This window comes from Argiope bruennichi, chromosome 1 (genome assembly GCF_947563725.1).
Source record: "Argiope bruennichi chromosome 1, qqArgBrue1.1, whole genome shotgun sequence".
NCBI classification, from domain to species: Eukaryota; Metazoa; Arthropoda; class Arachnida; order Araneae; family Araneidae; genus Argiope; species Argiope bruennichi.
The window spans coordinates 83811100-84099457 of NC_079151.1; the positions used below are offsets into that span (position 1 = coordinate 83811100).

A 288358-nucleotide genomic window follows, 5' to 3' on the forward strand; every position below is an offset into this window, starting at 1 on the left:
TAATGATGTCAATCGGAGGAAAATATAAATTTCGAGCAACCACTTTCATTCATTGCCATTTAAACTTAACGTGAGAGATCCAATAAAAATTGCTGTTAATGACAGCAAATGTTAAAGACAGGATTGTAAAAGCAAGGTAATACAGTACTTTATCTTTAGTTGTAGAACTTTTCTCTGCAAAAACAGTAAAAGTGAAAATAATGTATCTTCTTTACTTTGGTATTAATTCATTTTTGTAAAGGATAGGCATTGAGCATAACACAGATATTAATGTTTAATTTATGAAACTAGTACTTAGTTATCTATATTGATTTGCTTTTATTTTTCTTGAACTTTTTTGATCAGTTTTTTTTTAATGAATGTATTTGGTTAGATAATTAAGCTTCTAGTGGTCTTTCATATTTTCCAATTTATGTACCATGAGACAAACAGTTATAGAGTGATGAAAATAATATTTTAAAGAGTTGAATGTTGCGTCAAGCTTCTTAAAGATGCAGAAACATAATTATTATGTTCAAATGTTTCATGCTTCCTTAATTCTTATATTAACATGAACTTGAATAATTTTTATTCATTTCAAATGCTGAGGCTCTCAATATCTATAACATACTGATGATAACTTGTTTATTTACATTAATATTATTGGTTTATAAAAGCTTATGCAGGCTTTGGTGGTATTTCCTTGGATGCTGGTTGCCGAAGCTTTACAGATGTCATAATTAAAGTATTACATTTTTCTCTTTGCTTAGTACAATTTACATAATATGCTTACATTTACTTCTTATTGCATGCTGCTATTTAAATTTGCTTGCATTGTTTGGTTACTTTATTACTATAATTTTTAATGTTTAATTACTAGTTTTTTTTCTTGTTTTCTTTGTTTCTTTTCTTAATTGCTATAGCTTTACTCAGAGTAGCATTTTAAAAAATTATTTTACATTTTTAAATTGTATGTTTGAAATGTACTCTTACATTAAGATATTTCTAAATTTATTTTTAATTGATTGTGATTTTTACTCTCCAATTTTGACATAAAATAATTTAATAGTTTATCAAGATATTTAAAGGAATCTAAAATTGTTTAGCATGGAAGTTGAATTTAAACATATACTATTCCAGCAAATATTTATTAGAGTGGAATTGAATTAAAAAAAAGATTAAAGTTCAGTGATTTTAAAAATCAGCGTTTAAAATTTATTTATGTATGTTTGAAATTCAATCTAACTAATATAAACATTAAAATCAGTAAGAATATTGTATTTGTAAATATTCTTCATAAATATTTACATAAGCATAAATAATTTACCACTTTCTGCTTACCATTTTGTATTGCATATCAACCAAAATACTTTGTTTTGAGATTTCAAGATATCACAATTAGAAATTTTACTGAATATCTGGTATTTAATGGTAATGATTTTAGTATTAAATTCAAAAATCCTTTCCCCTTTTTTCCTGTTTATAGATGCACCTATGCAATCATATATTTATATTCATAGAAAATTTTTGCTATTTGAATTGAAAAATCAGTAGATTTTTAGGATTTTGATTTTTCTTAACCAGACCTTATGTTTTAATCTTAAATATTCTAAGTTGATGTAAAAGATGAAATATTATCTTCTGACATTTCACATTAAAAGATGTCAGCCTTTTTTTTAGAAGAATATTAGGAGTTGCAATAATTGCAAAGATAAAACTTTTTACTTGTTTTTACCAGTTTATTAATAATATAAAATAAAAATGAATAATTAAAATATTTGGTCTTCTATAACTTAATCGTCTCTTGATAGATTTTCACTATATTTTGATTGTAAACTTGTTACAAATATATCCTTTTAGTTTCTATTTTTAAAAATAACCTTGCATTATAAGCTATTATATATTTTGGTACTGCATAGCTTTTTAATTTAAAAATTAAAGGCTTACATTAGGAAAACTGTGTAAAATTAAGTTTGGAAATGGAATTTTTTGAAATCTCAACATTTTTAATAAATAATGTTCTATTCATAAATTTCATTAAGGTGCAAATAATTGCATATATCATCTTACAATAAAAATGTTCAAATATATTGTTTTTTATCTCTAGAAGTAAATAATTGTTATAAGTATTTTTAAGTTATTTCAGTACTATTTATCTTTACCACCTGCTATTGCAATATTTAACAATGTAACTGCATATTAATTTTTGTTAATCAACAAATTAAACTGCTTTCTGATATGGTTAGTTAACAATTGGGATTATTATTGACTTGGTTTTTTGTAATATTAAAAATATTTTTCCTGCCATTGAAGTTCAAAGGATGTTAAGTATTTTTATTTTCTTAATGTTTTAAAAATTTAGCTGGTTCAATGCTTGGTTCTGCATATTTCTTTCTAAAGTAATAGTGAATATATGTAGTTCATCATTTTGTTTTGCTTTGAGTTTAGGTAGATATTACTGCATGCTGTATGTCCTTGATATTATTCTTCAATTATGCTATTTGTAGATTCACCCAGCTGTTCAACCTGCTATTTCTTAAATCTTGCACATCTACAAATATATGCACATAATCTTTAATTACTGCTCTGATCTATTATTTGTAATTTGCATCATGAAATGAAAACCTTTATACATAAAAGTTGTTACTAAAGACAAATTGTTTTAAGCATTATAGTGTAATATGCATGAGGATCCAAGTAGATTCTTTATTTTAACATTGGACTAATATTTTGCATTTATGAAGTAAACCCAAGTGTTGATTGAGATCTAATGTATTTCACAGTTTTCAAATGTTAGTAGATATATTTCAGTTCTAGAAAGATCTGAAAATTTTTATTCAAAAAATATTTTTTTTTAATCCTCAGGTATATTTCAAATGTCACATTAAATGAAAAATGCGAGCAAGAAAAATATTTTATTTGGATTGAAAGAATGTGGAATGTTTCTTCATGCTTTCTTTCAGATAAATTCGTTTCAGAATTTTAAAATATTCCTCTCTTTCTTTTTGATTTCCTCTCTTTAATAAGATTTATTCTCTTTTTTAATATGATGATTGATTAATAAATAAAAAGGAGATTTTTTTTAAAAAAAATTTTGGCCATGATTTTATTTATTCTTTTTCAGATCTGCAATTTTAATTCCTTTTAACATTTGTTTTAAGTATCAATTATGCTTTAAATATGCATTGCTTACTGCATTAATTTTTAACTAAAAAGTTTATAATATTTAAAATGACTGTATTCGAATATTTTTTGTTACTTTTGTCTATATCCTCTCAAAATATTCTAAAGGCAGTGTTAGTTGTCATATATTTTATGCAAGTTCTTCTTTGTTGAATATTAGTTCAGAAATTCAATCTTCCCAAATTTATGCAGCTTCTTTCTGTTTCAACAAATGTTAAAACTATAAATTCTTTGCACAGTGCATTAAAAATGCTTTTTATTCCATTTTTCATTTCAAGTGAGTAAAAGCTTATTATTCTTTTTCATTTAAAATTATGTGGGCAACTTTTGATTTCTTTAAAAAGTCATTGGTTTGGACTCTGAATTTAAAGACAATTCATTGTAATATTTCCAAGGAAAATTTTACAAAAGTACAATATTTTTGGATTTAATTATGATTTAATGATTTTTTTTTGCCTTAATGCATAATTATCTCTGCTTTGTTACATTAGAATTGTGAGATATGTTTTTCATTTGTGGTATAATATGAATAAATGGTGCATTCTGATTTTATAAGAAATAACAGGATATGGTGACACTTCCATATATATTAAAAATAAACCTCTTGCAAAGCCTTAAATTCCCCTAATCCCTGATGCCTTTTAAAAATAATATTGTGAATGGCAATAAATGTCTCCTAGTACTGCATGCATGTCAATAATTAAGGGAATTTCACTGATTTGTTATCCAATGTTTGAAGTTGGCATCAATAGAATCTTTCCAGCGCTATGGCATTGAGCATCCTTGGATAGACCACAGGAATGATCTAATATTGTCCAACTTGTTTTTTAAAACATTGCTTATTATTCAGTGTGATTTCGTTGCGTTGTTACAGCCCAATTAGATAAAGATGCAGGTTCATCTCCGCCAACTACCCCTGTCAATCCTACTATGGCTGGAGAAGCAAAACCAAACTTTGCCAAATACCTTGGCCTTCCTGGTAAAGTTCTTTACTTTTCTGTAGCATGCAGTAAACATTAGTGTTAGATTTAATGCCAGGAGTTGATTTCTTTTCAGGATTAACTAGACAGGAAATGTTTTAATTTCACATAGTTATTTTTGTTGTTGTTATTTTTGTTACGAATTCATCAATTTATAACATTTTATTGTAAATTTATTATTTGGAAGATTGTCCTTGTTTAGGCCATTTTAAAATTTTTATTTTCTTTAATTCTTTAATTATTTCAAATTAGGGAAAGTTTAATTAGGGTACTTAGTTGTAGTTTAAGTTTGATTGTCTTTTTTATTATTATTATTATTTAAAAGTATTATATACTGAGAAAAAAAGTTTATATGGATTTGAATTCATATTGTGATCATTATTCCATCAGTATTTTATTTGTTAAAAAAATTGTCATGAAACTTTGAATGCAACAAATATTAATTTAATTTGTGCATGTTTAAAATTAATATTAAAATGGCTGAATATGCTTTCTTCCTTTTATAATAGTTAATAGCTTAAGTACTCAAATCTACATTAAAATATGCTTAATTTTGTTATAATACATAATTTTAATAGATTTTTTTTAAAAAAATTAATATTGATTGAATTTGCATATTTAGTATGATAAGAATGGATGCATAAGTGATGCTCATTCTTTGATGTTACTGGGACATCTCTGAAAATAACAGTTTCTGCAAATACATATCTGAATTCAGTGAAGAAAATTGCCTGTTATTGAAGGAAATTACTTGTTTAAAATCTATATCTAAACAAAAAGGAAATGTTTGTCAATTACTTTATACCTTTAATACATTTCATTTTCAGGTTTGCTCTACTATTTTTCAATATTCCCAATACTTTTAATGAAAATAAATAAAAGAAACAGATTTTCTCCCCCCATGCTTAGAAACATATTTCTAAATATCTTGTAAGGAAAAAAATACCACTTAGCACAGAATTTAAATTTCAGAAAGAAAAAAAAAATGCAGTATTATTTAATTTTTTTTTTTTTTAGTATTAATATGTGTAAAACTTGAATTAGAAATTTTTCTCCCACACAATAAAATTTTAAAATTTTCTCTGTATATCTTCTGTTTCCTTTCTTTTAATATATTTATATTTTTTTATTTTTCTTTTCATATGATTTTTCAAGATATTTTTTGATAATATGTATTTACTAACCAGCTTAAGTTGCAAAAAAAACCATTATCTTGAAAAGTTTATAATTAAAACAGCTTCATATAGAATTTTCAATGTGAGTAACTACTTTATTTATATATTAAATATTTATTTCGATTATAAAGAGTTTTTATTTCTTAGCTATCGCTGATTTTATTATATTTTGCAGGTAGTGCACCTAACACAGCAGCACAAGATTCCATAGTCAAAAGCCCTAGCTGCTCTTCATTAAATCTAGGTGCCAGTAATAACCAATCTGGTCATAATTCACATAATTTAGGTGATATATCAGGGAATTCAACAAGTTCTGCTGATTTACAACACCGGGTATGCTTCTTAAATTCTTCTGCTTGAAGTTTTTATTGTTAAATATTTGAACGTCATAGAAAAATGAAAGCATTGGGAGCTCATGTGTTGTAATTTTAGGATGTGAAAGTGACTTTTAAAATGAACATACATTTATATAAATAATTTTTTGGTATTGATAAAAAAACTTTAATATTGAGTTATTTTATTATGTCCTCAATTACAATTTTATTTAAAAAGTGTCCTTGTTTGTTTCAAGATCAAACTTTATTGATATTTGTAAAATTATCTCAATAATAGCATTGTAAGCATGTTTTTAAATCTTGACTTTTCATGCCACAGATTTTTCAAGAGAATTTCAGTAATTATAGCAATTTTGCTACTTTACTATCTAAATTATTTTTCTTATACAGTTCATCAGGAAAATTAATCTGAAATTTATTTACATTAAAAATATTTAAGTTAGATTAAGATATAAATGGTGGAGTGTATAATATTGTGTAAACAATTGTACCTAGAGTTTTAAGAGAACCTCATGAAAGGCGAGGATTTGAATGTAAAATAAGAATGAAACAAAGATTGAATAAACTGACATATTGAAAAATGCCCAAGAGCTGCACTCTACAACACTTTTATGTGCACTGGCTCTCAATACATATATTCTATTTATTTTAAGTTTACTTAAATCAATTAATATAAATATAATATGTCTTTTCATGGCACGGTTAATTTTTATGTTACCAATATGAATTTCATTTAGCTGTTACAATTAATATATAATATAATACTCCTAAAAAGGGGAAAGCTATTATATATTTGCGAAGCAAAATTGGCATAATATTATTCAATCTATTAAAGAAAATGCAAATTCTGAATTATTATTTTTAATAAATATACTTTGGGTTTTAAAATTTGATTATGAGTTTAACAGGGATAATATGCATAAAATAAAGGTTTTATTTACACATGAGGAAAAGTACAATTTTGAATCATGATGCTGATTAACTAGATTAACATATTTTGTTTAAATGTATATTTTTGAAATATTTTTTTAAATTATACAGCTATCTCATTGCAATGCTAAGTTTTAATTATCTAAATAAAATGTTTGTTTTATTTATTGTTTTGCAATTTATTCCATTACTCTTTTATTTAAATACATGTTTGAGCAAAGTTTTGAATTTATATTTGTTGTATATTTTTTCTTTTCTTTCATCACTAAAAATATTTATTATAGCTTAACCAAGCCTTTATGAAAAAAATCCCACCGGGAGCTGAAGCATCGAATATTCTAGTTGGAGAAGTTGACTTCTTAGACCGTGCCATTATAGCATTTGTCCGTCTCAGTCAAGCCACCAGTTTAGGAGATCTGACGGAAGTACCTGTTCCTACTCGCTTCTTGTTTATATTGCTAGGCCCTTCAGGAAATTTGGGTCGTTACCATGAAATTGGTCGAGCTATGGCCACTCTAATGTCTGATGAGGTAAAACTTTTATAAATTCTTTTGCAACATTTAAGTAAATAGGAAGTATAAAAAGTAAATCTGTTATAAAATGTTATAATATGTTTATTAATATCCATTAATAGCAATGTATGAAGCACTGATTCTATAAAATACCTAGTCACATTATGGAATGCTGGTCATTTTAAAACTAAATATGAAATGTGAAAATTATTATATATTTTCCCTATACATTGTATAAACATGTGTAATTTCTAAAGAATGGCAAATGCTAACTAGGTAAAGTATGAGAAAATGTCATGATAAGCTATAATTTAAATAGCTTCTTAGTTTTGGAAAAACAAAGTGCACAAAATGTATTTTTATCATTTTTACTAGCATCATTTTACTACAGACGATACGGGTTTTTTTTATGAATGCTCTGTGCATGCATGTGCATCTATGGCTTCCTTTAAGTGCATGCAACATGTTGTGGAAATGGACATATTTTGCCATCATCAAGTTGGTTTAATCTACAATTGAACATAATCTCATCTATGTTTCTTAAAACATCTTTTTCTTGTTTTGAAATATATATATCATACTTTGAAACCTGACATTTTGTATTGAAATATGTGAAATGGGTAATTGCTCAAACATTGCTGGCCAATTTTTGCCTTTTATTTCTTGGTATTTTATAGAAAACAGGTTTTCATACAGTGATTGTAGTATATCTGGATTGAGTGCTGTGCAATGGTGTATTCTTATTAGTAATTGGATTATTCTTATCATTTTGCTAGGTATATAAAGCATCAAAATGCATCTCTACATCAAATTTGAATGATCTTTTTAATTAAAATGAAAGTTAATAAATCAAACTTTTTGCATTGGTCATGCATCTTTCTTTTTTCTAATTACTTATCTCTTAAATTTTAAATAATTTTTTACCTATGTTAAATTTATTTTGATTTTCAGATGTAATTATTTATTGAATTGTTAGTCATTAAAGTATTTTCTTTTATAATCTATGAAAGAAACTGACAATTTATTATTTAAATATGCAAATAATTTGAATTGCTATTTTATTCTTTTATGAAAATTATTTTCCAGGTGAAGTTTTGTTTTCGTCATTTTATTTAAAAGTATTGTGCTTAATCATATATTTTAAAAAATCGTAAATGTTGAAATTCTAAATTGAATTCCACTTTTCAATGAATTCTTTGTTCTTCAAATAAAAATTTAACTTGGATTTAAAAGTTTGTTTGCTACTCCTGGAAGTTTGTTTCTGAACACTCTGTAACTCTGTTGAAAACTTAATTTTAATAATTCTTTACATAATATTGATTTTTTTATTAATTGTTTTCAAGGATGAAAGCCTGCTAACTTTAAAGGAATAGTTATTTTAGTTTTTAAAAAATCGTAATTACTGCTTGAATTTAATTTTCAGAACCATTTTGGTTTTATTAATTATATTTTTTCTTTTAAGGTATTCCATGATGTTGCCTATAAAGCCAAAAGTCGGCAAGATCTGCTGGCTGGAGTGGATGAATTTTTAGATGCAGTTACAGTTCTACCTCCAGGAGCTTGGGATCCTAGTATTCGAATTGAACCTCCTCAGCAACTCCCATCACAGGTATCCTTAATTAAAAGAATTTGTTGTATTTGATTCTTTGAGAGTCATTATTTCAAATATCTTTTTGATATATGAAATTCTGAAATGTTCCAACAGTAATAAGTATTTGAAAAAGACAAAAGTGCCGACATTGAGTAATAGCGTGCATTTTAAAATGCTTTGAAATTTTTTCTAGTATTCATAAATATGTAATAATGATTTTAAAAAAACCATCTTGCTGTTAATTCTAAAACAAACTATTTTTAACTAAGCCTTGTGCTTCAAGGCTTCTCTAACTCTAAAGGGGATAAGTCCTTTTCTTTTAATCATCCAAATTTTTGTAAATTTTTATTTTCTTCACTAAATTAGAATCTGATTATTATAAATCTCAAAACCATTCAATTATCATACATTTAAAAACTGTTTGATGTCCAAAATTATCTGTTGAATATGAAACTTAATTTCAGTGAAAATCATATTTTAATTTGAAATCAGTTTTCAATATTTGACATTTCTGAAAGGAAACAATCATGATTTTTATGGATGTTTCACTTGCAAAATTTAATTAGGAGATGTATTGTTACTTTTCAATTATTATTATTATTTTTTTTGATGAGTTTAAAAGATTAGAAAATTAATTGTTAGAATTGCTTACTGATGTATTTTTTCTAAATTTCTAACTATTTTTTCCTTATTGTTTACTGTAGCATCATTTAATTAAAATTTATTTTCCATTTAAAGATCTGTTTTAATAATATTCAAACTTAGTATCAAAATATCACTTCTTGAAACATTTAAAATAACTGCAAATATAATAGATGGATATGTGATTTTTAATGTATACAGTGTTACATAAGTGTTAGAAAGGAAACTAAAATATTTCTTCCAGATTATTATTAGTAGTATTGTATTTATTTAGAGTTTCAAAAAATATATTTGTTGAAGTATTATAAAACAAAGATGTTCAATTATTGAGTTGAAGTATTTATTATGCTACTATAACTGGAATATGCCCTTAATTATCTGTATGTTCGATTTAGGTACTTAAAACTAAATTATCAATTATAATAATTAGTACTGTTGAAACATTTTGCTTCAAGTTTTAAATTATTCTATATTTAAAATAAGATGGGTGTATCTTATAATTGAAATGCATAATCTTATTACATTTAAAAAGTTTGTAAAATCTACAAACTGTAGTTTTTTCAAAATCTTCAGTACTCAGATATATCTGTATTAGTAATTAATACATTGAATTAAAACACTTTATTTTGAATTAAAACACTTTATTTTAATTAAATATTAAGAGTTATGATGTTTAATTTGCATTTAGAACTAAAAAAAGGATTTTCAATCAATAGTAAACCACTTTTATTTTTAAGGGAAAAAAACCCATCAGAGTTTAATGCAATTTTATTCAAATAATAAACCATGTGAATTTTACTTTGTGACCTTTTTGAATTATGAAAGTAAAGAAAACAATTTTTATATTTAATTGGAAGATGAACAGTATGTTGATATGTTTGATCTCAATTTTCACTAAAACTGTAATTTATAGTCTTTTAAAATATTTAACTGGTAGGAGGCCAGGAAGAAAACTGAGGTTCAGGAGGTCAAAGTAGATGAAGAAGAGGAAGAAGAGAAAGAAAGAGAAGAAAGTGGATTAAAACGATCCGGAAGGTGAGATCTTTAGATTACAATTACTTTTTACTTGTTTCACACCTTTAAATTTAATAGATTACTCTTTTGATATATTAGGAATAGAATCTGAATATTTTTACTAAATCATTAAGACTCATCAGTTGCATCATTTGGTTATTTTTTATCTTTATATTTTTCACTGAGTTCTATGCTAGAAAAGATCACTTTTGAATGAAACAACAGCTAAAATTAAACTGACCAAGCAAATGTGTTAATTTCATTAACTATATTTTAAAAGTAGGTGACGAGGAATTATTTCTTTAAAGTGATTCACAATGTGATCTAATTTTGTGATCTCCCTTCCCTTTTTAATTTTCATTCCTGGTTGTCATCTAATTATTTTCTTATTTGAAGATAACTTTTTACATTAGTAAAAAACATGATATACAATTGAATTTCTACATGCTAAATTTTTTATAAAAATCAAAATATGTTCTTATGAATTTTGAAGAATGGTGTGCTTTTTTAGGTATTGTTTTTATTTTTTTTTTCATCGTGATTCAGATTTGGGTTTTTCCCATTTATCCTTAGCAAGTCAAAGTGAAAAATTCTGTGCTCAATAATGATTTTGTGAAAAATATTTTTTGATATATTATTTTTTGAAGTAAGACAGCTAAAAGGACATTTTATTTTGATCAACATGCAATTTTTTTACAAATATTTTCTTTGAAATAATTGTATTTTACTTTTGATCATTGTAAATTATGAAAAACATTTAGAAATTAAAATATAATTATCACATAACATTTATAAGAAATTGTAGAAATAATGAATAAAATTAACACATTGGTGATTGAAAAAAATGTGATTGTCTTATTTCTGTTCATGCATGTTTTTTTTTATGATGTGAAAATATTCATTCTAATTTATTGCAAATATGTTTAATATTATCATTATTTTCCCATTATTGCTATCATTATAGGAACTATATTATTAAATATCTTTATTTTTTCCCCCTTGGTATTTGCAGTTAACTTTTATCTCATTGAAATTCTAATTGAATCCAAATATTTTTTTAACTTTTTTTTGGTTTATAAAACCACTGATTTTATTAATACATTGCGATTTTCTTCTTGTTGTGCATCATACTACATAATAAGCAATCTTGTATTACAGATTTTAATGCTATATTACTTTCAGATTATTTGGTGGCCTTATAAATGATGTAAAGAGGAAACTTCCTTGGTATCTTAGTGATTTTACTGATGCCTTTGCACTGCAATCTGTTGCCTCCATTTTCTTTTTATATTTTGCTTGTCTGACACCTATAATTACATTTGGAGGTTTGTTAGGAGATGCTACAGAGGAGCGAATTGTAAGCATTATATATATATATCAGTTATGTGAGAAGAACTTGTATATAAATGCTATATTGATTAATACAAATATGCAAAGTTTGTGCGTATGTTTACATATGTTAATTAAGAGATTTACTTTTTTAGTTCTTGGCAAAGTTGGCTTTACATTTTAATTGCCCAAGTTCATATTTTTTTTATATCTGTTATATATTAGAAGAATAGTTGCAACTTTCCATTATGCATTTTTATTGAAACTAATTCTCTTTCTAATTCGCCATATGTAAAAATCTTTATAAAAAAAAATGTAGGCTTTTTGTAATTTTGATATTTATATATTTTAATAAACCTTTGGTAAAATTTATAAGTACAATTTCTTTAAAATCTAAAGATTGCTGTTTCAACCATTCAAATATTTGTGTAAAAAAAAAAGAGATAATGAAATAAAATATATAAATGATTTTGCATTTGAAATCATTTATTTTAAATGCAAAATGGAGCTTATAATTAAAATCTCTTATAAATATTTAAAATTATTAAAGATGCAAACTTTTGTAAATTTCCTCATGTTCAACTTTGGCAATATATTCTTAACATTGTATACAGTTGAAAATATTGCCAAAATAAAGGTTGTATGCAAAAACTAAAAATTGATAGTAACTTTTTAAATATTACCTTCCTAGTGGTTATCAATACAGATATAAAACAAAATATATATTTCTATAAAAAATATTTGAATTAATTTTATCTCTTTGGTGATTAAATTAATACATATATTTGATTATATCCTGTGCTTGATTATATTCATTATAACTTTTTAAAAAAAAATTAGCTTACCCTTGTTTTACTAAAGACTTATACAAAGAAATTCTACTTATTTAAGTGAATATTTAACTCTGTATTAATTAATTTAACTCTGTATCTTGAATCTTAGCAATTACTTTCTTATTATGGATCTTTGTAAATTTCTGAATATTTTTTATGTTTGGAATTTAATAAATTACCATTATTTTACATTGAATATTTCTTTTTAACAAAAAAAGCTAGAAACATCTTTTCACGAATAATCAAAGTAATCAAAGAAAGTTAAAGTAATCAAACAATGAAAATATTTTTAACAAAATTGCTCCATTTTCTGCATTTAGCATCAATTGTCGAAAATCTTAACTATTTCAATACAGAATATTATTGCATTTTTTAAATTTTTTTATTTAACCTGTTAATTGGGTAATTAATTTATCTTCAAGTTATTTTGCATTGAAATATTTCATCAGGTAAAAATAATAACACTTGCAAGAGCAAATATCATACTTGTTAAGTAACCTGCTTGGAGATTTTTTAAAAATTTCCATTGGTATCTTTCTTAGTAAAAGTATTTATAAATTGTACTTCATATATTTTTATTTATAAATGTTATTTCAAACTTTTATTTTTGCTCTTTCTGTTTTTTTACTTACAGGCTGCCATTGAAAGTCTTTTATCTGGTGCAATTTGTGGCATTATTTATGGCTTGTTTAGTGGGCAACCACTGACAGTTTTGGGAAGCACTGGTCCTGTACTTGTTTTTGAAACAATATTGTTTGATTTCTGCAGGTCAGTCTACATATTAATATTGATGAAAGAGTTTAATTTTTTTTTGTATGATTATATTATTTATTTCTGAACTTGTTAAAAATTCTGCAATTAAAGCTGTTAAATTAATTTATGAAAGTTGTTAAATTTTATTTTCTTGAACATTTTATAGAAAACCTTAAATTTTTTTTTTTCTTCTTCTGCAGAGATAATGATTTAGAATACCTTCCATTGCGACTATGGATAGGTTTATGGACTACATTGATTCTAATTATTCTTGTGGCTTTTGATGCAAGTGCTTTAGTTTGCTACATCACACGATTCACTGAAGAAAATTTTGCTACCCTTATTTCTTTCATATTTATTTATAAATCAGTTGAAAAGGTAAGGGAATTTAGATACCAAGGTTGATACATTGCATAAATGTTTATAGTAATATTTCTTAGTAATATTTTTGTTTTGAATCTAATTAAATTTAATATTTATATATATTTTATACAAATAATACCAAAAGTTATTTTCTTCTATTTTTGAATCGGAAGAAAAAAAGTGAGTTATGATGAGATCAAATATTATGATGGGATCAAATAGTGATTTAATGCTGCTGTGATAAAAAGATTGTGCAAATTCGAAGAGACTGTCTTACTAATCTAACTTGCAGCTCATAGTAGAAAAGTGAAGTATCTCAATGTTTTAGGAATGTTTTATAAATATGTTGGATTATATTCTTATTTTTTAGTTAAAATTAGTTATCAATTCAAAATTGGTATGTAATTAGTTATTTGCAGCATCTGTATTTGAATGGGCTTTATACTTAAAATCTGCCTATAATAAAATTATTGCTGCAGTTTTAATAAACAAGCATTATGTAAAGTTTGTACATGAATGGAAATTTTTGAAACATGAACATAGAATAAATTATCCAAATACATTAAAATTTATCAAAAAAGAAAACGCCTTAAATATTAAAACCTGAATTAAAGATTCTAATGATAACAGGCTGTAACCTAAGTAGAATGTTTTAATATATGGAGTTATTGAAAATTACAATTAAATCTTACTATGCAATATAAAATTCTGCATTTTTGAAATAAGGTAAATTAACTAAATTAAACTTGCGTAATTATATTATGTAAATTAACATAATTATGCATTACCACAAAATACATGTTTTTTATAAATCTGAAAATGATATAGATTGAATATTTTGTTAAGAAAGTACTCATGTCATCCGTCAATTCTTTAATCATGTAATTAATGAATATGGTTATATTTTTTGCAGGAAAAATCTTTATACAAATTACAATAAATGTCGAATTCATCGCAATATTTTTGAAATAGGAAAGAAAAACATTTATTAGTTATTTATGTATGCATCAATACATAAAGCAAATATATTTGTGTTTAGTAGAACAGTCCCATATATTATCTTGTAATAAATACAGATAGTAATGTAACATCTAGATCTTATAATGAATCAGATGGTTTTTATAATTATATTTTACTTCTATAGTTTAACAAATGCAGTATCCATGAAAAGATTCTTAAAAAATGAGAATTATCCATCTAAATTGAACAATGATATAGGGAATTTATCAATACAATCCATTGATGAACTTGAAAGTAATAATGATTAAATTAAAATTCCTAAAAGTTATCATATCCTTTTCTCTATAAAATTATTTTTCATATAAATTTTAATTTATATAAGTGTCTGTTATGATTTTTTTTTTTTTTTGCAAGTATAATGTATAAGCATTTGAATCATAAAGTATACCTCTGTTTTTTACAGAGAATTGAGAACAGACAGAAAAATATTACTAAAAATAGTTTTGAATAGATTTTGAAGCTATATATTTCATATCTAGAGTATTGAAGATGGGGATATTGTTTCTCAAAATAATTTTCAAGATTAAGCAATTACTATGCTACCAATTAACACTTTAACATTTATTCAATTAGTGTATAATCTCTTTTTCTGTTTTTAAATTTTAGGTGTTAGATATTGGACATTATTATCCGTTGTCATCACCTTTGATGCCATATCCAGGTCAGTGCTTATGCACTCCACCCAACGATACCTCAACAGAAATTCCTGAAGATGTCCAGTGGTTTCAGTTAAATAGTACTGCTTGTACATATTACAATGGTACTATGGAAGGACCTGGCTGTTTAAACACTTATCCAGATATCTACTTATTTTCCATCATTTTGTATGCCTGTACATTCTCCATAGCAGTTTTCCTGAAAGAATTTAAATTTACTCCATTTTTCCCATCAAAAGTAAGTACTTTTATTTTGAACTATGGAATATTAAATGTTTTACTAGTATAGAGAATTTTCTAAATATTTTTTAAAAAAGGATTTTTTTTAATGCCATGTACTTTATAATAAATAAAGCCCAAGAATGTTTTTAACAGGTTTCAAGAATTTGTAAAATTTTTTAATATAAATTCTTTGATTTCCCATTCATTTGATTAAAATTTGTAAAATATCATTTTAAGATCATCCTATGTAGTTCTGTCAGTGTGTGAATATTTTTTATTCTTTTTTTCTTCTTAGATACGAAGTACAATAAGTGACTTTGCTGTTGTCATTTCCATTCTTTCGATGACAGTTGCTGATGCTTGGGTAGGTCTAAATACGCCAAAATTACAGGTTCCAGCTAAATTTCAGGTAATAATGTTCCTTTCCTTTTTCCTTTGTTCACATGTTTAACAGATCAAAATTAATATCTTTCTTAAAAGTCTGAGTTATGACACATAACTTTTCTCCCCCTCATTAAATATTTTTTATCAAAAAAATCTAACAATCTTGAATTTGAGAAGTTTATACTTTGACATGAAAAGAGTTTGTTTACAAAATTCCCTCCCACTTTTCTTTTATCCATTTTCTTACTGAAAAAATTATTATAGATATGCAACATTTATCATATTACTATGCAAAAATCAGAAATAAAATAGGAGAAAAATTGTTTAGAAACTGTATTAAATACAGTTTTATCTCTCGACTATTTCCATCATACTGCATTAATCTGGTTAATTTTTTTTCTTCTTTTCAAGTTATTATCAAAATTTCTGAAATGCCTTTTTGTTCCTTTTTAGTCTTATAGTTTTCTATTCTAAAAAGTGATGCTTTAAATATTTATTTATACTTTCATTAAGTTCAATGCCTTTGTTCCCTTCTAAAGTATTTGAAGTTTTTTTTTTATTATTATTATTATATTCTCTGTTTCTACTCATTGCATGTTAAAAACTTATTACTGCTTTGTTTTATTTTTGGATGCCTAATCGATCATGATTTCATCATATTCATTTTGGCTTTTAAACATAAATTACAAGCTGAACTTTTTTTTTTTAACTAAAATATTACAATATAAAAACCTAACTTGAGATGTACAAAAATACTGCTTTAGAAAAAAAAAAGTGAGAGAGAGAGAGAGAAACTATGTTTCAGAACTTGCATAAGGCTTGAGTGAATTAAATAAAGAGGCCAGTTTAATTTAATTATATTTGGTTCTTATTTTTGTTCCTGTGATTTTGTGCATTCCATAATTTGATTTTAAATTTCATGATACATTGTGAAATATGATTCCTTGTCTCTGTAAGCTAAAACTAATTTCTTTTCATGGACGAACTTGAAAGATTCTTAATTTCTTTGAAATAAATATGTATAAAATTCTGTATTTGTATGAGCGTTAGAATGGGAATAATTTCTTAATAAATTAAAGCATTATGGCTTTAATTCCATCTTCAAAGCTTTGATAACAATGTTATATTGTTAAATATATTTTATTTCTCTAAATACCTTTTTTATTAAATTATATAATATATTTTTTATAAATATTTTTTTAGCCAACATGGCATGGCCGAGGTTGGCTCATTCCATTTTTTGGGAAGAAGAATCCCTGGTGGACATGTCTTGTTACTATTTTACCGGCACTCTTAGCTACAATCTTGATATTTATGGATCAACAAATAACTGCAGTCATTATTAACAGGCATGAAAATAAATTGAAAGTAAGTATCCTAGTTTTTCTCATTATGAAACTTTCAATAGTTTACTTAATATCAACTTGAAGATACTGAATGCTGAATAATATATTTCACTTTTATTATTTATTAACTTACAAATTGTGGTACTTTTGTGTTAATCACATTTCACTGGCAAACTTTAAGCTTAGCTGCAGGTGAAGTTTTGGGTTAGACAAATACTATTGGCACATTTTTGGCTTAATTGCATATCATTAGTGAACATGATCAATGCACTAACATGATGACTTTGATAATTAAACATTGCCATGCAGTTAATACAGAAGAACTCAGATACCATTTACTTTTATACTTGAATCATAATTGTTTTAACATAAAAAAAAGTATATGAATTTTCAATATATCTTAACTCATTACTTTTATGTTACTGAAAATAATGATGTATAGAAAAAGCAAACCTGGTTAACTCAAAAAATGTTATAGATTTCAATTATAAACTAACTAATTTGTAATGCAATATATTTTATTATAGAAAGGCTGTGGATACCATTTAGACTTGTTCGTATTAGCCATTCTTATTGCAATCTGTTCAATTTTGGGCCTGCCTTGGTTTGTGGCAGCTACAGTGCTTGCCATGACTCATGTTAATTCACTACGAATGGAATCTGAATGTTCTGCCCCAGGAGAAAAGCCTCAGTTTTTAGGTGTCAGGTAAAGAGAGAACTTCATATTGCTATATATATAAAGTGTTCTGTTGTATTGGTTTTTTGTGAAATTTCCCTTATCTAACAAAATGTTTCTGAATGTTATTTAAGTCGTAATGTTATATTGCTGAAGAGTTGCTGTTAAACAACTATACTGTTTAATTACAACGGAACATGTTTGAATGTATAGAAAATAAATCTCATATTTGTATAAAAAGCAATAAACATGTCATTTATTTTAAATTCCAATTGAAGAAATGTTATAAAAAAGCTTATTTAATGCAGGATGTTGAAAATTTCTTTCTTTTTATAACATATATTATATTCTGAAGGCCTTTCAAGATATAATCGGAGTACTTATAGTCATGATTAGAAAGCTGAGAATCTCCAAAATGGGCAAAAATGATTGACATCTATTTTCAGTTGTTGAAGAAACTGAAATCTGATTTCTTGTTAGATAACTGCAAACCTTGGAAATGCTGTATTATATTTATCAGCTGTTATATTATGTCAGTTCATGCACAAAAATTATTAATACAATCTATTTCTGGGAAAGATTAGGGCGATGTAACTATGATCAATATTATAAATCCGAAACCATATTATTTGATGAATTTTGATTGATCAAGAATGATTCTCTGATTGTGGTAATAAAGAGTGGCAAGAGAAGAAAAATGTTTTTCTTTACATCCATAAAATTGATATTAATGGCTGAAAAATGTTTTAAATGTGTACTATTTGAGATGCCAAGTCATCACTTCATGTCCTTGATTGTAGTACATTGGTATAGCAACATTATTTCATCAACATTATCTTGCTTACTTTATTAGGCTACAACGGATTCAAATATCTTGTTCATAAATAATAACCTATGAACAAAATTTCCATCAGGGCCAAATTGTCAAATAGATAAAGTAAGGCATCTCGACTTTACAAGGGTCCCAAGACCGTGAGATTTTTCTTTCTGTAGTAATGATTGCAGCGTCATTTAAACTTCAGAATATTATTCTAAGATTCTTTTCTTTATATTTGAATTTGTAGCATATGTTAAAAAATATTTTGTAGCTTTTTAGCCATAGAATTACATTTGAAGTTAAATATCTTATTCATTGGATACAGAAACCAAATCTTTTTGTAATCAACCTCTATCTATTCTTAAAACTGTTTATGTAGAGATTAAGTTAAAAACAAGAAAATATCTGGTATTGATAGCTGAAGAAGGAATTTTGAATATTGCCTAAAGAGTTCAGTTCAGCCCTGACTATCTTGTAGGATAATTGAATTGTTTGAAAAACTGAAGAAAATATTTAGCACATTCCACAGAATATAAGTAGGCATTATAGATCACAGGAATTCCATGAGTATTCAAAGAGCTCATTTGATACTAAGGGAGATGTGCTTTATCTTTAATTTAATGGGAATGAGCATTTTCTGTTATTGATTAAATTTGTTGAGAAGACATCTTTAAATTTTCTTTGTCTTATTTTTACTTGTTTTGAAATTTATCATTTTTGTTGGCAAAAAAGGCCTAAAACTTTCATTAATTATTATTGAAGATTTCCATTTCTTCAATAAACATCTTTTATAAATTCTGAAAAAAATATGCTTTACAGCAATTATCAAAAAGTGTATATGGATATTCATTTTTCTACTTGAATAAAGATTACTGTATGTGTGATGCTTTTTCCTATAAAGAATACCATGCAAATTGTTATAAAATAGTTAATGAAATTTGGCATGTAATTAATAAAAGTCTTTGAAAAAATATTTTTTACTGTCAAATAAGAAAAATTTAATTCTATTTTTACTATTAAGAAGTTCTAAATTAACTTTTCCTATTCTTAAAAGTTTATTTTTGTACTAAAGAGAAATTGTCTCATTTAATTACATGAATTCTTTGTGTTCTATATGCCATGAAATATGAATATTATTTGATTTGCAACATATTTTTCTCTTCAAATTTTAGAGAACAAAGAGTGACACAAATAGTTATCTTTGCATTAGTTGGTTTATCTGTGCTTTTCACTTCTGTTCTTCAGGTTGGTAAATATTTATCACTTTACTCATAAAGCTTCATAATTAAAAACTGGATGAATGACAATTTAAATGCTCACTTATATTTTTTATTTAAATATTTGATAAAATCATTAAAGTTTAATAATTGTATTTAGTATAGGATCATTTAAATTTATCATATTTAGTTATAGTGTCAATTAAATATAAAAATTGGCAGGTAGAATAATAATAATTATAAAAGTTTGGACATAAATATATTAGCATGCATTTTATTGCAGTTTTTTTTGTGAAAATTATGAAATAAAATGCTTTTGTTAACTTAATGATTTTTTTTATAACAAATACTGGATTAAGAGTTATAAGTGTCTATTTATTTTATCAATAAAGAAAAAGAAAATAAATTTTTTTATTGAGATTAAAATATGGGGCTGGAATAATTTTATATTTTCCAATCATTATGCTAACTTTTTGCATCTAAAATGAAAGAATATATATATTTTTTAAACTTGGTTATTATTGCCATTTTTTTCTCCCAATGTCACATTTATTTTGGTAACTATACATGTTGATAAACAACATACTCATATATCTGATACTTTTGTAGCATATTCCAATGCCAGTCTTATATGGAGTATTTTTATACATGGGTGTATCTTCACTCAAAGGATCTCAAGTATGTTTTATTACAAATTTCAAATATTTTATTCATTGAATTTTCTTTTTGTTTTTGTACCTGTTTCCAATGTGAGATATATTTAAAAAAATTATTTTCAAGCAATGAAAAGTCTATAATATGTTCACTACAAAAGGAGAAAAGTATGCAAAATTCATTAGATTCTCCATCCCTTCTTCTTAAATGTTTTTTCAGTGAAAGCATTTCAGTCTTGAATTGTAATTAAAACTTGACATTGTTTCATTTACAATAAGATCAAGCATATGAAAACACATTTTTTAATATTTTGATGAAACACCGAAACTATCTTAATAGCAAAAAGATTGTTCAAAGTATGAAATCTTGCAACAAATGTATTGAGTTTTTAAATTTTGACTTTTCCCATTTTTGTTATTAATAATAAACTTTTGATATTATATTAATACATTTTAAATGAACTAATCATTATTCATTGACATATTCCATTAAAATTTATTAATTTAAAAATGCTGAAAAATAAATTAAAAAGCTGCTAAATAATTGCAAGAAGTAATAAAATAAATCAAAACATGCAAAATTTCCAACTCATTTCAAAGTCAGATACTTTGAATCTATTCATTTTTTGTTCTAATGAAATCAGTTTGTCAGAATGAATTGTAAAATATAGATATTTAACATGAAATATTTTTTGATACAATTACTCTTATTAATGAAGTCTTTTATATTATTTTGCTTTTTTTCTTTTTGAAAATAATTTTATGATTTTTTGAATCAATGTTTTTATATAAAGGGATTTAAAGAAATAAGAATTTCTGATTTGAAGAAGTGAATGGATTTTATATATACTTATCTTTATTGATTATTATACTTTTATTTTGAAATTTTTTCACATTTAAATACACCATCATACATTTTTTAAAGGACTATTCTATCTTTTTGTCATTGCATTATTAAAAAAAAAAAAACTTTTAATTTTTAAACCTATTCTTAAAGTTATATTATTTAGTATTAAAAATATGGGAATCACAACATTATTAGCTAAAAAAATACTGCACATTGTAATTTGTATATTATTGATGTTTACTTTGTTGTAAATACATGCTTAATTTTTATTCTTTTTCAAGTTTTTCGATCGAATCCTCATTATGTTCATGCCACAAAAGTACCAGCCAGATTATGTATTTTTACGAAGTGTGCCAACCCGTCGAGTCCACATTTTCACTCTTATACAACTAACTTGCTTAGCGATCTTATGGCTAATAAAATCTTACAAACCTACATCTATTACTTTTCCACTTATGGTAAGTTTGTTTTAATTCTTTTTTTTATATCTGTTTTAAAAATAGATCTTTACCAAAATGATGAATGAAATAAGACTGTTCTGTAATTTGCTGTTTTTCTAAACAAGACTGTAATTAGAAATAGTATTAAAAGAAAAAAAATTTAATGTGTTCTACAGAAAAAAAAATCAAGTAATGGCAGAAACTTCCCCCTTTTTCTTATGTATATATATTTAGTTTTATTTTGATCCAAATAATTTTGCAGCTTTGAAAATTATTGGGAGAGGAAATTAATGGCTTATGCTTAAATATAAATTATATCATATTTTAGTTCTCAGCTTTTCATGCAATAACTTTAAGTATTATTGAATTCCGATTGTTTTCACCATAATTATTGAATATTATAAAATTTGGAATTAAGTTTTATTTATTTGTTTTATTTTAAGTTGGTAGTGATGATAGGTGTGAGAAAGCTATTGGATTTTCTTTTCACCCAACGAGAATTAAAGATCTTGGATGATGTAATGCCAGAATCAGCTAAGAGATCAAAGGAGGAGGAACAGAAGAAGCTAGAAGAAGAAATGCATGTAAGACAATTTAGCATTTTGTCAGATATAAAAAATATCTTATATGTTGTCAAAATCATGTTTTTCTGTCTAAAAATTACTATTTAAATTACATTTGAAAAAATTTCTAAAAATTGATTCAACAAAATCTTGCTGAAAATGTTTAACTCAGTTTAGAGTAATACCTATGTAACAGTATATTTAGTTATAGTTCGTTCAAATTGAATTATTCTTCAAATTTCCTTACTTATTTGGAAATTTATTTGCATTGTATGGTCATTATCTTGAAAGCAAACTTTTTATAACTACAAAGTTTTTCGAATTGATTAATTACTTGTTACCGAGAAGCACAAGAAATTGGAAAATAGCAGTTTGCGATTCCTGACTGTAACTGTAAAGCTAACGATTTAATTAATTTTCATTCATTTAAGTATAGTTTAGAGGAAAGCCTTCATATTTTTCAGATATTTTCTGCATTCCGTAATTCATTTTCTTACTATCATTTACAAAGAAGGTTACAAAATTTATCTTATAAATGAGCCTAAAACTTTAGTTTTAGCAAGGATAAATTAAAAATTGAAGAATCGTATTAAGTGTTGTTGATAAATTTGATGATAATTTATTTTAATAACTGTATACTGTCTTTGTTTATACTTATCAGCGTATATAAAAATACTAATTTATTCTTACATGTAACATCCTGTGTCTGAGTTTATCCATAATTTTCATTTCTTCTTGCTTTTTTTTCTTTCCTCTGATTGAGTGACTGTGAAAAAGCAAATTATCTGACATTCGATGTCAAATATTACTTTTTTTTTTGGAAGAATACTTTATTCTCTCTCTTTCTCTTATTTGGGTTATCTCAATATTCAAATTTTTCTTTTAATTTTCCATTTCATTCTCTTCAATGGGATACTATTTCCTCTTTGGTAGATCAACTTTTAATGTTTCTCAATAGTGTGGCAATGGTAGGAACGCTGAGAGAAATATTGTAATTTTCTAGACATTTATTTCCTCTATAGGGAGGTCTGATGCCAAATGCCAGTTCAGGAAATGTAGCCATTACATTAGCGAATGGCAACATTCTCAAGGTCCCAGTTGAAAAATTCAACAATGATGAACCAGATCAGTCAGCAATCAACATATCAGAACAACTTGCACAGTCTGGAATTTGGCAGAGCATTGATCAACAAGCTCAAAAAACACCTACCATTGTTGAACCTAAAGTGACTGTTAGGTAAGCAAGCAATGGGAGGATGTTTTGTTTTTCAAAAAGAAAATTCCGTTTTTTTGTTTTGTTAATTTTATAATTTTTCGGAAGTAGATTTTTTTGATAAGCTGAATTGTTAAGGTAATTTTTTTTATTAGTTTTATAAACATTTTTTGTGGGATGAGAATTGAAATGAGTACCCTATTAGCACAAAATACCCAACAATATTGTTACAGTATCTTAACATTATTGGCCAGTATTCAGAATATAGAACAATATCGTGGGGATATTGTTTAATATCTTGTGCAAATAGGGTATCCAAAGTATACACTCTCATCATGGCCCAGTAACCATTTCTAAACCATTAAAGAGAAGCGTGCACTTGCAACTTAAAAAATGCTCTACACAAAGTACAGAATTTAATATAGAATATAATTCTGGGAATTCTATATTACTTGGTCAAATGTATTAATGAAAAGTTAGAAAAATATAATCTAAATATAATTTTATGCAATCCATATTTAGTAAAATATTCTTGGCATACTAGCATTTAAAAAAAATGTCTCAACATTTTTGCATCTAAAACTGATTGATATTGAATTTCACTATTTTAAACCATGTCAATGTTCACCTTGATGTGGTCATTGGTTGGTATGAAGTAATGGAATTCTAATTTTCATAACTTGTTTACTTTGATTGAAAAATAATGCAAATTTTTGTTTACATATCATGAATACTTTTTAAGAAAAGACCAGAAAATTGTAGAATTTAATGTTTTTTTTCAGCGGTATATTTACTATCTCAAACCAAATATTCTTTTTGCATTGTTTGGGCATATAATTCCAGCTGAAAGATACCCCCTTTTCTTTTTAATAGTTTAGAAATGACTTATTGGAGCATGATTAGAGTGGACATCTTGTATAAATGTTGTAGGGAATTCCAGTAAGGAATAAAATCATAAGAAAAAAAGAGGGAGAAAAGAAAATTACTTTTTAAGATTCGTATGCATTTTAAACTATAAAACATATGATGGGAAAATGCATTCAAAATTTTCCTACAAGGAAATTAATTTTCTATATTTATTTTTGACATATTTTTCTTTAATTCTTTTATTAGCAAAAATTTCCTTAAAGGGTAGATGAAAAACATTATATATAATCTAAAATAATGCATCTTTATTTCTTAATATAATCAGAACTTCAGTGGGGTTTTTTTTAAATTCCAGAATTAAAATAGATACTGGGATTAGACATGAAAGAAATGTGCTAAATTTGCGATTTTTAAAAGAAAAAGTAAGGAATTACATAAATGAAAAGTAAATACATATGGATAGGAGAAATTTCTAAATAAAAGTTCTATATTCCATCTAAGATTTTAACTGAAAAAAAAAAATGAGAATACAATTTAGCTTTATCATCCATAATAAAACAAAAAAAAAAGTATTTTGGGAAATAAAAGTATTTATATTTCATATTATACATTTAGTTAGTAAGCAGTCTATTTTTACTACTTAAAAGTGAGGCGTGAGTATCTCATTTGTAGTTTGAATTCTACATTCTATTATTTGAACTCTTGTGAAGTTCATCTGCAGATTTTAAAATGAGTCTCCATGCTTGTGCAATAGTTCTTTACTACAGATTGTTATATATCTAAAGTAATGACTTTTTTTTTCAGTTTTAAAATTAACAAAATATTTAGAAAACAATTATGATTTCATTATGATTATCAACAACAACAAAATATATATCAAGAAAAGATACTATCAACAACAAAAAAATTTAAAAATTATTCTACTAATGCAATTTCAGAATAAAATTTGTGATATTATATTATTGTGTAAGCACTAGAACCACAGTCTTGAAATCAAATGTGTGCAAATTCAGAAGTATCAGCAAATTTACAGATGAGTTCATAGATAAAAAAACTATTAGATATAACAAATTAATCAAAGTATTGGTTTTTATTGTTAATCAAAATACTATGCTGGAGAATCTTATCTATTTTATTTATTAATTCAGTAATCAATTAAATAACATTATTAAATTTAAAAATTGTCAGATGTCAAAGACAATTTCTATAATTTTTATTTTTTACAAGCAAAAGAAAGTTAGCAGAAAGTGATAATTCCATGGATTATTCAAAATTTCTTAACACTTTGATATACTATAAAACGACCTCTGCAAATAAATTTTACTGTAAATTATTAAGAAAATCACATTTTAATGTACTTAAAACAAAGGGAAGCGCTGATTGTAGGACTGATAATCATTGCATTTTTTAAAATGCTATTTAGGTTTTATACAATTATTAATATTGATCATGGAAGGAATTTGTGTTTTTGACTATTGCAATTATGATTACTTTTAATGTCTTTATTCATCTTAATAATTTTGATAATATATTTAAAATAGTAAAAATAAAAAGTTAGTTTTTAAATATTTTTACAAAATCAAAAATTAAGTCATTCAAAATGAATTTATAAATGATTTGTTTGATGCAATTTATCTATTAGAAGAAAAAAAAAGTTGCATTTTATTCCTTATTTTGTTGACTTTGAGTCTAAAATTAATATTAAAATATTTCCATTCATTTTATTTTTTTATGCTTGTAAAGATTGAATTTTGTAATCAATTTTTCAAACTCACTTTGAAACTAATAAATTTAAAATTGTCAATGAAGTAAAAGATTTTAGCAAATCAGGCAGTTACTTGGGAAAGTTTTGGATATTTCTATGTTTTTTTTTAAATTATTTGCTTTAATTTCATGATATATATTTTGAGTATTGTTAACATATAACATTGATGCATCTATAATTTAATAATACGTTTGAAATGGTATTTTGCAATCAATTCTTCAAACTTGGTTGCTAATGCACTATTTTTTATATACTTGTGCATTCTTGATGATATTACATTTTTTAAATATTTAAAAGTTTATATCAATTAATCCTTATTACATTTGGAATCTGCAGCAGTGTATTATTTTGTAGTCAGTATAAGAAAAATTAATTTCAAAAATGAAAAATAATCAAACCAATTTCAATGTTTAATATATTAATAAGAATGTTATATAATATTCTTATTTATAAGTAGTTTGGAAATCAAATTTAAATAAACGCTAAATCACTTTGTAATATTTTTTTCTGGTCAATCTCTCCCCCCCCCAATTAATCAATAAAATGAAGCAGCTGAAAAATAATGTGCATAAAAAAAGATTAGAATTTATTAATTAATGTAAGCATATAATGTATTTAAAAGTGAAACATTTACATTTTAGTATATCTCCCATAAATTCATAGGATAATTCTTATTGCAAAATTAACCTAAAAATTATATTAACTTTATCAGATTTATTTTATATATCTCTAAATAGTTCATAAAAATATCCAATTTAAAGTTATGAGAACTTTATTTGGCCAATTAAACTATAAGAGTATAGAGCTAAAAGTATTACAGATGAAAAATATAATTATATTTTGATTATTTTCTTAATGAGATACACTAACACATTTTATCGAGTGCTTATTGAGATATACTAGCACTATGTCAATCACCAGTGACTGACATTGAACTTTTCATTTGGATCTCATTAATCACAATTGACCAATATAATTTTCGTATAGGTTGCATTGGTCATTGTTGATTGATGATTACATTTAAAAAATTATATTCTCTTAATAAACTTTTATCTGAAGATCATCAACTAATGCATGTAAATGTATTCTGTCTTATCATAATTTTACATAATTCTCTGTCTGTCAGCACCTGACAGAAATTGGAAATTGTGGTTAGATGGAAAGGATGACAAAATTGGTTTGGTGCTTAATGTGCCAATTTTTCTAAATTGTTCTTCTGATGTGCTATAAAGAATTTAAAGACAAAATGTTTTAAATGAAGAAAATGTTTTATAAATTTTAATCAAATTTTTTTCTTACACTTTAAAATAAAATTTTATATTGGTCACCAAGATTTTAATTATATAAAAACTATTTCTCAGTTTTCACAAGCAAGGTTTCTACCAGTTATAAAAATTCTACATATTTTTTTTTTTCGGGCCATCTTTTTTTTTTTTTTATTCATTAAGAATTTTGCCAATATTTAGAACTACAGACATTAATTATCTGCACTTAAAATATTTTTATTAAATATAAGTAAAACTATCTTTCTCTCTCTCTTTATATATAATATACTGTCCATTCTCACATTCTGAAACCCTCTGCATTTTTGCACATATGTCAGGAGGGCATTTATTTTGTTAAAAAAGCGGAGAGAAGAAAGATAAAAGGAGATGTTTGCATTTGATACTCTTGATTATTCACAGAATTAGGAGGTGTAATAACCATTCCCTTTTTAGCGTACCACCCATAGCAAAGTGCAAGTGTCGAAAAATATTGGGCTTGGTATCCTAAAACAAACTATGTGTATATAATCAAATTTGTTTGCAAGACTCATTTATGGGAAAAGAATAATTCTATTGAACTTTTCTGCATGCAAATATTTATTTTTAAATCTGAAATTCACCTTATTATGCATCTGATGTCATTTGTTAAATTACTCAGTAGATAAACTGCTATAACAAGTTTAAGTTTATTTTTCTGAAATTTTTGTTGGCTGCAGTAAATTAGGCCTTTTGGTAAGGTGGTTTAACTTTTAGCTTAAACATTCTATAACTAATGGACAAATAATTTAATGTTTGAATATCTGATAAAATTTTGAGCTTAAAATATTAATGGCATTTGGATTAAAATTTAATTATTTTAAATTTAACTTATATTTTAAAAGTAAATTAGTTGCGTAATCAATGTAATTGCAAATAAAAAAAATCAAATTATTAGTCTTCCATTTTGGTAAATTTCCTGCTGGTGCAATTATAATGAATGTAGACATTTTTGAAATTGCGTAAATGGTAGATTGACTTCCTTAAAAGTTTAAATAATCATGTTTTTGAATGAAATTTTGTTAAATGTTAATCTTGAAAATTCGACTTGTAAAGCACAGTCTTCAAATTTATGGGTAAATTCTTAGATTTTGGCTTAAAAATATTTTCCTTGCAAAGTAAACTCAATGGAATATTCTTCTTTGACACATTCAAAATATAATACAAAAATTCAATAATGAAGATTTTTTTCTATGTAATAATTTCTATATAATATTGAATAAAAATAATTGCAAAGTTAAGTTTTTTTGTGCTTAACATTTAAAGAAAATAATTGGATTCTTATTTTCATAAATTTATTCAGATAAATACGAAAGTAATAATTTTCAAAAGAGTATTTTATCAAAGTATAGATTAAAAAAATAGGAATATTTTTAAAATATAAAATTTCTTACTTTTTAAAGAATTGTTGATAAATTCTTTACCTTGGACTTAAAATATTTTAGGTTACAGCAGTAATAAAATATTATTAAATGTATACTTTTTAAGGTTAAAATGCTTTCTTTCAGAAGAATACTGTAATATTTTTGCAAATATATAAATTTGTGAGTATATATTTCTACATTCAAAAAGTTTCAAATTTTCTTTTAATATAGAAATTTATTTATTTGGTAATTATTTAGTGCTTACTTCAAAATAACTGGATTTGTAACATCATTTTTGACACTACCATTCATTCAAAGATGTAAATGCAGACTACACTTCTCATTTTGTGACTTCCTTTATCTCTGTACCTATTCTGAATTTCAGAATCATTATCCCACAAATAAATGTTCATTGAAGGAAAAGGGCATGTAGATTAAGATGTGAGAAATAGGCTGATATTGTGAAAGTGACAATATGTTATATTTTTGTAGGCAATTTAACCATAAATTAACCTTGTTTTAATAAATTTCTTGTTAACTTATCCTTAGATGGAACTTTCTCAATTTCGCCTTCCTCTTGATGGTAAATTATGAATGCCTGTAATCAGAAGCTACATACTAATGTTGTATATATGTATTGAATGAAATCTGTTCCAACTTATCAGTCACATAAAATTTTTTGCTGATTTCACAGGAAATCATATAATTTATGTATATTTGGAAGTAGTAAAAAAATTTGACATTTTGAGGCATAATAGAATATTAATAGTTGGAAAAAAAATCGTTTTGCAATAAAGTAAACTAAATGCTTATTAATGTGACTTACTTAATCACTTATAAATGTGATTTAAATTAGTTGTCAATATTTGAACTGAAATGATTTTAATTAGAGATCCACTTTTCAAAATTATATCCCTCCCTCCCTCTTCTTTAACAAAATAAAGAATTGCATGAAAATTTAATAAATGCATCATATCAATATTTATATCAAATCAAAATTTTTGCCCTTGTAATTTACTTTCAGTAATTAAGAAAATTGTCTATTAAAAGATTTGTTTCCTAGCTCAAATTTTGACAATTTGCTTAGAAGTTGTGAAATATGAATATATGCACCAAGCACAATGACTTTATGCTGCAAATTTGCTAAAAATAAACTATGGTTTGCGACATTGGTTAATTTTGTTCTCATTTCAATGGCTATTGAGTTGATGGAAACATGGTATTATAGATTTGCTATTTTGAAAAAAAAAAAAAAAAAAAAAAAAAAAACAATCAATTTTTAGCAACATTAAAAATATATAGAAAAATATTTATAGCGCTTAATTTTATGGCTTTTCAGGATAGTGATTTTTTTTTGTACACAAATTATTAAAAACACACTTATGTAAACTAATTTCAGAAAATTATTTGATTTTAACATAAATTAGGAAACCCCAAGAAGTTTTGTTTAAACCCCTACTACAACTTAATTATTAGAAAAGAATTTGTGCTTTTCTTTCTAATAGAAGTCTTTTTATTTGTGGCATGCAATTGAGTAACAATCTAATAATTTAAAGTCATTGATCAACCTTTTTTATTTTCAGGCTATTTTATCTAATTACTAAAATATTAATTTTCGCGTAATTTTATGTTTAGCTGATATTATCAAATTAGGAAAAAATATAAATCTGTAAGAAATTATGGTTTCAATGAAATATTCTTTCCTTCTAGTAAGAAGAAAAGAGGCAAGAAGAAAGATGCACTCTGCGATGAAGAGCACAAGCGACTCTCTACCATGGCTGAAGAAGATGATGAAGATGATTGTGGTATTATGATTAGGATTGATGCTCCTACACCAACACCCTCTAATGTCACTTCTGCTCACAGCTCGCCAAAACATTCTCGCAAAGGCAGTGGAGACCAGAATGAGACTTCAGTGTGATAGACCCTCACAAAGGTTTTGGTGTATGCCTTTCATTAAAGCACGTAACCACACCTGCCGAGAGCTCACTAGACCAGCATACAATGTATATACATGAAAGGAGTTTAGCGCTGAGCATATGTAATTTAGTCTTCCGCATTGAGGTTGAGTTTTATTTAAAATTCTTCATATGGGAAAATGAAATAAATAAATAGATTAAGAGTTTTACTCATGTGAAATCTAGAGCTGTGTTAAGTGGTGAAATATATTGAAATTTTGATGTATATCAGGTTGATTTTTGTGCCTAAAATTGCTATAGCAATTTTTTCAAGTGTAAATGTTTTATTCTATGAAGGGAAAATTAGTAAAAGAACTATATAAATGTAGTCAATTTTTGATGTGTAATATTGCATGCTTTAAATTTCATTTTCTTTAATGTACATTTCAAAATGTTTTTAGATGTCATTATTTTTTAATTTGATACTTTCTTCACTTAATATTGTCAATGATCTTTATGGCCTATTCACATTTTAATTTTATTATAGAAATTTTAATTTGCATTTCATAATCTATGCAAACATTTTATTTATTTATTATTATTATTTTCCTTTTCAGTGAACAGAGAGGGTATTAGGAATTTTTCTTGCCCTTAATTCACATCTAAAATACTTTGCATAGCTTCAGCAAATTGGTTAGAGTTCTCTGTATATTTGCTAACTAAAATTAGCATCAATTGCAGAGACCATAGATCTCACTATTAACATAGCATTAGATATAAAAAGATTATAGTATGTTAAGAAAAATGAAATAGCTTTATTGTAAAAATGGAAACTTTCAATTTCATCCTATTTTAATTAATATTTAATATAAAAGAAAACGAATTGTGAGCTGCAAATTGAGTGAAATGTGTCTCAAGTCAGTAAAGTGGTATTGAGTGTTGTAGTCAAGGAATAAGTTGTAATTATTACAAAATATTGCTGTTATTTATTCATTTATTTATTTAAGAAGTCTTGTTATTTATCAAAATGTGTGCAATTGACCACCAAGGGATCAATTTTTGAGCAGGTTTTAAATTACTTTCATTTTTAGAGTTCAACAATTTATGTTTAATTTTACATCATTTGTCTCATTTTTTGCATCTCTCAATTATATTTAAAAAGATGTAAAAGAAAAAAGTTAAATTTTTTTGTTGTAAGAAATTTGGTTTAGCGTGCTTATTGTAAATTGCATTTTACACTACATAAAACCCTTGGTAAATTTGTTTTAGAAATATGGCTGAAACAACTATTACCCCAATGTAATTTTTTTAATAGAAATAAAGTTAATTTTGTATTAAAAAGGTACAAAGTGAGCCATTGAGAATTCTTTCTATCTTAATTTTGTACACATATCAATAAATACCCATGTAATCAATTCCATTCAGAAAAGAATCCTTATCTAAATTTTATTAAAAGGGAGAAAATACTTAAATAATTATTGTCCAAAGCATGCAAGCAAAAAAAAAGTATGTAATGTTTTTATTCAACATTTTTATTCATTTGGGTATATTTTAACATTAGCATAGTAGTAGTAATATATATAATACACACACACACAATGTTGTAGAATTTTTTTGTATTATTGTTTTAAGTATTAAGAAATAATTATTGTCCAAAGCATGCAAGCAAAAAAAAGTATGTAATGTTTTTATTCAACATTTTTATTCATTTGGGTATATTTTAACATTAGCATAGTAGTAGTAATATATATAATACACACACACACACAATGTTGTAGAATTTTTTTGTATTATTGTTTTAAGTATTAAGTTACCGAAATATTAATTTGTGCATCTAAGGATTTTAACCCTTAAATTTCAATTTATTCAAATTGCTTTGGTACAAATACCTCAGTTAAATGAATTTTACAATAAAATAAACATTAATAAAAATTGGAAAGTAATAATTCCTTAATAAGTCATAAAGTAATAGTACCTTCCTTAATGAAGCAATGAGAGAATGGGGAGCATTATATGGAAGTAAAAAAATTATTTTAAGCATTTAGAACTTTAACTTAATGTTAATAACTGTTGTAAAAATAAATTCAATGCATAATTAAAATTATTTCTATGGTGCTTCCATTTAAACCTTTCCTTTCTTTTTTTTTTTTTTTTTTTTGTAAATAAATCACATTATTGCATATTCTTTCCTTCTAGTTCTTCAAATTCTCTTTTAAATAGGATGTGTAGAGTTTTGACTTTAATTAGATTTCAGTATAATTTCTGGACTGAAAAAATTTGGAATAATTATTTGTGTAGCTGATAATTATTTTGAATATTAATATAAATAAGTCATGTGGCTGTGTATTTATGCATATTCCATGCCTCTTAAACCAGGCTTTGCATACTTATTATACAAAATGCAAGGGGGGGGGAACACTGTTGTCTTTTTTTTTAATTATTATTTTTGCTACTGCAAAAGTTATTAAATATTGAATTGATTAGAAATTAAACCATAACATTGCAATTTTTCCACAATAAACTTTGGAGTGAAGTATCTGCCAAGAAATGTATTTGTATCATCTTTAAAATTTTGCCTCTCCTATGATCATTTTTATTTCCCATTTCCCTTTAATTTTTAATAATTCCTCTTCACAATAAATTTTGAATCACTACAGATGATTTTGAAATAAAGTAATTTACAGATAATCTGTACCTTGGCAACAGTGGGGCTTCAAAATATTCTACCTTTACTTTTTTTTCATTAGTTCTATATTATGAACATTAAACAATGCTTTTTAAGCAAATGATTGACAATTTATATCAGGACAAATTATTTCCATTAAAAAATTAACTAATTATATATAAAAAAATTCCTTAAAATGTTTCTTATACTTTAGTATTTATGAATGAAATTTGAAAGTGCATATATAATAAATATTAATATTAAACATAAATAATTTACTAATACATTGAAAAATGACTAGTTTACCACTCATGGTGGCTATATTAATCACTTGCAGGGAAAAGTAACTACCAGCTATTTTTAAAAATTGTCAGGGTGATTGATATTTCCATTTTAATTTCAGACAAGAATTCAAAGGATTTTGTGTATTATAATATTGTAAAAAAAAAAAAAAAAAAAAAAAAAAAAATAGTTTTCATTTAAAAATATTAAAAAAAATATTTTAATCATGAGCAATGCCAATATATCAGCTAATATTAAATGAACATTTAATATTAGTATTTAAACTTAGCATTAACATTTAATATTATTAAACAATGGTCATTTTTTTTAACAAACTATAAATAGCAAAGTTTGCATAAGTTTTTTTTAAAGACAAAATGTTCTATCTTTTGATTTTTTAAATTTATAAATAATATCACTTGTATATAAATTTCAACCTAAATAATATAGTTCAACCATGTTTCCAATAAACATGGATTTCATTAATATCACTCCAACTCAGTCTTCATCCCTTTTCATTTTTTTAAGTATAAAAATTTATTGTAGAAATTTTATTCAACTACAGATATAATTGGAGAAAAATTTGAAGGCATCATGTTAATTTTCAAATATTTTTTTTTTCCAATTTTTTATATGAACCCTTTTTACACATTAAATAGCAAAAGTATCTAAAATTTTTGATCTGCTTGTAAATAAAAAAAATTACCCCATAAATAATTAGGTGAAATAAGGGCATTTTAAGATTTTAATAAGTACAAACATATTGGATCAAATTATAAAGAATGACTTTTTATTACTAATGTATAATATATGTTCTAAGTAGATATGGAATTTAAAAAAAATAAAATCTCATCTTGATTTGATATAAATGAAAACCGAAAATTTGTTTCGGAAATGCAGTATTTAAAGAGTTGACTACCAAACTGACAATTTTATTATTTGAGGAAATAATGGCATTTACAAACTTTAGTCATAGCAATTATAATTCATTTCAAAAAATCCATGAACATCTCTAGTGTTTATAGATTCAAAGCTGCATCAAAATAAACACATTACTTCAAAACAAAGGGTGTGATTTAATTAAATATTAGTGACATATAGTTAGAGGTAAGAAAGAATGCAGTATATACATTGATTAAATTAATATTTAAATCAAATTTCAATATTTTTATACAGAAATTTGCAAATATACTAAATTTTAAAGAATAGATTAGTAGTTACATTGTTAACGATAACATAATGGTATAAAGTACTTAAAAGCAATGTACACATATTGAGATATATTTTTTATTGTTTAAATTGCACATCTAAATTTTGGCAGTTTTGTAAGTAAACTAGGGGTCTATAATTTTGAAATTTTCTCATAAGTATATTAGGCCAAGTCTTAAAGTATTGTTATATAACATTTAACCACCAAAAGAAGAATTTTATCTATTACTATTGAAGGGTTTAGGCTAATTGAAAAACATAAGTAATAAAAATACTTAAACCCCAAAAATTCATACATTATAAACTTGTGATTTTCTCACTATTTTAAGATAAATATCTTCTGGGTGTTTTTTGCAAGGATTTTTAGTGCAAATCGAAACATAAATTGATGTTTCAGCTTAAACTGCACCAGAGTGAAAGGAATTGACAATCAATAAAGAAAAGCTGTTCTTTCGGTACCAGGATGTAGGAGTATGTATCTAGTGCATTAGTAGAGATAGTAATCTTAATTGAATTAGCTAAAATCTAGGTTTATATATTATTAAAATATTTATATGATTCATTTTAAAATGAATATTTTTAGAATAAAATTATTATTTTTGTATGCCTTGCAATTAAGATTCAATTAAAACCACATGTTTTATTAATATAGTTGCCTTTACAAATTTTAGTTAATATACTGTCAACTAATGCCCTGATGGAATTATATTATAGATAAAATAAGTTTAACTATGAAAATATTAATGTCAATATTTTGAATTGTAATAACTTAAATTGCTGTATATGTATATGTATTTCAGTTTAGAATCGTAATTGTTGTTTTAATAGGATATTCATCATGGACAAATAGATATTAGAATGTGCAATTTTGGTTCCATATCTTTTAAGTAAATATATATGAAATAACATCTTCATTATTTCATTTATGTAAAAGAAAAAATAACTGTATCATTTATAAGTGTACATTCAGAGCCAAATGCATATTATAAATAGAATAGTACAATATATGTAATACAGTATAACTGTGTTAAAATAATTTATGTACTATTCAGTAATATATAACTGTATTATTAAACATTATTCAAATATCTTTGACTAATTCTTCTCAAAAGAGCATTTATATAGAATTTCAATACACAAAAATCTGAAAACACCTGCTTTCACACATCTGAAAAACTCATAGATATAATGAAACGTTTATCAAAGAACAATATAAAACTTTTTTATATTTTATTATATTCACAAGTGTTTTTCAGAGGAGTGGATAGGAATTTTGGAATAGAACAAAGATAAAAGTACTTAGAATTAGTAAGAAAATAGTTATATTGAAAATAAGTAAATAATTTTTTAAGGTAAAAATTATATATATGCAAATTATAGATGCTTTATATTACTAAAATTGAAGATTGTAATTTGCTTAAACTTTTTCTCTGAGCATCAATGTTACTAACTATAACTATGCATTTAATTACAATTTATTTGTAACTTATTCTTTATCAGAAAGTCGAAGAAAGAAGCGATATGATAAGCTTCGTTAGTCAGTTATATTAAGCTGGGTGAAAGTAATACTCTGTGCTATAAGGTTTCTAATCTTTGAAATATTTCATTGCCAAATTTTGCATTTTTATTTCAATGATAAATTAATATTTATAGTTAATTTATGCATTATTATTGGATCAAAATACAGTTTTCAGTTGGCTGCAAATTAAACAGAAGTCCATTGATGATCTAAATTAGAAATAAGGTCATTTCAATTTGATTCTATTGAGGATCACGTATCTATTTTAATCACATTTTCGGCCATCATTCATACCTATGATTGGAACCACTATTTAATAAGATGCTTACTTCTTTATTACCTTTTGAATGTAATAGAAAAAAGAATATCTAATTAAACAGTATAAGTTATAGTCCCTTAACATAGTGAAATGCATGTTAAAACAAGGAGACATAAACTAAATAGAGGCATATTCTCTTCATGTCCATCTCCATAATGTGTCCATTTCCATAATGAATGAGAACATTTGCACTCACTGAATACAGCAGTCAATGTGCTATAACTTCAATTCATGGTTGGGTAAGAGCTTTATTATCTTTTTGATCAAATTAATTAGCATTTTTTTAAAAGTTTAATCGAAGAAAAATATAACTTATGCTTTTTTAGATTTTAACCTCATACTTAACACAAGTAATAAATACTTGTTAGCATTTAAAATTTTAACCCCTTATAGGCTGACTAAATTTAACAAGAATTTTTAATTTTATTTTTATATCATTATAAATTGGATACATTTTATTGCTGGGGGAAAAAAAACACGAAGTTAAATTGAAACAATAACTAAAAGTTTTTAATTTCTCCCTTCAGCTGACCATCTAAAGCTTGCTGTTAGAATTGCAATCCCCATGTTCACATGAATATTGTAATAAAAATGCTATATTGTGAAGAAATAACTATGATTTAAGTGGTAATTTCAAGTACAGTGCATAAATCTATTATAAAGTAATTCTTAGGTAGCTACAAAATGGGACATTCATTTAATAAATATAGTAATAAACTAGCACCAAGTTTTAAAAATTTTGTAAAGCTTGTGGAAAAATGACTTCAGAGTTCATTTCTGTTAATAGTGAATATCATTTATTATTTTTTCATACATGTACAATTTTTACTGTTTCAAAAGATATATTTTAATTAAATTTCTAATATTAATAATTCAAAAATAAAATAATGTGATCATTTTTTTTTTATTTGATGAAATCTTAAAGGGTTTTGGAAACTTTAAGAAATTAGTCTTAAAAAATTGTTGGTTCTTTATTATGAATCTTAAAAAAAATTGAAATTAAAATGATTAGGAAGTTAAATTTAAAGCTTGAATACAAAAATAAATTATATATGATTATAATTTTAATAAATGTATTCAATGGAAATTATATTTCAGAAATTCTGATTGAAGAATCTGTATGTACTGGATCATTTTATACTAAATCAAAGGTACATCGAACTTATACATTTTTTTTTTTCTGTCTGCTTTGAGATAAAAATTTAGTTCCTGTTGTCAGTTTCAAGTGATAGTCTGAATCTATTATATTATTATCATAACTTTTTCTTTGTAATTTCATTACGCAATTTAACTGCATAAAAAGATAGTATATATTTATATAAATTGAATATATAGTTTTTATTATTTATTCTTGTTTCAACAAAATCATTATTTTTTAAAAAAATTTCTAGAATTTATACTAATACTTAATATTTTTCTTAAATTTAAACAATTAATTATCAATTCAGTTTACTGTTCATTTAATTAAACTTTATTGAAATTTCAAAATAAATATTCAAAAAGTAGAAAAAAGAATGCTTTTTTTGGGGGGGGGGGTGTAGTAATTGCTTACTTAGTTTTAATATTAATAATTCAAGTCATACCTATTGAAAACACAATGAATGGAGAGTCTATAAAAAGAGCTGCATGGTTTCAATAAAGGAGATTCAAGCTTTTTCAGTATCTATCAGTTTGAATCACGATTGTAAATCAAATCTGGAAACTTTTTCCAGTATATATATGCAGTATGAGAGGGGGTAGTACTCATGTGTTTCTCATAATAGAGAAACAACAACCTCTGGTTTTTATCAGTGGGAAATGCAAGGAGAAGTAAGCAGCAATTTAAAATTACCTGAAATAATGACATATTAAATGAATGTTTCGATTTACATACAGAAAAAAAAAATCTTTATTTATTGCCTAGAATTTAGCAAGGCAAAATTCACATATTAAAGAGGGTAAAGATTGATCCCTAATTTCATGTTCTCTAATCTAAGTTCTCATGTTCTCTCTCTAACAATGTAAGTGAAATAAAGCACAAAATAACATTTTTGCTATCATGATAGAAATCATTTAATAATTACTTTTAAAAAAATCTTACAAAGCAGGTTTTTCCCCTCCCCATTTTATTTATTTAAGTATCAATTCTGCAATTTTGAGGATTTTTCAATCATCAGTTCCATTTCTTCTTTTTCTAACAATTTAATTTACAAAACTGCTTTGTATTTGATGGACTCTCCCCTGCCCTTGAACTTTTTTCTGCTTTTCCGAAGTTTCATAATAATACCTTGCATGTGCTAATTTTGCATACAGAAGCAAATCATTTAAGAAACTTCCACAAAAGTTTATGATATTGTACACAGTTGTGAGACCAGTTAAAGCATCTTCTTTTAGATTTTTAAAAGCACATTCATGTTGTTATTAAATCCATTTTCAGCAGCTGTATTATACAAGAATTATTTTACAACTTCTCAAAAATCAAAATTATTTGGACCTCAAAATATTAGAATTGAAATCATTTAAAAGAATTTCTTAATTAAATTAAACTAATTAAGAAATTAATCAAGTTGTTCATTGTATTCACTTGTTAATTTTTTTTCATGGAAATTTCAAATCGACTCTTTGCATGTTCTGAACATGCAGTGGAAATTTATTTTGGAACAAAGAAGTTGAAGCAAATCAAAATTCACTTTTCACATAATATTGCATTGTCTTTCAATTAACATAAATGCAGATATAAACAAGATGCAATTTTTAAAACAGCATAATTTTTGACATGCATACAAATACTTTTTTGCACTGTTCTTCACCAATATAAAACAATTTACTGAAAACGATCTTTTTTCACTTTCAGTATCTCCACTAGTATTCATATAGTTTGTAGTCACTATTCCAATATTGGTAATTTTTAGTCTTAAAAGTCAAACTGATTTATACAAAAGAAAAGGAGAGTAAAATAGAATAGGGATAAGTCTGTGGTTTAGCAGTCAATTGTTTTGTTTTGTTTTTAGAGCTATAGTATCATTTTTTTAATTCTTTTAATGTTTAAAGAAATTGGCATTTTTTTTTTTTTTTTGATAAAAAGAAAAGAAAGTCGAAATTTCTTGTATTTTCCTGGCTTTTAAGGGAAATTCCAAATATTTTCTCTGTTTTATAGATGATTTTTAACTATTCTGTATTTTCCTGATGCTATAGCAATTCTACATAATGGATAAAGCTTATTTGTCATAACTCCTTATATAGTTTGTGATAATTTGTGATTTCCCTATTCTCTTTTAATAAAAGTTAATTTTTAATATGATTATTCATAACAAGAGTCCAGAAGCAACACTACTACTTCAAGTTCTTTACATTCATTTCATTCCTGCTTTATTAAAAATATTAATATGGAAACTTCAACTCTTATTATAATCATAATAAAAAACAATAAAAATCATATCTTTTAAAATAAACAAAATTTTGATTTTTTTTTTTAAATGCTCAGAATCTGTGTAAGGATTTTCATATAACAATAAGAAGAAAGAAACATCTTACTTTGAAAAGAGTACAACAATCATTTATACATAAAATTATTCATAGGCTCTTACTAGCTGAAAGTAAGTTAAATTTACTAATATTTCTTCTGATTTTAGTTTTATAGAATTTATTTTTTAGATAATAAAACTTTTGGTTAATACATTCACTGTTCGGTTGCTGATCAAATATTTTTCAATTTATACCAAAAGTGCGAAATTGGCTGTAAATATATGGAAAAAAAATCAATAAAAAAGTTAACTAATGAGATTACAAATACTGTATAGTTATTAACATATGCTACAAAGAAAACAAACAGTTTAGAGCTAAATAGCACACCAGTGTTCATATAGAGTTAGCAAATAGTCTGTATTATTTAATAAAAAATGAAGTTAAAAATTTTAATAGTAATAAAAAATTTAGGGTAAAAGTGAATTTTAGTGTGCACCCAGCTGCGCCAACAATGCCAAGTCGCCAATAAAGATGGCGGACAAAATAAACAAATACTTCCGTGGAACAGTTACGGTTACTATTTCCCGCCATCTAATTAGAACTTTTTACTGATAAGTATTTTTTTTTTTTTTCATACTGCCCGGTGCCTTCTACAGATGCCTTCGGCATCTGTAGAAGGCACCGGGCAGAATTTTTTAACTTAAAAAAAACATCCTACGGCTTCGCTAGCAGCGGGAGCGGGAACCTAGTAGCTTCGCTAGCACATTGAACATAAGGACTGTGTGGATAACATGAACTGTTGGTTGGTTGGTTTTTATGGCGCAAGGACCAGATTTGATCATTCTGCGCCAAACATTTGTTAAAATATGGCTTTCGTGTTAAAAATTAAAGCATTTTAAGAAAAAGAAATAATTAAATCTGATGTAAAATTTGAATATCTTTTAAAAAAGTAAAAATATTTGGATGAGGGTTATCTCCTAAAATGTCATTTAAGTTGAAAACAGTTGCTCCAAAATGGACTTGTCGTTGTGTACTAAAAATTTGGCATTCACACAGAATATGCTGAACCGTTAAAAAAGAATTGCATTTATCACAAAGTGGTGCAGGATCAGAGTGTAAAAGATGTTTTTGGGTCAAATAGGTGTGGCCTATTCGAAGTCTCGTGATAATGACATCTTTCTTTCTAGTCAGAATTTTACTTTTGAAACCCTTGACAGATGGCTGTATTTGAAAAAGTTTATTTGTAGATAGCTTTTCCCACGTAGCTTGCCAGAATTTACTTTGAATTATTTTTATTGCTTGTAATGCATCGAATAATGGAACAAAATTTTCCTTCAGCAGGGTTGAGCTTTTTGCTGCCTTGTCAGCTTTTTCATTTCCCCAAATTCCAACATGCGCAGGAATCCAACAGAATTTAATTGCGAAATTATTTTTTAGCAAATTATATATGTGCAAACTATTTAGAACTAAGGGATGACTTTCCGATGATACATTCTTAAAAGCTGCGATACTACTTTTAGAATCAGTATATATAATAAATTTAGAAGGGGATAAGGTTGCAATTTTTTGAAGGCTAAGATATATTGCATAAAGTTCGGATGTAAAAACAGAACAGAAAGGGTGAAGTCTTTCGGATATTACTACATTACGAAAAACTGCTGCTGAGCCAACATTATTACCACATTTCGAACCATCTGTATAAACAGGTTGAAAAGAATGATACTGTTGTCTGTGTTCATAAAAAAATTTCTGAAACATCACGTCTGATGTTGATGGTTTCAGGAAGTGCATAAAATCATCTACAAAACTGAAAGACGACTCCTGCCATGGAGGTGGACCACTAATATTTACAACAATCGGGAAGTCTTCGGTTTTGAATGTTCGTAAAATCTCTCCTATACGGAATCCAAAAGTTGGTGTAAAAGACAATCTCCTAGAGAATAATGATCCGTATATAGGATGGAGAACCTTGTTGCACAGTGGATGGTTTTTGACACTTTTAATTTTATAAAAATAGGATAAACAAAGTCGTTTCCGCCTGAGTTCTAAGGAGGGCTCACCACTTATAACTTGTAAACTTTGAATTGGCGAAGTTCTAAAAGCTCCTGTAACTATACGAAGTCCTTGATTATGCACTGAGTCTAACAATTTCAAGGTAGATTTGGCAGCTGAGCCATAAATGGGTGCCCCGTAGTCAAGCTTTGAGCGTATCAGTGATTTATATATCTTCATCAAAGAGGCTCTATCTGCTCCCCAAGAGGTGTTTGATAGGACTTTTATAATATTTAACGTTTGAAGGCATTTTCTTTTCAAGTTTTGAATATGAGAGCGAAATGTTAGCTTGTTATCTAATATCACGCCGAGAAACTTTTTCTCACTAACTGTGGGAATGACCGACTCATTCAGTCGGAGCTCTGGATCTGTATGAAGGCCACGTCGCTTGCAGAAGTGAACGCTAACTGTTTTCTGAGGAGAAAAAACAAACCCATTTTTCAAAGCCCAGTCTATCATATTGTTTATGGATGTTTGTAAATGTTTTTGAATGAAATCCAAACTTTCATTAGCACAATGGATCTGGATGTCATCGACATAAAGTGAAGTGTGTACAAATGGTGAGATTTTCGAAACAATCCCATTTATTTTTATGATAAACAGTAAAACACTTAGTACGCTACCTTGAGGAACACCTTCATGCTGAATGAAAGTATCTGATAAAATATCACCAACACGAATTTGAAAGATCCTTGTTCTCAAAAAGTTTTGTACAAAAATTGGTAGATTCCCTTTTAAATCAAAGTTAAATAAATCTTTCAAAATGCCATAACGCCAGGCACGGTCGTAGGCTTGATCCATATCAAAGAAAATAGATACAAGATGTTTTTTGCTTACAAAAGCTTCTCTGATAGCAGTCTCCAATTTTAGTAAATTATCTAATGTACTTCTCTTTTTGCGAAAACCGCTTTGGAAAGGGGAAATCCAGTTTTTCTCTTCTAAGACGTACATCAGTCTGTGACTTACCATACGTTCCATTAGTTTACTGAGGCAACTAGTAAGGGCTATTGGTCTGTAGTTAGAGGGATCTTTCCCAGGTTTGAGAATAGGAATTATTATTGCTTTTTGCCAATTGGTTGGGAAGACTCTTTCTATCCAAATTCTGTTAAATAAAGTTAAGAGTACCCGCAATGACGAATCACCTAGATGTTTCAGCATATCATAATGTATTCTATCAGGTCCCGGCGATGTAGAATGGGATTTTTTTAATGCATTTTTCAATTCATGAAATTTAAAAGTAGCATTATATTCCTCCCCATATGAAGGTAGAAAATCTAATGTTTGTTTCTCTGTCTGTTTTTTAAAAGCAATAAAATCTTCTGGATAAAATTCTTCACTCGATATGTTAGAAAGAGTTTGTCCAATTAGATTAGCAATTTCTTTTGCATTAGAAATTACTCGTCCGTTCAATTTTAAAAAGGATATTTTATCTGAATTTGAGTAACAGCCAAAAATCTTTTTTATTTTGTCCCACATGATTTTAGAAGGTATTTGTCCTCTAATGGAATTGACATACGAATGAAAGGATTGCTCCTGACTAATGCGTCGGATTCTACGAAATTCAGATTTTGCTTTTTTAAATTTAATGAGATTTTGGGTGGTAGGGTATCTCCTGAAGGCATTCCATGCTTTGTCTAGTGCTCTTTTACAGTTTTCACATTTGTCATTCCACCACGGTTTGCATAGCTTTGGTATTTTCCTCGATGTTTTGGGAATACTGAGATCTGCTGCTGCAATTATATGTTCGGTTACAAGCTTGACTGCCAAATCAATAGAAGTATCATCAATCATATCTGGTGTAAGTTGACATATTGAATTGAACAATGGCCAGTTTGCTTTACTAACATTATATCTCACAGGTCTTTTAGGAAATAAAAAATCATTGTGCATGTACGTCAGTACAATAGGAAAGTGATCGCTGTTGTATAAATTTGAGTCCACGGAAAATTTCCAGTAGGGTGCAAGGGAAGGAGAACAAAGTGCAAGATCAATCGTGTGGAATGTTTTGCTAGCTTGATGAAAGTGAGTGGGATTATTGTCATTAAGTATACAGAGACAATGATCATCAATCAGTTTTTCTATTTGCCTTCCTCTAGTATTGATATCATCATTATTCCAGATATGATTATGTCCGTTTAAATCACCTAGGAGGAAAAAAGGTTCTGGCAACTGTTCTATTAATTGATCCAAATGTCGTTGTTCAATATGTTCATTTGGGGGCAGATATAAATAGCAAATTGTTGTTAGAATTTTCAACTGAATTTGGACAGCAATTGCCTGTAAATTTGTGTCTAAAATAACTTCATTACTTGGCAAATGACTTAAAGTTAAAGATGCAACTCCTCCAGATGCTCTAGAATTTTGTTCATTATCTTTTCTTTGAAGAACATAGTTTTTAAGATTGGGAGAGACACGTGGAGTTAAATATGTTTCTTGTATCCCCAAGCAAACAGGTTGATATTTGTTAATAATAGATTTGATATCCTCTTTATGAGCTTGAAAACCATGGCAATTCCAAGAGACTAAATTAATATTTGTCATTTCGGTTTCCTGAAGAATTTAGATTTGAAAACTTTTGGCTTGGCTGTGCCAACTCTAGCTTCATCGCTCAGATCCATTTCGCTGAGAGATTCATCGGATGGATGAATTTCCAACTCAACTTCCTTACTGGATGTTGAGTTGAACGTTTGCTGGATGTTGAGTTGGACATCCTTATTGACGTTTATCTTTTCTTTCTGTTCATTTTCGTTTTGAATGGAAAGATTCTTCTTTTTCTTTTTATTTTGTGGAACAGTTTTTAAAGCTTTTTGGTTTTTTGTAATGTTTTTTTCTTTAATTATGGAAGACTTGTTAGATTTTACTATTTCAAGCCAATCTTTCAGTTTAATGGTAATATATTCCTCATTTGATGGAGAAGGGAAAGGCTTCGAGATTGTTTGTGATGGACTACTGTTTTCTTGAATTTGTATTGGTTCAGTTTGCATACTTGAACAAGTCGTCCTTTTTAAAGCTGTACTGTATGGGAAATTTTCTTTTGGAGTTCGACTTTCAACTATTTTCCTAGCTTCTGCAAAAGAGATATTTCTAGAAATTTTAATGGTCTGGATTTCCTTTTCAATCTTCCACTTGGGACAGGACTTAGAATAAGCAGGATGACTACCGTTGCAATTAACACATTTTTCGGGCTTTGTGCAAGGAGTGCCATCATGGCCAATTTCAGAACATTGTGGACAACGAGAGGAAGAAGCGCGGCAACTAGTTTTTGTATGTCCAAACCTCTGGCATTTAAAACAACGCACCGGGTTTGGCACAAAAGGACGTACATCGCAACTTATAAACCCAGCTGTTATCTTTCTGGGAAGTACATGAGTAGCAAATGTTAAAATAACATGCATAGTTGGAATTATTTTACCATCTCTTTTTAATGTTATACGGCGTGCACTTGTTACTCTAAATGACTGCAGTTCAGAAGCAAATTCTTCATCACTCACCATAATAAGGTCCATACTTGATATGACACCTCTGGTATAATTCAGAGTTTTATGACCAGATACTTCTATTGGGGCATCACCGAAATTCTTTATTGATAGAAGTTGCTCTGACTGTTTCGGCGTCGCAGACTCTATTAACAAATCTCCAGATCTAAGCTTCTTTACAGATGTGACGTTCCCAGTAGTACTTTGAATATATTTTTGTATCAAAAAAGGCGACATGTCTTTAAGTTTATCATCTTTACCATGTATAACTAAAAAATTTGGAAAAAACTTCGTAAGCTCAGTTTGTGCAACGTTAATTGACTTATCGGAATCGGTTTGAGAAAAAAGACCCATGCAAAAAAGACAAAAGTTCAGGCCCGACGGCACCGCCCACCACGGAGCCCAACAAGGGATGGCAGCCACCGGCTCTAGACATTCCCAGCCTCGGCGCTTACCATGGTGCTAGCCAGAACCTATACGCTTAGAGTCACCCCCGGGGACAGTGACCACCCTTAACGCCAAGCCCAAGAAGTGACCCCTTCGCTTAATCCCCTTGAGCAGACCAGTCAAATGTCAGGGATACCAGCCGATTGATACATCAGGGACCGAAATGTACCACCCGTCTAAAGGGTCGCCACGCACGGCAAACACGTGGGGTTTTTGACTGTCCATGAGAAGCAAGAAGCAAACAGAGCGGCGACAGCTTCTCATGGAGAGCTCCCTCGCTTACCGTCGAGGGATGGAAGAATGAAGAAAACAGGAGGGGAAAGGGGGATTTAAAGAGAGAAAGGGATAAAGAAGAGTAAAGGGGTAGGGGAGAGTAGGAAGAGAGAAGAAAGAGTATAGATCCCTGGGTACCTCGGGATTGGGACACCCGTACCCACCTAAAGAAGGTGGGCCCCTGAGGGGAACATGAACTGTACATAATCAATTGAAAAGAAAGAATGAAGGATGTTGTACGAACGGATTTCAGAGGGAATCCTGCCCGGTGCCTTCTACAGATGCCTTTGGCATCTGTAGAAGGCACCGGGCTGGATTTTTTAACTTAAAAAAACATCCTACGGCTTCGCTAGCAGCGGGAGCGGGAACCTAGTAGCTTCGCTAGCACATTGAACATAAAGACTGTGTGGAAAACAGAAACAGTACATAACCAAGAGAAAAGAAAAAACGAAGAAATAAGCAATCGGAACATTCTCCATACAAAATTTCAAACAAACATACTTTCCCCACCTTCATCAACTTGTAAAAGAATATATTCCACTCACCTTCCATCCATTCTGCCGGTTCGATATCAAACCATTCTCAATACAAAATTTCAAACAAGCATCCTTTCCTAATTTCATTAACTCGTAAAATATACATGTATGCATATTTAACTCGCTCTTCATCCATTCTACAGGTTCGAAATAATCCCGACATAAAAATAATGAAGGGAACCAACCGTTATAACACCAAAAGAATTACGAGAACTGCGAAGAATTCCATTTGCAGCTGTCTTTGAAAGTGAGAATGCAGACGATTTTTTTAAAGCGAATACTGACAATTAAAAATTGCAAAAGAATAAATATTTTCTGTTCGTATTCACATTAAAAAAAAGAAAGAAGAAAATAACTTTTAATTATAAGCTTAAATTTCTTTATAATAAAGAACAAAAGTAAAAATCTTTAATCGATATTTTTTTTCATATTTTTAATTTAACATTTTTCATAATTTAATTGTAGTTTAAGTACAACTCAACCATTGCAAAAAGTAGTAAACAAAAACAGCAGTACGGTTGCTATAAGAGGGATCCGATGGGTTGCAATATTGGCGACAATCGGCTGGTGCACACTAATCTTCACTTAGGCCAAATTTAGGTATGCATTTAAGCTGGTCTTTAATTAAAAGTTATATATATATAGTAATATATATATTACTAGCAGTACCCGCACAGCGTTTCCCGTGACATAATATCAAAGAGGAAAAATTAGCTTTAGACTTAAGTCTAGCCTCCACCCCATGTGATATGAAAATATCATGCGGCAAAAAGATATTTAGAAATCATCAAAAATAATTACAAAACAATATTTTATAGCACATATTCAGAAATATTTTGGGCTAAGCTTTGATATAGTCATTCGGCGCCTTGCGAGGTTGGCAATTTTTAAGTTGCGCTTTGTTTGGGGTTAAATGGCTGCCATTTTTTTTATGTTACTGTATTCTAATGTATTTCGATCTTTCCTGTTCATTCCCCTTGATTTTTTCCTGCTGCACATAATTCTCCTTCCTTTCATTATTTCCAATTAAAAAAATTTTTTTGCATGCATTTCATTTTACTGCATTTATTGACTTTTTTTTCCCTATATTTCCGTTAATTTGCTGCAGCGTTAGTCGGAATATTACTGCCATTCGCGACACATTCAGCCATTTTACTAAAATTTGGTAATGAACTATTTTTTGGGTGAAAATGACGGTATATCAATGCTGTTCCATATTTAGACAGTTAAAATGGTTTCAATTTTCCCTTGTAAACAACGCATGCCTTTTGATTCTTTTTCCCATTTTAAAGCTGGGCTAAGCTTTGATATACGGTCATTTTGCGCCTTGCGAGGTTGGCAATTTTTCGGTGGCGCTTTTGCTACCGTTACCCTATTGCTGCCGCTCTCGCCAAATTCGGCCATTTCGCTAAAATCTAGCAATAAATTATTTTTTGACGAAAATAACTCTATATCAAAGCTGTTCCTAAAGCTGAACAATATGGGCAGGGTATAGACATTGTTCCTAATGAAACCGAGGCATCATTTCTGTAATCCACACGTGGATCGAAATTCAGAGCGGAGTACTCCTTTTCGGACCAAATATCAGGAACTTTTGTTCTTTCACTTCTTCTCTTGTGTCTCAAATTTAAATGTCTTTCTCTGTCAGCAACAGACAGGCGAAATTCATTCTGCCTCTGTAATTCAATTGCAGTGCGATTTAATGAGAGACGGTTACTTCGCTCCGCATAACTTTTCTTTGAAGAAAGTGTAGCCATTCTTACTCTGATATTCAGTAAACTACCGTTTTCCTCTACATTTTCACTATCGCGCAACAAACGAAGCGTTTTGGCGAGGTTGAATTTCCTTCCTTTTGAGATAATGAGATTTGAATCACTGTTTAAAATCAGACGTAAACAAAGAAATGTATCGCATATGAATGCTAGAGCTCTTGCTATTTGCACATGCGAAGTTTGAGATTTCCTCTCACGCGCGGATAAGTGCAAAGCACAGATATCGTAGTAGGAAAATAATTAAAATTGCAATTATAAAACTTCTTTTTTTATTTGGTATGACTTCAATATACTAAAACCTTCCCTAATAAATGCCCTACAAAATGGTACAAATATCTCTAAAATTAGTTAACTATTTCTCGAGTTTTTCAGGTTTCAACATACAGACGCTTTTAAGAGATTTCATTTTATACTATGTATAGATATACGTATATACTACTATTATAAATGTGAAAGTTTGGATGGATGGATGTTTGTTAGTCAATCATGCCAGAATGGAATTGAATAAAATTTAGTACAGAGATAAATTATAGTCTGGAATAAGACATAAGCTACTATTTATTCCTGTTAATTGAGTGGTTAATTTTTTATTAATTAAAAACTAATTTTCCCTCCAAAAATCTTCATTTTCCCACCACCAAATGAGTAAGGTTTCAGTTGTTTTTTCACCACGCTAACGAGGTTAGGATTAACATGTTTCCGACCGATTATTTCAAACGATTCTATTTATTTTCTTAGTGTTTGATGAATTTATAATTAAACATTTTTTATTAATCGATCTTTCGGATTCTTCCGGTACTTTTAAATTAAAACAAAACAGAATAAAGGAAATTAAAAATTTCTAATCTGCATTGCGTTACCTCAACTGACGTAGATAATTCACGCATTTGTGTTACCCCACTGGCGTTGAAAATTCACGCATGCGCAGTGTGTTCTGATTGTTGGCAAATTTTCATTTTAATTAAAAGTTTAAAAATTATGTGTATTAAACTGTTATAGCTATCTCAATCTCGATCGATAAATAAAATAGACTTCACTTGATTTTAAAGAAATACGAACGTGATTTGCTGTTTTGTTTTATTTCTGGTACACAATGTAAATAAATTGTTAAATTGTATTTATATTAGTTATATATTTTTCGTATATGCTTATAGTTTTAGTACATAGTTTTTTAGGTTACTTTTAATTTTTTGTTATTATTTGATAGTTTTTCGAACTGTCCAACAAACGCAAATCTAATCTTTCAAAGAGAAATAATAAAGCTCGGGCTATGAAAGTAGCTAGAAGACCTGTTTGCAATTTTATTGAGCACTTGCGGACTATAAAACTCCCTCCAGCTGTGGAATAAATACAAGGACACTTTATCAGAAGATATCGTGTATAGGCTGGATGGCACTCACAATGACCTAATCATTAACGGAGCTTTGGTATTGATTGAGGATAAAATGATTTCCATATCTGGAAAATGTCTCGCTGATTTCGGCCTACTCACACCGCAGCGAAGAGGGGAATTATCAAGTGAAGTTGTGAAGGAGATAAACTACAATAACGCGGTTTTAGAATTGCAAGTCAATGAAATGGCACTACGATTACTTCCCAAGAAGCGTCAAGTCTACGAAACGATTCTGCAACGAGAAAATAGTGGAGAGGAGGGATATTATTCTTTATTGACGCACCAAGGGGGGGTACGGGTAAGACGTTTGCACTGAATCTTCTACTAGCCCAACTCCGCAAGGAACCGCAATATAACTCTGGCTGTAGCTTCCTCGGGCATTGCTGCAACTTTGCTTCACGGTGGCCGGACTGCATATTCTGTTTTCAAATTGCCGCTTAATCTTGCAAGCGAAGATACCTCAACATACAACACCACCAAAAACAGCGACCAGGGAGAGCATTTGCTGAAGTGCAAGTTAATAATATGGGAGGAGTGCGCAATGTCACACAAGCATGCATTAGAGGCAGGACATGTGCGGCAATCAGGTGGTGTTGTCGTTTTCCTCGCAGGTTATTTTAGACAGACACTGCCAGTTATTAAGAGGGCCACACCGGCGGATGAAATAAAAGCATGTCTCAAGGCGTCGCCTCTGTGGTATAGGATTGAAAAGTTCCATCTTACATGCAACATGCTCGTCCAACTGTACAACGACTATGAATCAGGTGTCTTTGCAAATAAGATTCTGAAAATTGGAGTGGGTCGTTTAAAAACGGATGCAGATGGGATAATTCTATTTTCAGAAGAATTTTCCTATCCAGTGGCTACAGAAGATGAACTTATCATGCAAGTTTTTCCCGATGTGAAGGTTAATATAAATAATAAATAATGGTTGTGTGAGAGGGCAGTGCTGTAGCCAAAGAACAAGTGAGTCAATAAAATAAAAAATAAAAAAATTTAGACATGATCGTCGGAAATTCAAAACTATACACATCCATAAACACCATGAGGGCTAATGACAATAGTATTGCCAACTCCGTTGAATTTCTCAACTCCCCAGAGTTAACAGGTGTACCGCCGCATAAGCTGGAGTTTAAAGTTGGTGTTCTAGCTCTGCTGATGCGAAGTCTTGAGGCACCCAGACTGTGCAATGGCATCAGGCTTCGTATCACAGAGCTTGGCAGTAATATTATAAAAGCTACCATTATTACAGGAGGTGCTAAAGAAGACAGCATTTTAATTCCCCGCATACCTATTATTCCAAACAACTTGCCTTTTTTTTTTTTTTTTTCAAGAGGCTGTAATTTCCCTTGAAATTGGCTTTTACAATGATGATCAACAAATCCCTGGGCAAAATTTTAAAAGTGGCATACATTAATTTGGGTTCACATGGTCATGTTATCATGTTTCTCACACGATCAATTATATGTTGGTTCTTCGTGTGTTTCAAGTGCTCAGAACTTGCATGCGCTGATGGAAAATAATAAGTCATTTAATGTTGTATACATAATGGTATTAGAATAAAAATAAATTTTGAAATTTTCCTGTAGATCTTTCAATGAGTTACAAGTTTCTTGATTATATCATATCAGACTTTGATTTCAACAGCACCATAATGATACAATTTGATAATATTTTACATTTTGATCAGACCATCAGTTCTCATACATACACATCAGTAATAGCTAGTGTGTGTATGTATATATATATATGTAAACTTATTTTGTTTGAAGCAGAAGGCAGGTTCGAAGACATAGAAGATACATTTTACATTTTAAAATTCAGTTTAATCCATCCCAGGAATTATTTACAAGCAGAGACGCAGAAAAGGCACGTCCACCACAGCACGAAATAAAAGCAAAAGTAAGGAAAGGGCGAAACAAATGATCACTTGTCTTATATAACATGGGATTTCCGGCCACATGGGGATTGATTACAGGTGTTGACCTTTGACAAGGGCAACGGAGGGATCATTTTGACCTGACACGTGGAACTGATTGCGCAGTAATTTTTACACAGCTTCATACGTGGAATGGGATCAGGAAACAAGAGAAAACTTTAGAATGACCCCGACATGGGCTGAATTAGGTAAAAAATTTAGGAAATTAATTTGGATTAAAGTAGATATTAAAATATCATTATATATATATATATATATATATATATATATATATATATATAATGAGAATTAAATTGCTAATTCGATAAATAACTTATTTTTTAAATTTAAAATAAAAATACTCATTTATACAAAAAACATTTATTTCAAAACAGTGTAAATATTTACATTCATAATATAATTTTATGAAATTTCTACCATTAGCTATGAAAACTAGTGAATATAGAAATAACAATAGGCACACAAAAATATATAGTTCAACGTACACTTTAGAACAGCTAAATTTTTGCAACTAATAATGCTTTATTAATATATTTTTACAGTTTTTTTATCATGTCCATTAATTCTTTTCATTTTTTTGTTCATCAAATCCAAGCTTGTCCCATTCTTCACGAGCCATTAAATTGCTTTAAAAAAAGTATAGACAAATTTCAGAAAGACATTAAATAAGAGGATTTTTACACACAATTTTTATGGAATTAAACTGTTTTTTTTTAAAAAAAACCATACCATTTGAATTTTATAAGAATCTAAAGCTATGTTGTAAAAACATTTCATTTATATATTAAATAAAAAATATATATAAAAAAAACTAATATTAAATATAAGTAATATTTTCTTCATAAAGTGGTTACTAAAATAAATCAGCATCTACAGTTTCCAACCTCAACTAATTACCATTTAAAGTATTTCATTTCATACAAAATGTATGTACACAGGATGCTATACTTCATTATAGTAATTTATGAAAGAGGAAGAAGCTCAAAAATCATTTGGAATCATATACATATACAAAGTTGGATATGAAATTTTCACATCTGATACACACAAAGATAATATATAAGAGAATTCAAAAGATAACCCAATAAATACAAAGGCAACAAAGAATTTTTATTATAAAGGAAAGTATCCTTTAGCCAGAAGGCTCATGTAATGTGTATTGTTGAAATGTAGAATTTACTTTCCAAAATTCAGACATATCTAGTTCAAGTAATCCCTGCTAATAATTTTGAACCAGATTTTTTTTTACTGAAAAAGTTGCAAGAGTTAAAGAATATGGAGTTAAATTTGAGATATAAATATTTTACAGCATGCCTTAATTTAAATTTCGAAAAATCTGAACAGTGACAATTATTTTTCCTTATTGCAAAACAAAGAATGGTATTTGCAGTGTGAAAAAGGTGATGAATAAAATGTAAGAACAATCAATCAAGACAAAGAAGCAACATGTAAACATAGCTGACTTCTCCTACCTGCTTGTAGGCACAAAGAAAAATCTAAATGATTGAACTACCACAACAGTATTGATGGGAACTAAGGTTGAGTCCTAAGGGCCATAACCCTCCCATAGGTGACATATTCTTTCCTTCTTAAGTGGGCAGCCACACCACACCCACCAGGGCGGCGAGAACGAACCACTATTCTGGAAGCTTCTCATCCCCATATTTGAGGTACCCCCAGAGAAGGAAGTGACATGTAAGAAACCAATTTAATGCATTTCAAAAATATTGTAAATGTTCACCATTACATCCATTGGTATTTGGAATGAGGGAGAAGCTGACTATTGTTTGTGTATTTTCTGTAGGCGGTTCAAGATCGCATTTTCTACTGTGTTACTGGTACTAGACAACCAATAATGAGGTAGAAAATGTGACCTTGAACCGCCTACAGAAAATACACAGGCATACAATGAAGCATATTATAGACAGGTAGATCATCTGGCTCAACAGCATTAATAGCCATTAAAATTTTCAATTAAATAATACATGTAACTTAGTTTCTTAATAACTTTTTCAACATCATTAGACTCATACAATTTTAGAAGACATATACCATTCTATTCATTGCACTCTGCATTTCCCTAACTTCCAGACATTTCCACAGAATTTGAAGCAATTAAAGTTCAACTAAAACAAAAACCTTTTCTTGAAATCAAACATTTTTTTAAAAAGTATGAATAAAGAATATAGTATGAGATACAAAATCTAATAGATTCAGATAGATAGATTATGGTCGCTTATTAGAGAGATTTTATGATCGCTCATACTTCATAGTTACCTTGAAGAAATGAAGAATTAACTGTGTATAGATACATTTTAGCTTTATGCTATAAGAATGAGCAAAGTACTACCTATAAACTAAATACATTCAGCATCTCAGTATGTCATTTGCAAGCATTTATAAAATATTACTATTTTTAAATTTGAATAATCATATAAAAACTAAAAGGAGGATTTCCATCACAATTAATATTTTTAAAAATTTTAAAACATTTTATTTATTTCCCACATTTTGTAACAAAGAAATTATTTTATTATTTAATTATTTATATGCTATTTTGAATGAAATTTAAGAGTTGGTAACAGATTGATCTATGATTATACAAATCCAGTTGTATAAAAAAGAAAAGTGTGGGGTCATTAATCCTTTTTTATGTTATAAACTTGACAAATAACTATAAAAAGAAAGATAATAATAGAAACTCACTTATCCATCCTACATTGTAAATAATCTCTGGACAGATTTCTGCATTCTGCGTTAGAATTTTCTTTCTGATTAAGACATAGTAAATATTTTAACATCTGCTTCTTACACTCTCCTAAAAAAATGAAATTAAATTAAATTCAAAATAAAATAATAAGATGTGATAATATTTAACAATATTTTAATGTCAGAAAAGAATTCAATAGAAAACTAATTGTTATATGAAAGAAATTTTAGTGAAAATTTGCTTTGCAATACAATCTCCATCAAAGGATTCCAAGGAGCAAGATGGCCACTGAAGAAAAACAATTTTTTTCAGGTTGATCATTTAAGAAACAAAATATGTAAAAAAAAAAAAAAAAAAAAAAAAACTTTTATACTGCTTATGATGATGTAAACAAATTTAAAAATAAATTTTACCCAAAATTTTGAAATTAAATAAGTTGCTTTATTTATTTCAATATAGTTACAACTCACTTTATAATAATTGATAAATAAAATTTATGCTATTTCTCATCATGTAAATGCCAAAACATATTAACTACTTTACATTAAGCAAGCATTTGTTTATAATCAATATTTAAACATTTCTTTGACTTAAACAGTGTTTCATAGAATACATCTAATATCTAATATGAGGAATGTTTGTTTATGATAGTATTATATTTAAATTGCCCTTTTTTATTAATATCAATTTTATGGAACTAATAAGAAACTAGCCACAACAAGACTGTAAGCATATTTCGTTCTTTTTTTTATAAACTCTTTAATTAAGGGAATAGAATTAAAGCTTCTATAATCCGAATACATTTTCAAATTACTTTTAATAAAAAGAAATGTGAAAATCAGTGGTAAAAAACTTCTTTAAAGGTTCAAACTATTAACTTATAAAATTAAATTCAAACTATTAACATTTGAATTGATTATCAATGGTAGTAGCTAGTTTAAAATATAAGTGCTAATAAAATCAAAACATACTTTTATAAAATATACAGAATAGATGGGATGTTTTGATTCTCTCTTTGAATAAAAAAGAAACTACACATTAAAGAAATTTATTTTACTTTCCAAAATTTTGTACTTATACTCATATTTTCATAACCACTTGCAATAAAATATCTATATTCAAAGGCAATATTATAAAATAAAATAATTGTTAATACTCAATAAATTCCTTAAAAGTTGAAATTGCCACTGTATTATTAGATATCAATTAAGCTTCAAAGTAATTTTTTATATAGAATTAGTTTCCTTCCCCCTTTCTTTTAATATATTGCTCATGAAATCTATGTGAAGCTTCATGCTGGGAAGATAACTTTATAAAGCATTCGATAATTAAAGCTCAATTGCATCAAAGGTAGAATTAGTCTTATTACTGTAGTTTGTTTTGGTCTTAAAAATATTATTTCAAGTTTAAATAATATTTTTTAGATAATTAAATTAAAATAGTATATATAAAAACACTTTAAATTTAATTAAATGTTACCAAGAGCAATTTTAATTTGAAAGGTGAAATTAAAAGTTAAGCAATGAAAAATATCTGTCTTGGACAAATTTTGTTTTGATATATTTTCTTAAGTGATCTAATTATTCTAAACAGGAACATATTTTTAATTAGAAACAAAATATTGTCACATAACTGAAATACCTAATTAGTTTTGAATTGTTATAATATTTTAAAATTATTACAAAATAATTCAAACAATTCTATTTAAAAAATGGTTAAATTTGAAAAGTTCTCCAACATTTCCTGCAGAGTATACCAGAAATATTCAATGAATTCCAAGCAGAAAATATTGTGTGAAGGAGCAATATTATATTTTTCACATATTTTATGAATAATACCATTTATGTCTTCAGCATTCAGATTTAAGTTTGTTTTGGTCTTATATATATATATATATATATATATATATATATATATATATATATATATATATATATATATATATATATATATTGTATAAATCCATAATTTAGAGCAAACATTTTTACAATTTTGCATAACAATAAAAAGCAAAAAAAAAAAAAAAAAAAAAAAAAAAGTCAAATAATAATTTTTAAAACAGATACTTGGAAGTTCTCTTATGTAAAATCTTGTCCTAAAAATTTCAACCAGTCAAGAAAAGCTAATTGAAGTTATAAAAAGAATTATATATCATATTTATTATTTCTAAATTTTAAAATTGATTACACTACCATCTTGCAAATTATATTAAGTTACTGAAAAATGTTTTTGAAAAGGCCTTATAAATTACTGTTAGGCTTTTTTTAAAAGAAATCTTTGTTGTTATTGCATACCTTCATGATCCAATGGAAAGCTTCCCTTATCAGGTGGAGATGGGAAAAAAGGCTTTTGTTGGAAAGTCAAGGATGACATAGTTATTATATTCTGAAAATAAAATAAGGTTATTTCATCCATATAAATGGTGAGTAAAAATTACAAATTTTTCAAAATAATAATGTCTCAGGTAAATTGAAAAACAATTTTTCTTCCTGGAAATATATCCTACAATATATTTCCGACCTTTATGTTTCCACTAGGGATTGCAATACCGGACCAAAATTTCAATACCGGTATTTTTTAAATCTTAATATCGGGATACCGGTTTTAATACCGGTATTAGAAATTTTGGAAAAAGAAAGAAAACACAGGTGTTTCTTTTTTTTATTATTATTATTTGCCAGTTTTGTTAGAGAGTGTAAATATCACAAAAAATAATTTGTTACTTATAAATTATAACACTATATAATCACTAAAAAGTAAAGAAACATCTTATTTATTTAAATCACAAAAAAAGTGTAAATATCACTATTCAGTTTGTGGTAATATTACAAATTTTTGAAATGTGATCTAAAAAAACATAATGCATCAATTGTACTGTCATTATGCCTGAAAAGTAATTTTGTGTAAAAATTACCAGCTGTCGAAAACGCTCTTTCGGCATCTACGCTAGTTGGTGGTACTGTTAGCAATGCGTATATCTCTTACAATGGCAATCCAAGTATTTACCTCTAAACCCCTCATCTTCAAATAAATCGATTTCTCGTCGGATGGTTTTGGATATAGCTGATTTCTGTATTGTATTTTGGTTTGCTAAAATGTTTTTATTAATCGCTAATTCCAATTTTTGTTCAAGAGACAATTCCTTTTCACTATCGACAGTAGCGACATCATAATCTTCGATAATTGAACCAAATTCTGAATGTGGATAGGATGTGGGGGAAAAAAAAATTAAGAAACTTTACTCTAACTTAATCAGATTTGAATTGGTTATTTTCTTTTCTTCTTTTCATTTTTAAAATCATTAGAATTATGTAAATACCATAAGACATTTTCTATTTCGGTATGTCTTTCTTCTGTGCGATTTTTCAATGTAATATATAATTCTTCAGATACTAATGTGTGCTGTTCTTTCAGTGTCAGCAACATGAAATTTATTGTTGCATTAGCTGTTAATAAATTAGAATCTCTCAGACATAATGCCTCAATAGTCAGTTTTATTGAAAGTAAAGCTGATATAGTTCTGGATATTAAGTCGAATTCACTATCTGAAAAATTAATTTACAGGTTTAAGTCAATTATTGCTTTTTGGATTGGATTTCCCAGTTTCAAAAATCGTCCCATCATTAGGAATAAACTGTTCCAACGTGTTTTAGAATCTAATATTAACATATATTCTGTTTTATTTTCAGTTAGTATATATTTTAGTAATATATCCTTTTTATAGGGGAACGTTTAAATATTTTAACTATTTTTCGAACTTTATAAATTATAGGAAGCAATTCTTGATAGGTTAATATTTCATCCTCATTAGCAATATCTTCTTCACCAATTACATTGTCATTATCTTCATTGTCAATATTCAGGGGTGTTTGTGGGACCCCAAAAAATCCCCTGAAACTTTTACGGACTTACTACCGACATTTTGGAGTTTCGAGAAGGGGGGGGGGAGAAATGAAAAATTACGATTATGAAGTATTGAATGACCTAATTATAAAAGTTCAATGAATTACTTTTTTTGCAAAATTAATAACCATCAATTTTGCAAAATTAAGACCTTTGAACCCAGGTCACGTGATCGCACATCTGGTCGAACGAAGTCTATCCCTTTTTTTTCTGCCGCGCCTACTTGCCGAAAAGAATCCAGAAGAGAATGTCCGAGAACCGGGGGAATGAGTCATAACTCGCAATAAGGAAAGAACAAAAATGAAGTTTTTCCCCCCTTTTCACGCATTATCACTGCCTTTGGCGAAAGAAAGGAAAAGTTTTCACCACACACACTGACCTTGCGTTTTCTGCTTTCAAAGCAAACAAAATTACCCAGATCAAAATAAATAATTCATTATTATTCCTACTTCATTTTGAACGACGATCCCCGGAATTCCGGGGTTTCCCCGGAGCACAAACACCCCTGAATATTACACTCACTCTTACTCCTTTCAAAGTTGGAATCCGAAGTTTCTATATCCACAATATTTGGATTCTTCTGTTCTTTATATTTTTGGTATAATACATCTATTACTCCTAATTGAATTCCATGCGCATAGCACAACTACTGATTTGCACCAATCAACTTTCCTACTTTTTTCATAATTGTTGCTCCATCAGTCGTTATGGATACAATATTTTCTTTCAGGGATAATCCATGTTTCGCTAATTTATATTTAAGCAATTAATTAACTAATTAATTTCGCCCGTTAGGGAGACATAAAAACAAAAATGTATACTATATTGTTATGTTCGCGATACCTGAACAAATAGTGGAGACAATTTTAAAAATTTCTAGTAAATACCGAAAAACCGGTATTTAAACTTGTGAATACCGGTATTACGAAATTGTACAAATGGCTCAAAATACTGGTATTCGGTATCCCGGTATTGCAATCACTAGTTTCCACTTTCAAGATAAAAATTATTTAATAAACATTTTTTTTTTATTTCTAATATTAGAAAAACAAGATGAAATTTCAAACTAATGGCACCAATAATCATCACAACTATTTTTATAAAAATATTTTTTTCAGGCATTTTAATGTGGTAGACTTTTTTTTTTTTTTAATTTAGTACAGGAAGATACAGACTGGATATTGTAAAATAATAAGACAAATCATTGTAAAAATGAGCACGACTGGAAATATTTTAGGAAATAAGAACAGAAGTTGTCAAAGGGTTTATATAATTTATTTTTATAAGGTTTTTTTTCTAATACTTGTGTATTAACTGCTTGATAGAAACTATGTCGTGTACTCGCCTATGGTACACGGGTTCTTTTACTGTGATTGAAAAAAAACTACTCTCCTTCAAAAAATAAACTATAACATTTATTTCTACGACAAGACAAGCTATTCTATATACATATTAAGTTTAAATGACTGCATTTCCGAAAGAAAATAGTTCAGAATCTTTTCAGCTGCTGATCACAACGCTGTTCCGTTTTTCAAGTTTGATTCCAAGTTGTTGTTGTTTTCAATACGGAGTTGAGTTGTTACTCTCTTCGTCGAAGACCGCGGATTCATGCGACACTCCCACCTTTTGGGTTTTTCTTTTCAAGAAAACTCAAAATGTTCTTTAGTCCAAACAGTTCACAGGTCCAGTTGTTTGGGAGCTTGAATCTTACAGTCGAAACTGATTTTCATGGTATTTAGATTTGATAGAGACGTTTTGTCCGATTCTGGTAGTTTCTCAGGATGTTCAACACATTGCTGTTGTACTGTATCTTCTTTCTCATCTTCAATTTCAGATGCTCTCTTCTCTAGTAGATTCTCTACTGAAGGCGTTTGAACCTCAAGGGCGTAGAGACGCCGTACAGGTCTCAGAAATTCGCCGTTCTTCGTTTTTACTTTTACAAGACGAACTTTTCTTACCAGGGAATCTTTCTGTTATTTTCCCAAGAGGCCAATAAAGACGTTTTTGATTCGTTACTTCGACAATAGCCACTTCTTCCACCTTGAAATAGTGGGTTTTTATCATTTTCTTGGTTTGCTGCCTCAGCTGCCCCAAGTATTCCAGTCGTAATCGATTTCTGAGATCTTCTTGCAGTTTACACCTATACAGCCGCCGCTTGCGAAAATACTCAGGAGATAGTTCCAAGTGGTCAAGATCTGGAATTTCATTTTCTCTACGTTTTCTGAGGAATGAAGATGGTGTTATAGGTTCCAAATCATCGTGTTCTGAAACGTAGGTAATAGGTCTTGAATTTACGATGTCTTCGCAATCGCATAGAATTGTATTCAATTCTTCGTAATTCAGGCATGCTCGGCCTAGAACTTTCTTCAGAAGGTCTTTTACTCGGGCAATAAGGCGCTTCCACCATCCTCCCCACCATGGAGCTGATGGTGGTATAAATTTCCTTCTTTTCCCCTTCTCTTACTACTTGTTGCCAGTTAATACAATAAAATAGTTTACTTGTTCCAACAAAGTTTGGTCCATGATCCGAGTATATTACTGAAAATCGTCTACGTCGTGCAATAAAACGCCTTAGCGCTGGTATGAAATTCTCTGTTGACAGCGAGGAAAGAAGTTCAAGGTGGATCGTTAAGTTCTTTAAAGGCGAGACTCTAGCTCAAGACTGAACAAAGCTAACAAACACCTCATCACGAAACTCTACTCTTAGGAAAATACAAGTGGCATACGCTTTAGCACTTGCATCACAAAAGACATGAAGACTGACGGTTTCTTCTTCGTCTTGACTCAGTTTCATCCACCGAGGTATTTTGACCTCTAAAAGATTCTTTATACCCGTCAGCCAGTTCCAAAATCGTATTGATAGACCTTCTGGCAAGGCATCCTCCCATTTAAGTCCAAGATCCCAGGATTCTTGAAGCATAAACTTTGGAATGATGGTTACGGGAGAAGATATACTCTGAACCAAAGAAAGCAGACCTCTTTTAGTAAGAACCACGTTTTCAACTTTCGGACAGCAAGACAGAGTATCTTGTTTTAGATTCCAGTTTAAGCCCAATAAGGGTACTGCTTGGTGTTTATCTGGTTGATCGATAATTTCAAGTGAAGCATTTGATTGCCAGTCTCGTAGATTGAATTTTCCTAAAGACATCAACGCTTGCGATTTAACTATAAATTTATCTGCTTCATCTATATTCTTCAAAATTTCCGCAGTATTCAAGAGCTCTTCAGGGGCTTTTTCCAGATAGTAATTCAAAGTTACCGCTAAAAGGAATGGACTGCAGGTGACACCAAACACAACTCTACGATGTCTATAGATTTTCATTCCCTTGTCTTTGGTTTTCCATAAAAATCGCAGATAATCCTCGTATCTCTCTCTGATTCCGATCTGAAGAAATGCCTTCTCAATGTCTGATGTTATTCCAACAGGAAATTTCAGGAAACGATTCAGTAGGAAAGGAACAAGTCAATTAAATTTTAACCGCTTTCTAAGCAGGCATTCAGTGAGGATGTACTTTTTATATGTGCGGATGCATCGAAAACTGGCCTCACTTTCTTAGTAATGCTGTTCTCTTTAAATACAGGCCTGTGCGGGAGATAGTATACATTTAACTCCTTTTTATCTTTGATTTCTTCAATGACGCCGTCAGCAATCCATTTTTTTAAAGACATCTGCATATACTCCAACCTTCTCGGATTCTACAAGTTTTTTATAAACAGAATAAAGTTGTTTCTCGGCCATTTGTCTGTTGTCAAGAGGATTATAATACCCAAGGTAAGGCGACTTCGTACCTTCCTTCCTCATCAATCGTCAGAGTGTTTCGAAAATAATCTAAAGTACCTTGATGCATTTCAGTCTTCTTTTTCGATTCAGCAGGAACAGTGATTCCAATATCTTCTAACTTCCATAAGTCACTTATATTACATTCTTTTATAAGTAAGTTTGTCACTGTCATGCTTATAGAGTCTGAACTGCTTGGTGCTCTTCCCATAAGTGTCCAACCAAGCAAAGTCTCAATGGCAGTTAATCCACAAGTTAAATTGAGGATTTTTCCAGTCATCAATTTCCCTGCTATGTCAGCACCAATAAGCAAATGGATTGTGGATGATGAAAAAGATGGTAAACATTCTTGATCTGTAAGATGAATTTTATTATCCTCTAATTCCATTGACCAGATTCCGTTTGGTATCTGACAAATTTCAGCACAGATTTTATCTTAAATAAATGCGTTAAAAGTGCAATGATAATTCTTTTTAAAATCACTTACAAAAATCTTGTACTCTGAGTGTTTCTGGGGATTTTTCATCCCTCCAAACAAAGTATGAATAAGAGTTCTTTCTTTTCATGCAGGATACTTCATTTTCTTAGCAGCTTCTTTCGTAATATAAGATTTCTGACTTCCAGTGTCTATGAGGGCTCTTTCAGCAAAATCCTGTGTTTCTCCCCGAAGAACCACGACCAGGGTTTGTAGAAACACACTTGTAGAACATGTGGGATTGGTCAATGTATTGAACTGCCCGTTGCTTCTTGAGAGTTAGAAGACTCAACGGTCTTTTTATCAGGGCACATCACAGCATGATGTCTTTGACCACAAATTCCACAATTCACTTGGACCCTGCATAGCTTTGACACGTGACCGTTACTTAGACATCTGAAACAGCAACCTCTTTTCTTCAATCGATTCCTTTTTTCATTTAAATCCAAATTTCGAGCAACATGACATTCTTTGGATTCATGATTGTTCTTATCACAAAATACACACTTCAAAACAGATTTTTGGTTTCCTGAAAAAAGCCCTGCATCTGTCGGCAAGTCTCTTTTAATCTTGATATTTTTGTTATTTTCTTTCAAAGAGAAGCCTTCCATAGCAAGAGCTATCCTGTCCTCATTTTCAACTTCGTTCTTCAAAAATTTCATCAAACTTTCCAATCGAGATTCTTTTGTGTCATCTTTTCCATCCAATCCTCTATCATTTCTCCGCCAGGCTCTTAAAACTTCTTCACTTAAACAAGATTCAACCAGGGGAAACAACATGGCCGCATACTTTGCTGTAGTAAGGCCAAGAGTTTCTAATGATCTCAGCTGGGTTTCAAGTCGATCACAAACAGTTGATAATTCAACATGTTTCTCTTTAAGATTAAATGCGAGTGTCAATTTTAACAATCCTCTAACGTAATATTCAACCAACAAATCATCTCTGCCGAATCTAGATTTCAGACAATCAATCGCCTTCCAATAATTTCCGGAGGTAGGGGGAAAACTTTCTCAACTAATTCCCTCGCTCTGGAATTCGTGATAGTTGCTTGGACTAAGTATTGAAACTTGTCGGTTTCATCGATATCGTTGTCTTCATCAATTTTTCCGAATTGTCCCCAAAACGGCAGCCAATCTTTAATTTCCCCGCCAAATTTCTTCAGTTCCAAATGAGGCAGCTTGAATTTCCGCTTTTCATCGCCAACTGAAGATAATGTATCAGCGTTAACAGCGGGATTAGTTTTTCGATCCACTAATAAACTCATCCTTTTAAAATTGAGTGAATACTCATCTGCTAAACGAGATTCCTTTTCAATATCGTCTTCAGACATCAACAAAAGATTCAAAATATCTTCATTTAATTGCAAAAGTTCATTATTTTTCTCGCCAAACAGCTGGAAGGTTGCCAAACAATCTAAATCTTCTGCAATGTTTACTTCCGTTTTCGCTGACTCATCTAAATAATTAAACAATCTAGTAAATGCAGATCTAACTGCTTTTCGTTTAAGCTTTAAAGATTCCATAATTTTTCTGAAACAGTTATTCTTCAAAGTATCGACAAATTTCTAATAACAAATAATTTATCGTCAAAAAAATTCACTTGCCTTTCGAATCGTTGATTTCAAATCACAATCCTGTCGCGGACGCCATGTCGTGTACTCGCCTATGGTACACTGGTTCTTTTACTGTGATTGAAAAAAAAACTACTCTCCTTCAAAAAATAAACTATAACATTTATTTCTACGACAAGACAAGCTATTCTATATACATATTAAGTTTAAATGACTGCATTTCCGAAAGAAAATAGTTCAGAATCTTTTCAGCTGTTGATCACAACCCTGTTCCGTTTTTCAAGTTTGATTCAAAGTTGTTGTTGTTGTTTTCAATACGGAGTTGAGTTGTTACTCGCTTCGTCGAAGATCGCGGATTCATACGGCAAACTAAATGCCCCCCCCCCCCAAAAAAAAAATAGAAAAAGATGTCAAGTCAGTCTGTTTATCGTATTCACTGATAATATGCGACTAAGTCAAAGGTTTTCCAATGTCATGTAGTTAATACATAAGTACTATACTTTTTAAAGTTCTTATTCATTTAAAACAAATTATTTCTCTGCATTTTTTGGAAAATAAATGAAATGCTGACCATTGATTAATAATATAAATTTAGTGAAAAGTATGATATTTAGAAGTAATCGCTGCTTAAAGGCTTGAATTTATCCATACATTACAAGAATTACACTAAAACAATAAACGTCAATATTTAGAAAAAAATACTGTGTGACAATTAAATTGGTATCATTAAAAAGATAGTTTTTAAAATTTTAAAATGGGCAAAAAAAAAAAAAAAAAAAAAAAAAAAAAATCAAAAGTCAACATGGAAAAACACCAAAATTCACTTAATATTTAATTAATAAAAATTCAATGAAAAATTCTCCAGTACATATATTCTTGCCTATAAAACTTACATGTACTGAATTTAACACTCTAGTATCAAACAGTTTTTCTTGTTCAAGTATTAACATACACAAACAGATACATATTCTTCAAACACACAGATACACATTTTTTTTTTTTTTGTTACTGATAAAGATGTGTATCAGTAATAATCTTTTATTACTGATAGAGATTCATAAGTTAACACAGTTAATATTTTAAATAGTTTTCTTTCAATAGTTTCAAAATTTACTAACATCTGTTTAGTTTTGATAATTTTTTATAGTAGTTTGAAAGGAAGCTTAATCATAATTTTACAGCATTTAAAACAGCTTATGAAATTTTTAATGCACGCAAACAAATATCTTTTTCTTGTATTTCTCATATTATGCCCTAAATTTCTTCCTGTAAGGTATTATATCCCCCCCCCCACCTTACAATTTTCTCAAATAATAGTTCACATTTAATAATATAATAATTTCTTTTTATAAATTTATTTTTATTTCTTTATTTTTTTTCTTCTTTTAATAAATGTTAAATTCAAATTAATGTGTTTTGATATAACATGATTATCAATGTCAAATTTCAATTATCAGTTACATAAATCTCACACAACTTAGTAATTTTTCAATTCCATACTAAACAGCTTGTACACTAAATTCAGTAGATACCTTATACAGAGAAAAATTTAGTATCATTATTAGTAATATAATTTTTAACAGCATTTTAAAATATTTCAACAAATAATATGACAGTTTATATATGCCCTCAAAATTAGTTTTGTTCACGATTCTTTTCCAGATAGAAAAAGTACCTGAAGCTTCCAAATAGGAAAATAAAATAAGCAAAATTAATTTCCAATATTAATATGGAAAAACAATCAGTCTTGAATACGAATAAAAAGGGAAAATAAAGAGAGTTAGGATGTACAGAATTTGACCATTGAAATTAGAGCTATTAGATTTGACAGTTATACTAAAGTAAATGAAAATGTGCAATGTTAAGTTCTTTTTTAATTAAATTTCATTTAAAAATGAAGTCAAATCAGTTCTGTCTTCTTATTCAGTCACATTCTACCAAAAACTAAAATATTTTCAAAAGAATTAACACACATTTCTTTCTATATTATTATTGAACTTTATTTCTATATTTTTAAAGTACAGAAGTTTATTTCTAAGGATACTGGTTTAAATATTTGTATGATATTCACTCTAATTTTTATTTCTAATTATCATGACTTATGAGAACTATGAAGAATATTTCCAGACAGGAGAAAAAAACAAAGTTATAGATTGCTGAATAAGAAGTTCAGGAAGAATACATTTTTGGTTTACTAATAGATTTTTTTTTTTTTTTTTAAATTTTTGACTGGAATTATTTTAATTTTCAAACATTTTTATGTTTTTGTGAGTATAATACTTTTGATATATTTTGAATAGCAGGAAGTATCTTTTTACTGATATTTAAGTTAATGTTATGCAGTTATTTTTGAAAAATTTTATACGATTTTTAATCTTGACTTAAATTAAATCCTAAACCAAACTTTTAATAAACTGAATAAGAATACCATAAACAGAATGGAACAAGTAATTGAGCAATAAATTTTAAAAAGTTCATATATATATGTAAACATAATTTTGCAATGTATACCCGAAAAAAACTTGAAATTCTAACTTTAATTTATTTCAGTCGGGAGACATAATTTGCACAATTTTGTTATGTTGAATTAGAAGAGGGAATCTTCGCTTGTTGTGTTGGAAAACAAAGAAAAAGGAATTTTTAGAGCATATGTTGGCAATTATTAAATAGGAAAGTGAAATTTGAATCAGAAAATAAGAGAAAATTTTAAATTAAATAATATGGACATATTTAAGATAAAAAAATAAAAAATTAATTAAGAATTGAAAAGAGGTATCATTACACATACACACACACATATATATATATATAGTATAAATTTGACAGTTATGTGGCCAAAAGGAAGAGACATTTTGAATGAACTTTGATTTATTTTATCACAGGAGACATGTTGACACAGGACCAAAATGTATAAAACATATGTTTGCACCAAAAGATAAGAGTAAAAAGTAACAAAATTTTTCCCTTTAATGAGTGAAAAGTTTTAAAATTTTTCCCTTTTTTATTACAAGCTTTTGATAAGGATTTCTTCATGCGTCAACTTAGGTCAGGGAATCTTAAGATACCTTTCAAAAAAGATGCATAGATGTTAAAAATCAATTATGGAGTAGGAAATAATGGATTTAGTAATTTTCTTAAGCATATATTAGAAATAATTAAATAAATATGTGGAATCTAGAGTGAAATTAACATGGGCTAATTTAAAATAGAAAATTAATTATGATCTAAATGAAATTAAGAGACTTTAACTACAACACATATCTACATTGTCCAAATAAATATTTTCTGTTCATAAATAATTATATTTTAAACACTCTCTAATATGTTTTAGAAATAATGGTAGTTAACATATTCATTTAGTTTTATCAACAACAGATCTAATATAATTGCTTATAAACTTAGAATTGATGCCCTCCTGGGGATGATCTTTATTATCCTTAATTGCCTGAATTAATTTCATGTTTGATTTTAGGATTAATTGTTTTATTCAAAAATTAAATGATTTATAATGGTTATTTATTTGAATCTTCAATTTCATCCATCTTATTACATTCTGAAATTTTGACTGAAAATTATAAGTAGTTTAATTTTAAATTATAAGTTATAGTATAACAATATTGACTAGTTTAAATAATTTACAAATTTTACCTATAATAATAATAATAAAAGAGAGGAGTGTGTGTGTCTATGTATCTGTTAGCATATTACTTGCTAACTATTTAACCAAGAACTACCAAATTTGTCACAATTGTACTTTGAAAGATGAAAATGTTTATCTTGAAGCAATTTCTTTAGAATTTTAACTAATCAAAAATTAAACAAGACTTCAAGCAATAACATCAAAATCTAAAAAATAGTAAAATAAACACAAAAATTGTTGTAATACCATTTTAATATTCAAAACTTTTTTTTCATTAATATTATTTTCTATGCATTTTTTTTTTTGTTTATTTTTATTATCCTTCTCACTCCTAATTCAATTCAAGTTGTCAAAATTCCTTGCTTATTTCTTTCCCCCTTTAAAAAGGGTCGTAAAATGGAACAGAGCAAATTTAATTTTTTGATAATAGTTATTTCCTCTCCCACTGACACTGTTGATAGATGTATTCAGTAAATGTTCAAGGACAGATGCTTGATTTCCATTAAGCTTTCTACTAGCTAACTACATGCTTTAAACAAGAGGTTGTGAAGGTTGACTTGGCTGGAATAGAAACTGGGACCTTGTGGTTCGCACGAGTAACAAGACCACAAGACAAAAGCAATTACTCATGTCCCGTAGCTGTTAGCTGGCTTATAAGCTTCACCACAAGGTATTGATCAAAATCTCATTTTATGTTATTTTATTGATTAGATTGTGAATGTAAAAACATTACTTTGTTTACCAAATTTGATAACACTAGTTTCCTATTAAATTAAAACTATTCCATTTTAAGCTTCCACCAGACTTCTAAATAGAATTACAAACATTCAAGAACTTAGCTGGTGTATTAACAATATAATTTTCAATTTTCTGAAACAATGTTTTCAGTATGTTTTTGAAAAATGTTTAACAAATTTGATTCATCTGATTAGTTGAATTTTGAATCACATTGTCTTACCACAAATATTTAGTCATAAAATTAAGCCAAGAATTTATGATAAAACGGATATTATTGCTAAAACAATGATTTTATATCAATATACAATTAATATAAATAGTTTAACATAAAATACTACACAACCGAGATTCCCCATTCTCCAGGGCTGGCAATTAATTCGATAACAAATTACATGTTATATAAACTATAGGAACAATGAAAATTTTAGTACTTCTTGAAATGCAGCAGACATAAGTACAGCTAAACAAATTGACTCCGTCTCGACCATCCACAGTAAAGGAAGTATGAACCATTTTTAATAAATACGGTAAAAAAATGAACACAAAAATTTTATTTTATATAATTATTAAAGATGATACTTACTTTGATTTCTTTTATTTGCAGCTGAATATTTTTTTAAAAATAATCAAAATTAAAATACCCACAAATGAAAAAATTGTGTTATGAATTCTACTAAGAACATATGATTTCTTTGATTTTTTTTATACAGCTCAATATTTATTTACAACAAAAATCAAACTAAATACAATCACTGAAAGTTACAGTGAATATTGCTAGTTAGGTGAATCGACTCTATCAATAATGATGTCCTAATTAAGCAGTAAAATCCGTAAATAAATTAAAATTATGTAAAAGCGCTAATTTATTTTAAGACTTTCATATGTAAATAAAGAAGTTTCGTATTATTTCTATTTTTTTTCGCTGTTTCCCGCCTTCTTCTTCGATTGTTTATTTTCTGGAAATAAAAATGAAAATTGGCATCACACTGTAAATGTTTTGTAAAGAAATCTAATGTTGTCGTCAATGTTGTTATAATGTACACTTGTAAAAATTTTCGATACTTTTGTAACCTTTTCAAATTTAATTTGTGTAATGTTATGAAAGCAACGAGTTTGCCGCCTTTAATTCTGTGTGATTTTATTTTCACTTAAAAGCTGGAAACTCGTCGGGAAGAGATGAAGGCCTCACCTTCGCAGATATTTAAGTTAGTATTTTATTATTAATTTTATTGTATTTCGATCTTATATATTATTCATTAACCTTAAAATATATTTAAATTTTGTAAATGAAGGATGGCATATGTACCTCTTACTTGTGTAAATTGGAACTCGAAATTACTTCTTCAGTTTCGCAAATGTCATGTGCCTTCTGTTTTGATGTTAACAGTTCGTACATGCATCTTATCTTATAACTGTCCTGCCCATAGTAAATAAACAATGAATTAAATTCTGAGGAAGGAAGAAATATTAAAAATGCTCTTATGATTAAATAATAAAATATATAACATTCAGCCGTCATTAGAATTTATTTATTTATATCATATTTATTATCGCATATCGTTAAAAGCAAAGAATGCCTTTCCGATATTGAAAGAGAAAAATTATGTGTGTTCCAATTAATCATGTCATTATGTTGACTAACGGCTTTATTTATGTATTATTATTATTTTTTTAATTTTGAAAGTTTCTAAATGCATCATCTGTCCGACAAGCACTTTTTTAAAATCTGAATATTCAATATACTTCTTAAAAAAAAATTTCCATTTGAAGAATTATATTAAATTTATTTTAAAATATATATTCAAATGTCTAACAAACATTTTTAAACATATATCTTTATTTTAAATATATATTTAATTTGGTTATCTAAAGCATTAAATATGGATGCAAATTTTAATGATGGGTATTATATCAAATTAATTTTAAATATAATGTATATGAATATATATAAATAATATATTTGAGATATATAATATCATATGAATACAAATTGTTAATTTAATTCTTTATGTATTTCTCAATAAAGATATATTATTCTTACATGTCAAAACTAAGGTAGCTGCTAGCATATCTAATAGCTGCTAAAAGCATTATTGAAACTGTCATGCAAAACTTTAAGTTGCTATAAATGTCTCAGTTTAAGATATTGTGGTGGAATTGATTTGTTTAACGATTATTAAGAAAGCTCAATCCTTTCTATAGATTGTTTGTCTTTGATGAAGTTACAAAAAAGTTATTCAATAAAATTTTATAAATCATAGAAATAAAAACAGACAAAAGATTATTTTAGCACCATAAACAGTCATTAAGAAATTATTACAATCATGAATATATTGAGTAAATTGGAATTCATAGAATAAAAAATAGTAGATATGCAATAAAAAACCCATAAATGCTTCATTAGCAGCAAAATTTAATGTTAATTCCTTTTAATGTGACATATTCTGCACCAGCATTAATCATTAATGTATGTATGTATATGTAACAATTTTCCAGATGTCAGGCCAACTAGAAGACAATTTTAAATGTAATTTTAATTTGATTTTCAAAGAGAGAGCATGATTTATTACTCAGGGATCACTGTGAAGTGCATCCTTTCACACTGTGACACAAGAAAGAAAATGTGAGAAATTTTTCCTTCATACACTAAGAGATTTTTATAGAGAATTCTTTCACAAGTGTCCATTCAGGAAAGAAAATCTTAGATATCTTTGGAAGGAATGTCATGAACATTAAGAATATCTATCATTTTGCTTGCACAATGAGAAATGTGATAGTCACAAACTTTTTAGAGCATGTGTTAGAAATGATTAAATAAAAAATGGAATTGGATCAGGAAATAAGAATTTTTTTTTTAGAATGTAGTAGTATTGGCTATTAAAAAAAAAAAAGAGGAAATTAATTTTTAAATTAGACTAAGAGATAGCATTATATATATATATTGGAGTTACAGGAAAGCTATGTATATATAACTTTCCTATAACTCCAAAAGATGAAAAAAGAAAAAAAAATGTTCATCTTTTATTTTAAATTATTTTAGCAGATAAAACATTAACAATAAAACACATTAAAAAATAAAAAATGCATTTTTATTACATATTGACGAAATATTGTAAAATACTTTCTGCATTTGTATTTGTATTAAATCACAGCAGCAAAGAATTATTGCATTCTGGGATTCTTAGAGAAACTACCATTGTGTCACTAAAAGCAATCTTTGCTTTGAAAGCAACACTGAGTTGTGAATGTATATGCGGGTGATTAAAAAAATTTGGAAAAACTTTACAAATCTATTTACAAATAAATAAAGTAGGGAAAAGGCAGTTTATAGAGAATGAGTGTTTATAACAATAACTCAGTTCTTCAATCGGCCAATAATATAATTTATATTTAAATTTCCAGAATGTTCTAAAGTCATTAATGTGATGTATTACATAATATAAAACACTGTTCAGAATAATCGCTTCAAATGAATGTGGTTCATTAATTAAAATGATGCTCAATCTGTCATGCTTCTTTCAGGAACTTGGCTCTCTGACACGAAACCACACTTTTTTTTACAGCATTTATGAAACATTTTTATTGTGCATGATAGAAAACAAATATTATATAATAGAAATGTTATTTAGCGTGTTGGAAAAGTGTTGTTCCTTGTCTGATAGCCGAGTTCTTAAAAATGGGATAACCTAAATATGTGGAAATCTTTACTCAATATTTTATTTAAATCAACTTATCAATTGCATCATCATCTAACAATTTGAATTTTTAACAATTTTTCACCAAGGAAAAAAAATGTTGTCTAAAAAAGTTGTAGCATTAGGTTTTTATGCAAGTTGGCACAGGTCTAAATAATTTGGCAACTTTTTGCTTGTGCCTTGCTAAATGAAAAGTACCCTAATCTGAATCATCTTATTTATTTATAGGCTAAATACATTTATCTCTTAAATTATATGTATTATTTGTAAATAATCTATTCCATCACTTGGCAGAGTTTGCAACAGCCTGTTTTACATTAGAAATTTAGTGAAATTCTAAATAAAGCTAACTAATCAGAATTATGAAAGTCATTTTGATGTAAATACATAGTATACTTAACTACATTTGATGCAATATACATATAGTCTATATAAATAGTTTATGCAGATCTATGTTCTTCTGTGAATGATACAGCAGTTTTTCCTAAATATAATTGCTGCAGGATTAAAAATAACAGTGAGGTATTATATAAAACTATTGTTTGAAAGTAATTTAATACCAGTTTTGCAGCATAAAATTGTTATTCATATACTTTGTTTACTGACTTGTTTATGGGAAAAGTTTATGTTTTCATTTTATACAATTACACATCATCAATGACCAACAGTTTGTCCACTATATTAATAACATTAATTTATTAATTTTTATCAAATTTGACTGCTACATTTTGTGCTACCAAATGAAAGTACTATTTTAAATTATACCTATACTGTAAACATAGAGATTCAGATTGGCTAGTACTGTTGAAACAATCAGTGCAAATCTTGAAACTTGGGATCATGTGAAAGTTTTATTTTGTCTTATATCTCAAAAAATATTGGTGTACTTTTAACTATTGATGGCATATCTGTGGATCAGTTTTCATGTGAAATAAAAATGGATGAAATCATTCATTGAAGTAAGTCTGGAGAAAGGTTGTGTGTGGGTGTGTTTGTTTGTATGAGCCCTCTTAATAAATGTGAAGTTAGAGGTGTTTTTTTTTTTTTTTTTTTCTCCTCCTTATAAGTTTTTTTCTCCTCCTAATAAGTCTTCTCCTCCTAAATAAGTTGTAAGTAACCAATGGTGACTTACAATTAAACTTTCATGTGAAATGAAAATTGATTAGTGCTGTAATGTTGGTTGCTTTTTGTCAATTATTTTAATTATAAAGGTTTATTTCTAATATATATTTACATTGACATACATAATACGAAAATGTGAAAACAAGTCTTGAAATAGGTATCTTATTAAGCATATCTCCTCTACAGAGTAAAATGCCCAAAAGTACAGAATTTGATAAAGAATTCACATGCAGAAAGACACTTGATTAACGTTCATAATCATGAAAGTTCCTAATAATAATATTTATAATTTGTGATTTCAGCATTTACAAAGTAGATTATGATAAAATTTAGCCCTGAAAGTGCTCTTAGTGAATACAATTAAAGGAAGTAAAGAGAGCTGCAATAAAATTGAAAACTAATCTTTAAAAGAAAAATTGTCACATATATACCAGTTGTCCAATGCCCAATTTCTAAACCACTGACAAACGTCCAGTTAGAAAAAAAGATTTAATTGAAATAATGAATTTCTTTATATTGTTGAATTAATAAATTTTAAAAATTACAAAATTTAAATTTTTACACAATTTTCCAATCCTATTAGTCATATTTAGTAAAATATTTTTCACATTTTAAATAAAATAAGTTATGTTCATCTATTACCATAACTTACCCAGTTATGAAACTTGGAATTTCCTTATCTTTGACCATCTCAATTGTCTCTAGAAAAATTAGCACTCATTGGAGGGTCTTCTCTTGAGGCATCTCATATGATTGGCCTAAGATATTAAAAATCAAAATTTCATAACTTGATCAGTTTTTGCCATAGAAGAGTGAACTTTTTAAATTTAAAATGAACATGACTAATCGAAACAGGAGACTATAACATTTATGCCATTTAAAGCATTTCTCTAAGGGCTCAGGCATTATTCATTGGGCTAAGATTAGAATGGGCATCATATATATATATATATATATATATATATATATATATATATATATATATATATATATATATATATATATATATATATTACTGCATTAAATTTATCTAAATATAAAAGTGCTATAAAAAACATTGCAATTGGAAGTGTAAAAATAATAATTATAAAAAAAATCTAAAGTAACAGCGATTTTGTTCATTTTACTTCTTCCTAAGTGGTATAATGGAAAGTTAATATGAATTGGTCCATATAAACCCTTATCCTTGCTAGTGTAATACTGCCTAGAAGACATCTCTATAAACACAATGTTATTTGATGTTCTGATTGCTTAATAGAATAATAAAGGTTTATTGCAATATTATTGAGTATTTTGTGCTAATTAGGGTATGAGGTATTAAAATAAAACAGCATTGAATATTAGGGTTGTATAAAACTACTAGTATTTAAGATTTTTCTTTTTTTGTCTTTATGTGATTTTAATATAATCATGGATATTGTTAGTTCACTATTAACTGCTAGGAAGAAAAAATCTTTTAACTTAGAAAATAATACAAAAAAAATTAATATTTTTTACTTTTTTTTTTTTTTTTTTTTTTTTTTTTTAGGGAAGCTGAAACATTGAAGGCTTCTTTGTCAGGTAAATAAATATATTTTTATTTACTAATATTATACTGTTTTAAAAAAATTGATATATATGATAATACTTATTGAAATGACATCTGATGATTTATTTCCTTCTTTCTAAAAACATTTTGAACAATAATTATCTGTAATATTTAATGTGAAATCAAAGTTAATTTTTGAGGAAAATATTGAATTATAAAAAGAAATAGTTGTGTATTTGTAATGCCCAGATGAATCTATTTAGTTAATTTTTGCATATATAAGGTATTTTTAGTTGATTTTTATCATAATGAAATGCTTACTGTTTGTGAATTTTTAAAGCATAAATGTTTTGAAGATTTTTTATTTTCATCATTTGTTGAAATTATAATGGAATAATTTAGTTCAAGATAAAAATTCTGAATTTCTTAGGTGAGAGCCTGCCAAACAATGATATCTGGCAGAAACGTCAAGAACTTTGTCACTTGTTTGAGTCATTACTTCTGATTGATTTGGATTATGCCTTGGACAAGAAAGTTGAACAGGATTTGTGGAGTTTCATTTTCAGAAATCCAATATCAGCTTGCCAGTCAAAGGCCAGAGAACACAAAGTAAGGCATTATTGGCAATTCATATTTTTAGAATTTACAATCTTATGTGTTCAACTTTGCTCAGAATCATAATTTTTCCATTTAGGACCAACTTCTACCAAACTGAACTAACTGCTCTTACTTTAGCCCCACTCTTGAAAGCTCTGTTGACTCTAACTCAGTTAGTGGCATTACTAGTGTTGAATTAGACAGAGTAAATGCTCTGCATACATTTTCAAGAGGTGCAAAATAAAGTTTTAAAAGCTACTTTTTTTTTTTTTTTTACTTTGTGACATGTAAAATGTACAAAAGAAAGATAATGTAATCCTCAATAAATTCAAACTAAGTAATTTGATGAAACTTCATATTTTAGATCTCCCTCAACTAGGAGAAAAGTGGAATTAAGTTGGTCTAATACGATGATTCAAATGCATCTGCTGAAATTAGTTTGTAGTCATAGCATCAAAACTGCAAATCAGTTTGATCAAAACAATTAACTTTTAAAGGAAATCTTTTCACAAAAAGCCTCTCTGTCTGTTCATCAATTTTTATGTGGCCATAACTCGGAAACGAAAACAGCTTGAAAGATTAAATGTAGCATACACTTTATCCTTATAATTGTTGATCTGTATCATATTTTGAATCAAATCCATGGCAGGAGACTATTTATCAATCTGTGTATTTGTGGGTATGTAAAAACAATGAGTAAAAAATGTAATATCATGAATAAATGAAATTATTTGTTCTTGTTACTTGAATTCTAGTTCTGTAGAATACAATCAAACTTCTCTTAACAGGAACTTTTCATAATGTGTAATTCGATGGCAAAATAAAATGTAGAAAAGGACTGCCCTTGATGAGCAATGTTTGATAAATTGAGTGACAAGACAACAATGTCACATTCAGAATCTTGCCTTATCTCTGATATCAGTCTGTGTTTAACATTTGTATGCCTGTTTTTTTGTTTGTTTTGTTTCTAAATTAAAAACAGAATTTTAAAATATACAGTTAATTGAAGTTGCCAAGAAATTGTGATATGCTTTGAGAAATATCATAGTTCCACATTGTGATATTAGGAAAAAATATTCCAATAACATGCAAGCAATAATAGCAATACAAGCATAACTAGGGCATGTATTCTATGTCACAGGAAGAAGTTGGGGAAGAGATTTCATCATCAAAAGAGAATGTAATTATCTCAGTGTAGCATCAGCTTTCCATTGAAATGAGCTAGATGTTGAAAGCATGGAAACTGTTGCATCATATGTGTGGGGGAAAAAAAGAAAATAAAAAAAAGGCAGTATCTGTGTGTGCTACAAATTTATTTAATGATAATGGTGTGTCTCAAACCAAACTTTTAAACACTGCCAAAGCAAAGGTTTTTTGGAAATTTTCTTTAAAAATAATAAATTACATAATTATATTTTTTTTTCTGTGATGGAATGCATTTAAATATGGGGAAAAAATTATATTGCTTAATGCATGTTTCACATTACAAGTAAGATTCAGGAACAAATTATTCTAATTTAAGTCAAGTTCTACTATATTTTTGTTTCTTTATGAGAGTAAAAAACTGTTTATATGTTTGTTTTCACTATACTGTGATGAATGTAATATTCCATATTGTACAAGAATGTAATGCAATTGTACCATATTGTACAAGAATGTAATGCAATTGTGTCATACGATTAAAAGTGCCATGTAGGTTGACCAATCGCAGGTAAGACTGTGACTGTTTGCAGTGGTTTCAGAGTGCATGTTCACATAGCTGTAGTGGCCACAATGGGTATAACAGACATTGAAAAAATTATGATCATCAGGTACAGAGCATACAGTGGCTGTATTTTTGAAACCTTGACTTTCATGGAGTATTCATGTAGTGTCATAGTGAATGTGACAAATGATAATTAGAAGAATCAAGAAAATGTACAGTCTAGGCATTAACAACCAGGCATAGTCATTAATGACGAATGAGTGTCACTTGCAGTGCTTGACTGCCAGCAAGCGTCATGCTACCATCAATGCATTGATGATGCAAATATATCAACAATGTGCTTGAAAGCTATGCAAGACAATTGTTCAACATACTTTATTGCATATTGGCTTTCACAGCAAATGCCTGATTTCAGCACCCATGTTGGCAGGAGAGCATTACTAGAAACATCATGCATTTTCTTTATGGTACAAACACTGGATCATAGAACAGTGGGAAAATGGTTCTTTTTCAGATGAGACTCATTTTCTGTTCATCAGATCAATGGGCACTAGCATATTTGCCAAGAGACATCAGAAAACAAACTTGTTAGTCAGAAACAAAGTTGGAGAAAGTAGTGTGATGGTCTGGGGCATGTTTTATTGTCATGTTTTATATTCATTAATTCCTGCATTAAGTACCCTCAGTAGCTGTATGTACCTATCCATTATTGTCAGTCAGGTACATCCTTATAGGGCAACTGTGTATTCTACAAATGATGGTGTGTTTCAGCAGAATAATACTAACTGCTGTGTGTCCAAAATTGTATGTGTAGGGTTTGAGGATCATAAGAAAGAGTTCCATTTATTACCCTTGTTTTCATATACTCCAATTGTTAATCCCTGTGGAAAATCTGTGGAACATCTTGATTGACACATCAGATAGGACGACACTCCACCTCGTCATCTTTACAAGTTAATGATACTTTAGTGCTCTCTTGGTTACAGATGCATGTCACTACTTTCCAAGCGAGCATCGAATATATGTCTTGCTGCTTAACTGCTGTTTTGGATGCAAGAGGAGGCTGTTTTAGCTATTAGATGGTCATAATAATGAGATTCAACTGTGCAAAAAAGGAGCATGTTATTCCCCACCTCCTGAATTCCAAATCTTTAGATTCTTAAAACATTAAAAAAAAAGTTGACTTCTGCCCCCCCCCCCCATAATTGTTCTCTTTTCTTCCTAAGATTAGTCTCGTCATTGAAAATCCATGTATTTTATATTACAAAAATTGCCATTGTCTTTTTATAGTAGGCATAAATTAGATTTGTATTTATCTTTGAATCTAACCTTATTTATTTAATTTTAACTTATTTTGTGAAAACAGTTTTGATTTGATTCAAATGCATTAATCTGCAATCTCACTCATACTTTTTAGAAGCCATATTGCAGTTTCTTTATTATTTAATGAAATAGTTGTTGTCCAATATTTGAATTTTTTTATATGACAGTAATGGTTACAAAAGCATCCAAATCCTAGATATTATAAAGTTAATTAGAGATCAAAGACCAATAATTAGAATAACAGTCCATTGACACATTTTGAAATGCTTAATTTAGAAATTGTTGATAAAATATGGTGTTTTATAAATGTTAAGGTTTGAGACAAAATTAAACCAAACAGTAAAAAAATGTGTAACATTTGTAATGGTCAGTATTTAAAAGTAAATTGTTGTCATTAAAATGTGCTTATATTACAAAATGAAAGCAAATGTAAAAATGTCGAATGTAAGACATAATATTTTTAATTAATATTGACAAAGGTTACAAGTGATAGATGTGTTTTAATAGCAAAATTAATGTAATATTACAACAAAAACAAAGTTAATCATTGAATTTAAATTAAATTTTTAAAAATTAGAGAAATAATTGTGGGAAAAATGGTACTAATGTCATAAAAAGCTTTTTTTTTTTTAAATTTTTAGATAGTCTGTAAATGTTGCTTGTGTAAAGATATGTCTAAAAAATTATTAAGAGCAAACAGTTGTAGAAAAACATAGAAAATTGCTCTTTGAAATCCTCTCTTTCACGATTGTTTTAATAATTTGTTAGTTAAACAGTTGTAGTTTAACAACTTATATAGTTATTTCTTCATGGTGTTGAGGGATCTTAAAGTGTCAAGTTTGTTTCAATCTCATAATTAGTATAGAAATATGCAGATTCAAATAGATTATCATTTTTTTATTGGATAGGTAGGTAACTTATTAGACATTTATAATAAAATCATTAGTCATTTTTAATAGCTTTATAAATTATTTAAAAAAAGGTCCAGAAATGTACAATGAGATCTTATTACAAATGACAATTCTTTTCTGTAAAACATTTGTAGTTCTTTTTCTACTTTGATTAGAGCTAAATGTAGTTTATTTAAATATTTATTTCAGAAATCTAACCACAGCTATTCCAATAGCCAACTTTCAACATTGTTAGAAACAGCAAGTGGATTTTATCTACAAGTAAAGTTTGTTTACTATAATTATCTTAGTTATTTCATAGAAATTTTAAAAATATTAATTTTTTTAATATACTTTTTCAGTTTATGCCTTATTCATTTAATGATTAATTTATTATTTATGCCTTATTCATTTTAATGATTAATAGAAATATACTGAAACTTTTAATATTAGGAAAAAACAGGATATATATATTATTACGAAACTTGACTGTTTTAAGAATAGTGACACGACAATGAAAATTCAGACTATATATAGATTTTAGTAAGGGAAAGTGGATAAAAAAGGAGTATATCAAAAGTAAAGAATAACTTTTATTGTAAAATTGGCAGTAAAAATTTATCTTTATAATTTAATAGTTTCTTAAATAATGCATAACTGATAAAAGAACAACAATTTTAACAATGTAAAAATTATTAAAATTTTTAATAATTTTTAAAATAATAGTTAAAAAAATTGTGAATTTTTAAACAAATTATATGCATCTCTTTGAATTCAACAATTCTACAGTTAAATGTTAAATCAGACATTAAAATTTAATTCTAATGCATTCAACATTTTTTCATTGATAAACTTTATTTTTTTTATTTATTTATTTGTAGAACACCTGTGCTACAATAAAGTCTTGAAGTGAAGTATTAGTTTTAAGTTGCTTTGAGCATAAAACTGATATAAACAATTTGAAAATAAAAATAGTTTTTCGATTTTTTTTTTTAATTGTTTACTTCAATTTAACAATAATTCATATTTCTTTCAAATTTAAATTTCTCTCGATCTAATCCTCTGAATTAATATCTGTCAATTTTAAAACCTGGATGGTATATAAAAAGCAAAAAAAAAAAAAAAGTTTTAAAATTCCCTTTGCTTAAATTTTAAGCGCTAAATTTCTTCCTAAACTTTGAAAACAATCATAAAATGATTATATAATACTGCTCTATGATTTTACTGGGCCTTATAGCTTAAAGAAACTATAAACCTTCTCAGACATTAAACATCTGAGCGGATAATTGAATATCCAGGAATTAGAAATGGACATCTGTATTTATCATTTAAAATTGCATTTGCATAATAAATAACGAACTTGTGATTTTTTTATATTATGTAGTGTAAATTTTTAAAGCAATTTTATTTTAAATTATTCATTTTTTTTCAATGCAAGTGTACAAATTTAAATAAATTTCAAAATAGTAGAAAAAATAATTAACCTCTCTTAAAAACTTAATTTACCTTGCATTAAAAATGAAGTAAATAATTTTGTAACTTATTAATTAGACATTAAATCAAAATAGTTAAATAATTTTCATCAAAAATTATATTAATAGAAATATAAATCATTGCTCTTTGGATGATTTAAAATAAAAATGTACATGTAATTAAATATTTAATATAAATCAAATTTGACCTGGATAATTATATGTTGTAAAAACTGGAACTATTATTATAGCTGGAGTTAAAATTGTTTTTTTTCCATAATATATCTGTAACTCATCACCATAAATATTAAGAATAATAATGATTTTTAAAACATTTTAATGTTATGCAAAATCATTTATTTACTCTAAGGAATGAGTATTTGAAATCTAAATTAAATTCTAGTAATCTCATTGTAGTTTAAGGGGAAAAAAAAAATTTTACCTCTTAAATTTAAAATGTTTATTCTGAGTAAATATATTTGTTAAATTGAACTCACTATTTAAGCTTTAAAAAAAAAGAACATAAAATATTTACATTTGAATTTGGTACATTATGCCAGAAAAAAAGGGAGCGACACAAAATATTTGTTTTTAATCTTATGTTACACTTTCAGTGAGCTTTCTTTCTCTTACAGCTTCTTCAAAAATTGTGTTGTGCATATGATATTGACCTTCCATGTCATCCAAGGGATTCTGTATATGGATTAACGAAAGGTATATGTTTCCATTAATTTGCAATCCTTTTGAAAAACTCTGAAATGTCTCCCTTTCTACTTTTCATGCAGGGTGGTGACTGAACTGGGAAATCAGAAAAAAGTCAAGAAATTTTATTAATCTCAAAAAGCCAGGGAAATTCGTAAAAGCATCTAAAAGTGGGGAGGGGGGGATTGCCAGTGAAAACATTTCGCCCAATCATTTTCATTTCTGTTCATTCAAAGCCTAATGTCACCAAACGATTGCAGCAACTTAGGACAATTTTCTTTCAACTTTTTGGAATTTCATTATGGTAAGAGGAGCAGTAAGCTAGCTGATGAATGTGGCTTACAACAACTTTAAGGAAACTTTTAGAAATATCGGTTTTCACTTTTTAAAAAACAGAGGGAGATAATAATTTTGGTTCAGCTGGCTCTTGCAACCTTGTAATGATGCTATATCATTGTTAAAAATTATATTACTTCCCCATGGCAACAGTAATTTGTGGAAATTTTCAATCAATAAAGATTGTCTATGGAAGAGTATGAAAGAAAAAACACTCATTGCAAGAAGAATGGCTTATGACCTTAAATAATAACAGGCTTAAATATTGATATTCGAATAGTGAATACATATTAATTATAAATGGAGCTGCTGAAGTTGAAAAAAGAAGCTTTTTAGCAGAGTGTTTTATATTTGTGATGAATACTATTAAAAATATTTGAATGCTTGTCCAAAAATTGTGCTGTTTTAAAAGCTGCATCTTGTTTAAATCCTCATTTATTGGAGAATCAATGCATTATTATCAAGTGAAAAACAAATGGTTGGTTTGCTTCAACTTTATTCCAAAGCACAAATTTCCCTAGCACGTTCAGAATGTGCAAAGATCCAATCTGAAATTTTCCTTAAAAAAAGTTAATACAAAGAACAGTTTGATACATTTAAAGAAAAAAAATTGTTTAGATTATTTTTATTCTAATATTTTGATATCCAGAAAATTTGTTGATTTTGGAGAAGTTTTAAAAATAATTCTTATATAGTCAGTCATATGGGAATGCAGCTGTGGAAAGGGGATTTAGAGTCAACAAGGATAAGCATGTTAAAAATTTAAAAGATCTAAAAACTGTGCTTAATATAAACTTTTATAGAGGTGTTTTTAATGTTCTGATTCCAAAAGATTTGTTTCAATATACTAAATTAGCGCACACAAGATATTATGAAACTTTAGCAAAAGGAGAAAAATGTTCAGGGAAAAGAAAAAGACATCCGACAAACTCAAAGAAGCATTGCAAATGAATGTTGCAAAAGAAAACATTGAAACTGATAACTGAAAAAAACTGCTGAAATTGATGACCAGATATATGAATTGGCAAAAATAAATAAATAAAAATAAAAAAACTTGCTTTGTAATGTCTTTGTTATATTTTTAGTAATCAGTAAATGGTTTGTATCATGATAGCAAAAATGTTATATTGTCTTTTATTTACCTGAATTCTAAATTTTGTTTGACTCCCAATTGAAGAGTATGAGAGGTGATCAATATCTTTTCCTTCCCTTAGTATATAAATTTTGTCTTGCTAAATTCTGGGTAATAAATAAGGAAAAAAATTATGTATGTTAATGTAAACATCCTTTTTACATATTATTATTTGAAGTAAGGTTAAATTATTACTTCCTTTCCTTGCTTTTTTCACTCATTGGAACAATGGAGTATTGTTATTCCATTATAACTAATACATGAGAGCTGTTTGCACATTTCTCCTTATATTGCATGTATGCACTGGGATTTTTTTTTCTTTTTTTTTCTTTTCAACTTTGATTGGAAATTCTGTGATTACAAATCTTGATAACCTTTAAAAAAAATCTTTATCATGCAATTTTATTATTTAATTCTAAATTATGCTTTATGAATACCTTTTAATTAATAGATTTTCTATATTTCTTTTTATGTTATTATAGAATGGATCAGCAGATATCCTGTTGCACATCAGCCTCGTAAATCTTCTCTACTTTATATTTGTCAACATTGTCTGGTGCATTTAGGTGATATTGGTAAGTTGCTTTCATTTCACCATACACATTTTGTTACATCTGTACAGTCATAATAATTTTTTTACGGTTTCTTCTTACTTTATTTCAGTTTTTGATAATTACTTTAATTGAAAACTTAGAATTAAAAACATTTTTATAATCATTTAAATTTAAAAATATCTTCTAAAGTAAAAAAAAAAAACTATTCAGCTGATTGTGATATTTATATAAACTTTCTATAAATCGTGTGGCATATTTTTCATCTTTAGAAATTAATAACATTGTTCCATTTTTTTTTATGTTTTTGTGAACTTAAAAAAAGGTTTTCTGCATATTACATTAGCTTAATCTTCTATAGTAAAAAAGAGCCTCCTTTCTTTTATTTATTTTAAAATTATGTTTTAATATTTAAATGGTATTATTCCGTGTATTTTTTAATTATAACACTATGTTTTCACAGCACGGTACAGAGGGCAGTCTCTTCAAGCCGAAAATTTTTATCGTCATGCTGTGGATTTAGTTCCTAGTAATGGTAAGTGTTAATTAACCAATGAATAATTATATATATTTCTGTACCAAATTATTCTGAAGAATTTTCTAAATTCTTAAGCACACTTTTTCATAGATAACTTTTATTAAATCATACGTGCTTTTAGTATGGGTTATTTAAATTATAGAAGCATTTTTATTTGTGGTTTATCTATTTAGATTAGTATTAGTGCATTATATGGAATTAAAATTCATATTGCCTTGAATATAATCAAAATTCCCTTTAAAAAAAATTATTCTTTCTTAATTCACCTAAATATTTTTCAGGTCAGCCATACAATCAACTTGCGTTATTAGAGGCAGCTAGCGGTGAAAAGTTGTCTACAGTTTTTTTTTATGTCCGAAGTTTATGTGTACAACATCCTTTTCCATTGGCTGCGAATAATTTGCAAAACTTATTCTCAAAAATGTCTTCTGATGGGTAAAAATAATTTTTTACTGATTTTTTTAAAATCAAATTGCTATTAGTTTATAAATATTTTTTGTATATATTATATGCATATTTTAGTTTAAGTAAAAACTTAAAATATGTTACCAGTGCAAATGTTTATGAGAGTTAAAATTATTTCTTAGTTCTATATTTCCCCCCTTATTGTTTAACATTTGTAATTATTAAAATGCTGAAAGTTAAAACCAGTTATATATTATTTCATAATATCGATTCAAAGGACTTTTTGAAAATCCATAATTCCTTTGTTATGTATGGTTTTATAAGTGTAAGTTTCCCCTTTAAATTATTAATATTGCATATGTTTGTTTGTGTACACAGTATTATAGCTTTCTCCATTCTATATTGATTATATAATAAATAATAATCAATTAAGTGAGAAAGAAATATTTTAACTTAAGTTCAAGATATTACAAATGTTTTATTAATTGTGGGAGTGTAGATTCTATCATGTAGCAAGTTAAGATGATTGCTCATTTTTTTATAAGCATGTCTTATTTTGTACTAAAATAGTTATGAGAAAAGAATTTTTTTTCAAATTTTGCAAAACATCTGACAATAAACAAAACTGTGAACAAAAATAGAAAATTATGATTGATCACATCACTGATGAATGATGGAAACATATTTTTATTCATCTTGAATGCTGAAAAGCTCAGTGACATTAAAGAGTTTTCTTTTTTAAATAGAATTCTTTTATATAGGATAGGAATTACTGCTATAGAGAGCATTACTGATTTATCAGGGAAACTAGAAAGTAATGTCATTTTGTGTGTCTGTATTTGTTTACTATTTATCAGTTCATTGTTCTAACCAATATCATTGTTGTCTATCATTTATTTGTTCATGTTGTTCTAAAGACATTTTAAGATTAAAGTAGCATAAAATTACATGTTTCCATTATTGAATTTTTTAATGTTTTTATTTATTTATTTAAATTTCCAATTTTGGGATAAATAACAAAAGAAGTACATATCAAACATTGTAATCTTTTTTGATTTTCATGAAAGTAGTATCTCAATAATTAGTACTAAACACGTTAAAAACCCAAATGCTTTGCATGTTCATTATTGCCGAAGGCAGTTTTCTTAGTTCTTTAATTTTGATTTTTCTGATATATTGATCAGGAAGAGGTAAAACTTTATACAATAATGTGTTAAGGGCAGAAGTAGAAGGAGATTCATATCAGATAATGAAGGTATTAATCTCAACAAAAAGAATGGAATACTTCTTTAACTTTGTTATTTATTATCGCATCTTCACAAAATTGGTGTTGATCGAAATAGCTTAAAGACACAGATATGTTGAGGTAGACAACCTGATTAAGGAAGTTAATTAACAACTATCTCAAAATTCTTCCATTGCAGATATTGAGATTTTTTAATAATTCGATTCAGCAAGTCTTTTTATGTATGTGTATCAAATTTCATTCTAAAATTCACTCTGGTTCTTGAGACATACTTAATTTTGTTTGCTGAAAGCTTCGCCTAAAATAGTCAACCTACTGGGGACCATATAGTAAATAAATCTTAGCTTGTTAATAACAAAATAAAGACTTTTTTCACATTTTAATCCTGGGAATTTCTAAGGAGTTTACAACATGATAGATTTACCCTTAAATGAGTATTTTTTTATATAAATATTTTTTCTTTTTATTTAAATTTTGTAGCATTTCCTTTACTTTTAAAATCAATTCATTATCTAATCTTTTTTTAGTTGGTCTTGCCATAAGAAATTAACATACTTCTTAATAAATGGCTTTCCAGTCCCTCTAATACTTTTTTGAGATATTAAATCTATGTAATAATATGTTCATGTTAAATATATAAGATTCACAGTTTAACTTATTGTAATGATTCATCAGTTATCTGTCCTCTGTTATCTGAATTAGATATTATGTTATTAGCAACAAATAATCATTTCTTTTCAAGAATATACTTAATAAATTTATGTATTCTTTAATTAACAATATTCCATTTGAAGCCTATGTATTTAAATTCTTTAAAATGAATACTATAGATAGAAAACTAAATTCCTTTTAAGATAATATCATTGATGATATTGCTAAAAAAGTTTTCATTGTCTTAAATATGGGTATTGTTATCCAGAATTACCCCTGTGAAATTACTTTGCTTTCTGCTTTACATATAATTTTTAAACAAAATATTAATCCTAATTTAAGTTTGCTTAAGTTAACTTAAATAAGTGAAATATTAATTTAAGTTTGAGCTATAAAGTTAAAATCACTTTTTAATTTGATTTTGTAAAAAATATCTAAAAACTGCTATTGTTTCCAACTGCAAAGAGAATATAAGCTGATTCCGGTTTAGTTTGGGAAAAGAATTTGTCTTCTTCATGATTCTAATTTGAATCCTTGTTCTCAAAATATATATATACATAATGTATATTGTCCATCATAATGATTAAGACTCTCCAAGGCGAAATCTATACAGGTACAATAAAATACTTTTTTTATGTTATGTTTTTTATATCTACTTTTTTAATGAAAACAAGCTTAATTGTTTTTCTGGTTTATTGTATTTAATTGAAAAATCATATTGTATGATATTTGTCCATTGTTATATTTATAAATTGGATGAAACAAGAAATAAGCTAACCAATCCAAAATCTTTTTGTACAAGACACATAGAAATGAAGTTCCCAATGTCTTGGCTTAAAGTTATATCTTCTCTCTGCTACCAAAAGCTGAATATAATTTTTAGCTGATCACAAAAGGCTTTTGCATTATTTCAACAAACAGAAATCCTAGATAAATAAACCACACTAACACATAACAGATATTTGGATCACCAAACAGATATAGACACATCAACAATTAATAATCTATGTTTGTATTTTTAAATAATTTTTTGATTATTTAAACAATGGTTATTATCACTATCGCACTTCCTTCTCTAGTAGAAGTTTCTAATAAATAGTATGATAAATAACTGTCCTTTGAAAATATGATAAACATTTTCCTAGCATTAGCATGTTGACTATTGCGTTGAATTTCTCACAATATAATACGTTTCCCCTCAATCACTGCTACAGCTAAAAACCGGTGACCTCCAAGGCAGTCAACATGTTATTTGAAATTTTTAGGACATTTTTTTTTATTACAATTTAATGTTTATGCATTGAAAATAAATCTATAGAAAAATTAAGTCTTCTGGTGTTGCTTTGACATTTGTTAAATATTCTAAAATTATTGAATATATTATCAGTACATTGCATAAATATTTGTTGCAAATTCAATATTTTGCTTGTATGAAATTTACCAGTATCGTAAGTTTATGGTAAAGTTATTATTTAAGTTATTATCAAACAATTTTTATTAGCATAATATTGTGCAAAGCTATTATGAGCTTTTAAGCACTAAAGTTTTTTGTTGCATTTTACTTTAATGGAAATCCAGTTTTATTTAATATTCCTCCTCCACCTCCTTATTAGTAATTTGAAGTCAGTTAATTCATAGGTTATAAAAATAGTATTGTGATTAAGATTTTCTGAAAGTGTAAATCTTTTCCATTTTTTAATCTTCATTTTATTTTATTTTAGAAGTGTAGGTGAAGGGAAAACTCGTATGACTGCTTTTGAATATGTATCTGTGTTTTTACAATTCCATGCTGTCATTCATCTAAATAATGGTAATTGAAAAATTTTGCTCTTTAAGCCAAAATGTCATTTTTTTCCCACCCACTTTAGATAATTATAAAATGCTGCAATGTTGATATTTGATTATAATTGTAGATATTGCTATGCCAAAAGTATTTTTAAAAAAGAACTATGAGAAATAAAAAAATATATATATTAAAAAAGCAATTTTGTGATGGAAATATTTTAAAATGTGCATTCATCACAAGATATTTTTGCTACAAAATAAATTGAAATGATAAACAGGGAAGAAAGAGTTATATTTTCTTAATTTTGAAGAATAAAGAATATATTAGTTGAAATTTTGTATTTTATTTTAATCTTTTGTGCTAAACATTATAAGTATTTGACTTAATGTACTCTTTATCATATATTTTTTTATTTATTTATTGTTGTTGTTGTTGTTCTAAAATGTTATTTTGGGCTTTTGATTCTTTTTAATTACATTTTTTAAAAAGTAATATGCTTATTATGTATAATCTTAACTAGCTTTTATTTCCTTTTTCTTTCATTATCTGGTGATTTCATTAAATTAAATGCTATGATTATTATAGGAAAATTAATTAACTTTTTTCATTAGAATCGTCCCCTGCCATTCTTGTATTAGACGCATACATTTTTCAAATAAAGTATGCAGAAAAATTAGAAAATTTTTTAAAAATTTGAATTACAGTGTATATTTAAAAAAAATTAATTTAGCTATCTCTTTTTTGCTTTTAATCACAGACTTAAAGAAGATTGACCCAATGATCAACAAGCTTACTACATCCCTACCTGCTCTTATCATTGCTGAAAAGTTTGAGACATGGCAACTGGTTCAGATGGTAGCCGTATGTTTGTTTGCAATTGAACATGCATGGGGTACTGTTGATGTTGATAAGAATTCTTCTCACTTTGATGAAACAATGCTGAGTCCTGAAGAACTTAAAGCTTCATCGCTCATTGAGGAATTATTAGGTAAAATTGTCTCTATATTAGGATTTTTTTTATTTGTTCTAAAAAGAAATAATTTAATATTATTGTTTTTCATTGAGGAATTTTATTAAGGTTTTATTTTTCTTATAGCTAGCATGCTCCATGCATTTTTATTACCAGTTCATGCATCTTTGGATCCAAAGGAAACTGCTAACTATTATACTTTGCCTGCTATCAAAATTATTTTGGATTGGTTATTACAAGATCCCCAACTATTACAGCATGAAGCTATAACTAAAAATCCTCAGTATGTTCTTTTTCATTATTATTATAGTTTTTAAATTTTCATTTTTATTGCATACAAAATATTTCTTTCACTTTTTAAGTTTTTCTTTTTAATGAAATTCTGTCTTAGCTAACTTTAACTGTGTAATGATATTTCTGCATTATTCAAGCACATTTCCTGCATCAAAGTTTCTTCAAGAATGGAATCAATAATTTAATCTGGTTTTAATGTTTGTAACCTGGCTTTGTTTTCCAAGTGAAATATTAAAAAAGGCAGCATAGTTAATATGTTTTTCTCAGTAATAGGATCTCCCTTTAGAAACTAATGAGGCACACCATAAAGAAACATATTTTGTAGATAGAGATAAATTAGTTTTATGGTTTGTATTAGCTAATTTATGTGTTTTCTTAATTGTTATTGACTCACATTACAATATCTCAATACATAATAATAGTATTAATTCATATAGCAGTACTCCATTACATAATAGTTGTTCTGATTTACATAGTAGTTTTATTGACTTACATAGTAATAGCTCAGTAATGGTAATAATATTTGCAGAATTCTGTTGAAAAATATATTAATTTTTATATTAAATTTATTCTCCTAAATATTGAATGAATTTTCATTTTATGTCATTAAAATTATATTATTATTTGTAATAAGGAAATAATTTTTTATATTCATAGGTAAGCTTGTTGTCACAATTTACTATAAAATTGAAATACCAAATTAAATATATTATTAACATGTCTTGCATCTTTGAATATTTTAAAAGATGGTGTACAATGCCTTTTCTCATTAGGTATTTTTGAAATGTTTTTATAATTTCTTTAAGAGCTTTGAAAGACACCTGAATTTGCAATTTACGTCTAAAAATGAATATTTCAACTCATTTTTTTATGTCAAATGTAAACATATGATCTTTTTAATGACTTAATAGTTTTTAGTAATTTTAATGATAAAAGAATTTAGTAAGATATTTACTTGTAATTTATTCATTCTTAGAATTTTTTTCTTCTTCTAAAATATAATTTTTTACTCGATTATTCTGATTTTATCATACATAATAATTTTTTTTCTCTTATGTTTTCTAGAGTTTGGCATGGTCTCTGTAAATTATTAAATGACTTAGATGTTGCTACCAAAGAACCATTTGATCTCAAGAAATGTAATTTTAATATTTATTTTTATCCCTTTTTTTATCAATATTTTTTTCTTATCTCCATATTTTTAATTTTATTTGATATTTTACAGTTGAGGATATACCCCTTCCAGAAGATTGGGATCTTCAGTCATTTCTTCCTTTGAAAAAATCTCAAAGGTATATTAACTAATATAAATAATGTAGAGAATGTTGTTAACATACAACAATGTGTAATACTGCATAAGGAATTTAAAAATATTATTTAGATACTAAAAAGTCCTTGTGTTGTAAGTGCTTTATAATTCAAAAGTTGTTTCAAAACATTGGGCTTTTTTTTTTTTTTTTTCTGTTAAACGTTTGATATCACTCATGTTTGTAAATATTTTTAAAAATTATGTATTTTTATTGGTGATTATGGTTTTTTTAATGAAATCACCATTCTGAAAACACAATTCTATTATGTATTTTCTTCATTAAATTATGTTAAAAGTTTCGTTTTGACTAAAATCTTACTTTGCATAAAGTACTGATATATTATTTGAAAATCAACTTTAAATAGGACTGAGGTGGTCTGATGACATACATGCTGCTAATTGGTTGGAGATTTTAGATCTTTATTCTACCAAAGATCTCTAGCCATCTTAGGTGCTTGGTGCACTGAATTAATGGTCAGATGTTGTTCTCCACATCTGATTACACTTCAAATTTGAGGTATTTTCCCACTAGTCGCTCTGTAGCTTTAAAGTGGACCTAATCTAATAAACCATTTGTGTTTTGTTTTTATAATGATGCCCATGCAAGTTTTATGTATATATCTGTATAATGATTTTCTCTTTGAAGAACATTTTTGGAGATTCTGATTTAAATCTGAATTCAAAATATTTTGTTACCCAGTTTGATAATATGAACTTGTTCAATCTCAATCCTAAATTAATTTTCGTTTGTAATTTTAACGTAACCAAATTATGACATTGTTCTTTTTAAAAATTATTCAGTTTTGAATCCTTTTAATATTATTTTTGATTTAAGGAATAATCAACAGTTTCAAATTTTTGGCATACTATATAATTCTGCCTTGTGTTATCAGCAAGATTCAGAGCAGTATCAAAAATTCATTTAATCAAGATATATAATTTTGTAAAAGCATATAATTTAGCTCTTAATTATGGTGAAATAATTATCATTTGAAATGAGTGGGGAAACATAACTTAAAACTAGGCAGAGTTTATTTATATGAATAACTAAAATCTAAGTTCTCATTAGCCTTTCTTTCTTTTTGACTAATTATTTTCTTATATTTTGTTATCATATGATGCAATTTTTTAAAGTAATTCAAAATATCATGAATGTATAAAAATTAATGATTTGTTGAAAACAGGGCATATTTTGTTTCATAGTATTTTTTCTCTTTTCACAAACAAATTTATCTTCACAACTTCGTCTACAGCCTCCCCCCCCCAAAAAAAAAATTTATTGTGCGATATTTCGATTATTTATGAATGTGTGAGAGTAATTGACCCAAAAAAATGCGTTTTGTGAATATTCTTTTGCATGATAATTTAAATTTTGAGGTTTAAGGAAAGTTTTGTAACAGTAAGTCTATCACTCATAAAGAGCCAAATTTTATGAAGTTAAGAATTGTTGATTTTCTTATTATTTAAAAGGTTGCAATTTAATATAAATATTATGATAGTTAATAGTTTTTTTTTAACTAAATGTTCTAATATTTAAAAATCAGACATTATAAAAATATATGAAATATTTAGCATTTTTTCCCCCATCATTTTCATTACTGTGTAATTTCTTTATATTAAAAGTCAGAATTATCTTTAAACAATACTAAAAAATTCTATTTGTTACATTTCGTTGAAGAAATGTTTTATCATGTTACATTTCAATATTAATATTAAAATTCAATTCAAATCACAATTCTTCAGATTTTGAAACGCCTGGTTGTAAGAGAAATTAAACAAAATATAATTATGCACTAGTTTTTTTCATATAGGCTTCTAGGTCAACAATGGGAACTTAATCTAGTTTTAAGGAAATTATGTTGTTGATTAACAAAGCCGATTGTTTTTGTTTCATAAATTGATTATTGATTTTTATATATTCTGTTGTAGTGGATCGGAATTGGCTAGAATTTTCATTACAAGCTACATAGACTTAAATATTGTTACAAACCTGTAAAGTTGCCGGTTAGTTGAATCACTGGAAAGACCGTTTTACGATCAGAATTGTGTGTGCTGATCGGGTACCGCGGCAGTGATCTTAGAGTCTGGCGACAAACTTGAAAACCATTTGATGACAAAATAAAAATTACTGGAAACTTCTAGAATTTTATCGATCCATCCATTAGGAACTGAGATACGCCTGATTGGTCCGAGAACCTTCTCAGCCCTCCCCCTTGGAACTATAAAAGGCCGGCAGTCTCTAGCTGCAATGAATCGGAACCAGAGTTGGAGTCGTCGAGAGGATGTGGAAGGCACGGCGGAATAGTCCGACGAAGTGCAGTGTTGTGTGGAGCCCAAGCGGTGTGCCGAGTCCTGGTGTTTATTGTGGAAGCAGCATCGAGTCTTCTAAGGAGTAGCCGGTCATATCCAGTGTCACAACTCTGGTGTGTTGGCAGCTGGATACATTTAAAACGAAGCGACAGTGGAGAACTACAGCCGTTTGGAGACACTGTAGAGTGAAACTCGAAGATTTCCTCTCCTATTGAATTTTGTCTGGCCGCTTTGAGTGCTGTGGCTGTTATTACTACCGATTACGACTTGTGGGCTATTGTTTGTTGTAGTGTGCTGCTGTGTTCCTGTCTTTGTCTCGGCTGTGTATATTTGTAGTCTGTATATATTTGTCGTCTTCTACTAAAAGACTTTATTTCTGCATCGATCATCAAATCTTAAAAGAATGCCGACGGAGGTAGTAAAATCCGATGCAATTTGGTGTCAGAAGTGGGATTTGATTGGTCGACAATCATTACCAGAACCAGAAGATTCTGGAAAACTTAACTAGCCAGTTCATCAGCGAAATGAAAAATGCTATACAAAAAAAATAGATGCCAGACTAGAAGAAATGAATGCCAGACAAGTAGAAATGAAAGCCATACAGAGTGAATTAAAGGAATACCTTTCGTCGATGAAAGAAGCTTTAGAAGAGAAAATTAATAAAATCGAAGACGTGCAAGATATCACAGAAGAAATGGAAGGAAACGGCGAGAGCCAAGTGGGAGAAGAAAAGGCCGAAGATGGAATGGAAACCGGTGGCACTGAAAAGGAATTTAGCCATCCGGTGAATGAACCGAAGTTCAATAAGGAGAGGCACGAACTGAGAGATTGTCAAATTACTGCAGAGCTGAAACAGTCTTCTCCGAATGAGTCCCCTGAAATGGAGTTGAAAGTGCAGACTCTTGGGGATGGAGAAGATGAACTCTGTTTGGACGGGTCTGTTAGTGGCGACCCGTGCTCGATGCCTATGGATGCAGGAGTTGATGCGATCCTGTTTGGATTGAATTCGTCTCAGAGATTAAAGAGACAACCTCTTTGCAAGCCTCTTGGTAGCTCCCTGCAGAGTGCTGCGAATGAAGACTATGTGGCTGGAAGCGGTGATCTCTGTACTCTCCACCTCGATTTCTTTCAAGAATTCGACTTCGCTGTGCTAAAGAGTGTGATTTGCGAAGGAGTGTGATGCGAATAGGAGCCGAGGAATCCCCTGTGTATCCGGACAAGTTACGTCGTCGCAGAGGAACCCTTCCAACGAAGGCTGATGAGCTCTTTAGAAGATCCTATGTTGAGATCTGCGGAGAGTTCTCGAATGTCGAGAATGAACCGGGAATAGGTGGAAACATTCCTGTGAAAGCTTTGACGACGAAGGCGAATCCCTGGCTTTCAAGTGGACTCCGGAAGGCATTGTTGAACCATTCTGATATTAGTTTGGTTCGATGGTGGAAGTTCGAAGTGACCATTGACCAGCCTGGCAAGAATTCATTCCGGAGAATTCCGTTGCGATGCGATGTTTGACTCCGTGGGACATCTTGCATTTTTAGGACAGAAATCAAGTTTGGATGTACAATCCGAAGCGACGAAAAGATATAGGACAAAAGCAATGAGAAGGTTCAGACCAATCTTTAGCTATCGCCAAATTAATGGACGATGTCATCATCGAAAGTCGCCCAACGCCGGATCAAAAATTGTTCACATCGATCGGTGGCCTAAGCCAGCTGTTGGATTGTAATGGGACTGCCGGGACGTCAGCCCTTGAAGAGGGGAGCAATGTTACAAATCTGTAAACTTGCATCCCAGCATAGGTAGTTGAATCACTGGAAAGACCGTTTTACGATCAACCCTGTGGGTGCTGATCGGGTGCCGCATCAGTGATCTTAGAGCCTGTCAGCCATTTGGCGACAAAATAGAAATTACTGGAAATTTCTAGAATTTTATCGGTACTTCTAATAGGAACTGAATGGTCAGAGAACCTTCTCAGCCCACCTACGCGGAACTATAAAAGGCCGGCAGTCTCTAGCTGCAATGAATCGGAACCAGAGTTGGAGACCCTCGTCGTCGAGAGGATAACGAAGCAACGGCGGAATAGTTCGACGAAGTGTCCAACGTTGTGTGGAGCCCAAGCAGTTGCTGAACTAACCGGTATGCCGAGTCCTGGCATTTATTATGGAAGCAGCATCGAGTCCTCTGAGGAGTAGCCAGTCATATAGTAGTGCGTTGGCAGCTGGATACAGCTAAAGCGAGGAGACTGGAAAATTACAGCCGTTTGGAGAAACCGTAGAGTGAAACTGCGAAAATTCCCTCTCCCGCTGAATTCTGTCTGGCCGCTTTATGTGCTGTGGTTGTTATTATTACCGATAACGACTTGTGGGCTACTGTTTGTTGTAGTGTGCTACTGTGTTCCTATCTTTGTCTCGCAGTGTATATTTGTAGTCTGTATGTATTTGTCGTCTTTGTACTCATGTCCTTTGTGTTGTTAAAAGTCGTCGTTGTCTTTTACTAAAAGACTCTTTATTTCTGCATTGACCATAAAATCTTAAAAGAACCCTGGCGGAGGTAGTAAAATCCATAGCAATACTGTGTACAATAATGAACCAGAAATACATAAAATGCTAGTTGATTCTTTTTTGTCTTTGTATCATTATTCATAAAAATTTATTAATACTTTGTAAATTAGATTATATCAATTTGTGCTATGCTGGCCATTCACTATCCCTTCACTGTGCCAAAATCAAATATCCCTTTATCAAGATCGCTCAAGAGTGCTGTCCAAACCTCCCATTACCATATTTTTTGACCAACAGCATTTATCCAAAATTGCATAGAGAGATAGACACTGAAAAAGATTGAATATTCATTTTGTTTATTATTATTGTTTTGTGTCATGCCAATTCTAAGCCGTTTTTGCATTCATGTTTGGTTTTCTATGAAGTGATTATAAATGATTTGTAATATAGATTTAATTGTGTGTTTTTTTTAAATTTTTTTTTTAATTGATTTTGCAGGAGACTAAAATTTAGTTTGAATGCAGCTACTCCTAGTGATGAGGAATCTACTTGGTTAAGATCTATTCGACTTTGTAAACTAGGTGAATGTTTAGCTGGTGTTACAATGGAAGGGTATGTAACATTCTTTACTTTGAGAAGTCCCCCCCCCCTTTTCTTTTTGACGCAATATTTGCGTCTCCTTAACAAATTCTTAATAAATCTTCGTCTTTTTTTTTTTTTTTTTTTTTTCCAAATTTTCCCTTTTGAAAAGAATTTAACTGTAGTTTTTTGTATATCTAGTTTGAATTTATTATCTCTAAGTCAATCTGATGGCAAAAGAATTTTCAAAGCTATTCATCAAACTGAATCTCTTTCTGAAGAAGTATTGCAGCAAATTCAAGAACTGACTGTGAATCCTAGCCCTGTAACATCCTTAAATGACACACCAGTGTTGGTTAATGGAAGTAAGTCCCCTGTAATTTTATTAATGTTTTGTCATTTTAGGGAATAATTTATTACATTCTGTTTTATTTTTACCTGCATGGTTTCTGTAGATACTACCAATGAAATTTCAAACACATCTTTGCGTTCAAAGCCTGGCCATGGAGAAGGTATGCCACAACAAGAGGTCCGTTTCAAACTGGATGATACACAACAACGCAGGGAAAAATCAGACTCAGATAGAGAACTACAAAATGAGAAATTAGAACGTCGTAACAAAGATAATTCATCTAATACTGGTCGGGAAAGACGCAGTGGGAGGCAAAATGTTGCAATGCAGGTAATTATTCTTTTTGTCTTCTGCATGTATTATCATCATATGAACTTTTTGATTTTAGAAGATTCTTTATGGTTTAGATTAAGCTCTTGAAATTTAATGGTACTCTTAACTTACAGTTCCTATAAAAAAATTTCTTTTTAAAAGTATGTGATTACTTTTGAATATATGAATGTTAAAAAGGAATTTCCTTGGGGTGTGCATCTTATTTGCAGAAACGTTTGTACAGTCTGACTTAAAGAATTGATTCAATAATAGAGTATTGAAAGGGGGAATTAAATTAATCATTATCTTATTTCGTTGGTAAGTTTAAGAAAGAGATAATATAGTTTGATACCACTATTTGATTCAACAAAATTATGAAATGTTTAGTAATAGACTATTGAAGTAAAAGTTATTATATCTGATTATTTCAAAAAAAATTAAGAAAATGTTTATGTTAAATGCAAGGGAATCTTAGGGAATTAGACCTTACTATCAACCTTTCCACTTGATTTTTCCAAGGAGCAACTTCTGAAGACAAATTTCATCCATAATTGTAATGCTCAAAAGCAAATGCCGAGAATTATTAGAAGCAACAGAAAAATACTGTTGGTCAAAAAATGAACTTAGGCATTAACTAATTGGACAGCACAATAAAAATGGATACAGTATTCTTTATAAAATAAGAGTTCCATTGCAAAAATTTTAGTTCGCTAAACCTATCCATCTTGGGAATTTTACAAACTCCATTTCTGAAGCATGTTTGAATTTCTGCGTCAGTGTCACAGCTTGCCGACAATATTAAAGCCAACTATCACCTATACAACTTGCCAAGCATTTGTCTTTGGAAATAAATGTATTGAGCTATTAACCCCTATTTTCAAAAATAAGAAATAATTGCAAAAAAAAAAAAAGAAAGAAAGAAAGAATGAATGAAGGAATGTATTTGTGACAGGATAAAAAGTTTCTACATACTGGTATTTTATTGATGGCAGGGGTGTTTGTGCTCCGGGGAAACCCCGGAATTCCGGGGATTTTGAACTTCGATACCCGGAAATTCCGGGGATCGTCGTTCAAAAGGAAGCAGGAATAATAATGAATTATTTATTTTGATCTGGGTAATTTTGTTTGCTTTGAAAGCAGAAAACGCAAGGTCAGCGTGTGTGGTGAAAACTTTTCCTTTCTTTCTCCAAAGGCAGTGATAATGCGTGAAAAGGGAGAAAAAACTTCTTTTTTGTTCTTTCCTTATTGCGAGTTATGACTCATTCCCCGTTTCTCGGACATTCTCTTCTGGATTCTTTTCGGCAAGTAGGCGCGGCAGAAAAAAAAGGGAGAGACTTCGTTCGACCAGATGTGCGATCACGTGACTCTGGGTTCAAAGGTCTTATCTCTCCTGGCGTGGCGCCAATAAGTAGAGAAGGGGGATTTTTCGCCGTATTAGCTATTTGTCATTGATCGCTTCGCAACTTTTTTTTCTCCGCTGTGTAAAATTTTCGTTTCATTTATTGATGGACGTGTAAATTTTTCGTTTCGCTTATTGAAATATTTTTTTATTTATGTACGCAAGAGAATTTCACTTTGAAATTTCAGCATATGAAACAGAAATTACCCCTTAAAAATTCATATCTAATTAGTTTTACAGCATTAGATCCAGAGCTAAGAGGTAAAACCAGTACAATATTAGCTTTTGAAAAATTATCATCTTCTATGTCCCATATTTTTAGTGATAATGAAAAGTCAAAAGTAGAAGCTGAAATAAGGTTATACTAGAGTGATATTGATATCACCAAAGAAATGCTCTACACATCTGATGAAAGTGGAAATCAAGTCAAGTGTACAATTGATAAATATTGGCCTAAAGTTTTTAATTTAAAAGATGATTTCACAAATGATTATAAGTATCCTACATTGGCTAAATTGGTCAAAGCCTGCCTTAGCTGCTTCCATGGCCCATTAGTGGAAAGTGGATTCAACTTAATGGATACACTTGTCACTGACTATAGAACCTCTCTTAAGATTGATTCCCTAGATGCAGTGCAGACTATTAAATATGATTTAATGGCTTCTAAAGAAACCTCATGTGAAAAATATGGCTCAAAAAATCCAATGACTGATCCAATTCCCAAAGATCTCTTACTGAATATGAACAGAAGTTGGAAAACATATCAAGAGGACTTAAAAACATGTATTTCAGATGAGTCATCTATAAAAGTCTCTGAAAAACCTTTTACATTAGCAGAAAAGCAAACTGCTTCTACCTCTGCATGTGCAGTTCTCGAGGAAATTTCTTCAACTGTAAATGAGGAAAATAAAAGTCAATCTTCCTGCAATTATGAAGTTCACCACAAAAGAAAGACAAGCCCACAAACATCCAAAAATAAAAAAAGCAGCAGAAATTAGATAATTTTTTTTAAAGAATTAATTCAGGTAATTTAAAATATTTGCATAAAATGTAGTAGTTTATATGTTTGAAAATTTATGGTTATTAATTTTGCAAAAAAAGTAATTCATTGAACTTTTATAATTAGGTCATTCAATATTTCATAATTATAATTTTTCATTTCTCCCCCCCCCCTTCTCGAAACTCCAAAATACCGGTAGTAAGTCCGTAAAAGTTTCAGGGGATTTTTTGGGGTCCCACAAACACCCCTGTTGATGTAAATTACCATTCCAAGAAGATTAAATCTATTTCTTAAAAAATGTTGCAAGATTTGTAATGAATGAATATTTTTTTTTCTTGCTCCTGAATGTATAATGTGTCCATGTTTATTCTAAAAAATTTCATTTCATATATAACATATTTAGGATTTTATATTGCATTAACATTTTGTACCAAGTTTTCCCTTCATTTTAATTATTTCCTTATAATTGCTGATACTGTTGAAACTGCTCCATTGTTGCTTCAGTTATATTTTTTGTATTGATGGAAAGAAAATTATTTGAAGTTAATAAGTAATTCACTTTTGCTATCAGTCAATCATCATTTTTTTCTTCTTTTTCTTTCTTTTTGTAAGACTATTCTTGTTTTCAACATTCTCCCCAGAAATATCTAGTTGTGTTTCATTTTAGTTTGTATTGCTTAATTTGATTTCAATTCCATGTATTTTAGTTGGGGTTTTTTTGGGGGGGGGTAGATATTTATATTTCTTATGATAAATTCAATATTAATATTGTACGTGTTTGTATTTTATTGTAATTATTTCTAATTATTGTATTTAGTTAAAACAATTCTGTAAACTTTAAAATCAGTAAGCAGTGGTTAATAGAATTTTGTTAGAATATTATAAGAAATAATTAATTATTTTTTGCATTGAGCTTATTTAATAAAGCATTATTTTGCACTCAGGACTTTTATATGTCCTGGAGTACTTCATTCTTATTGAGTACTCATAATTCTTCCTTTTTATAAATAACAAAATTTTGTTGAATGTATTTTTAGTAGTTTAAACATAACTAATACTGTAGAATTTTTCTTATCTCATGCCTTCTGTCAATATAAATCCAAAAATAATGAATTAAAATTGTGAAGAAAGCTTTGCTTAATATTGTGGCTAGGTTAATCGATAAAAAAAAATATTTAAATGCAGGCTATTCTTCAACAACGAGCTGCACAAATGACAACTGGCCATGGAAGAGGACAGGAGAACTCCAAAGAAAATAATTCTGTAAATATATTGTCTTTTTGCTTATCTAATAACATTATATTTATATATATATGTGCTCAAATATTGATAATTTGAAATTTAAACAAAGTTTGAAAGTGGTTCTGTTTATCATTTTTTAAGTTCTGCAATAACTTTCTCTGGAAAGATATCAGTTCGAATCTTGTTATTATAAAAATAATAATAATTTATCTGTATCATTAGGATAATTCGCATCTTTTAATTAAATTTTCATTCCACTTTTAGTCTAAAATACCTTTTATTGTTTTAATTACTAATGCATTCCTTGCATATTGAATGGTTCTTCATTTTTGCTTGCTTGCTTTCCCCCCCCCCCCCATTTGATTGAAACTGAACTTCATATTTATTTTAATACATTTTTAGATAAATAATAAAAGTGATGAAAATTACACTAATTAGTTTATTTTTTATTCTGATTAAAATATCACTAAATCCATGTAAGTAAAAAAAAATGTAATTAATGGCAAGTTCTTATTTTCTAAAGGACTCAAATTTTTAAAAACTTAACATTTTGATTTAATAGTTAACCTTTATTGAATTTAACTTCACAGCTAACCGCAAATTTTGTATTATTTCACTCTTTAGCAAAATATTCAATTTAAACTCTTTTGTAGAATGCGTTATTATGCAATACATTCTAAATAAAATACTGCATTTTTTAAAATACATTTTATGATGCTTTGTACATGACACTGTATATTAAATATAATTGTTTAAATTTATTATTAATTATTTGAATGTCAGCATTGTTAAAAAAATTTTATTTGAAATTATTTTACTGTCTTTAAATCACTATAATTGTGCTATTTTGTTATTTAATTATTAATCATTTTGTTTTGCAGTTTTGAAATCCTTTTAATTACTACATCTTTATTTATTACACTACATTTTTTTTTTTTAATTAGTGGCTAAGATTAGGATTATCTGTATGATTTTATTGAAATGCTCAGAAAATTTTACTGGCTTTTAAAGTGCTCACCTAATGAGTGTCTTCTAGGATGATTACAAAAAAGCAGAATTGTGTTTGAATGTCATTCATTTGTTTTGGAGAGTTACAGTTTTAATTTTGAAGATTGCTACATTAAGCATGTTTTCATATGAGGGAAGGAGATTATATTGTATAGTGGTCTATATTTTTTAGATGTTGTAACAAAGGGAGGGTTATGTAAAATAACTTTAATATTTTTTTCATATTAGTTGAGTTTATAGTATGAAACTAAATATTTTATTTCTGTGGGCAGTTTTTTAAATTGACAGTTTAATTAATTGTAAGTATTTAAGGTCTTGTAATATTTATTAATTTTTTTAAAAGCATAATGATTTTTTTAAATATAAATTATTAAACAATTTAGTTGTTGTTCAAAGTGAAAGATAATTCAAAATAAATTATTAAGCCATACTTATGGTTATTACAATTTAAAAATAATTTTCTAAAAATATAAATTGAAGAAAATGAGGCTTTTTATCATTGATTTATTTTTAATTACAAGAATCATTTGTGTATAAATACTTTGCAAATTAATCAACCTAACTAAATTCAGTTACATAAATATATTCAGAAGTATATTATGATACTTTTTTGCATAGTCTGTACACCAGGAGTCTGTTTCAAGACAGAATGTTCGACCTCAAAATCATGTCGATAATTCCCATCTCATTCGTCCTGCACTTGAAAACTGCATGGGACCTCAAGTGGTAAAAGAGGTTTGTAGTATTTTTTTTAACTATTTATTAATATAAAATTATTTTTATGTTCTTAAAAAAATATGGTGACAATATATTATTATAGTTATTAAATTTATGAATTATTTATTTATATATAATCCTATTGGAAATATTAATTTATTTGCTTTTTTATTTATAAATTAATTTAGGCAAATCTGAATAGACCAATACATCATGTAACACAAGATCAGTTTAACCAGTTCCAACAGCAAGCCATCTCTGTGGTATGAGATAGATTTTTTTATTTAGGCTTTGTCATATTTTATTTACTAAATGATTGATTTTATTAGTTGATCATATTGGAATTAAAATATTCCTTTTTTTTCCATAGAATAATGTGCAGCCTTGTGAAAGGAATGAAGCTTGGATCCAACAGTTCAATATTCATCAGTAAGTATTCTTGATTTCAACATACACACACATAAATTCAATTTATCTAATAGTGAATATTTCTCAATTGGTTAAAGTTGTAATAATTATAAAGAATAATTGATGCTTAAAATACTGGCATTAGAAAAATTATATGTATGTCATGTGCAAATAAAATTTCATGTATTTACTTTTGTTTTATACTTTATGAAAAACCAACTTACGAAAGAAGAAACTTTTCAGAATCCTAAGGGGTTTTTTTTTTTTTACTAATAATTTTTTTTCTATAACATTAAAGCAAAAGTTTGGCATAAAGAATGTTTTTCTAGTTTTGTAGTAAATGGTCATTTTTTCTCAACTGAATCACAGCTTTGTTTATAGAAAATAGATACTGTTTAATAACATTTCAGGTTATTCCAAATACATAATCTCAGATTTTTTTATGGGGGGATGATATGTTGAAAAATTTTATGTGCTCATCATACAAACCTACTTTGTTTATAATTTTTGTCATTACTTTTCATTTTATGATTTTTGTCATTACTTTTCATTCATAGATAAAAACCTGTCAAAATTGAATCAACTTTTAAATTGGCTAAAATGCATAATTGCACTTGTAAATAAGTTAATGGTTTTGCTTGATAGATCTTTTGATCTTTGTAAATAAATAAATAAATTGTAACTCTAAACTTTTGTTTTTGTTTATGTCAAATTTTTATTATTTGCTATATATATATATATATATATATATATATAATTTCTGAATTTGAAAAGAAAAAGGCATTAAATATTTTTGTATTTTTTTGATGTTTTCTGATTCAGTAATTATGTTTTTTTCCAAACCTTATATATAATTACTGAATTTGAAAAGAAAAAGGCATTAAATATTTTTGTATTTTTTTTGGTGTTTTCTGATTCAGTAATTATGTTTTTTCCAATTCTTAATGCATATTCCAATTCAATTTTGTTTAAAATTTATAATATTTTTTTTAAAACATTGTACATTAAAATATACTCTTCATTGACTGTAATTTATTATTTTGAATTATACCTTATTATGGCCAAGCATTCTTTAAAAAAATTAAAATCTTTATGAAAATGTCATTTAACAATCATCCTAATTTACAGATGTTGATAGGAATGTACTTTATCAGCAAATTATTTCATTTTGTATTGTGCAATTATCATGATTTCTTCTTTTCTCCAATTTATTTCTCAGATTGCTTTCTTCATTACGTCACTCACTTATCCTTTTATGCCATTGTATTGTGTGTTGGTATATTGATAATTTATGAATATTTTAATGAATTTTAATTTATGAATATTTTTAAACAAAGATATAGATTTATCATTTAGTTCAAGACCTTATCATGTAGTTCAGATATCCATCAAATGGATTTGATTAATCTATATAGAAAGTATTAAAAAGAAAAATTTTTAGAAATGAGATTAATATTAATGAGTTTCAGAAATATGTTCATTCTTAGTTTTTAATATGTTATAGGTTCAATTATTTCTTAAATTTGCCAACAACATATTAAAAGCAAAAATTAGTTTTAAAATTTTCAGAGTTCAAAACAAATTTAACAATTTTTGGATCCATCAGTTCATTAATGAAAACTTCTTCAATATATATACAATGTTAAGATAATGAGTAGTTAAGAGGATTTCATTTACTTAATACAGTTCATTTGTATAGTTGAGTAACTTGTATTCTTTGTCAGTGTTTATGAAATTATATTTATTAAATCTACTAAAATCAGGCCACATCAGTTCCTTTTTTTATATAAATAATTACTTATGTTGTTCACATCATACTGCTTATATATATGTTCTTTTTGTAATAGATTTTTGTTTAGATATTTGTTATAATTTCTTTTTTATGCTACATGTGAATATTAACTTCTTATTTTAAAATAAAATATGCATGTATTGTATTTCTTAAAATGTAACACTCTTTCTCTCTCTCTCTTTATTTTTAGACCTGGGATTGGTCCACTGAATCAAGTTCCTCGTGATAACAATCCTGTTGCTAATTATGTTCAAAATTCCCTGTCTCGAGTTGTTCGAACCTCTGCTCCAAATTTTAATTTCCAACAGCAGCAGCCACTGCCACCACCACCTCAACAACAAACACAACCAAATCAAATGATTGCCAAACAAGTTACTCCAACCACTTATATTAATCCACCAAATATGTTATGGAATTATATGGGTTTTGTAGCACCTTATCAACAGGCATGTGCAGGTAATCCTACTCCACCAGGTACTCAGATCATTATGCAGCAAGGGACAAACCAGACACCCCGACAACAACCTAGTTTCTACATGATGAATGGGACTCAGCAGGAACTGACTCCTATTGATGCTACTTATGCATATAGAAATGCACCAAATGGTTCTACTATTCTACAGCAACAAGCACCTGAATTAATCAGAGATCAAGTTCAAGAACACTTAGCCAACCAAGCTAGGTTGTGGCAGCAAGAAAATGGTCGAAATGATATTGCTACTAATCATCTAATGAATCAGGTTAATAATGTTGGTTGATTAATTTATAAGAGTATCTGACTTTTTTCTAAATATTTGCATTTTTTTTATCTGTTTTAACTCAAGCATACAGTTGTTGTTGTTTTAACAAAGGAAAAATAGGTCTTATTTATTATATCTGAAAAATTTGGTAATTAAGTATTTGATAATTGTCAACACAAACATACGTTTACATATGTTTAAAAGGGGAAAAAAAAAATTTGCTAAAATGAATATTTTAATTTTTTAATATATATATATATATATATATCTTGTCCAATGATGTTTTATATAAAATGTTCCATTATGATAGAAAACCCTAATTAAATCAAAATGGCTAAAATATCTTATGCTAAGTATTTTAAAATTTTTATAATTGTAAACAGTTATATATTTTAGATCGTAATTATTCTTCATAAAAAGTTTATATCTATCTTATATTTTATATTTCATATTAAGGATTTTATATGACATTTTTTTCTGATATAATTAGTTATGTTGATCTAGAAATATAAAGTTTTTGCAGAAGTAAACCTGATTGTTTCATTTTTTTGGTGAATTAAAATAAAAGTATTTATTTGTGAGTGGTTATAACAATTTAAGAATGGATAAATTTATTTTAATTTTGTAGAAGAATTTAGTTTATCTCTATACTGTACAGTTCAGAATTGTGTTCCTTTTATTTTCGTATCATAATATAATGTAATAAGGGTTCTGCAGAAGATTTTTTTAAAACTTTTGTTCCATTGCTCCTCCTAAAAAATATGAATATTACTTAAGTATGCTGTCCAATATAAGATTTTAAGAAAAAGCACTCATGAATCATCATATAATAAATAAAAAACTTTTCTAATACTGGATTATAATATAGGGACAGTAAATTAAGCATATGTTTTATAATTTACATTAAAATTTTCTTCCTGTTTGCTTCGTAAAAATTTCTAATGATAGACTTTTTATTCCTTTATAAAGTTCTATTTCAAGACTAATATAAATATGCAGATCAAGATAAAGCAGTTCATTTTGAACTTTGGCATAAGATAAGTAAAACATATAATCTGTATCACATTCACATCTTGGTCACATGAATATCTTTCACAAAATATATTTCAGTATGATTTTGCTTACTCTATGTATTTATTATATATTAGGCAAAATTATACTGAAAGACATTTTGTGTTTAGAAAAATAAAATAATATCAACTATATTCGAAGGTTTAACAAACAGGCAATGATAGTCTTGTCTCCCTATTATTTAATCCCATCTAAAAATGGATTTCTCAGAATTATTTTGATTTATTATTATTTATTTATTTATTGAATTTTAAGCTATAATACAAAGTGACTTAAAAATTAATCTTTTTGATTTCAAGAATGAATTGTTTAGTAGGACATTTAATTATTTTAAACTGAAACAAAGAAAGTATTCTGTATATCTAGTAAAATTTTAGTACATAATCTGACTTTTGAGTTTTTATGCTAGGTTGTTGGTCGTCCTGTTGCGCAGACTTTGCAGAACACGTTATCAGCTCAGCAATTACAAAATGCTGGTGCATCTGTTTCATCTGCTCTTCCTCATGAACTAAGCTCTAATACATATTCTCTTTTTAATTCTTCTTGGCCTTCAGGAATATCTATACCAAGAGCAAACAAAGAAAGTGAGTACTTTTAATCATTTCACTTCTTTGAAATAAATTTAAGTTTCATTTCTTTAAAACAAATTGTAATTTGAAAATATCCTTGGAAGTCTAATTTTAAACTATCTGTGTATTTTATTAATAATCTATAAAAATTTTAAAATTCAGAATTTCTGTAATATTTAACTAATTAGTTTAAATCTTAGAGAGAAACTTGTGGCTTAATATAGTAGAAAGAGGAAAATTGATTGAATAGTAACTTAAATTGATTTTATAAAATAACTATTCTATAATAAAAATTGTATTATATTATATTTACTGGTTCTTTATTAATAATTTTTTTAAACTAGAAAACTAGTTTTTATGATTGTATTAAGTAATTTTTTGTAATATTTAATCTTCCTATTAAACTCGGCTGTCTAAAAGTTAACAATGTAAAGAAAAGTGAGCACTTCATACCTTCTTAGTCCCTTATCTTTCAAATTTTGTCAATTTTCACACTAATCGATTTCAAGTAAGAAATTGCAAAATGTATGGATTTTTTTTTTTTTTTTTTTTTTTGTTAATAATAAAAAAAACTTGTTGCATGGATATTACATTTTGTAATATGGAGAATAAATAACATACACATATTATTTATTCTCTATATTTTCTATTTAAAATAAAGGTTCTATAGGAAAGTTGTTAAATAGGGGATTGTTAAAAGGAGGTTCGCTATATTTAAAAAAAACCTGTGATCACAAAGCTGTAAAACTTTTCCCATACTAAATTTTTATCAATTTCTTCAACAACAACAAAAAATAATCATAAAATTTTTCTATAATGAAATTTATGTCAGACTGATTTTGTTGCATAATCTTTTATCATTTTTGCTGATTAAAATTTCTTTCCTGTAGCTCAGCATAACAACATGGATCCTGTTTTTATGCAATCCAGAATTCAAGTAAGATTTATTATTGCTAGTTGTTTTTGAAACTGTGTTAAACTTTTGCAAATTCCAATTTCCAAGATGTATATTGTAATATTGCCATTTTATGTATCTGTTTTTATTTTATATGCTAATCAAAAGTAGAAAAAAAAAGCAATAAATAAATTTCGTAATGCCTCACTAATTTCCATTTATCAATGTTTCAATTTTGTATCCTAAAATATTATATTTTATGACAATTGAAAAAAATTACTTTAATTAACTAATATTAATAAGTAATATTACTTTTTCATTTTTATTACTTTTTATTGTATCAAGCCATAAAACTTCATAAATTTCATTGATTCTTAGGATTTTTTATTAATTTATAGGATAAAAGGTTTAAAATGTTCATTCTGAGATTTTTTTTTTTAAAAAAAGCTATTAAAAAGCTTTTTTTTTTACTTATACTCTTCTGCACTTATAATAAAGTATAATTAATCTTATATGCTATCTTCTTCCCATAAAATTTAAGAATAATTTTAAGTATGTGATTACAGATATTAAATTTCTATTACCTAGTTGATTTTCATTAATATTTTTGAAGGAGGGGGGTATATTTTTCTTATTTCTAATCAATTCTTTAGCTGTTCTGGTTTGATAAAGTTATGTTTTTTATTCTATAAATTCTTTTCCTTTTTATTTCACACAAATACATTACCAGTAAACTTAATATCATAATCTGTCACATTATTTTTGAATAATTAAACATAGTTATAAATAGTTTTAAAACAGAAATTTAATTTATTTACTCATTAAAACATAGTCACACTGTATTCAAATTAATAATATAATTATAAAAGATTAATTTAAGATGGAGAGAAAAATGTCCTTAATATTTTAACTTTAGATCACATCATTAGATTTGTTAATTAGATATAGATCAAATTTTAATCTTGTAGAATAATTGGAAAATTTTAGTATTGTAGATGGCAAAGCTGCCAAAATTCTGAACTATTTCATGCAAATGATAACAAGCAAAATATTTTCATCGAATTGAACACTTTCCATGTAAGCACATGACTTTCCATGTTTTTGAACACGTATCTTGCCTAGTTGGCAAATCTAGGGGTTCCCCCCCCCCCTCCTCTCTCCCACAATTTCCGTGAAAGTCTCAGAATATGAGTCTACCATGCAAATAAAATTACAGTCTCTAGCTTTCAAGCTTGTTCTTTTTTTTTTTTTTTGGACTGTGACCAGCTTTCAGTGTTTGTTTTATTTTGTTTTATTTTTTTACTGTGATCAGATTCTCTCACCTATAATATGTTAAGTTAAAATCACAATTTTTATACTCAAAGAAAGAAATATCCAAGAAGGAATTTTTATATTTTTCCTGTTTCTTGTGTAATATTAGCCTCATATCTCTTATTTAAAAGGAATTAATTTTTTTCATTTTAAAGAAGAATGTATTTTATTTTCTTAATTTTCAAACTGATGAAATTTTCATCAAATTATTTATTTATTATTTCCTCCAATTATAACAAATCAAAACCTTTATTCACCTACTTTTATTGTTTATTAATTCTTACTATTTCCATTTTCAAATAGATGTTGTCTTCAATGTTGTGTTAATAAAATGTTTATTATTTTCATTATTCTTTCTTGCATTTGTTAGTATTGGCCAGTATAAGAATGTATGCCTTTCCTTATAGATTAGACTTATATATCAAAAATAAATAAAAAAAAAACTTCATAGATTTCAAAATTTAAAAAAATATATATGTATTTCTCGTATGTAAAATAATCTTGTAATAATTTATTATAACTTTATTAACATTACTGGTCATTAATATTAACAATAATTAATATTTGTCATCAGAAAGTGTAATCTACATCTATATTACAATAAATTTAATTGCTGGTAGCTATTTTTTTTAAAGTTTTATAAAAAAAATCTGAAGCAGTGTATATATATGTATATATATGCCAGATTTATTGAAACTCAAGACTTTTTCTTCATTTAATTCTGCATGATCTCGTGATATATTTGCACATATTTTTAATATTGGCATAAATTAAATTTTTTCCTGTATGGTTTTTTTTTTTTTTTTTTACAGTCTTTGTGGTCAGGCCCAGGTCCATCTCCATTAGAGCGACTGCTTGAACAACAGAAGCAAAGGCGTGATGGTGCCACGCAGTGAGGTGGTGCGCAAGTTCATAAAGGAGAGAAAATCTGGAAAAAATACACATTTTACAGTCATTCAATAGTGGCATTCACTGGCTGTCTAATGCCTTCTTTCATCATGAAAGAAATGCTGCATAACATCTCAAAATGCGTCCATTCACAGAAGCAGGTGAAGCTGTGTGAAGTATGACCGTCTTTGCACTGTAATGAGGCACTGCATATACTACGTGCGTCCTTTTTAAGTAAGGTGTGCTTTTCAGGTTGTGCTGAATTTTGCAACTAGTTGTGCATTCATTATTATTACTACTGTTATACTACTCATATTGCAGATTGGTTAAGTTTTATGGTAGCATTGGATCAGAAGTTCCAGCTCTTTCCGTGTATCACAAAAGCTTAGTCTTTAACTATGGAAATGCATTCTGTTGGTTATCCTTTTCTTTGATTTGGAAGAGGTCTCCACACGTATGTATATATGGTTTCTTATAAAATGGAGATCTCTGTAATCTATGCAAAAGCTTTATTTTTAAAGGAATAATGATAAGGCCCTATGCAAATGTCATGTACTGTATGATTACAAATTTAAGATTAGTTCCTGCTGTAGCAGTGGGCTAGTATGAATGTAGGATGTTTTAAGCAGTCTAATTTTATGCTGTTTTTTAAAAGTGCCATTCAACTCACCAAAGGAGGAAATCCTGGAAGTTTCAGTTAATGAATTCTATCATTGCTGTAAGCTTAAGCAATTGTTACAAATTACACATTTTATAGGTACTCACACAAAGCATGAATGTCATGTAGCTTTATTTGTTTGCCTTTTCTTATCCGTGAAATTTTCATAAATTTAAATACTAAATTAGTTATATCTAAATTCATTGGCATTTGGAAACAAAAAAAAAAAAGCACTATTCCATGTAGGAATTAAAAATATGTTCAAATAATAGGTGTAAAAATAAATTTTTATTCCAAAGCAGGTTAGTTTTAATTTCTGAACAGTTTCAATGAAATGGTAACTCTGGCTGGTTTTGGCAAAGCCACCTTCCTTTTTTTTTTCAAATTAAAGATAAAATTCCCTTGCAAATGAAATGTGACATCAGACCATTCCTTTTCTATAATTCCTCAACTGTATATATGAACATACCTGTGAATTTAGCATATCTTAATTCCATATCACATGAATTTTCAAAGCAGAGACTGGACTTTTATGGAAGTAACTGGACTGTTTAATGGAAGTAATTTTATGCAATTTTTGATGCTTTATTTTGTTAGTCAGAGTTAAAATATTTTGCTAGAAGTTTTCATTAAGATTCATCTTTGTTAGAAAAACTTTTTTTCATTGTGCCTAACATAGTCTTTTTATTATAAAACAGATGTTTCTTTTCTCTTTTTTTAAACAATATATCTTGTTTCATTTTCTGAACATTGATGTTCATATGTATTTTCTTTATTATTCATAAAAAATTCTGAACTACCATTTATACCTGAATTCCCTCCCTCCCCCTTTAGTAAAACTACTATTGTGACTCACACTTCTACAATTGCATTGTTGCCTTAGTGATGCATTTTGTATGTATTTTTAAATTTATGTAGAACTCCTAAGAGGAGATATTTTTGTTTAAAAAAAATTCAATCTATAATATGTTGTAGACTGTTATTTTGTCAAATGCAGTTGATTCTCATATATGTATGTCATTTTTTTTTCTTTATATTATCAGACATCAAAATAATATACATCATTTTTAAATTCATTTATTGCTGTCATAATAAAATAATAATTCATCTATTGAAATTTAAGAACTTTTTGTGAAGTAGAACTTTATTTAAGTAATGTGAATTTGTAACATCTCAATTTATTTATTATATATTTTGCAATTTTTCTTGGGATTTATTTTATTCAAACTTTATTCAAATATGCAATGTATTTTTGATAAAAAAAAATTTTTGCATTTGAACTGACTAAAATTTATTATGCTTCAGCAAATAAAATGTTGTGGACTTTTAAATGTACTATTGATTTATGATTTTTAACTATTTGAAACAATAAGGATTTTTCAATTTATAATTTTTGTCAAATTGTGACAAATAAAAATGACTCGATTTTCTTTTCCTGAAATCTATATAGTGAATGTTTAAAATATTTTCATTCTAAATTTTTAATTATATTTTCTCTGAGTTAATTGTAAATTTTAATTAATTATTATAGTTTTATGATTTGTATATTTTACTCTCTTTATTCTGCAGCAAAATTAGTATTGTCTTTGATATATAGTTTAAAATTTTATTTACTGAAATTTGATTAATCTTTAGTTTTACAAACTTCTTTTCATTTCAATTAAAACTCAATCCTGTGTTGATTTTTTTTATTGTATAATTTAAATTTGAACTGCTTCAATTTTATCATGGCTTTCGCTCTCTTTAAATGTTTCCAATGTTTCTTTAGTAAAGAAAAAATTTAGTATTTTGTTTCGGAAAAAAAATAGTTAAAAGAAACGATCTGTTTCAGATATTAATTGCAGTTTGGATTTAGTTTAGTTAGATATTCTAAGCATATTTGATGAATATTTATTACGCAGATATTATGATTATCAAAAAAAGGAGTTTATATTCCATTATATTAAATCTTTTTTGTTTAACAAAAGCAGTTTTGTACTAACAGTATATTTACTTATTTATATATTTCAAACACCTGTTTTTTTCTTTTTTGTTGGTGGAAACCATTTGAATTTGAATTTTTGTTAACTGTAATGTTTTTTTTAAATAATTCATGAATTTAAACAAAGATAAACTTTATAAAACAGAGAAATCATTTTGAATTTTTCTGTCCCATACAGATGTGTTCATAAACTCCCTCATATGTAAAATCTTTTTTACTCTCAAAGGTACTTAATTCTGTTTCCTTTTTAACACTGTGCTGTCTGAACATCTAATTTGGATTCTTTTGTTTTACGCTGATAAGACTGAATCGATAGTTTTCACCGAATACCAACATGATATCATTGGCATTTGCCTGATAATTTTTGCAGAATATCAATGTGATGTCACCAGATGGCATAGTGTTAATGATTTTAAAATTTTGGGAACATTTAAATCCTTTCCATCTACTATATTAATTTCTTTTGGAAAAGATTTTTGAAAATTTTTAATACTTAATTTTTCTAAGTTATCATAATTATATATAATTTTTTTAATTTCTTTTGCAAATTTTATATTTTGAAAGTAATGTGTGTATTTTTTCTGTTAAATTTATCACCAATTTTAGTTTCAAACCTAAATTTACTTTCATTATCATGTAATCTTTGTATCTCTTTAATAAAACATTAAATTTTGTTATGGTGACAAGAACTTTTGCTTTAATATTTTAATTAATGGTATTATGTATTCAGCTTAATCAAAGCAATATTTACCACAATTAAAACTATTATGTAAAGCTTTTTACGTCTTCCTAATGTTATACTTTGTTGAAGTAATATTATTCTATCAAATTAATTATCATCTGTTATATATTTTTTATCCCCTGTAACTACAAAAAAAAAATAATAATAATAACTTGAAAAATTGTGATTGTACTATTCAATAAATGTCACATTTCAAGCATGTCTCTTTTTTCTTCTATCACAAAATTCTCTTTTTACTGCATTTGCTGTCCAGAGTAGGAAGGCAAATAATCATCATGTCTTAATTATTCTTTGTGAAAATCTGATCAAAATCCTTAATGTGTTTCTATATCTTTGAATATGGTTTAAATTTAATCTGAGATGTAGAACAATTTTACATAGATTTAAATATTCTCTGTTCCTTATAACTAACAAAACTGTTCTTGAAATACTCATTGAAAAGGAAAAAATTCCATTTGAACTGTTTTAAACACAATGTTCTTTAACTACATTTGCAGAAACTGTAACAAATGCAACTATTTTTTCAGCTGTGGTGATTAGCTTTCATAAAGCAATTTAGCTACATTAAAAAAAGCTTCTTGAGTTTTTTTATTTTTTTTTCCCCACTTATATGCTTTTTCAAATATTTAAAATCTTTAAATGAACAAGAAAATTAAGGATTTATTAATGAAGAAAATTTTAAATAGTAGTTTCTTATTATAGTTGATTTCGAATAGAATTTTTTATAGTTTCCAAACCATTTTACCATTGTTAAAAATGAGGCACTTTTCTCGACATCAATATTTTTTTGTATGAATCTATTCGAACTGACACAGTTGTCATTAGATTCATAACTTAAGCTAGCTCTGGCCTGTATATTATTATTGTAGGATTGAATGGACCTGACAATATAGAGCATAAGCAAGGGATCACTTCATCATTAAAAATGAACTTGTAAAATTGCCCGCCTTCGCTGTCAAGTTGGTTCTCTTGGAATATTGCTTTTATTTAAACGTTTTCTGCATAACTTGAATGTTCACAATCCCTCAACAAAGTATTTTTCAGCATTGAATTGTGACAGACAACAAAATTTTGCAATTTTAATAACTTTATACCTGTTCTATTTATTGCATACATAAAACTTCTTAGTAGAATGAAATTTTTCTTGAAAAGCATAATCCTCCTAATTATCTATTTCTTATCTTTTTTAATAATATAACTTCTTTTTCCGATTGCTCGGTAAATTACATAGATAATAAGTGAATTCTTTCTTCCTTAGATTTAACAATGGAAGTAAATCAAGAGATTAAATATTTAATGAAACAATGAAGACTGTTTTTATTACATTGTAGTAATGGGATCTACTATTGAATATAATGTCAAATTTTTAAAAGAATTGTACAGCAATCGAATTAGTATTATTAAAAAGACATTTTTTTTTTAATATTTTAAAATGGTGTAAAAACAATTTTGTGCTATGATATTTTTGAGATTTATATCAGAAAATGCCTAAATTTTATTTGAAATTTAATACAAATTTCAAAAATATTGCTTCAAGGTACACATTCTCGCCGCTGTGCCAAATTCAGTAGTATTAAATCAAGCAGTTTGTCTTGTCAAATGCCAACACTAACATTTATCATTAGTAGATAAGTATTTTTATCTTATTCAAAAACTAACCACCTATGGCGATCAGCTTGTTCGACTGGATTAATGATTGCTGAAATCTTCATTAAAAATATTGAAATTTTTAGATTAAAAAAAATGAAGTAATCGAATTTTACAGTTATTTTTTTCTCATATATTGATCAAACTATCACATAATGCTCTCTGTAGTTAAAGCTTTTATATAAATATTTCTTTGACTTATGTTGATCTTTTAGCTAAATATGACATGGTTCTGACGAATGGTAGTTGATTTTTCTACTTCAAACAGATTAGTGCATTTTCTGAGAAGAAAAAAAGTAAGAAACTATGCGTCACTTAATAATAATAAACAATTCATTGTAATAAACATGATTCTCGTGAAGATGCATTTTTCTTCCTGCTTATCTACAGGACTGTAATGGTAGAATGAAACGTAACTAGTTTTTCTCCACCAATGGCGATGGCAAATTTTGATTCGTCCATCGCCTAAATCTATAGATCAAAACAGATTATCTGACATTATGCAATTCTTATATCGGATTTTTAGAATCGAACATAAAGTGCATGTAAATTTTCGTAACTTAATGTTTTTAATTCCTTTCCTGCTAGTGCTGTTAATCTTGTGGTTTAAAAAATGCACAACAGTTTTATTGTTTTCGTTGTTAGGTTGATTATTAAAAACAGAATACTATATTTGCTTCCAAATATCGTACTGAATAAGAGGAAAGGAAAAAACTTGAAACATCGATTTTCTATGTTTAAATAAAAGGCTGTTGTATCTTAAAACAATGTAAAAAAATTAGAAGCATTTATGTGACCTGAAAAAATATTTTTAATGTTATTGTTAATTGCACGAATTTTTTTGGAATTTCGTTCAAACACACTGTTATCCAAAAGTCTGTCCGACAGAAAACCAACAAATTCGATAAGGGATCAAGATGTTTTATTTCACAATAAAAGACAAATGTATAACCGAAGTTTCACAAAAACAATTCTTGGAGATATCAACATCACACAAGCAGCAAATCGTTATTAATACTAGGTTTACCATGAGTTGGCATATATTTCTACCAAAGCGGTCAAAATGACCCCTTTCGGTATTTAATTTGAAAGAAAAAAAAAAATTGACCTATCTATTATGAAGTAGAAAAAAACTTATATTTTCAATATATTTGTTGAGATATGGTGTGAAGAAAAGGCAGTTCCTCTCTGTTTATTTACTTAAAAAAAAAAAAAATGTTTATTTTCTAATCTAGGTCTTCAAGACCATCTATTCTTCTACCAAAACTAACTTCTTACTAACAAATAATAGCTTCTATCTGACTGACTTTCGGCTTCATTTTCTTGCTTCTTATATACACACATTTTACTAACATTTACTTATTTCTATATCTATGTGTGTCCTATCAATCCTTTACATATTCAAATATATATGTATGTATTCTTAATATTTATACGAATGGTCAAAATTACCCCTTCGGTAAAAGTAGATATACTATATACATTCCTCCGAAACTAAAAAACAACAACATACTTTTATAAAACAGATTAAGTAAAAATTAATTGAAATATTCTCATAAAATACGGCAATAATTTTCTTGAAGAAAATTAACGAAAAATTCTCAAAGGGGTCAAAATGAGTAAAACCTAGTTAAACAATAGCACTAAGGGGATCTCTGATGATCGACACTCCAAAGGGAGAACTTTCTCAGCTGACTTTTGCCTGTACGCCCACCGCTTTAAAGAAAACGTGCTAAAATTCGGTTTTTACTTTTTAATTAAACTTCTAACTTAAATTTTGTAAAATCCATTCTTAGTGATCTTCTGATACCCAGAAGTAATTTTCCAAATTCATGCTCCCAACTTCAATGGTTTATGCTGCCTTTCACTGTCACTGGAGGAAAAAATTCTATAAAAGTTATAAATTAATAGAAGCTGAATCCTGAAGAATAAAAGTTAAAGGAATAAATGTTTTTTTAAGTACCAGACATAGAAGGTTTTTTTTTTTTTTTTTTTTTTTCCCTGTCTTGGTAAAAAGTAAAATTTGGCGAGATCGGCCCAACAGATAACTTCCAAATAGATGGGGACATTAAAAAAAAACATCGCGATAGAAATCACGATCATTGAAAATTTATAGCTTCAAGTTAAAATCTTATCATACTTAATTTTTCGCGATCTATTAATATAATTACAATTCAATATAGTGCAATAAAAATCTCTAATAAATCGTTCGGAGGAATGGTCAAAATGACATATTAATGAGAATGATTATTGAATGTGTAACATACTGTATTTTAGAGTAGCTTCACCCATATTCAATAGCTTTCTTTGGCGCACCAAATTCATCTTGCTGTATTTTTAATTTCCGTTGATTGGACCAATCTGTCTATTCTTCTTTAATAACACATGAAAGGTTTAAGCAAACATTTACCAGGCATAATTTAAATAAATAATTATATTTATATTTAAAACATTAAAAATTGAACATTAAAAATTAATTTTCGAGTCGCACAAGTATAGCACAATACGTTTCAGCTTTTAAGCGTTATTTTAATAAGTTCTAAAACTCCTCGACCTATTTTACCTTGGATTCTTCTTTCAGAATTCTTCCCTTTTGTTGGCTTTCTTTCTTAATACATTCGGTAAAAAAAACTTATGACCATAATTTCGAATCATCGAAAGTATAATTTGTGGGGAACAAAACAAAAAGCTTTCTTTGCACTTCTACAGAAAATTGACGTGACTAACTGCTTAGAGCAACAATATTACAAATTCGTAACGATAATATTACTCTAGATTCTTATATAATCTGCGCCTGAAAACTTTAAATTTATTTACCGAATAACAAAATCACTATACTTTCTCAAACAAAATTTGATTTATTGAGATATAAACATGTATAAAAACAGAAAAAGAAAACATCACATTTAATTAAACAATTTCTATGAATAATTGTAGTATAAATTTTATAAACATTATAAAAAAGGTAAAAAGACATTCAGAATCATTTAGATGGACGCAGGTTTCCTTCTTCATACAGTGTCAGAAAGATCTGTTCATATTTCTTTCGTGCGCTGCTTCGTTTCAATTTTAGAGTGGGCGTCAATAAGCCATTTTCTTGACTGAAAGCTTCTGCACTTAAAAATACATTTCCAATCTGAAAAATATTTACAATATTTTGAAATGACAGATTACGGAAAAAGACGAAGAAAAGCGATTAAAAAGCGACCAAAAGAAGTTTGTAAAATTTCGTATTCAAATCACTTTCACCTTCATCACCGTTAGTGTATATGGAATTATTTGTTATTTAATGGCTTAAAATTTACCGAAATTTATGATTTCACTGAATTCTTAAATGAAGAATAAAAAGATCAGAAACATACAAAACACTTCTACAATTTCCTACTTGTTAGTTGACGGAAAAAAATATTTTTTATACAAAGAGAAAAATTATCTTGTGTGGAAAATGATAATACGTTATGAAAAATTAAAATTTGTTTGTTTTGGAAAATTGCATATAAATTTATTTTCGGAGAAAATTAAAACGAATATAAAAGAGGTTTCCAAAAATAAAAATAAGCTTTGCCATATCTTATATCACTAACTTGGCAAAAGGACAGAAAGAACCGTTAGATTAGATTTAAAACTTGTTACAAATGGTAACTGGCAGACGATATCTAGGCACTACTTAAAATCGCATTCTGTAATCCGATTGGCTTACTTCTAAAATTCTGTAATTCGATGTGTATGTAAATCATAATAAAGAGGGAAACAAAAACAAAATAAGGCAGTAAATATATTAACTGCTCATCAAGGAATAAAATCAATGTAAACAGCAAAGAAATATTTTTTTTTTCTTTTCAAACATCGAATAATAAAGTGGAAACAGGATAGGGTTTCAACTGATTTTAACTAGGCCCTTCATCATAGTGTAATTGATTTTCTGCTTAGTTTAGTGGTATTAACTAAACTAAACTTTCTAGTGGATAAAGCAGGGCAAATGCCCTGAACACATTTTCAGAAAGTGTTACAGAATTTCAGGATCTACTTATTTTTTTAAAAAACCCTTTTACCATATAAAATAAACGAAAGAAAAATGATTATTGCTATCCTCAATAAATTTTACCTATCCACGAATCCCCACATTTTAGATCTTTCCTCTGCCAGACAATAAAATATTTATGTTTTTGGAATTCAGTCGGTCTACTATGATAACTCAAACCCAACAAATGAAATTAGAATTGTCACCATAGCATTAGAATTGCAGATATCGAATTTCATTTATAAGAAACCTATATGTCTGTTTACATGTTGGCATGATTAACTAAAAGAGCTAGAAAGATTAAATTTGGTTTTTGGTTTTATCATTATAATTGTTAATCTGCATTATATTTTTGGCTTTATCATTATAATTGCATTATATTTTGAGCCAAATCCATGAAAAAGTCAGTTGTCTGTCAATCTGCTTATTCATTGGTTTGCAAACACTATAACTGAAAAATGCAACATCTTATATAAAGGAAATTTTTACATGTTCTTGTCACAAAATTCTAATTTTCTTAAAATTTTATTCCCTTATAGGAGAAAAGGATTGCTTATATGGTTGTTTTCATTATATTATGAAGCTATAACATATTATATTGTGAAAATATAATATGAAGTAAGATAACTCTCCCCCCCCTCTTAATTTCCGATCTTCTTGCAATAAAAAGCAAACAAAAAATTCTAGTTCAAACTTTTTTTTTCTCCTTCTAATCTGCTTCCGCTCCTCTTAAGAATAACATTGAATAAATAGATACTGTCTTCACCCCGAAAACCAGAACAGACCAATGTGGATGAGAGTCGAATGATATACAAAATCGAGATACCATTTAAAGACATTGATAGAAGAGTGTATAAACCAATTTCAATTAAATTGAAATTAAAGAATGAATAGAAATAAAATATGAAGAAATTACAGAGAATGGAAGAAATTCAGAGTGTATATAATATATCAGAAGAAGATAAAAAACAATACAAAGAACCTATCACTTTACATTACGTGTGAAAGAAAGGGAGGGTAGGCAGAATGTTTACAATGTATAAGACTTTGTACAGTCATGAGTACTGCCAGGGGTAGGGTGGTTAAACATTTGAAAATATACGAGTAAGATTATGTGGGGAATGCACGATTAACCTCAGAAATTAAGACGAATATTATACTTGAAGTAAAAAAGGTGTGATTTGAAACAGTATACAAAGAAAGAAACTTAAATGAAAGATTACTGAAATAAACCCGGAAAAAAAAAAGTTTTCGGACCCTTAAAATCAAACTAAGAGATGCAGTTCTCGGTCCATAAAAAACCTTGTTGGCTTGGTGATTTTTTCTGAAATTTACATTTGTGACAACATTGCTTTCATATACAACCTTTTTCATACAGTCATTAATTACAGGTTCACATGCAGAGCCGGGAATATTGTTAACAGTTATTTACTAAGTGCATGATTTGCTTTTTGGATAGGTTTGTTTTGTTACATATTTTATTAATTCTTTTGTATTGGTTGATAATAGACTTTCAGTAAATTTTGAAGGACATATTACAATTCCAAAAAATATATCTATAAATGTTCAATTTGAATTAGTTTTGTTAAATATAGTTTTTTTAATTGTTTTGTTCCTCAATAATTAAGTCCAAAATATTGTAAGCTCTTGAGTAATCTGGGTAAATTTGCTAACAGAATTAAAATCTTTTAAGTGGAAAATAATAAGGTCATTAGCATATTTGAAAGGGAATAAATATTTAGAACAAAAGTTTTCGCATAGAAGTGTAAGCACTTTTTTTATTTATTCTGTTTACTTTCAACCCTTAATTTGCTTATTTTTATTTTTGTTGTATATTTTTTTTCTGATTGTATATTGATTTTGTGTGTATATATAAACATTTAAGCTTATCTTTGAAATATATGATTAGAGTTATGATGGAATGCAGACAATACAGCCAATCAAAATTCTATCAGAATTATCATGATTTAAAAGTTTTATATTCTGAGCTTTCACAGTCCTTAAAGAGTTGAGGAAGAAAATCCGATTTTCATGCAGGCATGCATGTATGAAAAAGGTGATTCATTTAGCGATTGCATTTTTTAATTTTAATTTTAAATTCATACAACAGCTATTACATATGATCTTTGAAAATCCAGACTGTGTTAAAAAAAATAATACTAAAATGATATTCCAACCAAGCATCTCCAATACTGTAAAGAGATTCAAGTTTTTTTAAATAAGTAGAATAGAGTAGCCCTGTACACACAACGAATCGAAAACCATTCGCATTTCAATTTCGGTATTTTTTTCAATCGAACTTGTTACTATTCAGTTTCCTAACCAAAATCTGGAGAAATTACAGGTATAATAATAAGCCATATTCTTCAAATATCTTCTAAATATACTAATTTACATTATAAATGAAGTAAAGCTTATTAATAAATTTAACAGCATAAGTTAGAAAAAAAATAATAAACTATATTTTTTAATCTTCAACTATTTACTAGTCCATATTTCTATACTATCAGATTTTAATAATTCTTTTTAACAACCATTAAGAAATAATACATATAAGCATTAAAATGAAACATTGAAATAAATAATGATTTTACTCTGCTTACCTAGTTTAAATAACTAATTGAAAAAACAAAAGCATGGGTTTTAATGCAAAACTGAAAAAATATTAATTATTTGTTTTTATTTGGAATAATGTTTCATGTAATGCCTAAAAAATACCCTTTACAATTGAGATTTGAGAGAAATTTTATAATTAAAATTCTTAGAAGTCAATGATAAATATGAGCTAATTCAATTTCTCACTGCGTCTTATGTGATTTGAACTGAATAGATAATCAAATAAAATAGGAAGAAAAAAAGCAGCATTTAATAAAGCGGAGAATATAATCTGAAGCTATAATGTAGATATCATATCTTTAACAAAATTTTCATGAATTAGCTATCAACAAAATAATACCTGCTGCAAAGAACTTAAATTTCTCTTCTTTCCAGTTGTCCATAAATGATCTAAAACTGCTGATTTTACTTCCTAGAGTAAAAACGATTATTCATAATAAATAAGATATGATAAAAATCACTATTTTGATTCAGCCATCAGGACCATCAATGCTTAAATCTCCAATAGCTAGAGCCATTGAGAGATTAGTCAACATATGATCAAGCAAATAAAAGTTGTAATTTAAATAAACATTTCCATGGAAGGAAAAAATAATGAATTAAGAAACCAACTACATTAATTAACTGAAATATTGTTCAAAATTAAATTAACAATGATTCAAAATAGTTTTGACAAATATACATGATAATTTTATTTACAAAAGGTTTAAATTAGGTATTAGATTTTCTCCTGTAATAATATTAATAAATGTGTTTAGAATTAAAAATTACAATCTGAAAACTTGAAAAAAATTAAATATGAAAGAAACTGGAATATTTATTATTTTTTTTAAATTTTATCAAATACCTGCTTGACGAAAAAAAAGCACAAAAATATGAAAAATATTGTTTTATTTACCTTATTTTGACATAAAGTTTCAAAGTCACCTTGAAACCCTTTGCTTTTTGCCCAATTTAGAAAAACTTGCTTTTCGGGCACAACAACTCCAACAATAAATTCCTACAAGTAAATTTAAAAAATCTCATGGATTATTCATTTTGTAATATCTAAATTTTTCAATAGCATATCCATTATATACAGGTGTACACATGTATAGGCTTATGCAACAATCATTTTTTTGTTTTCAATATTTAAATACAATAATTTAATTTTACACATAGTATTTAAATTCATCAACAATCTAATGCAATTCTTTTACGAAATTTCAACATTCAAAGGAAAAACAACAAAAAAAAACAGCATGCAAGTATCTGTTTATAAAGAGAAGAACGCGAGAAAAGTATTTTTATTGCTTTGTATGTACAGTAACAAAACACGTTCACTGCATTCTAAAGTTTCTGAAGAGAGGAAGCTATTGTCCAAAGTACAGCATCTTCTCCTTTACAGAGATGGAAGTAAGCTTTCAAAAGTTATGCTGCTGCTGAAAATTTTTGCGATTTCCTGAAATTTGTCCTTATAATCTTGCCATTCACATACTAAACCATATTTTAAAAGTTTAAGAAGCAATTATGTTTTGTATTTGACTTATCAATGATTATTAGTTTGATAGGAATGTTACCTTTAATAAAAAAAATAATTTCATTTTTTTAATCACTGTCATGCCTTTCTTAAAGCCTTACTAATTCAATTTATACTATGTAATAAATAAAGAAATACAATAAGTTTTTATTTCATTATATGACATTTGTATAAGTCTAAGTCAACTTTGCAACAGGTCAAATGATATTTCAAGTTGGTATTATGGACAGATATAATGTATAAGCCAGAACCTGCTTACTTGAAGGACAAGACTGAAATTTCAATAAAATTTGCAGTGGCAAGTAATAACTATATTCTTAGTCATAAATCGAAATCTAGCAGTCTTTCTCAAAGAATATACACTAATTTATCACATCTTATTGACAAACTAACTTTCTTCATTACATTTACATTTCATTACTATGAACATATAACTTAAGACTATAAAAAATAGATAAATATTACATTGAAATTTTAAATATTTTCACGGATAATATTATGGAGAAATTGTTCTTTCAATATAGATTCCATATAAATGCAAACATAAAATGCTACACAATTTGCCATACTAATTTTTTTATATAAAATACAAATTTCTGTAATTATGTAACATGACAAATTATAAACCTGATCTGAATTTCCATCAATATAAACTTGTGACACAATATGACTTTCCATGTAAGCACTTTCTGTGACATCAGGGACAATATATTCACCCTAAAAAGGTACATTTTTATAATAAATAATTTAATATTAATGTTAAAAGATGTTAGATACACAAAAAATTCCATTTAAAATATATAATATAAATAAATAAAATAAAAAAAATATTATATAATATAAATAAACTTAATATAAATAAAAAACATCACATGACATTTATTCAGCAATTTATTGCTGAAACTGTGAGCACTTTAGGACCATATTAAGCACTTTAAAGGTTACAAGGCAATGCAAGTGCTATCCTCACTAAACTTCCAAAATTAACTTCATTCATTGTAATTTTTAATTCATGTAATAATTTGGTTCTAAAACATTTATACAAAAATGTTTTCCAATGATCCAATATTTCCCATACAGATTTTTTTTTTCCTGTTGTACAATACCATTGCAATTCCACATTTATGTATTTTGTAATGACAACTATTTTCAAAGAAATTTACTTTTGAAATATCTCATAAAATTCTTACCTGAGCCAATTTGAAAATATGTTTTTTCCTGTCTGTTATTTTTAAGGTACCATTCTAAAATTAAAAACATAAATTAGGAATATTAAATGTAGGAAATGAGAAAAACAATAGTAGAAGATAGATTTTTCATACATGCGCTTTTAAAACTAATCTCTTAAGGGGGAAGGGGAAGCTAAATAATCCATAAAGTTTATCATCAAATTATTCTTCACATGTGCTTTTCAGTTAATTCAGATATGGTGAAAAATTACAGAAAATGTTTCAAAAAAAGAGTTCTAGAAATTAGCTATCTCTTTGAAAGAATATTTGATTTTTAAACGTAATTCACACAAGTGCAATGATAATATAATAAAAACAAAACGAAATTACTTCCCAAATCAGTGGAAGAATAGTCATACTGTTTTAGACTCATATATTTGAAACAATTTTTAATTCATGATTTTAATATTCAAAATCATATTAAATTATTGAAGTAAAACAAAAAGGTTTGTACATTTGATGCTTTTATTGTATGTTCCATGAACAGTATGGAATGACAAGGATTCACTTTGAAAACATGCAATGTGAAGAAAAAAGGTGTTTAGTGATTATTTTCATTACAAGAAGCTACAGTTTGCTTATTTGTAATAAAAGAAATAAAAGTACTAAAATAATGAATTTTTCAAGCATAATTACTGAATAAATACACTACAGCTATAATCTGCATTATATAATGCATATAGAATAAGTATCATGTGATACTCTTATATCTTAAACACAGTATTATATCAAAGATCTGGTATAAAAATAATTAATATTGTTTCTTATTCATCGAATATTGAAAATGCTAAGTCTTTTATACTGATAAATCAAATCTCCATTTTAATAAATCTCTTGCAACAAATAAACAACTCAACTGTTATGATTTAGAAATTCATTTGAATAAAACAATTTGTTGTTGATTTAAAATGTCATCTTTTTTTAACAGTAAATAAATTGTTTTTTAAAAAAGGCTTGATTTATTAATGTCCAAGCACACAATTGATAACCTGGGTAGATCTCAACATGCAAATTTTTTTATCTAGAAAATATCCTATATCTTCAAATTAGGGGTTTTATACAGAGTTGCTAAAATCAATGCATGCTTTTCTTTGTAGAAACTTGATGCACTTCTTCAAAGATCTTGCCTAATCTTAGAAAGGAAAGAAAAAGTGTACAATCTCTAAGTTAATGGAAAACAGGTATCAGTATTTATTGAAAGATTTAAATCTAATATTCTACTATACGGTATAATGACATACAGCTACCTCAGACAGAAAACCACACGCAATATTAGTGGAACCTGCCTCAATAACTCAACAATGCCTGGCTTTACAATTTACACATTATGGTTTTAAATTTTTTATTCTATACTGACTTACTTTATTGGAATGAGAAAGGCATATAGATTACCAGAAACTGAGCTATTATGAATGAGATCATTCACCATCAACTTAAAATTTAATCTATATTTTGATTGTGTAAATAAATTGTTGCTTACATCAAGACTTACATTATTAATGCAATACATGGCATTATAAATAAAGAAAAAAAATAAAAGCAAGAGAATTTTGATGAAAATACTCACAGGTAACCATTTCCCAATATCACCTGTATGGAACCAACCATCTGCATCAAGTGCTTCAGCTGTTGCTTCAGGATTTTTAAAGTAACCAGAAAATACATTTGCTCCTTTTACACATATCTAAATGAATAATTAAGATAAGTATTGCATCGCTCAATTATTTTTTAAATGAAATTGTTAGTAACATTGGAGATATTAGTGCACAATAAAATGCAACATAACAGTGCATATATTATTTAAAAATCAATAATAAAACCAATTTATATGTGACTTAAGGCATTATTTATTATAAAAAAGTTGTTTTGATGCATAATAACTGAGTATCATTCGTTATGACAACCAATAATTTAATATATTTCTTGAAAATAAAATATTACAGATAATTTTGATACAATTGCAAATTTGATTTTATACGTATGCATTATCTTAATTGTTCCCATTTCATTTATCATTCATTTATTATCATCATAAATTCATCCACCATGGCAATTGGTCATATTGTCATACAAAAAATAAAGTCAAAGAAATCATAAAATTGTATAAAAATTATCGATAATGAAAGATTTTCATATATGGAAGAAATCAAAGAATTAATCGAGAAATAATGAATGAAGAATTGAATGATCTTGTTACAATCAGCAGTAAAAACAGCAATAATGCAGTTGATAAAACATCTTTAATGTAATTTTAACATTAGTTTTTAATTTTAACTTTATTTTTGAAAAAGTTTCGATAAACTTCATTTTTCTAATGGTGTGTTCCAAAATCCGAGAGAATTGGATTGTTGTCACAGAAACATTTTTAATTCAAGAGTCAGCACACAATCCTAAAAATTACAATACTGATTTATTTTAATTTTGAACTTAAAAAATTAATGATTTTTAATCCAGCTTAAAATTTCTCACTGATTTTATTATGATTTCGAATATATTAAAAGTCAAAATATAATTAAGGCTTTTAACTATGAAGCAACAGGAATTTTAAGATTAAAAGGGTAAAATTGAAATATACATAGATATAAAATTTGCTTTTAGACGTCTTTCTCATTATAAATTAGTTTTTAATAATTTTTAAATTGACTCTAACAATTTATTGTCAATACAAAAAATTAAGTTGAAGAAAGTTGCTATAATTAAAACATATTCATGGAAGATTTAAGGTAAATATATGTTAAGCAATTAGAAATACCATACCTCTCCTTCATCATTCTCAGCAAAATATGACATTTCTGGAGTGCTGACAAGTTTAATATGATTGCAAGGAAGTGGAGGGCCAACAAATCCTTAAAAAAATCCAAAAGCTATTGTATTAACTTTCTAAGCACAGAAAGAAAAAATTCAAGCTTTAAGTAATAGATTATTCAATAAAAGAAAATATTTATTTCAATCTTTTATAGAATAAGATGATATAGAAGAAGTTGGATTCACAAGGAAATAAGTTTAAATGCATGTGGTCTAGATCTTTACATCTAGGCTGTCACATTGGTAGTTGCATTTCAGAATATTTTTCCTATAATATATAAGAGATATAGATATTATAGGAAAGAGATAATCCCATAAATTGATATTTGTTTTTATCAGAAAGTTTGGTAGAGTAAGTTTTTTAAAATGTGCATTCATTTTTTTTTTTTTTTTTTTTTTTTTTTCATTTTAGTATTTGAACTAAAAATACTTACCACTGTCATGTTCTGATAACAGAGTCATGGCTGCAGCACCGAGTTCAGACAAACCATATACTTCAAAAACCTATTTAAAAAATAAAAAACTATCATATGAATTAAAATTAAAATCCTCCAGCAAAAACCAATCAAATTAAAAAGTTTACTCAAATTGCAAAATAGTTAATAATAGATAAAAATAAATAAATATATTAATGTAAAATTTTTTGATTATCTTTTTCTCTTCAAGAAAAGGGAAACTTTAAAATATTATTAAAAAAACATTTTAAATAAAGACAAAACTGTAAAAAGATATCAGATACATAAAAACTGAATTTTTTTAAAATAATTAATATAAATAGGCCAGCCAAAGTCATATTTTCACCTTGTAGACAAAGATTTTGAGTATAAAGATAGGAAAAAGCAAGATTACAAATGACTTTTAAAAAGACAATTTATAGACTACAAAGAATGTAGTTGATATATTATAACAATGAATTAAAATTTTAAATAAGTTAAACTTATAATATTTTCATGCAATTAAAATTCATATAAAAGTATCTTATTAATAGATCAAGTTTCCCTCAGTATAATTCTTTGAAAATTGATAAATATAATAATTATTTCCCAATGTTAAGTAATGTTTAGTTTTTAGGCCATAATCTTTAAACTTTACCTTCATTCATCATAAATTTAAATCATAAGAAATAAGAATAGATGACACAATAATGGCTTTCAGTTTAGTCCACAAACTAATTTATTGTTATACCTATACACTTAAGACTTTTAAGTCTATGACTATTCAATTAACGAGATGCATAATTTACAATATACATAAACTTTATAAGAAACAGTGCCTGTGTATAAGCAAACGAGTGAATAATTTATATTTTAAGTCTGATGTTCCCTCTCACAGCATTTAAAACTATAAAAAAGAAATTTTCTTGTGACGTAAAATCATTTTGTAATAACCTACCAAACATCCCATTGAGCAACGGAAAAACTGCATGACTTCTTTCGATACAGGAGCTGAAGCAGTGAAAATCATTTGAATAGATCCTCCTAACAGCTTTTGAATTTTTGAAAATAACAATTTATCCCAAATTGCCGTCTTGGAAACAATACCCCTGGATTAAAAAAAATTATTAGTTAGTAAAGTTTTCAAGTAAAATATTGTACAATTTAATTACATTTGAAAGAGCTGTTTAATAATTTGATAAACATTTTAAATCAGTATGTCAAGTAAAATTCTTTATTTGTTATAACTCTGTTTAAAATTGCATTAAAAATTAAAATTATAAAACCTCATATGATTCTTAAAAAAAGAAATAATATTCATCATAGAATGTTGATATTACATTCAACAGGGTTGTTTTGCTTTTAACAAAAACTTTAGTTTAGAGACTAAAATGGGTTTAAGAAGAATGTTAACTCAATGCTATTTGATGAGTGTTGAAGTTCTATTTGTTTTTGAAATGCAAATTATGTATAGGATTAATCTCATCTTGATACTGTGATGATTAAAATGCTCAATTAATATTACATATAAGTTGATAAAATATATAAGAAACATACGAATAAAAGCAAGTCATTAAAAAAATGCAAACAATTTAAAAGGGAAATGGAATGTATCAGACATTGTTTACTATACAATTTGGCCAATTAAATGTACAAAGAGGATGCAACTGAAAAAATCACATCCACTGTCACTTGTTTTAGAGATTCAGAAAACATCACACAAAGATGTAAAGAAAAAGAAAGAAAACAGGAACAATTAAATAATAAGTTACTTTGAAAAGAATCTAGAAAATTTATAAAAATAAAACTGATAAAATTTCTTACAAAAGTGCAGTTTATTAAAATGTTTGCCGATGCAAACATTTTAATAAACTAAGAATGTCTGACATATAAGACTGTTGATAAAATAAATGATATTGGAAATGAATTTAATAAATTTTGTTTATTATATCTAACTTACAAAATAAATATATAGTAACTTCATAGATTCACACACTTTAATGAATAAAAAGAATTCCTTAATAAAGGATAAAGTGATTACTTTTGTAAGCTTTTTTCTTTCTGTTGAAGAGATAAATGCAGCAGATATCTTCTAAAACTATTTAGTCCAATTCTCTTCTTTACCTGTATTATTATTGTATAAAAAATTTTGAATAACTTTGTTAAATATTCTAAATCAATTCTATAATATTATCGAAAAATGATAAATTTTTAAAATAAAGTTATAAATTCCAACAAATTTACAAGACAAAGAAACTTTCAAAAAGAAGCATTTAATATTTCTTATCAACATTCGTTTTTTCAGTACCTAAATAAATGAATTCATAAGATAATGACAGAACATTATTTGATGAATGATACTGCTCCTTTAATAGATTAAATACCCATTTAATTAAATGGTTATGGTATTCCAATTACAGCTTCAGATTGGAAACTAAACAATTTAATATGATTAAATAATATAAAAAGATTCTTTTATTAAACATATTTCTTTAAAAGATTCTTTAATTTTTAAAGAGATTTTAACTAAAAAAAAAATTTTAGGTCATTCAATTAAGCACATTTAAGGGAATATTTCATTTATAAAATTTCAACATGTGTTCCATTTCAGAAGGAAAAAAAAAGTATACCCCAATTCATAAATAATCTATTAAAAAAGAAGTATTTAATAAGAACAAAAAATAAAATAAGTTGCTAGATACGGTTTAATTAAGTACCCGAGTACAGAGATTTGAATCATTTATAAGAAAGAAAAAGAAAAAAAAATATTAAATAACATTCAGATCTTATAAAGTTATTCAGACTGAGTAATTGAGCAAGTTTGAAAGTCAGTAAGATATATTTTAAGAAAAAATTATATTCACTTTATTTTACAATAGAATATAAAACTAACTGTTAAAAAAACCTGCCGTCAGAAGGAAAAAAAAAAAAGGCATATGACAATAAGAAATATTATCACTTAACATAAATTATACAGGCGTGCCATTTAAAATCCTTTTAAGGCTGAAAAACCAAATATACTTCAAATTCTCTCTCAGAAATATATTGCATAAAATGAAAAAGAGAAACATGAAAAATAATGATATCTCTATATACATACTCTAGCATAAATGAGATTCATTAGTTTTGGCACTAAAGGCAACACAGCTGGTTTTAATTCTGCAATATCACTAAGTAAGGTATCTGTGCTTCCACTGAAGAATCCAAGCCGGCAACCATGAAAAAGGCAAAAAACCTACAAAGAAAGCTATCATTCTATATCATAAAACAAGCACTAATAATGACTGAGACAGTTATTGGTAAATTAAAGTTACCTCATTTATAATTTCATAAATGTGAGCACATGGAAGATAACACATCAAGGATTCGTTTTTGGGAACAGATTCCTACAAATAAAAACAAAGAAAAAGAATGTTTAGTTCAAAATATGATAGACTTTCTTTTTTAACTTATTAAAGCAATAGTAATTAGAAATGAAAATGGCTTTGATTACTTTATTTATGAGCTTATTTGCCTTATATTAAAAAAACATAAAACATAAAAATGTTTCATATTAAATAAATTTGGACATAAAGAATATTTTAAATACTTCTTTTATTATAAATATACTGCTATTTTAAATTTTGTTTAGATCATTTATGTGAAATGTTCAGTCTTTATATTTATTAAAATTAAATTAATAAAACACTTATAATAATTACCCCCAATACGGCATCCAGACTTGCAATGCATGAAAGAAGATTGCGATGAGTAACCATAACACCTTTTGGGGTACCTAAGAAGGAAGGAGTATTCAAAACAGATACTATATATAATTTTATTTCTTAACAAAATTAGAAAGAGTTGTGATAGAGAACAAGTTTGCTTACATTAAGAGTGTTTTAGTAATTTGTGTTTCCATTAATTTATTTACAGTCTGAAAAAATACAAGACATCAAAATAATTTAAAACTTAATAATAAGGGGGCAATATCAAAATAACACCTGGATATCATAGTCTTAAAAAACTACTAGGGATTAGACTTATTTTTAAAATATGCTTATAATCAATAACTGGATTATTTCAAAATCACTGCATAACATAAAACTAAAAAAAATACTTTAAATGAAAATAGTAATAGTTACAGTGATTTGTAACTACTTATTGAGGAAAATTCTTTTCAGCAGGATTACTGTTATATTTATTACAATTAAATTCCTTTTTTCCAAAACCTCTTTTTGTAACTTTTTAACCAAACGAATTTATAAAGTTAGCAGGTTTTTTGAAATAATTACATTTTGAATTGTTCTGTAGAACTTTCTATATAAATAATTATTATTCTCTGTCAAAATATTAAACTACACAATGAAATCAACCAATAAAAAGCAATCTGTCAGCTTTCCAATCTCAAAATTTTTGTAATTAGTTAGAGGAGCACTTATTAATTCAATTTCCAGGTTAAATTTCAGTAATGTTTCAACTATTTCCAGTTCTGAAAAATTCCTTAATTAAGAATATTCTTTAGAAAAATTCAACTACAAAATGTATAATGCTAAAAAACAAACAAAAAAAAACTCTAAGTGAAAGAAAAGTATGTATGAAACCCCTATTTGAATATCCATCAACAAAACATTTTTAACATTCAGTTTGTTATTTAAATAATTTATAATTAAATAATTTATATTTAAATAATTCAATTTTATATTTAAATAAATCATTACTTTTTCCTCCTGATCAATTGCACATCATGAAGGTCTAATTATAGTTTTAACAAACATTTTTAAAAGGTAATATGAAAACTTATAATAATATCTCTTTGATACTTAATACATGAAGTTAATTAAAAAATTTTATATGTTTTGAGGAAAAATTTCTTTTGTGGTAGGAAAAATAAAATTATACTTCAGTAAAATTTCCCTTAATATTACTTTAAATGCAAATATATCTCTAAATAATTACCAGTAGTTTGAAAGTTTTGCTAACAAGATTTAATGTTTTTGCTGGGGGCTGCCATATCGCTACCTGGTTAAATATTATAGTTCATTTGATTATTATAAACATAAAATTAAATGCAAGTCAGTAAAAAAATTCAAAGGTAATTAATAGTTGTAAGTTTTTTGCACATATTCATATGGAAAATTTTTAGAAGAGTGTCTTTGGAAAAAAGTTCTTTTTCATTTATCTTTTTTTTTTTTCTCCCTACACAGACGGATTCCCCCTGAACTAACTCTGTAGAATAGGTCAGAGTTTCAGTGGACACACTCAGAATATGTGAGAGTTTCTTGGATACTGAACTAAATATGCATACAAAAATATAGATGCAATGGTGAGTTCCATGACATAAGACTTGATTAATACCTAACTATAAAAACTTTTTCAAAATTTTGGCAAAAAACAAGTCAATTATTATTGGAAAAAAAAACATTAAAAGGAAACAAATGATTGTTAAGAAATTTTATGCAATAAAAATTCTTTAAATATACATCCGATACACAATGGCATATCAGATGTAAATTTATTTTCAAATCAATTGTTTTAATTCATTTAGTTTGAAACAAGAATAGTATATTAATGAACCTCTCATATGACTGATAAAATATGAAGCCTATTAAATAGAAAATATTTGCTTAATTATTTAATTTATTTCGAGGATAGGTTTCTTTATCATAAAATATAAATACAAACCTATAATGGCTTACCTGTTGTCCCACTGGTGTAACATATACAAAATAGATCATCAGGATCTGGTTTCTATAGAGAAAGGAAAGAGTAATGCGATAAATGCTCAATTAGGTTTCAAAATGGAAATTTATCATATCTGGATAAGATAATATATTATATATATATATATATAATTTAAAAATTAGAATTATAATAAAACCATTTTTAATAATTATATGCAAATCTTTGTAAGTCAGTTTGTAAAAAAGAATTGGTTAACTCAGAAAACAATACAGAAAAATAAATATGAACAGAAAAATTTATATAGGTAAGCTATAGGTAACAATTAATCAAAAATAGTGCTTCTTTTATAATTCTAAAAAATATATAAAAAAAGCCATTTGAGTGAGAAAGAAAAATAATTATTATTTGGCACAGAAGAGGAATATTTAAATATTGAAATACACTTTGATAAATATTTTTATAATAATGGAAAATGCTGTTAATTTCCCATATCACTCACTTTTGGTTTCTGAAGATTTAATTTCCCTCGTATCTGGAAAATAAAAAAATAAAAATAATTTTTTCAAAAATGTAGAAGAATGCTTACATTATATTTTAACTAGTGGTGTACAGAAGATCTAAAATTACTGAAGCAGTGTCAAACTTAGTCAAAATAAAATTATCATCCATACAAATTTTCAAATATATAATAAAACTATGCATTGGAAATTGCATAATATGTAATCAATTGTACAGTTGTTAATTACCAAAAAAACCAACAACAACAAAAAGAACACTTTTGAAACTTTACATCATTTTTGTAATAATCACATTTTTACAAAACTGCTGTTGATGGAAATGGCTCAAAAGGGCAAACATTGAAATAAACAGAGTGGTTAATTGATTTAATTAACATGGTCAAGATAGTAGTTAATTATTGTCTCAAAATTTTTTCATGGTGGAAATCAAGATTTTAAATAATTTAATTCAGCAGGCCTTTTTATGTAAGTGCATCAAATTTTGTTTCAAAATCTGCCATAGTTCTTGGGTTATACTTAATTTTGTGCACTGAAAACTCCATCCAAGAAGAGCCAACCCTAAAGGGACCACATATTAAGTAAATCTCAGCTTGTTAACAGCAAAAAAATGACTTTTTTTTTTTTGCAATTTTATTTGCAGGAATTTCGAAAAAATAAATAGCACGATAAAAAAACAAGTATAATTTTACAAATTATAAATATTTCATTTAAATATTATAACATGTCCATGCAGATTTTTTTAAATGATTCTGCCCTAGAAAATTAACAGACATTTCAATTTTTATGGCGAATAAAATAGGTTGTTTAACCCATTTTTTAAAAAATTGCGAACTGTTGAGATGCAAATATCACAAAGATATTTTAAATCAATGAAATTATTGGTGTTTATTAAAAGGGGAGAATTCTATTTTCAGGTTCAACTATTATTAATTGTACAGGAGATTTATTAAGTTACATAGGGTTATTTTATTACAATAAAAATTTTTGCATACAGGTTAATAATATTTTAATTATTTCAATACTCTAAGCAAATGTTTAATATCTAAAGATTTATCTGCTAATACTAAAATAATAACATTTGAAAATACGAAAATATTGCATAACTAAAAGTTAATTAGAAAGATGAAATTCAGCTTGTCTGGTTAAAGAATATCATAAGGTTAATATTTATGATAATGGAACTATATTTGATATAAACATTTTTTTTACTTGTCCCTATATGAAATATATGAGGCAAAGAACTGCAGGCTTCAAATAAATTGAAGTGAATCTTCACATTTCAGGCCTCTCTGAGCAAAAAAGCATATTTGAATTGCATCCGTTTGTACTATAACTAATTCAAAAATGGAATGTGCGAGAAGAACAAAATTTGTTATATGTTTTTTTTATATCGAAATAATTAATCTGAATAAAGTTTTAAATTAAATCATTTAAAAGAATTGTATTTTACAACTTAAAACTGTGTGAGCATAATAAATAAAAAAAAAGAATAGATAGATGAAATTTTGTATAGGCTTAATCACCAAACTTGAATATCTGTGTCAAATTTTAAAATTCAATTCTGTTATGATATGATACTTAAGTTAGTTATGATACTTAAACTGCTCTTTTCAATTCAATCAATCAAAGAGATGAGACTTAAATGGTAAGCTGACTTGAATACAATAAATGATGAAGCTTAACAGAAGCATATTTTGTAGTTTGTGGAAAAATTGTGGAAATTAATATTGCATTGTTGAAAATTCTTAATGGACTATTTGATACTTTTAAGTCTTTGTTGACATGTTAATATTTATAGATTGACATGTAGTCTGTGAACTGCATGGTGAGAATTGCAAAAACCACTAATTGAAATGCAAGAGGAAAAAAGTTAATACTATAAAAATCAACTGTAGAAAGAGAGTGATCGATATTCTTTCTGTTAAGCATATGGCTGATGCAGCCAAGACAAATACAAATGAATTGAACCAGGCACATTATCATGCTACAATTTTTAGAGCTAGAGGTTTGAAAGTACACACACCATAAATGTATTTGAGAAGAGGAGAATAGTTCATTACTCTTCTGAGGGAATCATTTTACGGATAATATTCTCCACCAAATTAAAGAAGTTTCAGAAAGTGTATTCAACATTAAACCATTGAATATCTAAACAATAAGTACTAATTAATTTCCTTACATTTCTATTTAATTTACTTGCAAATGATGCTGATAAAGCACACAAATTAAACATTTCTACAGTCAAGCTGCAATTAAATTTTATATTGTCTTTGAGAAAAAGGATTCATTTTTTGAAAGAAAGCTAAATTCATGTTAAATTAAAATCATCTGATCTGAAAATAATTTATTATTTAAATAAGTGTGATAGTATAATGGCCATTGAAGTTCATGTTTTATGAAGAGTAGATCTAAAAATATAAATAAATTTAATATACAGTAACTCAAGAAGTGGGTGTTGCAAATCGATTGTGGGAATTTTACAATTATTTTGAATAGTTTGAAAACTATCTGAGACATGCATATATATATATATATATATATATATATATATATATATATATATATATATATATTTTATTACAGCATTTTAGCATTTCAGCTTTGCTCCCATGCAAATTTTTTTTACACTACCACAATTCACCTTTTCCTCACATCTGTGTTTAAAATTTCATAAAATATAATATTCAAGATAGAAGAATATTCAAGAAGCCTTTATTTCAAGATTTTATGAAATACTGTAATTTTCTTTAGATGAGTCAAAAAATTTTTTAATAGTTTCTGAGATATAGCTGAAAGTTCATAAGACTCATGTAACATTAAAAGCATCAATTTTCTAAACTCTATAACTCTATATGATAATAAATAAAGTTGCAGAGATGTTCTTTTTTTGTTGTTGTTGTTGATGATTGTAGAAGGAATTTAATGTAAACATGCAATCCAATGTAAAAAATTTCATTTCTAAAATTTTCTCCATTTTCTGTAAAAATATGCATGCTATGTACCAGCTCTGAAAAGTCACATAATTGATGCAAGAGAGCAGAATAATATTTTATGAACATAAATTAAGTAGAACTAATAGGAGGGTTATAAAAATTGTGCATCTTCTAAAAATTTTTGTGAGTGAACACACAATTAAGACTGTATATAAGAAAAATTACTGAATAAAGCAGCACTTCATTTACTTTGGATGAATGTATAACACTAATTATAACTTGAAAACATAAGGAATGCTATTACCTCAAGATCTTTCAAAGACATGACCTTAAGATCGGAAGAATTAAGTGCAGCAATTTCATCTTCACTGCCATCAAACAAGATTAGTTGCTTAAGATGAGGATAAAGTTCTTTGTTTTTTAAAATACTTGCAGCAAATTCTGGAGTTTCACAAAACATCACTTCCATTTTCACTGCAGGAAGTAAATATACACCTTAACAGGATATAGAAACTGCCACATTCACTTTAAAGGAAATGAGTACAGCACTTTTATTAACAGTGAACCAAATAATAGAAAATGATTATTCCCCCTCTTGAGAATACTTATTTAATATGTTTGACTTTCATTGAAGTTTGATAAAAGGAAAAGTAAAACAAAGTTTCAATATTAAAGCAATGAACTATATAAATTTTTTTAGTAACCAGATATTGTTAAATTATAATATACTTAAGAGCTAAATACAATTTAATTTTTTGTTTAAAATGGCTTTTTGAAATTTATTAATAATGAATTTATATAAAATATGCTAGTATTTTAATAGACTTAGTATCTATTTGTTAAGGGGATATCTGTTTTAAATCGATTCCCAGAAAAAACTGAAGGAAGTCAATAAAACTGAAGAAAAATTTTTGTATGTAGGAGAAAAAAAATCCTCCAGTTATATAAAATTATAAATGAATTCATTATTAATTAATTGTTTTAATATTAAATTTTGGTTCAAAATATTCAAATAATGGACGAATAAATTTAGTATGTATTCAGAATAATTGATCTATTAATAACAAGATTTTAAATATCTTTCGACATTCTTTTCACTTGTAAATGTCTTCCATTTTTTCTAATTACTTTATGATCATTATCATTTCTTATTCTTTAACTCAAGGCCACATTTTTCAAATATTTATCTTTAAAAAAAAAAAAAGAAGAAGAAGAAGAAGAGTTAACGAATACCTTGATCAGCAATATAAGCCATATTTTCAGTGCCAAAGCAGTGATATAAAGGTACCAAAATGAATGAATATCTTGAACAAGCTAACATCACCAAAACAAACTGAAAAAGAAAAATTTACATTAGATGGTTTCAGTTATAAATATTTAAAAAAAAATATTATATGTTGTTTTTTTAATGAAATTAAAAATTTAATAATAACAAGGGGGAAAGAGATTCAAATGTTTCATTCCAAGTATCATTAAATTGTGACACAGCTTTATTTAAGAATTTTTGAAATGTGCTAATACAAATCAGTAATGTAAAATCAAATATTTAGCAAATATATATAAATAAAACAAATTTCTTGCTACATCTTACTTCTGGTCTAGTTTTTGTACATATTCCTATCATGGCTTCATGGGAATGAGGAACACCTAAATCAAGTAAACCAGATCCAATATAATCTTTCCTTTCAGCAACCTAAAATATATTAAATGAAATCAATATATGAAAGCCCCAAATGATAAACAAAAATATACAAATACCATTTTTTTTTCAAGTTCAGTCATAAAAAAAAATGATAAGAATCAAGAACAAAATGAATTTATTACCAAAGGTTATGCACAAACAATATTATAATATATATATATATATATATATATATATATATATATATATATATACATACATACAATCACTGTGAAGATTCAAGCATTTGTCACATAAGATACTTCTTAGGTTTCTGACACCCTCTACAAAGAATGTTATCACCCAAAATATGAAATGGGACATAATGCTCAGAATTAATCTGAAAGTTTTATTTTTTATTTAAGAAAAAAATATGGAATAAGACTTCATTTTCCAGTTGCAATTTTGTTGTCAGCTAGCTTCTTTCTAGGGTTTCCAGCAAACCATGTGATCAATTCACCAAACAAGATCTTCTGTTGTGGAAGACTTGCATCTTTGTCCCTGTTTATTGAAGAGATTGCTTAGAGCTCAATTAAAGAAAATTAACTTCTCCAAATTAAAGAAATGGCTAGGAGGCCAATGCTTTCAGACTAAAAAGAAACTTCAAAGCACTATTAAAGGTCATCTCGCATCATTTGTGGTAGCATTTTTCAAAGAAGTTGGTGGAGCCAAAAACTTGGTCCACTAATATGACAAATACCCAAGTCTTCACAATGATTAGATCAAAATGTAACCATGTTTGTATGGAACTCTTAGTAATAAATACATATTGTCTTTTTTTTATGGACTCATTGGACTGGGAAAAAAAGCACCCATGTTTTTATATATTGATTATCTTTGATATAAGGAAAGAAAAATACAAATATTTTAACCTTTGTTTCAATCTTTTTAATATTGTAATCTTTCTTCTGTCTGATTCAGCAGTTTTGACAGCAAATCATTTTGATATTCTTAATCGAGTTTTAATATTGAAAGTTATCAAAGTCCCAGATAACTAAAGAAATTGAATGAGTGACTTTTAACAAATCCTAAAAGTTTTGCAACCAGTAGAATAATAATTCATCTAATTTATACACAAAGCTCAAAACGTTTATGTAAATCATGTTACATCTGTATACTATTCATAATAAATCAAATTATTGTTTAGTAGAAATTCAACCAATAACTATAAAAAATAAACCTGTTTTAACAAAATGTTAAAAGTATACTAAGCTTATTTATTTCTCACAATTTTATGTTCTTAATAAAATCTGTGTCTATTGGTCATGAAACAAATACATCATTTATTCAATTAGCTGTGTATCTTTTATGAAGTTAAATTAATCATCTTTAGATTTTATGACAAATTTTATTAGTACAATTTCCCAATAATGTTTTTTATACAACAGATTTTTTTCCCCTTCCTCTGTTCAGAATATTAATAAGATTGTGTAGACAGAACAGATTGTGTGTTATAGGAAATGATGTTGTATGGAGATTTTCTTACATAAAGCATATAATATTAAACATAATTAGAGCAAAATATATATAAAAAAATATATATATTCTGTTATTGATTAAAAAATAATTTTTATAATGCATAAATTTTTTATATTTATACTTTAAAAAAATGCCACAGATTTATACATAATGATACTAAAATTATTTTATAAATTTAATAAAGTTAGAATCTTGATCATTAATTACTGTCTTGATAGTCATAAAATGCATTCAAATGCCCTACTAATAGGAATATAATCATTACCTTTGTTCTTATATTTTATTATGCAATAAATCATATAAAATGTCAAATTATATGGAAACAGTAGCCACAGTATTTTTAAAGTTTTTGAACCTGTAACTCAAAAGAAGAGAAAGAATTTTAACCATACAGAAACCTACTATGCCTATACATTATGGAAAGTGATTAATGAGCATGAACTTAAAAAATGCAATTTAATTTTCATTCTGCTAATATCATAAAATAACTTATAAGACAAATGCAACAGTAAAATGAACTATAACCAGCAAAAATCCCTCATTAATACTTGGGGGGGGGGGAATAAAAAAAATACTTGTGGAGGAAGGATAAAATGCTATTCTCTCATCTTTTAAGATGTAAATAGACCAGACTAAAAAATTAGTTATTATTGTGAAGCTAATCAGTTTACGGCAGAAAGCACATTCAAACATATTTTCTTCACTTTTTTCAATGAATCTTCATTTCATGACAAAAAAAATTAATATTTTATGAAAGAAACACCAAATATTAAAGGGGAAAAGAAAGTTAAATATAACTGTAGGCAATTTCATAATAAAAATACCTTAAAGTTTATTTTAATACTTAACTCTGAATATGAAGTCCATTTGTATTCCCCAGTTTGAAGAGGTGATCTTATGCCTAAGCACTCACCAGAAACTAAAATGTATGGATGCATTTGAATAAAAATAAACTTCAATATTTTAGTTTTATTGTAATATGTAAAATAAAATAGGTTTATATTTAAAGTACATTAACATTTTAAGATTAATATTTATTAAAAATTTAACATTCATACTTCATTTAAGAAACTGGAAATCCATAAGTTTTTTTTTTTTTCTTATCAAAAAAAGTATACCATTATTTCTATAAATTATCAATTTGACATCACAAAAAAAGCATTTTCTATAAAATGCAAATAAAAGTTTGATAACCATGCCCATGAATTTGCAATAATTTTTTTTAAACTATATTTTATATAGTATACAACAGATTACTTAAATATAGCCGTGATATGCACTTTTTTTAACTATAAAAAAGAAAAAGACAACATTGGATACAATATTCTACATACAATTTGGATACAATAATCTACATAGTGCTGTAAATGACCTTTAAGCATGAGCTACTCTAAAGTTTCAAACATTAATTTTTTCAAAAGTTTTCTTTCTTTTTTTAAGTAGATTTAATAAATGAGAGAAATTCATTTCAGCATCACTTAATAAATGATCAACACACAATTATGAAGTAGCATTGATATCAAAACAAATCTAATATTTTAATTGTTTATGAAATATAAAGAATTTTATAATTTAAAAAACAAATTTCATACATCTTATCAGAATTCCACACTTTATATTATAATTCATATACTTACAATATCACTTACAAGATTTTGGTAATCCTGTTACAACTGTATCACAAATAGTTCGTGTCTTCTCATCTGGAAATTCTAGAAATTTCTCAGGATTGTCTGTAACACCAGAAGCTCTAATTCTTTCAGGACCCTAAAAGCATGGGATAACAACTTTTTTAAATAACTTTTTAGTTGAATACAAAACTCAAGAAATGTGTAAAAACTGAATGCATCAGCTACATGACATAAGATTGGAGCAAAGGAAAGCATTTTGCCCTTGATAATCTGAAACAAATATTTTCACTTTACTAAGATTAGATTCTTCCTAGTCAACATTTTAATTACATTATTTGATCTCATATTTCCTAATGATAATAGCATATATTTTTTTACAACCCAAATTATAAATTGATTACATTTATTACCAAGGATTTTGCAATTTATGTAATAGGGATTGAAGTTTCAAATAAACTTGAAGTGATAAATAAATGTAGATTTTTAATATAAGTTGCTATAGACTACAAATTCATGTTACAGTAAGGATGATAAAACTAAGTATAAAATCAATATGATATGGCTGAAACTATAATTTTTCCAATTTAAATTATAAACAAATAATTTGAAATACAAATAGCAAAATCTAGAAATGTCATTAATTCCCCATAAGGATGAAATTCAGTTTGATAAATTTCAGATCTACATTCTATGCTCTAAATTTATTAGAAAAAAAAAATATTACAGAAATAAAAGGGGGAAAAAAGATAATTTTTCTTTAACAAATTACATCATATAATCAAGCTAATATTAGTACCAAAGAAGAACTAATATACAATAAATAAAAACAAATCAACCACATTTGTCAACTTAACTTATTAGACAGAAATGTTAAAGCAGATAACCATAGAGAAATTTTAAATCAAAAACAAGTTTTTGCATTAAATTTGTAACTACAAAATGAGAAAAATTAGGTCAAAAATTAAAATTGTTTGTTCTTTTAAATAATTATTCAATAACAATTCTATAAAATGTTTAATCAATTAAAAGCAGAATAAAGATTTTTCTGAAAACTAGTTAAATAAACTATAGGATGATTTAACTTGCTTTTGAGGATATCAGAAATAAAAACGTCTTCATAATAAAAATGATGAAAATAAATTTCTATTGCCTAAAAAAAATTACACTTTTTCTAATTATAGTCACATAAATAATGTAGTTAACAAAAATTGGCTTCTATTAAAACTCATTGAAAAATATCAAATCACACCATTTAGATATTGCATTTAAATCAGGCAAAAAAATTTATTGAAACTTTCATTTAATATAAGATATTTATTATTTTAATGCAACATTTGTTTGTGTATGCCAAATGAGAAGTATGCCACTTTAAATTGCTTTCATTTTAGATAAATTGTCACATTGTTAATTAACAATACATTGTTATCTTGGAACAAATTTCCAAGTAGTGCATACACTTCCATAACATTTCTTCAATATCTTTTGAGCCTTCAAAATACTGAAAAACAGTGGAGATATATTATACATTAATGAGCTATCTAGGATAGAAGATAAAGCTTATTATTAAAAAGATATTTAGTAAAACAATAAAAGAAAAAATATTACACAATCTCAAATCACTGTACATATGCACTTACTTACAGGTAACACCACGGATTGTGAGCTCATGAGAGATGGTGGAGGATAAATTTTAATTTTTTTCCTTCCACTATGCAAGCATTCAACTTTTTTAAGAATGATTTGCTTTCTAGGAGGAACACCAGCCATTTCAGGTAGTTTCTCACAGCTTTCAAGTGATGCTATACAAGTACTTGGATTACCTTTAAAAAGACGTTTCATGTGCATCAAATGCACTTCTTGCAAGCATCTTTGAAGCAGAGAACACGGTACAGTTTTGCAAAACATTTCTAAAAAAGAAAAAGAACTAATCACCATATTATATTTTTAAAAAAAATCATCTAATTCTCAAAGTTTTCTAGACAAGTTATTAACTCATTTTCAAAATAATTTCCAAATTTTTCATAAAAATGATATATTGAATAATAAAATTGGATTATTTCTTATATTACCTATTGGATATCTTAGAGTGACAACTCATTAAATATTATTTTTAGATAAATATAGATTTAATCATCATCATTTGCACAAGAATCAAATATATGAATGGAAGTATATATTTGATTCACAAAAGTAGCTGCATATTTGAAATTTCAAGATATGAAATATTCACAATGCTTGACAATGGAATAATTTATATGGTCATATATCCAGATATCATTAAACCAATAAATACTTGCCTATATTGGATATTCAAAAGGACTCTGATGGCTTCAGATATTAATTAAAATATTAATCAAATTTTGTACACCAATTATATTTTAATTATGTTTCTTTTTACAATTGAATCTATGCTTAATTTTTAATTCATAAGCAAATATCTCCATTTATAAAACAATTTTATCTATAAAAATCAAAACTTATAGGCAAAAATTTTAAGATGATAGGATTTTACTATTAGTGATAAAATTTTGAAGCTATTCAGAATATCATACAGTTTTCCTATTGATATAGAGCTATACAAAATAAAGAAATAAAAAAAAGAAGCCCTACACTGTTTAGTTTTATTAGTTATCCATCATATCTGTAATACAAGTACAGCTAAACATTCCATATTTGTCTGAAACTGGATTTCATGTTTGGTATTTCACAGTATTATTAAAAATAATAAAAAAAGATAATAAATTTTACCAAACAATTTAAAATTATAATTTTATATGCCTTTAATATTATATATTTAAATATATCATTCAAGTATATATAAATATTTTATTTAATATTGTGTTATTTTTATTCTCATCACATGATTTTACTAATGTGGTACATTAAAAAGTTGTAAAAGAGGTAAATCAAAAAATCCACACTCAATACGGAACTATATGATTGAGATTTGCATCATTTTAAATTCTTGTCTGAATAAAAATCAAAATAAATAATAATGAATTAAATAATTTAGTACAATAAAATAATTAGTGTTAGTTAAAAATTTATATCCATAATTACTTATAAATTATTTTTCCATGACATGATTCATTTATATCAATTCAATAACTGTGATTGAAAAATAAAGAATTGGAAGTAAAATTAAATTTTCCAGCTAAAACCGGGAATAAATTTATTTTGTCAACAATATGTATTGTACTTGTTTTTCTATTAGAAAAGATGTCACATCTTAACTATTTCAGATTTAGTTTAACTCAATTCTTTTCTTGATTATCTTGATATAAGAAGCATTTTAAGACGTAAATTTTTTGAAAGCAGTTTCATTACTTTATCATTTTCGAAAATAAGTCCAAAGATATAAGATTGTTATGCAACTTTCATTCTTTAAAAAAATCAGTTTAAATTTTATAAGGAATTCGAAAATCATTGTTCGGCTGCTATTGCATAGAATTAACATTATGCGACAAACAATTGAAGAAAAAATCTCTTGTACATTAAAGTGTGTTTTAAATTGAAATTAATAGAAAAAAATTCCTATGAAAGTCGAAAATTTTAAAATAATAAAACAAAAAAAATGCATCTCTTTGACAGATTAGTTTTAGTTATGTTTTAGTTTCGATATGTTTTAGTCTAGTTGTGTTTAATCCATCTTGAAAATTCCGCCGACCCAAAAAATTCATATAATTTCAGTTCACTTGAACTCATTTTGCTTGAACTTTTATTTAAACGGGAAGCTCACGTGATACATGTTAACATGTCACGCCAATATGATCGCCCACTATCGTGAGCTATATGGATCAGTTTCAATGGACAATTTCACTGTACGGTTCGGCTTAAAATCTGTCGAACAGCTAGAAACCACTATTGCCTGCAACTGAATTACAAAATCAAAATGGATTAAGAAATTTGATTTGTCTGCTAAAAACAAAATCAAGATTCTAATAAGTACGAAAGTTTAAGAAAAGCGAGTAATCGTAAGCTGCACACAGATGAAAATTTCATAGTTTATAACTGAAAAATTTCGAAAAATCTCGAGGTCCTTTGTGATCAAGACGAGTAGCAAAGCAGATAAGGACAAACATATAGAAGAAAACATTTCTCCAAATGCTGAAAGAATAGGGGGAATCAACATGTAAATCATATAATTTTGAACAAAATAATAACTTTTAAAAATGCAGTGAATGATAATATGAAATGGAAATAAAAATATATTACTAATTTACTATTTTTATTACTATTTATACTATTTTGACCTAACTGCCTTCACATTGAAGCATTTGTTCCTAGAGATGCATAATCCACGATTTTTTGAATAACAAATAATATTGCTATTGTTATTTTTAAATATGCGTTCCAAATATCTGTTATTTCAATCATATTATTAATTAAAAATTATTAATAATATTAAATATAAAATTTATTAATTGTAATTAATACTTAATTTACCAATTTAATTAACGTGTAATTGAATTAATTTATCTGTTTCAGCTTACTTCTTAAATTTTATTTTTTTTCTCAAAACTATTTATTTAATTTATTTATTAGAGTGAACCATTTTCTGGAAAAGATGAGGTAAAAATATATGTCATTTCTTTAAAATGTTTACTTTAGTCCTATATTCTACCAATAGATGGCGCAGCAGTACACAGAGTACATGTAATCAAAGTCAATCATGTCACGAGCAATTAAAAATGATCTGTATGAAATAGCGCATCATCAAATACGAATATCGGTCACTCCCGTAAAGTGGAGCGGTGACTTCGCACTTCCCAGTGAAGCCTCGCACTTTCCGATGAAATCACCGCTCCGATAAATTTCAGCGATATGCAATTCAATGATACGATACGATAATTCCAATTACCTGTCCGTTCACTTTTCAATCCAATCACAGATTTCTTTCGGGAGCTTCCATTGGACAGATCGTATCGATTCTTACTTTCCAATAAAGTCACTTTCCCGGCAAATTTCAGTGATATCGTATCGATTGTTACTTTCTATCGTGATCCAAAACTTGTAATAGAAATATCATCAGTAAGATCGTATTAGGATTTGAATCACACCCCTCTTTGAAAAGTATTGATCACTTGTATTTGTGACTTTTTGATATTGGTTACGTAATAACCGCTCTGAAAATATTCGTCATCCCTATTTGTTCCAATGCTGGATCAAGTTGAAAATCCAGGTCTCATATAGAATCGCTGTCACGCAGCCCGTTTCAGGTCGTAGTCAAACTTCTGACCACCGCAAAATCTCTTCATGGGTGCAAACAAATGAAGATTTCAAGGTTCCGAATCCGGCCTGTTATCCAGCAAATTCCAAGCACAGCCGCCCCCCCTCCGAGTAAGGCAACATTAAATTTATTACTTTGCAACCTTGGGTTCAAAAACTTTTTCTTCCCTTCCTTTTTCTTTTCTTTTTCTTCTTAAGGAAGAAAGAAAAGAAATGGTTGAAAAGAGCCAAATGGGTGAAACATAGGAAGAAATAAGCACTAAAAAAAGACGCTGAGAGAAGAGAATCAATTTAATAAATAATTTCAAATACAGCGACATTCAAAAGGCTCTAAAATATAAAAATATGGAAAAAATAGCCCGATCCATTAGATCAACAATATACTTTTAGATAAAAATAATTGTTTTCTGCCTTATATTTATCATACGAAAAATAGATTTTTAGTACAATCATTTGCATCAATCGTCGATATCTTATTTTCGCAGTGCGATTTTTCGGTTTTTGATCTAAATCATCTTTCGAGGGTTTTATTTATTTATTAAATCTAAAGATATAATCGCGTTCAAGTTGAATATTTCCGTTTTCCAAAAATGCAAAATCATTGAAATTAATAATAACGTTACTTATATCTAAATCACCGATAGATTTCAAATATAATAAATTATAAATGGCAATTGAATATAGTAAAAATTCTTTAATAATTTCTTACTTATTTTCTTTCAAATAAAATTTGGCGGATATCCATGGCAATTGTAACGCAAATGTAGAGAAATCATTTTCTATTTTAAATTGTACTTTAGTGATATGGGATGTGCTAGGATAGAACATGGGACCTTGTGGTTCCCAATAACAGTAACTAAACCATTTTACCAAAACAGCTGTTCGGGTAGAAGAGTTGTTACTGGCTTATATACTATTCACCACAGTGCCAGTAGAGTAAATACCAAATAGAATGAATAAATCACATTTAAACGAGCGGTCATTCTCGAAGTAGTGAAAAAGACGTCGTAAAAGAATTGGATTATGAAAAGAAACTGTAAATAAGTTATCTTTGTTAAAAACAAGAAAACTGACATTTTAGTATTTTGATGCCTTTCAATCTCTCTTTCTGCATTTATAAATTTTTTACTGCCATTTTTTTTCTCGTTTATTAATTGTCATTTCAAAAGCATTGCTTTAATGCTACTTAATATGTACCTCTGTGCTCCCTTTAAAATTTAATTCAACTTTTGGTATAATTTAACATTATAGTTATATAATTGCCATTCAAAAATATCTATGAATTTTTTTTTAAATCAGAAAATAATGTTTTTTAAGAAACAATTGCCCTGTGAGTAACATTACCCCTTTAAAATTTTACTTATAGAAATGATTTAAAATAATAGAGCACTTTTAAAACAGGATTTTTTTTTTCGGACGATGGAAAAGAACTTATAGGGCGCTTTCAGACGAGTCCTTTCTCAAATAATAATGTACTATGAAATTTTTGTTAAACATTGACTACTTTATTATCAATGAGTAAAAGAGAGTTTGTAATGTTGAGTCAATTAAAAAAATGTCATAGCGTATATATTTTACCGATAATAAATATTATTCTCTGCACAAATGAAGGGAAATAAACGTTATTATATGTGTTAATTAACAATATAAAAATTACCTATAAAATTAAATAACCATTATTAGAAAATAAGCATAAATGTAAAGTTTATAGAGAATATATATTCACTCACTGTCACCTTATTTTCTTATTATCAATAGTTTACATATGAAGGGCCTTAAAATAATTCAGCTTCCGTGGCCTCATATTGTCAAGATCCGCCAGTGTTGTTTGGGCAAAACTGCAGCGACTCGTTTGGGAAGTTTTGGATCACTCTTCATACAATTTGGATTTAAAATTCTCAGGGTTTTAACTATTTGGACCTAAGGAGAGATTATTCAATGTTTAAATACTTCATTCTGGCGATGACTTGAAAGAGCCAGATCGTGAGCTTACGGTTTTATTCTCATTTGACAGCGTTCTATAAAATGTGGATTTTTCAAACTAATGTTGCAATGAGACAAATAAATCAACATGAATTGCAGTTATTTCGAAAACTAGTAAATTGGCAATACCTTCATTTCCGTCTCAGTTCCGTTTCTATTGTCGTTCATTGCAATTTTAGTTTTATGTTCTAAACTAGGTGAATTACTTATTGCTACCCCTTCCTAATTGAAATCAGACGTGCAGAAGCAGAATTACTTAACTAATTTCAAAAACAATAAGAGTAGGAGAAATATATTAATGAATTGTTAAAGGATGTTCTCGATAAACAACAGTTAACATATGTTTTAATGGGTTTTTTTTTTGAGAAAAAAAATAAATAAATAGCCAAAAGATAAGTGTTTCCCCCTTTCACCGGAATTTGATAAAAAATATAGCTGACTTTATTCAATTCGGTTATTGTTTTCAAACAATTAAAGTTATCTTAATTCTTAAATCTGGAAATGATCATATAAAGTGCTAACTAGTGTAATTAGAGCCCCAGATCTATATTAAATTGCGAACGCTGTTCACTGGTTGACTGTTAGTGATTATTTGTAAAAACTCAATAATAATAGAATAGGTAACTCAATAATAGAAGTATAACAGAGACAAAGCTGCTGCTTCCTTATTTAATTTTACTTAAATTATTTATTAAACTACTTTTTAAGAGTAATTTAATCATAAAAATAAGTTATATTAATAAATAGTAAATTTGCATACCATTGTGTCAGTTCATAAAATTAAAATTCTTATATTCAGTCTAGATACTATTGCTTCCTATATTTAAGTAGTTATTAAATTAGAAGTACTTTTTGAAGATAAGGATGCGTATATGTAAAGAACGTGTAGTCATGATTATTTTTGCTGCCCCATGTAAATTGACGCACTCTGTTCTAAAATATTGAATGAACACATATTTAAATATGCGTGCTATCTTTTCTTGCCTCTGTGAATACGGATTTTTTTTGAAGAAAAATAACGGAAAGCTAAACATATATTAAGTTGAGATATTTCAATATCTGGGCTATATTACAGTTGCGGTGAAAATTTCTAAAACAACAAAAAGATCTTTTTTCCTTTTTTGACATTGTAAAATTTCATTAAAAAGATATGATAAACAAGTAACAATTGTACGAAAATTTGGGGAAAGAATTAGGAAAGAAAATAAGCATTTGAAATAACTGTAATGAACGTTGTCATTTTTGAACGAACCTTCCACATCATTCTTTCATGTCCTTATATGACATTTTATATCCTATCTCAAGTACCTGTTTAAAGAAAATGAATTATAAAAAACTTGGTTGTACAATATAAACTTTGATATTTTTATAAAACTAGAACCAGGATCCTCAAAAATAGAACTAGGTCTTGGGACAGTTCCCAATCAGTCTCCAATAACCCTTCCCTCTTCTGAAATTTTATTACTAGAACTTTCCTCCCTTTCGGGGCGCTTAAAATTGAAGTAGTTTAGTGAGCAAAACGATAATTGGGTATATTTGACCATCAGTGTAACTTAAAATTTGCTTTTTTTAAAAGCAATTTACAATAATTTATTATTAATAAAAGATTAGACATTTGTGTCTTTATATAAGCAAGCTTTAACGAAGAAATCATAAATGAACGATTAATATTTTTTCCTTAATTAGAAATTAAACTTCAAAACAAATTTTTCGATTACTTTTCCTATGTTCCTTAATTTTTTTTTAAATACGGATATACTTATCTACTGCCGAATACTGAAAAATCACGAATTTATTAGATTAAAATGCACTCCCATGTAAGGGCGATACTTCCCTACAAATGTTAATACACAACAAATATAATAATATTTTAAAATTAAATTTAATTGAACAGTAATTATATTAAAGTGATATTTGGAAACGTTTACTAAGTGATGAACTATATATCTTATCTCATCAAACGAAAGTACTATTTGAAATTTTATTAGCAAAACAAATATACAAGATTGTGATTTTAGATTAGCTGTACTAGTAAATAAAGCTAGTAATAAAGCAATCTACTTTTTAATGCCGAGAAGATGTGTTAAGGTTTTGTTTTGCGATATGTCTCGAAAATGGAAGTTGAAAAGGAGAGAGAAGGAACGGAGACCGTTGATGATGCATTTAGGACAATTATATAAAGCATATACTGTGGAAATCGAATCAGCAATTGGGCCTGGAGGACTCGTTCTCTTGTTTATTATTATAAATATATATTTATATATATGTTATTATATAATTATTATAAATATATATGTTATTATTTTAAATATATATGAGAAATTAAACATATGTGGCAGAGAAATCATCTTATTAGCACAAAGTGCTTAAAAACTTATTACAATATTTTCGCAATGTTGACCGGTATTCTAAATATCGAGTAATATCGTAGTGGTATCATACAATATCTTGTGCTAATAAAGCGTCTTTATTACTATTATTTATTGGCAACAATCAAATTTAACATTTCAAACATGTTCAAATATATACAAGCATTTCAAACTGCTTCAACGAACATTTTTACATCTGAACTTAAATTCAATGATTCATTAATTAATGGAGCTTCAAATTATTATTGAAAACTCTCTAAGGAGAACTTGCCGTGCCATCAACAATTATGTTTGCAGGAAAGAAAATATAAAAGAAATCAAGAAATTAGCACGAAACAAAACATTTAATCGAGAGTAAAAATAGGCTTAGCTGTCCCTTGTTAAATAATTATTAAAACTTGCATATGGAAGTTGATGTTCATGTCTTCTAAAAAAAACTATCTTACAAAAATAACCGTTGCATTATCTCAAGACTCAAAAAATTATCATCTTAATGATACCAATTTCATTACCGTATAATTTTTTGCTTTAATTTTAATAATATTTTTAATACAATTTGATACACTATTCGCAACACTGTTTTTAAATGCTATGAGAGAATTCAAACTCATCCATCAAAGTATTAAGTCACGTATTTTTACCAGTCATTAACTCCGTAGTAGGATTTTTACTTCTACTTTTATTTCCTAATATCTTTTTTAATTTGCAGCAAATTGATTCACTCAAATTAATGCTTTTCAGTCGTGTCAAAAAAAAGTGAAATGTTTTCCTTAAATACGTTCTGTATTATTTATTTAACAGACTGTAAAGTCAATAATCTGAGCGAACAAGCCGGTCACCAAGGATGGCTAGTACAGATAATTATATTTCATTTTAAAAAATTTATATTCAGATATCATGCTAATGAAGGATTTTTCTGCAACACATTTTTTAAAAAAATAAATTCTTCTTTTACTGTCTTTGGAAAAGGAGATGACGTATTCACGATAGTATCATCTTCTCTTTGCTTACTATGGAGCGAAACGAATATGCTTTGCTACAGCTGATATGCATCGACAGACTACTATAATAATTACTTTATAAATTATTATAGACCACTATAACACTATTACTATACAATATACTATAGAAAATAAAGTAAAATTAATAATTGGTACTACTTTCTCGATAGTGTCTATCCTCAAACTACTGAGCCATAGACACGTATGCGCTTTGCTATTGCGCATGTACTGTGGTCAATATTAGTACTTTTTGAAAACTTCCTTTCAGACAGGAGATTCTTATTTTTCTCCTGCGTTTTTATTATGAACTGAAAGCTCTAAAATTAACGCAAGTAGATAGTTGATTATTGAAATACCAAGTGAAAAATTAAAGAAATTAGTGCTTATATTCAGAAAATAGAGGTAATGCAGTTTCGCAAAACTTATGTAGGAATGAATGATAATGCCTTATAAGGCATTACTAAACCAATTATACCAAAACTTATGTACTTTTAATGATAATGCATTAAATTGAAAGGTTGTTACGCATAAAATAGCTTGCATTTGATGCAGAATAGAATCACAGTTTGGAAATACGTCTTTCTCAAGATAAAAGCTTTAATGGAAATGTTAATGGAAAAAAATATATTGAGTTAAATTGTTATATTTTTATGTTTTAATATATTTCCAACAGAGTTAGCCAAGAGAATATTTTAAGAATCCACACCTCCCCATGTTTCAAAATTTTTTTTGATGTGCTGAATCTAACTCAATGAATCAAGATATTTAATTAATTTACTTAGAAATAAGAAGACATTCAAATAAAATATATTATAAAATAGCACAATTTTTCCTACAAGAGAATCGCACGTCCATTAATAATTTCTCATTGTAATTCCAATTTCAAACATTAAAATTCAATTTATGTTATGATATGAATAAGTCATATGCATATCCCATTTTTTAACAAACAAACAAACAAACAAACAAACAAACAAACAAATCACATTTTTTAACAGTTTATTGTACTGCAATTTTTTGCCTCCGGTACGGAAACGGAACAAGTTCATAAACATCCGGCGATGAGAATTTAAGTTCATGCTTTTCCGTCCTCTACTCCAAAAACGTTATTTTTAAGTCTATTGCTTCATTTTCAGAACAACACCCAGAATCAAGATTACTTATTTCCTCAAGTTAATATCGTCATTTCCGATATATTTCACCATTGATGCCGGGAAAATGCTTTTATTAACAAACATCTTTTTAGGGCTTTAATATCAGAAGTAATAATTTATTATAAAAATAATTATTATTTTTAAATATCCATTTAAATTTGAGATAGCAAGTTAAAAAATTTTCAATCCTAAAAAGTTGCAGTTGAAGCTGCAAAGTTTTGTCTGTTTTCAGATACAGTAATCCTCCACATTTTTTCGCATGAACCATTCAGCTTTCGTCTAACCAAACTAAGGGTGAGAAGGGAAATGGAAAAGCAGGTGTTTATTTTTTACTGTGAAATATTACGCAAATTTCTAATTAAAACGAAATCGTATGATTCCAAAAGAGTAAATGGAGTGGAAAGAAATACATGCTTAATAAATACTCTGGAAAAGTGCTTTTCTTATTCAAAATGTGTCATTCCACTAGGGAATACTATAATTCCTATAGAGAATGTTTATTTGAGGACTCACAAATATCCATGAGTTCTTGACCATTTTTTATGACATTAGTTCAGTGGATGCTATATTTACAGCAACTACTGTAAGAAATATTCATTTGGTACATTTTACATTTATGGCGGATTGAAGTGAGCGAGGATAGAATCTGGGACCTTGTGGTTCGCAGCCGAGTAACATGACCACAATACAAAAGCAATTGCCCGAGTTGCGTAGTTGTTAACTGGCTTATAAGCTTTCACTACAGACTCTCCCTCCAGTGAGTCGGAGGTGAGACGAACGATATGGCTGTTGAGTGGTGATGTATTAGCTGTTGATTCTAATGTGCCTGTACCCGTTTGAGTAGCGCCAAGTGAGTCTGACGGCTTTGTGTTGCTGCGTCAAGTGAATCTGACGACTTTTGGGTTGCTGCGGGTAGATGGGGCCACAACAACTGTATGAAGGTTGAAGGTTCATTGTCCGAGGTCACCAATATGGCGGATTGGTATGAGCGAGGATAGAATCTAGGACCTTGTGCTTCGCAGCCCTGTAACATGACCACAATACAAAAGCAATTGCCCTTGTAGCGTAGCTGTTAACTGGCTTATAAGCTTTCACCACACATTCTTAAAGAATTTTTTTTCAATTTGAACAACCCTTTACAGTTAATCGTGTAAATTAATTATTTCTATCGTCATACTTTTGTTGTTCTATTGTTCACCTTTTTTTTTCAATGTTCTTTACTTATATGCATAAAGAAATTCAATTCTCAGTATTTTCAGTTATACAGTATTAAACTACGCTCTTGCAAATATTTTATAATTTATGCATAAATATTTATTCAAAAAATTATTTGCCCTAAATGTACTAAGACAACAGATTTTTTTTTCCATCTTCATTCTTAAAGCATGAAAGTATTAACCTAGATCAATATTTTTCCAATTCTTCTTATTGAATTAACCAAGCTATATAAACCAAAGACAAAAACCAAAAAGATGCGCAGATACATTTTCAATATTTTAAGAATCAACTAGACATTGCGAAATGTTCATCGATAGTTAACTTTGCTTATCAGTGTCATTATTAGGAGAGAATCTAAATCTTCCAGAAAATAAACATTATTTCATATTTCAGTAAATGAAATATTCTGACGAAATGTTATTTTCAGGTTGAAATCAAAAATCAAGATGAGGCCACCTAGTGTATGTTTAAACAAAATTATGCGACAACTGAACCCATTTCATTAAAGTCAATTTCAATATACCGGAGTCAAACGTCATTATTTGCTTTTAGTTAATAATATAGGCAAAAATCTAATTTTCGTGCTGATATGCTGAGTTGAAAAGCTTTAAAAAGTTTATGGCTTTATATAACATCTCTTTTTAATAATAAAAAGTTGTATAGGTTATCTTTTTTAAAATCATTCATGGTAGTTATGTCATAGGAGAAATCTAAAAGCTGATTTTTTTTTAATAAAATATTATTTAGCATAATAACCGAAACTAAAAAAAAAAAAAAAAGATTTTTTCTAATTTTAGATTGATAAATTTCAGGAAAGTGGGAATGAAACTCATGAAAAAGAAAATCCAAATGACTTTGTCAACTTCAATCAGTAGTTATATCAATGACAAATTATTTTTCTTGAGAATATCTTCTAATATGGGCAGAAAAAAACTTTCTTGCATTGTAAGTCCTTAATTACGTATTGAAAAGATTATTGTACTTCGGGTCATTTTTTACTTCCCAGAACGCGAAGTATAGAGTATTGGAATTACGCGAAGTATTGGAATTGTGCACGATTAAATAGAGCTGTTCTTTTTCAGAATATTTTCTCTTAAAGTCATACAGATTTGTTGTTTCCGAATTTCTCTTCCTTAAAGCTTTTGAAATCCAGCTAATTTTAGATTTAATTCAGAATTATTTTGAATATGGTGCTAAATATTTTACACAGTTCTCTATTTGAAATTTTTTTCATCCACGTTCCTACTTAATTTCAGTTACTTTATAATAGTTTCAATGTGTATATTTTCACACATTTCCCTATCATGCTCCGTGGCAAGATATTATAACCTGAAAAAGAGATGACGGTTGACAGCTCTAACATGTAGTAATATTTACAGGTTATGATCAAATTTAGAAAAAACAAGTCTATTTCTACTTATCAAATTATACCGCGCAAATTGACACATTGGAACTTTTACATAATTCTTGTAGTTTGTAAATAAAGAAATATGATTCTCTAAAAAGTTACCTTTTCGCATAGAAAAAACAACAATAATATCACAGTTGTACTACTAAACAAAAATAACCGTTTCTGTTAAGAACTATAGGGAGTATTGCTTGAAATAGTTGGACTATTCTCTACAAAAAGGCAACGCATACTACGATAGGGGAGTAGTGATTCAAGGGATATTATATACGAAATGCAACGATCTCCTATAAAGTTTTTTTTAACTGTTGAATTTATTTTTTAATGTGCAGTAAATATAATTATACTGGCGTTCTATAAACTAGAATTCGGAAAATATTAATTATTTGTATTTATTTATTAGTTTTTTTTTCTAAAAAATAACGAATAAATATATTAAATTTGATAACCAGAGCTCATCAGTAAATCAATGATCGAATTCAAATTTAGAATTTATCAGAGATATTTGGTTCTCTGAAAATAATTGAAGAGTTAAAACTTCTCGCCTTGAAGTCATTACGTTTAGTTTAATTATATAAACGTCCCGTTGTAAAGTAACACTAGGGCTATTTTAGGACGGACCACGTAATTTTGAACCACGGTCGGATGACGATGACGACACCTGAGCTGGCACCCCCTCTCCACACCAGCGGGAGTTGAAATCACTACATTTCAGTGTGTAAGGAAAAAACATAATGACGTTACAATTCAGTTAAATTCTTGGAAAAATCTTTTTTCCCTTATAATATTACACTTAGGATATAAGCTATATAATATTAGTTAAAGCTATATTTTCTTTTAAAGGAACAACAAAAGCGAAAAATATGGATGTAAAACACGATAGAGTTCTTAGAGAGCAGGGATAGAGTTCTTTAACGATTTTTATTCTACATAATTTCAGGGAATAGTCCAATTTTTATCTTTTATCAAGATTTCTGTGTTTAACCCTTTAAAGGGCCATTTTTTTCTACTCATATTATGTTAAAATATTTTTAGGCTTGAAATTAGAATAAGAAAAGGGATTCATTTAGCTTATTAGATAAATTTAATTTGATTAATTAATTTAGTTAATTAATAATTAAGCAACAAATCAAGACACATCATTTTGTCTGAGATAAAGAACTGAAGCATCTAAGTTTCTGACTTACTAAGAAAATTTGTCAGAACTTATGCCAACCTACATAATTTCATACAAAGATTGATAAATTTGGTGGGAAGCATACTTCCCACGGCCCTAGAAAGGGATAAGACGAAAATAAGTAGAGCAAACCGAATAGAAAGGTAAAAAACAGGAAAGAGACTGCACGAGAAAACATTTGAAATTTATATAATTTTAGAAAGGAATTTGCAGACTTTTTGTTTTGAGAGAGAAATTGAAATTTGCACAACTCGGAAGTTACAATGAAGCAAGGATTTAAATGATTAGGAAATTATTTTTAGAGCGTAAATGAATTACAAATCATTACATGCATATCTAAATAATAAATGTAAAAACAAAATATTAAAAAGGGATTAAATTTTACAAAAAATTTTCTACTAAAAATAATGCACTGTTTCACTAATAGTACATGTACATAGGTTGGAAACCACTGCACTTTATTCTTTTACGCATAACTCATAAGTTCCGGAAATATTCTATCCATCTGAATCTGATCCATCCATCAAAAATTTTAAATAAAAAAATCATGTAAAAATAACCATTTCAGATAAGAAAAAGTAAATATAAAACCTATGAACAACCATCGGCAACGATCTGAATTTGATCCTTGAGTCACATGGCTGATTTGTTATTTCTCTGTTAATGAGTCAAATAAATGTCACCAAAGATTCTAATCCACTTCATTAAATCATGAAGGAAAAACTATATCGTATGCATTTTTAGCCGTTATCGAGTTGCTTGTTTTTCATTTTAACGGAAGGTCAAACAACAAGCAACGGAAATAAATAAAAAGAGATTAGAAAACAACACTTTTTTTTTTACTGGCAAATGATCAAGCATTTATCATTAAACAAACAACATAATTGAGGTAAGAAAAAATAATTAAAAAAAATCGTTTCAAGTGCTTATTTTATTCGTTCTCAATAATTTATTTCTTTGCATCCAAAGCTAAAAATTGGTTCGGCATACATGGGAAATTTTTTTAACCAAAGTGAGTTCTTTGGGTATAAATTAATGTAATCAAAAAACTGATTTAAACTTTTAAAAATTATATTTAAAGTTAAAACATTAAGTAATAAAATTTACAAAAAGTATAGTTTATTAATTTCAGATTAGAACTGCAAATAAATTGAAGCCGTTTTCAATCATTATTTCTTATTTATAATTTACGAAATATTGCAGAAATCAAATCGAAAAAGTATCCGGATGCTTCTTATTTATAATATTTAAATTTTAAAACGAAAACCAAATATACTAATCGGTTAAAGTTTCTTTTTAAAATGGATGGAATGTTACAGCGGTGCATGAGACTGAATGTTAAAATCCGTGCATATTTAAATATTCTAATGCCAAAGTGACTTTTAAAAATTTAATCCGATAATTAGGGAATTGTGTTTTTATACCATATTAAAGAGAATAAATATACGGCATTATGAATTAAAGAATTAAATGATTTTGAATGCTTCAAAACGCGCAGAAAAATTATACAATTTAAATGGCAACAGTTGAAAATACAAAATAAGGATATAGTACGTTTGTGGAAGATACTTCAATCAATTGATTGAAAAATCAAGTTGTCTCTAAAAGAATTTTCGCAAATGTCTTTGGTAATATATAATTTGAAAACTTTATATATATATATATATATATATATATATATACAGTGGCTCAAAAAATTAAGAATACACTTTACTTTTACTTGATAAATCCGACTTTCAATATAAATAACACATTACAGGGAAGTGCAAACATGTTTTTATTTTTACACATAACAACTGGTTTAATTTAGAGTAAAAATAAAGAAAAATCAAAGAAAAACTTCTAAATTGAAAAGTTTCAGAAGCATTTTAAATAAACATACTTATATTCTTGCCTCAAAAAATTGAGAATACACCAATGAAATTTTTGTAATATCTCGCAAAGAATAAAAATTTCAATATTTAATTGCATGTCTTTTAGCTTTTATAATGTCCTTTAAACGTCCTGGTACCGATTAGACAAATTTTCGGTGGTATCTGAAGATATTTTACCCCATTCTTCTTGCAACACTTGTTTTAAATGACTTTTATTTCTAATTTTGTGTTTTTAACCACTTTTTTAGTATGGCCCACGAACATTCAATGGCATTAATGTCGGGGTACTATGGTGGTGTGTGTAACTGCTGTTTACAATGAAAAAGACACCATATTTTGACGTTACGTGCATTCTGTTTAGGGTTGTTGTCCTGCTGGAAAATGGAATTTCCATCTAAACCCAAATTTTTAACACTTTCCTTTAGATTTCTGCGACCATATGGTTCATCCAACTTGTTGCAGAAACTTTTCAAATCATAGGCAGAAGTATAAGTGCTGAAACTGGCCGAAATGCCATTAGACAAGCAGGATATAAAAGTCGCATTATTAGAGAGAAACCGTTCATCAGCTTGTAAATTCAGAAAAAGCATTTGAAGTTTGCAAAAACTCATCAATTGAATACCAATAACCTTTGGAAGAAAGCTATATTTAGTAATGAAAGAAAACTCAACATTATTGGCAATGACAGTCAAAGTACTGTATGGAGAAAGCCTAATACTGCTTTGGATCCAAAAAATTTACGTCCTACTGTTAAACATTTTGGTGACTCCGTCATGATTTGAAGTTACATGGCTTCATCCGGGGTAGGAAATTTAATTTTTATAGATGGCATTATAAACGATATGGTTTACTTGGATATACTTAGAAGCGATCTAAAGGAAAGTGCTAAAAATTTGAGTTTAAATGGAAATTTCATTTTCCAGTTGGACAACGACCCAACGCATATAACGTCAAAATATGGTGTCTTTTTCATTGTAAACAGCAGTTACACACACCACCACATTACCCCAACATCAATACCATTGAATGTCTGTGGGCCACACTCGAAGCACTAGTCCAAAAACACAAAATTAGAAACAAACCCCATTTAAAACAAGTGGTGCAAGAAGAATGGGTAAAATATTTTCAGATACCACCAAAAATTTGTCGAATCGGTACCACGACGTTTAGAGGCCATTATAAAAGCCAAAAGACATGCAACTAAATACTGACACATTCTTTCTATGCGAGATATTACAAGAATTTCATTGGTGTATTCTCAATTTTTTGAGGCAAAATTCTGCGTATGTTTATTTAAAATGCTTCTGAAATTTTTTAATTTAGGAGTTTTTCGTTGATTTTTCTTTATTTTTACTCTAAATTAAACCATTTGTTATGTGTAAAAATAAAAACATGTTTGCAATTCCCGATAATGTGTTATTTATATTGAAAGTTGGATTTATCTAGTAAAAGTAAGGTGTACTCTCAATTTTTTGAGCCACTGTATATATTTTTCATTTGAAATTTTTTTTAAACGCTTTTATTTTACTTTGTACGTTTCATATTTTTGAGGAGAAAGCTTTGTAATTGAGATTTCATTCATTTCTTTACGTAGAACGATTTTGAAATTTTGCACATATATATTGGTTTCTATTGCTAATAGAATATTTTAATTTTTGAGCTCTTAATTATAAATTAATACATTAACTTTTTGCTCTAGGAAAAGTAATTCGATGTTTAGTTATTCAATTAATATAAGAACTTGCTTATTGTCCAGAAAAATATATATAAATTTTTTTAATTGAATTTATCCGACAAATTAACCTGCATCTCCTTACTACTCTGTAGGTATTTTTAGCAATCAAAATTAAAAGAATAAATAAAATGTCAAAATGATGTACTGTCTTAAATAGTGTCTGAAAGGAGATATCCTAGTATAAAAAGGGTTAATTTAGCCAGTAACTGATTTTACAGAAATGGTGCATCGGTAAATTAAGTGGCAAAATATTTATTTAAATTATATAATATTTGCAACCATGAATTATGAAATATGTTAAGACTAAAAAAAAAAATAGAAACTAATAAAAAAGTTTTAAACATCATTCTGTTAGTGTAGCAAAAAGCTAGAAATATTTTTGATAGTATATCTAAGTAATATTAGAAAGAAAGGAATACATAAAGTAACTATATGAAAGAAACTTTTAGATAATCGACAAAAAAAAAACAACGTAATTAAAATTGTGATTATTCTACTTACGTGAATGTTAATAGAATAATCATAAACATGATTATTCTAATGACTTCGAATATTTTTAAATCTAGTATTTTTACAATCTTGTCTTTGGCATCCATACTTTGGATAAAAAAATAATTAAAATTAGAAATTAAAGATTATAAAAAATAAGAAAAATTTATTTTTAAAATAGGAATATGTTAATTAATGCCAATTATTAATGTTCATAATTGGATGAAATTAGAATTAATAACCGAGTTAGAATGTTTATTGATTTAGCAGAATATTAAACATACAGATTATGTGAAAATTAAAATATAGTTTAGTTTAGTTACATAAAGGTACCGTTTTAAAGCAATAGGGCTATTTTGGGACGGATCTCATATTTCTGAATCGCGGTCAGATGTCAAGGACGACACTTGAACTGGTACTACCTTCTTCAGACTTAGCTGCGTAAGGATTTGATTTCGATGAATTGAACGTGTACAAGACTACTTATATAGAGGTTCTTCGGTGGAATATGGCCTCGAACTGGGGAATCCTGTAATCCTGAAGCCGAGACCTTATCCCCTGACCATCGCGGCAAACATATTTCAGAATATTCTATTTATATTTAGAAATTTAAAATTAGGAATATTATGATTATATTCCTTAGATCTTAATTTTTTAAAGAAAATTACTTTAAAGGGATTCAATTTATAAAAATTTCTTAAAATATTTGTATTAAATTTTTTTTAAAAAAAATTAGAAATTTAAAACTATTTTTTATTAAATTAATAGGAAGTGATATTCTTCAAGATAAAATTTTACATGGCCGTTTCAAGCACAAATGTAAAAGGTGGTCGGTTTGTAATAGTTGTTAGCATAGATTCCTAGATAATGTTTAGAGTTTTGAAATTTTTCCAAGTCACATTGTTTGTATTAAGAAATAAAACTAAAAATTATTTTTAAAAAAACACTTTTACTAGTGTATTTAAAAGGGAAAATAATTTAAATAAAAAAATTTAGAGGCCACTAAAGCATGCAGTGTAAAAGCATGCAGTGTAGAAATAAATAGAAGGCCAAATGAAAATGAATTAGTTAAAGAAGAGAATAAAAGCAATAATGAATATTATGAGAAGCAAAATGTTCGAAACATTCACTCCGCAGAAAATTTTTCTAAATATGATAACGTTCAAAGTTTACTTAACCTCTTCGCATGTAAAGACATGCCTGATAAGAGTACCTAATAGGATGCGCCATCTAATTAAAAAGTTAAGTAAATTCATTGGTCAAATGTTTAGATTTTTGCTTAGTACTCCACTCTTATAATTTTTGTTTCATTCCAAATTTCAGAGAAAATATTCTTTCTTTTTAATATATCGATAAAAGAGTTTTTTTTTAATTTTATTAATTTCATTTGAAGACGACTGAATAAAGCAAAAGCGGAAGTAGATAAGGAAATAAATTATTTTGTCATCTTTATGTGACAAAAATAATTAATCCATTCAAAATGAAATGATTTAGACAGTTTTTTTTTTGTTTGAACAAGAAAAAGATATGTGAAAACGATTTTTTAAAACAAATTTAAATAAATCTAATAAAAATAGCATAAAGAGATAGTTTCCGACTGAAAATCTTTCTTTGAAATATTTCAATAAAATAATGTCTTACTAATGGCATTTTTAACAATCCCATTTTAGATATGGAAAATTGAGATGATTCAATTTATTAAAAATGCATTGAGATAATCTGATTTATATTTAGAAACATTTTTATTTCATCTGATGAGCCAACGGAGTCATTAAAGTTCGCAAAATAGATGTATCTTTAATGCATAATAAATGCAGAATTTATAAGATATATTATAATGTGATTGAGTATTATAACAAATACATGAAAAATGAACATTGGATTCCAAAAGATAACTATCGCGGTACTGTTGATGTGAACATAAACTAATTCGATTGAATTGGCACTTACAATTGATGCATATCATGTAGATATGAGTGAATTCCTTTGTGTTTTTCTGAACATTCTTAATCGTCCTCACATTTTTACTGTATGCTTAAGATTTGTTTGTTGTTTCTGGAGCAGCAATCATATTAGGCTATATCACTCCAGGCCTTGACAGGCAAAATTTTGAAAATTGTTGAAGGCGACGACAACAACAAATATAACTGGACAAACGAATGCTTAAAATCCTATACTTTTGAGATAATGGAATATATTAAGATGTAAAGAATCACTTAAGAAATTCTTCAAAATAGAATGCGTCGCTCCAAAATTATCCCCTTTATTATTATTAAAAATCAGAACGATATGTATGAATGTATGGGATAGATAACCGATTTGCAAGCAAAACGCATAAAAGGAGGTTCTGCAAGTAATAAATGAAGATGTGTGAAGAATGCAAGGACTATTAAAGATTCGTGAACAAAAGACATTTTATTGATGGTTGTTTGCTCCGCAATTTATTATTAGCTTGGTTAGCTCAGGTGTTTTATCACCAGTTTTACTTCTACGTTTAAAATAGGAATTATATCCCCATATGGAAAAATTCCTCTCGGTATGCTGCTTTTATAGCTTCATTAGCAGTATCATTCTGATGAAAGCCTACATGATTTAGTATCCAACAGAAAGATATTTCAAAGCGTTGACTGAAAAATTTCCAGTACTTTTATTATCAATGGTTAACTATTTATCAAAGCTGATTTAAGAACTAAACAAATTCACTAATTGATAAGTACTACAAACAATGCAGAATGAGCAAGATATAAGGAATTTCCTCGGTATACTTTACATGCAAGTTATTCTGAATGCAGGTATCAAAATGTTTCTATGCAATTCTATTCTTTGGAGAGAGATATTCTCTTGCAAGTTTCAAGAGATTTTGAGCTCTTTTAGGAAGAATTTAGTAATTCCCATTTGTTAAGACTAAGTTATAAAGCTATATAATTGCTGTTGGGATGGTTGCTAACAACTGAGCCGGAACCTCCATCTTTAATTTCTGTGTTATGGTAACTTCTAAAGACTGGAGAAAACAAAAATGAGAATTTTCTGGAATTTATATTATCGAATCTTAATAATCGAATCTTATCGAATCTTCCCTCAAAAAAAAAAAAAAAAAAAAAAAAAAAAAAATGAGAACCATCGCCAACATTTTTATGTATTATGGAACTCGACAATACTGGTATAATCTTGACATTCCGAAGTTAATCGGTTGGGGGGCGCATTTAAATATAAATAATGTTGGAATTATCTTTTTAAGTGCTTAACCTGCAATTTTCAAGAGTTGCATTTTCTGCTGTATCCTGTGACTTTCACCAATGTATTTTTCACAGTCTTCAATTACATTTTGATATTATAGGACAGTATATAATACTATTATTTATACAACTGCTGGCTTGGTTAAAAAAATATTTGAAGTTTTTGTAAATGTCGCTTCTAAATAGAGTTAAAAATCATTAGAAGATTAAAACAAAAATTTTAAAAGAAATTCGAATTTTCAATCTAAAAAGTCGAATTATGTTAATATTTTAGGTTTGATTAGTCTACCTTTATTTTAAAAATTTATTGTTAATTATATATCAGAAATAATGCATTCTAAAACTTGCATTTAATATAGTTGCAACGAGTGTAAGTATATATTCAGTTATTAAAATGTTGAAAAAATACATGTATAAAATATATTGAATTGCAAAACACATTTAAATATATTTCTAAAAGTTACTGGAGTTTTTAATTAAAAGTTAGGAGATTTTTTAACAAGATTGACATCCCTGAAATGTTTAAAAAATTAACTGAAAAACTTTTTAAATTTTTGCCGAAAGCTTGTTAAATTCGTTATAATTAATGAAAGCTGAAGAGCTTATTAAATTTTAAAATGCCATTAAAATGTTTCATGTTAATGAGTTTTCATGTTAAACAATTGAAATTTTGGGAATATTTGATTTAACAGCTGTCAGTTATTATATTTTTAATTTATTCACGTCTTTAAAGTTTCGCAGTCATTATTACAAAATTATAAATTTATCTATTAAAAAAACAAATAGGAAATTAATATGCTGTTTCCCATCTTTTAACACGTTTTTATTAACTCGCTATTTGCTCTGTATGTTCGGTTCAAATTGATTTTAAGCTAACTTCCCAATGAGCTGTAGACTAGCACTTTCACATTCACGGCTCAAACCTGATATTTGAACAACTTATTAAATTAGATGCCCTTTTCTTTGCTAATTCTTAATTATAGCAAAGAAGGGGGTCATCTAATTAGATAGATGGTACGATACAATTAGAAAGTAAGCGTAACCTGCTGGTGATGTCCATGGTACTGAACGTATTAAATATAGTTCGGATTAGTGAAAGCAATGCTTCTTTAAAGAACAGAACAATTTTTGACAAAGAATACAAAAATTTATTATTATTATTATTATTTTGTGACGCAAATCGTACTATTTTCATTAAGCAAAAAAAAAAAAAAAAGGCATGTCTCAAAAACCAATATTTATTAGTCAAGTTCAAGACTATTAATAAAGCATTTTTGTAATTTTTCATTATAGGTATCTATTCTGAAATTTCCCAGTTTTTATTAATTAGAAATGAAAAAAATAATATATTTAATGATTAGTTTTAAAGGTCTTTTGATATTAAAATGCTTCGAACATCCATTTTGATTTGAAAGTTTCTAAAATCAATCACTTTCCCAATAATCTTCCGTAATCCATCTAATCGACAACTTCCTATATTTTATTATACAGACTTCTAATACAGCACACAAGAGAATATTTAATAGGTTATAATGATACAATGTTGTAAAAAAAAATTTCGCTCGCTTAGCAATAATCCTTTTTTAAAAAAAATAGTTCTATAAGTTTAGAATAGAATGTATTAATTCTATTTCAGTGCTGGAATACACCCGATTATCTTGAGCAAAAGGCTAAGTTAGTGATTTGACAAAAAAAAAAAAAAAAAAATATGATAACATATGACAATACTCCGAAAGCAATTACAGAGGAAGCAATTTCTTCATACATCTATAAAAGTAAACATTAAAACAGTCCAAGCTTACCAGAAAAGTTTCCAAGTAGTGATTTTTATCGAATTTGAGTCAATTAGATTATTTTCCGTGTTTACAGCGAGGGAAAGGACCCTTTGATCAACAAAGCCTCCAGTTTGAACATGAAAGCACTCCTTTCACGACTGCTTTGTAAACAAAGTCTTTTTCGGGACGCGACTCTTTTCTCCTCCCACGCCAAAGCTACTGAGTGAGAACGCAGAAAAGTTCCTTCTACTGCCAGTCCCCTTTCCGAGCTTCCGGAAGGCACCGAAAGAGATAAGGGTTGGCCAGGGCTGAAAACCGGTTTATTTTTGTACTATATTATCTAACTAAAAAGATTTCTGAAAAGAAAAATGAATTAAAATATGTGTTGAAGTTATTAAGGTCAATCAATTTCCAAAACTCATTCATATTCAATGCTAGCCGCTTTTGGCTACCATTTGATTCTCCAAGAATAATAGTTGCTAAAAATTTCAATTAAATATATTTATACCGAAAAATGATAAACTAAATCATCACATCTAGATAATCAATAATGGAAAAGAGCCAAGATGAAATATTTGTAGTAACAATGAAAATTAGTTGTGTTTCACATCAGCAATGAAATATATTCTTGTAAAATACGCTTAAAATAATATTTAAAACTGATTAAAAACAGAAAAGAAATTGGTATAATTTAAAAGATACTTTTTTTAAATTTTAAGATGGTATAAAATTTATTTTTGTTTTATATTATTTATAAAAGCTATTTCGAAAATTCTAGCTTAATTTTTTATCATAAAAATTCTAATTAAAACATAATTCTTTCTACCCGAAGTATATATGTGCCAAGTTTAGTAGCTCTAGATCAAATAGTATAGCCTGTTGAATACCATGACGTATGCGCGCATACACACAAACGCATTCATCTTTATTGTTAGTAGAGATATAATGAAAATTGAAAGCAGATAAATTTTCATCGAATTTCTTGAGTAAGCCCTAGAGGATTTCTAAACTTTTTTTCGACCTAACATTCAGTGAAAGATTCTGGGACATAATGTACCCATATTAATATCAAAGCAAAACTTGAAAACGAAATATTATTTAACATTTATCAATATTTTCCGAGATATCTCGTTTTCGTGTAATGCTTTTTTTAGAAATTGACTAATATGCTAATTCAAATAAATTAGACGAATTAATAGACGTCATTAGAATACATTCATTTTTTTTACGTATATTGACCAGAGCAGGTGTACTCAGCGCATAATACATGTTCTACTAGTGGTATGTTAATTTCGATAATAAATATTTTTACACAAATGGGGCTAAATTAATTAAATTTTAAAAAATTTAATTTAAAAAGTATTTTTTTTAAAAAGGATTCAAATTGTACTATTTTTAACATCTCGTTTTAAAAATTATTATTTAAATACAATTTTTTCCCTCTTTTTGTTACCTATAGCAGTAGCCACACTGACTATATGCTAGAGAATGTTTCAGTTCAAGAAAGAGATAAGTATTTTTCAGGTATTTCATATAAAGCAGCGTTCACACGAGGTCAACTATTGTGAGCAATCGAAGGTCACGCCTACTTCAGAAAGATAATGTGGGCGCAATGGCAATAGTTGTCCCGATGAGACAACCATTTGCTATTGACCCATTGGGGGTCATGTGATGTCCCTGAGGTAGGCGTCATTACCTTCTATTGTGCACAATAATTGGCCTCGTATGAACGCTGCTTAACAGAAATTTCCTAAATGAGTTTTAAAAGTTATTCAGAAAGTTATGAATGCATTCCGGTAGTGCGAAAAGATTTTAAACGCCTTTCAACAAATCATTTCTTTTCGAAATTGTATTTTCAACCATGGTATTAATTAAAATGAAATGTAGGATCCAATTTCAACTTGAACCCGTGTTACGTTTCAGGTTAATGAAAATAGAACTAATGTATTAAAACTGGTGCCGATGAAAACAGACTTAGACATCTATGTATTTTCATTATTAACACATTTTAATATTTGCTTTTATGTATTAGAATATTCAAATTCTATGATATAAAATTTTTATTTATGAATATAATTAAATGAAATTTGAAATGTTTTTGATTATAAAACTTCATTTAGAATCAGGTATTTTGAAGCAAAAAAATACTTTTATGATGGTTTATATATTTGTTATTCAGATTTGCATGATGCAAAATGTAAATGGATGTAAAATCTAAGGTCTGGAGTGAGCGCTCAGCATTTTCTTTTAAAGCATGCATCTAATTCATATACCGTGATTAGTGTGTTAATCATAAACAAAAAAAAGTGCATTTATCAATATGCTTAAAACCAAGGGGATTTTCTCAATAATCTCAATTATTTTATTCATTATTAAAAAATGTGATAGAAGTCAACGTTTTTGAAATTCCTGCACACTATTTAAACAGAAAGATCCATTATTTTAAAGAAGTCTGGTTTAAATATATTATTGCTTGATCCTTTCGACCTGACATTTCGTGATTAAAAATTTAAATCCCATGTAAAGATGGTTCCTTTTAACCCATGTAAAAGTAGGATTTATTTACCCAGTAGGGGCTAAAATTTGATCTCCGGGAATAAATACCTATGAGGGTCGAAAACGGTTAAAGTGCTTATTCGATTGAAAGTGCCTTCTTTGACAATTGCATAAGAAAAAAAAATTATCTTAAATTGTCGACCTATCTTCAATTTATGGGTTTGTTTTTACTTTCTCGTGTGCGAAATAGACAAAGAAAAAGTATTGCAACTCTCAAACAATTCGATCACGATAGTTTGATGAATCTTTGCGTTTTAAATTTCTTGAAACCAAAGGAAGGTATTTTTATTTTCTCGTATACCAAGGATACAAAGAAAAAGTATCTTAATAGATAAAAGTATGCTAACTCGAAATTCTGATGGAACTTCATGCTTCAGAACTGATTCTGAAAAACAGATTTTTGGAATTATGTCTATCTGTCCGTCAGTCTGTGAAACAAAAGTTTAAAAACGCTTTGAGATAGACTTGTGAAATTTAATATAAAAACTCGAAATATATATATTTTTTACATTTTGAGGGAAATTCACCCAGATTAAGTCTGTCTGTTTGGAAACAAAGATACATAAATGAAATTTGGTTCGCGGTTATTGCATCTAAATTATACATTCTTATCAAATTTTGAACCAAATCTGGCAAAGGATTGATTGTCTGTCGGTCTGTTTTTCCGTATGCATGTAAACGAAATGACTTAATTAAATAAAATTTAGTAAGGGTTCTTAGGATTAAATTATAATTTATGTCAAATTTTGATTTAAATTAGTCGAAAAATGGCGTCTAACATATAAATTCAATTTTCGAGTACATTTGCATTAATTGAATGATAAGGTTTAGTAAAAAAGGAAAAAAAAAAAAAAAAAACTCCAAAACTCACACGATCGATTCAATAAAAATTCTAGATTCAAGCAAATGATTAAATTTCTCAATTATTATTTCTGAGTGCCATTCAAGACATTCGCGGTTTAATCCTAGATCCACAATTATTAGAAAGTATGCAAGAAATTTTTAGAAACCACCGCTGTTTGGAATTCTGTTTCCGTGTTTATCTATATATGCCCGTCCAAATGCAAGCGAATATTTAAAAACCTTAAAAGCATAGAGGGAAGATATGCGGTATATGGCATTTGCAGCAAAACTGTAGATAATTCTCTACTGTCCAAGTCTCAGAATGAAATCCTTCAATAGGAAATATATTTTCTTAATCCATCCATGTATGAAAATATGAATTAAATAGAAAGTACTCAAAGATGAATTGAAAAAATAATTTCATTTCTAGAATCTGCCTCAAATTTTGAACCAAATAACCATAAAATGTAGTCTCTTTTTTTTTTTTTGCTTTCTTCTCTCTGTTCATGAGATTGTGAATACGATACTCAAAAGTGGTCCGCGGTGGCCTGGTGGTAAGGTCTCGGCTTCGGAACCCTAGGGTTTCAGGTTCGAGACCCGATTCCACCGAAGAGTCGTCGTGTAAGGGAGTCTGTTGCACGTTAAATCCGTCCTGACCAAACGTCCTCCCGCTGGTGTGGAAAGGGGGGGGGGTGCAGCTCAGGTGTCGTCCTCGTCATCTGACCGCGATTCAAAATTACGAGGTCCGTCCCAAAATAGCCCAAGTGTTGCTTCAAACGGGACGTTAATATAATTGAACCTAAACCTACGATGCTCAAAAGCGAAATAAAATTAGATATTTGATTTTCTTTAATTTAAATATTGGAGAAAAAAAAAACAAAAAACAGGAGAGGTCGCTAACGCAAGCTTAAAATGTAAAAAAAAAAAAAAAAAAAAAGATTTATTAATATCATTTATTATAATTATTCTGATTGTAATGCTTTTATTGTCTTAATATCAGGGATTATAAAAAATTCTTATACTTGAAACATTGGATGGAATTAACTAAACGCTCCGTTAAAAACTGATTGGTACCATTTGCAGAATGAAAGAACGAGAAATCGCTGATTTTCTTTGTCATAAGAAATGGATTTCATGAATCACATTCCCTGTCCATTGCTTGGAATTATGACTAGAATTCGAATCGAATTCAATTATAAGCTGCATGATCTAAAAGAAAATCAAGAAAATGTTGTGTATGTGATTGTTTGATCATGGCGCTCATTTTGTTCTTTCCATATCCGATTAATTTTCCAATCCATTTAAATTCTAGAAATAGTAAATCTTATATACAGTCACAGATAATGGTAATTCTTTCTGTGAATACGAAATTCTTTAAAATCATACCGATATTCTAAACCAAAACACTTTCAAATAAATTTCAAATTTAATAATTTTAAACAAAAAAATATTGGATTGAGGTATTTGGAAACAGTTAATGCATTTCAAACATTTTTGAACTGTCAAAACTGTTTTCTGGTGGTGCTGTGTTTTAGCATAGCAATAATAAGTAGCATAACTGATGGGGCATAACTGATTTTTTTTCTTTCCCATGTATCTTAAATGGTTTTGTAAAAGCCTCGGATTTGGGATCAATTTTTTTTTTCTTTTTTACTTCATCATCATATTTTATTTTAAGGAGTGACTTTTTGTTTTGTCTCCAGGTAATTACTAACACATTATCACCCCGATCATATTATATTAGCTCTCATCTTTCCTTCACGGTTGCTATGCTATTAAGTTCTTCGTTTGATTTCTTATTCTTCAAAGTCTTATGAAGTTTCAGTTTGAAGATCCGAAATAAATGTTCTGAAGTAGAAATAAATAACATCCATTGACTGAATAAAAGCCAGTTTTACATTTTAAAAATGAATTAAATATTTACTATCATTTCATTAATAAAGAATTCGGCCCTTTCCATATCTATATACTATTTATTTTTAATAAATTTATAGAAGAAATTTAAAATTATTGCTTAAATATAAAATATCGGGCTAAACTATATTTAAAATTAATGGTCTGTATAGCGAGAATACAGGTGGTTGCGAATGAAAATGCTGCAGATTTGACAAGACTTGTTTTGACTTTTCCCAATCCTACTTTTTTTTTTTATTAATGCTTATGCTTATGCATGTGTAATGATGACAATTGCTTTATGATAATTTTTCAACAAACACGCATCACTGAATGCATTAGACGCTGCCTGGCCTTCCAAATCTTAGGACATACCATAGTTGGACTTTCTAACTTAGGGCTTTTGAATAAAATTAGTCCTCGGGTTGATTAAAGAAGTGTATATCAACCGCAAATTTAACAACACCCTAAATTTCCGCTGAACGTTTCGGAAATGATTGGGTACTATTTGGTTATTTACAGAACTACTAATAAAGCTATTTAAAATGAATATTGGGACTGAAATTTATGATTAATTAAAAGTAATTATCCCATCAATTTCGCATATTTTTATTTCAGACGCTATATATTAAAGAAAGCATTTTATTTCTCAGCATATTGTTATTATTAGTAAACTTATATCAATGCTTCATAAGTTTCTCTTTTGAATATTCTGTTCTAAGTTGAGTCTTCAGACTTTAAAATTGTGATTTTCAGAAACCCATAATATGCAAGGGGTGAATAATCAACTCAAAATCCAGAAGAAAAAAAAAAAAAAAAAAAAAGAAAAAAAATATCGAACTTGAGATTTTGCCGAATGTCCACATTTCAGACCTCCTTCATTTCAAGCTCAGCCAGCTCAGGTGTCGTCCTCGTCATCTGACCGCGATTCAAAATTACGAGGTCCGTCCCAAAATAGCCCAAGTGTTGCTTCAAACGGGACGTTAATATAATTGAACCTAAACCTACGATGCTCAAAAGCGAAATAAAATTAGATATTTGATTTTCTTTAATTTAAATATTGGAGAAAAAAAACAAAAAACAGGAGAGGTCGCTAACGCAAGCTTAAAATGTAAAAAAAAAAAAAAAAAAGATTTATTAATATCATTTATTATAATTATTCTGATTGTAATGCTTTTATTGTCTTAATATCAGGGATTATAAAAAATTCTTATACTTGAAACATTGGATGGAATTAACTAAACGCTCCGTTAAAAACTGATTGGTACCATTTGCAGAATGAAAGAACGAGAAATCGCTGATTTTCTTTGTCATGTCTAAGAAATGGATTTCATGAATCACATTCCCTGTCCATTGCTTGGAATTATGACTAGAATTCGAATCGAATTCAATTATAAGCTGCATGATCTAAAAGAAAATCAAGAAAATGTTGTGTATGTGATTGTTTGATCATGGCGCTCATTTTGTTCTTTCCATATCCGATTAATTTTCCAATCCATTTAAATTCTAGAAATAGTAAATCTTATATACAGTCACAGATAATGGTAATTCTTTCTGTGAATACGAAATTCTTTAAAATCATACCGATATTCTAAACCAAAACACTTTCAAATAAATTTCAAATTTAATAATTTTAAACAAAAAAATATTGGATTGAGGTATTTGGAAACAGTTAATGCATTTCAAACATTTTTGAACTGTCAAAACTGTTTTCTGGTGGTGCTGTGTTTTAGCATAGCAATAATAAGTAGCATAACTGATGGGGCATAACTGATTTTTTTTCTTTCCCATGTATCTTAAATGGTTTTGTAAAAGCCTCGGATTTGGGATCAATTTTTTTTTCTTTTTTACTTCATCATCATATTTTATTTTAAGGAGTGACTTTTTGTTTTGTCTCCAGGTAATTACTAACACATTATCACCCCGATCATATTATATTAGCTCTCATCTTTCCTTCACGGTTGCTATGCTATTAAGTTCTTCGTTTGATTTCTTATTCTTCAAAGTCTTATGAAGTTTCAGTTTGAAGATCCGAAATAAATGTTCTGAAGTAGAAATAAGTAACATCCATTGACTGAATAAAAGCCAGTTTTACATTTTAAAAATGAATTAAATATTTACTATCATTTCATTAATAAAGAATTCGGCCCTTTCCATATCTATATACTATTTATTTTTAATAAATTTATAGAAGAAATTTAAAATTATTGCTTAAATATAAAATATCGGGCTAAACTATATTTAAAATTAATGGTCTGTATAGCGAGAATACAGGTGGTTGCGAATGAAAATGCTGCAGATTTGACAAGACTTGTTTTGACTTTTCCCAATCCTACTTTTTTTTTTTTATTAATGCTTATGCTTATGCATGTGTAATGATGACAATTGCTTTATGATAATTTTTCAACAAACACGCATCACTGAATGCATTAGACGCTGCCTGGCCTTCCAAATCTTAGGACATACCATAGTTGGACTTTCTAACTTAGGGCTTTTGAATAAAATTAGTCCTCGGGTTGATTAAAGAAGTGTATATCAACCGCAAATTTAACAACACCCTAAATTTCCGCTGAACGTTTCGGAAATGATTGGGTACTATTTGGTTATTTACAGAACTACTAATAAAGCTATTTACAATGAATATTGGGACTGAAATTTATGATTAATTAAAAGTAATTATCCCATCAATTTCGCATATTTTTATCTCAGACGCTATATATTAAAGAAAGCATTTTATTTCTCAGCATATTGTTATTATTAGTAAACTTATATCAATGCTTCATAAGTTTCTCTTTTGAATATTCTGTTCTAAGTTGAGTCTTCAGACTTTAAAATTGTGATTTTCAGAAACCCATAATATGCAAGGGGTGAATAATCAACTCAAAATCCAGAAGAAAAAAAAAAAAAAAAAAAAGGAAAAAAAAATCGAACTTGAGATTTTGCCGAATGTCCACATTTCAGACCTCCTTCATTTCAAAACAGACCTTCATTTTTCAGACCTTCTTCATTTTTGGCATTATATCCGTCTGCTCCTCTGCATATTCGTACGACAGATTCAATAAAATGTTAGATTCAAACTGTATTTTGATACTTATGTTTACCAATGCTCTGCAAAGCATTCGTGATTGCATTCTGCAAAGCATCCGCAAAGCATTCCTGCAAAGCATTCGCAAAAGATTCACAATTTTATGCGAGGGTATAGGATTGAGATCTTTACTGGAGAATATAGAAGAAAGTTTAGAGGACATTATTATCACTAGTTTATAAAAATGATTTTATCACACATTGTAAGTAGTCCAATTTTCTACAATTTAACTCTATCAAATAAGGAAAATTTGAACTAATTTTATATTAGAAATATATTTAAACGGCCGCATCGTCATGGCTATTTCGCAAGCTCTTAGAAATCATGTTCTCAATTATCGATGGAAAATCCTTACATTTATTTATATCTCTTTGTTAGGAAGTGAATCCCGATAATTAATTGACAGAGACACAAAGAAAACATTAAAAAAACACGTACATACTAAACAGCACTTTCTTTATGATGAAACATAGAAGCGAAATGATAAAAAAAAAAAAAGAACAAGATAAATATTTTAAGTAGCAGAAGAAGAACAAGAAAAAAAAGCAGTTTGCCATTTTGCCGGATTAAGGATGGATTTGAGCATCTGCAGCTGTCAAAAATGTCTTTCCACCATAATTAAGTGGCGTTTTGTTATCCAGACTAGAAAATGTTAAATCGAAATTCGAGTTTTACCGTGCTGTGTAGTTTTACATTGTTTGACCATCCCAGTGGTGTTTATTAGAGGACAAGCGTTTTTTGAAACTCATTATAATACTCCAACAAGCGATTTAATTTGTATTTATATAAGATCATGAACTATTAGTTGGGAAAAGTCGATATATATTAAAAATAAACGGATAAAAATTTGGAAAACACATGAAGGGGAATTTCAGTATAACTTCAAAGAGCAGGCAACATTATTTGTGCGCTATCTGTAAAGAACTCCTTATTATTTACCATCCACTCAGATGTAAATAATAAAGAGCCACTCCTAAAACGCAAAGGCAGCCTCATGAGCAGAAGATAGATAGAATGAGTTCTAATATTATGTAGGGATTATTGAGCTCAAATAAACCATTGTTCATGAATATTTTGCATTACATTTCGGAGTTCGGCAATTTGATTTAAAAGTATATAGTATGATCCATTCTGCAAATGCATTACAATTATAAGATAAACATTCATTATTAAAATTTATTTATATATATATTTTTAACGAACATCTTTCGCTTACTTACTATTTTTCCCCAAGAGGAGACTTTTGTAGAAAAGATGCAATAATATAATAATAAGGTTTCATTCTAAAATTTGGTAAAATTCAATAAATAGCTTTCGCCCACAAGTGTTCCCGTTTATTTTTATTTTTATGTTCAAGTGCTTTCAAATCAAACCTAGAAAGTAGATTAATGCAAATTTCAGATTTTGCAGTTTCATTATTTAAAAAAATAATCAATATTTCCTTTATATTATTCAAGTAGTATTTGGACTTTTAATATTGTCTAAAAAGTGACTCGAAAAAAATAATAAAAATGCTTATTCAGTACCCTTATCGATGCATCTGCAAGAACGAAATTCATATCGGTAATTTGCATTTCAGGTGTCATGTATCAAATACAAAGGAGACGTATGTTTTGTAAAGGAATGATAATGCTACAATGATGCTTTGTTGGAATTGGAACATATATATATACATAATATGCAACATATATACATATTTGTTGGAATTGGAACATATATATATATACATAATATGCAACATATATACATATTTGTTGGAATTGGAACATATATATATATACATAATATGCAACATATATACATATTTGTTGGAATTGGAACATATATATATATACATAATATGCAACATATATACATATTTGTTGGAATTGGAACATATATATTCTACATAATATATAAAGCTTGTTCAAACCATTTTCAATTCATACCAATGCAGACGGGCATATAGTTGCAAATCTGTAAATTCCATCAAAATTCGATTTTGTTTAAATACGCAGGAGAAAGCAGTTTTGTAAATTAGCTTTTACGGATGTATGTAAAAATATTCCGAAAATTATTTGTAACATGAAAAACAATGCATAATTTTACTTTATAAAATAATATTTTTATAAGGAATTGCTGGTTATGCAAGGTTTTAAAAATCGACCAGTAAATTTTCTATCTACTATCGTTTGGGCAATGACTCATTTTTTCAAAAGAGGATAATAATAGGTATTTAAATACTGTCATTGCATTTAATATATTAAATATTTTAATAATATATTTGAATAATGTAACATTATTTCAAATATAAATTGGACGAAGTATGCAGCCAAGAATCGTTTCAAAAACGAATATTCAGACATAATAATGTAAAACCTCATTATTTTTTATGCCATGAATATCTTGATCAAATTTTTATGTTATATCAATGTACAATATATCCTGAAATGGATATTACATTTTTTTACCATAGGAGATGAAATCAATACATTTAGTGTTGAAGAAAGTTAAAGACAAATAAAAATAAGGCATAACTAGACATTTCTGCTTTAAAAGCTAATTGTTTGATCATTGTAATAAGTTTAAAATCTTCAGCTTTCTAGAACTTAATCACAATTTTTAGTAATAAATCTGAATTTTCTAAAATGGTAATGATATATCCAATCTGAATGAAGGAAATGAATAAAAAATGGTAGCCTCACCAGTTTGTTTGAAGAAAAAGCTGCTTATAAAATTACTGAAGTATCTCGGAGTTTTCAGTGAAGCAAAATCACTCTGGAGTTTTCTTGAAACAACAAAGTAGAATTAATGGCTTTCTGTCTTCAAAAATAGAAAAAATCTTTGCTCACATTATCGATAGGCGATTCTTATCGTCTAAGGGTATTTTTATCTGGCATTGCTAAGGTCATATGAGCTAAATACCATTCGACGCGATTGTTCGAACAACCTCTCACCCCTTGGCCGAAACGCAAATAACTTTTGGGGGTGTTTCCTCAGAATTTCACGTTTTGATAAGGGTATTTCAAATATATGTAAATAAAATGCAGTGTTGAAAATCGTAGAAAAGATAGATAATAGCAATTCCTAAAATATTGTGGCAATTAACCCTTTCTAGGGCCGTGGGAAGTATGCTTCCCACCAAATTTATCAATATATGAAATTATGTAGGTTGGCATAAGTTCTGACAAATTTTTTTAGAAAGTCAGGAACATAGATGCTTCAGTTCTTTATCTCACACAAAATGATGTGTCGTGATTTGTTACTTAATTATTAATTAACCAAATTAATTAATCAAATTAAATTTATCTAATAAGTTAAATGAATCCCTCTTCTTATTCTAATTTCAAGCCTAAAAATATTTTAACATAATATGACTAGAAAAAATGGCCCTTTAAAGGGTTAAAGAGAAATATAAATGAATGAGACAAAATAATATTAAAATAGATATTAGTTTGAATTCTTCTAATAATATATATCTGATAAAGTTTTTAATTTTATTTGGCATTATTTTATAAGGAGAAAAAATATTCAAGATTTTCTTTTGTATATTGATACCATTTTGATGACAATTTTAATGAAATTTGCTCACAGAAATTTTATTTTACAGTTTTTTTAAAGTTTCCTCCGATTCTTGATGAAGTGAAAATGACAATAAATTTTTAAAACCATGCCCTTTATGTCATAAATTTTGAAATACAGTGTTATTCGAAATAATTGTATTGATTATGAATGGTTGTCATTAAGGAGACAGTGGACTTTGAAATAGGCAAAAATGGATGAAAACGTGCAATTTTATTATTATCGTTTCCTCATCAAAATATGTTTATAGTTAACTAAAATAGTGTTATAAAATGTATTGTTCAATTAAATAAATATTTGACGGGTTAAGAGGAAAAAAAGTACTTCTTAATGAATTTTCTGAAAACAATTATGTCATTAAATTTGAATATCTTTATATTCAATAAGTGTGCATAAAAATATTTCCAAAAAATTAGCAATTAATTGGAATTACAAAATCATACGAAATCTTCTTCCAAATAAATTTACTCTGGATAATAAGAAAAAAAAATCAAAAATTAAGTCGCCTGGAATATTTTGAAATTTATAAAAGTTATATTATTTTGAATTTTTAAGAAATATATTTCGTTTTAAAATGTTTTTATGAAATTTGGCGTATTTATATTTTAATATATATGCAGAAAAAATGTCATAACCCTAATTGAATAATTCCCAAAAGTGCACTGTTCTCTTAAAAGAGCAGCAATAGAAAGAGTCAGAGAGAAGTTTCTCCTTTCCAATTTTTCTTAATTTTAGATAATCTGATGCCTTTCTTTTTTCTTTGCATTCTCTGAATAGATAATAGGGCTGGAGTAGTGTATTAGGAAAGGGGGCAAATCCTCGAATAACAGGACAATTCGAAATCATGAATGTCACCTCCCCCTCGACGTCCGCATGCAATGGCGCAGATGGCGTATTTTGTGCTCTTCAATATAATGAAGAAAACTGAGATTATACTCCGAATGCCTAGCTTTTCACCAATTGGATCATAAATTTAATGTAAGAATCCAGATAAAATTATATTTTTTCTAAGTCTTTAGTTTTTGAGCTATCACATTCACATACTTACAAATACACAGACCAACAAATGCCCCAATCCCCATCTTTAGCAGATATGACATGAAGCTTAATACATATATAATTTTGTTGATAAATTGTATACACCAAATTTCATCTTATATGTTTACGTTTTTAAATTACCTAGTTCTGATACCCATGATTGGAGGAACAGATAAACATTTTTCAAGCAAACTTTGATAGAAAGCTACAAATTTGGAGTTGAGACTACAAACCAAATTTCATCGCTCTAGCTGAATATATCTTTTGTTATCGGCAAAGAGAAATAGCATAAGGTATTCATCCCAAAAATATGTTTCTTCTGTCACAGGGAGGTCTGAAACGTGGAGATTTGTTGAAATCTCTAGTTCACTGAATATCTTTTTTTTTTTTTTTTGTATATTTCGTATACGAGACAGTAAAAAAGTAAACACAATATAGAAGAAACGCCTTACTTGTGCTCTTAATAATTATTTAATATGTCTTGATTAGACGAGTGTTTTGTCAAAATTATAATATAACAGGTTAGTTAAAATGAATCACAACCACACAAAGTTTGACAATTTATTCACACTGTTGCCATTCACATGAAACCTTAAATTCCTTCTTCATCACAAAAACTGTTTCAATACAAAGTTGAGTTGTTTCATTTAATATTATAAACTTCTTAGAATTTTAAAAATTATTTTAGTTATATATATATATATATATATGAATATTTGTTAAATTCGCGACAACGAGCAATATCTATATGATAGTTCATTTCACTACTTTGAGCGCTGTCGCTATTCGTTTACTGTTACACACTTATTGTTGAGCACTTTCGTTCTAGTTCATTCATTCTCTCTGGGTTAACACTCAGCCAGTTATGAGACGGTCAGTACGCAGCGCATGCGCAGAAAGAGACTGATTTATATTTGCCACAATTTTATAAGATATATTCAGGCATTCCATGCTTGGCTATAAATTGCCGTTGCCTAAATTTTTCTTTTTCACTGCGTATCGTATTAAAATGATGGATATTTACAGAAAGCATGGTAAACAAAAGTCAAATTACCTAAATTTGGAAAACTATAGAAAAGAAATGGCAAATAAAATGGTTAAAAAAAACACCCTCGCATGAGAAAGAACAAAGGACAAAAAATATCAGAATTAATCTATGATAAGTGATCATTTTTTTTCTCTCTCTCAAAAAAAAAAAAAAAAAAAAGGAAAAAAAGGAAAAAAATCTGCCAAATTTTACAAACGCATGCGCAGTAAGAAATAAATACAATACGGGGCATGTTGTTGTCTCGTCGGGACAATTGCTTGCCATAGACCGAACAGCAATTTTCAGCCAGTGCTGCCTACTGGCTGTCTTATAACCTGGTATCAGCCAGTTATAAATATTTCCGAAAGTCAAGCATGCGCTGAAAGAACGGACATTAGCAAGTTCTGGGACAAGTACTTGCTATTTCATTGTTTCTACGCATGCGTGGTCTTACTGGATGGTTTGTAACTAGCTGAATGTAAATCCACCGTTACACGCAAAAGAGGCGGTGCGATAGAGCTGCGACATACCTCAATGAAGTCTCAAAATGTAATTTCAGAAGATTTCGGTAAAATTCTACAATTGAATATCCCTGTGGATATAAAATGTGCATCAACGAAATCACTGCAGTTATTAGGTATGTTTACAAAACTTTAAGTATCATTCTCTATTGTGCTCTAATTTTTTGTCATTTAAAAGAAAGTCACAGCCATTTTAATCTGTAAAACTATTTAAATAATTTGCATTTATATTTCTTCTATCCCTGCAAATATCCAATGTCATCAAATGTTGTTTGTTTCGTTTTGCTAGAAATTTTATAATGGAATTGCTCATCGGCGGTGCCATCTTGTTTCCTGCATGTCCTTTGGTTAGATTAGTGTATTGCTTACAATTTGACATTCCTACTTGTTGAAGGATTATTTTATTTCTAATTGTTTCTATTAATCAACTTGTTGTTTAGTTTAAACAAACTACTATTATGAAATTCAGATCAAATGATTTTTTTATATATAGTTGCGTTTCCCTTCGTATCAAAGATAAATATATTTAATCGGTAGATATAAAAGGCGTAGAATATTACGAATACCTACTGGGTACCATTCTTCTCCACTTTGCAAATATTTGTTTTCTATTTTAATAAGCATCTAATTATTCCATTGTGCATATTTTATAATGTGATTGTGACTTGAGGCCCATTAAGATTAGTAAAAGGTCGCTAAAGTGAGGATCATTCATGTGGTGCAATTTTTAAACTTATTCATATTTTCGGTAGATTTGATTTAGGAAATCTACTCATTTCAAACGGTTTTCATGACATGACTTTCGGAAAAATTCTGCACTATCGTCCCTGATCATGACCCCAAACTACCCCCTCGTTTCCAAAGTTTACATGCATATAACGCTTTGTCATATTATTGTGTGATTTTGAGTAGATTTGTACTGGTGAAGAATTACGCTGCAGGTAGGGTTCAAATCTCAGAAAAATTAGTACATCCAAATCGAAGGGAAAGAAGATAGTGATGGCTGATATTTTCAATCTCCTGTAAATCCTTACTATTGAAGACAGAAAAATGGTTCGAATTTGAAGAATGATTGTTTTATCAAAATGAATAATTTTTATAGCTTAAGTGTTTGATAATTAAAGTTTGTGGTAACTCGATTTATAGATATAAATATTGCAACAGTCGAAAATCTGATAATACAATTGTTAACAAACAAACTTAACAATGGCAAGGCTTCAGTTCTACCAAAATTCATTATTGCACAGTTTAGGATGGGTTACTACTGTCTCTGAGGTATTCATTTGCTAGAAATTTTGATCTCACGTACAGATGATGGATACTGAATGATATTTGAATGGTAAGTTCATGCCTTCCGCAGATCACCCATTCAACCATTCTAAAGATGTCTGTTTCGCCATTCGAAATGTTTCTCTTCAATTTTAAATGAAGATGAAAGAAAAATTGTTTTTGCAACTTAATATCATGAATTTCGATTGATAGGAAAGGATATTTAGTATGTGAACGAGTTTTATTAATAGTTCAGAAAATGTATAAGATATTACGTGTTATGTCCTAAATGCTGTTCGATATCCTAAATGTTGAAAAATATCATGGATACTTCATAATAATGCTAGATATTTTGTGCTAATAAGATAAGTGTGCACGTGCTAGTAATAGAGTAAATGCTTCAATTTTTTTGTGATATCTGACCACAGTTCAAAACTGCGAAAAACATCTCAAACAACGAATCAGAAAGTTAATTTGACTAACCAGTTCATATATGAATTATTCAAAATATTATTTTTATTTTCATTGTAGGTGGAGGCTGTGTTTTCTCTGATAAGAATCTCTAAATTGATTTATTTTTTGTTTTCATTGATTTTACAAATTTTTATTGCATTTATATATATATATATATATATATATATATATATATATATATATATATATATATATAGGTATAGACAAAAAAGTTTGTAGAAGTTGGGACATTTTTTGGTAAGAAATTAACATACATCTCATGTTTGTCTTTCAATGGTTTAGCAAAGGTAAGTGGTTCATGAGGGATAAAGCGATATTTTAATTCCTCGTTGTTAACAGCGGCTTAACAAAGGGAAAAGGCATTCGATACCATGTTAATTTTTTCATCCTATCACCAAATTTGATTATAAAAAGCATGAGCGCACTCATGCTTTCATTACATGGCGTTCACTTAAACAAGCGTCGGGGGGGCACTGTATTTACTTGCCGATCCCTCGCTACGGCACTGCTTTCTGTAACTGTGCTATGTGTGATGATACATAACTGAAGCAATTAAGTGGAAATATGTTTGGTGCTAATATATTTATTAAATAAAAAGACGAGCAAGTCTTTTATTACTGATTAGATCCTAAATTACTGAGTAGATCTTAGATCAAAACGAAGAATGAATTTACCATGAATTTTTCATTTCTCGGTGATATTATGTAGAACAGTATTATTGGGGTGAAAGCAAGGAGATTTTTTAAAAGCCAATCTCGTAAGTCGCAATATAATGAAATATTAGAGCACATAAGCATTTATTTCATTTATTAAGCTACATATTTTCCTATTTTAAGTTTTGTTATTTGTTTGAAAATCATTTTGTCCCTTGCAAGATTTATATTTGATATATCTCCGTGAAGACTTTTTTTTAAAATAAAAAAAACTTCGCAGGATATTCTTTTATTTTTTATAACTGCAAACGATATTTATTTATTAGTCATCGCATAGATTTTTTAAAAAAATATGCTAAACATTCTATATTTTTTAAGGTACATATCAATAAAAAAAGTTTCGAATAGAATGTCATATATGTTGTAAAGTGTTCCGAATAGAATCTTAAGACACCGTGTCATCTAAGGCTAGCAGGCATCGTATTTGTGTTATTGATTTGCAAGAATTTGTGAAGAAAGTTAGAACGAGTCGTGCTGCCATCTATAGACGATAAATGTAAACTTTTTTCATCGCTTTGTCATTAAAGTGAACTTACCATGGAGGAAAGGGTGTTTTCTGAACTGAAAGGACATGACTGAATCTATTTTATATTTTTTTCTATATAACTGGAACTTCTATAAAGTCTGATATATGAATATAAATAATGCAGTAACAATAAAAAGTTTAACGGTAGTCTATGAACTGGAACATTATTATACATTTTAAATACCTATAAAAAAATTAAGGTGAGGGATTAAAAGATCTTTAGAGTTTTAAGTGCTAGAGTTTTATCCCATATGTATAGATATTTTTTAAATGTGATTGGCATAGGGATCATTAAGCAATGCAGGTTTCGGGCCTCTTTCATGCCATCAACTTCAAAAACCAGATATTTTTAAAATTGATTTTGAATTTAATCTTTCTATAAGTAGTTTTTAAACAAAGTATTATAACTGATTGGAATAACAAAACATTTAATTAATAGTCTCCTTCAAAACCACTAAATTCAATAATTCATGGGTAAAAAAAGTAATTTTAAGCCAAATAGCCCCCCCCCTCCAATCTTGACTGAATTATATATATATACATCCCAACATAAAATTAGCCAAAGCTATTGACACACATGTTTGTCAGCCAACTTTGCAAAACAATAGTACCCCTCTGAGATGTAGGTAAGCTAAAAACCTTAGAAAAAGTTCTATAAATAATGTTCTGAAATTTAAATAGCTCTTGAATTTAATTTGAATAAATTCGAGTATCTCATTCTTGTAAATTAAATGGATGCATGCAATTAAATCGCCTAGAAAATATCACTCTCTCTTCCTAAAAATTCTCAATGCGTTGTGGTCTTCTAGTGCCTTCACTGGCTCTTTGGCGGTCGCCTACATTGCAACTTGATAATCGACCCTGGTGATGTAGTTTCCTAACTATCTATCTATGATTTTTTTGCTTTAAATCTTCCTCCTTCGGCTGTAAGGTAGGATTTATCGTTGCGAAGCTGCAGCCATTCTGAAAAATCCTGCTCTAGGACATATAGTAGAATCTTGCAATCTGCAGCAACATGAGCTCTCTTGAACCGGATTAGAGATTTCTCAGAATAATTGAATACATGCTTCCCAATTTTTTTTATATGTTTTCTTATTGTATCTGAGTAGAAAAATTTAGCTGACCTCAGCAGAAAAGTTCAATCAACGTGCATCTAATCGTACAATTTGCTAATTCCAAGCAATTCTCCAGAGAGCAATCATGATAAATGGACGTGACAGTAAGCGGAGTCTCTAATATTGATTTTAATTTTACTTGGTACCAAACAAATACTCATAAATACAGAAAAAAAAATGATGCAAAACAACTTTTACTTCTGTAGTTTGACAAAAGAAAAGTAGGTATAGACGTTGAAAGCATTGACGTTATACTTCAGTTTTTGCTTGTAATAATTTTAAATAGTAGAGACCGTGAAATTAAATCCATATGCACTTTAATCTTGAGAATTTCTTGTTGAAGTTGGACTTCAAAAGCTAATAAAGAATAAATTTTACTATCAGTTACTGAATAATACATTTTGTCTTTAAGGGTAACTATTCACCTGCTTTTCTTTTTATGACTGGTGAATACTTTGAAAATATTCCTGGCTACCCGTCTTCGTATTTAAAAAACTCCGATTAGAACTTACTAGGAACCGAATTTGTGTTCTTGATGCAAAGAAAATCTTAAAATTTATATTTACAGATTCTATTCATATTTGATTATCTGTCTGCTGCTCGTAATTGATAAATTCTATTTGACAATTCTTATCTTCAAAGCTAGAGGTTGTCCTTTTCTTTCAAAGCAGCGTAAAATTTTTAAAAGTGCACACAATCTTGAGAAAAATCATTATCATTTCAAGGAAAAACCAAAGTACTATATATGGGCATGGAATGCGTTAATTTTATTGAGAGTATTTTCCATCACTGTGGTGTTAAAGTTTACCTGCTAGCATATCGTCCTCGTTACCTGAAAAGAAATCAAAATTATGAGGGTTGTTTAAAAAGATCTTATTTCGACACAAGAACAAATGTAGAATTAGAACTGAAAGCTAATATAACATACTGCGCTGGAAACCCCGTTGGAGTTGCTTCCACAATGTTTAAGCCTTCGAGGTAAATTGAGTGACCAGCGACTGTCATCGTGACAACATTAAGGCATATATTTTTTTCTAATTACGAGGCAATTCATTCGAAAGAAAATAATTTCTGTCTTGAAAGTGAAGGTACCTCAATTCTACAGCATTAATAACCCAACCGAAGAAGTATGATACAACCACCATGCAGGACTTCTCACCTTAATATTTCAGATGTCAATCGGTGAGAAATCGGTTCAGGTGTCTCCACCTGAAAAGCAAATTATATTTTTAAACCTTCAATTAATTTTTAAAACAGAAAAGCAATATATATATATATATATATATATAATATAAATGAATATTCAATATCTTGTGTCAAAACTAGTAATATGCAATTGGTTCCAAACATCAGTTTAATTTAAAACTATCATTAGATCAAAATATGTCTACTAATCTATGTTGAAATATGACAAAAAAAAAAAAAAAAAAAAAAAAAGGCTATTCAGTCTGAAGTAATCATTGTTCAATTAAACAATGCTCAATGGTCAGAAATACAATCTATGATTCAAGAAATTATGTAACTTAAGTTTGGATTGCAATTTCTGAATAAAATTCAGGGTGTAAATTGTTCAATGAGTTAACTTCCAAATAAATGACCTTTGATAAATAAGGCAGTGAAAAGGCAAAGTGCAATATTTGAAACCCGAATATTTGACTTCGACCCGACATTTGAATAGATCCACAAATGAAATATTTGGGTTCAAACTACCATTTTGATTTTAAAAGGAATGGGTTTTTTTCAAGGCTATATCTCATAAGTGGTTATGAATGATTGTAGTGATTATGTATGATAAGTGGTTATGTATGTAGGAGAAAAAAAGAATGTGGAATTGTGGTATTTCGTGCAGTGACTGGTCTAGGCATTTTGCGTTCCATAGAATGTGATCATTAATGACATTTCTTTTAATTAGAGGGCCAATTCAGTTTTACAATTCAGTACGTACATACGCTTTCAGAATACTCATAAAGTTTTCAACACATACCTGTTATTGAATTATTTTAAGTTAATATTTTGTGCATTTGTGTGTGTGTGTGTTTCATTATATGAATAGTATAAATTAAAACTATTTATCTATTTGTCATAACTCCAAACTGTCGGTTTCATATTGAAGTATGGTATTTATAAATATTCTAATAACTAAGTGAATGAAATAAAAAGTGGTGATGACCAATTATATTAATTAAAAGTGTTAATATTATCCTAGTAATTTCATTCAAAGATTTTGTATTTTTTTTATAAAGCTATATATATATTGCAGCTAAGAAAATAAAAATTTCTTAGCCATCACTGACCTCACAAAAGGTTATGCATGGACTGCATTCTCTTCAACTTTCTCATTTGCCTAGACAATTTAGTACTTTATCTGTACTCACTTTATCTTTTTCCACATCCCCTGAGCATATAGTTATGATGTTGTAGGGTAAGAAGGAAGGTGGCAAGTCTTTAAAGTCCACAGTAATGCACAAGCTTGAAGGCCTTTCTTTTTTGCCACACGTATAATCATGTAATATGGCGCATTTTTCCTTTTCGTAAATTTCTAGTAATAATAAAGAAGTGTGTGCGTGTGTGTGTGTGTGTGTGTGTGTGTGTGTGTGTGTGTGTGTGTGTGTGTGTGTGTGTGTGTGTGTGTGTGTGCTGACTCTCTAAAGGCTCAGATCATTTGAGGTAGAGCTAATAAACTCTGCACAAAAATATTTTGAAGAATAAGAAGGTTTGAAGCTCTTTTTGAAATTTTAATTAAATAATTTTTATTAATAAATAATAAATTTTAATTAACCAAAGTTTTAATGCTTTGTCCCATTAACTCCCATAAAATATTACAGCACAAAACGATTTTTGTACAATTCAGAAAACAATTTTTTTTTGACTAGGAGAATTATGAGCTTAAATTAACTGTACCCGTGAAATGTGCAGGGTGTTCAACTACTTACTGCAGTCTGATGGTAACTCACGAAAGGTTGCTTATGGTTTATCTGGTGTGAAATTTAAATTCCATAAGTGAACATTAAATGTAAGCAGATATTATGACTATGAATTTATAATATTGTTTTAATGCAAAGTCACTTTCATCATAAGGTAGAGTTTTACCGATATTTCTAACGAATGCTGAATGGTCAATGACTCTCAGCCTCGACAACAAAACTGAAAGGAACCAGAGTATTCGATAATTTTGGTGATTTGCGATTAGGAACGAAGATAAAATATTTTTCTGAAAGAGGTTTTGCCGTTCCGCTGAAATTATGAAAAAGCCTAGAGACAGAGCTGAAGAATCAATCGAGTAGCGAGTCATTAAGGATATTGAATTGAGTTTAGCGAGTGGTTTAGTGAATTCTATTTGAGTGCTTTGAGTTACAATAGTTGTTTAATACAAAGCTGAGGTTGAGGGTCATTAATCTGCTTCCATTCGTATTCAGTTTACTACAAATGGTGTTCTTGTGTACTCTTCGGCTGGAATTTCAGAATATGAATACTGAGTATTCGTATTTTTTGCAAAATAAATCAACATTATCTGTTACTGAGTCTGCTGGAATTTTCATCATATACTTATAGGACGGATATTTCATAATGTTTTTAATTTCTTGCATTCGTAGAAAGAAAAATATTTTAATCGTTAAAAAATTCCACTTCTAAATTTTAATGAATCTCTGCTTTTCAGGCTTCCCTGAATCCGAAAAAAGCAATTTTTTAGTGAAATGAGTCACTGTCTTTTGATATAAGTCTTCTTGTTTATGTACCTATGATAAAACACCAGCAACTGAATAAATGAAATTCTGTACATATTCCTTCTGGTAGCCTGGTATGAAATCTTACACCTTGATTATAGATCTATTTTAAATTTTTAACTTGCTCGGTCGTAGGAAGAGACTCGAAATGCATATTTTATTCTATTACGAAATTAAATGCAAAACATACAACTTTATGTATGTTTACAAGAAAATCGGAGACATAATTCTCGAATTAATTATCTTCAGCTTTTAAATTTAACCACTTAACTTTTTTTGCTTTCTTTCTTATCTGCCTTTGGCGACCATCTGGTATACCAGGAATATTTTATATCCAATTCCAGTTAAATTGCTTAGATGTAATTTCATGTGCACGATTTTATCAAACTATCGGACGTTAAAACAATATTATTTTAATAGTGAAACATACATTGTATAGATGAACTTTCCTAATGGAGACCAGCCCCATAATATGACAATGCTATTAAAAGCTCAATTGTCCAGTTTATCTGTCGTTGTATTGTAATTCTACTTTTTATTTGTCATGGAAATCACGGAGATTTTAAACTAAATTCTACTTTTTTAACTTTCAATGAGGTAAAAAATGAAAGAATTTTTCCTTTTTTCATAAACTATTTTATTCAATTATAAGCTTTCTGATCAACAATGTAATTTATTGTTGGATGGTAAAAAAATATTTTTAAAAATTGCCAACATTCTGGAAAAATTCTTGCATCTATTCTTGCAGCATTAAAAGGATTTTTTTAAACTTTGCAATAGTGTGAAATATATTTTTATGCGATAATATATTCGGACTCGGTACCAAACTCGGATCAATTTTTAATTAACTAAAATTACAAAAAAAAAAAATTAAAAAATTCGTTTAGAAGTGCTTATCATCCCCCCTTGAAAGTAATATATACACACACATGCATCCTCGCAAGCACATACGGATCAAATTATGACATCTTTAAATGAAATAATTTCAGCTTATAAGCTTGACAAGCGACAATTCGATATCCACATGATTCAATGACACGATGATTAGCGGTTAAAAATTTCAACATTTAAATAACTTGCATATTATAATATTTTGAAGAAATGTCGTTAAAATAATGAAGGCAAATAAAATTGTATAAGCACTCTTATTTTGTTTCCTTGTAATACAGTTTTATTAATATTTAAATATTCCAATTACTCTTATTTTTTACAATATCAATTTAGCTGTCAATTCTTCACTTTAAGCAAAATGATTGCATTATATGAATTTTATATAAAATCTGCAAACCCATTTATGTAGCTCACAGGAATTACAAGAGTAAATTTCTTGCGACATATTTTGAATTTCATGTCCAAAAACGAATCTATAAAGAGTACTAGCTACGTCAGTCATAAGCTTAAAACCTTCTTGATGCAATGACATATTAAATACATGTTTATTGGAGAATTCCTTTTTTCTCGATAGAAAAAAAAAAAAAGGACACAGCAGCTTTGACAAATCAAAGCTGCAAAAACAGGGGGAAAAAACCCACCTCCGACCATTTCTAAGAAATTTAATTACCATCTTTTCCCACCTGTCTTTTATTTTGATATGAAGATTATCATTTCCATTCGCACGTAGAAAAAAAAAGTACTTTAAATGCTTCAACAACTTTTTGGAGCGGTTTTTTACCGCAGCGCGGAATGGAACATTTCGCATACATAACTTCTTCATTAAATTGTCGATATCTCAAGTCAAAAACATTAGTTCTTATCTCCGGCGGAGTGTCTGAGAGGTCTCTGTCCATTTAAAATTGCATTTGCGTTTGATGAAGGGAGGCATCGGGTTGCTGCAAGGCAGGCATTTGTATTAATCAACCCAGCAGAGAAGCGGCATTTATTTCCATTAATGGATTTCGACTGCCCTTTCTGCGGTTACTGACAGCACCCTTTTTTTCTGTTGGATCTAATGGCGAGGTTTTCTTGCCTTAAGTATCCTAATGGAAATATGGATAAAAAATCCTTTCAATTTATCAAAGTTTTACATTAAAAGTAAAGGGATGTGATATATGGGCATTTATAAAAAAATGTTTCGAAGTTTCTTTTTTGTTATCCTCCCCCCAAAAAACGTGATGTTTCATGGTATCGTAAAAGCATTTTGCATGGAATATGATAGTTTTTTTTATATATATAAAGCATATATTTTTTGGATTAAATTGATTTCCAATTAAAGTTGCGTCGATCGTTTCATTGTTAAATGCTTTTATGACTGATTGTCCTAATCACGAGGATTTAGTTTCAGTTTTTGAGTTGAAGGATTGCAGTGTGAAAACTTGAGTCCGTGATAGCTTAGCTATATATATATTGACCTGATGGACATCAAACTTTCTCATATCGAAGATGTATGAAAGTTAAGAAAATGGGGTGAGGAATGTGAACATTTTACTTGGACATCAAAATTAATGGGAATCCTAAAGTATAGTTAAAGATAAAAACATTCGACATTTTGTATCCTCTTTTTTCTTATAACCAAAACTTGATGTTTTAAGATATCGTGGAAACATCTTGTCTTTTGCTTAAATAAAAAAAGTTTCTTTAAAGCTTGTATATTTTGCATTGAAATTGCTTCCAGATAAATTTATTACCTAGCATGATTCACAATAATCTTTCCACGTTTTTTTGTAACTAATTTAATTTGAATAAAAGTTGATGGTTAATCCCAGATTTAGCGTCAGAGAATCGCAGGCTCGAGATCCATTGACCTGCCTTGAAAATACATTTTTACATTAAATTTGTCTTAGTATTTCAAACGTCTTAACATTGATGTGATGTAAAAGGTTCGAGAATGGGGTGGAAAAGTATGCTTGTTCTGACAGTGGTTCAGAATCTCGAAATAATCTTTATATTGCTTCAAAGAGAACTAATTAATCTGATATAACTTAAGTTGTTAACATGCATGAATAATTTTTTGCATCTATTACGATGCAGAGTTTCAAAATGGGTGAAATTAATTCATATTATTTTTACTCTATTTAACAAGTTTAAAATAAAGTTATATTCGGGTTCTTCTCTTGCAAAGAATTATTTTCAAACACTTCTATGTGTTTCGGTTAAGTTTTATAAATTTTTTAACGCTTATTCATTTATTAATATTATTTTACTTCATTTAATATTACCGCATGTGGCTTCGAATGACATCCCTAGATTAGTCCTTCTTTCGAAAAAATTGAAACTCAAAGATTCATCAAGAAAGACATGTTGGCTTCAAAACTCAGTAATTATAATCTGTCAATAATTATAATTTGTTATAAGATAATTATCTGGGCAAGGTACCCGAATACCTCTCATGGATTGGCGAAGATAATTATGAAGTATAGATTTTTGTCGAGAATCTAGAATTTTTACTGACTGTTTCGCGAGAATATATATTATGGACGACTTTTTCTCAGCCAATTAATATCAAAATTTAGCACAAAACTACAGGGTTGTCACAAGATAACTTATCAAATGTTATTGATTTAAGTTATTACATTATATACCGGCCGACAGATGGTCATCTGGTTGACAGATGTGGTTCAAAATTTGATAAATATCCATATAATAGTTCTTAAATTTGAATAATAAATTTTATATACTATGAATTTTGCGTTTTGCAATTATCAAATTCGCCTGTACTTGAGCAGCTGGATAAAATGACTTCATATAAATGGATTTCGTTCAAAATTTCATAGAAATCTGCAAATTCAGTCATAATTTTATATAAGAAATTTTAACCGTCTGGATCAAAGAAATTTTGAGTTATCATGCTCACAAACAGACTGACTGACTGACAGATATAATGTCAAAAATGAGTTTTTCGGACTCGGAGAGGTCTGAAACATGTCAAACTCTCGAGTTCGTATTTTTTAATGATATCAATACTTCATACACACTTCTTATACGAGAAAGTAAAATGATTTCAGCCGATAAGGAAAAATTAGGTCTGTACTAATATTCTGCACATAATATAAAGTATTCGAAATTCTACTGCCTATATAAAGAGTACAATACGAATTTTTTTCATTAAACTATGATTTTAATGACTATGCTATTAGCTATATAAGATCAAGTCTTTCTCATCAAACTTCTCTAGCAGAGTAATAACAACTGCCACGTTTAAAAAATTTTGATCAATAAAAGGTTTATGCCGATATCCTTTCAAACTTTCTATGCATGTTTCCGCTTTTTAAAGAAATTAGGAATTATTTAACGAATGGACTCGCGAAATAAATGGGACGCAGAGAGAAATTACAACTGCAATTGTTGATTATGCAGTGATGAATGCATATAATATCAGCAATGCATGTGCAATTTAAAAACTTCTAATCCTTTTATATAAAGTTATTATTGGTATTATTCCAAAAATATAAAATTCATTTGTATAACTGCTTTGTTTTTCTTCCTATCGGTAGAAATGTGAATTATTATAAAATCGAAATTTTATGTCCACAAAAAGAGTGTGCATAAAATTGGTTTGATTCAATCTTCAGCTTTCACCCAGGAAATGTCTTAATATCTCCTATTTAATTTTAATCAACTTGCACATCTATTTTAGAACGGGAAATTATATAGTCTGTAGTATTTGTTTGCTAATAGGTACTTTTGCATGATTATTTTCTATTTACTGTTTTTTTATATATAATTTTATTGCATTTTTTTTACCAATGTTTTTGAAATTTGAAAGTTTTTCAGCAAACTTTGAGTTAATTTTATTCAATTACGTGAAGATGTGGCCCTATTAATAGTATCTTGGATATGATTTCCGTTGATTAACTAACAAAAGTTGTTATAGAAAAATTTCTTGCATTTTAGCAGAGTGAATAAGAAATTTAAAAAAATAAATAGTATTTGCAGTAATTTTTCGATGCAAATATATAGCTACATTAACGCTTTTGTTTCTTTCCAGTGGGAACAAATATCACGTTTTGGAACGCAAAAAATTAGGTTTTGAAATCGGTTTAAAACAAATAGTTATCCACTAACAAAAAATTTAATGCCAAATATTAAACAAAAATATTTTTGACAGAAAATATTGGCAATAATATCCAGATGAAGTGAGAATACCATGAAATAGTAGACCCGAGCTCAATAACTTTTGCTATAATCCAGCATTAAAAAATATGTAAATAAAGTATGAAATTCGCGATTGCATAATTAATGTTATTCTCTTGACTTAGTATTCCTCTCCATTTTTCAATTTTCTCTCCCGCCAATCTTTGCTACCTTTCAGTGGGAACATAATGTTCACGATAGTCAAATGTTCAATAGCCAAATTAAAATTCATCATTAAAATCAGAGATTGAAACAAATAAGAATTTGCTAAAAGAAATAATATATATAGGCAAACGGAAAATAATAATAATAAACTCTTGAAAGGAAAGAATAGAAATAACTTTCACCCACCACGTGAAGCGAGAATATAACGAATTGCGACATGGAAGCGTAATGTAACAGCATTCTTATAGATTTGAAATTTTCTCATCTGTTCTATCAAGTCCTTCACCATACGTAACAGAATTGTATTGTTTTATTTCATTTTTCCAAAATAATGTGGCTATTATCAGATTTTTAGCTCTCTATATGTGCACATTCATAAACACTCCCGGGTTCTGTTTTGGATAAAATGCAAACTTACGTAATAAAAACTGCAGACCTCAGCTCATTGAATTTTTACTTAATCTATCATTGAAAAAGTAAATAAAATGTGAAGTTTACGATCCCATAGCTAATTATTATTCATGTCTATTTTATTCGTACACATAAAAAACTTTACTGAATCACTAGAAGCCAAAACAGAAGTTGGCTAAAAGTCAAAACAATGTTACAGATTTCGGTGGATTATTCATAGTACTAATCGTGAATATTTTTCACCTGCTTATAACTTTTGTATATTCAGCAGTTATTGTTCTTCACAGATAATTCTTTTGGATAAACAATATAATGAAGATAATAGTGTCAAATCTTCTTTGCGAACATTGAAAAATATATGGGGACGAATGATGCAAAAATAACTTTAAAAACAAAGAAAGAGTAATTTTCCAAACAGCATTTACTAAAGAATATTTCATTTTCTAAAATTTTTTAAATTATTTCAAAAGTGTTTAAATTCGCCATTTATTAGTCAATCTTATCTATTTATCACCTGTTACTGTTATTGTTTATCTGTTTATTTATATAATTTACAGTTCATTTATCAAAACTGTTTAAAGCATAGTTTAAATTCTTCACGAATACTAATATATAAAACAAATCCGTTTTGTCAAAATATTTGAAGGACAAAGGATTTCGGAGAAGATATTAAATAATTCAGTATACAACTAGCTATAATTATTGGAAAATTGATAATTATTTCAAAGAATAACAAATATAATCTATAAAATAAAATTGAAGGAAGAGGTCATTAATTTTTTTTTACAAGCTTACTAATTTTTACATTATGGAAAGAAATCAAACATAGCGTCCTGGATAAAAAATTGATTAAATAAAACGAAAAAAAAAAAAAAAAAACCGGAACGAGAAAAAAAAATTAACGCCGATTTTTATTTATTTTATATTTACCACTTTATTTGTACTTACCACTTTATTACCACCACATTTATTGTTTAAATATAATTTACAATACTGTTAGTTCTTTCCATGTTGCAATTAAAGCAGAAATGTGAAAGAAATAAAGTGAAATGTCTTCACTATCAAAAATTTTCAAGGATAAAAGAGTTTCTTCTTTTTTTTTTAAAAAAAAAACTTCCGTTCTGTCTTAAATGCCATTGATTCTGCATTAATTTCCCCCCTAAAATAAAAACTGCATAACGTAGTCTTCACTATCGGTATGTCAGTCTATTTTTAGCAGAGTGTTTCTTTTCACTATTCAGTCAACAAAATACAAACATAACCTAAATCGTTATTTACATATAGCCAGACTATTTGAGGTGTCGTAAAAACAGTTTAAATCTTCAAATTGACTACAAGCTTTTCCTATTGACCAAGATCCCATAATATCATAAGTAACTGTAGAGATTGCAGATACTGTTGTTGAAGAGGAAAGTCAGAATGTAGCAATATACATTAAGTGGTAAAGGTATAACAGGACATGAAATAACATTTTTTAAAGGCTTTTGGGAATATAATTTTACTGGCATATCTGTCCGATGGATGAATAAAGAAAAGACAACCAGGTTCAGCAAGTGATAAAGATGTTTCATTCCACACGATTACACAAAACACAAGTAACAAATACTAATGAAATGTACACAAATCAACATTTTACAAGCAACGATTCGTTAGACAACCGTAGCAAAACAAATCTTTCAGAGAGAAGTCACTGGAAATCAACATTTTAAAGAAAGAATTTACTCGACTATTTCTGGAGCTTTGTTGCTCCGAATTTTTATCGTCACTGTGCCAAGGGAAAGAAGTTTCTAGAAGAATATCATTTTGGTTCCTAATCGAGATATCACCGAAATTCGAGGTTTCAGAATCTTTTTGTCGCCAAATGGTCTCCAAATTTATCATCAAGGTAATCGATTTGGCATCCATTCAGCAATGATTAAAATATTTGTAAAACTCTTTCTTACCATGAAACTAAATACATGGGGAAGCAATATTACATATTTGTAGTCATACAACGAAATCTGTCGATTTTCTAATACTCATGGTATGCAGATTTGGTACCCCTGATTAAAGCCGCTCTCTCTCTAAAAGTTTAAAAAATACAGAAAAGACTAGTAAGCATTCTGACTACATAATGAAAGTTTAAAACCAAATTAAATTTGAATAATTTATTATTTTGAAATAATGACACATTAAAAAGATGAATGAAAGTTTTTGAAATTTTATAAGTAATAAATCAAATTATATTTTGTAAAAGGCAGTATTTGTGTGTCTACACGTATGTCGACTTTCAACAAAATAAACCATTACAATGACTCTTTATAAGACACTGTTGTAGCTTTGACAATTAAAAAAAATTTTTTTCGTAATTTTAAATAAGTTTTTTTTTCTATGTTGTGATGAAATCCAGGTGTTTTATTTCTTCAATATTCTATCGCATGATTTTCTTCTAATATTAAAAGCCAAGGGATAAACATTTTGTTAATTATCGGTCTCCCCCCCACCACCACAATTTACCTGAGGAATTAGATTGTGAAATTTCTTAACCGTAAAAGAAAACAGGTAATTTGAGATAACTATTTAAGATAGCTGATTCAAGCAATTCGAGATAGATAGACCTTATTATGTTGCGAAACGCGATTTCATCAGACTAGTGATGTTAAAGCTATTAATAATACTACTTTAATGTCTAGTTCAATTAGACACTTGAAAATGCTCTGTTGAGGAATCATGAATATCAAATTATACTTAACCAGCTGGCCAAATTAAATTAATCTAATGAGATAAACGAATTTTAATTCTTAAATCAAATTTTATTCTGAAAAGGGTTTAATATACTTTTACTAGAAAATGACCTTTTTATAATTATTTTACTATCATGAATTATGATTTTTGTGTTCAAAATTTTTATGAAATAAAGAAATCTCTTACAATGAAAAAGAAATAAAAACGAAGGAAAAAATCTATGCATGTGTCATCGCATTATAGCATTAAGACAATGAATAGTTATATACTTACATGTAATTATATAATCAATTATATATTCTAATTATATAGGGTGGTTATATTTAAAGTTCCACTTTGAAGTGGTCATAAAAGGAAAACTACTGAACGAAATGTTAAAGTTTATAGGGTTAATGGTGGGTTATAATTTATATGGTTATTAAATGTTATGGTAATAGTTTAAAGAAGGTCATGGAAATATTTTTTTTTCTGCCAAAAAAAAGTTCAAAAACTCACCACCAGGGTTGAAATGGCGTTGTATCAATATTGCTAAGTAAAATAAGGCATGAAGACACCGGTTTAAAATGTGTTTAATCGTTTATGAAACTTGTCACAGAGCATGTTCAAAGTGTGCTTTCTCAAAAGCACTGTTTATGGTGATAACCTAAACAATTTGCCGGAACTGAAAGGTGCGATACACCGATATGTGCATAACATTCCTCCTGATATGCCAAGAACTACTGTTGAGAATGCAGTAATGCGATTTAAATTGCTTTCAGAAAATGATGGACTCCGTATTGAACATGCTTTGTAACAAGTTTCAGAAAGGAATAAACATATTTTAAACCGGTGTCTTCATGCCCTAGTTTGCTTAATAATATTGATACAGCGCCACTTAACCCCTGATGGTGAGTTTGTGAACTTTTTTTTGGAGGGAGGGGGCGGGAAAGAAATTCCTATGGCCTTCTTTAAATTATTACCAAGTTTGATAACATTTGGTTCAGAAGTTTTCCTTTTATGACTGTTTCAAAGTGGAACTTTAATTATAACCACCCTGCATATTATATATTACAATAAGCAATTGTAATTCTTAACAATTATATATTCTAATTTTTACCTTATAAATTAAAAATTTTCAATTTCATATTAATTATAAAAATATTCTAAAATGGAAGTTACCTTCAAAGAAATTTACTTGAGTGAAACGTTTTATAGAAGAATTCTAACATCATTCTTATTCAGGATTTTCTGACTGCACAACTTTTCATTTGTTGAAATATTACAGAAATTATGCTCTACATAAAAAATTACTTAAAAAAGATCTTCAATATTCTTTCCAATAAAAGAAAACAACTAAAATGGAAATATTGATTTAAGCAGAAAACGGGCATATTTTTTCCCGCCCAGCAATGAAGATCTTTTGAAGGAAAGCAGTGAATATCCATCCGAAAGTGCAATCATAGAAGCTTGATAAAATCTCCCGGAGAAAAATCGAATCCAAATTTCTCGAGATTGAGGCAGATTTTAATTCGGCAAAAGATAACAAGGAGAGATCACCGAAGTAGGATCCTCCGAGAAACATGGAAATTTTAATTTCAACTCAAAACCGTGAAAGGGAGGAATACTAATGGGATTTCTGGTTTTCTCCATCTTACCCAATTCTCATTTTCCTTGAGGAAGAACATGATTTGTTCCAATCGGGCTATGAAATTTCTCTTCGATTCTCGTATCAGCGGGGAACATGTATCGATTAAGTGGAATGAAGTGGGGGTGGTTTTCGATGTTCTTTTATGCCTGACTTTAAAACAAGGAGTGTTCCAGAAATGTTGAGAATTTCATTACATACTGAACTTTTATTTTGCTGAACTTTATTTTTTAAGTATATTTTGTGTGAATAGCTGATACAATTTTTCTTCTCTTAATATAATGCCCAATGACATGGTACATTTGGAATATACAATTAATTTGTATGCTACCAAATACATTTGTATCATATTTAAAAGAATATTTTAGATAAGACTTCTGTCAAACATGTGCATCAGGCTGGTTAAGGGAAAATAAAGACCATAAATTTCACAGGCACGCACCTTAATAAAGATGATTAGTGTAATAGAATGGATGTATGGTATTCATATTGGTATTTTATTTGAATATCGATGCTATAATCACTATTTAAGAATTTAACAATGACTGTATGATTGTTGCAATCACTATTCAAGAATTTAACAGCGATTATATAAATGTTACAGTCACTGTTTAAGTGTTCAGCTGTAACAATATTTTATCTGTCACTAATAATGTTTAATAATACTATAGCCGTGATAATCGCTACTTATAATTTTGCAGTGACTCTAATTGTGACAATTTACTATTTAAAGTTCAACAGTGATTATAACAGAGATAATCATTATTTAAAATTTCTGCAGCATCTGTAATTGTGATTATTACTAATTATAATGTTCAATAATGTTATAACTATGATAATAAGTACCGCTTATCATTATAAATGTGACAGTCACTATTTACAGACGAACAGCACAATTCGTAAAGCGTGGAAGTGATCCTCCTGAAAATCTTAATGTTTTTTTATATATAACTTACAGTTAAAAAGCGGAAGATTATCTAGTTAGCTAGAAAGATTAGATTACCAAGCTAATTTTTAGATTAACTGATTTGCTCCGTTAAAGTGCGTAATCTGCGTTTTAAATAGGTAATAATATTTTAAATCGTCTTTGTGCTGAAGTTTTTCAATTGATTGATTCTATCAACTAATATGGTGGTTGCTCGATTGTATTAACTTGATTCTTTAGATAAAAAATAAACATTTAATTTAAGCGTGCGGAAACGATCCTGTTGTTCCAGCAAAGATATTATTTTCACTTTAACATGTGCCTTGAAGGTAATGTGCAGATTAACTATCATCTAATAGGTAATGCGCAGATTACCTATGTAATTTGAGAAATGAAACAATTTTCCATACTTTAACGGATTATCCTAGTTAATGTGCAGATTAGCTACATAATCTACAGATTAACCGATTTCTGCACTTTAACGGTATCTATATACTCCACATATTATCTTAAGATTATATGAAGAAAATAAGCCAAATTGTGGAATAATTTTCTGTTTAAGATATTCGTTTGTCAAGAAAGGTGTGATAAAAGAGATTAAGTATTATGAAAGGAAATCTGATCTAACAGTACTTGGAATCAAATAGGTTAAATAAACCTTCTTATCTATTATCTTCTTATCCCGTTCTAATCAGATTGAGTTAAAATGAGAACAGAATGGGTGGGGTATTTAGTTTATTGGATGTTACATGACACTCCCCCCACCCCCCAAAAAAAGAGAGAAAGCATCAAATCTAAACGCCCATATATCTTGCTTTAAAAAGGAGCTTCATTCCTTATTTCCGTAAAAAAATTGTCAAACATACCATCTACATCAAACTATTGGATAGAACATATCTGTTTAAACGTTTGCTTCTAAAATGATAAATCGATATCTATCTTGTCTCTCTAAACGTTTGGCACATTAAAAAGAAAGAAAAGACCCCTACCTATTTAACGCCAGATGAAGGAACAAAATATTATTCAAACTATAAGTGGTCGAAGTTCGGGATACCTTTTTTTTTTCTTTGTAAATGTGTTTGAAAATCCTTATTATTTTTTTCCTCGAGCATTTCCATCATTTGTATCGGTTTTTATGTAAGGGGAGAAAAAAAGTGAATGGGAAAATAGGTTTTGTGATACATTATCAGTCAAACGAAATGAGCGCTCCGGTATTTTGCTCCGAATAAGTTGGCCATTTTTTTCTCATTATCATTAAGGAAGACAGGTGGTGAAGGTGTTAACGATGTTTGAAACAAAGTGGTGGAGTCACAGTTTCGATTCAAAAGTAATTTAGAGTTCGAGTGAAAAAAAATGTTTCTTCCATGGAAAATGTTGTTTATCAAATCAGGTAATTTCTTAAAAAATTATATTTGCTATGTCACTTAACCATAAAAATCCTATTAATCATGAAGCTAATACCCATTTTCATCATTCCCAAGTGCATCCCATTTTCGTGCATTTTTCATTTATATGTCTGCTTGATTTTCAATAAGTATCAGACTCCTTTTAAATATTAATATTATTTTTCTAAATGTATAATAAACATTTCTCTTTATTACACGTTCTTATTGAACACATTTCATTCTTGTAAAAGTGATGTTTTGCATAAAATGGTTTTGATGTCTGGTACTTCTGAAATTTTGTGCAATTGCGTATTTATGATAAAAATACTGTATTTAATACAATAAATTTCAGTACTTACTAAAAACACAATATAACCTGATTTCTCAGAACTTATTTATAAGCTAATCAATTAATTTTACTTCGGAAAGTTCTTGAAAATGTGCTTTAAAATGCGCGAAAATGCGCTTTATTTTTATTAAAGATGGATCGAAACAAAATCATAAATGGAAGTTAAGGAATACATAAAAACATTTTCAGAATAAGAATTCTGATTGATGTTATATTTAGTTCTGTTCCAGTTTCAACTTAAAATAATTTTATCGAGCTATGATGCTCCTGAGAGCAGATATCGAATAATAACGAAAATTAGTACAACAAAACTAGACGTCATTATTACATAAATTGCAAAAAAGACGTTACTATTTTTAGTTATTACTAGCCACCCATGTCGACCGACCAGTGTGCTGGAATTAATGCTCTCTGAAAGTTTTAATGTTCTCTTAATAGCATCTTCAGCAGATTATTTTATTTATGAATCATGATCTTCGATATAAAAGTTTTCGGAATTTATTCACTGGTGTTGGTTAGAGAGCTCTGTCGTGGGTTTCCCTATAGAAAATGTCTAATAACTTAGTGTTTTTGAAATTTCTCATGAAAATGAAGGATGGTGAGGACCACGTAATCATTGATGACATATCTAAAGGTCATGTAAGGCAATTAGCGAAATCGAGTCAGTGGTAGAGTGTGATGAACTGGATTTGTTTTGGTGTTTGTTGTTTTGTTTTAAATATGTAGATGCCACATTCATAAAAAGAATTAAGTATCGCGTTTCCATTAGTCCCCTACCATAGTTACGAATAAATGCTATTCCTTCCTTATATTTATAAAATTTATTTATTCCCTTTTCTATTTATTTCAAACTCCTTAAAAGTCAATGGATGTTTTATGTCGAACTGTGAATCAGAAATCTTTCATTCATAAATTTCTGCACACATTATTTATCAAAATAGAGAAATGTTCATAATCAGTACTGGTATGAAAGTTGGTAAACTTTGAGATCAGCACGAATGTTTGCAAATCTAGCTCTCCAAATCACAGACTCAGCAGTAAATGAGGATTACGGAATGGTGTTTTGTTCTGCACTCTGGTCTTCCGACAGAGACCATTAATCCAGTGGCATTTTAATTGCGTCTGGACGTTCTAAAGGATTTCCTTAATGAGTTATGATATTTAATTCCAAAGGGCGACGGAAAGCTTGAAATGACACTCAATTTAAATCTTTCATCAACTGGAAACGGCATTTCTCAAGAACAGCATCAAACAACAAACTTCTCTTCATTACCATTTCCGATTTGTTCTTCGTCGGAACTGCATTGGAATAAGCAGATTTGGATCGTTAAGGTGTCAGAGAATTTACGGGAATACTTGTTCTAGAATAACAATGTTTCTATTTCAAGTACACCTGATTGAGTTATTGTGAAAATACAGAATATTCTAAAAAGAGATGAACAGGCATTTTTTCTATTTCGAATACGAGTAAAAAGTATTGTAATCTGCAAAAATTCGAACTCGAGATTCTGATGAATCTACATGTTTCAGACCTCTCAGAGTTCGAAAATACATTTTTAGAATTATGACTATCTGTCTGTGAGCACAATAATTCAAAAATTCTTTGAGCCAGATCGGATGAAATTCAGCATATGATTTTTATACCAAATATACTGATTTCTATCAAATTCTGAAAGAAATTTTAAAAAAATGTTTGCTCTACTTTCGGAATATAAGATAATCCAATAATTACCAAACGAAAAGAGCTAGATAAATGAAATTTACTGCACAGATATTAGATTTGTATCAAATTTGAAAAAATCTATTGAAGAATAAACCATTTGACGGTCTGCACTTTTAAAAATATTGTCACGAAGATGTAAAGAACTACACCATTAGTTTAAAAAAAAGAATTAGATTTATTAGGACGAAATAACTCACTATAGCACGGGACTGACCCATAACTGTTGGGACTCAACTTTTATATACATATAGAATGTCCGAGAACAATCCAATTTGAATATTTAAAAAATATCTAGAACCTTCCATATCTTAGATAAACAATAGAAGCATTTTAAATAAAAGAATTTTAGTCTTTGGATATAACACCGTGACTTGGATTAGAGCTACGGACTACCCAATCAGAAAGGCTCTCCCAACTGAACGACGGCGATTGCCAGCTGTTATGATTTATGCGGCAATATGCAAATGTGATAATTCGAAAACGTAATGACAAATAAATAGAATTTAGAATGTGATATTGGGGCGGAATTTGTAGTTTATGGCAAATTTTGATTTTTAATTGGTTGGAAAAAAGGTATGTAAATTATATATTCGGTTTTTTGGTATTGGTGTATCAATCATAATCCAGCAATTAATCACCGGACATCACAACCTAACAGCTCATTAATAACTATTCTTCACTGAATGGTATACGGTTAATAATATGCAAGCACCGATTTTCTGTGCTTATACTACGAAGCATACAGCTCTCATATGTGGGCATTTAAAATAAAGCCGTAACCACTTATGACATTTGAGTCCTTACCCAAGATCCATAATTATATGCCTGGCTGACAAGGAGCATCACATCTTTGCACGAAATTTCCATGAAAGCCACTCCCACAGATTTAACTTGGAACTCTAGTTAAATCTACAAATATTTTTATCAAATACTTGAACACGAACACTAATAGCAACAGTTTTTAGTCCATATATGTCGCTTTTCTAATGTGTTGAGTTCATTCGAAATATTTATTGGTTGCTAAAAATAGCCTGTGGCAGTTTTGGTATGTAAATTCTGATTATTTTCTCACCAATTAGTCAAAAAGGGCTTGGAAATTTGAAAGCGGGTCCTTTCTTTCAAGTTACCTTTTTGGAAATTTATAGTAACTGATAGTAATGCATTAATTCTCTCAATAATAATCATATATGTACCTTGAGGATTTATTTGATTAGTGATTATGGAAATGAGTAGTGGCGTGTTTGTAATTGGAAACATTTTCAGCAGGGAAATGTAAAAACAAAAACATTCTTAATAATTAAAATTCATCTCAACATATTTTTTGATAAGTATACGGCCCCTTGTAAATTTCATATGACAGTTTTCTTAATCTACGTATGATAAGTTATAATTTTATAAGAATTTCAGTAATTATTTGGAAATTAATTACCTTTTCCTTTTCTTCCAATTGAAAGCACTCTCTTATTGAAGCTACTTCATATTCAAGAAAACAGGAGAACATAGAACTTGAAATAGTAGATATAATTCTGAAGGGGAAATATTAGCAAAATTACGCGAGCATGTATGCGTGTTTATTCTGTAATCTGTCTAGAAGACATAGTAAAGCTATCGGAAACTAATCTGATGAATTTAAAACGGGATCAAATTGTGAAAGATGACAACTGAACAGGTGCAAAATCCACTTCACAGATAAGATGACAGTTGACGACATCTAATTTATGTAAGCATGGCTTCCTTTAAATGGAATTAAGAATCGACGCGCAAAACCTATGTTTGAGAATGCATGTTTCAGTGATGAAGCACGCTGAGGCAAACATATTCTATCAGTAATGTATGCCATACATTGTATGCTGAAGAAAGAATGTTGTTTTTTTTCCTCGTATAATAAAGAAAATATTGTCAGTTTTTCGGTATGATGGAGCAAGTATAATGGGCTTTGTGAGTTGGAGCAAGCATGTTGAAGTGATGGCGTAATTGGAACAAATTGCAGTAGTGTTAAATATATTGCAGAAATGATGCATATTGGAGTTAAATTTACAGATCGTTATTCATTTGCTGCAAATCAAAATTTCACAGATTTGGAGCTTCTCGCAATGTTTTTGAAATATAAGAAGTTCGATATTTCTAAACAAAAATTTGTGATAAAATCGTACAGCATTTTCAATCATGTATTATTAAATTAATTTAACTGTGAGAAAGATGGAAATGCCAGAAATAATGATATTTTTATTGTCTGACATCGGATTCTAAAACCCTCCGCACTTTTGCGCCTGCGTTAGGATGGGTTTAATTCATCCAAATAGGGATAAGAGGAAAGATAATAAGAGATGTTTACATTTAACAATAAAGTAAACAAGACAAAAAAAAAACGAATTACTTACAGACTAAACTTAAAAAAATTGAACGAAGAGTAAGAGAAGAGTGTCAAAGAATGACGAAGAATTCCGGAAATGCGCTCATCCTTCCGCGTCTCCCCCCTTACTGAGAATCGTCGAAAAGTGGTCGTTTGAGAAACGAAACTTAGTGTAGTCATTCATTCTCACATGATCAATACGGCCAGGTTATTTTTACAGAGGAAATATGAGTTACAATCACTGCATTGCGAAAGATATTATTGATAACCACCGTTAAGTTTATGAAATGACTGTATTGAAAACTGAAGTTACTCTACCGACGCTTTTTAATTTTTCTTGCCAATACTAAATGGTACAAAACTCATATTTAAAATGGTTTAAGAATAAGCATATGATCTTTGTTGTAAGATGATCCTCGCAGAAAGATCAGGTTTGAATGTTCATCATATTATAAATTGATTTTAGGAGGCTTTATTGGATTTTCCATCAATCCAAGCTGAATGTGTAATTGTTTTTAACGAAAATCCCCCCCCCCCTTCAAAAGGTAATTTATCCATATTACTGGACCTAAGCCATTTTCATTGCATTGGAATGACTAGTGGATATTTGGCTGCAATCACAAGAGCTTTGCAATTATCAGCTGTATTTCAATATCTTGGTCTAAATTAGTTTGGAAAATCGCAAGAATTTTGATAAGAACTGGTACTCATATATGCATTTTATGTCTTACAATTATTATGCCTAATAAATATATAAATATGCCTTACTCAAATAATCTAGGAAAACTGAAGAAATACCCCTATTTACTTCATATATGCATATTTGTCATATAGCAACTAAACCTCACATTAACGGAGAATCATTAGATAGGCGGCTGTCAGTGCCAGAAGATCTATGAGAGTGACAGATGCGATTGCACATTAAAAATAGAGTTGTGTCAAAATTCTAAATTTATGAGCATCTATATATTTTTATCATGTTTCAAGTTAAAAATATATATAATGATATTTTAAAATCTAATTAGAATTCTAATGAAGTTCCAAAGTTTTATCGTAAATCAGCCCATGTTAACTTCATTCCAAAATGTTCTGTTTGTTTCCTGATCCAATTCAATCTTTTTTATTTAATTAATTGCAACAGAAAGCTCTGTAAAATTGCTTAGGTCGATGATTCGCATGCTCCAAGTGAAGGGATAAAAAAATGCTGACCTAAACGAATTCTTCTAAAAGATACCTTAATTCTCCTTGTCTAAATCGGCATGTGTAAAGAAATCCCTGTTAAAATCTCACAGTATAATATTTACGGGGATAAAATTTTTGTCTTTTCCTCATTTTGTTCTTGTGTTGTTCTGTGCTGATGTGCTCATCGCTTCTGCTTCTACATAAATCATGCCTTCCTGGATGGAATAAAACGAAGTTACAAATTCAAAGTGTCTTCTCTGTCTTCGGCCACGACTTTGCTTGAAAAATTATATACATTATTTAAAAATTTAAAAAAATGAAATGCAAGCAGAAATATCTGAATTATTACATTATAATTCAAGAAAATTGTGCATGTCGAAAGTATGCTTTATACAAACTACTGATTAATTATTAATATTAATAAAAGCTTGAATAATTATCTTCTAGAATTTATTTTTTGTTTCCTATGTATGTCATAAAGAACAATATAATTAAACAAAAGTAATGGGAATTATTTTTGATATCATTAAGATTTAAAGTTCCAAATTAAATTTAAAAAAATTAATATAAAAATTGTGAAACGTTATATTACAAGAAAATAATTAAATGTTAATCCACGCATGTATAAAAATTGCACTCGATTAATATAATAAAATAAGAGTTATAAGATCTTTGGACAACCCTTATAAACTGTAGATGGACTTAAATATTATTAATCAAATTAAATAAGCTCACGAATAAATTTATATGCTAAAAATATTGACAGTGCTAAAATTCTGAAACACTTATAAGCATGTTACAATTTCAAATCAAACATGACTAGATTGGCATGGAAAGCTTTCCGAAAAGTGTTATTTGTTTAGAATAAAGCCTTTTTCTTTTTTCAGAATCCAGTATTTGTTATTCCGAATACTATAATAGATCCTTTTTACAAAAATAACACGTTTCAAAACAAGCGTAATAGGGACTGATAATGATGGCTTCGATCCAATTTCCCAAATTCCATGCTACACTCCGTCGGAGGGCCATAGATCCTGATATAAATCCCCCGCCCGATCAGTGCAGCCATCTCCCTATCATTAGCACCCGAGACAGCTCCGCGGACCAATCGTCCGAACGATGATTAGGAGTGGCCGACGGTCATTAGGGGTCAGCTCCGAGAGGGATTTGCACGAGAGGCACAGCAAGTGGTCGTTAGGGAAAAGGGTTGTACTGGCGGGACGAGAACGGCCCTGAAGAATGATTCCAGGGCTCAGGTGGAAGATATGTGCCTTCAGGGATCATGAGAAGGTCCTCAATTATGAAGCCATGCCATTCAGTTTTGTTCCAATAAAGGGCTTGATTTTTCATTAGGATATGCAAATAATTGCGTTTTATAGTAAGCTAGGGTTAAATTACTTTGAAACTGGTCAGTTAAGACTGATATTATTTCAAGAAATCAGCTATTCCTCGTTTTTAAGGAGCTAAAATGAAACAATACACAATATAAGTCAAAATATGCAAAACTGATATATAAAGTACATTATGTTTTGATGGAATATTCGCTTTGATATAATATACGTTTTAATAGCATCTGTAAGTTCATTTCACATGAATAAAATCAGTATATGTATTATTGAAATGTTAATCTAACACGCTTTAATAAATGTAAGCATAGCATAACATAACATAATGCCATTCTGCGCCCCCGGTGCCTATAACACTGAATTATCTAACCAGTTGGATGAGCACATGATGGAAACAAAAGAAAAAAATTAACGTTATCATGTAAGAACATTATTTTTTTTAAAGTCACGTGATATCAATCCTCCAGAAAAACATGTTCTCACTCGTCTCATATATGGCAATAGCAGAATTTAGAAAAGTGATGGTTTTTGATCCTCTCAGAATCAATCGAGTTCTAAAATGTTTTTCTCGAGGCCAGAATTTTGTTTCGGGAAAATCCAATTTAAACCGGTTTCAAACAATCACGTGACTCTCAGATTACGCTTGCATTAATATTTAAAAAGGCGATGTTTCCCCCCCCCCCATCTCCAAATCGTTTGAGCGCCAAAACTTTTTTTTTTTTTTTTTTTGCCAGCTAGAAACATTGAAAATTGAAAATATATATATATATATATATATATATATATATATATATATATATATATATATATATATATATATATATATATATATATATATATATAACTTTCAATAACTGCCTTCACTGTTTCGCTTTCATTCCCTTTTTTATCAATGTGCTTCTTCGGGCGATAACTTCTTATGACCCGGATCTTTATTGGCCAAACAGGAAAATCAGGTACATGGCAGACATTCGCGCCAAGTTGTACCTTTTTATTGGCGAAAAATCACCAAATGTGAAAAATTTATCATTTTCTAATAATCCTAAAGGAAAATATTGATGTCTCAAAAGCAATAAATCGCTAATTTTCTGCCCGTCCATTTTGTGGCTTCAAAAACCTCAAGCCAAAACATGTTAAATTGATAATTAACATCGTGTCTCAAATCGCTGTTGACAGTTCTCCCTTATTTATGCAGATTCCTTAATATATTCTGAGACAAAAGTTGCAGCAGCCTCTTTTGTTAAAATAATATAGTCATAATTCTTGCCGGATCTTCCTATGTAAACGTACTGTCTTTGAAATCTAAACATGATATTGCAAAACTTGGATGAGCCTAAATAGTTACCAAGATTCATCTTGCAAAGTATTCTTAAAACAAGGTTGAATTATTGAGTAGTTGCCCTATCTTATGGACATTACTGTTTATTCATCAATAAGTTCTTAACTCAAGCCCGATATATTAGACATTCTCAATTGTCTGTCTACCATACAGCTGAAGCATTCTTTTGAGATAGATTACTGTTTCCATCCTTTTTCTTCTCTCTTCACTGCCATAGCAGTGTAAACTACATAACTATGCAACTAAGTGCCATTTTATTAAATCTTCCATCGAAATATTCTCGTTTCCCCTTCGCTGCCATGTGCAGACGAGCTTAATCTTACGACAATAAATGTGTTTCGTCACGACTGTATAACTCGGAAGAACGAGCGAGCATAAATAATATTAATTTCGTCCATACTATGTGAGTATCGATTATATTAATAATCGAGGGAATTGGCGGAGATTCCTTTTGCACTATTTCTCTGAGGAGGATTAATTCTTGAGAAGCTGCCTTCGTCCAGTTTCTATTCATTGCCTATTGATGTGAAAATCCTCTTTTCGTCACACTACAGAAATCCCGAAGAAAACTTCCCATTACTAATAGTGGTTAGTGAGTAATATTTCTTTTGATAACACACTACTTTCCACCAACAATTCATAATATAACTTTTTTTATTGCAAAAATCAGAAGGAAATACGATAAGTCCGGTATAAAAATTCAATTGAGCGTAAATAATCAAAATTAATTGAAGGAATATAGATAATAAATTGTGATGTGGAAGGATTCCATTTGTAAACTTTGTTTGATACATGTTCAGCTCTAGAGTGGATATTTCCTTTAAACGATATCTACTAGATTTATGCGACTAAAATTCTGAAGTAATTATTCTATCTCTATCTATAATAAAGATGAAAGTATGTCTTTCTGTATATGCTCTTCAGACTGAAATACATCAGCAGCAACTAACATTTACACATATATATCTTGGAAATATGCCTATCAAACAATTTTAAGCTGATTTCCAAAGTTTTACCTCAATAATTTACGAAAATATTATTGCACAAAAATCGTTTCTGCACTGTTCCAAAATTTAAAAATAATCTTTTAATGTTATCAATCTAGTAATTGTACACAATTTTTTGGGGAATACATTTTTTTTTCTAATTTTCAACTTAAGATTACATTGTTGCTATGTAACTAAAACTCCATTATTTCCTCATATGTTTAACGACATAATTTTTCTTTCATTGTTGAAGCTAAGGAAGAAGGATTTATTTAATATATTTAATGTCAATGCAGTTTACAAGAAAATTAAAAAGTGAATTTGCAATGCAGCGAAAGTTAGAAGAGAGACGAACGGGCAATAGGCCTTAATAATATCATAGGCCTATCATTATAAAGCCTTAATAATGTCTATAGGCCTAATGGAGACGTCTGTCTCCATTAGGAAACTTCATGTATTCAATTAACAGAACATATGTAAAACTATGAAAGTAACATGGTTTTAATGTCTAAGAATTTGACGGATTAAGTGGTTAAAATGAAATTAAATTCCAGCTAACCAAATGGTAATCAAAAGTAACTACTTATTAGTAATGGCTGGAAAATGATGTTCTTTTGTCAATAGGCCATTTCCTACCAACAGCTACACAACACCGATTTTTCTTTACTACTGGGAAATATATATAGAGAGTGTTTATTTTATTCCTGGCCCTTAGCTAATTTCTAAATCACTAGAGTTAGAGAAATGTTTCCAATCGGCAAATCATTTTAAATAACATAAAAATTATATTTTATAATGTTTGTATTGATAGGTGTAGAATTAACAAATTACGAAGTCTAAATTTTTTATAAGATCTGATGGTTCTGTTTCTTCTAATAGTAAAGATGAATGTATGTGCATATGTGTATCTGTGTCCAGGTCAGTTCGTTTGGTTTAGAGCCACCAAACTTGGCCATTATATATTTTAGACAGCGAGAATGTGCAACTCTGAGAATATTATTTTTTAAACAGGCCTGGGCATAAAATTAAAAGATAAATCAATGGAAATTATTGTTGTAATATTTACTACAAACTGTTTTATAAATTTAGATTAGAGATTAGAGAAAAAATCTTACTGAAATAAAATTTGGTATCATTCAAAAGCTTATTTTTAAAATTTTAAAGCGATGTAAAAATGATTTTTGTGCAATTATACGTTCTGAAGTTATTGAATGAAAAATATTAATTCTCTGATCAATATTTTATTAAAAATGTGATTAAAATTCTAATGAAATCCTTTCTAATACATTAAGAAATAACTATGTACGTGGAAAAACTCGGAAATTGCAATTCCAGCAGCCTACCTCAAAATCATTTTTAGCAATTTTTTTCACCATAGATGTAGTATAATATACTAATTTACAATCGTATGTCATATTATAAACATTAGCATGCTAAAAACATTTGATTACCAATTTGATGTTTCTCGTTTTTGAATAATATTTTTCACGTATTATGAGAACATAAAATGGAATTCAAAAGTTTCTTCTTATTCCTTCTTATTTTAAATTTAACATAACGTTAAAGTAACCTGGATTTGTTTATTCAGATTTTTGGAATGTTCCGATTTATATTTTAGTCTCGTCAAGCTTCAGATTATTCATTCTCCTCTGTATTTATATAACCATTTCAGAGCTGTTATTTACTTAATCAACCCAACCAACTTAATTTCTCTCTTCTCTGAACTCGCATTATACAGACATGTTGAGCAACATAAACTACATTTCCTCACTTAAAGGGCTCCAAATCTTCCCCAGATAAGCCTCGAGCATCGTTTCGAAGCTTGCATAAACATTGGTGGAGGAAAACATTATGAGGATGCGACAGGCCGCCTGCACGCGATATCAGGCGTCTTTTAACGACACTAGTGAACGCGAAGTAATTACGACAAAGCCATTTTGGTGCCTGCATTGGGCAGAAATTCCTGGCTGAGAGAACTGAGAAGGTACCATCAAGGAAGGTCTTGGATTTCATTTATTAGGTGCGAGTTCATCTTCGAGTGCTTCGTTAAATTCTACGCCTAGTGGCAGGTTCGCATTTATCACTACAATAAACCATGAGTTTAGTCTCCGTTTTCTCAACAGTAACATGTAATGTAAAGCGAGATTACAAGGATAACAGCTTCATAGATACTGCATTAATATAGAGTAAATTCTTTACAAAATTAAAATGAAATACATATAAAGATATAATCCGTTTACTTCTTGATCTGCAAGAGTTTTGAAAGTTTGCAATTAATGCTCTCGATTATTATACAGTGTTATAATATTTTCATAATTTAATCATCAATTAATCGATTGATTTCACCAAATTTCCATTTCATGCGATAAATAATGAATTGAGAGATAAAATGTATTTCAAAATTTTGTAGAATTTTCAATAATGAAATATAAATAAAGAATTAAAACATAGCAAATAAATTTAAAATACCATTTTTTAGCTCAATATTATGAATTTATTATTTTAAAAATTGTTGTTGTTTGTTGTTGTTTCTTACTGCACTTGCCATGGACAAGCCCGCTGTTACGAAGACAGCGTTTTAAGCCAGTGGGGGAGCGTCTCTTGTTTTTATAGCAACGCCAACTAGGGCCAGGAGTACGCCTTTGCTACTCACGCATCACTCATTCGCTTGCACAACCCCTTTTTACAGGAGGGCACATTCACACATCTCACAGATAGAACAACAGAAGAACAACCATGCCCAAACCGGGACTCGAACCAAGGACGCCCAGATCACGGGGAAGACGCGTTACCCCTATGCCCGGACGCCGGCAAAAATTGTTTTAACCATGTAAATTTCTTCACTCATACAATGCTAAACAAAGTTTTGTTTCTTATACATAAAATGTTATCTGTTCAAAAAAAATTGTTTCAAAACGTTTCTTTGGGATTTTAAAAAAAATTTACAAATGCGAATTGTAAACAAATTAAAGCAGTGAACAATTCTCACCTGATTATAAAACATTCTCCTTTTCCTCTTTCAATAATAAAAATAAAGGAATCAATGATTACTCTTAAAATTCCCATCCTTGCATTTCTAAACACTATTCAAATAAGCAAACTTAAAAAAACGCCTGTTTATGCAAATTTCAAATATACTTTTTAAGACCTTTCCTTGCGATATTATGGCAAGAGAAATTTTTACAGATTCATAATTTTGAATTGTTTAAAACAATTAAACGTATGCCTTTCCCGCCGTTTTTAAGACTGTAAAATGAATAATTATAAAAATTTTCAGAAACAGTTCTCAAATATAATGAATGTAAATAGCGATGGCAGCGAGTGTGACCGTCCCAAAACTTTGACACATATTTTGTAACGATGACCCCCCCCCCGTTACAGAAAATGAAGGACCTCGGATAAGGCAGTGAATGCTCTGGATGTCTTTCGTAACGAAATATAAATATTTGATGTGAATCTAGCATTTTTACTGAGGCTAATGTATGATCTTTGGTGAGTAATTCTTATTACAAGATAGAATACTTAATGCACAAGTAACCTAAAATCGAATTCTTATTTGGGACGCCTATTTTCCTACCCATTGATATCAAAATTTGATATAAAACTATTATAATCACAAGATTACATACTAAATTTCATTTATTTAAATCATTCCATTTTTGAATTATTTCATCTACATGCAGGCGAAAGTACAGACCGAAAGTTTGTCAACTGTTTGGCAGATTTGGTCCGAAATTAGATAATAAGCATTTTGAATGTTAAAGCTGTATACCAAATTTTATTTTCTAATTCCTTACATTTTATATTTATCGTGTTCACTTGCACTTTGACTCCAAACAGACAGACTATCTCTTAATGGATTTAATTTAAACTTTATTAGAAATATACAAATTTGGAGTTAAGATTGTAAACCAAATTTCGTCTGTTTAACTCAAAGCGTTTTTCAGTTATGAGGTAGAGAGATAGTCAGATGGAGATAATTCCAAGAATGTGTTTCTCTGACTCAAGGAGGCCAGAAACGTAGAAATTTATCGAAATCCCGGCGTCGAATTTTCTGAAGATTACAATACTTCCTCTTCGTGTACTTCATATACAAGAAGGTGAAAATAAATCTTTTATCATCGTGAATTGTTGCTAAAGAAATCCAGTCACAACATTTGGTGTATGAATTTACATTATTTAATATATTAAGATAAAAATTCATATATATTTATTTATTTAATATTTGAAATTACTTTTTTTTTTGAAGTAAATCAACTTGCCGTGGTTCTCGTACAGTATTTCACAGTATTTCGCTAAATTAAATTTCTTAAGCCCTTTTCAAATTCAATGCTTTTTTATATTTTTGTTTTATAATATGCGAATTCGTTTTGACCGGTAATATATCACTCATAAGTGACGTTAAATCTCTGATTGTTTACTAAAAGCATTATAGCTTCAAATGACAAAAGATAACAGGAAACATCAAATATATTTGTTACATCATGCCTGAAGTTAATGAAAGTCAACTAAAGAAACTGAACAACCATTTTCTGGCAAAAAATGTAACCAGCGTGGGTTGTCTTTCCTAAACTTTCCTGTATAATTTAATAAATGTACTTAACGCATTATTAATTGCATGCCATTGGCAAATGACAGTTTGAAGCAATCTAATAGAGTACGTTCTTAGGCAGCTATTTTTGGCGATTATCCATTGAAATGGGGTTAAAACACAAGTACCAGAAAACCGAATGGGTATTTTAAACGTCTTTTTTCCGAACATTGAAATGAAAATACCACATGGAACTGCACTTGAAGTCACAAAATAATATCCCAAATTGTATATATTTATTGTTTTGTATTGTTTTTGAGTTATGGCGTTTACATACTTGTGAAAATACAGGAAGGATGATGAACTACTTGACACATTTCGTTATAATTATGATGCATACCTACAATTTAGATGATAAACTATTAACTTATATTCGGACATTCCTCAGAACAGAAATCTACTGGAGGAATTTCTTCCAAAATTTGATAGAAATCTACAGATTTTGCGTAAAGATCGCATAACAGATCTCATGGGTCTAACTCAAATTGTTTTTGAATTGTCGCATTCATAGAAAGAGGAACAGAAGACATAATTTCAAAATTGTGTTGTTTTTTTTTTTGGACTCAGAAAAGGTCTAAAATGAGGAAATTCGTCAAAACTTTGAATTCCATCTTTCGTTCATTACAATATTTTCCGAACGTATACTTCTTATAAAGAGAGTGAAAAAGGATTTTAAAAGTTTTAATTTGATTTTTTGATTAAAATCAGTTGAGTAGAGTCAGCATCGCAGATATCAGATAAAACAAAACCCCAGCATATTTATATCGGTAACATTTTATCGGAATGGACGTTTTCTATTTTGGTGGTATATTTATTGTTCGGTACACGATTGATTTCATGGATCCTCACAGAGGAAAACCACAAGATATTTGGTTTGGAAATTTGGGAGGGTACGCTTGTGGAAAAGATCCACTAAGAACATGATTTTCTTGAAACGTTCAACATAGTAACCGTTGGGTAGAATCAGGAATATGTGGTGGCACTCCTTGTTGCATGAAAGCGACTGTACGCAGTGTGCCCCGCTGTTGAAAATCTGAAATAATATTGTCATTAAAAAGTGCTTTTCAACGACAAATTTCTTTTTTTTTTTTTTTCAAAAATTTTCGTGATTTTCTTGAATAAAAATTCATCGATTTAAGAAATAAATAATGAAGAAATACAAGATTGAGTGTTCCACTGATGCAATAGACGTTCAACTTATTCATGAGCATTTCTATATTCCGCATATAGAAAGGTGTATGTTAATCAAAAAGTTGGCATCTTCTTCATCATCCCAAATTACAGAGTAAAACCATTCGTACTGCTATTCCATTTTACTAATCATCCACTTAGTTAAATCTTGCCTTGAAGTTGCAACGTTTAGATTCTTAGGCATATCGCAGCCTGTGTGGATATCGTTCAAGGGCAATTCACATTTTTATCTAGCATTGCCGACGAAATACCACTGTGTTTGGATACATGTCGAAGGTGCATTGAAAGAAATCGACAACGGTGAGGGCATCAATGGTACAGCTTCCAGATGGCAAAGAAAGAGGGAGTGTTGATACCGTAAACTTTAACATGCACATGAGGGCAAAACATTATTTGTCTATGAATTTTAAAATGAAAAATCATGAAAGATTGAAAAAGATATCATTCCAGGGTGCCATTTTACTTCTTTTAAATCAATGATGAATTACAGGGCAAAAGAAATTATACTGTGCCATTTACTCTCACAGCGCCACTGAATTGTATTTTCACTGTTACTTAATGTTCGATTGTATAGGGAGTACTAGCAAAAGCTAAAGGCCAATCAATTCTTGATCATGAAACACTGGAATTAATGACTTTAATTTTTTGAACCACTTTGATAAATTTGTGATGAATGAAGTTATGAGAAATTCTAGGCCAGTAATCCTTTCTTATACACCATGCAATCTATATATTCGCAATCCTCTTCTTGTAGTTTTATCACTCTTTTAATAAAGTTTAACTAAGAGGGTCGATATTGTATTATCTCTAAGATATTATTTAATATTCTGATTGTTGTGTAATATCTTAACAATATTACTGAGCATATTGTACTCCTAAGTTTGTCTGATAATAGAATTCCGATTAGTATACTTTCTATTACTAATCTGTTAGAATTGTCTTTTAATATCATTTGATATCTATAAAACGAAGCCACTATCTGTTAGTCAAATGAAAGAAATATTCAAGCATTAAAAAAGTTTCTGGGGAAAAAAGGGTTTTATCAGTTTTGTATTAATACAATTCGCTTATTTTGATTGATTTTCGAATTATATGTATTTTTTTTTCTATATTTTGGATTACATGGTATATAAATATTATACTTTGAAAGAAATAGAATGAGTATATATATATCTATAAAGGAATATTTAAATTTTTGTTTATACACAAGATTCTGTTAAAGCATTATAAGAACATTAATATGAGCATTTTATACATTATTGATCATAGTTTAATAATGCCAAAAAATAAAACTACATGAATTCCTTTTAAAATAAAACCATTAGTAATTGAGCTTGCGTTCAGAACTGGCCTCCTTTGACTATTAGCTTGTCCACCAGGAATATCGGTTGTCTTAATTCCAATTCAATTTCTTATACATACATAGCTTGATATTAGCAATGCCCCAAAAATTATATTTAGTTTCCTCGCAGCTTATTTAGATATATGATAAAGGAGCGATATTTCTTTCGATTTCTTTGACTCAATAATCGATGGCGATGAAAAAGGTAATTTTTCAAACTCGGGTGTGGACACGATTCATAAATTCCGCCCGCGAGAATTTGCATTCGGAATAAAAGGCAACGACGAAAACAAAAATAAAGTTAAAGTTGGTGAAAGAAGATGACAAAGTCTTTGGCTCTAGAGAACGAAATGATAAATGACGGAGAAAAGAATTTAGGAGTGGCCCTAGGAAAGGAATAATTAAAATTTCAAAGCATTTGAATTATATTTTCAGTAAAACTTTGGAAAAGAAAGAATGCTTGATTTGTAGAAGTAATTCAAAAATTTTCTCTTTTAATGAAATAATAAATTTCTCATAAAAACTTTTAAGTAGAAAGGGAAATAGGTCATAAATTTTTTACCGTATTTCCTAACGATTACTGAAAAAGACCGGATTGTATTTCAACGATGTTTGACGAAAGAGGGATAAACTTGGCGATCTAGTAGGGCAATTGAGGTAATGTGTCAGATAAAGGAAAGCAATTAAAAGAAATTTGTCAAGCGTGAATTATGGAGCTAGCATGATGAAAAATTGCACTAAATGTCAATCGTTCTTACGCCTGTTTCAATAGGCTTGGTTATTGCGGGAGATTATACATAAATGTCCGTATAATAGCATCAAAACCCTTATGATGTTGTTTATGAAGATAAAAAAAATCAAATCCATCAAATGAAATTGTATCATAAATCACAAAGCTCTGCTGTCAGGCTGTATTGAAAACAGATTTCTGTGAATTTAATTCTTGGTAAAATTCCTATGGCTTTGGTTAGTGAATTAGAGAGGAAACTTTTCCTGTGGATTAATTTTAAACAAAATTGAAGTATCATTTCATCTTGGTCTTTTAATGTTGAAATCAATATTTTTGGGAGGATATTCAAGGGCGTCTTTTGTCTGACGAGCACCATTCCTTGTCTCTTGAATGTTTCTTAATGACCAAGAGCTTCTTGCAGTGTATGTCTTATTCTATGTAAATGATTACACTAATCAAAATCTGGAACAGTTAATCCCGTAGTCATTTTATTTTCTATTTCTCATTTTACTGAAGGATTCAATCAAAGATGAAATTTTTTAGATGACTAACTTGGAATCAAAGATCAAATTCGACATAGATTTTCAGATTTCTAAAACATTTTAATCCAAAAATTAATAAATGGGCTTATATAAAGAAGAAAATTTCTAGCTTTTGTTACATTGAAAAATGAAATAAAAATTCTCTAAATATAATTTTTAAATATTTAAAACATATCTTTATATTACATTTATTTTTTATAAACAATTTCTAGAGGTGTACTTTGCACAAAATAGATCCGAAGGAATATATCAAAGTTTAACCCATTTTCTACTCTGATATTTAATTTTGATAAGTAATGTTTATGGCATCGAATTCATATATTTTAAAAGTAAGCAACTCTTTTCATAGTTTGCGATTTATCTTTATATATACATGCATTATAAGTTAAGAACTTGGATAAATTGAAAATTAATTATTTGTCAATCACTTGAATTCGAGCTTTGCTTTAGCCTTTAAGTTGCAAGCGATTCTAACTTTCCCCTGCTTCTTAGGATCTAGTTCCTGTAATCGTAACACTCCAATATGAAGCTTATGATTGTTGGAGCGAGATATCTTTTTGCTATGAAGCAAGTGGATTCCTCCTAATTTTTAATTTTATCATAAGCATTTAAATCTTTGGTTTGTGTACTTATTTTTAAATGGCTGGAAATATTTGATAATTTTCAATTATCATCCAAATTTTGCAGATACCGTTTATCATTAAATATTTTAACTAAGAGCCTGTATCCATGGAACCATTAGGGCATAAGAAATGAAAGTACTGGCATTTTTTTTATACTCATTGACCACTATATTCATTCACTAAATTTTTTAATTGCCTTTTATTGAACTCGCCGAATAATTCAATTTATTCATGAAGACTGTTCAAAAAATAAGAATTTCGAATAAATCTGAATATGGTTCCGCACAATTTAAGACGAAAACAAGCAGATGGGCAGGTGAGGTACATGGCATTTGAAATTCGTAGGTTTTTCTATAGCTCCATCTTGTCGACTTTGTGAATAATGAGCAAGTGAGGAGTTAGTTTTAAACAGCGTCCTTATGATAAAACAAATGGCTTAAATTTTATTTTTTACTGAAAGATTTTTGTGTTAATTCTGCACCGCAAGGCAAAAAGCAGGAAAGAGGAACAACAAGAATGCTTTCGAAATTATATAACTTGATAAAGTAATTTTCTGTAAATCAAGTTCCATCAGCATTTATAGTGAGCTCGTGCTTTTTACATAATATTGCAGTTTATATTAAAATGGATAAGGTTACAGAAATTAAGAGTCAGTATTTGGAAGCTAAAACTCTCTCGGCTTAAATTTAAAAAAAAAATTCGAATTCAACTAATTAAAAAATAATTAACTATAAAAACTCGGATAAATTGTATTGATAAAATATTAATTCTTTTTTTCAACATATTTGTGTTATGTTTTTATAATTATTGTGCGAGTATGTTAGTGTTAAGAATGCTATTTTTTATAAATTTATATAATAATGGTCTATTTGAATACATAAATAAAATATTGAACCACAATGTAATCAGTTAAGAGATTTGATTCAAATGTTCATTTTTTAAATTTAATTTTTACCAAGTAATTCTAAAAAAAATATTTACTTAAATACATATTGAATCACTACTTTTTAATATTTTGATTAATATCATCTTTATTATTTAAATAATGTGTATTTTTAAGTTATGTTATAATATTCTCTTTCGATTTTGAATTCAAAAATATATTAAATCTGAACTTAAACATGAAATAATAACTGTTTCTTTTTGTATTTTTTAATTATGAATTCCAAAAGAATTATTTCCTTCACAAACATACTAAGCTAAATTATTTTAAATTTTAAATTCTATCCTATCTGTTATTTAAATAATGTATCTTTACATAAGTTGTAGGATATTAATATTAATCTTATTTTGAATTTCGAAATATTTGACTTCAATTAAGCCGAGGCATTTTAATAATTCCTTTAGAGAGCAGAGAGCGGCTAAATTTTTAGAACTTATACATTCGAACCCATTAAAGTGGAATGAATAATGAGACGTCACGACCAAACGATACGTACTCGGCTGCCATTCGTCTTTAATTTTGACGTTAATTTTAGCCGTAATGCATTTAAAATCTGGGGCAGGGAAGCAACGATCTGTGAGGGTATTTATTCCAAAAATGTGTAACTGCTGCCGCGAAATCAGATTGCGCTGATTCGTTAGCGAGATAGCGTTCATTTTGTATCAGGATTAAACGCAAACTGCGGTAGAATGTATGCGGTTTAATTTATTCATCGAAATCAGTATTCAGATTCATTCTTGTTGCGTTTTCTGATTCAAATTTATGAGAAAGTTTTATGATTAAGTTCGATATTTTTAAAAATTATATCGATATATAATTCAAACTAAAGGATTTCCCCTCATTTGGAGTTCAAACAATCGTTATTTTACTTATCGTTTTCCAAGTAAAATAAAATTCTATGAAAAAGATTTCAGAATCCTTTAAACACAGCAATTTTTTAAAAATAACTATGAAAGCTTAGACTAACTAATATTTTTAGAAATTTTTTTTAATAACTTGGAGAAAATTAAGGCATCAGAACTATCTCCAAATGGACAAAGAACATGAAGGATGATGTTATTTGTACAATTATTTTGAATGCGACATTAATAGAATTGACAGAATTTTAGATAAATTTAATTTTTTAATAACTTAGACAATGTAATAAATAGTATAACAAAACAGATATTTTGAGCCATGATACAATTTACCATTCACAATGTTCGATATAGTCTTTGGAACAAACTTAATAATTTTCAGTAACCTTCACATTTAAGGAATTCACTATCGTAAATAAAAACCAAAACAACTTCCGTTTTTTTTTTCTTTAGAATCTTAATTTTAAAATTATGTATGAATGTGGATATGGAATCCTTTTCAGCTAAAAGTCTTATAACCATATTTATTCAAACGATAAACCAAACTACTAATTTATCATCATAATCATATTATTTATATTATTCACTTTAAGTGAATTAAAAAAAGAAAACAATTTAAATTGTTTGATTCATTATCAAAACTGTTTAAAGCAAATTAAAACAAGGAAGAGAATATAAAATATTGACGATAAACCTTTTCATCACTTATAGAGAAAACGAAATCAATTTCTCTGAATTATAGAATTTCGAAAAAAAAATTATAAAGGAAGTTAGCTCGAATAATTTAGTCGGGATTAAATTATTAATCCCGACTAATTAAATAATTTAATCCCGATTAAATTATACTTTTAATTAAGGCTTAATAAATAAATCAATTGTTAGCTTAAAAATTTGGAATACAGTGAATCTAAACTTCATAGCTAATGAAAGAATTTTTAACTGAATTAAAATTTTTGTTAAACCATACTTTCTGTCACTTGAAGATACACTGATTAGGTCTATGTCAATTTTCGATATATCGAAAAAAATGGATGTTTTGAGGACAACGATTTATCGATGTCATGACAATGAATAATGATTCACGATAAATCATCATGTGAACTGATGCGCACAATTAATTATCGTTTCCAATTGTCTTATAAACATTTATTCAAATTTCTACTATTGGTGCATTTGCAGATTCTTTTCCCAGAAATCTTAAAAATTTGGAATGCAGTGAATCTAAGCTTAGAATTAGCTTCATAAAGAAAGCTGAGAGAATTACATAGCTATTATTATAATGAACAAATATTTAATTGAATTAAAACTTTTGGTAAACCATATATTTTACTATTTGAAGGTTACTGATTAAGGCTTAGCCAGTTTTCAATATATCGAAGAAGATATTTCGGAGATACCGATTTCCCGTTATCAGTTTTTTTTTTTTTTTTTTTTTTTTGCATAAATCGATTTATTGATGTTATGACGATGACTCGTCATCACGTGAGTTGATGCGCCCAATTAATTTTCGTTTCCAATGCCTTACAGGTATTTTTTCGAATTTCTATCATTAATGCATTTGCAGAATTTTTACTATTGCATTTTACTGTTGCAATGCCCTTCTATAATATAATTCAGATAAATCATCTTTTAAGGAGTAAACTCGAAATTATATACATTAATGTCCATAAATTAAGGATAATGCAAGTTCAAGAAAAGAAAGAGTCAGAAGCAAAACAAATGTGACTTATTTGTAAAGCCTATTTATTAAACAAAGGTAAAGAGCAAAAAAGGGGCTATATGTTAGATATCATTAATAAAAATTGCGATTTTTTGCTCCCTAGAACAAATTGCAAAAAAAAAAAAAAAAAAAAAAAAAAAACCTTATCTACAAAAAACAATATTACATGGTTGGTATGATGGTTAATACATAGTATGTCTCTATTTGAAGACAGACGATATAATACAGCCCTTACAACGCCTAGGCATGTTGAATTATCGATCTGATCTTGGAGAATATTACACCACTCATCAAGCAATGCTCTCCGAAGTTCCGATAGACATGTAGGAGGTGGTTGATGGGCTTCAACTTGTCGGCCAAGTATGTCCCATACATGCTCTACTGTATTCAAGTCCGGTGAGAATGCTGGCCAGTACATACGGGTGATATCCTCCGATCGAAGGCATTCGTTTATGATGTTTGCACGTTGAGTACGGGCGTTGTCATCCATTCGAATCATGGCGAATTCTGCACCCATGGTGACTTGAAACAACGTACATGTTATTCCATAATGACGTCCCGATAGATTTGGCCAGTCATGGTTCCAATTTGAACATGCAGGTCAGTTCTAGGACCCAGAATAATTCCTCCCTAAACGAGCAATTCTGCACCACCGTAACGGTGTCGATCAATGATGTTGTCTTGGTGGTAAAAGGGTACCTGGCGCTCTCCATATGAAAGTCCGGCGAGAATCAGACTGCAAGCTAAACCTGGATTTATCAGAAAACATCACAAAAGCCCACCTTTTGCGGTGTCCACAATCATGCTCTCTACTCCAGACTAACCGCAGGCAACAGTGAGTTGCAGTAAGTGGAACACATTTGACAGGCCTACGAGCATATAGACCAATCTGCTCTAAGCGTCTGGATACGGTCTGCCTTGAAATTGTCGTACCAGTGGCTGAAGATAGCTGACAAGACGGGTCTGATGCTGGGCTCTGTCTGTTTCTTTTGGCAGTAACTGCCAAATACCAGTTCTCATTCGGCGTAGTAATTTCAGGGGCGAGCTGTGCTGTAACGTCTATTCATATTACCATCATCTTGGAATCGTTTTCAAAGCTTGGAGATGACACTCCGGACTATTCCAAGTTCCTCGGATACTTCCAGCTGGGTACGCCCACATTCCATTCGACCGATAATTCTACCACTTAAAAAATCATCCAAATGCGTCCTTTGTGTCATAACTATGCGGTTATTGCACTGAAAGGCTTGTCAAGTGCTTGAGAACAATTTTTCTTCTTTGCCTGTATTCCTTATGCATCTATCTCTTACACGCTGGTCATTGTGACGTACTATCGGTGTCATCTGATGGTTTCCTGCAATTTGCATATGGGTTTTGAAGATGTGTGTAGCCATTTTATTCATGGTATATGTATTTTAGAGTTCTATTTCCGCGTGGTTCTGAATTATCCTTAATTTATGGACATGAGTGTAGTTTGAAATTAGAATATGATATAAAACGATGGAATGTCGCCAGAAGTTGAGTAAATTATTTATTCAAATGTAATTATTTTATTTCATGTAAAGTTTATTGTGCTATGAAATAGTTTTGTACGGGAAGCTGAAATGACACACATTTCTCAATGAAATTCAAATTTAATAAATTAATTCCTTATTTTAAAATACCGTCTAATATATATCCAGTATTAAGCGACATTTATATTGCTTTCATGTTTAGTTTAAAATTTTTAAGTTTATTTAAGTCACTAAAACTTTTCCTGATTATTATATTCTTTTCACTGAAAAATTTAATTTAAAATTATATGTCCTATTAAATTTATTGTAGAATAAAATTAAAAATGTGTCAAAAAATACCATTATCCTTTTTCAGCTGTTTGCTTATATGCTAAATTTAGTTCAATTTTGGTCTTTTAAATATTTATTATATTATTCAAAGTTTAATGCCTATATGTTAAAAATATTAGCTTTAAATTGCATTATTTTTATTGTTTGAGATAAATTACAAAACTTTTTAGGTAAATAATATGTTGATTTATCAGAAATGACAAAAGCTTGACGCTAACAAAAATGTAAATAATATTGTTTCGAAATAAAAATCTGTTAAATGAAAGTTGCGAGTTTGCCCGGATTTGATGAAAAAATTCTACTTCGGATCAAGCTTTCAATGCAGATCGAAATTTCATAAATTTCGTTTTAGAAATGATCTCTAAATTTTTAAGATAAAAAAAAAATTATTTTTAAGAATTACGAATCTTAAGATTTTAGACCTTTTTTGTTATTCATTTTCTTTCCTATAGTATATATTTTTAAATTCTTGAAAATATATAATATTTCGAGCTTTATATCCCCAAAAATGTTGTCTCATTTCTATTTCATAATATATTGGTCATTAATTTATATTGTTTTTTTTACTTATGATAAAGATTAATTTCAACAGCAAATTTATTCGTTTGCCATTTGAATCATTGTCCAAATTTTTATACTAATCAATCTTGAGCGAGCAATCGGTACTAATTAAACAATTGATTCATATATAAATTTCGATACTAATCAAATTTTCGATATTATCGAAATTTCAATACGGATCTAATGTTCCTGCTATTGCCTGGAAACATTGTGGTAATATCTACCGTTGGATTTGGAAGCACCACTTTGAAAGCACTTTTGAACAGGGATATACATCGATAAAAATTTATTATTTGGATTTATTTTAGATTGTATATGAATGAATTATATGCTGGGATGTTTATGATGTTTTAATTCACATGTTCTATTTTAGAAGCTCATATTATAAAATGCGTTTCTATATTTTAAAAAAAATATAGAATCTTTCGAATGTTTTACCTATAAAAATATTACTTCATTTTTATTTCAAAATGTATGTGTGTATTTTTATTTATGATAAAGATCATTTTTAGCGGCAGATCGATTCACTCATTTGATTATTATGAGGTTGCCTATTACAAGGTTGAAGTTTTAATGCTCATCAGCCTTGATCCCATTTTCAATATTTATCGAATTTTTGATTCTGATCGAATATTTATCCATCGAGAATATGGCAGGTAATATCTTTCGAATTGATTCGGAGACATTGCTTTGGAAATACTTTAGGAAATTCATATATTTTGATAGATTGTTTTATATTTATTATTAGGATTTATTTCAGATTTTATATGAGTGGATTGTGTGTTCGGATGTTTATTGTTTTTATTCTTTATTTCATACTAGCCGCCTTTGGCGACCAGCCGGTTCGCCAATCTTAATGTTCGTTAAAATTTTAATAATTAAATATTTTATGCAATTCCTCCTTTAATAGCTTCTTCATCAAAAAAATTTTAAAACTTCAAATTTTGATTGTCATATAATTCATTCATAATATTATAAAGTCCTTCAGTTATAACGTAATATGTATCTCTCTAATTTTCTGTTAGCACCCGTAGAATTTATGCTTTAAATTAAAGTGGAAAGAATTAATCTTCAATTAATATAATATTTTTTACTGAAACAAAGCATTTTTTTTATAATCTGATTATTGAAAATAGTCACTGAGCGTTTAAACTTTATGGCCACTAAAAAATATCTTTTTTAATTTCTTTAATATCTCAAGAATTTGTCAACAAAATTTTCTTAGATTCATTATGAGCAGATCGATTAATTAACAATGTTTAATTTTAAATGCATCAAACACTAAGAAAATAAAACGAATCGTTTAAAATAAACGGTTGAACACAGGTTTAAAAAAACTACTTAAAAAACGATGTACTTAAAACTATAAGCATATACAAAAAATATATAACTAATATAAATACATTTTAATTACAAAAGCATACAACGAACCTAAAAATAATTTAAATCCAGTTCGCATTCGTTGATAATAATTGTCAACACAATGCGGAATTCAGAACACAATGCGCATGCGTGAATTTTCAACGCCAGTTCCGTAACGCAAATACATGATTTTTTCTACGCCAGTTGGGGTAACGCTATGCGGATTAGAAATTTTTAATCTCCTTTATTCTGTTTTATTTTAATTCAAAACTACTTTAGAATGAATCTGAAAGATCGATTAATTAACAATGTTTAATTTTAAATGCATCAAACATTAAGAAAATAAACAGAATCGTTTGAAATAATCCGCCGAAAAATATTAACCCTAGCCTCATTACTGTTGGCAGAAAAAAAAATTGAAGCCTTACTCATTTGGCGGTGGGGAAAATGGAAGATTTTTTTGGCGGGAAAGTTAGTTTTAATTAATAATTAAAATTCTAATTAAAAATTCGAAAAAAGGAACCCCAGGTGCACATTCCCAACTTCCAAGGTATACATGTACCAAATTTGGTAGCTGTAGGTCAAACGGTCTGGCCTGTAGAGCGCCAACACACACACACACACACACGCACACGCACACGCACACACATTGAGCTTCATTATAAGTATAGATAATTCTATATATTTTCCAAAAATACATAATATTTCTGAGCTTCAAATTTGACTGCTTCATTTCTATTTCACAACATATTGTTTATTAATTGAGTTTGCTTTGCATTTATGATACAGATTATTTTTAGTGATAGAAAACATCACTCGTCTCTTAATAACTATTTAAATCTCGATACTTATCAAATTTGATAGAGTGGTCAAGGCTTATAGAACTTTCAAGAGTTTAGATAATCAATCTTGTAAATATTTGGCAATATTTCTCTTTTTGTTTCGGTTTGTATTGCAATGAAATGGCAATCTTTGTATGGTGATAAAGTGGAGAATGTTAATAGGTGTATATGATAGAATGATAAATGCTTTTTCTCAGATTTATTTCAGATTATATGGTTAAATAATATATTGCACTTCTTTCACACTCTTTCGCAATTTAAAAATGTGTTCTTTTTTTCTAATATTCAGACAATTGAATTGTGTAAAAATTCTTCAATTTAAATTATTTAAAATATTTGCTGAAATATTTCATTTTTAAGATAAAGACTGTTTTTAATGGTAGTTTTTCAATTTCTAATTGACTTTTACTCAACACTTTTTAACATTTTTACTTTCAATTTTATAATTCTATTTCCACAATATACCTAAATGATGTTAGAATAATTGGAAATGCTTTTAATATTCAGAAATATAATAATTTATTTTGATGTTGGTTATATTTTTAATGAATTTATATTAATTATGAAATTATATAAAAACATTTTTTTTTTGTCTATGCATTCTAATTGCCTCAGAAATGAAGCCTTTTCTAAAACTTCCAACGTATTACAATATTCTTTTTTAAATACACTTGCACTCTATAATATTTAATATTGATACACATTTTGGAATTACCATTTTTTATTTCTGAAATTTTAGTCTGAATCTTTTTTAGTAGTTGACCTTCCTTAAACTGAATTCAAGTTATAAATGTATTTCTAAACTAAATCTACCACTAATGTTTCTTTAAATAAGAATTTACGATCTTCATATACTGAATTAATAATTCATGACATTTAAACTTTAGATCAAAACTATTTAATTAAGCATGTTAAAGACATAAATGTTTTATTTATGCTTGAAGGTTTCAAAGAATTGAAATTTTCTAAAAAACATTAATAAATGTAACATTTAAAAAAAATTGCTTCATTTTTGAAATAACAAAATTGTATGATGTATTCAGAAATGTATACATAACTAAAACGAAATGATATTGCAAAAAATCTTGATTGAAATAATTTTAATATATCTTAATTACTTTATTGGAAGGAAAAAAAGAATATTTTTTATCATATAAATAAAAATTAGCAAATAATTAAGAATTGTTTTTGGAAAAGTTTTGATAACCAATATGTTAAGAGAGGTTATTAATTATTTATTATCGCAATAAATAAATAATAAAATCGCAATATATCGAAAAATATTGATTTATCTTCAACGATATATCGCAATGATAAATTCGGCCATCACCCAGCTCTAGTGTTCAATATGCTTAACCCAACATTGTTTTATATAAACACGAAAGGAAAAGAGATGTAATATTTAGAGCATTTCGTGAAGGAAAATCGTAACAACTTCCTGAATATAATGTTACTCGTATACTGAGGGTAACTTTGGGGTTCTTGCGAAGTGGTGGGATCTGATTGGTCTTGAAGGATCAACAAAGGCTTCTTGGGTGGTAGCAAATGATGGAATCTTAGCTCTTTAGTGTGTGGGAGAAGTGTGAGGCTTTATTGAGCAATAGGGGAATAAGTTATGGCATGTTTGGGAAGGGGATAAGTATCTAACGGATAAGTGAAGCTTTACTGACCAAAAGGGAAATAAGCTAGGTTAGCTTTACGTATATATCGAATTTGTCCATAAGTCATAGGTAATTCAAATTGTTACACGCAACCAATGCCAAAAGTTTTCGCTGATGATATAATGCATTTGAAGATTTAGTTTACATTATTTTTGATGGCAATTCCGTAAATGGTGTAATAAGTTTTATTGCAATCTGAATAGGTAAATTTTTTAAGATATTAACAGGAAATTAACGACCTCATTTGAAAAAGAATTAATAAATGAAATCACAATTTCAAGCTTAAATTATTTTAGCTAGTTTTATTCATTTAAACTGATTTTTTTAGACGCATAAGCTATCAAATCTTGAGGAATTGACACAAAATAATTCAAGTTTTATAAAGGTAATTGCTATTTTGAAATATTTTTACAGATTCTAGATTCGATTTCACCTCAGGTCCTTGAGGTATGTTTACCTGCTGAAGATAATATTTACTATGAAAATTGCAAGATGGAAGTATCGGAGGGTTTAAGTTTATTTAATTGTCGATAACCCAATATTTAGAATGCGAGATTTCTCCAATTTAGAACTAGCGTAAATTCAAAAGAGTTCTTAAGTAATAAACTTTTAAATGCCAAAGAACTGAACGTATGTAAATGATATTCACTTTAAACTCGGTCAAATAGTGAATTTCAAAATCATTAAAGAAAGGCACTTATTTAAATCGTAATGCAAGGATTTAAATGACTCAAAAAATTATTTTATATTGTTTTAGTCAATAAATATAACGCCGAAAAAATTACAAAATTAAGATTTTCAAACAGCCTTTCTATGGTATTAGTGAAATTCCCATAAGAATTTTAAACAAAGAAAATTCCACTGTTGCGATTAAAACTGGTTCTTTTAATTTTAAATATTACTGCTTTAGATGATTTTGTACCATTTTAACAGATGCCTCAAGGAAGATCATCAAATCGCTGTATTCTGCTTTCCTTGCGGTGACAGTCAATTTTATTCACAAAAGAATTGGATTTTTTTTTTGCATGTAAAGTTAGTGTTCCAAGAATCTCTTGATAAAACAAATTTTTGAAAGCGATTGTTCAAGAAACATTAACATTCAAAACATTGGCTGGATATCAAAATGACATGGACAGGAAAATTTATCGTAAAAAGAAATGGAGACGTTATTATTTTTTTATTCTAGTTGATAATATTTTCCATTTTGTCCTTTCTCGAATGAATTTTTTTAACGAATAAATAATTGCATAACAAATTTAAGTAAAGGCCTCAAATATTACTTTCATGGTAAGTGGACTATTAAGGTGTATTGATTTTCTTAAACGAATTTCGATTGACCCTTGTACTTGTTTATATTTAATTAAATTTAATGGTAATAGATTAGTCTTTATTATTGCTTCAGTTACCAATATGGTATTTCTGATTATAGTCATACACGAATTTGACCATATAATCATACAAAGTATATAATCATGAGAATGTGCATAATATATGTATAATACATATAAAATAATGTAATTTATTTCAAAAAGCAAAATAAAATAAAACCAGAAAAGCGTTTACTTTAGTTTTTGAGAAAAGAATAATAATAAGATATTCACATAATAATAAGATAAAAGGGGCATATAATTGTTTACTTCCTGGAACAAAAGCGCGATATGCTGTCCAAGTTTTCTACAAGTTAAAACGCAAAGTAGCATATTTCGAACATTTTTATACACGATATGTTATTCAGGCCATTTAGGTATCCCAGCAAATAACATAAAATATGAAAATAACACATGTTGAGAACTTAACGTGTAATTTTACGATGCGTATTCACATGTATTGCAAAGTCAACTGTTAGCTGTATTATTAAAGAATTCAAATAAAGAAAAGAATATGTTCGAATTTATATATCTCCCAGAAGTTCTCCCACAGGTGAGGGCACATCTCAAAAATTAGGACGAGAAGCTTCCTTTAAGGTGCTTGGTTCTTGCCACCCTGGATGGGAAGTAGGCAACCCCACACAGAAAAATTAGGGGGGGGGGGCTTACTTCCCATCGATGAAGGTACTTTCCCAAGGGAAGGGTTGTACCGTGGCCGGTGGTGGTCTTCAGGACACAACGACAGTTCCCGCCAATGTTGCTGCCGCTGTAGTTGGGTTATTAAGTTTCATTCGTGTGCCTTAGGGCGGGTAGCAGCAGTCAATTTGTGTGATCTGTCAGAAGCTTCCGAAATATCATAAAGAGGAGTTATACACAATATCACTAATAAATATTTAATATCTAAAAACATCTAAAAAATATAACTTTGGTCCATGTGCATCTAATTTCGAAATACTGAAAGAAATGACGTAAATAGAAATGCTTTGGTTTTTTAAAGTGTGATATTAATATTTAATAAAAATAAACTGTTACATATTAAAATATAAAAATATTTTTTAGAAAGATAATTCGATTGGATTTGTATTGTGACTATTGCAGCAATCACTCCACTTTTTTAAATCACCAAAAAAGCTACCATTTCTGACAGGGATGCGCGAAGCATTCCCTGTTAAGAAGTTGAGAGTCAATTTTAAAAGTCAGTTCAGGCTCAAATATTCGAGCGAAAACTCTTGATTAATGAGGACAGTTCATTCTGGAAAGTTTAGTGCCAGAGAACTTATCTTTCTGTTACAAAGTCGGCCAGGGTAATTGATTCAAGTTAATATTTTTGTACCCGAAACAGCTCGAGATAAGTTGTTTTTACGCGAAATGATCCATGGCGAGCAAGTCCTTATCGAAACTCCAGGGCAGGCACTACTAGTTTGAAAGTTAAGTCGCCGATTTCACACCATGTCATCGAAACATAAGGCGATTAATAATTTATTAATACTGTGAAGGAAGAGAGGTGGGTGCAGAAAAGAATTAAAGTGAAGGCTTGTTGTATCTTTAGCTACGTGCATATATGGATGCATGCAATTAACATTGTATTTTTAAAAATAAGAAAATAAAAATTTATCCAACTTTCTCAACACGGTCTTCTGAAATATTAATTGATGCTCCTTAGATAGCTTTCAAAGCTTGATATATTTGTATGTATGTATGTATGTTGTTAACTGTACTTTAAAAAAGCAGAAAAAAATTGATTTGATGAAATGTATAGACTTCAGAGCAAATTTATTTAACGATCGTCTCAGTAAAATTACGCAAAAGTTTGCATCTGTTTATTTACTTTTTTAAACTCGGTGAAAGTTTAGAAGAATTATTTAATATTTTTTTTTATCAAACGTGTAAGCGTACATATTTCGGATAATTTGTAGCAACTGATTCTTGACATTATTTAAAATGATTTTAAATAAGATTTTGATAATTTGTTGCCATTTTACAAAATACTAATCATAAGCTAAATATCGAGACTTAACTTTCATATGATATATATCCAGTTTCAGCACAATTTTATATAAATAGAATGCAGTATAATAAGTGTCTGAGATAATGATTAAAATCGATAAATATGTACAATACGATATACGCTAATAATATTATTTCAGATGTTTATTGTAATTCATTAGTTTTTTTAATCAAAGTTCTTTTTAGGATGGAAAGTTAGTATTTTATAATCAGTTTAAAATTTACCTTTCAATGAAATATAATTTTGTGAAATAATAAGATCAATAAAATCACATAAATCGGGCTACAACAATCCAATTTGTGAATAGAGCCTTCTAATTCATCCATTTGCAATTATTTTCCTTGCCTATAGCCCTTTATAACTAGTTTCATGATTTTTGAATTACCCTGCTCAGAATTATCTGTTTTTAATGAATGGGCAGTTTTTCTATTATGTCTTTAAGATTCCTTAATTTCAACTGCAATTTTAATGAACTTTTTCTATTTTATAGTTTCGAATTTCGTTTTTGAAAAAAACAGTTCTTTAAGCTGTATTTAGGGAGCTGTAGTGCTGTATGATGACATTCTTTTACAATAACTAAGTCTTAAGAGTATAAAAGAAAAAAAAAAGAAATTTAAACTTTCATCATATGTTTTTAAAATTAATACCATATATTTTAAATATGAATTTCAGAAATACTTTGGTTTCTCGAGACAATAAGTCACATTAATATAAGACAATACATTATAGTAATATGTGGGAGTTGGATATATTGATACACAGGAGCATTGCTATAGTGCATAAATTTTGAAGATTGGATTGGCACCAGACACACACGTTTTGTTATTATATATAATATATGGCGTTGTAACTCTTAAGCAAGAGTATATTTCTCGATCATGTCTAATTATTTGTTGTTTTGAAAATGTAGAAAATGTCTAAATTTGGCATTAAAATGATTTTTTTCCAAGTTTGTGTTGAGATTTCACTAATTATGTCTTTGGATCAAGGAATTCACGCCAAAAGGAAAGAAATTTTTTTTCCAAACAGATTTAAATTTTGCAGTGTGCTGAAAGAACATATTCCGTGATTTACAATATGAAATATGCTCTTCTGACAATTAGCGTTCTATGCTGAGGAGTGTTTGCAATATAGGTATATAAACCATTTGTAAATAATATTTATTAACTATCAGATTTTGTATTATTTGGTTTAATCTGATTATTTTGCTCGAAGTATTTAGCTTGGTTCTGTTACCAGAAATGAAAGACGAAGCATTAGTTCAAGTATCAGATATTTTACTAAGTTTGTTGGTGTCAATTATGTCATTAGAATAATCGACAGAATGACAACCTTCGCAGTTTCGAAGTTAATCGTTTTACCTACAATTTTTACTAATAATTTTAACAATTTCTTTAGTGTTACTATGTCTTTATAATGAGATTATTATGTTTCTAATGAGAAAATAAAATATAAATGTTTGAATTGCAGTTACCTGTTTAGTTTCATATCGATTTTCGAAACATTTTTCTTATTTTCCTCCTCTTTCTACTCTAATTAAAGATGCAGGATTTTTTAATTGAAAAAAAAAAGTGTCATATTGTTTAAAATTTAAATCATAATTTAGAATGCAAAAATTACTGATAAAAACATGTTTTGATTTGATTTCACACTTTTTAATCATCATTATTTTGGACAGTTAAGCGAAAGAATGAATGTGATCCAAGAGTGCATCATCAATGTCTCCCTGATATGCAATAATTGACACAAATCCATTTTTTGGAGAAAAAAAAATGTGATATTTCATCAAGTTATTTATGATTGAAATTCGATTGGAATCATATACTTGTTTAGGCAAATGTAGTTTTATTTATTTAATACATACAATGTAGTAATTTTAACTACTGAATTAGATAAAATATTTTCTTACTTGCGAAAAAAATGCGTATTTCCCCACATTCCCTCTATTATTCATTATACAGTACAAATGATAATACTTTTTGCATGTATACGAATATTTATTTATAATAATCTAATATCATGCTCAGAAAATTTCGATTTCAATAAAATTACTGTTATGGTCTTAGAAAGTAAAAATAAAACGAATACGGTATCCAGATTAAGCAAATCAGAAACTTAAGGTGATGCTTACATTTCTCTTCTGGAATTTTAATATTTGTAATTAACTAGTTCCTAAAACTTTCTTTTTAACTGCCAAAGCAATTCACGACGGTACTTATGGTAATTCATGATGCTTACTTTTTACTACAAAACAGTCTGAATATAATATTTATTAAAAAAATTTTGTACTTTCACATAAAATGCCCTTTTATATTCTCTTCCCTCTGACTCTTTAGGATGAAGAACTTCATATTCATGCCCTTCCTTCTTATTAAGTGTTGTATGAACTTCTGCTACTTGATAATAACGCAATTTGGAACTGCCAACTATTCGATATAATGAGGCAAAAGACTGGAAATATCTAATGGTTCCCTCAATGGATATCCTATTTATCAGAACCGAGAAGAGAAATTACTTCCAGAACTCTTTTGCACCAGCAGGTGGAATCCACACCATAAATCACTCAGTTTTTTTTCTTTCTTCACCACCATTGCGTCGTCCGTGTATAATTAGAGAAGAATATTTCCATAATGTCCTCTTCACTTCCTCTCTAGAATGGAAAAAGAAGTTCGAATCTTTTCCCGCTTTTTTTTTCTCCCGCCAACTAACTGAAGCGCCACCGCATGCAAATGTAGCATCGCAATGTGACCTTAATAGCTTCAAAGAACTCTCGTTTGCCGCAGATGCTTTCTTTTTCAGAACCTTTTAGTTTCGTATTTGATTTGACTTCTGGGGACTATTGTCAGCAGAAGATTAATCTGAACTTTTGTTTTATCACGGAGGCGTATTTTGTTTACAAAATTTTCATAATGATTTAATTTTCTATGCAAAATTCAGTCTAATTGATGCACATTTTTCGTGTAAGAAATGTATTAAAATCTCAAAAAGATTGAAGAATAAATTTAAAAAAATTATAGATTTTATTACATGAAACGCTTCTTGAAATATATTTTTTTCTAAATTTGATTTTCATTTTAATTAGCTATGCAAACAGAGCCAAATTATCAAATGGGTAAAGTAAGCAGCAAATACCTATCAATTTCGAGGCCTAAAGGTATTTTTTTCATTATTCAGTTTTGTGCTTTCATTTGACTCAAAATCATTTTTTTTTTTGTCAATTTTACGTATAAAGGGTGTTTTAACACAAGATTTGAATTTGTCACTATTCTAGCAGTAAAGTGTTGGCAACCTATTAAAAACCATTTAACAGCTGATAGTTTAAGGTTAGTAAAAAGGGAGCGTTACACAATAGAACAATGTGTTAACGCAAGATTTGAATTAAATAAAAAGCACAGTTTTTTTAGTTGTTATATTTTTATTGAATTGTAAAGTACACAGGATAGGGTATGTCGGACGTAGGTATAGCACATAGGATGGCCTTGACGGCTTTTCTGGGACATATGCACTTTTTCGTTGAAATTTCTCAAGACCATTTTGCATAAATGTGGCTGAATTTCCTCCTTCAATGCACGCGTGCTTGTGGGTTTGTTAGCATAAATGACTTCAAATAACCCATAAAAACAAATCCAATGGTGTTAAATCACATGATCTAGGGAGTCAATTCTCAAATTTTCAAACATTAGTCATCAAAATTTTATTATTTTTGAAATATTGCTTAACAGTGAAAACACGTTGTTCTATCGTGTAACTCTTCATTTTTACTAACCCTAAACTATCAATTGTCAAATGGATTTTTTTGATGGGATTGCTGACACTTTACTGAACGAATGGTGGTAAATTCAAATCTTGCGTAAATTTCGGGACACCCTTTAATAAAAACTAATGTGTGTTTGTATGTTGGAGCTCTATAGGTCAGATTGTTTGACCTAGAACTTCCAAAATTGGCACATATATACATTGGAGGGTGGAAATGTGCACCTCGAAGCGATTTTTTGAAATTTTAATTAGAATTTTAAGTAATTAAGAATTAAGCGAGATTTTGTGTTTTTCGTAAATATTATAGTATATAAATAATTTTTATATTATTGTAAAATTTGAAAAAATTTCTTTACAACGACACTTGTTATTTTGCCGTAATTTCTTTCAATTAAAAAATATTTCAATTGAATATACCGATAGTATATTTCACACAAAATAAAATTTAACTATCACGAGCACTCTGTTTGTAGGAAAAGAATTAATTTTTATCAACATGTTGCCATCAAGTTGATATAAGTTCAAATTAAAAGATTAAATTAACTCTCACACCAATCTAAACATTGAAAAATGTAGTTTTAAAACATGTGCCTGTAAGAAATAAAATAAATTTGAAGCATGATATTTCATAGCAAAATAAATGTAAGAAAAAATTTAACTTTTTTTAAAACTTTTTAATGTTTAAAAAGTTAACTTTTTTCAGATAATTTAAAAGTTTAACTTTTAAATTATCTGAATTATTAATTCAATGATTATGTGCTATTTTAAGCAAACAGCTAATTTCTAAACCGTAAATAATAGGCATATACATCTGATAAGAAAAATGGTTTAAGTAAAGAATACCGTTTTATGTCAATACATATTCTGGCGAATTGCGAATTTTATATATTTGTATAGACTCTTGGTCCTATGAGTCATAATGTTTTTGAAACGCCACTATTGTAAATAACAAAAAAGATCCACTCTATTGTGACTAAAACTGAGTGAGTAATGAAAAGTTGAATGTTACTAACTTATAAAGAGGCTTGATTTAGACCACTCCGTTTCTAAGAAGATACTAGTGTCTAGAGTTTTCCCCAAGATTGATAATGAAATTCTTTAAAATTGTCTAAAATTTTAAATTTGTTGATTGTACTAAAATAGCAACATTTAAAACTTCACAACTCACTCAGATTTGTTCGCAGAAAATAATAAAAACGTTTTTGTTTTATTTTCTTTAGAAATTAGGGTGTCAAAAATATTTCACTGAATACGATTCCTTAGGACAAATGATTGAATAAAATTTACACTTAAACATTTTTTCAGAAATGTATTCATTGATTGAAACGTAATAAAATATTATTATTTATGTCAGTTAAATCCTTTTGAAAGTAAAACTAAAAACTAAATTTTATGATAAATTGGATAAATTTTTTATGATTCTTTTTAATACAGCATCAGTGCACTTAAAGCTCTAGTGCTGAACGATTCTGTTTCCTGTATTCATATTTTTAAAAAATATGTTAGTATAAGCAAAAGAATTCTTGTTTTGATTTAAAGTTTAATCAGTATGCTTCATTTAATGTTCAAACAGGAAACGACAGAAAATGATAATGGTCAGGATTTTACAGGAAATGACAGAAAGAAAAATACACTATCTGCCAGTAAATATTTGGATCCTTATGCAAATAAGGATATCTGCGGTCCGATCTAAGTTGCGCCTTCTGTACTTAACTATCGTGTAGGAAACAGCATTAGCATTAGTCGCATGCAAGATGCCACGAAATTCAGAGCTATCTGTTTTCAAGAAAGGCGTAATTCTTAGATACCATAGAAATGACAGATACTTAAAGGACATACCTAGTGAGTTAAACTTTCCAAAACCGACAGTGGCTTTTGAGATTAAGAAGTGGAAGGTGAGTGGTGATTGTCGGAATATGCTTCGACTCAGCAGATCCAAGAAATTAAGAGATAGAGACCGACGATTGCTGTCCAAAGAAATTCGGATCTTGTACCAAAGCGATGGCCCACATACTCCAAGAATTCCAACAAGCATCTAGAACTGTTGTTTCGTTAAATATCATCCGCAAGGAAGCACGTTTGCTTGGTTTTCATGATCGTGCTGTCGCCCATAAGTCTTTGATCACAAAATCCAACCGCCCTACTCGGTTGAGGTGATGCAAGGCACGTCGAAATTGAACCGCAGATGAGTAGAAACAAGTTGTCTGGAAAGATGAATCAAGATTCAATCTCTACTAGTCGGATAGCAGAATTTAGGCTTAACGTATGCATGGAAACGCCTTTTGAGAGAATGCATTGTGCCTACAGTAAAGTTTGGCAGAAGTTGGATAATGATCTGGGGATGTTTCTCGTGGTTATGGACTGTGATACTTGATCACAATTCATGGTAAGCTCAACGTCTACTCCTACTCCATTATTCTAGACAAAAATATGCTTCCTACGCTGTGGCAATTTTATGGGTTGGATCATTGTTATTTCCAGGATGAGAATGACGGTTGTTATTTTGCGTGGATCACCATGAATTGGTATGATGACGACAATGGGGTGAACCGACTGGACTGGTCTACCCAGAGTCCAAACTTGAATCCTATACAAAAGTTTTGGGACGAATTGGATCACCGATTCAAGGGATGCAGCAATTGTCCAAAATCGATGAAAGAATTTGTCTTCTCCGAGCCGAGTGGAAGAAAATACCATTTTCCACCATCTAAATATTTGTGGGAGGCATGCCTAGAATGTTAAGACTATAATTGCTTCATGTGGAGGCTCTACCAATTATTGAATATGAATAAATTGTATTTATCTCTTTTATCACAAGTGTCCAATTACTTATTGGTAAATAGTGTACATAGTACAATGAACCAAATGGTATAAGGCTTCTATAATATCATAAATTTTATAGCTATTAAAATTGGCAATTTAAAAAAATATTTTGTAGAAGGATCTATTAAGAGATCAGGTTTAATGGAATATTAATACTTTTAACGAGCATTAATACCGGCTGTGCTGCTGGTCGCCAAAAGCGAATTCTATTTAAATAAAAACAAAGTGTTTTTTTTTTTTTTTTTTTTTTAAATTTCGGAAGGTTATGTTGAGGCCATTTTTTATGACATTTTCAAATTTGTTAGTATATTATCGTGTTTCGGTTCTTTTTTCATTTGGTGTAATAATTCGCAATTCAATTGCCTTGGCAAGTTTTGTATTGTATTTGAGTATTTAGAATGCGTTAAAACTATTTATAATTAAAAAAAAAATATCTATCTTAAAATTTCTTAATATTTTTTATGAATGATATAAACAACTTTCTTGAAGATGACCCAAAATGAAATATTTAAAACAGTTGAAATATTTAAGAGTTATTTAAGACAGTTGTGATATGTGCTATTTAATAACTGATTATATAGATATTAAAAGAATTATTTTAGTAATTCAGAAGGCAATAGGCGGGACCCCAAAAATGTGGTTTTCAATTCTGTTTCTTTTGCTATACATTTAAAACTATCGGCTCAATTCTCTGTTTAAATATATGTTAAAACTCATTGCCTAAGGAACTAATATATTAAAAGGAAACAATGATGCATATACAGGAAATAATTTATTTAGTATTACTGTTATAATATGGATAAAGAGTTAATCTTTTATTTTAAATATATCAGCATATTATAGGAGTGTATTTTAAGAAGTTGAAAATTTTATGATATGTGCAAAATACTAGTATTTCATATATGTATCTGACTATTATTATATAGTCAGAATCTTGAGCATCGATTTTTTTCTTTATATAGGCCTATTATTTTTGAAACAGTTTAATGAATATTTCTAATGTCAGGATTTGACGTGACGTCGTCAGTAGAACATTTTTCTGTAAATTGACACTTAATAATTAATAAAAATAAATCTATGAGTTGTAAGAATAATAAGGCTTTCATTAAATTATCATTTTATATTTAAAAAGAAATTTTGCCTGGGAAACAACTAATTTTTAATTTAATTCAATTTTTGAGGATTATTTCAAAAGCATGCAAAATATGGCAGTCTTTACGCAAACTGAAATTTTGGGACATTCTAAATAGAATTGTGAACTTCTAATATAAATTAGTTTTATGTTTTGTTAGAGCAACTGTGAGAGTTTTTGATGTTTTAAACCAAAATTTATTCTAGTCAAAATTTATGATTTATTTATGAAATAAAATTTCATAAAAATAGAAACAACAATGCACACATTTGTGCAAGCGTGCCCTTTTATAATCATTAGTGAATAACCATAATTAGATGGTTCATGGGATTATTGATTCCGTATAATAGCGTTAATAGTTTTTTAAGCAAAGTATTCATAAACTTCGAATTTTAATAATCATGCAACTCGTATGACTTTAAACGCATTATACTGTTATATTTATAATGCTATAGGCCTCACTGACTTTTTAGTATTTCATCTAAAATTTGAAATTTTAATCTTGAAGTGATTAAACAAATCCACTATTATGCTTATTGAATCAAAGCGAGTCCGTTAAAAAAATATAAGGGTAGAATAAAGGGTGTGTATATATTATAGAATATATTTTATGACTTACATAATATACTAGAGGAATATCTAATAAAAATTTCAGCTTACTACAATTAGAAGGGAAAAAAAAAAGACAAGCTGAAAGAGCAACCATCGCCATCGCTTATTTCTGAAGTTAAACATAAGCTGTAATCGTTACAGTAATGAAATATTTTTACTTAAAATAGTGCTTTAAAAAATCTTATTTAATATAGGAAAATGCCACGAATCTTCACATGTTGATTCAATAAAGAAACAACTGTACAATATTAGTAAAAAAAGTGCAAACGATTTTGATTTACGAAATATAAAAATACTTCAAAATAATAAAAAAAAATATAGTTTAGAAAATTAGCTCTATTTTGTGCAAGCACACCTCTGGATGTTCTGCATAAATATTTAATGTATTTTTACAATATCAACAAATTATGCTGGGGAATTTGTATTTAGTTTCAAATATATCAAAAACCAAAAATAAGAAGGCACACATTTTATTTTTGTGCTATAATATTTATGGACATTATGGTGAGAAATTTCGCTTAGCTTTTTAGTTAATAAAAATTCTGATTCAAATTTTTAAAAAATTGGCCCGATGTGTGCATGCACTTTTATTTTTCAAAATATATATGTGGCAAATTTAGTAGCTCTAGGTCAGACGGTCTGACTTACGTCACACACAATATTACACACACATGAATGTTCATTTTTTATTATAAAATGAGATATAGATTTCTTTATTTTTCAGTAAATTTCGTATCAATTAGCTGAAAGTTTCATCCTTTTCAAATTTAATCAACATCTTAAATGTAAAGCCCTTTCGCTGTCAATTGTTGTACTGTTAAGAGTTCTAAGCTAAAATCGAACTAGATGTAGGCATTTAAATTCAATATAAAAAATTGCATGGAATTTATAAATATTAAAAGTGTTTCATAAAACAAAATAACTACGTATTCCCAAAATCGAATTTCTCGTCTGTGTGAATAATATAGAAGTAGTATATCGCTTAAGGGATAAAGTTTAAATACTAAGGAAAATTTCAGCTAATTACATGAATGAACATCAGGGAAAAGAAAACTAGACAGAAAGTATTTTGCATTATACGAATTAACTACCATTCTCAGGAAATCATGAAAATCAAACTTCATTAATTAAAATGAAACACAAACACTGTTCTCGGATACCAGACTGCTATCCAACAGCTGTCATAAAATAATTCGTGAAATATGGAGACAGACTTTTGTACAATACATCGAACGTTTTCTTGTAAATAATGTTTCAGAAGAAAAGAGTTGCTTTGGCTCTCAGAAACCATAACGAGCGTCATGAAATTCCATGGAAGTGGAACAGATGTCGAGGACGAAACTGGCAGACGATAATTCGTAGGAGTTGAGAGAAGAAATATCTTTCACAGGAACGAATAAAAGTATATGGAAGAAAAAAAAAAGTTACAAGGAATGGACGAGGAAGATCGCCAATAACTTGCCAGCGCACATAGTTAGGGTAAAGTTTCCCGCCATGAAACGTTCCATAAAAGCTTCTGCCGCTAGACCGGGAGACGTTCGCTCTCGCAATAAAGGCAGACGTTTTAACGATCTGACGAATCGGCCGATTCGACGCATGGGACTTATTGGATCCTTCGAAGCTCAATAACGTCGACAAAGAGAAGAATTCTGCTATGTATAGCGGTTCCTCAGAGAAAACGAATATTAATGTATTACTGGAGCGAAGCTGTAACGAGCTCAGAACACACAGAGCGATTCCGGCATTAAACGAAGTAATCTGGAATGAATCATAGAACTTGCATTAAAAATTGAAGGAAATCTGTGCGAATAAATTAAAAGTTTTTTAAATTTATCTGATACGAGCAAATATAGAATTTAATGTCATGTTTTTGTATTCTATACTATGGCCCTTTTGCCATGAAAAGTGAACCAATTAATCAATCATTCGTTGTTTTAGTTCAACAGTTTGCTTTCTTACTGTAATAAGCTGAATCTTGTTTACTGAAATATTTATTGAACAATTATTTGATACATAATGTAAATTATAAAAAAAATATTCCATTCTAGATATAAAACTTCATTGTTGAATAATTCTTCTTTCAATCCTTATTTTTACATACATATTTTGCTTCATTTCTCGTTTAGTATTAAACTTCAAATTTTAACCCATCGAACGTCGGCTGTCCAGCTTAAGAATGTTCTTAAAACGGCCGCAGTCAAAATAAAGGTTGAACACAATTTACTAGAAAAGAAATTGGCAGAACGTTCCTAAACCGGCCTGGTATTTTTTGCTTTCCCCTGACCATTAACAACAGGGGGTAAACTTTCCCGCGTCTCGACCATCGCCACCCCCTAAACACCGGGGATTTTGAATAGGACTGACTGATCAATCAAGTAATAAATCTGTCGACGCAGGGCAATTGCCATGCGGTTTTTCAACTAAGAAGTTGGTTTTCGCTCTGAGAACTAAGAACTTCTCTTTTAATCTGCAATGTTTGCAGAAAATAGAATTTGTTCAAAAATAAATTTTAAAAAAAATCCGCAGTATGATTTTATAAATTTTTATTAGTAATAGAAAAATTTGTTTAATAAATTATTTAAAAGGAATTATCATTCATCAAATTGCATTACGAATATAATACATTCTTTTTACTGACATTCAGTGAATTTTACTTAAGTTTTTTCTAATTTTTAGTTGTAAGCCTTTTACTCGCATATTTGGTATTCGAAATGAAAATAGCATGATTTATAGCTCCCTGATTGAAATAAATTATAAAAAATTATTATTAATTTAAAAATACTACATTCATTTCGGATATAAATCTGTTATAATCTGTTATTGAAAATTATAAATAAAAATTTATAAAAAATTTGTTTATTTTTTGATTTTTGTTTTTCATTTCATTTTTTTTAAGTTTTGAAAAATAATAAAACAATCTTTTGTCAATATATAGTAGGTGAATATTTTAATGATAATATGTTGATGAAAATATTATTAACCTGAATATTTTTGACTAATTATCTTATTTTGAAATAATTAAAAAATAAGTTGAAATAATAAATTTTTAAAGTTAATTTTAATGCTAAAATAAGAAAACATAGTGTATCCATTTACTCACGAGGCTTATATCTGATAAAAATCATCATTTCATTCATATTTTTAATAAGTGACTATTTTGAATGTCAATTTCTTATATCATTCCTAATTTTGTCACAAATCTTGGTAAAAATGACTTATAGTCAGTGCAGAAATATTTTCATAAATCCAAGCATTTCTCTGCCGTTAAATATTGCGAAGAATCTTTCTTTCATCTAACTCCATCAATGAAATCAAAATTTCAACTGTACCCATTTTATTAAGTTACAACATTATGATTTTTTATGAAAATTCGTAAATTATCTCGTAGATAATTTACGAAAAATGAGACTTAGCTGCATGTGTCCAACAGTTAAGAATTACCCTTTCAAACTCTTGCTTCCATGCTCTTCATTTCTGAACAATTCAAACGAATTTCACTGGCAATATTTATAAGGTATTTCGCTGCATGTGAATTTCAAAAGGTAGATGCACAATAAAATAAATGAAAAACAATCTAGAGTAAGTAATCATAACTTCAATAACGTTTAAAACCAGTGAGTGAAAATTAAGGTTTTTATTTCATTGCAACAATAAAAATACTTGCTACAAATTTTGGCACACTCATTAAAATAAAACAAATTATAGATATTAATGAATCTGTAATTATTTTATTATTTTACCAGTTCCTTATTTTTCCAGTTTGTGCAAGAAGGGCAGAAATTCTTCATTTAAATGATCTTATCCTCCGGTCACAAAAATTGGATGGGAGAAAATTTGCTTAACAATGACATTACATATTAAGAAGGTTGTGCTAAATCAGAAATAATATATATATATATAAGTTATTTTATATTTTTAAGAAAAATAGAGATAAGCGTGAATTGTTACATCATAGAATTAATTAGCAAAGACAGGTCGGAGAATCATGTTGGTGTGATAAAGCAGCAAGTTATTGGTGGTCTAGTCACAGATGACTCATCGTGGTCTCATGATGTTAAAATGTTCTCATAATGTTAAATGTCTCATGATGTTCTTATCATCTGTAACTACTTTTTATCAAAGCAAAAATAATATTCACAAATAGCTTTTTAAAAATCCAAACGCTACTATTTTCGTAAATTATGAATTTTTAAAGCATAGTAAAAATTTTAATTAAAATTTTTCCGTGGTAATTCGAAGAAAAGTAAATTAACTAATTTGACATTTGTATATTAATTTATCGAATTTAAGCATATTTTACATCAATATATTTCATTATGGAAGTGAAATTAAATTGTCTTCATTGTTGCTTCTATCATTTCAACCTAATTTTTTTCCATTGTTGATATCAAGATATGATCCAACTAATTATTTAATGCTGAGTATCTTTCAGTGGTATGCTTTTGTTAAAAATTCTGTTATACTTTAGATAAAGTTCAAGTGCAGAATCAAGCATTGGTGAAACATTTTTAGCTCATTTTTGAAAATTGCTATTAGGATTGCCCTTAGGAAGTGCATTAGAAATAAATTTCCTAAAGGAAGCAATTTTTCTATTGGAAACAATCTTCAGTAGTATCTGATCAATAGCCGAATTTCAACCAGAATATAAACAAATTTAGTAAGAAAACCCACTTGCATTGTATTAGTGAACAGAGAAATCGAATTTTTTATTTTATTTTTTAGTCATTACTTATTATTGAATATATTAAGAAATACGTCTTTAAATCTTCTATGAAAAAAAACTTTAATGGATATGAAAATCAAAAATAGTAGAGCACACACTTTGTTTGACATAAAATCTAAAACTGATTAAAGAGCAAAGCTTAAAAACTTTTTTTCATAGATTATTGCCATAATACCCACGTTAACTTAATAAAAAGAACACCGCTTTCAGGAGTGATGAATTAATCTTTTGAATCCAAGACTCATAAATTTCAAGAATGGTAAAGATTAAAAGAACTACTCAAAACCTCTTTCAAGAATTAATTCTTGTCTTGCTGAATGCCTAGCAAGGGAAAATATCCTCCCTTTCAATGCAAGATTCGTATTAAAAGTACTTCTATTGTACAATCTGCCTGGCGCATGTTCTATATAACCCATTTTGAGACACTAATTTTCCTTGAATAGGCTGTTGTTCACCAGATGTAACACTTCTCTTTGTAATGTAACTTGGGCAACTTTAAGCACTAAACCTACCGACATTTTACTGCTTGATTTGATCGTAAAACTTCTTTTAACAATGCGAACAAGCCGAAAAACTACTTTCACATAGAGAAACACATGGATTTTCTTACCGAATACTAGCAATTGAAAGGAACCGAGATCCATAGATAAAAAAAGTTCTGAATCCACAGCCTTGCGATACGTTCAAACAGTTAGAAATCGTATCAGCCTTTAATGCATTTATTTAATTTCATTAAATAGTTAATGCTGTTTTATTGCAAAGCAATAATTATAATTGCACAGATACATTCATTAATTCTATTCTTCAAAGCAATATCATACACATCGTCCAATTTTGAAGAATATAAATAAATGTTTTCCATTTATTAAATATATTTTCTTTCTTTCATATGCCAAACTTTTTTTAATAGTCCTTATTATTACCAAGTAATTTTTTTCATTTACGCTTTTCGCAGCCCGTCACAAGACACAACTCTTCCTCCCATTTGAATGTGCTTTGATTTTTTTATAGAGATTTTAAATATATATTTATAATATAATTATATATTTTAAAGATATAATTTCTAAAAAAATATTTTTTATATTTATAAAAAAAGCGGTTTTTTTTATAACCTGAGCCCTCTCCCCCCCCCAAAAAAAACGAAAGACAAATATGATTTGCAAAAACCAGTGAACAACGCTTGTATTTAAATAGTGAAATAAAAAATAATATTAAGCAGTATAAGAGAATAATAGTAACTACATTTATCAAGATACTTTAAATAAAAACGTCTATAAAAAAAATTAAAAACGCTTTTACTAAAAACTCATTCTAAACAGTAAAAAATAAATAATTAGATCCAAAAATTTTCAAATTTGCCTTTCATTACGTATTAAATGCTTGGCCAAAATCTATATACAAAGCTTAAACAATAGTTAAAATTACATTTATAAATAAATATTTGTCTCGCTTAATAATTGGGATGAAAATAAATTTAAAAATTTTATATAAGGATTTGTTTTTTTATATTTTACAGCATTTTAATAAAAGTATTATTAAAAGTTCAAACGTACTTTTTTGCGAACTAATCACAATCATTAACTGTTATACATGATTATGACATGTAAATATGAGGGATTCCCTACCTTTAATAAGTATAATAGTTTTCATTTGGATATTAAATTTGTGGTGAAATAATGAAATATCCAAATCAGAAATGAAGTATACAGCTCATATCACCAATCGATCCTGCAATCGCGAATTCTTACGAAAAGCGTTATTTCCCCTTTTCGGGAGTTCGTTCCCCTAATTGGAGGGACCACCCAAATTCTAACTGTCAGCGAAAACCACAAAATGACCTTAACAAGCAGATGACCCACCCCGTTTATTGCATTTAAGGGGGAAAGCATTGACGACTTTCTACGTTGGAGCCGGGTTAATAGCAGTTTGCGGAAAGCAACTTCCTACGTTCCAGCCGGGTTCAAAACAGTTTTCGGAAAGCAACTTCCTACGTTCCAGCCGGTATTCAAGAGACACGTTGGAGCGACTTTCTACGTTCCAGCCGGTTGAAGGGTTAAATGAAATGACAGAAAATCGGAGACACATTTATTACAATGGACATAACAGTGTAGAACTTTAAAAACAGTGTTCGAGTTAAATATTTGTCAAATTTAAATTTGAAAATACTTTCCAAAAAAATTTCTAGACGAACCCATTTCGTCTAACTACATTCCTGACATAAATGAAGATTGGTTTGGTTTGGTTATATTAACGTCCCGTTTGAAGCAACACTAGGGCTATTTTGGGACGGACCTCGCAATTTTGAACCATGATCAGATGATGAGGACGACATTCAACTGATTACTTTAGAAGAATTAAATTCATAAAAAAATATTCAGAATTACTTGAATTTATGTTGCAAGGCTGGAATCTGCTCCAAAAGAAGAAGCGCATCTATTTTTTGAAATCAGCATAAGAAATATCCGTTTTTTTCTCCAAAAATATTATTTGTGCAATTATAATGATATAAGCGATTTAGGGTATACTTTGAATTCTTAATATAAGTCGAGAAAATTGTTTGTTCATCGATGGTATGAAAATAAATTTTAAGGTGGCGCTTTTTCCAACAGCATATTCTTGCGTAATAATGGAAACTTATGAAAATAGAAAGGTATTGTTTCATGAAATTGACTATTCACAGGAAAATTGGAAAATAAATACAGATTTTTGAAGTAACTGACATGAAGTGACTGACTGGTGAACAACTAAGTTAAGCAACATGCTGCTATTTCCTGTGTAAGTGGGGGGAAGGGGGTAAAAATATTAGCATTATATCAAAAATAAAGAGCTAGAGCGCAAACGATAAATTGCAAATAAAAAATAAAATCCATAAGGTTTTTTTATTTGATAGAAAGGAAGTTATTTTTTCACTTCTGCATATAAAGTTGGAATTCAGAAAAAATTTCGTTAAAATCATGAATAAAGAAGTATTACAATACATAAAGAACAGTTACTAATGCAAAGCAACGCAAATATTAAAGAAGGCATTTTCTTTGGTTTTTAAATTAGGCACTTTATAAATACGAGGGTACGTTAAGTGATTTAGGAAAAGCATTTACAGTTAGTTTTTAAAATGTTGTGACAATTTCCTAGTAAATCAACAAAAACTTAAATATGAAAAATGAGATAAAATGCATGTTAAAAAATCACAATGATTTCGGATGTCTAGTATCATTTCAAATTCCTGCTTTGGCATTTCATTAATTTTTTTTTTTGCTCGAAGTATGCGAAGATACAAGCACATTGAGGGCTTTTTCTGGGATATTTCTGCAATAGAAGATTGATATCAAGGCAGGCGACTCTTTAATATACTCAGAGATTACTGTTAGAAATTTATTAGAAAAACCACTGACTAATATGTAACATATATGACTATATGTAAAAGAGAACATCTATCGTGAAGATATTTGCTATTATATAAAATATAAAATTTGGGAAATTTCTGTTGAATGATATTTTTTCACAAATATATATTTTAATTATGAATGGAATTTTTCAACATTTGAAATAAATTTTAATCTTTATAATTATTTATTTTTATCCTTTATTAATATAAAAAGCTAAATTCCAAAATTTATATGGTAAATTCATTGAATAAATATAAAATTGCTATTGTCAAGAATTTGAATTTTTTTAGTTTGTGCGTAATGGCATGCTTTTAATGTCAAATTCGGTTACAGCATCATGCACAATGTAAAAATCACCACTTACTCAAAGCGGAATAAGAATCTTGTTTAACTACAATTACTACCTCATTTCCGTTCCAAAAGCGCTAAAATCTCACTTATCATTAACTTTTGGTACATTTTTTTTTCGGAATTCATATTCTTATGCTTTCTACAATCTCTATATGAAATTTTACTTCATTGTTTTCATTTGTTTTTGCTGCAGATACCTTCAAATAGAAAAGAATATTTATGTCTACTCTGTATTAGATTAGCATACGTTTCTTAATCATTTTTACTTAATTCCGTTGAAGATATTAATAAACACTCATTAACATGCTTCTTTTACTCCCAATTTTATTTACATATTCTACTTGGGAACAAGATTCAGAAAAAGCTCTGTCTTAAAATGTAATGATTACTACAAATCTTTTTTGTGTTCGTCCTCCAGTTCTAAAAATTTTAACAAATACATTAAATTTGTATATATTCGGTGTAATATAAAAAAAAATGAGTCATTAAAATTAATTTAAAACTTTATCACTTTATTAACGATAACATAAAAATTACAGTTATTATTATAAGAAGACCAAATTAACAATTTAATAATAGCTGTTATGGATTTAACCTTGTTCACGTGTTGTTTATTCCAGTTTTAATACGCCCCCACAGGAACAGAAGAAAGTATGGCGGCAGGAGGGGTGGGTAGATGCAGGGTGGCTTAAGAGAGCTCAGAAACGGAAAATCGAACGTCGAATTCCTCGGTCCTTAAAATTCCTGAGCAGCTCTCAAAAGTCCAATAACGAAGCGCATACTTTCCCGGAATAGTTGTCCGGGAAAATTCTTGACCGTAACCGGGAGAAGTTGACCCTGGAATATGACAAGGCATTTTTGTCCGGTAATTTCCAGGTGAAAGGAGCCGCTCGCTGAGCTTCAAGAGTTTGGAGATGAGGGGATGCGGAGCTACAAAAAATCTGGAATGAGAACTTAGTTTGGGTTCTCCCAGCAACACACATAAAAATAATAAAATTTAAGTTGTTTGCTGAGGTAAATATAATGAAACGAGTTTGATACTTTTTTTGAATTATGAATCTATATTAAAATTTAAATTAGAAAAACTATAATGCAATAATGAGGATGTATGAATAGATATTCGTTCAATGAAATTATCTTTTAAAAATAATTCCCTATTATTTTTTTGTGCTGTAGAATTAAAGACACTACGGTGGAGATCTCTCCGACAAATTAAAGGCATCCTGGTTGAGCTGAATGATTAGACTGCCACAGCAACAAACCAGGCACTGAAATGAATGCAAAAAGGTCCCCAGTATTATACAATCCATACAACCGATACCCTAGGTGATATATGACCCAGCATTTGCATGGAGGCAACTCAATATCCTTGTTATACTCCCCCTCACCAGAGAGGCGAAATACATATACAGCAATTTCTCATCCTCATATTTGAGGTACTCCCCAGTGGCATTAGATCTAACCCTTTCTAGGGCCATGGGAAGTATGCTTATCACTAAATTTATCTATTCTTGTATGAAGTTATGTAGGTTGGCGTAAGTTCTGACACATTTTTCAGTGAGATATATATTTAGATGATTTAGTTCCTTATCTCACACAAAATGGCGTGTCTTCATTTGTTATTTAGTTATTAATTAATATAATTAATTTAATTAAATTTATCTAATAAGCTAAATGTATCTCTTTTCGTAAGGCAATCTCAATTCTAAAAAATATTTTAATTTAGCATAGCTAGAAAAAAATTGCCTTTTAAAGAGTTAAGAAAATCATAGCCGACTACTCGAACCTGATGTATGGATAAATCTGAATAACCAGACAGAGACTAGAAATACGGTTGAGTACTAATGATTATCACCGCCCACAGTACAGCCCCTTCCGAAGGAGGTGCATCCTGTTATCATTACGAAGTAGTCACCCCATACCATTTTCATATCCACAAGAGAGGCGTGAACCTAGATTTAAGGAAAGTCAGCCATCTAACTCTCCGACCCGCCACGAAGGCACACGGATTTAAACCATAAAAACTGAATGACCGGACCGCCGCAACAGCAACATTGGCGGGAACTGTGGTTGAGTCCTAAGGGCCGTCACCGGCCACGGTACAACCCTTCCCGAAGGAAGTACGTCCCGTCATCGATGCGAGGAGTCAAATTCCTCGCCTATTAGTGTACCCTCCAGGGTGGCGAGATCCAACCACCATGCCGAAAGCATTTCATCCTCATTTCGAGGTGCCCCCCCGGGGGTCACCTAGATTTAAGGAAAAGAAAATTTTATCCTTACTCTATTATTACCATTTAAGTTTTATAACAAGAAGAGCTATGAGAATAGATGAGGATTAAAAAGAATGCAATCGACGAGAGCTTTCCAATGATTAAAAAGTAGACAACAAAAGTAGACAAACACTTAGATTAAAAATAGTCAAAACTAAGAGGTTGGAAATCACTGTTCAATCATAAATTTTTAAAAATCGGCAACTAACGAAAAAATTTAAAATGAAAAGTGTTTGTATTGATGAGGCGATGATTTTCCAAACTTGGATAAAGAAAATTATTCGTAATTAGTATAAGAAAATTACGGATAATTTTCTTCCTGTCTTTAATAGTAAGAGAATTATTCGTAAATAAAAATTTCCCTCTCCACTATTTTCATTTCGATCGATGCACTCGACCGAAACTTTTCTTCTCCATGTAACATATTCTTCGTTAGTGCAAATTCTACGAAAATCATTCGGATTATCGTGTTTATAAGATAACATAAGTAAAGCGCTTTGCATCTATACTATGACAAGATGAGTTTGTTTATATCTATAGTTTTCAGACAAATATATTGCACATATAACCATGAAATTAGCACACAATTAATTATAATAATAATTTTATAAACTTCGAAACCTGAGTTTTAAAATTTAACGTAAAAATAAAATCTGAGTTTTTAATGAAACCTGAGTTTTAAAATTTAATGTAACTTTTATTTAATATTTTGCGTACTTTTGAAAGATTATTTCATTTCTCTAGTTGTAGTATTATTTCTAATGATCGCATAAAAAAGAATAGAGCTCCACCAAAGAAAACAATTAACTACGGATTTTAAGAAATTTGTTTACACCGGTGATATAATTTACTAAATTTTGAGAAATTAAAAAGTATACCCTTTTTTTCTGAGAAATTTTTAAAATAAAATTAAAATTTTAAAATTTGTTCAATATATTTTGATAAAATTCTTTCAATATTTTAATTCCATTTAATTTGACTAAAAATTAAGAAGTGTTTCTTATTGATTTTTAATTAATTTTTTTAAAAATGAATTTAATAGCTCTTTTAATTTTTGCATGACAAAAGAACCTGGTTCTGTGGAGATAAGTTTTACTTTTTCGATGATTTAGCAGGGGACTAAATTAAAAAAATTCAGAATCATGAAATTTTTTTACTCTATAATTTAAATTCTAACAGGATCGTTTGCAATAAAGTTTCTAATAACATTCTCACTTCTTTAATATTTACTCCATGCAACTTCTCTCTTCATATTTAATTATTTCTTTCGATTTTTATCATCTGTAGCTCACTAGGTAATAGCATTAGCACAAAGAAAGACAATCATGCAAAGGAAGTATTTTTTTTTTATTTCGCTTTCATACTTTTATCTAATTTTATTATTGTTTTGATTTTGTTGACAATCATGTCAAGAGCAATGCCGTACGGATATTGTAAACACATATATAAATATTTTAAAGTTTTGAATTGAAGGAGGTATGATCATAAAAACTGTTAAAGAAGATTCTTCTAAAGCAGTGTCATGAGAATCATTGCAGTTGGTAATTTTCTCATGAAAATCTATATAAAGGTTAGCGCTGTGGAAATAATTTCTAAATACATTAAATGTTTATGTGTTATTATTTAAGACTAATAACAGATCCGTAATTGCCAGCCTAGTAAGTTCATGATTTTATCCCTGAATTGATGCCTCAAATTAAAAGAAGTAAATTTAAAAAAATTCGAAGCTTCACCTTTCTCTATTAATGAAAAGGAGAATGTAGTGGATAAAAGTAAGCTAGCATTTTAAGGAGATTGTTTAAAAATTTAATTAATTTTATTTTTAATTAGTTCCTTTTAGTTCGAATTTAGTTTTTCTAACTAACTAAAAATGAAGTAAAATTTTGCTATTTTTCTACAATAACTCCAGAAAATGTCATTATACAAAACTGATTTTTACACCATTTGAAAATCTTGGGGAAAAAAAAGAAAAGAAAGAAAAAAAAAAAAAAAAAAACGTTTTTTAATCATGAATTTAAATGCCGTGCTATTTTTGCCTAAATTTTAGTAATCTTTTGAAAATATGTATATATATTTTTTTTTTGCATAATTTTTGACTGTAGTTTTTATTTTTCCTATGAAAATCAAACGGCTCTCATTATTTCATAAAATAATCAAATGAATTTTTTGAAACGTTGAAAAATAAGCAAGATTATCTTAATTGTCTGTGTAGTTTGCGTAAGAAATCGAAAAGTAAAACTGCGTTCTTCAAGTGACATAGTGCGGTTTCAAATAAATCATTGAAAATTTTAAGTTTTTGATGGCATTTTAAGATAATGGAACTCGGGTCTTTTTGGAAGTTTATGTGCACAAACAGAACAGGTGTAAAATTATTAGAATTAGCCCTACTTAACGTCTATCACTATTTGGTGCTTAAAATATTCTATTGAGGGATCATGAACAACGACTTATACGTAAGAGAATCAATTGAAATCAAACGCAACCAATTTTTTTTTGGTGAACCAGGTAGTCGCCGAAGGCGGCTAATTTTTCATAAAATGAATATTCTAAATTCACCGAGAATTTAATCAGTGTAAAATCTAGTGTCATGATTTTCGTGTAGAAAATCATCGATTACGAATGGGAAGTCACAAGAAAGTTTCGATGTGCGGTAAAGTGTCTGCCAATCCGCCAAGGGTAGCAGACCGGGCGTTGAGAACTCTACAAATTAAAACCTCATTACGTGAATTGCATGCATGAAGTGCCCACAAGGAAGTATGTACCGTTATTGGCGATAAGGCGGTTAATCAACCACAGCACAGTTAATGCGTTTCTAAATGTTATTATATCCCAATTATTCTTCTTCGTACTCGAGGTACTTTCTTCCATTTCGGTCGGGGGTTGGGGTAACTCTTAAAGATTTTCCATGACGTTTAAATTAACTCAGGTGGATTTTTTCTTGTTGTGTTACTTAGAAGACCAGGTCTGCAGTTTAATATTGTGTAGTATAATTGTTATACGAAATTATATTATCCACGCAGTACAGACTCTTAACTTTTAAAATATTATAGGGTGTCAAATCAATTTTAGTTTTATTGACGACTAGCTGGTTCGCCCGGTCTAATGGTTACTAAAATTTTCTATGCTGTTAATGACTCTTAAAGGTACAGTATTTTAAACTTCATATTTTGATAGATCTATAACAAGTACTATATCAGAGACCGTATTCTGCTTTATTAATTATGAAATGTATAGTCCTAATTTTCTGGTATTTTACCTTGAACTTTGAATTGAAAAATGGAAATGATTAAACTATTGAAAAATGCTGTTTACTGAAATTAAACATTTTTATTTAAAATGTGAGAACCGAATGACATTCGACATTGGACTTTCATGTATATTATAGAATATTTGTCATAATTTATATAATAACTTAGAATTTTATTCAATAACGATTTTTTTTATTCGACAAAATATTTACTATAAGAAAGCAATTTTCAAGCAACAAGAACAATAACGTATTTTTATGTGTCCATTTATATGACAGGGAAACAAGTAATTTTTAAAAACTGATGCACTTTAAAAAATTTTCGTAATTGCTTTCCTGTGATTTTAAACTTAAATTGTAATTTCAACAAAAAGTATATAAAAACACAGTCTAAATAAAAACTTATGAAAAAATAGCCGACTCTTCATTTTTTCATCAAGAATAGGAAAAAAAAAACCAAGCATGCAATATTTGTGGCAGCAATCAAAATAATGCTCTACAACAGTGAAGTATATTATTATAAAATAAGCTTAAAAATCTATTTAAAAATTAATTTAAAATGGAAAAAAAAATTTAAAACTTAAATTGATATCTTTGAAAAAGATTTTTGAATTTCAACGAGATATAAAACTTATTTCTGTACGAAAGTTACTGAAAGAAAAGGCAAAATTTCAGCTTATTATTTAAACTTTCCAAAGTATACCTGTGCCGAATTTAATAGTTCTAGGTAAAATGGTAGAGCACCAACTCACTCGCACACATACATCTTTATTATTATTAAAGATAGAATTATTGTTTATTTGTTTTAAGCAGTTATAATTTCTATTGTTTCATAATTTCGTTTATAGTTTGATAAGGTAATATAGGAGATGATTTTAAGGCCTTTTACTTTTGATGTTTACAGAGAATTATTTTATATTAAAGTGGCTAGTAAATATAATTTCACATTTCATTCTATTTTTAGATATTTTACATACGAGATAAAACCGCTAACTCCCCAGACCTGCCATTAGAAGAATAAGAATTTAAATCCGTGCCTTAAATAATACTTTTTTTACATATATTAAGATGAATGCACTCGTTTCTTGATAGTGTGCTCAAACAGTATGAATAAAAATTATACGATACTGCAAATTAACTTTTACAATGGAAAGTCTTACGTTGTATTTTGATTTCAAAATTTTAAAACTTTTTAACAATGCCTTCGGATCTAAAGAAAATCATTCCTCATCTGCTTTGAAAGTGATAAAAAAATATCTAAGTCAATTTAATTGCTATTTCATTTTCTTCGCTTCAATTTTTAAAAAAGAATTTTGATAATTTGCATACAAGTAAGCGTAAGTTTGCATACATCTAAGCGTACATTTAATTTTTTTTACTGAACAAAGTAGTTAAATTAAGGCAATTATAGAAGAGCACTAAAATGTTTTTATTCAATACCAGCCGCCTTTGGCGACCATTTGGTCCAGTGAGAATTTTGGGAGTGTTTAATTAAATATCTTATACATAAATTAATATTCATGATTCTTTTAAGAAAATATTATAAGGATCAAATTGTGATAGAAACTAAAGCCGTATTCATTTAATAGATGGTTTATTCTTTCATTGTGTATATGAACCATTACAATAGATTTAAATCCATATTATTATAACGCTTAAAAGCGTAGAATACTGTAAAAGTTAAGAGACTCATCTTTCTTTGAACTTTCACAATATTGTGAATTTAGTCTTTTATTTGTCATGTAAATTACAAAAATATTAAACAGATTCTTTCCCCCTTAATTGTTAATAGTATAAGAAAAGCGCACGTTAAATATTTGGTGAATTAATTTTACTCTTCTCATCGATCTTAATTAAATTTGATACATTATAATGGTGTTTTTGAAAGAGCTCATTTAAAAAAAAAAATCCTAAATGTACTTAGAATTACGTTCGTTTAGATTTTCAGTAAGTAGGACTTCCGAAAAGGAAAGAGTGAAATCTGCTAGATTAAGGCACAGAGAAAATATTACATAACTTGGCCAGGGGATTTTTATTTTTTATTTTCATGTATTGCCATTTTCAGTAGAGTTTCAATAAGTAGAGTCCCCGTGAAGAAGGTGAAATCTCCTGGACGTAGGCTTAGAGAAAGAACTACAAGTCCAGATAAGAAAGTATTTTATCCATGACAAAATGGGGCTCACAATAAGTAGCATTATATTTTTTATATTGTTACGAGTTTGTAATATTGCTTCCTTGCGCAGTTTCATGGTAAGGGATATAGTTTTACAAATATTGTGATGGCTGCTAAATGACCCTGGTTTTAGTGACAATTTCATGACATGATGAAAAAAATAAAGGAACCAAAATATTTTAGAATCTTGACAATAGTTGCATTAGGAATCGAGTCCCGTGTTTATTCCAGACAGTTCGATACCAAGTAACGGAAACTATAAAAGCGAGTCACCAGACAAGAGGTACTAGTCACTAGAAACAGACGAGTCAAAAGAGATGTGTAGTTGAGCGATGCCTCTTTTTGAAGTGTTGATTATCGGCGAGTTTTCCCTGAGCATTTTGTGTCATAATAATTGTTTATTACTGATTTGCTGTTTTGTGCTGCATTTTACTGCAAGTGTGTATTGCGCCTGTATATCATGTTTTCGTTTAGAATAAAGCACTGCTATTTATATTGACCTAATGAATGTTTACTCCGTACATTCGCTAGTAAGAAGTCATAAATTCCCATTACAGTAAGTGGTTCGAATTCAGATTTCCTCAATAATAAGTGATATGACCGGGCAGTTGAGAAGAAAACTTCAGTTCGCTGATTAATTATAAGCTCCTAATTTTCAAGCAAAGTACCTTACCAGTACCTTATACCAGCCTTAGCCTGCTTATTTCAGAATGGCGCACACAACACACTTTTTTTTATAAGAGGCCTGGTACATTAATGAAAGCAACTTTTTTTGAAAGAGAATTATACATGAATTGATAAATATCAATTCATGTTAATGTCAATTTACCACATATTGTGTAACTTTTCAAGAAAAAAACACGAAAAATGCTTTAGTATAAAGTTTATCACCAATAACTTTTTTTTTTTACTTTTCACTGAATTTAATTTTTGAAATTTCAACATAGTTTTTCAAATTTAATTTGGTTATAGTCGGGGAAAGGTAACAGGAGATCTTTCTTTTACATTACGATGAAGTAGATATGCATTTTGTTCTTGAATCAGATACGACAATAAAAAAGACAAAGTTTAAAAATTATGATAGAGCGCTTCATTTTATTAATTGCAAATAATATTTTAATACTTTTTTTAAAGTCAATTGATACATTTCTCTGGAAAGAAACAAACAGAAACAAGTTTATGTTGTTTAACGTATATGACCGAATGTCAAAAAGTTAATCTTCTAATATAAAAAATGAACTATGAAAGTGTTCTTGTAATTTTATCTTTCTTAGAGCAAAACAACAACAACAAACAAACCTAAAGCCAAGAATTCCGAAAGAAAAGAGAAAAAATCAATTCCTCTCCCTTCGCTGAGAAATATATTGCAGTTGATAAATGTCACTGCGAGCGGACAAAGTACTTTATGGCCGAGGCATAGAAATGTCAGAAACATATACTTTTTTACGATCCTTTACCGAAAAGGACGCGCGCCCGACAATAACTTCAGACTAATTTTTTTAACCCCTTTTGGCTGAAACATCCACAAGCCGAAAGAATTTTTTGTTGGCTTCTATCCAAGCTCCAGTCCGGGGGCATTTCTTCGCCCCCCCCCCCACGGTTTGAACATTAGAGGTCTGTGTTATGATCATTTCTCTCCCCTTTTGCAACAATGGCCTGCAACTATCGTATTTGCTGCATGTCAAGCTAAGCGCTGGATGGGTTTTTTAGTCTCTTTATTGCCGGTCCTTTTTACGCTGAGGATCGATGGCCCTTTTCATTCTTCGACAGAATTTTCCACCTTAAATGATTTTGAGGTAGATCTCTTTTGTAGACATTGAAAGGTGGTCCGGATGAATGAGCGACATTCGGCTCTGTGCTCAGTTATTTGAAACTGGACTTTTTTTTAACGACGGGTGATTACGATTTTTTAAGGCTTGGTATTCCGAAATTCGTATGGATCGTAAAAGTTTAAACGGTTAGATCTTGTATTTTTTGGCATACAGATTTATCTGAAATATATGTATTCTCAGCAGCATCTTAATCGTTCATATAATATTATCATTGCAATAAAATCTTCATATAAGACGACATGGCGCAGATTATCTTGCAAGACTTGAAATAGACAAGTATATGATAATTATTAAGAATCAAAGAGTTGTCGAATTGAATTGCTCAGGATGTTTTTTCTCTATTTATCTTCTCCATTTTACTTACCATGATTTATTTCTAAGTCTTTCACGTATTTTATAAACAGAATGTTCCTCAATCTTATATTTAGATATTCCTGTGTTTTATGTAAATGAATATTTAGAAGGAAAAAAAAATTAAAGATTTTGAGTTTTTTCTTTCTTTTGACAGTTAGATATGTGCGGTGAAAACGGATTTATTAAATATTATATACATATATATATTTTTGGAAAAGTAGATAATAGTTCAATCTTTTTATGTTAAGTTTTAAAACTGCTTTGAAAGATGCTACTGAAATAAAATTATGCAGCATTATGTATATATATCCTGAAGTCGCTACCTCCTTTCTTCGCATAGATGAAGCCTATCATTATATACAATCGGAGAATGGCCTTCTACATGCAAGTATTAAAACCTGCAGCTCAGATTCACTCTTTATAGGGTATATAGGTATTGGTTAAGTTTCTCATTCAGTTTCCAAAGGATCCGATAGTAGGGATTATCTCTTTCCATCGCATTAAGTAAAAATGGATAGGAAGTCAAATCAAATAAGAAAAAGGTAATCATCCTTGAAAGATTCTAATCCTTCAAGTTTCGCTGCATCACATGAGTTCAGCGAAAAAGAAAAAAAAAAAAAACTAGCTGAGGTAGTCATCTGTTTTAATGACAATTCATTCATATCATTTGTAGAGGGAGGATGGGATGAATCATTCATTTTACCAAATAAATTTTGGATTCCGTAGTCCTGCGAGAATTTCACTATATGCCACTTCAACGTCTCTTTACCCATCTCTTGCTTTCTGACCCGCAGAAGAAACGCATCAGATCAATATCAATTACCCCAATATCTCCAATTGCTCCAGATCAACACTTGGTATCACAATATTACTATGACAGTAAAATTTTATATTTAAACTAACATCGAAGAATTTAAACTTTTAATTATAATAGATTTAGCATTAAAAGATTTTGTTCTCTTGAGGGCGTGCGTTGCATCCAATTCAATCCCCAACTTAATCATTATAGTACAAAATTTCGGAAAAAAAACCCCAAGACTGGACTATCGACGATGGGAAGCAAATGATGAGTTTCAGCTTTGTGATGAGTTTCAACTTTGATTATGTAAATGATAGAGATGTAATACATATTAATTCTTTAAAATAAGGATTTACTGACAAGTTGGAGTTACACAAAGTAAAATGACTAAATGAAAGTATATGCTTTCTTTATAAATAAATAAAAATGGAATAAATAAGTCAAATTTGCTTTGTTGAAATTGATATTTGAATGTTTTGATGTTCGTTATTAACCGTATCTCAATTGTTAATCCCCCCTCAAACCCCTTCGCCAAAGATGGTACTCTAATAAGCTTTTTCGTAACTATTATTCGCCAAGGGCATGCATTTAATAATAAACAAGTAACTGAATGAAGGAATATACGAAAAAGTGTAAAGGTGAGCACTCCCATTGGTTTTAACAAATCCTGGAAGTGTTATTTCTAATTTCATGTCACCCCCTTTCCTGATCTATGGTTGAAGATATTCATTTGCATCAATATTTCTAAATGTTTAATTTGCAGAATTTATTAAAAATGTAGTCATAACGACTTAGTTAGTCTCATGATAATTTTTTTCTCCTTTTTCTAAATCACTCTTTTTACTCTTGTCCGTAATGGCATCGTTACTCACATCACATACTAAAAAAAAGGAAAAATAGGTATATTTTATTAGACTTGTAATCAAGTAAAGAAAACAAATGCTTAGGTACTCAGTCCTGAAGAATAATGGTTGCACAGAAAGTGAATGGCGGCAGCTAACATATAAACAAGGCTGATAAATAAGATCAACCCATAACAAAGTTGTATGAACTGTATTCTTCCTAACAATATATTAAACATCTCAGAATTAATCAATTTCAAAGCGTATAAGAATTAATTTTTTTTGCGAAGGATTTTTTATATAAAATACAATTGGTATGTATTTAAAATGTTTTTTTGAACATTATTTTATAAATATATTTTTAGCTACAGAGAGTAGTTATACATTTTTAGAACGACTTAAGTGTTGTTTAATCGCTGTTTAAATATAAATTCTTTTTTTAAATGTTCAATCTGATAAATGCTTTTTTGAAGTGTAAATCTACTTTTTAATTTCCATGGGCTTCGCAAAAAATTTTCAAAAGTAATTATTTCCATTCTTCTTCTATTCATTTCCAAAGTCCATCAGTTTTTGGAGATTTTCGTCTAGAAACAGTTGTTTCAATAGAATATGAACGCAATAGTCCATAACTGAAGTGTCAATAGACTTCGAAAAAATATTAAAAAGAACTATATATGACTGAAATACATGTGTAGGGAATTGTCGACAAAACTGAATAATTATTTTAAATAATTCAGTAAAACAAACAGTTAATGAATTAAAAAGGAGTTTTTCAATTTCATTGAGGCCGGTCCACTACATATTTATCAGTTCTCATTTTTTTTTCAAAGTAGACTCTTTTCAATGTATAATTTGTAGCTTTGTCTTGATGATATTTCCCTCTTTGAAAGTCATTACGATGAAGAAGTGGAATTTCTGCTCTATGTATCACATGTAAAAATTTCTCTTGGTAGTTATTGACTTGATTTTAGCATTTTCCTTCATTCTTCATACTTTTATTGAAACTCTTTATTGAACTTCAAACTCTTTATTGAAACTTTCTTTGGTATGAGGGAACCAAGTTTGTACATTTCCCCCTCATTTTCGGAAGTAAATAGGGCTATTTTTATTGCAGTCATTTAGGCATAAACTTGTGCTTCATCAAAAGAATAATATATTTTCACTTATTTTCTGGTAATAGCTTTCATACAAATTATTCTACTTTGATCCTCATGTCTCGATAAAAGCTGATTGAAATTATATTTTTTTAGTGCTTTTAAGTTGTAAATTTTGGCTTATTATTTTATTTATTGTTCTTGTAGAAATATTCAAAGATTTCACAATTCATTTATGCGCCGACAGATTTCCTCATGTTAGCAACGATTTCATATTAGAAATATTTAAAATAGTTCGATCATTTTCGGATATTTGTTAAGAGTCTTCTTTCTATGTAGAAGTAATGATCGCCTTTTTTTATTTTTGATTAATAATTTTGCTTATTTTGCGCTTATAAATCTTAATACCATCATTTCACAACAGTTTTGAATTAAAAAATTAAAATAGTTCTCTTCAGAAAGAGCAAAATCGCATTCCTCAATTCACAGCTTGTTTACACGTGATATTTTGAAAATAGAATAAATTTAAAAGTAGCAGACAATATTTCCCATTTCAAATAATAAGCTGGATTTAATCTTTCAAATAATAAAAATCAGTTTAGAATTTCATCCTTTCATACATATTATCAGAGCATAGAATGATATGAAGTCACACTATTTCTTTTTAAAAACATAGGATAGAGAGTGTTGTACCTTTGACCTATTTTCAATATTAACCTCCTATTTGCGTCGTGTGTAATTTCACAATTTTGTTGCGATGGATGATTTGAACTCTACTTAGTTTTGCATTTATTACATATTTAAAAATCAATATTTCCAATTTTATCCATTTTGACTTAAAAAACTTTATTTGGTGGTCAAAGTTACAACATAATGTTGTACGTTTGACCAAAAGTGTGTGTATTGTACCTTTGATCTGCAGTTATTAAAAAATTAGCTGCATTTCTATGAAATAAGATTTATTTTTGAGTAAATTTCAAATCTTTAGATATAAGAGAAATTTATTTACATAAGATCATAGATTTTTAAATTTTCGTTGCTTTTAAAATATATTCATTATGTTAGATTTAATGAATCTTTACTGGGCTTTATAATTTGAAACAAAAAAATATTATCACTGATTTCATAACTATTTTTTTTCTCTTTAAAAGTTTTTTGTTATAGCTACAAAATTTCTTTGAGTCTTTTTTTTCTATAGTTTTAAAGTCATTATAATGTTTCAATCTCTTTAAGACTAATTTTTCGATACTTTCTGAGCTAGCTTTTTTTTAAAAAAAACTTTTGGCTTTTATTTATTTGTTCCTATTATTCATGAGACTTTGTTAGTGAAAAGCCTCACAATGTCAGATATATCACTGAGAAGGTCAATGGTATATGCAGATAGATAAGAGTTAGGGGAGAACCATCTATGTTGACGAATCTACAACGATTGAATAGTGCATGAAATATGAATGAATCATGGCATAACAGTTACAGATGAAAGCAGATACTCGTCATTAGTTTAAATATTCTAATTAAGGAAACAAAATATATAAACATAAAATTGAATCTTTTCATGATATTATTTGGAGTCAAATATAAAACCCAATTAAATTACACTATGTATGGTAACAGGTTCACCTCTATTACTTGGTGTTAGCATCCATTTATACATTGACTGGTTGTAATAATTTTTGAATGGACCAAATACATTTCTATCAATGGATACATTTGAAATTTGTGAGAATGACAGATCATGTTAATTTCCCCATTTCTTTGTCATCTCAATAACAGGAATCGTTACATGAGTTTGTTGGTTATCAAGGAAAAATAGTGCAACTATTTCAAGACTTATCGGATATGATTGGTAAAGTGCTAAAATAATCGGATAAAAGAAGACTTGTAAAGTAATTTAAAAGTCAAACAGTTATCTCGTAAGAAAAGATTCGTACACAAAAAAATAACCTAAAGATTATATCACTTAAAATTACGATATTGAAAATATCGTGTTTATAATAATACTACGTGAGTATAAAAAAACCCATCCCTATGTATAAGACTGTAACTATTATACCGTTCATAGAAACGGAATAAAATTTTGTTCAAAGGTATTTTGACGTATATGCTCAAGAATCATATCAAAAACAACATCTAACAGTTAGGGTTACAGTGACAAAGTTTAAAAAATTTTCAAGTGGCAACACCTGATTCTTTTTATTAAAATGTGTTTTCCATAGCAAAAAAACAGCCTTAGAACAGTATCTGTAGCACGAAAATCACCAGTGGTAGACAGACTAAGAAGAGAAAAACCACTAATAACAGCAAGAAACAACAGAGAAGAAAATATTTTGTTGTGTTTCACAAATTTTCTACTTGACCTACTTCAACCGCGATGACACTTTGCTGCGGCAAGTGATGTCTAGAACCAAAGCACGTGCCGAGCCGAAAGGAATCTATTGAACTTAATGTCTCTTTTATGCACAACACGGTTTTTTTCTCTTTTCTTTTTAGTCTGTCTATCGCTGGTGGTTTTCATACTACAGGTATGCTATTTACTGTTCCAATGGTATTACTGTTTTTGTTATGGAAAACACATTATAATAGTAAACAAAATTGTTGCCATTTGAAAATTTTGAAATTTTGTCACTGTAACCATACGTGTTAGAGCTTTATTGTTGTTTTTCAAAAGATTCTTGAGGTGCATATCTCAAAATACCTTAAAACAAAATTTTATTCAATTTCTGTGAATGCTATGATAGTTACAGTCTCTTAAATTGGAAGTATTTTTATAATCACACAGTACAATCTCACCATTGCAATATTTTTAAGATTGGAATGAAAATCTCTTGCAATAAATAAGCAATAAAACAAGGGTCAAACAGAAAATGGCACACACAAATTATTATCGTCCTCAAAATCTGAGGAAATGATCTTGGTTGATAATAATTTTCTCTAAATAAGAAACATTGTTCCTCTTATATGTTTAAAAGAACAATACATCATGGTGGTCAAAGTGTAACATGATGCGTTTTCAAATTTAAATCTTTATGGCTCATTTTTGATTAGGAATAGAAAAATTAGATAATAAAATAAGATTAATAGTTTGCCTATAATATGCATACTCTAATATCATTTCTTTATTGTATCAAAAAATGCTATAAGTAAAAAACGATTGTAATACTTTTTTTTGTAGTGAAATCGGATAAACATTTTTATTAAATTATAGTATCAATTTCTTTAAATTGGCTAAAAATTAAATCAAGTAATAATTTATTTATAAATTACGAAATTGATTACAATTAAAGTGAACGAATGAAAAATTTAATAAATTTTTTTCTTTACAAACACGAAAGAAGTTAACGTCATTTTTTTTCAAAAGTAAATTTAAAAACCCACCTTTAAAAGAACAAATATCTCAAATTTCATAAAAATAGAAGAACAACTGGATTAAATTTTTATGGCAGTGCAGTTTAAATTATATAAATTAAGATAAATTGGTAGCCTCACTTACCTAAGTAACCAATTAAAAAGCAAGAACACAAAGAAATGCAAATAATAGCGTATCTGCAATCAAATGCAACTCCCCTATTCAGCCAAAAGTTGCTCTTTGCTAACTGCTGAAAGGTACGTTATAGCTCTAGAAATGCTGAGCGTCACTTATTTAGAAGAACATTAAAAACTCAAAATCGTCACTACTGCACTTGTGCACAAAACCGATAACAGGAATATTCAGTTTTTACTGTCAGTTTTCACTTAGAACCAAATTTTATGTTTTTCCGAAATAACCCTCTCCTACCCCCGCTTTTGCGGCTAACACAAACACTAAAAACAAACTCCGTCACCCAGCGAACACCGAAGGCATTAACTTTTTCAGTAAACTTAAAAAGTTTCTCCTATTTTTTCAAGGCGCATTATCTACCACTAAACCTAACCTCGTAACTGCCACTTCTTTTATTCCCCTCCCAAATCGACGGAGGGGGGATCAAATTTGAACTCCCCCTCAAGTGTTTGGTACGATAAGAGGGGCGCAATTCCGGTGAGCGCCCCTAGGGGTTCCGTGCCTCCTCGCCCCTGTGGATGCGCTGTTTCTTCCTCGAGGGCCCGACCTGCCTCTTATCCAGACAGCGCAAGCGGCCCTGTTCTTCTTCCAAATAAACTGCCGCATAAAACTACTGCATCGTAACTGGGCAGCGTTTGCTCGCCTTGTTTAGCGTTTATATCATTTTTATTAGGTATGCTAATGTTGGGTTCGTAAAGGACCTAGTATTTAGTATGCAGTTACTCTGTAAGGTTTCATAATACGAATCCAGAGTGAAATTTTTACTAGATTACTAAACAGGTGTCAGAATCAGCAGTGAGAATTATTCATAGTAAAATGTTTTAAATAAGGTTCAGAGAAAGCGTCTTCGTTCATTCAAGAAAATGTTATGCATTAAGATAATAAAGCAAAAATAATTCCCCAACATAAGAAGGTTTTTGAGAATATGTATATTGAACTCTTAGAACATATTCATTCGTGATAACTTTACTCGATAGATATGTATCGTGATATTTACTCGAGTAAAGTGTTTAATATGTTTCATTTTGTATAAATACTTCTTATAGAAAACTGTGATGTATAATATATTTATTTACAGTTGACTACTTTTGGTGACCAGATGATTGATTCTCCGAGAATACTGATGTTTTTATTCCGATTAAATCTTTTATGCATAACTTGATATCTATGATTTTTCTCAATAGAGCCTTTTGTAGAGGGTATTTTTAAGCATCAAATGGTGACAAATATAAAAACGGAATTATTTAAACAGACTGATACCTGTTCTGTTTGTGTTCATGAATCTTCTTTATAAAATCGATACCATGATTCAATATACCATTCAAATTTAAATGTTTGTGTATTGTATTTGAAATTGCACAATGTATTTTACGGTTTTAACTGTCTATACTATCTACTTGGACAGCATGTGAACATATCCAATTTCACAAATCTTTCATGTTCTTATAATACACAGCCTTTTGCAGGGGAAGAGGTCCTCAAAAATGAAGATAAGAAGTTTCTGGTGAAGTATTTGGTTCTCGCCACTCTGGTGGGTATAATAACGGTGTGAAGTTGGCTATCCCCTATTGATGGAGGGACATGTCTTCTACGGGAGTGGTTGTACCTTTACTGGTGATGACCTTTAGGCCTCAACCAAAGTTTCCTACAGTAATTCTGCAGAATACAGATGATTTAATTATTCTTTATACCTCAGGGCAGGGCAGAAATGGCTAATTTGTGTCATTACACACATGCATCCCTTACAACGACAGCAAACACATTAATGAAAACCTATAAAATTGCCTGCTTTGTGAAGATTTTCAGTGGAAATGAAGATTTTTATGATGAAATCAACTTTACAATCAACTAAATTTTGTTATTATATTAAATCCGTGTTATTTTAATAACTAATCGGGGAGGAGGGCATGAGGGATACATAGCTGCAATCTGAAAAGAAGAAGAGGGCAAAAGTGCGTTTATATAATCTTTCAAAGTCAATCATAGGAACAGGGCGGAAAAAAAAATCCATACTGAAGAAGTTCATTTAATCTTACCGCAGTCTTAGGAACGAAACAATGTCTTATGTACCTAATGCCACTTACTTTCACTACGCCACTGGTCATTTTTGCATCTTTGGACAACTCATTCAAATTGAGTTTTTGATTTTTTTTTTATGGCGGAGAAGAGGTTTTTTTTTTTTTTCCTTGCTTAATGTTTTAGATTTAATGGAATCTCTCCTTAAAGAAACAAACAAAACCAGATGGAAAATACCTGCTCCCTAAACATCCTTGCCATACTAACGGGAGGGCATTTGATATTTGACTTCAGATTTAGCTGCATTGGCCCACATACAAGATAGATATCTGATGGAACGAAGTTTCGAACCTTTAATTCTCTTGTCCGAAACAAACACTCTGCAATTGAAGTGCTACTTCAAATCCGATCAAATTATGTGACCAAGATGAATAAATTCTGAATAAAGAATAAATTTTGAATTATTTTTGGCTCAAAGACTAGAGTAAAAGTAAATTCATGTATTTAATTCTTCAAACATCAAATGAGATACTGATGAACATCCTCAACTTGGAATTATAGCAATCGTGTTCCATGTTTCCTAATAGGACGGAAATATCCGTGACAATATTTCCGTGGATCTCGCAAACGGAGGAAGAGTGTTCCGAAGTCGTCTCCCCCCAGAGCCCATAAATCTCACTTATCTGACCCCTGCACTGCGTCCCCCGGGCTCCATCCGGCCGAGTAATGAGCTGGACCTGACCGGATGATGATGGAGCGCTTCAAGGACTTTGCCGGAACATTGTTACTTACTTACTGACGATCATCCTCCCTCGCCGAATGGACAGTTTTCACGTCCTCTCGATTTTCCGTCAGTTCCGCTAGGATTTGGGAACTTCTGTCACATCTTATCGCCCCAAAAGTTTGTTTGGATGGAGTGTCGGCACGATTGGAAAAAAGTGCACGAATGATTCAGGAATTGTAGAAGAAAATAAGGATAAGGGTAACAAAAGACATATTGAAGGGATTTAATTAATTCTACTTTTATTCATTAAGTTTTTATGCTATATGAAGCTTTTGGTGACAAATGATTCTGCAGAAAGTATTGGTTAAATTTAATTTGCCAAATTTCTTATGCATAATGTTCTCATGATTCTCTCAATAAGGTATTTTTAAATTGAATGATGATAGACTTTAAAAACATGTATTAATAGGGTTTACATATGTTTTGTTTGTGTACGTGAACCTTTCTAATGGAGTCAAGTCCCATGATATTAAATTTTCATTAAAAGCGTAACTGTCCAAGTAATAATTCCACTTCTGAATGCTATATTTCGCAGCAATGAACATCTAATTTCCTATTCCTCATGTAAATTTCCCGATAATAAACAAAAATTTTCTTCAGCTTTTAATGAAGGAAGAAGATCATTCGATTAAGTACTTGATGACACAATGAAATTGAATTCCATTGAAACAATTAAAACAATTACTGAAAATGAACTAAAAATATTTTTAAAATAATCAAAAACACAAGAAAAATTTTCAGAATAAATTTTTATATGATTAAAACCACTTTTTTTTTTAAATTTGAAAATGCTGAAAAAGTAATATTTGTATAATTTACTTTTGTAAGTAATCGCATAGGAACTCCAAAATGCCGCCTATATTTTATTAAGAGACTATTAAAATTAAAAAAAAATCACTCCTTGGAACACGCTTTCCCTATAAAATATATTTGGGCCAAATTTAATAATTCTAAGTTGATAGTATAGAACACTAACACTCACATAAAGGCATACGTTTTTCTTTATAATTAAAAGATATTATTTTTCATTTACATGATAATTATTTTAGAGTAAATTTTGCAATTTTGAAATGTGTTCATAATTAACGTCTTCATATGAATTTAACCTTAATCTATTCCTTGGAATAAGATTTCGGACCAGCGACCTTTCAGACAAAATGCCAATACAAAGATAAAATTATCATGGACCTCTCATGTACAAAGGGAGAGCATTAAAATCTTAAGAAATGAGATAATGATTAAATATATACAGATCATAATAAGACAATGATGTATGTATACAAGGTATATGCACGGAACAAGCGTTTATCTTCCAAAATACTGATTTCAACATAAGTTAAAAAGTTTCATTGAATAAAATAGGCAAATGAATAAAAACACTTTGGTTTCTTAAGAGGTTGATAGTAATAGCCTTTAAAAATTACAATTTTATACGGTCCTCGTAGTGAAAAGATGTCAGTAGAATGTGTCTCTTACTTTTATCTATATGCAAGCAGAGTTTCACTTTCCTGTCACCAAGATTTGAGGAGGTATGCTTATTTTAAAATAAAATGGGGCTTATCAAAAAGTTAAACATTTATCATATTCAAATTTCCATAGAAACATTTATTATATCGAAATTTGAGGAAACGAACATTTAGGATATTTCAGAGAAGTGATGGAATACTGAAAAAGAAAACAAAATTCTTTGCTTGTTTTGGTGTGTATAATATTAAGCTTTTCAACAAATTTAAGTGATGATAATGTTTATTGTTCATAATCATAAATCGATCTAGTTGCTTTACCGATACATATTATAGGAATACTACTTCCTCAAGGAGGATGAGACATTATGCAACTGACACAGAATTTGGTAATTTGGCTTATTTGTTTTTCAAGTAATCCTCACGAACAGTCACTTCAAAATTCATCATTCCAGAAAAAAAAAAAAAAAAAAAAAAAAAAAAATTCAAAAATATGCTTAACGTAATTACTGTCATCCATATATTATTCATGGGTTCGGAAGGTGGACTAGGATCATGATCGACACCAAGCATTTTTCAAACAACCCCGCTTCTGGGGAAAGATAAAAGTACTTCTTTCTTTCTGCAGAATTGTAATATGAACAGGCTAACGTAGCTGTAATCGAGATGGAAGCACCAATTGTCAAAAAGTTGACTTTTCAAACAAACAAACAAAAAAATCCATTCTTCGTATAAGAAGCTTATCATTAGGGACAAACTTTCTATAAATGTATGGTGTATCATTTTTAGAAATTCTTTGGTTAGTTCTGTACAATAGTATGCTTAATAGTGATCACTATATTCAGTTAGCTTTAAATGGTCTCGCATCTGAACTTTTTGGCTTTTGACAATACTTCTGCAGATGTAGTTGCAATTAGATAGAGCTCTTTTTCCCGATACTTCAGCTGCAAGACGATGACTGAATGCTAAATCTCTTTACAAATGGTTTTGCTTCCTGTATCAGTTAAATTTCTTCCTATATCACCTGTTGACTTTAATTAACAAGATTGCTTATATTACATTTTTCCTACAGACAGAGTAGAATCATTGCTGATGAATTGAAAAAGCATGTCTTGATGTCATAAGTGATAAAGTAGACCAAACGTAAGCAAAGTACTATTAGTATAATGTAACAATATAGATGATGAAGAAATTCATTTAGAGCACTTTTTCAATGCTTCAATTAACAATTTATTTGACCATTTTTTTTAAAAATACTAAAATTCAATAAATGCATTAAGATTCTGCTCGTTTATTAACATTTCTTCTGTTAATTTAGTAACATTTTAAAATTAAGAAAGAAATTGAATAGATAGATCTATCAAAAAGATAAATATTTATCGGTCTATCTTACCCATGAGAACACAGGATAGACTGACAAGATATACAAAATCGGAATAAGCTACTGACTTAAATGAAAAAGATCGATTCAAAAATTGAATAAACTTGGGAAATAAAATTTAGTGTCATCTTAGATTAAAAAAAAAAAAGTATTATTCAAACGTCATGGTAAGGAAATCCAAAATACATGTTCGTTTATTTACAGGACTCTAAGAAATAAAACGTAAAATGTGACATATAATGTAGACAGCAAGAAAGTGATGGGGAAAACGCTTCTACTAATTTATTCCAACATTGGCCGGAGTATCAGTATTTTAATTGATCTTATAAACATAATCATAGATTCAACAGTTGATTTATGACTGTTACAAAAGATTTCAGAGAATAACAGAGTGAAAAGCCTAGTTTATAAACAGCATTTTCATTTAATTGAAATATTTTTAGATTGCTTTCATTCAGGATTAAAAATAATCCACATTCGAAAATAATGTCTAAAAGGATTAATAGATCATAAGAATTTTATAAGAATTTCTGTGTGTATATATTTTTTTAAAAGACAATTAGCGTTTCTTTTGTTTGAAAAAAAAAACCTTACAAAAAAGAGGATTAGTATTGTGTAAAGAATAAGACTGTATTTTTAAAGTGAAAAGCTCAGTCTATAAATAATAAAACTGTTTGTTTATTCAATTAAAATATTTTTTACTTCTACCATTTTCATTACGAATTCAAAATAATCCATATTCACAAGGGCTTTGGAAAAACTGTCAAATAGGATTATTATTTCATCGCAGGAGTTTAAAATCTGTAATTGCATAATGTAAAAGAATGTTTAACCTCTCTTTTGTTAAAGAGTTATAATATTGTTTGACGTATTTAATAAAATCACAAATGGCGAAGCTCGCATTTCGGTTTATTTCTCATATCTATTTTTTAAACAGCTTTACTCTCTTTAGGTTTAATAAATAATTTTCATACTCTAGAAACAAAAGTGCTTTTAAAATTGACAGGCTGTTAATTTCATTATTAGCTTTTCTTTTATAAATAAATGCATATAAAAATAATAACGGCATGCTCGTTTTAACAGTTCTTGCACCTACAAGACTAAATTGTTAAGACTACTTACTTCTGTAATCCTTCATTTTATGTTTTCCTTTAATTAATTAACTTAATGACAGTTCCTTTAATTTATTACATTCAAATTCTTTGGATTACTTTTATTGAAACCTAAACCAATGGAAGTGGCTTTCCTAAATCCCTGTCGCGTACTCCCATATAAAGGCTTTACCCTGCCCCTTTCTGTATAAAAATAATACAGGCCATCTTACAGCCTTCTTGAGTAGTGTCCACTGAAAAACAGATAGAAAACACAGAAGATTTTAAAAATCGGTTTTATAGACACGGCGATATCTGAAACATGTAAATTTGTAAAATTCTTGTGACCATATTTCTTGTAGAGCATCCAATATCATAATTACCAAGATTTTTATCATCTGATTTCCGCGAATGAGCATTTTATAACTTCCTTGCATTGTGAAGAAAGCCAAGTTTGCATTTTGAATGCCTTATTTTCGCCCAATGAAACCCATATTTGACAAAGAATAATAATTATGGTAGTAAGATCATATACCAAATTTCATCTATCTATGAGTTATTGAATTATCACATTTATGCGCATGTGAATGTAGAGACCAGCAAATATTCAACCGTTGATGGGTTTGATTCAAAATTGATAGTTCTACATTTTAGATGTTAAAACAGTGTGCTAAATTTTATTTATCTAGTCTCTTATGCTTTACAATTACTGCCTTCATTTGTACTCAGGCAGATAGACAAACTTTCTTCAAATACGTTTCTTTCAAAATGTGCTATAAATATACAAATTAGGCTGTAAACTTCATTTACTAATCTTTATTCATCTAGTTCAAAGTGTTTTTGAGGTATTGTGTTCACAAACAAACAGACAGAGATGAATTTGAAAATCAGTTTTTTTGGACTTAAGAGATATTTGAAATATAGATTCATTAAAAACTCGAGAATGAATTTTTTGACACTTAAATAATTTCTTTTTATACACATTGTATGTGAGACAGTATAAACTGAAGTAGTAACTATATTATATTATTTATTACTATATTATATTATTTTGTTATTATATTACTTTGAAGTTTATTTTTCAGCAATGTTATACGCATACCAAAACACGCGCGCACACGCACACGCGCGCGCTTTGCATCTTTTTCCACTTTTCATTTTACAGCTTTACTGCAATCTATTCAGCACAAGCTATTTTGTCACCCAATCTTGTTTACAAATAAATCAGACGAAGACAGAATAGAGAGAAAAAGCTGTTTGACATGAAAACATTTTCTGTTAGAGGTTGTACTTGAACAAAATCAGTTTCCAATCCAATACGTTTTCGAACGGTTTGTTTTATTGGATTGTAAATTTTACAGTTTTAGAGAAAGTTTCTAGGGAATACAGGAAAGTAGAACTGATAAATATAGTAGTGACATTTTGCTTGATACTTTCTCCTGGAATTGAATGGAATTCAAGGATATCATTTCTTAAAGAAATCTCACTATGTATTATTTCCTTATCTCAGTCTCCTGTTTTGGATATTATTCAGATAGACGAATAAACCGATACACAGTCAACAGTCGAACGTATATGGTTTAAATTTAAGATAAATTTGCAATTCTTAAGAGAACATCCCAAATTTATCCCTTTAGCTTATTGTACTTTTCGTGATCACAGGTAATTGGATAGACAGACAAATGCACTTCCAATTCATTGATTTTGTCTAAAATTTGACATAGATCTGATACATACTAAATTTCATTGTTCTACCCGAATTTGTTTCGAATTGTCTTGTTCACGGATAGACATAATTCCAAATAGGCCTCTTTTAGTATCAGGAAGATCTGAAATGTGAATGTTAGAACTTCGCACAATTTATATTTTTTAGGCTATCAAGATTACATTATAAAATTTATGTAAAAGGATTAAGCTTGGGCTTTTAGCTTTCAAACGATTTATTATAGAATTTCAATATTTCATTAAAATTATAGTGTAACTTGTCTAATTTAAACATTTTGAAAATTAAAGCTCATCAATAATTCAAACTTTTCCCTTTAGTTCCGAGAATTTCTTATTAACATAATATTAAAATTATGCATACAGTTTGAATTTATTTTGATTGGTTCGATATAAAAACTAAAATCCATTAAAAATTCTTTTTATTCTTAAATACATACATTTTAAAATCATCAGTATAGCCTGAAGTCTGTCTTGTCATTCCGTGCTAAAGTTTATTAAAAAGATCCTGAAAAGTTATTTTTAATTTTTTTAAGATGGATTGTATTCAGCTTTGGAATTCCTGGCGGGTTTAGTATATTTAAAACTAATTATGTTAAACTTTTGAATTTCTCATGCAATTTTAATGCTTTTAAATTTGAATATATTTAGATTTTAAATATTTTTAAGGAAACAGAATTTAGAATCTCTTAGTTCTTAATTTTTTTAATGTTTTTAGATTGACGATATATACATTCCTAATACATCTTTTTAAGGGTTTTATCATAAATTTCTTACAGCTTTCCTGTTTGTGTGTTTGATATAATGCTGTTCGTAATTAGAGTTTTTTTCCTGTGATGTATTTTTTAAAATTTAAATAAATAATTTTCATATTTGAGTTTTTAGTATATCATAAGTGAATATTTTAAATTCTTTAAATCAGACAAAAATTTTCTGGGGAATAATGTATGAGTAATGAAAGAAAAAAAAATCGCCAATATTGTTGCAAAGGCCATGAATCATAGAGTTTGCATCCGATCAACCTACAAAAGTCGCTACATAAACCTTTGAATATATTCCCTTTCTTTGGTTTTTAAATGGCCACAAAAATCTACCCCAGAATTAAAAAATGGAGAACTTGGAGTTATTCTCTCTGAAGGTAAATTTCCCATTAACTGTTCTAACACCCTAGGCATTAGTCTAAAACATCTAATACAACCATGGACAATTTTCCGTGCACTACCTTTACCATTTAAGGGCCAGTATTGTAATCTAATTTGATGTAACAAACCATGTGCACCAATATGTAGAAATTTTTTATGTACATGTTGAAAAAGTAACTTAGTGAATGTAAGCTTACTGGGTAAAATTATTTGATGTTTAGGTTCAAATGGCAAGTCAGAATTTTTAAATCTACCACCAACTCTAAATAATCCTTTTTCTTTAGCTTTAGTGTTATTAATAAACCTGAAAATAAAGCTAACTATTCTAAATAATTTTATGAAATTATTTGTAAGATTAAAGAGTTTATCATAAAAATTTGAATGTTCTCATTAATGTTCAGAGTCATAACACATTTTAGTTCATCAGCAAAGGCAAAATCCTGCATGGATTGATCGTCTACTGGTTCATCAGTAAGGTTATCTGACCAGAAAACCACATTTTATTCCTTATGAGTTCATCTGCACTGTATCCTTTAGAAATAATGTCAGCAGGATTGTTTTTGCTACTAACATGTTTCCAATGGCAATCTGATGTGACTGTTTGGATTCCGCAACCTTATTGCTGACAAATGTTTTAAGCATTATAGGGCTCTGTCTTGATCCACACCAAAACAATAGTAGAATCCGTCCACAATGAGATCACATCAATGGGTAATTACAAAATTGGAATTATCTTTTTCACTAATCTGGATAACAGCAACGCGGCACACAGTTCAAGTCGGGGAATGGTAAGTAACTTTAATGGAGCCACTCTGGATTTGCTGCACACCAGACTAGTTTTAAACTGTCCAGATTGGGTGAAACACTTTAAATAGACAACAGCAGCATAAGCACGTTCTGATGCGTCAGAAAATACATGAATCTCAATGCGAACTACATCAAAAAGTAGAATAAACCTTTGAATTCTGAAGTTGTTTCCTTCCGAGAGTTTTATGAAGAAACCTTTTCCATTCTGTCATTGCATCAGATGATAATTTCTAATTCCAGTTCAATTTTATCTTCCAAAGTCCTTGTATAAATATTTTTGCCTTGGTAACGAGAAGGCCTAAAAGTCCAAGAGGATCATAAAGATTCGCACTTCCCTTTTTGAAAAAGAGTCTTCAGGCTTGTTCTTTACCTTATATGTAAAGCAATCTTCTTTTGGATCCCAAAACATACCTAATGTCTTCACAGAACTAACACCTTGTTCTTTCGAAAATGAATAGGATGTTGTAGAAAGGTTTTGTAGTAAATTAGAATTATTAGCGGCCCATTTGTAAAGCTCAAATCCAGCTCTTCTGAGGAGTTCAGAAATCTGGGTTTGAAGAGTTTTAGTATCTTCTAGCGTTGCATCACCTGACAGAATGTCATCCATGTAGAAAGCAGAACAAATCCCATCTGCAGCCTTTTTCTTCATCTGCTAAAGCCCTTAAGGTCCTGGTAGCCAAAAATGGTGCAGAAACTGTTCCATAGGTTACTGTAGAGAATCTTCACTGGCGCATCAGCACTTGTTTTCCAGACAATACGCTTTAAGTCTCTTTGAGTGGGATCGATAAGTATTTGTCAGTACATTTTTTAAATATCTGCATTAAATGCGTATCTGTGCTTTCTGAATCTACTTACTATGGAAAAAAGATCTCGTTGAATAATACCTCCATTTAGTAAAATGGAATTCAGAGAATATCCGCTTGTTGTTTTTACACTAACATAAAAAACCACTCTTAAGGGAGTTGACGTTTTCTCAGGTTTATATATCGCATGGTGGGGAATATAATAGTTCATATTGCTATCAGTTTCAATTTTAGTCTCCTTCATGTGTTCTAAACTCTCATATTCTCGCATAAATTCTTATATAAGGTTTCCATAGTATTACTTTTGTTTAATTTATTCCAGATACCATTTAGGCGCTTGATTACATTTTCTTTGGAATTTCCTAACAATAATTCGGCATTTTCTTTTATGGGTAACTGAACTATAAATCTTCCCATTTTATCTCTTTTATAGGTTTTAACAGAATGCTCCTCACAATAAATTTCTTCTTCACTCTTTGTTATTTCTTTAGCATTAGCCGGTAATGCTTCCAATTCAGAAAATTGTTTAATTACTGCATCTAAATTTGGTTCATTTACGAGATAACAATTGGCTTGTTGAAGTAACTCAGGAAGAATGCCTGTAACTAGATAACCAAACTTTGTAATATTACATCTCCATTTTGCAAACGAAGTTGCTCAGGTTTTAAGTTCTCAAAAAAATAGCTCACTTCCAAACACTATATCGATTTGACCTGGTGTGTAGAAATTGAAATCAGCTAGCTCAATTGAATAGAGAATATTTAATTCAGATATATTTAATTTCGATGCAGGAATCTCATCGGTTATTTTAGGAAGAATAGAACATTTCGCCATGTGTGAAAATGAATAATCTTGCTTGGATATTTCAATGTTAGCAGCGTGTTTAATAAACTGCGTAAATCCATTTATACCAGTTAAACCTTGCTTTATAGATTTTAATTTGATTCCCACTTTTCTAGCTACCTCTTCTCGAAGAATACATAAAGTCGAAGCATTGTCTAAAAGCTCTCTTAATTGAACTCTGCGACCATCTGCAGTTTTCACATAAATAAGAAGAGTGTTTAATATAACCGATTTATTCGCTTCTATCACCCATTTAGTATCTCTCGGATTCAATATCAAAACAGATACTACGGCTTGGATGTTTAGTTTCGGTTTCCTTTCAGCTTCTGTTTGGCTTTTGCTCGCCCGTGCCCTTGACTCTGAAGTGATAGCGTGAATTTCAGCTGACTCATCATGTAAGAGCGAATTATGCCTTTTACTGCAACTTGGAATGTTGCAAGAATATTTTAATTTACATATCCCCGGATGAGTTAATGCATAATTTGTTATTTCTAACAAAATTCTTTCTGTCCTCGATAGACATATTTTGAAAAGTAACGCATCTAAATAGTGCGTGATAGCTTTAGAAGTGGTATTTTTATTATTTACTTTTAAGTGTTTTCGCTCTTTTGGATACGCTCGTATTTTGTGGACGTTCGTATTTACTCGGAATACAGTTAATACTTTCTAACAAAGAGAAGAGCTTTTCTAGAAATTTCATCAAATTTTCAAATATAGGAATTTCTACCGTATTTAGAGAAATCTCGAATTGCTTCCTTGTCTCTTTGTCTACTTTTTGCTGTAGAACGATATTTACTAGCATTAAATGAGATAGCTTATTATGTTCGAATTTAAGAACCTTTAACGCTCTGATGTTTTTATTAACGCAGTCCATTAAATTAACACTCTGATATTTTTATTAACGCAGTCCATTAAAGCGCACAGTTCTTTAGCAGATTCGTTACGAATTTTCTCTAAATTTATTATTTCTAGTATATGAAAGTCTATCAATTGACGTTGATTTTCATAATGATCTGATAATGCCTTAAAGAGTGAGTGAACGTTATCACTAGATGATTCTAAAAATTTAGCTTCTCCTCTTAAACATGCGCGGAAATAATACAGCTTTTGAGAATCATTTAATTGCTCATTGTTGCTAATTAAATTAACAAATAAATTTTTAAAATTTGCAAAATCAGCTATTTTTTCAGAAAATTCTGGTAATGGAATTTATGGAATTCGGATTTTAGTTACTGCATTATCCTTTGAATAGAGCTTATTTTCAATTCATTTTTAATTGAATTTAATAGTATTTTCAGACCTACCTCTGTTTCTTCAATCCGTATATTTATTTGTTCAATATCTTCTAGGATGGTTTCTATATCTTCCGATGTTTCAATACCCCAATATTGTTCGGATATCTTGTCCAACTGTGCTTGCAATTGTCCAAGTTTCCTTAATTTCACTTTTAATTCCATTGCGTTAATGTCCTTGGAAGCTGACTTTTCGGCACTAAAAGTTTCGATTCTTTTCTTAGTAGTTTTTATCGAGCCCTTCAGTTTATTTAGTTTCTTTTCTGAAAACGCATCTTGGTCATCATTTTTCTCAACTTTTTTATCCATGGTATTTGCTCCGGCTCGACGGACCAATGTTATCGTCGATTATAAATGGATTTATAGTAGTAGAAATTACGAATGACGTTATGGTTATTAAGGCTTTATTTTGTGCAACTGCTGCCAACGGGTTACAGCATTCGAATGTACAAGATTATAATTGTTATAGGTGGTGCTCTTGCATGCCATGACGTAACACGCGCAGCTATTTCATTTCATTCAAAAGAATATTCAATTGAATTTAGTTGCTGTGAAAAATATTTGTTTTACCTTGAGTAATTTAGAATCCCAGAATAAATTTAAAAAATGAATGATTCATAAACAAATCAATACAGGAAGAAATCGTCTTTACAGAAAGGATAGAAATGAAGTCAGATTTTAGTTTCGAGCCATAGAATGATTCTGTAATAGATGGAATGATTTGTTTCATAGTTTAAGATTGTTCGGAAGATGTGGCTCCTTCCCTGATGGCTGTGTTCTTGAATGGTGAATGACACATTTAACATTCGAATAATTTTATTCTACTCATTACAGCACGACACTCCGAAAACTGCAGAACAAACTAGCAGCTTAAATTAAATAAATTTTGCGTCCGAAGAGGCGCCATCTAGTAGGAATTTTGGGAAGATAATGACATCAAGACGACTTGGTACTACTTAAAACAGGGAAAGACCAATGAAAAAAAAAGAAAAGATAGAAACTAAAAAACGAAAAATATAGAAAATGAAAGTATAAAATAATAAATTTCTACATTTTAGTATATTTTTTTATTAAATTTATAACCCAATCCTCTTTATAGTGTAATATCATGGAGGATCAACACATTTCTAAAACGTCATGTTATTATATTACTTCATTCTCTCTTTCCTTCTCTGTCGCTCAGTATAACCCAAAGCATCAGCTGTCGATCCGAAAACAGCGACCCATTACACGAAATTCATCTGTCCCCAGGTATGGTACGAAGAGCAGAAAGCTGAAGATAAAAAAAAAAAAAAAAAAGGAAGAAACGATGTGTTCTATCTAGAAGAATACCGAAGAAGATTTCGCCCAATACATTCTGCGCAAGAAGTTTCGTCTTCTGCTAAATCTAATTTTTCACTCTATCGAAGGCATTTCCTTCCGCACTCCCCCAGAGTGAGAATTCGTACTTGCAGAAAGAAAATCGTTTGAGGTGTTTACACACCTGATGCCGATACTATTTTTCTTGGTCTTCAACTCGACTAAGGTCAACAGTAAAATTAAGTTAGAATGAACTCTGATCCCTGGTTTAAATTGATTCGTAAATGAAAAAAGCTTTACATCAGCACAGAATCAATAATTTGGAAATTATTAAGGAGTAAAAGTAAAAGCTGTGGCAAAACGGAAATCCAGAATCAGTACTAAATTAGCTATTTTTTAATTACAACAATTTTTCTACTTACAGAATTGCAATTCCAGAAAAAGAGCTAATATCGAAACTAACATTTAATGTGTAGGCACAGACAAACTTAATAATTTTAATGCTTCTAATAAAATTCTAATAGGTTACTTACTTAGAATTAATTCTAATAAAATTGAATTTTAATTATGAAGTTGTTCACTCTCATACTGACCCAAAGTTTACTTCTAAATCGTTAGAGATAAATATAATCTTCTAATTTATAAATGTGTTTTAATTGAATTAAAGAGTTATATTTTATATTAAGCGGAGCCGAAAAATTGCTCTACAAATGAATTTGTTAGCAATATCAGGAATTTACATTTTTTTATACAGTTTCCCATTCCCATCAATTTGTATTTAGTAAAGATACACTAATATTTAAATTAAAATCTTCCACACTTCTTTGACTTTTATGACAATTTTTTATGCCAATAAGCGGTCATTTCGATGGAAAGCCATAAATAGAGTTACTGAACCTTCTCTTTATGGTCTTTGAAATGGTCCAAAATCATGTGAAATAATGATATTTAAATCGGATAAAGTAAAGGAATTACTTGCCTCTTTAAGATTTTACAGTCAATACGCTGCTTGATTTGGTGCAACATTTGATATTTGTCTGAATTCTTATGATAAAGTTATATCCAAATTATTCGATTTTTTGGTTACATTGTTCGTATGCCCGCGCACAGATATGTATATATTGTCACGTAGATGCTATAGTATAGAACTGAATGGCACACGCAAGAGGTAGAGATAAACCAATTTATTAACTCAACTCTGAACTGAGAGCACAGTGATTGAAAAATCTTCTGCTTTTATACAAGCAAAGAAAGTTCCAGAATACTCTTCTGGAGACAGTAAGAAAAGTCCAGAACACTTGTCTGGTAAACTAAAGAAATGCCCAGTATCTTCTGGAACATGAAATAAAGGAAAACATAAAATCGAGGAATTAAGTATTTACATATACTATTAATCGCATTGTCTCTAGCGGGATTCGAACCCAGGTCTCTTGATCATGGGATCAGTGCCATGACCATTCGGCCATGGAGATTCGACTGTCTTTCTTCAATGTGGCAATATTAGTATATGATTGAATTTCATTCATAGTTTAGCAGAAATCCATAATTTTGCTTCATGTCTGGTGCCAAACACCATCAGTCTAGATTCACAGAAATATGTAATTCTAAAAGTGTTTTTTTGACATCTATAAATTAATTTTTTGTTGTTGTTACTGTGTTTTCGTTTTGCATACAGAATGTCCTGCCTGAAGGGTTTTTGAAGGATGCACTAGCTGAATGCGATTTAAAGTAATTAAAAAAACGGAAGAATGCTTTCTCATTGATATAAGCTGTCATGCCTGTAAGAAAAAGGCATAGAATTATAAATATCCGTCATACTTATCGTCTGAAAACAACAAGTATTAAATCAAAAGGAACCAAAAAATAAGTTAATATGTTATTGTTTTTTTTAATATCAGTAAGTCTGTAACAGGTAAAATCATGCGTATTCATACATGCTACCATATAATATATAATGAAATTTTTTAATATACCGGGTGCAGCATAAATTCGTGCAAACTTCAAAAAATCATAATAAAAAAAAAGTAATGCTCGAAAAAAATTGCGGTTTGCGGGAATATGCTCAGAGAGCCTTTGGATTTTGTTATTTCCGTTAAAAAATGTATTTAAAAATGACCGATAGATGGCGCTCACACGTCATACCGAGACTGTTTATGCAAATTAGTATAGATATAAAACACAAGGCTGGAAATGGATCTGTCATTCGACGCCAGTAGCATGCTATCTCTACCGGATCGAGCATTAGTGGTTAAACTGTTCTATAAGACGGTGAATCAGCGACTAAAGCATTGCGATAGTTACGGACGGTGAAAGGAATTAAGGCGAAGAAAAACCCAATTTCATTAAATGGGATATTGAATTTAGTTCGTCGTTTTGAGGAAACGGGAAGATTAGATTATCGTCCACGAAATGGCAGACCATCCATCAGCGCTGACTGCCTCCCTGTTGTCCAAAGGGTCATGAGAAATGTGGCAGCCGAGACTGCAACGGGGAGTTCCAGTGCACGTGAAGCAGGTAAAATAACAGGAATTCTGGAAAGGTTGATCCGACGCATTCTGCACGAAATCTTGAAGCTGCATGCGTACAAGATAGAGGCGTTTCACCAGTTGTTGCCAGCAGATTGCGAGAAAAGACAAGCCTTTGCAACATGGGTGCTCGCACAAATGGAACGTGATCCACAATGGTTACTGAACATCATGTGGACAAATGAAGCCCACTTTTCATTGCATGGTGACGTCAATACGCAAAACAGTCGTATCTGGGCAGCATCAAACCCACGTGCGTACACGACCAAACCACTACATTCTCCACATGTGACTGTTTGGTGCGGTTTCATAGTTTGCAGTAACATTTAGATCAATTTTTCCGTGAAATAACCGTTTTGTTTCTGGGTTTTTTTTAACGGTCGTATCGTTACTGATATGTGATAATTTTTTTACGCTTTTCTAAGTTAACTGGATGCGAATTTAACAAAGTAAATTTTACAATAAATGAAATTTTCAGTAATTTTGAAGAATATTCACTTAATGAAAATGTAATCATCTGATTAGAAAGCATGCCCACGTATCATGATATTAAATTAGACGAATAATTAAACTATCTCAATTAAAATGCTAACCAATTAGTTTTAAAATTAATAATCCAGGAATTTTGATAAAGAATAAAAAAGAACGATCAATTAAGAAAAACTACATGTTTCACTTTCAATTTTTTCAATGAAACTTGTGCATGAATGTTTTCATTATTTTCCCAACTTTTATCCGTATGGAAAACAAAAAAAAAAAAAAAAAAAAAAAAAAAAAACAAAGGGAAAAAATATTTATGGTCAATTAGTTAGATTAAAAAAATCTCTTTATTCAGTCACTTTTTATCACAATCTTTTGAAATTCAATATTATTAGAGCATTAAAGTTTGAGTGAAATTAAAATAATAATTTTGTTTACCTATCACAAAAAATGAGGCCTGAATTTAATTAAACTAGACTTCTTTTCTTGCAAATAATTAAGGGTTAAAAAAACACAACCTACAATTGACCTTGTCATCAAATACCGTAAACTATTCGAATAACTTATAGTTATATAAAAACATACTTTTTCTTTAAGAAAAAAAATCTGTAAAAAAAAAAGAGCTTATTTATTTCCAAACTCTGTTTAATAAAACAAAAATTATGAAAAACAATGGAGATTATATTTTTAACCTCGCTTCGCCGTGCACTTCATGTTTCACTTGTGACAACCCGAGCGAAAAATCGTCTCCAACTTCGCTCCAATTTATATATTTTTAATTTTCTTTGTTAATCTCTTTGTGCTTAAAGCATGATTTAGGATAAAAGTGAAGTAATGACAGGTTTAGTATCTGTACCACTCTCTTTAAAATATTTAATAATTTTCAAAAGCAGATGTAGTGACATATTTATTCCAATATATTATTATTTTTTTAGAGTATGATACCATTTATACAGAATATCTACTCTATCTATTTGTGACTCAATAGCCCATTTCTGATACCTTAAAGACAGTTCAATAATAAAAATATTCTGATTAACGTAAATATTTTATTTATAACGTAATTTATGACATATTTTTAGCGTAAATATTCCAACATTATTATAATTATTTTATGGTACAAAACCATTTATACATAATATATATTCTATTTGTGACTCAATAGCTAATTTCTGATATCTTAAAAATAGTCGAATTATGAAAATATCTTGATTAATGTAAATATTATATTTTATGCTGTTTGAACTATAAATGTATTTCTATTAATATTCTGAAGTTTAAATTTCTATACAGACTGCCAGTATAGAATTTATCATATTTAAAAATATATTCTTGATTCCCCAACTTTTTATTAAAAACGTTTATTTCTGTAATCAAAGCTAACCGATATAAGAAACTTTACATAATACTGTTACGAATCTGTGAGGCGGCTTCCCAGCAGAGTTGGTTCCATAGGAGGTCCCAGAGCTTGGCGACGAATATGGCGACTTTGGCTCCAAAATAGATTATACCCGAAACATCGAGAATTTTCCCGATCCGTCCAGTAGAAAGCGAGTTACGCCTCGAACGTTCCTGATTGGTTGAGAGGCTTCTAGCCCCGCCTCTTGAGACCTATAAAAGGAAGAAGCCGTAGCTGCCGGGAAGTCGTGGATCCACACACAAGAAAACAATACTTCCAAACTAAAATAAACCATGTATGATGCACTGTAATTACTAAGGTCAGTTTCATATCACTCCAAAGTTAACCATTTTTAGATTTACGGATGGTGGGGCCTGTGGCCCCAATGAGCCGTAATCCCTCTCAACAATTCAGGGGAAGTCGTGGACCAGTGGAGTCGAAGAGTAGTCGGAATCGACGGTGAAGAACTGGTCTTCCAGGGATTAGCGGAGAAGCGACGGAGTCAAGCTAGTGCTGAACTAAGATCTGCGCTACTGTCTGCAGTTGTTGTACGCTGCACATCTCGGCTGAAGATAATAGTCTTCTGTGCTGTATATAGTTGTCGTCTTCGTGTGAATAAACGTCTTTGTTTTTTTCTACTGCCGCCTGCTGATTGAGCGTTCTCCACACCATATAACTCCCACTATCCAAACGAACCCCGGAAATTTCGTAACAATACTATTTTAGAACATTTTACGCCATTTCAGTGTCACGTCATGTAAAATTTATCCATCAAATCTTAGTGCTTCGTCGAAGGGATAATTGATTAACTTAAAAGAATGAAATATTATACTTCATATCGTTTGGAACTCTTTTTTGTTTTAAGTATTATTGTTTCAAGAATAATTCACTAAATATGATTGATAGGATTGGGAACTGTATAGAAATTTCGATTTTGTAATTTTTTTTTTCAAAAGTACATTTATTAGCTGAAAAAAAAAAAATGATTTAAGTCCTTTATGGCATTTTTCCAATTATGATAAATTGTTACAAGTTCTGCTAATTTATTATGCTCTGATCATTGGAATAAATTATTCTCATTTCTTACGAGTAACAATCACTATCAATACATAGCACAGCACAGCACAGAGCCATTCTCTAACACATGAAAGGAACAAGAACAGACTATGACGCAGCATTTTTAACATCGGATTATGCTATACTAAAACTAGCGATGTAATAATGAAAGACCAATCAGAGATCCCGCGCATTACATCCCTTCATATTCTCTTTTACGTAAGGGTTGTGATGTCACAGTGTGATCAAAGACAAATTCGAGAATAAGAAATAATTCAATGGCGTCACAACAAAAATATCTACCGTCGATTATATAAATATTAACTTCGGGGCATGATTAGAATGGCATCTTGTATATTGATTAAGGACATTAATATTTCCCGATTTGTTTGTGACTAACTTGTGTAATGTTGGTTTAATATTTAATTATTTCTTTGGCATTATATTTCTGCTATGTAAAAAAAAATTCCAATATAGCACCAACACTGTATTTCTTTTACTATGGTTTTATGATTTATGACGGGACAACTTATTGATCCATGTAGGTTTGAACTTCTTTCTTCCATTTATGAAAGAATTTGAACCTGGAATCAGAATTCCTTCTAACTAAATTTCATTGTTTACATTAGTCGGGGTGAATCTCAAGAAAAATAGTATCGGCATCAGGTGTGTAAACATCTCAAATGATTATCTCTCTGCAAGTGTGAATTCTCACCCTGGGGCGTGATAGGGAGGAAACGCCTTCGATAGAGTGAAAAATTAGATTTAGCAGGCGACGAAATTTCTTGTGCAGAATGTACTGAAACCATCTTTGGTATTCTTCTAGAGCGAACACATCTTTTCTGTATTTTTTTCTACCTTCATCTCCTTCGTACCATCCCTGGAGACAGATCAATTCCGGGTAATGGGTCGCTGTTTTCGGATCGACAGCTGATGCTTCGGGTTACCCTGAGCGATAGAGAAGAAAAGAATAATGTGGTTCTATGACCTTTCAGAAATCTGTTGAATCATCGTGCTGATTTATAATGCAAAGAATTAGACAAAATTGCTTTCAAGCTATTTTCTGTTCATCAGGAATATGTATATCCATGGATGGGATTATCTGTCTAAAACGAAAGCAACAATATCCATTCTATTCTCTTAGTACACGAAATGTGCAAAGGAAAAATATTAAATAATTGATCGAGTTACTAAGCTATGGATATCGCTTATTTTTAAACCATTGCTTCACTTCGAAGAAAACCGATCAATCAACGAAAAATTCTTTTTTAGATGGTCATTGATTATCTCAGAATTATGAAATGATTTTCGAATCTGCATTACTGTTTCTGTTTTCGCTTGTAGAAGAATGAGAATGTGCTTTGATAAAAATAATAGTAAGCCAAAAATTATTAGAATACTAGTCGGCTTTGCAGACCATCTGACTCTCCGAGATTATTGGTTATATTAAATTTCAGTTAAATCATTTAGATATAGTTTTATGTCTGTGATTCTGCCAACTGTCTGAAATTAAAGAATAAATAAAATCCATAAAAGAATAAAATAAATTAAAGAATATTGCTAATAATACATTATAATATATTAAATAATACACTACATATAATAAATAATATAACATATAATAATACAATAAATACACATAAATAATACATTAAAGAATAATGTTAACGTTTATAATAAGATATTATATTATATTATATTTATTATATTATGTTATATGTATTATATTATGGTGCACTATATTATAATATTATGTTTATTAAAGTTATTATATTAAGGTTTATATACATTAAAGAATATTGATTATATTAAATTTGAATTAAATCACTTAGATATAGTTTTGTGTCTGATCCCTCTAAATTGTCTAACATTAAAATTTTGTTATTTCAGTTGTCTCACTTAAGTTTTGTTTATTGTGTACATGGTAATGAAAGAATAGGCTCTAAAATGAAAGTCGTTCTCAGTATCAGTAGAGAATAACTGAAAGTAAAATCGCACATATTGAAGAATTTGAGAAAAGTAGTTTTCTAAACATTATCTTTTTGTGATTAAAGTACACCAAAAGGATAAGATGCAGCTCTTAAAAACGGACAGTAACATCAAATTAAATTTCAATTCATTTCTTCTATCCTTTTCTGAAATATTTTTCAAAAACAACTATTTCTTTTCAATATGATATTCAACATGTTAATATTTATAATATTTGATTGATAATAAGTAGAAAATGTTATTTGACGTTGAAAAGCATATTTCTAATTCATCATTAATGTCTATTCATTCTTAATCTCTAAAACAATACAATAGCTATTTTTGGCGATTTAATTGACATTGATTCTATTATAGCGAATTGCTTAGATGATGTAAATAAATTCGAAATATCAGTAAATCGTTACAAATTGTTTTTATATATACTTTAGGAAAAAATTAATTTTTTACTATGAAAAATATAGTGAAATCTTGATATTTCATTGCTTCCTTATTCTTCATATTTCCGAGATTATAGCATCAATGTTTCGCCGAATTCCCCGTGAGTCTCAAAAACTCAGCAAAATGTCAAAAACACCATAAAATAAATCATTGATGATAATTTGACGAACTTTAGATTTATTTTTCTTATGTTAATATCGATTTTCGATAATTTTAATTCTATT

At 28.6% G+C, this 288358-nt stretch overlaps 5 protein-coding genes across 14 annotated transcripts in view; 2 read left to right on the plus strand and 3 right to left on the minus strand.

Annotated features, from left to right (window-relative positions):
- Positions 1-32435, plus strand: part of LOC129963232 (sodium bicarbonate cotransporter 3-like) — a 118744-nt gene extending 86309 nt beyond the window's left edge. For 3 of the 5 annotated variants that reach the window (XM_056077451.1, XM_056077460.1, XM_056077470.1), the window contains 18 exons: positions 4037-4141; positions 5493-5650; positions 6867-7112; positions 8557-8703; positions 10265-10362; positions 11524-11698; positions 13138-13271; positions 13457-13634; positions 15246-15533; positions 15813-15926; positions 17105-17269; positions 17775-17953; positions 19913-19985; positions 20567-20635; positions 21739-21915; positions 22341-22481; positions 23483-23697; positions 30681-32435. In XM_056077451.1, the coding sequence (XP_055933426.1) occupies positions 4037-4141; positions 5493-5650; positions 6867-7112; positions 8557-8703; positions 10265-10362; positions 11524-11698; positions 13138-13271; positions 13457-13634; positions 15246-15533; positions 15813-15926; positions 17105-17269; positions 17775-17953; positions 19913-19985; positions 20567-20635; positions 21739-21915; positions 22341-22481; positions 23483-23697; positions 30681-30891 (2873 nt within the window). In that variant the 3' untranslated portion in view covers positions 30892-32435. The remainder of the gene's footprint in view (positions 1-4036; positions 4142-5492; positions 5651-6866; positions 7113-8556; positions 8704-10264; positions 10363-11523; positions 11699-13137; positions 13272-13456; positions 13635-15245; positions 15534-15812; positions 15927-17104; positions 17270-17774; positions 17954-19912; positions 19986-20566; positions 20636-21738; positions 21916-22340; positions 22482-23482; positions 23698-30680) is intronic. The other 2 variants (XM_056077441.1, XM_056077480.1) reach the window with 2 other exon arrangements.
- A 12460-nt stretch (positions 32436-44895) lies between these two features.
- LOC129973385 (uncharacterized) lies at positions 44896-48494 on the minus strand. The gene is made up of 4 exons (XM_056087497.1): positions 48356-48494; positions 45808-46103; positions 45220-45708; positions 44896-45093 (listed from the first exon to the last, which is right to left on the minus strand). The coding sequence occupies exons 1-4, from the start codon at positions 48492-48494 to the stop codon at positions 44896-44898; spliced, it is 1122 nt and encodes a 373-aa protein (XP_055943472.1).
- Positions 48495-52676: 4182 nt separating this feature from the next.
- LOC129966436 (cytochrome c oxidase assembly protein COX19-like) lies at positions 52677-69750 on the minus strand. Of its 2 annotated transcripts, none has more exons than XM_056080862.1 (4): positions 69592-69750; positions 57199-57289; positions 54901-55012; positions 52677-52820 (listed from the first exon to the last, which is right to left on the minus strand). In XM_056080862.1, the coding sequence occupies exons 2-4, from the start codon at positions 57275-57277 to the stop codon at positions 52754-52756; spliced, it is 258 nt and encodes an 85-aa protein (XP_055936837.1). In that variant the 5' UTR covers positions 57278-57289; positions 69592-69750; the 3' UTR covers positions 52677-52753. The 2 variants fall into 2 exon arrangements, with proteins under 2 accessions (XP_055936837.1, XP_055936844.1); XM_056080869.1 differs by lacking the exon at positions 69592-69750 and adding an exon at positions 64664-64851.
- Positions 69751-70008: 258 nt separating this feature from the next.
- LOC129964866 (nonsense-mediated mRNA decay factor SMG7-like) lies at positions 70009-112728 on the plus strand. Its single transcript, XM_056079137.1, has 24 exons — positions 70009-70213; positions 75354-75385; positions 75784-75962; positions 80079-80150; positions 81976-82054; positions 83993-84085; positions 84525-84596; positions 84881-85034; positions 88623-88711; positions 89445-89675; positions 89784-89940; positions 91017-91090; positions 91177-91243; positions 96570-96683; positions 96852-97015; positions 97106-97332; positions 100899-100976; positions 102582-102698; positions 102869-102943; positions 103051-103109; positions 105071-105620; positions 107101-107275; positions 108151-108197; positions 110279-112728. Exons 1-24 carry the CDS (start codon positions 70185-70187, stop codon positions 110360-110362), a joined length of 3018 nt encoding a protein of 1005 aa, XP_055935112.1. The 5' UTR covers positions 70009-70184; the 3' UTR covers positions 110363-112728.
- Positions 112729-118240: 5512 nt separating this feature from the next.
- Positions 118241-166780, minus strand: LOC129971584 (long-chain-fatty-acid--CoA ligase 1-like). 5 transcript variants are annotated; one of them, XM_056085497.1, is made up of 22 exons: positions 148872-148895; positions 143554-143819; positions 141931-142048; positions 141130-141200; positions 138713-138814; positions 138355-138454; positions 137426-137595; positions 134170-134202; positions 133685-133736; positions 131708-131781; positions 131321-131392; positions 131107-131241; positions 130048-130130; positions 128965-129115; positions 128007-128076; positions 127525-127613; positions 126335-126451; positions 124729-124782; positions 124166-124255; positions 122918-123019; positions 122360-122431; positions 118241-118518 (listed from the first exon to the last, which is right to left on the minus strand). In XM_056085497.1, exons 2-22 carry the CDS (start codon positions 143815-143817, stop codon positions 118366-118368), a joined length of 2172 nt encoding a protein of 723 aa, XP_055941472.1. In that variant the 5' UTR covers positions 143818-143819; positions 148872-148895; the 3' UTR covers positions 118241-118365. The 5 variants fall into 5 exon arrangements, with proteins under 5 accessions (XP_055941472.1, XP_055941463.1, XP_055941481.1 ...); XM_056085488.1 differs by lacking the exon at positions 148872-148895 and adding an exon at positions 166588-166780 and having other exon boundaries at positions 118242-118518; XM_056085506.1 differs by lacking the exon at positions 148872-148895 and having other exon boundaries at positions 118242-118518; positions 141131-141200; positions 143550-143689.
- Positions 166781-288358: the final 121578 nt, after the last annotated feature.

Coding starts and splice junctions, on each gene's coding strand:
- LOC129973385 (XM_056087497.1), bottom strand. CDS start 48,494: ATGGCCGAATTTGGCGAGAGCGGCAGCAATAGGGTAACGGTAGCAAAA. Junction 45,709..45,807: donor CTGAACTGCAGTCATTTAGA/GTAACAAGTGCA, acceptor CTTCCCAGAAAG/ATAACAGCTGGGTTTATAAG. Junction 45,094..45,219: donor TGAAAGATTGGCTTGAAATA/GTAAAATCTAAC, acceptor GAAAATGAACAG/AAAGAAAAGATAAACGTCAA.
- LOC129966436 (XM_056080862.1), bottom strand. CDS start 57,277: ATGTCATCCTTGACTTTCCAACAAAAGCCTTTTTTCCCATCTCCACCT. Junction 55,013..57,198: donor CTTTCCATTGGATCATGAAG/GTATGCAATAAC, acceptor TCATTTTTTTAG/GAGAGTGTAAGAAGCAGATG. Junction 52,821..54,900: donor TTACAATGTAGGATGGATAA/GTGAGTTTCTAT, acceptor CTTTTTTTAAAG/CAATTTAATGGCTCGTGAAG.
- LOC129964866 (XM_056079137.1), top strand. CDS start 70,185: ATGAAGGCCTCACCTTCGCAGATATTTAA. Junction 84,086..84,524: donor GGTGCATTTAGGTGATATTG/GTAAGTTGCTTT, acceptor ATGTTTTCACAG/CACGGTACAGAGGGCAGTCT. Junction 105,621..107,100: donor CTAATCATCTAATGAATCAG/GTTAATAATGTT, acceptor TTTTTATGCTAG/GTTGTTGGTCGTCCTGTTGC.
- LOC129971584 (XM_056085497.1), bottom strand. CDS start 143,817: ATGTTTTGCAAAACTGTACCGTGTTCTCTGCTTCAAAGATGCTTGCAA. Junction 141,201..141,930: donor AACAGGATTACCAAAATCTT/GTAAGTGATATT, acceptor CATACATTTTAG/TTTCTGGTGAGTGCTTAGGC. Junction 126,452..127,524: donor CTGAGAATGATGAAGGAGAG/GTATGGTATTTC, acceptor TTATTCATTTAG/ATATGTGTAAAAGGAGCAAA.